Source organism: Lonchura striata, chromosome 4 (assembly GCF_050655825.1).
Source record: "Lonchura striata isolate lonStrDom1 chromosome 4, ASM5065582v1, whole genome shotgun sequence".
NCBI lineage: Eukaryota > Metazoa > Chordata > Aves > Passeriformes > Estrildidae > Lonchura > Lonchura striata.
Genome location: NC_140706.1, coordinates 18298958 through 18579044, shown reverse-complemented (window position 1 = coordinate 18579044; position 280087 = coordinate 18298958). Strand labels below are relative to the sequence as shown.

General features: G+C 39.5%; 8 protein-coding genes and 1 long non-coding RNA gene across 22 annotated transcripts; 3 read left to right on the top strand and 6 right to left on the bottom strand.

Annotated features, from left to right (window-relative positions):
* Window positions 1-12818: 12818 nt before the first annotated feature.
* On the bottom strand, window positions 12819-43170 carry SLC34A2 (solute carrier family 34 member 2). Of its 3 annotated transcripts, none has more exons than XM_085577749.1 (14): window positions 43081-43170; window positions 30540-30595; window positions 24786-24900; window positions 24545-24682; window positions 23942-24070; window positions 22916-23059; window positions 22146-22257; window positions 20856-21051; window positions 20051-20146; window positions 17585-17705; window positions 16700-16867; window positions 15228-15344; window positions 15022-15146; window positions 12990-13707 (listed from the first exon to the last, which is right to left on the bottom strand). In XM_085577749.1, exons 3-14 carry the CDS (start codon window positions 24889-24891, stop codon window positions 13132-13134), a joined length of 2028 nt encoding a protein of 675 aa, XP_085433875.1. In that variant the 5' UTR covers window positions 24892-24900; window positions 30540-30595; window positions 43081-43170; the 3' UTR covers window positions 12990-13131. The 3 variants fall into 3 exon arrangements, with proteins under 3 accessions (XP_021410006.1, XP_085433875.1, XP_085433874.1); XM_085577748.1 differs by lacking the exon at window positions 43081-43170 and adding an exon at window positions 30686-30826; XM_021554331.3 differs by lacking the exons at window positions 30540-30595; window positions 43081-43170 and adding an exon at window positions 29851-30049 and having other exon boundaries at window positions 12819-13707.
* A 21988-nt stretch (window positions 43171-65158) lies between these two features.
* Window positions 65159-82917, bottom strand: ANAPC4 (anaphase promoting complex subunit 4). 3 transcript variants are annotated; one of them, XM_085577747.1, is made up of 28 exons: window positions 82774-82917; window positions 81953-82192; window positions 81075-81207; window positions 79792-79866; window positions 79641-79667; window positions 79493-79537; window positions 77914-77998; window positions 77441-77551; window positions 76784-76867; window positions 76443-76529; window positions 75710-75774; window positions 75574-75616; window positions 75391-75467; window positions 74859-74959; window positions 74719-74770; window positions 74366-74421; window positions 73163-73209; window positions 72229-72285; window positions 72012-72068; window positions 71376-71469; window positions 70602-70699; window positions 70037-70098; window positions 69907-69945; window positions 69720-69821; window positions 69035-69112; window positions 68177-68347; window positions 66893-67016; window positions 65159-66545 (listed from the first exon to the last, which is right to left on the bottom strand). In XM_085577747.1, the coding sequence occupies exons 3-28, from the start codon at window positions 81104-81106 to the stop codon at window positions 66330-66332; spliced, it is 2085 nt and encodes a 694-aa protein (XP_085433873.1). In that variant the 5' UTR covers window positions 81107-81207; window positions 81953-82192; window positions 82774-82917; the 3' UTR covers window positions 65159-66329. The 3 variants fall into 3 exon arrangements, with proteins under 3 accessions (XP_085433873.1, XP_021410017.1, XP_021410016.1); XM_021554342.4 differs by having other exon boundaries at window positions 81957-82192; XM_021554341.4 differs by having other exon boundaries at window positions 82087-82192.
* Window positions 82918-84284: 1367 nt separating this feature from the next.
* ZCCHC4 (zinc finger CCHC-type containing 4) lies at window positions 84285-94334 on the bottom strand. Of its 4 annotated transcripts, none has more exons than XM_085577750.1 (13): window positions 94206-94334; window positions 93842-93960; window positions 92466-92548; window positions 91519-91794; window positions 90947-91027; window positions 90562-90634; window positions 89932-90082; window positions 89321-89421; window positions 88106-88227; window positions 87454-87529; window positions 86908-86959; window positions 86074-86218; window positions 84285-84520 (listed from the first exon to the last, which is right to left on the bottom strand). In XM_085577750.1, exons 1-13 carry the CDS (start codon window positions 94312-94314, stop codon window positions 84397-84399), a joined length of 1512 nt encoding a protein of 503 aa, XP_085433876.1. In that variant the 5' UTR covers window positions 94315-94334; the 3' UTR covers window positions 84285-84396. The 4 variants fall into 4 exon arrangements, with proteins under 4 accessions (XP_085433876.1, XP_085433877.1, XP_085433878.1 ...); XM_085577751.1 differs by having other exon boundaries at window positions 94230-94334; XM_085577752.1 differs by lacking the exon at window positions 91519-91794.
* Window positions 94335-94543: 209 nt separating this feature from the next.
* On the bottom strand, window positions 94544-116156 carry PI4K2B (phosphatidylinositol 4-kinase type 2 beta). Of its 2 annotated transcripts, XM_021554330.3 has the most exons (10): window positions 115853-116156; window positions 111728-111885; window positions 106496-106696; window positions 105876-106007; window positions 104396-104549; window positions 102876-102943; window positions 102279-102375; window positions 99635-99768; window positions 98483-98542; window positions 94544-96010 (listed from the first exon to the last, which is right to left on the bottom strand). In XM_021554330.3, exons 1-10 carry the CDS (start codon window positions 116139-116141, stop codon window positions 95837-95839), a joined length of 1467 nt encoding a protein of 488 aa, XP_021410005.1. In that variant the 5' UTR covers window positions 116142-116156; the 3' UTR covers window positions 94544-95836. The 2 variants fall into 2 exon arrangements, with proteins under 2 accessions (XP_021410005.1, XP_085433880.1); XM_085577754.1 differs by lacking the exon at window positions 98483-98542.
* Window positions 116157-118658: 2502 nt separating this feature from the next.
* Window positions 118659-139572, top strand: SEPSECS (Sep (O-phosphoserine) tRNA:Sec (selenocysteine) tRNA synthase). Of its 2 annotated transcripts, none has more exons than XM_077782792.2 (11): window positions 118659-118904; window positions 120676-120830; window positions 123043-123161; window positions 123249-123407; window positions 123953-124106; window positions 127535-127637; window positions 129815-129944; window positions 130066-130157; window positions 137144-137237; window positions 137837-137927; window positions 139056-139572. In XM_077782792.2, exons 1-11 carry the CDS (start codon window positions 118674-118676, stop codon window positions 139303-139305), a joined length of 1578 nt encoding a protein of 525 aa, XP_077638918.2. In that variant the 5' UTR covers window positions 118659-118673; the 3' UTR covers window positions 139306-139572. The 2 variants fall into 2 exon arrangements, with proteins under 2 accessions (XP_077638918.2, XP_021409989.1); XM_021554314.4 differs by lacking the exon at window positions 118659-118904 and adding an exon at window positions 119175-119389.
* A 28136-nt stretch (window positions 139573-167708) lies between these two features.
* LGI2 (leucine rich repeat LGI family member 2) lies at window positions 167709-187530 on the top strand. The gene is made up of 8 exons (XM_021554313.4): window positions 167709-167890; window positions 167978-168049; window positions 170972-171043; window positions 174216-174287; window positions 174850-174921; window positions 175978-176147; window positions 180834-180998; window positions 183507-187530. The coding sequence occupies exons 1-8, from the start codon at window positions 167709-167711 to the stop codon at window positions 184322-184324; spliced, it is 1623 nt and encodes a 540-aa protein (XP_021409988.4). The 3' UTR covers window positions 184325-187530.
* Window positions 168329-214574, bottom strand: LOC116183533 (uncharacterized). Of its 2 annotated transcripts, XR_014954754.1 has the most exons (3): window positions 214323-214574; window positions 213953-214074; window positions 168329-213234 (listed from the first exon to the last, which is right to left on the bottom strand). It is a non-coding gene; the product is annotated as an uncharacterized LOC116183533 (long non-coding RNA). The 2 variants fall into 2 exon arrangements; XR_014954753.1 differs by having other exon boundaries at window positions 168329-214074.
* CCDC149 (coiled-coil domain containing 149) lies at window positions 214530-265986 on the top strand. Of its 4 annotated transcripts, none has more exons than XM_021554422.3 (14): window positions 214530-214665; window positions 222858-223019; window positions 223549-223587; window positions 234339-234446; window positions 239859-239975; window positions 241674-241846; window positions 243315-243387; window positions 244673-244757; window positions 245934-246078; window positions 252259-252335; window positions 253692-253724; window positions 257360-257467; window positions 261926-262507; window positions 263131-265986. In XM_021554422.3, exons 1-13 carry the CDS (start codon window positions 214618-214620, stop codon window positions 262504-262506), a joined length of 1749 nt encoding a protein of 582 aa, XP_021410097.2. In that variant the 5' UTR covers window positions 214530-214617; the 3' UTR covers window position 262507; window positions 263131-265986. The 4 variants fall into 4 exon arrangements, with proteins under 4 accessions (XP_021410097.2, XP_021410096.2, XP_085433872.1 ...); XM_021554421.3 differs by having other exon boundaries at window positions 261923-262507; XM_085577746.1 differs by lacking the exon at window positions 253692-253724.
* A 684-nt stretch (window positions 265987-266670) lies between these two features.
* On the bottom strand, window positions 266671-268169 carry SOD3 (superoxide dismutase 3). Its single transcript, XM_021554420.4, has 2 exons — window positions 268053-268169; window positions 266671-267588 (listed from the first exon to the last, which is right to left on the bottom strand). Exon 2 carries the CDS (start codon window positions 267570-267572, stop codon window positions 266847-266849), a length of 726 nt encoding a protein of 241 aa, XP_021410095.3. The 5' UTR covers window positions 267573-267588; window positions 268053-268169; the 3' UTR covers window positions 266671-266846.
* Window positions 268170-280087: the final 11918 nt, after the last annotated feature.

Below are 280087 nucleotides of genomic sequence, written 5' to 3'. Positions count from 1 at the left end.
ACTCAAGATGGAAGCAGGTTGGACCACCTTGAATGCATATAGGGATATTTTCAGAGTACATCAGACTGAGACCAAGAAGGTCAAGGCCCATCTGATATTAAATCTGGCCTAGGATGGCAAGGACAAGAAAAGCTGCTTCAAATACATCAATAATGGAAGGAAAATAAGGAATAATGTTGGCCTGTCACTAAATGGAGGGGGACTCTGGTAAGGAAGGATGCAGAGAAGTCAGAGTCTCCAAACATCATCTTTGCATCAGCCTTCAATGACAAGACTAGCCCTCAGGAATCTCTGACCCAGGAGACCAAGGTAAGGGAGTGATAGAAAGAACATTTTCCTTTGGTCAAGGAGAATTAGGTTAGAGAACACCTAGGTAAACTTGATATCTATAAAGTCCATGGGTCCTGACTCGTGGATGCATCCATGACTGCTGGGAGAGCTGGCAGACACCACAGCAAGGCCTCCTGTGATCATCTTTGAAAGGTCGTGGCAGTCAGGAGAGGTGTCTGAGGACTGCAAGAAAGCAAATGTCACCCCAATCTTCAAATGTGGCAAGGAGGAAGACCCAGGGAACTTCCAGCCAGTTAGCTTCTCACCTCAATCCCTGGAGAAATGATGGACCACCTCGTTGTGGAGGCCATCTCTATCCACATGGATGACACAAAGGTGATCAGGAATCGTTAGCGTGGGCTCACTAAAAATAAACCATGCTTGGTTAACCTGCTTCCATCCTATGATGAAACAACTACCTGGATGGATGAGGGGAAAGCAATGGATGTTTTCTGCCTCAGCTTCAGCAAGGCTTTTGATGCTGTCTCTCACCTCAACAGGATGGAGAGCTGAGCAGAGAAGAACCATTTAAAATTCAACAAAGACATATACAGGATCCTGCACCTGGGGAGGAATAATCCCAGGCACCAGCACAGGCTGGGGGCTGACCTGCTGCAAAGCAGCTCTATGGAGAAGGACCTGGTGCCTGCTGGACACCAAGTGTCCATGAGCCAGCAGTGTCCTTGTGGCCAAGAGGGCCAGTGGTACCCTGGGGTGCGTTAGGGAGAGCGCTGACAACAGGTTGAGAGAGGTGATCCTGACCCTCTACTCAGCCTAGTGAAGCTCATCTGGAGTTCTGTGTCCAGTTCTGGGCTCCTCAGTACAAGAGAGACGTGGAGCTCCTGGAACAGGCCCAGAGGAGGAAAACAAAGATGCTGAAGGGACTGGAGCATCTCTGTTACAAGGACAGGCTGAGGGAGCTGGGCCTGTTCAGCCTCAAGGAGACATAAATGAGAGGGGAGCTCATCAGTGTCAGTCAGTACCTGGAGGGAGGGTGGCAGGAGGATGGAGCCAGGCTCTGCTCAGTGCTGCCAAGCAACAGGACAAGAAGCAGTGGGCAGAAACATATGCCCAGGAATTTCCACCTGAACATGAGGAAAATCTCTACTGTGTGAGTGACAGAGCACTGGAACAGGTTACCCAGAGAGGTCTTGGAGTCTCTGCCACTGGAAATATTCAAGAACTGTCCAGATGCAGTCCTGTGCCATGTGCTCGAGGGTAAACCTGCCTGAGCAGGGAGGTTGGACCCAATAACCAACCAACTCTGGTCTCCTCCAACTTTACCCATTCTGTGATCAGAAATTTCTCCTCTAGATCTTTTTAAGTCTTTACTGCTCAGCTGTTTCTGACCCCAATCAATAAGTTTTTATAATATCACCAGCAGCCTTAAGAAGCACTAATACGCCAATATTTAAGAGTTTATTTTTTTATCTGAAAAGCTGCCATAGATTAGAGACATGAATCCAAATATTCCAAGGCCTAGAGTAATTACCATATTCTTCAGATAACCAGTTTAAATTAAGAGGATTAAAAGTGGTTATCTACACTGATTAAAAGCATGTCCTTACAGAGGCCAAAACCCACCAGAGGAGTGAGAGCCATGCAGACATAACCACGGCAAGTGCACATGTGAGTCCTTGGTGCCAGGAGCCAGAGGCTGTCGGGCAGCAGCATTGCTGCCCAGCCTGTTTTTCAGTATCTCCTAGGGCAAATTCTTCTATCCTGTGTGACACTCCATTAGTGTGCTCTGCAAACATACCCTCTGTGCCTTTACAGTGTTAAAAGGAGATAAAAAGCTTCATTTTCATATCTCAAAAATCCGATGCCAGTGCACAGGATGTCCTTGGCACTTGGATACTATCAGCCTAACAGAGGGATCATGCATGACAGTTGGTTACACTCTGTTGCTGATATGACAGATAGAAACCACCTTGTTCAGCATTTCAATTTAAAAAATACCTATGCACCGTTCTGAGAAAGCTTTGCTACCCCATGTGATCATTCAATTTGAAAGAAAGAAAATAAGAAAGAAAGAACTAAACTATCTTGCAAACCCCTGCTTCCTCCCCTGCCTAACTACCTTGTGCCCTCATGCCATTATTCCAGGAATAGATTCTTTTGTGATGCAGTAAATAATTTTCATGGCCATAAGTCTGTCTATAAAAACCATAACATTTGACTTGCCCAGGCACCCACCAACCCCACCACCACTTGCAGATGAAAGCAGAAATTTAGATATCTACCCTGTGCTTTGTGTACCTGCCTCATATAATTCCAGAACTATCTGAAGGGGTGAGGATCTGGGTTTTATAAAGACCCCCTTCTGCAAATATGTAAGATACCTGCAATTGAATCTTTCACATACTCCAATTAAAGTGTTTTCTTTGAAACATTTAAATGGTAACACTAGTGTTAACAAATACATGACTAGGAGCAAGAAGTTCAAGATGCAGTTTTTGAAGATACACAATATTAATGCTACTCCACTAAAGAATAACTAATCTAACTATCTTAGATATTCATCTCACCCTTGATCTCCTTGACACATGACATGGTTTAACCTCAGCAGGTGATTAAGCTACTCTTTCACATGCACTCCTCCAGGATGGGAGGAGGAAATTACAAGAATAAAAGGGAGGTTATTTGTGTACTGAGATAAAGACAGTTTAACAGGTAAAGCAAAAGCCCTGCATACAGACAAAACAAAACAAGGAGTGCTTTCAATGCTCCCATGGGCAGGAAGGTGCTTAGACACCCCCAGGACAACAGAGCTCCATCATGAACAACAGTGACATGGAAAGACAAACATCATCACTCCAAATGCCTCTCTTTCCTTCTTTCCCCAGCTCTATGTGCTCAGTATGATGGACACTCCCTTGGGTTAGTTGAGGTCAGCTGTCCCAGCTGCATCACCTCTCAACTCATTGTGCACTCCCAGGTTCCTCACTGCTGGGATGGGGTGAGGGGCAGAAAAGGCTTTTACACCGTGTAGGTGCTGCTTGGCAATAATGCAAACATTTTCATATTGTCAACACTGTTTTCTGCAAAAATCTAAAACATGACCCCATAACAGCTGCTATTAAAAAAATTACCTCAGCCAAAACCATCACAACAAACAAAACTAGAGTTTTGTACTTTAAATTGAGGGTAGCTGTAAAAGAAAGCAATTTTTGACTGTGAATAATAAATAAATGAAAGCAATGGAAAAACAAAAGGAAAAAGGACACACAAAAAAAACCCAAACCCCACAGTCACTGGAGTCCTGAGAGTATTCTGGAGCCTTTTACAGTAGCCATCACTCTTCTATACAGAAAGAGAAGAGCAGTTCTCTTGGTCTTGATTGCATTTCTCCAATAATTACAGTTACTTTGTTTATAACAGCTCAGAAGAGCTTACAATATTCTCCTGGAAACTTATGTGTAGCAGAAGATAAAGTAGTCCAAGAAAGGTTCATCCTTGTATGAACTGTCCCAGATGCTATTAGAAAGTTGACCTCTACTCTTTAGTGAGGAGATAATGGTCCCATTTCAGTCAAGAGTAATAGGTGAAGTCCACACTGTAACAGTTCTTGAACCCAGCTTGAGTTCTAAGCCATGTTAGATTGGTGATGTTGAGTGGCAATCTCAGACTTTCAACATCCTAAACTGGTCCAGGACATGGCTGGACTGGGGTCTGCTGCTTGTACCCTGCAAATTTTCCGTATTTTTACCATGGTTTTTGTGCCACCTGCCCCACCATATATCTCAACCACTGAAGGGTAGTCCACCCCAATATACATTTACTGGCACAGGTGGCAAAAATGCATGAGGTGCATAGCCTATATCACAATACAAATTTATTTTACCTCCATTTGATTCATAGAATCATTCTCTCAGTATCCTTCCTTCAAGACCTCTGTTTGCTAGAAGCACACATAACAGTATCCTCAGGATTTGTGTGCCACCAACAAAAAAAAAAGTGAAGAATTTGATTGTTATTTTGACTTCAGATGAAATATTGTACAAGACCAGCAGCACAGTTTCTGACAGAAATGGGATATTTTTGCAGAAAGACTAGACTTTTCTCTCCTACAGACATAATAAATAATCAACTAGTATTTTCCCATCACACCCATCACACAGCCAACAGAGCAAGTTTTGACGCATTTAAAACCTCCACACAAGTTAATTCATGACTGGGGAAGAAAAAAGGAAGAATAACACTACTGCAATAAAAATCAACAAAAAGATCCTCAGTGAGTACAGTCTTCACAACATTGCTGGCATGTCCAAGAAAATAAAGTCATTCCCCCACATCTCCTCTGGTTCAAAAAATTACTCTGAATAGAAACTTTTTTCCTTCCTGTTATAATATCGTGTATTCAACCGAGTAACAGTTGCCAAATTATAAAAAAAATAAATTGAACACTTACCTGCTCATCAAACAGCCACAGTTTTAGACTATGTGTGTCCAGGAGCAACCCTGCCCACTATTAGCAAAACTTCAGGCACACAAATACATAGCTGTTCCTGATACATGCCAGCAAGCCTAAATCTGACTGCCCCTAGCAAGAGTTGCTTTTCTTCAGTCACTTTTCAGCTGTTTTCAATCCCTTTATTTTGCCTTTTTTTTTTTGCTTTTAAGCTTCCCCAGCTATGGCCCAGGACTCTTTATTAAGCTATTTAAGATACTTTATTTTTCTAGAGCAGTTTTTCTCATCTTTTTGAGCTGAAAAGCTGCTTGAAACTTTTAGTGGGTAAGAAGTTTTTCAGCCCATCTTGAATGGCATTTGTTTGTAATCCAATAGATATAAAGTAACATTTTGGGAACTACTTCATTATCTTTCATTTCTATTTAATTTTCTTTTTCCATGCATGGAAATACATCTGATTACTTAAAATTAAACAACAATTTTGACTGCTTGTGATATCTTACCCAGCACCAGTTATCCTTCTAGTCATTTGCAGGCCTAAGACTACGAACTGCCCATCATACAGCATGCACATTCAGGGAGAGGCAGGCTTTGAAAATTGTGTCCTACAGAGGCTGAGGTCAATGCCTCCTCCTGAGGCAAGCAAGGCACCTGGCCCAGGTGACGAAATTTTTAATTCCTCTGGGATTTGCAACTAGGAGAGTTGCCAGGATGTGTCAACAGATGGTGCTGGAATGGCCCTTTCTACTGGTCACATGTGAAATCCATTCTCAGCTCTGTGATATTCTTCATTAACCAGAGTTTGCTTAATTGAAAATGCTCTATGTACACTACAGGAATTCTGCCACCCAGTCTCCCTTGTTGTTTTTAAAAGGTTGCTAAGTCTTTTAAATGCTAAATTTGATGTGAAAACAATAGGTGTTTACCATCTAGTGAGGAACAGAGTATTTTGTAAAACTCATGTATTTGACATTTTGGCTTAGATCCATGACTGAACAAAAGAGGGAGGGGACTCCACTGATCCCTGTCTACATTCTGCCCTGTGTTTGAGCCAGCCCCAAGCCCCGGTGTCCAAACCCCAAGAGCCACAACCCAACAGCTCCACCACGTTGATGGGGTGAGTATGGGGACAACCCCAGAAAAGCAGACCTGGCTACTGTATCCTGCTGCATCTTTTGAGTCTTCACTGCCCTACAAACACCCCAATGCACCCCGGGGTTTTGTTTTGTCTCTGTGGATGCTCTGGCTGAGTGGTCCTTCCAGCTCCTACCAGCTTGAGATTCTGACCCCCAGAACACCTTCCATGATGACATCTATAGTGTCTCTGTGGAGACATTTTCATTGACCAAAAATCTCGTTAGTTACTCTTGCTCAAAAGTTACCCAATGAGGTGTCCTGAAACTGGGTTTTAATTAAAAGTGACAAAGGCTGAGTAAACGTAGCTTCAAACATTCCTGCCAGTATGGTGTGACAAGCCTGCCCTAGCAAGGTACTGCTGCACATGGTGTAAGAAAGACCAAAAGTTTTACACTAAGCTGTGGCTCAATGTAATTTATTCAAATCACCTGTTACATGTGGTCAAGATGTCTTAAAAGCTTTACAAACTGCCTCTCAGGTATTATCCCTCTGAGTCACATCCAAGAGGGGCAGCTGAATATGACTTGGTAAGAAGTTAGTTTTACTAACAGACAAAGACTCTTTGTGGGGCTTTCAGGCAATATTTGTATCCATCACAGGACAGTTCATTGCAGCAGTAGAAGACCACTTAATCAGAATCTCCAAATTCACCAAGAACCAGGCCTGTCCTGAAGGGACTAATGATGACCTTGAATGATCCACAAATTAATATCTCAAACTTTTTTTCAGTTACTAGTTTCAACAGTGTTGCTTTCCTAGCTATAATACCTCAGTTTTATAGCCACTGGTTATAGTCTGGTTACTTTCCCTCATGGGTCATTCTTCCAGCTGCAGACATCTGTCCTAAGCGTACCCACCTGAAGCTCTTGCACAAAACACACCATGTGTGTGCATACCCAAGGTGCAGTGGCCTGGCTGCTGCCCTGCAGAGGGAGGGAGGTCTCCTCCATCCCACCCCTGGCAGTGTCCAAGAAGAACCCCCTGGGTTGGGGAGCGCCTGAACACTGAGCTGCTTTCTCACAATACCTCAGAGAATGCTTTGAGCCCATCTTATTTAGGGCTTTGTTGAGATTGTGAATCCATGGCTGACTGGGAGGGGTGGACTGGAGCTGCTCCATCACATCCATAACCATGTGGTTCTTAGAGAAGGACTGCCAGCTCCATGCATCTGGGCTTAGGATACCTTGCTTGGCTCACCTGCCATTTTGTTTTTCTCCAAGGGAAGTAAAATTCATTCCTTTCCCTGTGTTTCAAGGTAGTGTTGAAATTGCTGCTGCTGAATGCAAAGTGCTCTCTGCCTGCTGCCATGTACGTGCAGTCATTTAACCATCAGGTCCAGCCAGCCACCAGCCCTAGTATCAATTCCACCTCATCCCACCCCTGGAAGTCCTGACCTGTTTTGGAGCTCTGTTCCTTCTGCCCCACTCCTGCTCTGTCTGATTCCTCAACCCTCAGCAACCCAAGCTTGCAATGTGATGGAGGGAGGAGACAAAACAAAACATCATTCCCTGCCCCCCTTTTCCCAAGCTGGGTGAACATCAGTTTGGGGATTCCTTGGTTTAGCAGCGTTGCTGTGTTTGAGGGGAAGGAAGAAGAGCTGCCACAGGCACAAAAGACTGAGGGCAGAGATGGGGTCCTACCTGAGACACAATGAGCTGCTTGGGATTTCTTTTCCCTGCTCGTGGACAGAGGTGTCAGCTCTGAGGGCAGTAAGGACATGCCCAACCTGGCTAAAAGCAGCAACCAGGCTAATTAGATTTCCACAGGATGTACAGATTCTTTCCACTTCCAGCATACCAGCCTGTGATTTGAGCCATTGTGCTGCCATTTTCTTCAGAAACACTCCTTGTGTCACAGCTGTCCTCAAGCAGGGGTCAAAGGATGCTCTACACCTTGTGGGCAGGAGCAGCCATATACATCCCACTCTGCTGGGGAGTGTTTGAAACTGTTCTAGCACAGTCTCTGAGGAAGACAGGGAAATTGCACTGATAAGTATCTTTAAGAATATCTTTTCAGACGGTATAACAGCAGGAAGCAAGAAACAAGAGTCAATATCATTTGTTTGTACTATGCAGCAACACCAGAGCCAGCCTTCAAGCTGGCAACCATTTGAGATCCAGTGCCTGAGGACATTGCATTAGTCAGTTAAAATAGGGCTTAATTTTCTCCTCACTCACATGAGCACCAATTTTCCTAATGTCAATTATGGCCACGTATTGCCTCACAAAGGGCAGCATTTGATCCACAAATTGTTTGCATGTCCTATAATTTATGCATTTTGCATTGTGTAAAAAAACCCCACTCTATCAGCTGTGATGTTGGTTGCAAAATATCTGCTCCTGTAATTACCCTGATTGTTTATGTCATGGTAATGTGTCCTTAGACGTTGAGCCATATAAAAAGATTGATACACCAAAAATGTAAATGGCAATTAGGGAATTTCATCAGGTGCTGAGTAAGATACAATGCTTGTGACAGTTTAATTTTAGCCTTTGCTCTGCTTCTCTTGATGTCTTCTTGAAACACTCAGATCCTAGTTGTTAGGGGAAACCTGCTTAGGAACAGCTCCATTAAATCAGTGTGATTACTATCCAACATGAAAAGCGAGCACTCCATTATCTCATATGGATCATGTGTTTCCTTTGTAGAATTGTCATAAAGGGAGTAAGATCTAAAGAATATTCTGTAAAAATATCATGAGAGGATTTACACATCCAGTGTCATGCCTCTGGCATGTGGCAACAGCAGGAGTGGCCATTAGATAGTGAAAAACCTCTGAATGCAGATAAAGCGCCTGCATGGAAGCACAGCCTACTGAGATGATGCAACAAGCATGGCCTGGCATTCCCTGGTACTTGTGTGGTATCCTTGCTTATGCAGTTCTTGAAACAGTGGATTTTTGCTTCACCCTGCTCACTATTTATGTTTAAAAGATGTGTGGTGTAGATTGTATGTTGGTTCAGCTGCTGCCAGTTGGTAGCACACCAGCCTGCACCCCCAAATAATTTGCTGTAAATCAGAGAACAACCTTTCTCAATGGCTCAGCAGGTGGCTGTCCAAAGGGCCTGGCTGGGTGCCCACCTCCACATGGTGAGATGAAGGAAGAGATGATGGAGCATTCAAGCAGCATTTCAGGCTAACCAGAACACAGTGGTACATCTGGTGCAGCTCAATGCAGCGTTTTAATGAGTTTGAAACTGGGGGAAGCAAATGTGACACTTCAGCAGAGATTGAAAAAGCACAGGAGCACCAAAAGGAGCTGTAGACAACATGGTTAAGCTGCAAGCAGGCGGGGAAAAGGACAGAGAGCAGGCAACGAGCTGAAGCATTGTTTGCACATTTTGAAAGCTTCTGATGAGTGCAGAGCTGCATGGCTTAACTGGAATTGGTTAAATAGTGATAGGCTTTGCTGGACTTTGCCCCAGTCAATTTGGAAACAGAAAGGTGGGTGGCACAACATGTCCCTGTGTCCTGGGTGTGCTTTGATTCCCAACAGACAGTGAGTCATGGAAGGTGATAAATTACAGTATTTTTGCACGGGTGTAAGAAGTTCTAAGTTTTAAACCATGGGCTTAGGCTTTTTACTGCACTTTCAGAAGAAGCCAGTTTACACTTTTGTGCATAAATATTGGTGTTATAAGAAACACTTCTGCTATCATCATTTCAATAAAACATGGTGTAATTGGGAATGAGAGGTACTTTTGGGGCTGATTCCTCAGCTACTATTGAGCTCATAATTAGGAAGTCTAGTAACCTTTTCAATACTCTTTAACACATTTAAAGAGCACTCTTAATTTCTCTCTGGCTAATTTTAAGCTCCATAGGTCTTGTGCAATTTAAAAAAAAATTATAAAGAGTAAGATGGATATTTTTGCCATTTATAAGCCAGACATCACTCAGGTTAGGGGTATAAGGAGCTTTGTGGAGACACTCTGTTTGCCAGAGAATGCAGGAAGAATCTGAGCCTGGTAGTGACACAGATCATTTGTGGTGACTCGTCATGCATCCTATTGCCACAATAGCATTGGCTTTGCTCCTACATGCTTGCCTTCACTAAGAACAGTCTGTAGCACTCCTCCAGAAAATGTCTTGACCCACACAGTTGCACTACAAAATTATTTTTATTTTTCTCTATATGAAAATCTATCATGCATATGAAAATATTGGACACACAGGTGCTTTTCTTTAGTGCTCAGTGCTAAAAAAAACCCTTCTCATTTCTTGCACATTGCATCAGCTCAGACTAGAACTGGTCTGAATAGTTATTTTTCTGCAAAGTTCCATGATACATATATAAATATATACTATGAAAACATATTTTTAAACTTCTCTTTATTTTTGCATTCAATGCATGAGGACAGACAAGATGAACATTCATGACAAAATATAAATCCTTGAAACAGTTAAAAGATAAAGTATTTAAGAGTTTAAAAAAGTATTTTAGAAACATTGTATTTTCAAAATTTCTCATTACAGAAAATTCAAATCTTTTAGAAACATAGTGTTTAATATCCTTGTGCATTAAGCCATATTATGAAAGTCTATAGCTGTTTTTTGCCTTTAAGAAATCTGTCTCTGCATTACTAACATTCTTTAAGTAACCTATTGATGGAGTAAACAGTCTCCATAATACACAGTATACAGTTACAAACAATTGAAAAGTTATATTACAAAATATACAGTAGTTCCTTTTTACATTTTTATAGATAAACATTGCATAGCTTTCAAATATGTAATATATAACACAATCACGAGACTTTTTATCTATAAGTTATGAAAAATTCTGTACACTCAAACAATTATAAATAAAGTGTAAATATCTTCTAGTAAGAGTGTAGGGGTGAGTGTGCCATGACATATCATGCAGTATTAAACAGAAATATTTGTTGGAATCTGTTTAACACAATGGAATGGTATGACCTGGAGTATGGAGAGGAGATCGTAGGGGAGATGTGTACAAAGAGGAACCATAAAGTACTGATATGCCTGACAATTATTACCCTGATTCATTTGTAAGAATTGCTTTCCCACAGTTATTACCACTGTTCTTGAAGGATTTACTTCAAGAAGCAAAATAAGGTGCATGTTGTTTAAGAAATGAGTAATAGTAGACTAAAATGTTTCCTCTTTCAATGGGTGGTCAATGGAAACATAAGATAACTTGAAAACAATTCTGGATATTTTTCTCATATTTTCCCAAAGAAGCAGGGCATGGGGAATACACATGGGTATTTAAAGAAACAGATTCAAAAAGTATCCAGAATTGTAAGAATAAAATGAAGAAGAATTACTGAAAATATAAAAAATTCCACTTTAAAAATGAGATGCTGAAAAAATTATGTTTCAACCATATGAAGCATAAGGAAAATAACTTTAAAAAAGCATTTGACATAATTCTGCTTTTTGGTCCTACACTCCAAAAGAGCAGAACTATACCAAAACTACATGTTTTTGGAATTCACTCTGATTCTAAGTATTTTGTCACTGGCTCACAATTACAGAGACTGTTAGAATCTCAGTTTGAATGCAATTTGCAGACACACAGTTTGCCAGTTTTAATGTTTGCTTAAAAGGTAAATGAAAACACTTTTCACTTCTAAAATATATGTATTTAATTGATTGCTGAATTTAACCTACTGAATTCCAAATTCTGCAGAAAACAACTATTCAGAAGTAATTGTGTTTTAGCAGCACTGAGTAGCTTTGTTACACTAAGGGTCTTCTCAGCATTTTTATTACACATTTAATTTAAAGTTCAGCCACTTAAACAGGCTTTAAATAACACTTGGTTTTCACTCAGCCACCTAATTTTTTTTGGAATATCAGTGATTGGACTTTGGATATTGTCTCATACTCAGTAATATCTAAGCTGTTGAAAACCATAAGAAGTACTGAGTGCATCTTTGGAATGTTCTTCTTCTGAGTCTGAAATTATGCCTTCTTTCAGCCCATGATTCAGAGCAGCCTCACAAGCATTTACTAAAACATCAGAATTTGAGCACAAGCAGCTTCCTACCAAGTATTGCACTACCCATGGATTTGCTAGACTTTGTAGTGACTACACTCCTTATGGATTTTATTAGGGATTTTGATTGCTACATACAATTGTCAGTAAAATTCACATTCTTTCCAAGTAGGGTGGTTCAGAGCACAAAAGGATAGTGAAAACCTCTTTCTCTCCAGTAAATATGACCAGATGCTCTGGGCTAGCCACAATCTGCTCTGCAGGCTCCCTCCGTTGTAGGTCTAAAGCCATTCTCCACTGCTACTCTGGAAACTCCTTTTGTGGCTCAGGGAAATGGAGCCACAGCTGCACACAGCTCTCCTGGCATCGGCACAGGCTGGCACAGCTCTCTCCCCCACTACCATGGCCACTTGTCCTCCTCCCTGCACCAGTCCATAGCTGTGGGATTACATGGTGAACAGGACTGAAGAGGACCATCCAGAGAGAGGAATGATAGCACAATCACATCCTCGGTCAATCAAGACCTTTGGTAGCAACTCGATGTCTCCATACACAGTTCTTGACATTCAGCAGGCAGAGGGAGCAGCAGTTATTTTCTGGTCTTTAGCCTGAGGTTACAAAATATTATAGCTCCTGTCCCCTCTGTTAGAGGAGACAGAGAGGGCTCTAAATGGGCTTATGCCAGAGTAGGACTCCAAGGGCTTCTGAAGGATGTCCCAGCATTTCATTTTCCTTCACACACATAGAATAGATTTTGTCTATTCTAGGAAAGCTACTGTTTTCCATTTTGACCACTGCAGGCAGGCCAATGAAAACATTAGGATTCCATTTCCCCCCCTTTTTTTCCTTCCCACCCCTTTTTTTTTTTTTTAATTTCAAGGGCTTCTTAGGTATTATGAAGTAATTCCTGCTGAGTCAGTAGGTCAGAAAGGCTGACCTCAACAAGAGCATTGTTTATTTGTTTTTTTTAAATTTGAATTGATTGCCACTTATTTCATCCCTCTCTACATGGGACTATATCAGGATTTATTTTATTTGCTGCTAATGACATTGGAGGAAGGTGCCACAGATCTTCTGTGAGCATATCTATCACTAGCTTTGCAACTGAGCATAGATTTTTCTGGGGACTCTGTCAAGCTTGTTTGACTCCCTTCCTTGATGAGCGATATATCACTGGCTTCAGGAACCTAACAAAATGTTCACTCTGTCCTCAGTGCAAGGTCCAAGGCGGTTTTGATGAGTCTGGGTGTCCTGTGCTGTATCTCTGCTAATATGCAAGGATCCAATACTATAAGGCTGTGTTGTTTGTGCCTGTTTTGTCAACACAAGCTACAGCTGGTGCCCTTCTTCCACCTCTTTCTTCATCAGCCATTGCCATGGTGTTTTCATAAACTTCCATAGTTTTTAGCTGCTTGTCTTTGGCACCCTCCTGTTCAGCATTGACTTTGCAACACTTACAGAAGCCACAGCAGTGTTTCCCACAAAAAGCAAGTGAAGACATAAGTATATTGTCCCAGGGCTCTAGGGAGTGCATCCAGACAGGTAGGAAATCCCAGTTTTGGAGCTTCTCAGGCAGTGAATGTGGTCGCCTTTTCTGCATTACATTAATTACAACCACAGCAATAAAAAGAACAAACAGGGGAAGGCAAACACCCAAAAGGACTGCCCAGCCTGCCAGTGACAGAGCAAATACAAACAAAGGCAACAGAAAGAAACAGAGGAGAAGATAAAATATAGCAAACCATCTGTACTGGGCTGTTATATTTCCCAAGGTCTTGCTCATGCGGATTGGCAGGCGGGTATAAGGTATCGGATAAAACAGAATAATCCCAGAGACATTGAAGAAGAAGTGGCACAAGGCAATCTGAAAGCAAAAACATTTGGGAAGCTCATTAATTAAACACTGTTAATTATTCCTACCCACGTCGTCATTAATTCCAGCTCTCAGGAAACAGTATTGTTGTCAATAAGGTGTGGGAACCATTGGGTTCTGCATCCATAAATTTTCAATGAAAACATGGGAAATGTAAATTTGATATTGCACACAGGCTACAGAGAAATTTTTAATGGTACAAACTTAGATTTTACAAAAAAATTAGCTATAAGTTTATCGGGCTGAGGAGATTCCTGGAAGGGGAAATTTTCTTTGGGTCTTTATAATCCTTTGATTCCCATACTTTAAAAAATTTTTAAGCAAAAATTAGCATTAAAAGGCACAGACTTCCTAAAGCATACAGGAGTCACTTAGATAGAATAAGCATGTATTGAACAAAACAGTACATTCCCTGCTCACCTTATCCTATTTTAATTTTGTAACTGTTATCAGACTAAAGTCAATATGAAAGTACAGGTGTTTATTTATAAAGGGCATTATAAAACCAGTATGTTATCATGAAATCTGAGCTTTATCAAGATAGCATCTTCTCATGATTACATCTGTTGCCTGAGGACAATAAAATGACTTCTGTAATTTTCTTGATTTATTTTAGCTAGTAAAGGCATTCATCCTATTCACCAAGGAGACGTCATTATCTTTTCACTCTTAATTGTAAAGCATTCATTCAAATGTTATTTGCTGCCAGGTTCTTTACTGGGTGGAAAATGGGAGGTTAAAGCTAGGCTTCCTATTTTTCAAACAGTTTAGGGCAAAAAGGAATTCAATAAAACCCAGTCAAAGTACATTTACAAGGAGAAAAAGAGATGCCATGATGCTCACTGCAACATCAGGTAGATAGAGAGCTTGCCAGCTTAAGGATTGTGCAACCTTCATTTAGGTTACAGGAGCCCCTCTACAATTTATGAGCTGACTTAGGATCCTGAGAAGAGAGCTTACAGAAATCAATAACCCTCAGAGGGTTCTCAGTATGCGGGCACTGAACTCCAAGCAGAAAAGACCCTATGCTCAGGGGTCAAGTGGCATCCCCTGTCTCAGTTCTGAATCAATTAATGCAGATCAAGATAGTTTATAAAAGCAAGATTAGCTATAAATTGACATCCTGGGAATTTTTAATGCAAACTTTTTGCTCTAGCAGTTGAAGTGAATGCATTGTTATTAATAGCACACATAAAATCAGGCACACCATGAACAGCACTTTTGCATCACAGCCACTTTCGTAATTTTTCTTCAGAAAAGTTACAACTTCTAAATGAAGTCAAGAAAACATTGTTTTATACTGACCTGTAATGAATATTTTAATGTACTCCCAGGACTTGCTAAAGCTGCAAGTATAGCTGTTGTGGTTGTGCCAATGTTGGCTCCCAAGGTGAGGGGGTAAGAGCGCTCAATGCTTATAACACCAATGCCTATGAGGAAAGAAACACGACTGAGTTGGTTTCAGAATGATGGAGAAGATAAAACATGGGGATAAAGTATTTACAACTTACCAACAAGGGGTGTAATAGCAGATGTGAAAACAGAACTGCTTTGGACAACAAAGGTCATACCAGCTCCTGCAAGCATAGCCAGGTATCCAGCAAGCCAGGTAAAAGGAAATGGAAAATCTAAAAAACAGAGGAAGAACACTGCTGTAAGCATAACAGAGTGATCTATGTAACAGTAACACAGCAGTGAAGGCTGTTAAGTAGATATATTGTTTTCATATTGGGTCTCAAATGACAATTTGGGGTCAGTTCTACTAATTTGATTTGTCCTGTTTGCTGTGTGCCTTCTACAGCCTTGCACCACTGGATACACTTTGAGATGGATACCAGACATTTGTCCTGACCCAGGGTAGCATGTGTGTTGTTATACAATTAGGTACCAGAAGTGCTTCTGCAGAGGTCAACACAAAACCTTCTGGGTGTTTTGAGAGCCTTGGTTTCAGCAACCAGGCACCCACTACATGGATCAGATCTTCAGAAAGCTCTGAAGACCATCCTGAGAGAGAACCAAGTTGTTTGCTCTAAGTATTCCAAGCAGATTATCTCCTAAAAATGCACTTGTTAACTCTTGCAGAGAACAGCTAATTACACTGATTAGAGAAACTAGGCATAAATGTCCCCTGTTGTCTGCAGATTTATGGAGAGAGCTGAGAAGTGAGGACTTAATCACCTGGGAAGACACAGAGGAACACAAGGCAGATCCCAAATTTAATAAGCACTAGCTGTCAGTTGTTTACTTTCTACCCCTTGTTTCTAATTTGGGCAGTGTTCTTTGCTCAGAAGACAGCTTGGGGACCACCTTGTTGCCTTCTGTACTTCTCTGTACCCTCACTTCAACCACAGCCTGAGATATGTGCCAGGACTGCTTTTCTCTGCTACAGCTTCTAATCTCTCCATTAAAGAGAATATGAAGGAAAAGCAGCCTGGTGAAAAAAACCTGTAACGTTTGCACTCAATGGATCCAGGCTGAACAAAACAGCTGGACAACACAGGGAAAGATAGAAAAACTCCACTATTCAAGGCTGCCTTATCCTGCTGAAGAGCAGGTTAGGCAGCAGAACAGGATAAGATCATTAATTACTACAAACAGTTTTCAACTTACTTTAGAAGGAATATGCAGGCCCTGTGCCAGAGCAGGCAATCACAATCTCAGCACTTTGGTGCTATCTTTTGAGGATGAGAACTCTACATCTCTAACAGCTAATGATTATACATCTAGAAACAGAGCCTGAACTTTGGTCTCCAGTGCTGTTAATCCGCTGCATTTCTCAATCAAGCTGTTCACTAATATATTTTTAAATTAAAGAAAAATAAATTGCTTGAGATAAAAAATGGTGGGCAGTGTGCATGATTTTCATTCAATAGTATTTTCTTTAAAATAGTCTATAATGTCTTCCAGAACAAAATACATCAATAAACATGCTTAGTGTCCTTGTCATTCTTAAAAATAATCCTCAGGAAAAGGAGATAGTTACCAGTGTTGATTGTCTTCTTGATAACACTTGCCACTTGTCCTTTAAGCACAGAGTTTAATAGCTTAACGATCATGATTAAACAGGAGCAGAGAACAAGCAGGGACAAAGCCAGAAGGATGAGCCCGATGGCAAGATCCGGCAGATCTGAGTTTACAAAGATGTGTTTGCCTGAAAAAGAAAGGGAAAATGAATTAGCCTACCCTAATTTTTCCCTGTGATCCTAAGACCAGCTCTGGTTTTCATTTGCCCCCCTAAGGAAATTGGACCAAAGCAAGCACAACTTGAGGGGTTGATGCGAAGAAGGAAAATGCCACCTTCCCTCTTCCACAAAAGCCATGTCTGAGGGAGGCAGGAGAGGTGCTTCTACAGACATGTTATAAAATCCACAGTGGGCACCCCTATGGGGCAGGCAGGAACTAGGCAATCATGTGCAAGAGAGAGAAGTACAAAGGCAGGAGAACATTTTGGGGTGCTCCAAGCTGCTTGGTGGGTCAGCTTTTCCCAGAGGTGGCTGCATGCCTGAGAAGGGCTGTTGAAAGTCCTGCAGGGCATGCATAGGGATGGGATATCCTAGCAAGCATTACACAAAGTAACCGTAGCTCCAAGCCATCGGAACATCGAGGGTGACATGATACTGAGGACCTCAGCTGCTGGTATCAGGCAGCATGGAAAGAGATCCACCTGCAGCCAGATACCACCATGCTGCTGTAACTCCAGCTGTGCAGCTACAGCTGAGCACAGGCTCCTGAGGAGCACCTGCAGCAGTGCCATGTGTCTGTACACAGGCAAGGGCTTCTGGATACACCTCAGAAGTGGTCTGTTAGCACCATTAGAAAGCTATAGACTTTGGTAGAAAATCAGCAGAGGAGTAGTTCTTCTACTTACATTTACTGATATAGTCTGTTTCCGTTATATTCTTGAGGGTCCATGTCACATTTCCCTCAGTCCAGCAAAAGTCAGGAGATGTGCAGTTTTCGGAAGGTGGAATTGTGACATTCTGCAGTGTCTAAAGGTTGCCAGACAAAGCAGATAGTTCAGTCATCTACAATCCTTTATTAAGAGCTCATGTAGAATTTCCAAATTTTACAACAACCAAGATTCATCAGCTAAAAAGTCAGAAATTGTAAACTGGCACCATATTAATGACATGGTAATATCTGGCATTCTTAAAATAAAGGATTATGCTGTTACCCAACTCAATCAGTACAACATGTAAAGATTAAAATATCCCCAAAATCTTCTACATTGTAATAACCAAAGCACCAATCCACTAATAGCTAAGGAAATTAACTACTGATGACAGTTTTTGTGGAGTGAGGTTCATGTTTGCCTGCAGCTGTAGGACAGTGGCATTCCTTTTCCAGCCAGTGCCACAGCTTCCTTGATGAAAGAAAAACCTCTTTCCTGTCATCTCAGCGCAGTTCTTGGTCTGACAAGTACTGCAGGACTGTGAGTCAGAATGTTACAATGCTAGTGCAGCCTCTCTTGCTGGATGGGCACAAAGTGCTCGAGCTGATTTTCTGTGCCTCAGTTTCCATGTCACTAGAAACAGAAGTGCTGCTACTACTTTAGTTTTCAAAGTTCAAATGCTGTCTAAGAGCTTATTACAAGCACTATGATTAGCATTACTAAATTACTGAGTTTCTGTGTATACCACAATAAACATTCCTTATAAGCCCTCCTAGGCCAAACATACTGCATTCTGACACCAGGTCCATAAGTCATTATGCAGACTAAGGAAGAGTTTGCTGACTGAGTTGTACTTCCACACAAGAGCAGCTAACAGCCAAATGGACTCTGAACCATGCTCCTGAACATGAGGTATCTTTCCAAAGTGTTTGAGTGTGAGTGATTTTCTTTTGCAGAAATGGGGAAAGGGTTGTTTTGTTTTGTTTTTTTTTTGCTGAGTACTGCTTACTAATACCTGCATTTGTACCTCTCTCTAGATGATGCAGGTGGGCAAAACTGGGAGTGGATCTAGTGCCCCACATCTCCAGGGAGCACCTGGGCTCCAGGCATTCCATCCTGTAAACCTTTACAACACAACAGTCTTGTTTAAACATAGGGGGTCTTCATGTATTTATCCTTGCCATGAGTCTGTTTAATAATTTTGCTAGAAATCAGTTTAACCTAGTTGGAATGCACGTAATTTAAATTATTTTTCCTTTTTCCCCACCAAGTCGAAGTCAAAATTCTGAGGGTTTCACAAGTTTTTGTAATTTGACTGTAAGCTTGAGCAGCAGGTACACAGCCAAAATACAGGCAACACAGAAAATGTGTGTGTCTAGAAATAACCATTTCCCTCAGGCTGCGCTTTCTGTGCAGTTTCTTGTCTCGTGTAGGGCTCGGGGCTCTCCAGCTGAGGTTCGGCTGTGCCAGCTGGGGCTCACAGCCGGGGCTCACAGCCGGGCTCACAGCCGGGCTCACAGCCGGGCACACAGCCGGGCTCACAGCCCGGCTCGGCTCACAGCCGGGCTCACAGCCGGGCACACAGCCCGGCTCGGCTCACAGCCTGCGGGCAACCCGAGCAGGGCTCAGGAGAGCAGCTGTGCTCCCGCACCATCTCCAGAGGTAGCGTTTCTCTGGCCAGCCAGACTGTCATTCAATAGGAGCTGAGCACTTCATTTCAACCTCCACTGCCTGGCCTTAAGTATCTTCTGCCTCAGGACTTTAGGAATTACTTTTCTGTACATGCCAACAGGTAGAACACTCTAATTAGAGAATCAAAGGATATTTAATGCTGTAATTGCTAGTTAGCTGAACAATGCAAACCGAACACTCAGCTCCATCGCTTACCAAAATACTCATTGGTGTTGGTCTGGGTAAAGGATTCCTCCAAGCTGCAGGGCTGCTTGGGTGAAGAGGAACAGGACACAGCCCTACAGAGGCTTTCTCCAAGGGCAGTTTTCCAAGAAAGCTGCAAATAGCCAGCTGCCACCAGATCACCCCAACAGGTAAAGCTAAAGCTGATTAGATCAGTAGATAAACAGTGGTTGGATCTCTGGCCTATGTTGCAGACTTTTTCCACTTTCAGGGAGTTGGTAGGACTATCAGAGTTTAAAAGCATTTGGGTTTGAAAGGAGTAAAACACTTGGTGCCAATCCACAAGTTCTGATAGGCAAGAGGGCCTGCACAATACTTAAAGCAGCCAGGTCAAGGCCACCACTGGTGACCATACTTGGTTTAAGAGGAGCAAATACTGCATTAAATTTTTTTCATTCTTTTTCTGCTGATAAAAACCCCACCCTCATTAAAAAATCTAATTTCGCAATCCTATGATAAGGACTGTCAGCCACAGATCAGTAATATATTTCCTGAGGTACCTGACAATTAATTTAACATGATACTCACCACATTTGTTTCAGTGACACACCAGATCTTTACCAGGCTTTTGTTTTTTGCTGATTCATCATTAGTGGCAATTGCATTTATTACTGATTTATCAAGCTTAAAAAGAAGAATAAAAAGAATTTTAAAAATGCTTTATTTCCAGCTTGTATCACAGCTCTACTCAAATAACTGCCTTCAGAAGCTCAATCATATAAAATCTGCATGACTCTAATGCTGGAACTCCTGCCCAGCAGGTAGGAAGGGGGTTACTCCCAGAAAAAAAGGTACAACTTGAACAAATGCTTTGTCTTATTCTCCCCACATCATCCACTGCCTCATCTCACCCTTTCTGTTTAATCAGCTGCTCTGACACAATTCCCTGACTGTATTTACTGTCACTTCAGGAGCTGTGTGCATCCCCCTGGCTTCTAGATGCACATGACTATGTCCCATCATTTCAGTGTCATCATCAGGTCCTATGCTGATCCTCTGGCTGGGGTAGGTTATCTCAGCTAGTGCTATCTGCCAGTGTCCAGGCAACAGGCTGCCTTCCCATCCATCCCACATGGCTGTATTTGTCCTCACCTGCCTTCCCCGTCCTCCTAGCTAGGTCTGCCATTGATATGGTGAAATGTGGGGGAAATAGAAACTGGAAACATAGAGCTGGGGCTTTATGAAATGTGAATAAAGAGAAGAATTCATCTGCTAGTGAACTTTGCTCCAAGGACACAAAGATAGGAGTGGGAAGCCTTCTCATACTCAGAACATTTTGATTAGTTGTGACTGAACCAGGTAAGCAGCTTCCTTGAAGTGAGAAAGAGCTTACCTCAATGATGAGCTTTGTAAAGGGGTCTGTGATAACTTTTAGTAGCTCTGGAGCATCCTCACCACTTTCAAGATGAAAGGATTCAACTATAACATTGGTGAGATGGTAGAGATAGCCAGTAATGACTTCAATGGGTAACAATGCAAACACAGCTAGCCAGTTAAAGAAATCATGGATTGTTGCCCCAGCAAAGGCCCTGCAAGAAAAAATTAAAAAACAGAGCTGCTTTTAATTAAACAAAATGTGTATAACATCAATTAGATATGAAATCATAAAAGTAGAGATGAAGGGCATTTCAAGGTGGGAATCATTTAATTTCTGGGGTCAAATGCAATAGCTACTTTGTTATAGAGTGCTAGGTTGGCTCCACACTGTTGACAAATTAAAGAGCCAGACAGGTGAGTAAAACAAGAAAAACTAGAAAAGACAAAAGTGATACTTAACATGAGGCTGCCAAGAGTATTTTTTTTGGAAGAAAGAAGTGGCTGTACAGCCTGTATTTGTTTTGCCTCCCACCTGTTTTTAGTACATTTTTAATCCTCAACCAGTCATTGCCTGTGGGACCTGTTCTCCCTGACTCCTGGGGCAAGAGGGCTCTGCAGGTCTCCCACATGTTTCTGCAAACTGCTGGTGTGTAGCTCCCTTCCGTCTTCTCCTCCAAAGCCTGAGGAGCCACAGCTCTTCCCTCAGAGGCTTTGGCCAAGAGTGTTTCAATATGCCCAGTGCACCATAAATGACACAAAGGTACCAAAGTCTCCGATCACTCCCAAGTTTACTGCCCATCTCCAGGAAGCCTCCAAGTGCTCCATGAGCTCTCTCAGTGTCTATGTCACGTCTCAGTCTAAAAGTTGTCTCTGTATGTATCTGACAGCCAGAACAATTAATTTCTCTACAGTTACCAGCTTTGGCTTTGTGCAGATTTAAGAAGTCTTCAACATTGAAATCTCTTTTAAGAAAACCAGGCCAAACTTATGTAATATTAATTTCTTGTACAGCCCACCCATAACCAGCACATAGTAACAGGTAGATGGTGCAGTGGGAGTGCTTGAAAATTTATCCTTGTGCAAGATTGTTAAAAATGGTGAATTATTACAATCCCAAAAACTTTTAAAGGAATGTGATACGTTTTTCTTCAAACATATAAAGCCATACATGTAGGCAGCATTATACCTTTGCCATGCTTGTGACTTTCCTACCTAGAAAGGTTGAATGGCTGTGGTAGGGAATATAGAAGAAGATCTACAAAAATGAAAGAAACAATTTTCCAGATCTAGAAGTTAAGTACAATACCTTCTAAATTCATTCCTGTCCCCAGCTTGCATAAGTGCCACAATTGTGTTTGTAACTGAGGTGCCAATGTTTGCTCCCATGATGATAGGAATAGCTGCTCTAACAGTCAGCACTAGAAAACAGGAAAGGAAACACTGAATGAAAAAGTCAGATTATCAGCAAGCTCTATGCTTCAATGAAAATTTCTATTACTCTCAGTGAAACCCTGAATTCCCTTGATGTCAGTGTGATGAGGTGCTCCAATACAAACAGGTTGGCTTTAGTCAAGACCCCTGGGAACATGGCACACCCATAGTCCCATGATCCCCACTATGGCCCATGGTTAACCATTTTCATCAAATGTTAGAGGGCCAGATTAAAGTCTTTTCTTTCCCAGGTATTTGCCTGCTTACTGCAGAATTTTGAAATGATGTTACAGAACTGTTAGGCAGTTAGAGAAACAATGAATTTCAGTAACTGCCTAACATGAGGAAATTATGCAGATAATTCCAAAATTAAGTCATTTGGTGCCAAGGCTTCCAATGATTTTCATTGCAGTTGTGATTTTATTATTATTACTAGTACTACTACTACTATTGCTACTACTAATATTAATACTGTTATGATTCCTTTTTAAAATTTGATTTTATATCAGGGAAATGGCTGTGGAAAATTTTCCTAGTCTCTATTCTTTTACCCAAAGCTTCTACAATTTGAACACAAGTGGAAATGTTTGCACCTGAGACAAGGTTTATGAGGGATCTCTAGGAAGATGCTGTAAGCAGACTTACATGTGGAGGATACCATGCTGACTATAATGGATGAAGAAGTGCTGGAACTCTGGACCATGACAGTCACCAGAACTCCAATCACCAGTCCCGCAACAGGATTTGAGAGCACTGAATCATCTTTAAATATGTCCCCTGCTGCTTTACCTATAAAACAACCATATTCTCAGAATCAGGGAAGTACAAGGTAAAGTCCATAGAAATTATCAGAGTGCTTAAGTCAGCCATTTAATTGATACATATATAACCATATTTGCTATCCCAAAAAAGTACAATGTAGCCCAGGGATCCAGATTCATATCCTGGACTCTCATCTACTCAGTTTTTAAAAAATATTTTCTATTCTCTCATTTCAGTGACTATAAACCCTGCTGAACTCTCCAGAGAAGCATATAATGCCACAGCCATCAGCAGTAGGACAAAAAACCACACATATCTTGATTTAAATATTATTACTTGGTATTTTTGGATACTGAATTAAGGGAAATGTTTTTAATAATTCTATTAAAATGCTATTAATTCTGTTTCTGTACCTTTCTCTGTTTGCAAAATACTTCCACAGAAGTGCACATGTTTCTCTGAAAACCACTCCTGAGTCCATCACCTGAACTCAACATTTCAAGGTAAATGTTAAAAATACATTTCAATAGTTTTCATCTTTGAAGGATTTGGGGGACATTTCAGTGTTAGATGCTTTGGTCAAGAGCACAATTTTTGTATTTCACCGTGTTGAAATGTCTTTTACAAGGGACAGATTAATGCACTGCTGTATTTTTTTTAAACTGTCACTAAATTAATGGGAAGCTACTGGGAAATTGGGGCCAATAGCCCCTACATCAACAGCTCTTTGGAATTTGAGACAAAAAGACCCTTTCAAACAAAGGTCAGTGTTCAGACAGAGCTACTTCTTTCTGAATCTATGTCTCATCATATACAAAGAATGTTCTTGAAGAGTGGTAGTTGTAATTAAGTGTCTCAGTCAAAATTTACTGCCTTATTAATTTATTCTTGATATTTTAGATGTTTTACCTCCTACCAGTTGAAAAGCAGAGCTCAGTACATCCAGAGAACACACGAACATGTAGAGTAATCCAAGTAGCATAATGAACTTCCCTATCCCATAGAGTACACGAATGATTTTTCCTTTTCTATCCAGTTCTGCAAAACAAATATATTATGTATAAAAGAATAATTTCAATTTTGTTCTGGAATCCTCTAGTGCACAAGCAGAGACAGTGGAGACAAAGATGGTGACATGGCTCCAGTGTATGATTAAACCTAAAAGAATGTCCTTAATCACATTTTAACTGCAGCAGCAGGTATTTTGTTTACCTACTTTTACCACAAAAAAAGCCTTTTGGTATGTGCCAAAAGCTTTATGAAATCTGACATTGACCCTTGGTTTTATAGTCATCCTACTGAGTAAAAAAAGACCAGCAGCTGCCTGGATATAAAACTGTATTAGTGCTGGACTGTTTTACATATATCTTCTTGTGTTTTAAGGAGGGTAAGAAACATAATTTCAGGATTTTTCTTAGCTGACTGAATATAATACACCCATTAACTCTTGAAGAATATGAGACAAGTGATAGGAAAACAATGTAGGTAACTTATTTACAGAGAAATGGCTACCTGACCACTTGACCCCAGTGTCCTGCAGTTCTGGCAAAGCCCATGGGTCTTCTTCTTCTGGCCTTGTCTCATCTATCAAAGCTACTGTGGAAAATGCAGGTTGAATTTCCCCTTTATTTCCAAGTGAGGCCACGTTGCCTGATGAAATAGAACATTTAAAATTTTGTTTCATTACTTTCCATCTTCTCCAAGGATCCCCAAATCCTATATATATTTTTATAACTCAGAATGAGCACATTACCTTTGTGATTTTCTCCTTCTTTCCCAGCCATGTTCTGGTTTTGCTTGGAAGAGTCCCCAATATAGTTATTGGTTTCAGGCTTTTCTACCTCTGGCCAGGGAGCCATGATCTGTGACTAACAAAGTAGTGTTGATTGAAATATAAGTGCAGTCAAAATATTCACCTTACAAGACTGTATGTGAGAAATATGATAAGGATAAAGAGCAAAGGAGATGAAAATTAAATATAAGCAATTTTCCCTTGAACACAAATTTTTACTAAACTTCATGAGTTATTCCTCTATTTGGAAAATTGATTTCTCAATTATTTTTTAAATCACAGTTTATTTATTTGTGCACATAATTAAAAAATTATTTCTGTCTCACATCTCTATTTTCATGCACTTTTAACTGTCATGAAAGCAAAGATTCCTTTGATTTCCAAAAGGTAGGCATTTCTTGTCTTTAATTAATTTTAATTCCTTTCAACATGAAGTCAGAGATTTTTTTACTTTCTTCCACCTTCTGGATTTAAGCAACTTCCTGGTAATTCAATACACAGACCTTTATCTGGTAATTCAATATACAGAAAAGTTTTAGTAAAAAATTCTTCCCTAAATAACTGCTTAGTTTGGGTCATGACTGTTAAACACAATGCCTTGTCGCCTTTATCGGTTAATTCCCATGGAAACATGAAGAGGAGAATCCTGGACAAGGTGGAAGAAGAGCCCAGGGTTTGGAGCTTGCTGAGTGCCCAGAGAGGAGGGCAGTTAGAGAGCAGTGGCCATTTGCAGGTCTGTACCTCACAGCTGATGCTGCAAATGAAGCTGAGCTGGTAGCAGCAAGGACCAGCTCACCCATCTCACATAGGCTCTCTCTCTTCCTTCCTGACCCCTTTCTGGGCACATTTGATGTGCACTGTTTTATTAATGAATGATAACTTAAAAGGTAAGACATCACATGTCCAAATCCTGCCAGCATGGGCACAAGCATGCATGACAGACCCAGTTCAGGCACAAGAAGAAGCCAAGCCTGGAAGAGTCTTCCCTATTTACTTCACCAATATTGGAAGCCAGAGGGAGAGACATGAAAGGGGAGGGAAATGACTATGTACCACAATGCTTCTGCCTTTACAGACTTGATGACATCAGCCAACATATCCAAAAACTCCGTGGAAAGGATGGGAGAAGTGAACCCTGTCCAGGAAAGCCTCACCTTCAGGTCTGTCTCTTCCACCCTCTCTGCCACACAAGTCAGTCAGAGCTGCAGTCAGAGCTGCCCCATGACCAGCACATCTGGCACCCACATGGCTGAAACACTGATCAGAAAATTTGCCTCCAATGCTCCTCATACACAGAGCCCCTGTGCCCAGCCTCCAAAAGTCAGAGCTGGTTTCGTGCTCCCGTAAACAAGGTTCACCGGCAGCTAGCAGTCACTCTAAGGGAGTATAATTAGTCATTCATTTAATCATAATCCTTTATGTAGCTGATGGTGAAAACGTTTTGTCTCTGCCCACATCAGTAAGCCACACATCCTCCTCCTGCTGCTGGGAAGGAAAAGTCACAGACAAAATCACTTGTGTCTTACTGCAACACAGGTGAGTATTGTTTTCTGGCACTCCACAAAGGAAAGAGTATCTCCTCTTCCACATTACCAGGAAAAGTTATTCTACAGTTCCATTAGCAAAAACAACACGCTTCACATTCTTTATCTGTGATGTAAGACCCAGAGCAGCTCCCAAGATACACAAAGATCATCAAACAGATGAAAGAAAGTCATTCTTGCTTGTTTCAACAAGGATTCCCATTTGCTTGGAGCAAATTCTTGCATTTCCATCCATGCCAAAACAACCTCCAGCCCCACCCAGGCAAAAACACCTCCATCTTGTTAAACAAGTTTCATTTATATATGTTCAGCATTTAAAGAGGTATTAAAAAAATAACTGCTCTGCACAAGAGAGTCTTAAGTGAAATGTAATCATGAAAATATATTGGAAAGTCAGATGTGAAGCTGCAACTTATTCCAACCATGGAGACACTGAATATGCTGAACACCACCGTCCTGAAAGATGCCATCAGCACTACAGCTCTTCTGTTACACTTAGTATGGAAATGAAGGATTCAGCCTGCATTATTACTGTATGGAAACTGAGCTGATGCATTCAGTGGAGAAACTGGAGCTTGAAAACTTCAGCAGACAAACAGCCTCTTCGTCTCCTAAATAAAGTCTCTCCAAACAAGAATTCAGCAGAGCATTTTTCCATAATAAGCATCTCCCATATTGCTGAGGTGCTCAGGATCCCACAGGTACGTCATGTATTATTATTGTTTTTGCTTTATGTGATGAAACATAATAGAATGAGAGTTAATCATCCCTGTAGAGGAAGTCTTTTATAGGTATGTATTTAAAGTCATTCATATGAGCCCTCGCCAACCTCTGATTTGAGAAGATAGACTTGAATACTGGAGACCTTTACAGCATTTGCCTTGAGCATTTGAGTTTGCAGAGACATTACTGTGAGTGGTATCAATGACTGATGCTAGCAGAACCACCTATACCCTTGAAGTCCTCCCACAGTTGTCAGCTTTCTCAGATCCCAGCTCTTGTTAAGAGAAACAGCTGAGAAGATAGTGGAGAGACACCTGATACTCTCTGCTGGAGTCCTAGCCACAGCTACTTACTGTTAATTAATCACTGTGCTACAAAGATAATCTACATTCTATAGTTTTCCCTTTAAAGAATTTTTCCTTGTCCCAGACACAGACATTAACACCTTGAGAAAATACTCAGAAGACAATCTGTGTGCTGTGGAGGAGCAGAGCAGCAGCGTGGCAAAGTGACTTCATCGCTCCCTGGCTGCTCACACTTGCCTTTGGAAAGGCTGACGTCAGGTGTGGTAGAAAAGACCAACATTGCTGACACAAGATGTCAGTGACAATGAAAACCCTAATAGTGGTTTACTTTTGAGCACAAAGACAACTACATGCAAAGGAACATATTAGAGAACAGGCCAATGACAACGCACACTGCAACAACCTGCTGTGCTCAGCTGGATGCACCGGTCCAGGTCCAAAGGCAGGAGAGCCACAATTGCTGGATGAGGTGCTGGAGCGATGAGCTCTGCCCACCCCCGTGCCAGCCCAGGTGTCTCAGTGCCGTGCATCTGGCTCCTGCCTTGGCTGGCAGGCCACCAGGCAGGGTGCCTGCACCCAGGCTGAAGTCATGGAGCTCACGTCAGGACACGCATTGGTGCTTTGGATATCCACCTGTTGGGAGCAGTACTGAAACGGGAGCTAATTTCCTCCTCAGAGTGGCAGGTCACAATATGCTATGCATATTGCAAAGGTCTGAAAACCAATGCCTGTGCAAGATGTAATCCAGTCTGTTTCAGTGAACCTCGTGGCAAATCCTCTCACACCATCGTGTGTGCCTCTTTCATTGTGAGTATAATCTTTCCTTGCCTTTGGAAAATGCTAACCATTTGTGACATCCTTTCTAACTTCAAAAGAAACTGAACCCTCCCCCTCCTAAGAGGAAGATAGATGGAAAAAATCAATTGTATTCGAATTCTGAAAATGTGAGAGAGAAAAACTCAGAGCCGAAGGGGGCTCCTGTTGTTTTTATGTCCATATTCTCTCACTACAGCATTTCAAAGAGTTAAAGTCTCTGGGGAATTATCTGAGCAACACTAGGTGTCATGCAGTTGCCCTATATTGCATTCCTCAGTGACTCACTGGGCTGTAACAGCTTTGCCTCTGTTGCAGAGCTGCACTCTCTGTGCTTTGCAGTCCTAAATCAGAAACAGCTGTCAATCTATTTGTTTTGAACTACCACCTGTGTGCACCCGGCCGGTATTGTTCCTACCTCTCCACCCATGACAGCTCACCAAAAGGCCACGGTGTGCCTGACAGGAGAACTGCAGAGCAGCAAGCCTTAAAGAAATCTCACTCCTGGGGAACAGACCCAGTCAAAGCAAGACAAAGTAAAAAGTACTGAGGAAAAGAGCAATATTTTCAAAACTAACTTATAATAACTACAACCACCTACATGCACCTACAGCTCCATATCAGATTTTAGGTTCAGCCAGGCTTTCCCCGTTCTTTCTCCCTCTCAATCCATTCTTCTGTCTCAGCTTTTCTACAAAACTACATCACTTCCTTATCATTCACCACAGCACTAAAGTTTCTATCTTAAAAAAGGATTTATTAGCTAATCTGATATCCAAATATATTACTTAGTAAATATGAATATTTATCACACATACTTCATAGGAATAAATACCAACCTATGTATCAGGTCTTCTTACACAAAATTTGAAGAAATATTGTCTTTTTCCTCTCAAAATTTACAACTTGCAACATAGAAGCACACTATGTAGAGACAGGAAAAGAAAGCTTCTCAGCCAGCACAAATTCATTCAGTAGCTTTACATGAGCTGATAGTTTTGCCCCAGAACCAGTTCCATGGCAGCCACAAAGCCCCAGGTGCAACAGAAGCAGTAACAACTTAAATAAACACCAGCAATGATTCAGCCTTGCTAGGAGCAAGTCTTGTCTTTGCTCTGGCACCAGCCGCTTCCTTGGGGCTTTTCTTTGAATAAGTCAGCAGGCTTAGCCGGGATGTAAACTTTCAACTCATGCAGTAGTAAAGGCAAAAAGAGATATGCAAAAGCTACAAAAACAGAGCACTGTGCTCAGTTTTATTCCTATGGATCTGTAAGACTCATTGCTCACAAGCCTGAATCTAACACATAGCAAAACTAAAAATATACACAAAACAAACTAGAAAAGAGAACTTTTATCTATGTATGTGCAGAGAGAGAACAAATCCCAAAGATTAATTTTTGAATTGACAGCCAAGCAAAGCACTGGAGACTGCCCCCAAAGAGCCAGAGCCAGGAAATACCAGCAAACTACTTGAAATGCCTAGTAGGTATTCAAATAAAACAATTACTTTTTCAGAATAAAATGCCAAGAAAATTAATAACCCTACCAACAACAAAATAGTACAGATCTACCCCATCCCATAGACAAAATACATAGTAAAGAATAAAGAGAGGATAAAAAAATGATATTAAAAAGACTTACTGATCTAATAGAAGAGCTGATAATAAAAGTTACTGAGAAACCAGTTGATTTCTGCCTACTGCCACATTAGTTGAGCAAACTACATCAGACTCTAATGTATTCCTTTTACCTCCGTGTATCAAACCAAATTAGCATAAGAAAATGTTTCCATTGAGAACAGCCTGACACGGCCATCGTGAGGCACACAGGCTTTACAGAAGATCTATGCTAACACATGAACTGACTGTATTTCCTTCCAATGTTTCATTAATCATATCCTAGACATTTTCCATTATCCAATACCACTGATTACTATGACTTAAAATCTCACTTCTTTTCAAGTAATAGTTCAAAAAATACTTTCTTTTACTATAGGCAGTTTTTTTCAGGGGGGGGGGTGGTTTTTTGACAGCTGATATTTTATTTCTTTATCATATTTAATAAGAATAAATCTAGATAATTGCAGGGGAAAAAAGTAAAGTTTATTTTCAGAACTATGTTTTTTATAACTTCCTTAAAATATAGATGCAGTTAAAGGAAAACAAGGTGAAAATGTTAAGAAGAGGATGACATTTCACATGCCGCTCCAGTACCCCGCATTACCCTTCTCTTGCCATTTCTTGAACTGCAAAAGCAGAGCTTTAGATTTGCTAGCTAAAAAGGTTCAAAAGGGAAGAAAAGAAAACTCAGACTTAGTTGCTTTTACTTACCACGACTTAATTCCGAGACAATAGAGTGAACGGACCAACTGGGCAGCCACTGAAACCTGCAATATATATAGACAGGTGTTGAGCAAAGTTTGCTTTCATCACTGCACACTAACATTCCTATTTTACAGTCCAGAGGCACTGCCTACCTGCAACTTAATGATCACAATAAAACTTTTTTTTGCAGGAGTGGGCAGCAACCAACACTGATAAAACTATGGGTTATTTCACACTTATCACATTTTTTAAAATGTCCCATCAGCATTTAAGTACAAATGTGTTCATGGGAGTGCTGGAGAACTAATTGTTCCAGCCTGAAAAATTGCAGTCCACCTGATCATTCAGTAATCTTTTTTCCAATAATAATTTTCCAAAAATATTTTGCGGTCTCTAAAGTCTGTCAAAAGAGTGTGAAGGAGATGTAGTACTGTTATTTGTCTGTCCAGGTGCCTATTAATCTGCCTAAGAACCAAAGTGAAGGAGAATCAGATAAAAAACGGTGTAAGTAGGAAACACGTAAGAACTCCTTAGTACAGAGGATGGAGTTTCATTCTTATCAGTGCTCAATGTTTACAATTAAGGCAAGCTCATTAGCATTTTGGCTGTGGCTCTACTTCCAAAGTAGATTTAAAGGTGTAAGGACACCTTTGATAATTGCATTAGAACGCTAGAAATGAAGACAAATAGATGATAAAGAGATATGTTATTCAATGAAACAGTGTGGTACTATAGATTAGACAAAGCAGCCACCAGCATTGCTGTCTGTTCTAGTCCTGATCTTAACAGGGCTAAGGGATGGGGGGGCTGCACTAGGCACTGCAGCTTTATTATCTTTGATTTTTTTCTGTTTCAGTGGGCAACTTACACGGAGAAAATAAGCCATAAACCAGCCATCTAACCAGCAGATCTGCTTTGTCTGCTTGTATGCACATATCTCCCAGCAGCTTAGTGACTTAGTAACTCAGCAAAGTAAAACTCTTTCTTTTTGCACCTCTCAGTCCCCTGGAGATGCCCAGCCTTTGGAGTGGTGAGTCACAACTTCCCCTTCTCCTGAGTTGGCGTCAGAAATGTTTAATAAGCAGTAGCCATGAGAGCCTCTGCAGCCCCGTGTGCAGCATCACATCCTGGCAGCAGAACCACCAAGCACCTCCCCTGCCTGCAAGTGGCTCTGCTGGTGTCGACCCCACTGCCCACACTGTACTGGGCAGGGCTGATGGTCTAGCCCAAGGATGGAAGCACCAGCCCTGCCTCACCCTCCCCACTTGCAGTTTGCACAGAGGTGGAAAGAATGAAAAGGAAACCAATTTCTCTTCTGTGTGAAGTGGAGAACTGTCCAAAAGTGGAAAGAAATAATGGGGAAAAGACCCAAAGTCATCCTTGGTGGTTCACAGGCTCGGTTTTCTTAACGGAAGTGTACTTTATATCTTAAAGTAATACATTTTAAGTCATGCCCAACATGCAGGAAATCAGGTGAATCTTTTAATGGGGAATACTTGTATTTCTTTCAGTTATGGCTTATTCTCTTCTGAGTCACTGCTTGTGAAACCCAGCTCTTCTGAGTGGGAAGTTATGAGGTATGCACATTTCAAGTACCCAAGTACCCTGCCATGGCTCACCCAGAACATGGTGGTGTCCTCTGCAGTGTTTTTATTCCAACATTGCTAGTTCAATTTGCTAAACACAATCCTAAGTGCTGACCAAGTTAACATTTTAGAAAAAGAAAGTTCTATATCAGACCTATTGTACTAAAAAAAACTTAAGGAAAGAAAAATCAGTCATTTACACAAAGGCAGACTATCTACAGTTTGTCTTTGGAAGTCCAGGGTGAATCTTCTGCAGAGTTATTCTGAAAGAGCCTTCATAAGAAGCTTGTCACAAGGGATGAAGGTGGGTGTCTTTTGTTCCAGAAGCCTTCCCTTCATTCAAAATCAGAGGAGAAGAAACTGGTGTTCTTCCCGGAACACCAGGGCAGTCAGAGAGATAATTCAGAGTGCTTGTCTGGCGCACACTCAAAAAATGCTGCTGCTGCTTGGGAAGTATAAGGCAATGCTCTATCTTTCCACTTTAGAGTTTATTTTGAAACAACTGACTTAATTAAAAAATATATATGGGATAGGAAACAATAAATAAAGAAAGCAAGCAAATTTCAAGGGTCCTGGTTTCCTCTAGCAAAGGTGCTGGATTACTCTTCAGCTATTTGGAATAATACCTCTGAAAGTCTAGCATTTAGCAGGAAGTGCAAACACCAAAAATGTCTTAAACACAGAATAAGAAAAAATTCCTAGCATGTGCAAATTCTGTGAGAGGTGAACTCTGTCCAGTCACTGTTATATGTTGCAAGAAGTTATGACACAGAAATGAAACATGTCTACATAATGTCTGTGCTACAAGCTCCTTTACAGATCTCCCCCACAAAAGGGGTACCTGCTGTGCAAGTGTCAACCACAACCATCTGTAACAGCAAGCCCTAGTACAGTAAACCAGTGACTAGTGCACCTAAGTCACAACTAAAACAAAAATAATTAAAAAGAAGTAATAGGAAGTAAAAGAAATGGCCATTTATCCTGCGAAGGTCAGTGCAGTCCAGGATACATATTCACTAACAGTAGTACTGACATGATGAGGTTTGCTCTTATAGTAGAGTCAGCTTCAAAAGACAGCAAGCATGAGCATGGCTCTCAGCTAACGCCAGCAGAAAAACTCTCTCTCTGTCTCTTACATTTTAATTTAATTTTTACTATTCCACAAATCCAAAGAATTCACACCTAAACAATGTACATTCAAAAGGGTGGGAATCTAGAAAACAGCTACATGGCTCTTTACTGAAGAGAACAGGTATTGTTTCCATCATTTGGAAACAAAAGTGTCTATTTTCTCTTGTTCAGAAACCTTGACCAAATCTAGTTGTCTATATTTGGGAACAACATGAGTGTAAATCCCTCTTTCAGATATGTAAAACACAAAGCCCTGATCATTAAAGAGAGAGGCCAGTGATGATTTCAATAGGAATTATAGCCAGGAGAGTTATTTGGTACAGACTTATACCCATTCAGCTGAAAAACATTTTCCTTCTTTGTGCAGTTACCTAGAAAAATCTAAGTGCTGGCTTTATCTATTGTCTGAAAGTATTTTTCCTATAAACATTTTAGCAGTGAAGCTTATTAATGAAAAGACCCAGCCAGATGTGTGTCTTTTGAATATGAACTTCCATAGTGGTACCCAGCTGGGTATTTATTTGCAAACAATACTTGCAGCAGACTTTGACCCTGACAATATATAGGATGCTTTGATTTTGTAACATAGGGTAAGTGCTACAACTCTGCTGTTCACTAATTAATTTACTTTCCATTAAAAAGTGTAAATTTGTCTTTGAAGGAAATTTTTGGCTTTTAGCTACCCTTCACTCTTCTGCCTATTACTGAAATACATACTCAGAACTTTTTTTCCCAATATTTCTGCTATAGTTGGGAATAGTAAAGAATAACTTCTAAGTCGACTTCGACAGGAATAAGAAAACCCCTAATTTAATGTATACAGAAACTGGATTCTATCATAGGGTTCTCTATTACAATACTGTGCATTTCATCTAAGATGGATGATAATGCAAAAAAAAATTAATGAAGTTACAGTAGTTAACATACTTCCAGAGCTGAGTAATGAATAAAGTCATAAAGAGACAGCATTCAGCAGAACCAATGCCAGGAATGGAAGGGGGAAATAAAATCTGAACCAAAGGAGTCACAAAGAGAAAAACTACAGGAAGGGCTTTCAGACATATAAAGGAAAATAAATGTTTCAACACAGAAGAGAGTTTTATGAAGCAATTATATGGCAAACAATTTTAGACAGATAGAAGTGTTTGAAAGGAAAAAGGAAATCTCTTTTGGTCTTATGACAACTGAACAGTTCCTTCAGTATAGAATGAGTTTATTCTCATTACCACCATGTCTCAAATTTTTTTGTCAGTACAAATGCATCCTTGGACATGAGTTAAGGAAGTTATTTTGTTCACATTTTCCATGATAGCTATGTTTTCCATTAAAGTAGCTTATTACAGTTGTTTTTATTGTTCCTGAAGTATCTTATTTTAACATCCTATTTAGTTGATGTTTTGCTACAAGATGCACAGTTCTCAATAATTACTGATGTGTAAGGGACTCCTCATCTGGAGCCTGCAGTCTGGGCACTAGGGGTGAGGATTCCAGCTCAGGGGCAGTTCTGCTTAGCACAGAAGCCCACAGCCTCTGACCCTCTCCCAGGGGAGGCATGGCCAGAGGCAACAAGGCACAGGCTAAAGTAGGGCATGTGAAAAAATAGTACCAGCAGTAGCCTGCATTTGATTTCAACAAGAATGCTAAAAATTTGGATCATGTAATTTGCTTTGACCACTAAATCCCAGATAAATTTTTAAACTTTGCTTACCATAGCTGTTTTAAACTTTCACTTCTTGTCTGGAGTGTATAACTAAAAGGTTTAACTAAAGGTTAAGATGATTCATTAAAAAATAATCTCCAAAACAAAGATCTGGTGATGCTTTGGCATCAGAAATTTTTAATCACAAAAGAAACCCAATATTATTCCCCTCCTGTTAACCTTTCCTTGCACTTTTTATAGTCTCTCCCCTAACCTTGCCCTGACACCACACTCCTCTTTCCCCACTCCTGTTCACTCTCTCAACCAATCTTACATTCCACACCTCTGGTTGCTTCCCAGTTTGGACACACATGAATGCAAGTAGCACCTTCCCAACAAATGAGTGGCAGGGAAGAGGAAAAGATGTGAAAGGAAGTGTGAGAGCTCTTAAATAAATAATAATATTCACACTCTTAGGCAAGCCTTAATTTACAGATTCAAGTGCTTTGGGAAAGTAAGCGATGTTGGCTCCTTTTATTATGCACAAACAGTTTAAATATATGTTTAATTTTAAGAAATCCATTGTTTTCTTCCTACATGATTTGTTAATTCTTGGCTGACACTGGACACAGTGTTGCTGGTAGCAGGACAAGAAAGTATAATTACTGTCAGCCAGCTGATCATGATTGCAGAGACAGAGGCTTCACCTCACCTTTCCCACCTGGGCACTGCTTCTGCGCCTGCGCTGTGCAGCCTGCTGGCCTCCAATGCTGCCTACGGAGCAGCTGCTCAGGTTCCACTCCCATGATCATTTATCTTCTCCCCAAATTAATTCCGCCAAAAAGGCAGATTTGAGGGTGACTTAAAATTAGGATTTTGGACAAAACCAATAGTCTCTCAAGAACACACTACTCATTCAAAGGCCATATGCACTAATTGTGTACAAAAATGTATATTCCAAATAAAGTATAAAACACCTCAAACTCCAGGTGAAAAATTACAAATTATTTCATCAATGACACTGTTCTGTACTTATTGTTGCAAAATGCTTGACAATATCCCCTTTCTGAGCCTTTGTTCATGAAGCAGCTTTTGGATAACTCTAGGTGACTTACCTAAAGGTGATCTGATGCCATGAGGTCAGGGAATAAATCTCTTTTCTTTGAAATTAGTTGCCATACAACTGATTGTCCAAGTCACTAATTCTGTACAGGTCATTAACTAGATCTGCAAAATTACCAGCAAAATCAAACCATCTGGTATTTAATAAATATCAAACTGTAACTTTCCTTAATGTATAGTTTATAAGCAATTACCTGTGATTATCATCTAACACAAAAGGTCTTTGAATGTATCTGGAGAGGGGCAACAAAGATGGTGAAAGCTGGAAGGAATGTCCTGTGAGGAGTTGCTGAGGGCTCTGGGTTTGTCTATGTAGGAGAAAATGAAGCTAAGGGGTGACTTTATTGCTCTCTGTAGCTTTTTGAGGAGGGGAAGTAAAGAGAGAGAGAGAGAGAGCTGATCCCTTCTCCTCCCTTCTGCAGGGTTAGGACTCAAGGGAATGGTGCAAAACTGCACCAGAAAAGGTCTAGACTGGACATTAGGAGGCATTTCTTTAGCAAAAGGGAGGTGAAACCCCAGATCAGACTTTCTAAAGAGGTGGTCAATGCCCAGCATTTAAGAGGCATGTGGACAATGCCATAAACAACATGTTTTAACATTTGGTCAGCCCTGAATTGGTCAGGGAGTTGGACTAGATGATCGTTGTAGGTCTCTTCCAACTGAGTCTATTCTATTCTATTCTATTCTATTCTATTCTATTCTATTCTATTCTATTCTATTCTAATTCTATTCCTGCCAGGATAATCAGGAAAGGAATCAAAGTCAAGTAATGCGTGAGGACAGCCCTTTCTGTGTGAGAACTGCAGTCATTTTCTTACTGCATTAGGCAAACTAGTCTTGCTGCATAGTTGAGAGATCCTGCAATTAGGAGTGTGCCAAACATCAGAAAAATTGTCTCCTTCTTTCACAGCAACATCTCTCAGTGATGCCTGTGCCTAAACTGTTTAAATCCAGTCCTGCTGTCAGCCATTGAAACTGTGGACTCTTTTGGAGGATTTTGTTCTTGAAAACATTACATTGTACATGGTGCAAGAACCATTCCCACTGTCCTTGCAGTATAAAATGGATATAAGTCCTCAGCCTTAAGTCACACATGAAGAAATGCAAGGCTTTTTTCCTTTAAATACTATCCCCAGGACTTTCTATAGACTTCAGTTGCCCATCCTCAAGATACATGCAATGAGTGACTTCACTAGAATAAGAAGACATAGGTTCTTATAAACTTTTGAAAGATTAAATCTCCTATTCACACACAATTATAGTTCCTATTGACTCAGAAGTGTAAATGTGTGTGTGTAAGCCATTATATTGACCAAGGCATGCAGACAGTAGCTGCTTTTTAATTGTTTAGAGTTGATACACAAATATTTTTAGCTTTACACAAATATTTTTAGCTTTATAAGGGGTAATTAAGGGAGTAACAAGACCAATACTTGCTTTTACAAAGGAAGGCTGTAATAGACACTGGGCAATCCTGAGAAAGAACCCAAGACAGAAAGCATTTCCTCTTGTGCAGGGTTTTTGCTGTTTGCTTCCCTTGAAGGACAGAAAGTGATGTGCTTTTTATAGCAGTTGTCTCTCTTTATATGAAAAATCATAGAATCATAGAATGGCTTGAGTTGGAAGGGACCTTAAAGACTGCCTAGTTCCCACCTCTCTGCCATGGGAAGGACACATTTCATTAGACCAGGTTTCTCAAAGCCCTGTCCAACCTGACCTTGAACACCTCCAGGGATGAGGCATCCACAGCTTCTCTGGGCAACCTGTTCCAGTGCCTCACCACTCTCATGGGGAAGAATTTCTTCCTAACATCTAATGTAGACCTGCCCTGTTTCAGTTTGAAACCATTGCCCCTTGTCCTATCACTCTCTGCTTATGAAAAATCCCTTTCCTTCCTTTTTATAAGGCCTGGAATCTATAACAGCTTTTCCTACTGAGTACACAAAGCAGAACTCAAAGGTATTAAGTAAATATCCGAACCTTTGGGCTCAGTGATGGCAGAAAAATGCCAGCAAAAACTCACAACTAAACATTCTCTGTCCTGTTCTTAAGCTGAATTAATGAAAGAGGAATTTGAACATTTCTTGAAAATAGAGAGTGATACTTCAAGGATACCTGAACACATCATTAACCATCTTTCCTAAAGGAAAAATACCTCCGCTGTGGCTGGTTGTTCAAGTGCAAAGAGGAAATACTACAGCAAAGACTGTCTTCTTTCTTTAAAGAGTGGATCATGTTAACTTTAAAAAGCATCATAAACAATTCTGCTCAGGAAAATATAATTTTATCTCTCTAAAAAATTATTTGATAAACCACTGGCTTGGCTGTTCTTTAAACCTCTTCAAACTTAGGCCTAAATATTATTCTCATTGATAAGCTGGGATTTTCTGGCATAATATGACCAAATTAAGCTCTTGCTTTTAGGTCTTGCAAAGTATCTCTATCAGTTAACAAAAACACAGTCTTAATAATAATTTAATGCATTTTTCATTGAAGTTTGTGCATTTTCAATAAATATTATACTATTGCAAAACTATGACTTCCATTACTTTCAAATTAAGTGTTTCTTTGTTTAAGTAACAAGCATAAATTAGTTCAGTGAGAAGACAAGAATTGCTTCTTAATAGTAGTTGGAAGAAATTTTTTTTAAACCTGAAGGTAACAAGTGTCATTTTGCATATATTAAGATTTAAAGAGGTGATTTTGTTACAGCTGATGTGTAATTCAAGACTTTCAGAGTTGTAAAACTGTAACTTTATGCTAATTTATATAAATTATGTATAGCCCATTTACAATACGTTATGTGCTGTCCTTGATCCTCACACCATGCTTGGATTGGTCTGCTATTTTTTAATCAGCTCTGTCTCCACAGGTCTTGTAAACTGTTACTGGTTCCAGGAAATAAGAATTGACCTACCAGCCTTCACCCCTGTCAGTCACAGCAAGGGCTGGCACATGTCATATGCCACAGACCACATTCTTTTATTATTAGGTGAGTTTGGTTCTTTATTTGAAAAATACTGTTGAATAAAATAAAAAAGGCTGAAGTATAGAACTAGTGATATTCAGAGATAGTCAAAGCAGACATTTCAGAATAATTATTATGTATGACCTTTCCACAGTCTGAAGCCCTTGATCAGCTGTAATTGTTCCATGCTTGCGGCTGTTCTTTTCACTGAAACAGCAGCAGGAATAACAACCAGGATCCTTTTTCAGCCCAGGTGCATTAAGGGCAACAGGGAACACCATGCATGGAATGAAAGCCTGTCCAAGGCACCCACTGTGAACCTCAGTCTGCCCAGAAAAGCAGTGATGGGTTTGCAGATGGGACAGAGCTGCCCACCTGCTCTCAGGGACAAGGACATGGCCATGCTCCCTCAAGGATGATAAACTCCCACTCCAGCAGCTACACAGCAGGGTCCTGGCAGCAGCTGAGCATCAGTTTCTAGATGTGATGCCGTGGGAAACACTTGGCTGTTTCTCAGGAGTGAATATATAGTGTCACAAAATACAAGCCCTGGAAAATTGGAAAATGGGAACACAGCAAACTGCCAAGGTTTCTGGTAGGGTTGACAGCATGATTGCACACACCAGACAAGAGCACAAGGCTCGATCCAACTCCCCTTTTAGACACAGAAGCAGTCCCTGTAAGTGTTGTTTCCAGCTGCAGTGTGTCTGTCACATGCATAATACATCATGCATTTGCCTGCAAAGCTGAAAGTGCTCTTCTATAGCTGGATATTACAGAGATTAAGACAGCAAACCATCACAACAAAGGGTAGCATGAAGAAGGAGAAATAGCTTGTACAATCCATGTATTTGTAATATCAAGTATGCTATTGTTTGCCTTTTACTGACTTACTGATATTTCCTCTGGAAAGTCACTGACTCTTTTTCTTAGTCCCATCATTTCTGAAAAGTGTCATATTTACTATGTGGCCGATTCTACTACTGGTCTTGCATTTTGAAAGTTAAAGCAGACCACAAAATGGCATTAATGCAAAGCCAGCATGATATGTTCAGGAGGTATATAGAATAGTTTCCAGCACACTTTGTGTAATCTCTAAACAAAATACTTAAGGCTAATTATGCCTGAGAACAGTAAAATAATACCTGATTTTTGCATAGTGCATTTCACATTAAAGGGAATCAATCTGTTAAAGATGTAAGATGCATGTTAAGATACAAGACTAAGATAGTTATAAATGGTTAAGAGCAATTTCTGGTGAAGGACAAGATAATGCAGCCTGAGACAGGTGCCATACCCAGATACTGGCACACCTCTGCAATCTTTGCTTTAAAGTTTTCTGTTTCAGGTGAGCCTGAGCTTAAGATTGCTCTTTGAAAGTGAAGACAGGGAGACACCCATTTGAACAACCATTTCTGAGAATTTCCTGTCCTTGAAATACTTTCTTAAAAGGAGTGGTTCAGTGGCAGCTTTATCCAAACAGTAAGCAGAGGAACACTGGAGTGGCCAGTTTGAGATGACTGGCAAACTTCCTGCTGAATTATTCAAAACGTGCCACCTTTTAGTCATGCAACAGCATCATATCATCTCCACTAGTGGAGCAGCTTCCTCTGCCTCCCAGTGGCCCCTTGGTCTCCAGGTCAGGCTGCCTGCAGCACCCCAGCTCCTGCTGCCATGATTTGAAACAATATTTGGGTTTACATAAGCTTCAAGGTAATGGTGGAAACCTTCCTGTTCTAGCCACAGTCCTTGCTGGGATGCTTTCCTTGGAGCTGGACCCCTCAGAGCATTTTCAGTGCAGAGAACTCCACCATCAAACCCTTCCTCCTCCTTCTGCCCATGCCTAATCCCCTCCCAGGGCAGCCTGAGTACAGCAGCCACAGCTCCCTGGCACTGCCAGGAGAAGGGAATTCACTGTGGGTGGGAGCAGCCATGGGACTCACAGTGCTCCCAGTGCAGGGGTGGCTGCTGCTCCAAAGCATGCAGGAGCAGCCCAGCACATCACTGCTGCTCACTCCATGCAGCTGTCCCAGCACAATGTGCCAGCACCCGCCAAGGGACACCATCCCTGGGGAACAAAGTGGGGTTCACAGCCTGGGGATATGGAGGAGCTGGCAGGGCCAGGGAATGATGCAGGAGGGACATTGCCTGCACATCTGACAGTGAGCTGTGCTCTGCAAGGACACACATGCAAACTGCTCTGCAGGGACAGGCATGCAGAGGGATGGAGGGGAAGGAGGCTGAGGTGCCCTCTGCTCTTAGTGTAGGAGTTGGTCCTCACCCCCAGCCACCAGCAAACCCAGCTCTGCTGTGATATGCTGCCACACAGAAACATGCACCAGCTCTAATGAACAGGGTGAGATGTGCAGCTCTCATCCTCCTCAAAGGAATTACAACTTGCCAGTAAGAATGAAAGTTCACAGGCCTGGAGGTCCAGGGTGTAACTTGCACACGTTTGGTCTAGTCCACAGATCATGGTGATACAGTAAATTCTTCACAGATAAGAAAATGCACAGGGTTTTTTGTGGGCTTTGGTTTGCAGGAATTGCAAGATGTGTTTTGCGAGATAACTTCTATCTTATCTTTATTTTTTCTGTTCTAAAGCAGAACAGTCTGGATACTAAAGCCATTTCTGCCACAATATTAACCCCATCAGGTAGAACAAGCTTCACTAAAAGAATTTTAGCCTTGGCTTTGGATTCAAGGAGTTAAAATGTGGCTTTAGAGCTACACAGAGTTTCTAGCACTGGAAGATGTCTCCTTCCACACTACAGAAGGCAGATAGCCAAATATAGCTGGATAAACTACTCTCCCAGATACTCTCCCTACTACTTTCCTTCTAAACTGCTCTCCTTTCTCTGGCTAAACCAAACAATGGTTGACTGCTAATGCTCTTGCTCATTTTGTATGTATACATGATTGATTTCTAGTATTGCAGTCCTCATGTAGGTTTTTGGTATAATACTCAGAGCCAATACCTAATACATACAAGTGATTGATAGATGTCTGCACCAGCATCACACTTCTCACACTAGTACTTCTCCTGGTTTAGGTCTTACTCTTTTTTTGAGGATATATTCAATTTCACAGGAACACAGATAAGGAATTCAGCAGAACTAGACAACAGATGTTTTTATTCAAAACATCAATTGGTTAACACATCCCACCTGCACCCAACTTTCTGTTTTGTCGGCCTCCGTATGTTCATAATTCTTGTCTCAATTTTTTTCTGAGGCCTTGTACACTACAACATAGCTGCATTGTTTTGATCACCATTTTCTCCCTTCTTTCACAGATAACATGCTACACTTGCTATTTCCAGTCTTCTTATCTCCCTCCTGGGCTGGCAGCCATTTAAGCCATCTGACCCACATTCCCTCTGACCTTTATTACAGAATTTCTTCTCCCAGATGACCAGCCTCCCCAGTGCACTATAGCCATTTTGGGTATGGTCTATATATTCCCACACTCCTGGCCCTAATTGCTTTCCTGTGTTTTCCCCCGGAAGAAAAATATTTTTTTCTTTTTCCCCTCAAAGATGCACCATTAACCTGGTATCATCAGGACACAGATACCCACATCCCTGCATTTCTTTTAGTGGTAAAGAAATGAAGGGACCATTTGAGGCATGTTTAACAAATCCAATTACCCAAAGCACATAATGGAGAGGATCTTCTCTGCCTAGGGGTACAAGCAAAGACAAACTATCTGCTATTTAAAGACAAAATACACACCTATCATTTTCACAGAGAGAAAAGTATTGTATGGAGGATTTGCTCTTTTAGGCTCATGAGCCTTTTGAGGTTCTAGGCTTTTGAACATAGTAATATTTCATAAAAAAGCCCATTCATCCATTCTTAAGTTCCCTTTAAGTAGGTCTCAAAGGTAAGAACTGCCTTACAGAGCATGTAATCACCTCATCTGTCATTATATCACACAGTTGCATAAAAGAGCACACTGTATTTGGGATTTCATGTCCAGCATGGAACTCACCATCATTCACCCAATGCAATTGCATAAAAAAAGTGTTTCCTGAGAAAAATGCCTGAGAAATAAAATGGGGCTCTCTTCTAGTCATTACAGTAAATAATACTTTCCTACCTGAGAGCAGAGAAATTTTACTGAAGTGTGTCACACAGAGCAGCTGGCGGAGCCTTCACCTGGTGCAGCCTTCACCTCGTGCCAAGTCACACAGTCACACCTCTGGAAGGTGCACGCTCAGGACACTGCTCACAGCCAAAGTCACAGCAATCAAAGCCAGCTCGGGATGGCTGCTAAACCTGCAGCCACAGGTCTTCTACACCCACCCTGAAATGAAAAGGCCAGGGCAGAGGCCTTTCCTCCTCCAAGGAGGAAGAAACCACTCCACAGACCTTGAATATAAGAATAAAAGGTGAAAAAGCTTATAGGAAAGTCCTCTTACCTTTTGTGGAAACTTGGTCAGGCTTGCCAGTACAATTTGATCATTGTCCCATACATACTGGGTAGAAAAAGCAGTGTGTCGGCTCTCAGAAATTCAGAGAAGGAAACAACTCTATATCCCTCTACCTTTAAGCCCTGTCAATTGCCTTTAGGTTTTTAACATTTGATTCAAAACATCTTGTGTAATTTATTACTTATCTTTTGTAGAAGTCCAGCACAGTAAGCATGGACTTATATTCAGCAATAGTGTTCATAAGGGTAATCAGGAAACTGGAATGGAAATTAAGTACATCATGATCATCACAGCTTAATGGAAAAACATAATAATTCAGTGTCTTATTGGCCGTGTATTCAGGGATTTGTCATTTGAGCACTTGAAGAGAAATGAGAGCAGATCACTCAAGCTGCCTTTCTGAATTATTCTGTAAAACTCAAGGAGTCAGGAGAGGAGGTTAGAGGTGGAGGTAGGTGTTTGGGACCTTCAACTTATTAGAGAATGCTGATTCATCAAAACTTTTTGTGATTCATATGTTTTATAGCAATAAAACTTCAGAAGGAAAGGTTCTTGGATAGAAAATTGCTGTGTTGTTCAAAAAAGAGGCAAGATTTGTGTGATGTGAGCCCAGAAAGTTCTGGGTAACTCCCAGTAAGGCTTCATTGTACATCCTCTTCTAACCATGGCTCTCCATGCAAGCACCTATGGACAGGGTGGCTGGAAGAGCAACTACTGGGGTCAAGAGCTACTTGAGATAATTTTCACTTGAAAATGTTAGGAGCTGATAACCCAAGCAAATGTGCAGCAGAAATTACTTTGGAGCAGAGACAGCCATCTGTCAGGGCCTGCAGATGCCCCTCATTTAGCTAACCCAGTTGCCCTTCATACAATGAGAAGTGACCAAAAATTTCAATAGTAATCAGCATATAGAATTTTTATGTTTCACACCAAATACCAATTGCCTGGTCAGTAAGACTACAAAATAAATATAATAAACTATAAATATATTGTTTATTGACCCTGTGGTCAGAAAATGGTTGCCTATATCAGATGTGTATCATTCTTTGAGGATACTGAGGACCCCTGTGTAGAATTCTGCATCCTAATAATAGCAGTTCACAGCAAATATTTTCATTTTTGTTTTTTAACCCAAGCATTTATAGGGAAACAAAATAAAGGTCATAATAAATGAAAGTTTAAAAGTTAGAAGTTCAAAGAAGGCAAGGAAGAAAGGAAAAAAAATATGGGTATAGCAAATAATTACAGTACCATGTGAAGAATGTTAAATGCAAAGCTTGCTGTGCTTTTAAATAGCCTAAAATAAACAGATGTACAAAGCCATTTCCAATGTTGATAATTTCCTTAAACATGTCTCTTCTACTGACTCATAGGAGTAATTTGAGGACAACACTTTTAAGAGATGCTCCTGAGGAAACACCTCCCTCATGCTGTTGCTTGCCATATATTTCAGATATAAAAGTAAAGCCACATGACAATTACTTCTTTGAGCATTAGTTTACATTAAAATCCCCTTTTCTCTAGACTACTGCTGTTACATTTTTATGATTCAGGTGTTTAAACTTGATTAGATCTAGCAGTGACTGCTTTCAACAATATCAAGCCAGCAATATCTTTTTGCCAAGAAAAGGCAAAAAGTACTTATAACTGTGATGAGTATTATTGAACAACTCAAAGATCTATAGGATTTAATGGCATCATTAAAATCTGGTATTTCTAGCAAGAATAGCAAGAAAGTACATTGCGTTTCTAGTGCTGATCTTAACTTTCCCTCTTTAGAAAAATGCAGCTTCTCTGTAAAACCTTTGTTTTTAGTTTCTAGTCCTTCATAATCAACAGAGAGAGACCGGCTTTTCCAGAAGGTGTTCAGAAGGTAGCAACATACCACAGTACTCCTACAAAAACAGCTTTTTTTTTTCCCTCTGCTAATTGAAGAGGCAGCTTACAAAAGTGCTTATTTGAATTCTTTCCCTAAACTCATTTTCTGAACTTAACCAGTACCCTGTGACCCCTGCTGACAGATGGGTTATGTCAGGACAAGAGCTCTGGTATCTTGAGCTCCCAGAAGGCAGTGATAGGTATCTTTCCTGTCCACTGGGCTAGGCTAAGGACTCAATGATTTTAGACATGGCAGTGGTGAGCCTTCTTGGCAAGACAGGGCTTCCTGAGCAAAGGCAGTGGGGTAAGACCAGAACACAGGAAAAGAAAAGCACTATGAATATTAGGAGATGATCCCTCAAAAAGAAGAAAAGTGAGGGGGGAGAGGGTGGAAATACCATGCTTTTAGTAAGGATGAGAGCTAGACCACAATCTGAACTCAGTTCCTACAAATGACCTTCACAGAGGTCTGAGATATATTTACATATTCAGTGGAATCAATATTCAGGTTTTTTAATCTACTGCCAAACCAGCTCCAGAACTGAAACAGTGCAACAGCATCTCCCAAGAATTGCTGCAGAGAGGACATTCTAATTAGTCTGGACATAATCCCATCCTACAGCAGCAGTGCTCTCCAGCTGCCCCTGCACTGTGGCCACATTAGGGCACACTGATTTCTCTTGGTGACTTCAGCCAGGCTGATGCAGAGTGCTTGGCAAACATTAGCAGTTTTCAGCAGGGTGAAGAAGTATTGGGTGTTGACTTCTCATTTACACAGTTCACGAAATAAATGTCGTGGGATATTTAAGTAGTCTAAATTCTCAGGAACTCTCATCTGTGTCTGACTGTTGATTGTTCACACTACAGAAACCTTAACTTTGCCTCTGGTGACAAATAGCATGCAAGGAATGGGGAGATTACAAGCCAGCTTCCCATGACTGCAAGAAAAAAAAACAAGGATGCATTAGATGTTACTTTTCAAAATAATGTTTCTTTCCCTTTTAATCAGGGAATTACAGTTCTATACAGTTAAGATACAAACCCAAGCCAAAACTAACCAAAATCTTCTCAGCTCAAGGAAGTGAGAGGAAGACTAGATTTAAAATGAAGACACCCTAAAATATGAGTTTCTGTTCTAACTCCACCGTGTTCATCTTTCTACAGTAGTGGAACTTTTTAGGTTAAAAAAATAAAAAGGCAGAACAGGCTCCTGATCAATGTTAAGGGTAGTCCAGTTTCTAAGCTGAATTTTCTGTAGTTCATTTCTGGTATTTCTAAAAGAATCTGAAAGAGGTTGCATCAGCTTTTAAGGAGCTGTACCTGTTGTTGTGGATCTATGTGTATGTTGCAAAATTCTTTTATGTTGATTTTAACTAATCTCAAAATTTGCCTTGCCTTCTAAAGCAGTTTTCTTTATTCCAGAAATAGCATTGGGGCTTTAAATAGATACTTTTACCAACTGCTGAACAGCAGGATGTCTCAGGCTCCTCGCTTGCTGACTTTGGTCTCCATGAACTGCTGGAACAGAGCACAGACACCTCTGAGGGAGGAGAAATTCAGAGTGGTTGGTGATGCCACCACGCCGGTGCTAAGCAGTGCCTGAACTACCAGGTCATACGTGATGGGGTGCAGCATTTCTGTGCTACAGCTGCCTTGATTTTGGCTCCAAACACACAGCTCTGTGTAAAGGCACTGGTTATGAACAGATGAGCTTGAGTTGGCACTACTGAAGCCTTTCCTGGGCTATCACTCAGTGTCTGGTGCGGGCCCATCCTCTGTGACTTAGAAGCCCAAATTCCACAGACATCTAATGAGGCTGTTTCTGACATTACTAAGGGCTTAATTTTACTATGACAAACACTCATCTTCTGCCCAGAACAGACAAGTTACAGGCACACATGAGGAACCACAAGAGCACATGCTTCAGGGGACTTTTTCAGTGTCCCTTATTCTCTTAGCTGTTCATGTGGTTGATCACCAACAGTCATCATGCCTCTGAATATAATTAAAATACATAATAAAGCAGCATAATAACAATAACATACATATACAATAATATTAAAAAGTTCCATTAAAAAATATAGCAATTAAAATAAAAATAAAAGCTAGCTTTGTAAGAGAATAGGCAGGGGTGGGATTGCAGGCTGTGAGAGACAGATCTCCAGCACAGGCAGCAGGGCTCCAGAGTTACACCTGGCAGCTGTGCAATTTCCAGAGCAACAGGGGATGCTCATAATTAGCTGACAAGAGGCTTAATCTCTGAGGCATTGATGGTGTTAAATACTGTAATGTGGGCTCCATACACTTGTACTTCAGCACAAAACTCCTGCAGAACCATCTCTCTCCTTTTCTGTGTCTCTGTGCTCTGCTATTCACTTGTTAAGATTTTCACCAAACACAGGTACTAAATTTTCACCATGACTAATTCATGCCTGGAAGGCTTTGCTAAGAGCAACTTGTTTTGTTCTTGTGTTTTGTCCTCTGTGCTAATAACCTCATACCAACAAAACAGATTGAGCTCAAATGCAGCTCCAGCAGAAGAGTGATGTTAATGGACTCCCCCCCATTTCACACAATGGGAAAAAACATGAAAAGGGAGTGCCAGAATACAATTTTTCACATCAGCTCTACTTCTACTTTGCAGTATCTGAATGACCAAATGCCTGCAGCTGAGATGGCACTGAACTACAGATAAAGACAAAAGCTGAGAACCCTCAGGTTTTTCTGGCCTCTGAAAATGTCAGATTCTGCAGACTAAGCCTTGAACGTCTAACCTTGCTTCATTCCTGAGAAGACAGCTTTATGATCTCATTAAAAGAATTGTTTTGTTTGGAAAGCTTGTTAGCCTTCCAGATAGAGTCAGCTTAGCTGAAACCCTATCTATCAAAGTTTTATTTGATTTCAAAAAAGATAGATATAAATAAATGATGCAAATAAAAAGGCTAAGCAAACACCAGCCAAATAAGAAGACTCAAGGTTCTCAGAAACTCTCTTTGTTTTCTTTGGCTTTAAAGTCATGATTGTTCATTACTATTTTTAGCACCAGCCACACATTTCTCTGAATATTAAAGAAACTGGCAGCATCACATTCCTACAGGGAAAGGAAAGTCATACAATACAGCACCTCAGCCTAGTTCCTAGTATGGAAACAGTGAGTCCCAGTAAATGAATAATACCCCCTGTGAAGTTTGCAGGTACTGTGCCTTGACCAGACATGTTCAGGTACAAGCTGGCATAGAATTGGCCCCAGGTATCTTGATTCCTGGGCCGTTGATCAAAAGGAATAGTTTTTGGTCAGCAGCACCGGCTCCCCACCCACTGATTTCTCAAGGAAGAGCTGGAGCTTCCTGTTGGGAAGGATCCCATCTGGGTCGCCAGTCTGTAGGGAATGCTGCGCTCCAGGATGGCTTTGATGAATGGAGACGAGAGATCTCTGAAGGCTGCTCCTGGGATATCAGGTTTATTAGGGATGGAGAAAGGTCCTGCCTCGAGCTGCCAGATGCAGCACGTGGCGAGGCTTGAGGGGATGGGGGAGGGGAGAGACAAGGGGTAGAGAGGATGCTCTAGGAGAGGGTGGCAGTTCTAAGACAGGGGAGGATCCAAGAGAGTGTCTGGCCCCTCAGAGACCCCTTATCAGGGGGCTTCAAGGTGGGCTGGCACAAGGCTCGGGCCAATGGGGTCACAGGCACTTGATGTTTCAGGGGAGGATTACAGGTGTGGGATGAGCCATACATTTTGGGGGTTGAGATGGAACAGTCCATTTGACTTTTGGACTTATCTGTAGCTAAGGGTATTGTCCAGCCAGTAGGGGGGATTGTTTTCATCCTGGCTGTACTATTGTGAATCTTCTGCCAGGCAAATATATTTATCCATCCTTCCCAACATTGCCCAGCTCTCCCTACAGCTTCCTCCTTCATTAAAAGGAAATTTTAAGAGAGACAGCTCTGGATAAAACAGCCTTTGCAAGAAACAACTTTGAGAACAACAACAAAGAGCAGGTTTTAAATCTGTATAATACCCAACACTGCAGGTATTTGCAATTCTGGCCAATTAAGCACTACATGCTCAGGATGTCTAAATTATAGGTCTTATTTTGGAAAATTGAGACAGTTGAGGGAGTACAAACCAGCAAGCATTGGTTTGCATAGCAGACATTGCAGGAAAGAGGGTTATAATGTCACCAGAGATGCACTGAAACACTGCATATTCTTACCAGAAAGAGCAAATCAAAGAAATAATGCAATCCCTTTGCCTAACCATGAATTTCTGTACCACAACAACCAATCACCTTTTTTTTTTGTTTGTTTTTGTATTTGCTTTTTAAACCTTTGTTCTTTCCAGAAAGTGTTTACAGACATAAATCAAAAGGGTGCTCAGTCATAAGGAGAGCCAGGTTGTGCACAGGTTCCCCAGAGGACACAAAGGGTGTGAAAGGTGCCCCTGCCCCACGCAGGAGAGGGCTGGGGCTGGAGCCCATGGGTGCTGCAGTTCTGCACCCCCAGCACAGCCAGCAGCAGGCACCCAGCCTGCCCTGCACAGCACCTGCCAAGCCCCTCCAGAAACTGCAGGGGGAGAGAGCAAAAAGCCCCACCTCATGCAGCAGAGCAGCCATCCACATTAATCCATGGGATGGATGAGCAGGCAAAGGAGTTGTAAGGGTGGTCCCACACCAGTGGCAGTGCTGCAGCCCCAGGTCTGTGAAAGGTTGGCTACTCCAGAAACAGGATTTCTCAAACTTGTTTCTGCTATGTCTACACGTACTAAACAAAAGGTATTGGGCCACACCCTATCTCATGCTAGGTGACATTCAGATGTAATGCAACATCTAATTTCATGAAACCTGTCTTGCCAAAGTTTGCAATGACCTCAGCCAAGGTGCTGCATTCCCACCTTCCTTTGACACAGGCACCCGCTCTTCGGCTGAGTTATGTTGCCTTCAATTCCCTTCCCTGCTGGCTTTCTGCTTTTTCTTTAACTCTCCTACAGTTCTCATAAAAGGTGCTTGCTTTTTCAAGTCCTCTGCAACTCCCCTCCGCTTTCTTTTAGCATCCTACATATCTTTGTCCTTGACTTCTTTATTTTCAATAATTTCTCCCAGAATCCCAAGTGCAAATGATTTATAGCTACAATGTTCATGGCACTGAAGCATTAGAGGTAGAGAAAGTCTTACATTTGTTTTTTTTTTTAAGTTAGACTCATTTACAAAATAATGATAGTATCTTGCATTAGAGCATCTCTCCTGTTTTGACAACTGGTTTTGTATATGACTTCCCTAAAATTTTATATACAGTGTAAAAAAAATCAACCAAGCCAGAGCTACTGCTGAGCTGAATTAATTTGTGTTCATAAAATATGCACTTCAATTTCCTAGAATTGAAGAATATCTGAAGCTGGGAGAGATCATAAGGATCATTGAGTCCAGCTTCAAAAAGCTGGGGAACAAAACATGATCTGGTAGCATATTATTTAAGAAATTATATGGTATATTACAAAGACTTACAAGTAAACAAGAAGCAGCATCACTTTTACACATGCAGCCTTAACATGGCTGTACTTTGGCTTATGAAGTTTTTATGTTTTCGCATAATTCCTTGAGAAGCACATCCACAGGTTACCTACAGAGATAGCTGCCAAGTGCCCTGCTCTGGGCATTATGAGCATGGAAATAAGGAGCTACACCCATTGTGAGACAACTTCTGGCCCTTCTGAAACAAGTGTCAAAATCTCTACTGACAACTCCAGCTGGCCTTTTGTCATCATGTTTAAACCGACTGGAGCCTATTTTTGAAGCTTGATACCCTTTGTACAGTCTGCACTAGATGGGAGTATTTCTGTGCTTACAGTAACCACAAGCACTTTCAAAAAGAGCAGAACAACACAACAGCTCTTAAAAACACCAACAATAAAAAGCAGTAATTGATTTTACACATAAAGTCATCTGAGCTGGCTTTATCTCAGCACTGCTCTTAGACTTTGTGCTCCATCATTGCGAAGTCTGCATCAGCCCAAAGTGGCAGGAGCAGCAGCAGGTGGAAACAGCACAGGAGAGAGGAATGGGGAAGCCTGGTCTCCTGTATCTGTGATGGCCTCAGTGACACTGCCCACCAGCAGGAGTGCCATCTCACCCGAACAAACGTCTGGAGACACAAGAGACTGGGAGAGGAAACAGATCCAGAGTCTGGCATGAATTAATTATCTAAGAATGAGGAGTCACAGTCATAGCTGGTCATCAGGGATGGTTAGATAAGGAGATTAGGGTTTAGAAATTAATGAATTGTCTAGAATGACAAAGGAGGGAGAAAAACCTGAAGAGGAGTATTGGTAAGGTTGGTAAAGAGTGTGAGACAGAGGCAGAAAACAGGAAAACTTTGAATGGAAGGGTAGACTGGGGTAAGAAATTACAATTGAGAAGGAGGGAAAGATTGGGGGAAAAGGCATTTTTTTCACAGTTGCTATCCAGACTGCAAAAGGTACCAGCTAAACAAACAAAATGGTAAAAGGATCTTGGGGCACTGATAGGAAACAGAACAAGGACACCTGTAGAGGCCCAGAAAGGAGAGTGGTATGTGAGGAACAGAGAGATTTACTGGTAGGAATCTCAAAGAGCTTGGGTCGTGATTTCCATAGTGAGCTCAGGGTGACATCTGGGCTTGCCTGAAGAGGACTGGTAAAAAATTCCTAAAGAGAGCAGAGGAGATGGCAAATCCATCAGGTGCACAAGGGACAAGGCTAAGTCCAGCTCAGATTGTAGAGCTGGAGAGAGAACAGCCTGGGGAGAGGGAGGAAGTGAAGCAATAATTGAGCCTGTACTACCAAGTACACAATTTTCTTCATCCCCTGGGATACAATCCAGCACTCAGGACCCTTTACCCATGTCCAAACTACAGTGCTACTTTCTATTTCAAAGCAGCACACTTGCTTTGAAGGGGAGTGCCTGCAGGACTGAGAGTTACTATCACATTATTAACCAGCTCCTAGCCCAGAAGAAGCTACAGTCTGTTATAAGAAAGTTGTGTCTTTTGTACATCCCTTTCTGATCTTTGAGTTCCAGCAGTGGGTTTTAATCCAAGTGCAATGCTGCTTATTATACCAACACTCAATATAGGAAAGAACACAGAGTTTGAGAAACTGTAAACAAGGAACATCAATATTATCTAATGATTCACCTAACCTGGTTTAGGAAGCTGTAAAACTCATTAAGTATATTTCAGCAGTCGGTTGGCCATGACAGATAATTCCAGACAGCTGACTTCTACAAGGAAACTTTTTCACATGATTTCAAGCTTAGAAAAATACTGAATTACAGAAAAGTATAATTAATCAAATCTGATTACTAACTGCATTCCAATCACTCCTGTTTGTGCTTGAGAGGGTAAGTATTACATAGAATTATTTAATTTGCAGGAAAAAAAAACCCCAACATTTCATTTGCATTTAGGAAAGAAAAAATAGTAATTTTTAAGACTACAAAATTATAATTTGAGGACCCAGTTTTCCTATTATTCTTAGGATGCATAACTTCTATCTGCTAAGTAAATAGAAGCAATGCTCACAACAAAACAATTTAGTTTTTTTAATGTGAATAAGCATTTTTTAACTACAGATATGCTTACATACACATATGTAAGTATTCTTTGCATGTATGTCCAGACTGTTATATTTCAGGAAAGACAAAACCAAACTGTATGTCCAGATTGTTATATTTCAGGAAAGACAAAACCAAACTAAATAGCAGCCATAAAAAAATTATTTCCTCACTAAGCTGTACTGATATGCTGTTGCCAAAGCCAGATGAGGATCATGCAGTCCTCTCAAAGAAGAGTTGCTTTTGCCTCCCTTACCTGAGAGTTCTCAGACAGAGCCCATTAGCTGGAGCTGGGAACACAAGTTTTACAGCACCAATGTGTCAGCCAGGTGTGGGTCAAGTTCTGAAATTTTGTAAGGCAAGTTGGAGGAGAAGAGAAGATTGGGTCCTATCTTCTCCCTCCATCAATTTTACAGCATTAGAATTGCAATTTCCATTTAGTACCACTTTCTCAGTAAAGATTCTTGGCAATTATTTCTATGTCAGCTTTGGAGCTCCCTTACTGTGTTTGAAGTTAGCATCTTAAAAATAAGATGAAGTTGTTAGTTTTGCTTTGGGAGCAGAAAGAAACTCCTTGTCTCTCTCTGCTTTATGACTGTCAAATGGGGCTTACACCTTACTGTCATATTGAATCATCTGAAAACTGAACCCTGACCTCATATACAGATATTATTGGACTTCGCTTCGCTTCTGAGGTCTTCATTTAATAGCAACAGTTCTGATGTCCTAGACATATGCCTTCATCCTACATCATTTGTTCATTTCACAATACTTACAGCTTCAAAATATTAGTAAAATTATCTGTGATCTTTTTCCCATGTTTAACCATCTTTCCGTGATGAAGTTTTTGAGCCTTTATTTATGGTAGGTAGGAGCTTGCCATCATCCCTCCTATACACTTGTAGCTCCTTCCCCTACTCTAGTATCAGAGCTAACATCACATCAGGTGTATGAAGCCCACCATGAAAGACTGGCACAGGGCTCCGGACTAAGTTTTGTGCTTGGGCTCTCTGTTTAACTGTTGCTAAAATAGTCTATTACAGAATATAGGGAACCAAAGCCGTGACTTTGTATTTTGGGTCTGCTCTATATTTAACAGCACTTCTTTTCAAAATGCACTGGCACTTGCACACAGGTAGATTGCAATCCAAAATCAGACTTGAATAACATTGTTAGTTTCAATCATGAATTCAACATTGGATCAACAGTGGTTAGCAGCTCTGGAAAATATCCTCCTGGAATAAATAATTCGTAAAGCTTGTGATGTTTGGGGCTCCATATACAAAAATACAAGATTACTTTTATCAGTCACAGGAGGGCCTGATAGTTTACACTCACTGTACAAAACAGGTGGAAGGGATGCAAGTGCTTCAGCAACTGGCCTACCAAAGATTTTGGTTTTCTCTCTATAGAATTAACTAATTTTGGACTAGTCACCATCAGAGGTAACATTATTTTCATGCACATGCTGTGTTTCTGCTCACACTGCTACATTTTACTTTACATCTGCATTTCAGGGATGTTGTAGAACTCAAGAACTTAAATATTAGCAGCTATATATTCTGAGGAAGCATCAAGAACTGAGGATGCATTAGGAACTGAGGATGCATTATGCATCTTACTCTCTTCAGCCTCCTTTGGAGAATGATTGTCCTCCACCTCTTCCTCTGGGACCACTTAAATAAGATGAATCAACTCATAACTTGACACACCTAATTATTACATGCTGGTAATATTCAAGGATGTTGCCAGATAAAGAAGAGGGTGTAGCCTTCATTCAAATATGCTTTCCTGATCTCAAATCAAAGGCCTTCCTTTAATTAGTCATCTAATTAATTTAGGTCCAAATGAGACTTCAGAGGAAAAACCAAATCCAGATGAGACCTCATAAATGTGCAATTAGAAGTTGTTCACTAATCTTATAATTATTAGCTATTTTCAAAGCAAGACTTATAACAAGGCTGAGATCCCCTGTTGTTTATATCAAGAAAGAAAGAAAAAGATTCTCTAATTGTCTTAGTTTGAAATTAATTTATAATGAACTTAACTAAATTAATAAACACAGTAACCTAAAGGGTTTAGAAAGCAATTAAGAGATATTTTTAAATTATTTAAAACAGCCAAAGTTATTACAGTTATGGGTAGTCAAATTCTTTGCTTTGAAACAGTTCTAGAAACTGTCCTGTATTTCCTGGTTTCCTGATTTTTGAAAGGCTGCTCATATTTTTAATTTAGAAACTTCTAACAGAGGGAATCATTAATCATAATACTTCAGCAGAGATTTGTATTGCATGGGTTTCAGTATTAAGTTCAATATTCAGCTGCATTCTGGTACCAAGTGATATGTGTTTAACTAATATTTAGGTTTTTATGCAAAATTCTCCTTCTCTTTGATCCAAACTCTCTTTCAGTGCACACTGCCCACTAAATCTTGGCAGAAAGGATGGCAGAATGAGTACAGCACTATTTTCTCAATCTTTCTTTTTTGGAGGCAGCAAAGAGATGCAGCTGAGGGGTGCTTTTTTCTTCCAGCTACAGCAACAAAAGGTGAATGAGATGAGAAGAAAGCATGAGCTGCAGCATAGTAGGATTTCTGCAACAGGAAAACTGGCTTGTTTCTCTTCCTTTGCACCTGTTAGTGCTGATCTCCAAGGCAGCACTGCTTACACAGACTATAGAAATACAGCAAAGACTGAAAGAAAGATTGGCCTTCATGCCATGGCTTAGAAGGTAAATCCCTTTGCAAGTGAAAGAAAGGAAAGAAGTATGGTCTGTGTTCCCATCTCTGCTCTCATTTCTGGACCCCCACAGTCCACCATCTGGGCTAGCACACAGCACACTACTTCAAGTTCTTTCAGGCTTCTTCTGAAAAGCACCATGAGATAGAAACACAAATTTAGGAAACCTGATGCTAATGAAGCATTCACAACAATTCTGCTATTTCACCTGAATCCTTATAGCAGTAAACTCATTCTCCCCTCTTGATCCAGGTAATTCAGACAAGCCCCACTCTCAGTTAGAGTTACTATTTTGTGGAGTGACAGGTTATAATGTTCTCAGGTCATTAGACAGAAGCAGGTCACTAACCTTTTTCAAAGCAAAAGCTAAATGGGTTAAAAGAGAGAAGCAATATTTTGGGGCTTTTCAACCAACCTGTTGCTGCAACAAACTTTCAAAGACTGAAGAAGCACCTCTGCTTCATAATGCAAATCTGGGGTTTTTTCCAGCTAAATCTGTTGATCTGATAAAATATAATGATCTCTTCCTATAAATACTGCCTTTTGGACCACTAATATATCAAAACTATCTTCCACAACAAATTAACAAGTTTATACTAAGAAATCATTTTAGGTTGAACTCTGAGGGAGCATTAAACCTGTATTTCTGTAGTGCCAATAATATGCCATGCCATTTCAGACTGCACAAAGACAGTACAAACTTTAACAGGCCAGATTAAGTTCTTAGTGAGAAAAGTACATTTCCCCAGAGCACTTTGAGGGTGAACCCTAAATGGTCAAAGCAGGGGGCAAGATTCCTGACACTGGCTGACCTGCACAGCCTTGTATTACCCAGGGCGATGATAGGACAATAAAGAAAGTGTAACGGAGGCCTCCAGCGGGTCATTAAGCAGAAGATATTGGCATTTGAAGTGTGCACCTGATATAAAGAAAAAACATTACTTGAAGGCTCCAGGAATAAGTGTTTACTTAAGACAAACAGGAATTCAATAGCAGCTTTTACAGTTGGAGAACAATGAAACCTGTAAATATTTTCCACTCAATTTAAAAACAAATCCACTTAATCTGCGTTCTCATTTTCTGTATTTGCTCTCTGTTCTCACTATTGAAAACAATTTAAATAGGTGGAATATTCTTAGAAACTGATTTTGAAGCAATTACTATGAAGAGATCATATGTAGAGTAGGATATACGCAAACTGAAAGAAGGCTGAACAGGCATAATGTAAACAAACAGGGTAAAAGAAAAAGAAGGAAAAGCCATTCTGTGTAGTCAAAATGTATAAGTAATAAGACTAATGGGTAAAGCTGCCTTCTTAAAGGTCCATATTCACTTCAGTAACATCCTCCACCAGCTTCTAGTCTCCCCAGAAAGTACAGAAAACCCACAGAGAATTTCTGAAATCAGACTTCACAACATAATTCCTCTTCTCCCCACCTCTCCTGTTAAAAAATACATAGTGGATCTCTGGCTTCATCTTAAACAACTTAGTTACTCAAAGAGAAAAATGCTTCTGTCTTTCTTCTCCAGTTGGGCTCTATCACTCTTAACCATCTCAGATCTAACCACTCCTAGCTGGGTCTAATGGCTGGCGGACCAGTCAAGAAGGCATGGTAATAGTCCTGCAGTGACACATCACAAATATGGAAATGGGAAAGCATAGGTTTAATCAGAAATCTTAAGTCATAGATATTGTTTTAATCTGAAACAGAAAAAACATAAAGGAAAAAGAACAGCATCAAAAACCTTCCACAATTTCAGTCCCCTGGTACAGAGTTAAAGTTTGGCTTTGAGAAAGCAGTGACTAGGCCAGCCACCTGGACCTTTAAAATAAATACAATGCTTTATGTACCAAAATGTGCAAATTTTCCAGCAGTCAGGAAGTAGTCACCAAACTTCTGAGGCTTTCTGCCCACACACACCCTTTTTTCCCCTTTAGGTACTTTGTTGATTTCTGCTTGTTTTCCAGACCTGAGGTAGCTGCTGCCCCAATGGGGCTGTCAAGTATCTAAGCACCCTTGACAAATGGCCACGCTGCATTTACAGGCCAACCTTACAGTGTGTGCACAGCCACTGCAAGCAAGTTGAGGGCCAGAAAATCTTTTATCCAGAATCAGTAAACATAAACATCAAGCCTCTCACCAATCTGCTGTGAGGATGCATAAGGTCCATAGTTCAGATTTGCCCATAACAGCAGCATACTCCAGATGCTTCAGTCCCATTCTCAGGAAATTTTCCGTGACTGAAGCCCAGGTTTTCTCAGAGGTACCTTCCTGGTGTGCAGAACCTCTCACAGTCACATGAACCATCCAGTTATTCCTGGATGGTTTTTTTTCTGCACATATTCCCACTGAATATAATTATTCGTCACAATTATATTTAAAAGGAAGGTTCAGATTGCTTTTTCACAAAAAAACTTTTACTTGATAGAAAGATAGGAAGACATGGCACTAAATGAGTTGCTGTGAGCTGAGGCAGGGCGTGGATTTAGAGCACACAGCCAGCATTTCACAGAAGCTGCCCTTGAAGGTGCCCTCCTCACATGGTGCTGTGGTACTCTCAGTGCAGGGGGCTGCTGCACGTCCTGTGGGAAGGCACTCAGCAGCTTATTTTTATAAATCCAAACAACTTCCACCACTGTGCCATATCTTGTTTGTGGGTCCATGTTGTTTCCATCCATCCAAACTTTTAAAGGAACTTAGGCCCCTAGTTTAACTGATAGCCATTTAATAGATTGACACAAGGCCAGATTATGTCAAGTCACTGCTTATATCACAAGGATGACTGTCTAGATTTTCTTTTTTAATTAAGTGATACAGTACAGGACTTTTAAAGCACAGCTCCATCTGTCTATGTGAAACTTTCGAGCTATGCTAAGAACAGATAGCCTTATTAGCATGTAGAAATAGTATTAGGCAGGTACTGGAGTAACCAACAAGGTGTGTTTTATTTTAATTCACTTTTCAGACAGATAAAAAACTTCAGGTACATTTTTTTAAAAAAGGCATTACATACTTGGCACTGCATTAGTGATACCAGCATTTGCCTACAACAGTTTGAAAATAAGCCTTTCATTATGTCCAGACATGATTTACAGATAAAGTCCTTCAAATAGGAACCCTGTGCTAATTTTAAGACAAATAATTTCTTATGCCCATATCTGATTTACAGTTAGTTTTGTTCAAATAAAAATGTATGACGCAGATTTCCATTTGCATTCTCCCAGGTACTTCTATTTTTAGATGCAGGTCAGCTTTATACTCATTTAATGTGCCTACAGCTCCAGTACAGCAAATGATGCACCTTAGTAAGTTTATCTAACATTCTTTTAGATTAAAAAAACCTGCAAAATTGCTGATACAATTGTATCAACATTGATAAGAACAGCAAAGTGTTTGGACCGCCTACTTGATGGAAATCTGCTAAAAGAAATTACTAGGGTTTTTTTTCTTTTCTTTCTTTTTTTTTTTTTTCCTTTAATTTTAATTTTTTTAATGTGGAAAAAAAGACCAGAAAACAGAAGTAGGTCTCTGGCTACACTCCATACTGGAACAACATTGCTCTGACACAAAATGTCTTCTTGCATCTCTCAAGCTGGGGCTGCTCCAGAAGTCTTCACTGGCTTGCACTGCCAAGGCACAAGATCTCATCTCATCAGCTTCACCCAACATTGTCTCCACCTGTCTCTCCCATTTCCTCTCACACTCACCTCCCAATCTCCACACTCTGCCCAAATTACTGATGACTGGCCCTTTTGGATCTTTTATCCACTCCCAAATGTGAACTTTCTTACATCCCACCCACGCTAAGAGAAACAACCTCTTAGTCAAGTATTTCCCCTTCATCAAGGGCACTCAGAAAACGTCTGCTCTGAAAAACACTTCACTGTTAAAAATTATGGGAATATCTAGAAAACAGAAAGTGGTAGGTACGTTATTTTGTGTCTGATCCTTTGTCTGACACATGTTTGGTTACATACAGACAATACAGATAAATACTTCGTTAGCTAAAGGAAAAGCAAAAACTATTTCAGTACATTCTTTTCCCCAAGTAACAAGACTGGGGTTTGTTTTTCAACAGAAGTGAAAACTTAGTACATATTTGATACATACATGTTTCTTTTTTCTTCCCTTCCCTATCAAAATATCAATTCAAACAGAAATTCCTTGATCAGAAAAACAGGGTTTTTTCTATTTATCTTGTCTTTGTGATGGTCTGTAGTTTATACTTAATGAAAAAATGAGAACTTCAAATTAATGGATACATAATGAGAGAAATGTGCATTTACTACTCCTCTTGAAACTAAAAAAACTTATAATCCAAAGTTTGGAAACCCAGACAAAAAAGACTTAATTTACTCATTCCAGGCTCCATAAGGCCTCTGCAGCACAAGTGATGATCATGCAACTCAAATGTGTGTTTCAGGAATCTGTAACATTCCTTGCCGCAAGCTTCTGGGAAAGAATCAACCTTTTCTGGTAAGAAGTTCTTCTTCTATTAGCTAAATGATTCTGAGTTATTTGAAACTATAAATATTTGTCCAAATGTTTACATGACTGAGAAATTTTAGGTAAATTCCATCCAAACAATGAAGCAACTTCCAGCAATGTGTAACAAAAATAGTGCCTCCCTTACATTTTTACTTCAGTAAATGTCTAAAAGTGATCCCATAATCAGGAATCACAAGGAGAAATGAAAGACACTGGGAGGATGGCAACATTTGGAACAAAAACTCTTTTACTGTAATGTAGATAACATACGTGTAGGAAGATAGACTGTACCCAATTCCATTTCTCAGGGATGTTCTCACTTATCTATTCTTCTCAAAGCTTCCAAATTATTTCTTGCTTCAGAAAAACAAAACTATTTTTAGAGAACTTCTGAACACTGGAAAAATATTTTAAAATAATATTTGGAAAGCCTACTAGAATGAAAATGCCTTTTTGTCCCCCACTGCTTAGTCTGTCACTATCAAATATTTCCCATTTTATTGAAAACACTTCCATAAACTGAGAAAACATGATCCTGTAAATTATTACACCTAAAGTAAGCCACAATTCTGATCTAATAGGATGTTCTTTGAAAATAAAAATGCAGTTTTGGTCACATAAACAACCAGCTCTTTCAAAATCATCTATTGTAAACTGCAAGGATTTAAAATTAAACATCAGATTAAGAGCTTTGTCAGTGATACAATTATATAAATATAGCCTTACTATTACATGGGTTAAAACTGGAGAACATGAATATGTAGTATGCAGGAAAAAAACAGAACTGAGTTTTGCCTGTAGCCAAAAGTTTAAGCTAACTAAGGAACCTATTACATTAAAAAAATACTGTATAGTTAGTTTTGTCATGATGTTTTCTCAATTTTCTAAAGCATTAGTGAACAAAGTTGAAAGAAGAGTGTTACCCATGCAGCTTACAAACCATCTGCATGAGTTTGTCACAAGTCACAGCCTGAAATTTTTGCTGGCTACCTACAAGTAATATATTCCCTCACATCTCAAAAGAGACCTCTGGCTACCATGAAGCTACAGCACCTTGAATCAGCCCCACATTTCCATGGGCTTTTAAATATAGGAGTCTGAGAATTTGAATGAAAAACAAACAAAAAAATAAAAATCACAGTCCATCATGTAGCACATTAACAATTGTGATGTGTGGTACTTGGAAATATGACTAAGTTCTTTACTGTGAGGGTTGTGAGGCACTGGCACAGATGGCCCAGAAAAGCTGTAGATGCCCCATCCCTGGCAGAGTTCAAGGCCAGGTTGAATGGAGCTCTGAGCAGCCCGGTCTAGTGGAAGGTGTCCTTGCTTATGATTAGATGATCTTTAAGGTCCCTTCCAACCTAAACTGTCCTGTGATGCTATGACTGCTGTAAATAACTATGAAGTTTGACATAGGACTAAATAATATTAAGATCTATACAGTGGAAGCAGTCTTCAAAGATTTGATAGACAACAGCAATCCAGCACTCTGACTTCAGAAACCAGTAAAGGATTTACACCCCGGCTGTTTTCCTATGAGCAAGTTCCCAGGATGTTAGAGAAGGCAAATTCCCACCTCATATTAAAGGCTGGTTTGAGAAGCAGACTTTCACTGTAGAAAATCTGCTATATTACATCAGCACTTGGAAGAATAAAAGGCAAGGAGGGTAACGCGTGGCAGGAGCCATGTCCTGCCAGTTGTTTCTCATCCTGCAAAACTTACAATCATACTTTTTGACCTTATCCTGTTGCAGAGTGATGGGATTTTCCAATGTTGTTGAAGTGCTACACAAGGCTAGTAACTCAAAGAGATTGGTAAGAGAAAACACTCATTAAAGATAAGAGCTTCAGGAAACCACTTCAACAGGTATCACTTCCCAGTGCTGACATCTTAGTGACAGGATACTGCGTTGAAGCTTTACTGCCTAGTCTGGCACCTTCTTGAGACTCTAAATTGAGCAATTGCTTATTACTACTTTTAGAGAAAAGGAAACAGGTTTTGGTGAGCAAAGATACCTGGAGCAGCTTATGCTGGATAGAAAGTGATATAAGCAATACTGACTTTACAACAAATCAGCTAAAGAACAGTAAGAAAATTCATTCCAGAAGAGATGGCAACAAAAAAAAAGAAGGAAATAATGAAGGGCTTGGAAAAATAATGTAGTTGCCAAACCAAAGTGAGGAGTTTTCAGTGAGGACCCAGGGAAAAATGCTATCCCCTTAAAACACCAGTCGTGTTCTGCATAGCACCTAGAAGTCTCTTGTTCCCTCAGTCCAGTCATACTAGATTTATGAGATCACAGCATTTTGCTGTGAAATTCCCCCCCTTAAAATATCTTTTAAGGGTTGTTAAAACTATCAGCTCCCTTATAGTAAATTTGAAAATGAAGCCACAAAACTACCTGATAAAACACATATGTTATAAATCGATAAAACTAGATCACAAATAAAACTATAATGGCCAATAAAAAGTCACTTGGATTTAAAATAAGAAATCAAACCAGTAAACAACAAATTACACACTAAAAATACCCCTCCCAGTCTTCTCCCTTCCAACCTTCACAGAAAAGCTCCATAAAATTAAGTTGCTCTGGTCTAGTGGGGATGTGTCCTTGCCCATGGCAGGGGGCTGGAACTAGATGATCTTTGAGGTCCAACCACTCCATGAGTCTGTCATTCTGTACTTCAAGCATCCTAAGATATTCAAAACAACATGACATCAAAATGTAAGAAAAAATATTGTCTTGACTGGTATCTTGCTGAACACCCATCAAGTGCTGATTTTGCAGAAGCCAAGCAGATTTGGTCTGCATTTACATACTTTTCTTGGAGTCCTTTGGAAGGGAAGCAAGAAAAAAACCTTAAATGTTTCTCTGATGTGAACTCAATAGCTTATTTCAAAATATTGTCACTTTAATACAAACTTTGGTTACCTCTCCAAGCCACAAATTGTGCACAGAGTCCACTCCAATCTCATGTTGTTGAAGGATCCCACTGAGAGAGAATTGGGAACACTGGAGACAGATTTCTGCTAAAAGTATTAGGAGATGTGAAGAGGTGGGCTACTTTTTTCACTAAGTCACCTGCAGCTTTTCACTTGAACAAAATACTACACTCAGAAATAGTCTGAGGATATAGGAGTTCCCTTGTGAGTTCAGCCTGTCACCAGCACAGCTTTGGAGCTGCAGGGCAGAGCACAGCTCCTCACCCCCAGACACGGCAAAGTCCCACCCATGAACCAGAACAGATGAACAGGAGAAACATTGAAGGATGCTGTTCAATTAAAACAGACGTCACCTTGCCCAACTTAAATATGACTTGGCAAGCCAGCAATGTCACTTGCAGCCAGATCTGTTTGCACTCAGAACCATTCTTCCCTTCTGCAATACTCCCTGTATATACTTTGCACAGCAGAAAGGGGAGGCAGCCACAACAAACTGAATTAGTGCCACTGGTGTTTTTCTGAAAGTGGCTCACCAAAGAATGGACAATCGCAGTCTAGGTAAAGATTCAGCTCAGACTACAAACTCAACACAGCAACAGCTGTCCTGCATGTACTGTTGCCATGAGTACACACACTAGCACATCTGAGAGACCATTATGGGAAAAAAAGTAATGCAATCTCTAATGCAAGCTGAGAAACTGAAAGTTTGGGTCTATTACAAGACCTTGAATCTCAAAGTCTCTAGTTGTGACATAGGAAAAGAAAAACATAGTCAACAAACACTGAGGGTAAATGGAAAGTGTAAATTTTACTTACTTTTTCTGGGACACCCTCTCCTCCCTGCACATATAATTAGCAGGGATACACTTGCTTTGAAGCTCTGCACTGGTTCTCTTTTAGGCAACTGAATTCCAACATGGCTACGAGATTTTGGCAAAGTTTCACTTTAAGAGACAGTCTTTCCAATTACAAGTTCCATCATCATGGATGATTTGTTCTGCAAAGTATGTAATTGGCACTTGTGCTGGTACACTTAATTTCAACAAATTGTAAACATTTTCCTTTATTTTACCACTCGTCTTTGAGGGCAAAGACATGCATATTTCTCCTGTCAATGCTATGAAATGAATCAGATGAGCAGGTTTACTGACATCTTCCAAGCTGCTTTTACTAGTAGCTCAGTATTAAGCTGGGGGGAAGGAAAGGAGGAAAGCAGTCTCCCATCCTGAGGGAACTCCTTCAACCAGGACTTTAGAACCAAAGGCTAACCCCAATTGGTTTTGCTGGGTTAAGGGCAGGGTGGCACAGGACTTTGGCTAGAGCTGAGATTGTGCCAATCAAATGTCAATATCTCAACCATGACAGATAAGGCTGCTCCTTCATTCAGTACTGAGCAATCAAGGTTCAGGTCAAGGAAATATCAGTAATCTAAAAAGATAAAATACACTGGAGAGACAGGAAAGTGGGGACAGAATGTACTCTTCATTCTCTTCTGGCTGCAATTTCTGTCACGATTTCTTTCTGGTTTGCAATTTCAAGCCAAACCCACTCTCAGTGGGCTTGCTCTTGCTCTTAATCAAGTCATCAGACCCCTCAATTTATATTAAGCATAAAAATCCTTAATAGAGACCACAGATAAATCAGCATGACCCTAAAGCCTGGACTGGTATTTTAAAGTCTTCCAGAATCATAGAATCATCGAATGGTCTGGAAAGGACTTTAAGGATCATCTAGCTCCGACACAAGGCCAAGTTTAAGCTGAGTGGGCTCTGTTGCAACAGCAATTTTTTAATAAGGGTCACCTGCTCTACACAGAAAATCACAGCACTTTTGGATGGGCATTTCTGCCCCTCCTGTCCTGCAGCTTCACTGTGCCTTGAAACATGACCACCTGTTGGATGAGAATGATGAACAGCAAGCAGCTTTCAAGGAGGTTGCTAGGAAATGGAAAAACTTTATCTCTTTCAAAATCGAAACCTTGTTTTACCAGGGTCTCCCCCAAAGAGAACAAAACCTTCAAAAGTCCACTTAAAAAAAATAACATAAATATGGCATATTTCAAAATAGGAGCATAAGTTTAGTATTCAAATTTTGCAATGCCAAATAGCAATTTCAAAAGATTTATTTTTAAAGCACAGAATGGAAACTTAGTCCTCTTCCCAAATACAAGGTACACTCACTGCTTTGAAGGAAGATCATGCATTAAGCAGCGTTGTTCATTCAAAGAGCTGAGTTTTAAGTCAGTTAAGAATGACAGCTAGTAGGGAAGAAAATATTTTAGATTTCTAAATGCTTTTTCTAGTTTCTGCTGCTTAGCACTACATCATGCCTACAGATATATATAAATTGCAAGTAACATGATTATGCTGAGGGTTATGCACAACCTCCAATGCTAAATCAGAATTTAAAAATCCACTCTCTGTTGAAATTTTTCATTACAAAAAATTCCAGATTGAGAAGACAGGCATTCAGGAACAAATTCACAGAAACTAGGCAGGCTGAGACATGCAAACATTCAACAAATCATGCACTGCACACATACATTGCACTAAGGACTAAAGAACTGCATAGATTGAAATGCTAGGCTACCAAGGACAGATGTTATCCAAAGAGCTTTTAAAACTATGCATTTCATTAACAGTTGCTAAATTTTGTTGTGTAACTAGCCCTACACTGATTTGCATTATTATGGTGTGGTTCTACAGGAAACTTTCATATCCATTGCTGGAACACAAAGTCTGAGAAGCAAAGAATTAGGCCCCAAGTTTTGTTGGTTTTATATACGACTTTATTTTATCTTTATAACAGTATTCAGGACTGAACAGACTAGCTACAAAAACTTCAGCTGGTATTTCTTTTCCTCTTCACCTATTAAAAATGGTGAAGATGGCAAATAGAAAAGCTTTCAAGGCATTAGCTGGTACCAAACCATGTGCCAGACAGAAAAGAGTCAATGAAGGTACTCTAGAACACAATCTCAACTGGGACGCAATACAGAACTCCGACTTGATTCAGCTGCTTGAGGAGGCATGGGATCCATCACCTCAGCAGACTGAAGTCAGATTACTTTTTAACTAGTTAGATGACCTTTCAAATGTATTACTGCACATCACTCCCAGTCCCAGGGACTGTGCTGATAACATCCCTGCTTACTGTAGCAGCCTGGATGAGTTTGAACTTGCTTTTAGTATTTTCTGCTCATTTTTCAGTACACAATTTCTTTGTGCCATTAAAAACGTATTAGGGTCCTGTCCCTTTACTATTACCAAAGCCTATTTCAAGGATCCAGACTTGTCTCATGCTCTTCAGTTTCATCAGGCAGTTCTTCAGCAGATGCATCACACACATCGTCCTGGCCATCTGCAGGCTGATTTGGCTCATCAGGTTCCCCAGCTGCAATCTGAGTTGTTTCTTCTTCCTCTTCTTCCTCAACTTCTCCATCATCCTCTACATCCATCTCAAACACCCTGATGTGGCGGAGGTTTGAACTTAGCTGTATAGACAGTAAGAAGTCCCTGTTAATGACCAAATAAGTAAAAACACCAACAGCATTTTAATTGTCAGCCAATAGCTTTGAAAACAACTTTCATCTTGGAAATGGGCGTTTCAACTTTTTTATTGCTCTACAGGCTGAGAAGTAAAGCAAGCAGATTGATTACCTTCAATCAGAAGTTTTTCCATCCTGTGCTATTAGACAGGTATGACTGTATTTTGACACACTAACAGCAGATTATGAGAAAATAATCTATTTGTTTAAAAAAAAAAGCTAACTTTTAGGTTACCACTTCAGACAGCACACTTCCTTTAACAGACAAGCTTTTTCAGAGATACTGCACTTACCACACAAGAAACTTTTCTAACGCCATTTACAGAAACATACTGAGCTTTCATGTTCTCCAGCACTCTCCACTGACTCTCCAAGAAGACAGTACGTGTGGGTATCTCACCGCTTCGCTCATCCAGCCTGCACACAGCAAGAAAAAAATCACAAAGCTGGTTCACAAGAAACAACTGCAGTTCTAAGAAAAAGCCTCCAATCTCACCATATGCAACAAGAAAATAAGCCTATGAAACCATCATAATGCTGCTATGATACTCTAGAGGAGGAGTTTCAACTGTAGAGACACAGCACATTCCAACCGAGTTAAAAACATTAGAGCAGGTGAGAAGGGACTTGCAAAGTCTGATCTTCCCACCAGAAACACCTATAGCAGGATGTGGGTGGCTTTTTTCAAACCTCTCCTCTGAACAGAGCAGTTTCCAAACACAGTCCTGGATGGAGTACCCCCACTAACACAGAAGTTTGGCCTCCATGACCTTTCAAAGATGCATCACTACCCCACTCACAGGGATTGTATGAAGAAGACACTCCCTACCTATTACAGCAGCTAAGATTAGTTTGAATTTACTCTTAATATTTTCTGTTCATTCTTCAATGCACAATATCTTTGCGGCATAAAAAGTTAATTTACAGTTCAGTGTGGCTCTTTATCTTGAAATAAAAATGCATTACAAGCAAACCACTAGAGAAGAATGAGAGAAAAGTAAAAGGAAGGAACATACAGCAACTAAAGAATTGGATTCACTGATTGAACTACATTGGTCTTTGCGTGTGTGTTCATTTTCACCTAATGCTCTCCTCTACCAATGCTGATGGAAGCAGCAGTACCAGTTCTGATGTTTTAAGGTTAAGCTGACAATATTTGTAAGGGTGGCTACCAGGGAAAGATCAAGAAATACCTGTGTATTCTTATTACCAGGCAGAGGTATATGAGCACATATGCTGAAAACATCCTACACTGAAGTATTCTGACTAGCAAAGTTAGCACCTTCTAACGAAGATTTCTGATTCTACAAGGTGTCTTCAACTGATCCTTCCATTTCACGGCAGACAAGTACAGAAGTAGTATTAGTATCAAAAAACCCAAAACCAACCCGCCAAAAACCACAAAACAAACTATTTAAGAAGCTTCCATCTCTCCCATCCTACTCTCCTGGCAGAAAAAGTTTGTTTTTAAAATATTTATACATGCGCAAAGCACGAGTAACCGTACGCAATTACAATATTTGCTTAATTTGCTTTTCAGTTCTACATTCTCAGATTTGCTCAAGGTTTTTCAATACCTTTCCACAGAATCCAAAATGAATTTCCTGTCTTGGTCCTCATCCACATATACTGAAGATAAAGGCAGCTGGGCCAAGACCCTCTCCTTCCCCTCTTGTTGCACACTCTCTTTCAGAACTACAGTTACAGTTTCATCATCGTAGAAGTGAGCATCCAAACAACTGTAGCATCTAAAGGAAAATAATTTAGAAAGCATCAAGTACCAGAAAATAATGCAGAACTATAATATTTTAAAGTTGACCAGCACTCATGTTTAAAAGTATTCAGTACTTAACAATGAGTTTCATAGTAAATAATAATAAAATAATAAAAGAGGTCAGTTGTGCAGCTATGACTGAACGATAGCTATAATCTGGCAGACTCCTGCATCATGCAGGAAAAATTATTATGAAGGGGAAAAAAAAGCAACTCACAAAAAGCCCTTATTAGCAACTTTCACATTTCAGATGAATAAATAATACCTAAGAAAATTTAGAAATTCAGCTGAAGGTACTAAGGGCAAATCATATCTGGCTTCTGTACATGAAAAGGATGAGTTTAGTCTATCATATAAGATGGCCACATTCAGGCATACCAAGTCTTATCTTACTTAAAGAACATCACAGAGGTAAACAATACCTGTTTCCAGCTAGATTTGTTTCTTGCACATGTGTTAAATCTTCAGTTTTCAACTGCAAAATTAAAATTTACTTGACCTTGAGATGAAGTGCAAAGTAAGATTTTTCTTCATGCACCTGTACTATTTCTTACATCCAGATTCACCCAGGTGAGTTAATTTCAAAGGTAACAATGCAAGAAAACCAGTAGGAAATATGATTTTTAATTCAGCAATCTGCAAAAAAATCATATATACTGACCTGGTGTCTGAACTCTCATTTATACTGTTGTTCAAGAAGTTCCCAAACTCTACTGCAAGAATCCCATTACTGACAGACCTAGAACAACAGAGTTAATTGTCTCAGTGACAAAAGCCTTTCTCTTCACTGAGAATCAAAAATCTCTAACGGCAACTGTGGTACAAGATGGTGAAAAAGCCTACGCTTAGCACGATACATGGCTACATGCCAAAATTATGCAATTGGTGGATGGGAATCTTATAAATTCTTCTGCTCCTCAAAAAAAACAAGACTAATGGAGTCAAAATGGAAAACTACATCTGGCTTATGTAGAGAAGAGAAAGCCATCATTAAATTACAGAAGGCAAGACATTAATCAAAGAATACTATTTACAGTAAGACAAAGCAACACTGGAAGGAGGATTCCTTGAATTTTTTTGTAAGTTTGCACAATTAAGTAATTCTGTTAGCTGCAATCTAATGGAGTCTGATTTCTACCTTATCCCAGAACAATCCTGGGTCTTGAGATTAGATGTTCTGAGTCTAATACAACACAAACTGCTGCTGCACTTCATAATGAACTCCTCATTTTCTCTAGTATTCAAGAGAGATTGTATTCATGGTGCTCATTCCTTATTTTTATTAAACATATTTAAATTGTAACTGGCAAAGCTCACACACCACTTCCTCCCTCTTTTCGTCTTACCTGGAAGTATCAGTATGTCTCCTCAAAATGTGTATTTTAGAAATAGAATTTTCTAACATGGTGAAGAGAACATAATGTAAACTAGATGTTTTGTCATTCCACCTGCAATGTGGGGGAAAAATGAAAATTTAGATCAAGTTTTCGTAACTAGTAAACTACCTGGAACAAGGAATAGCAGCATACTTACAGAAATGGCAATTTAAATAACTGAGGTGTAGAATCTTCACTGCAAAGGAAAGACAAAACAGTTTATAAAATGCTACTCATGCCTGAGTTTTAGTTGCACATTTCTTTAGCTGCTTTTAGTAAAGAAATACCTTCGAGAAACTTTGTAGAGAGACATGCAGACTGCTTGATGCACTGACTTTCCAATTACATCCTAACAAATATAAAAAATAGGCCATAAAATACAGGCAGTTATTCATAATTATACATGTCTTTAAGAAAAAAAAAAACCCCAACCAACCTAACAACAACCTCTGAGTACATCTGAAAGAAAACTTCACCAGTATTTATCCTGGAATAAACATCTCTAATGCAAACACTACCATGACTTCATACATTTGTTTCATGTTTCTCCATATTAGACTAATGTACTGCCAACTAACACAGTTATCTGGTACACAGCGAATACAGACACATAATCAACATTAAAACCAGAACCCAAAATCGTGTGAACAGAATATGTTAAACAAAAAAATCTTTCACTGTGCTTTCCCTGGCCAAAGGCTTGTGACATCCCAATAGTGAAATTGGACTCTACCCAAGTTATAGGCACTCAAAAGGAAAGATTAAAACTTCAGGCCCTGCTGAGCATGACTGCTACCTTCAGTTGGCCACTATCCCTAAAAGAAAGTTATCATTTGTAAAAACAGAACTTACAGCTGGCTTTTGTATACACTGATCAATGACCCCTTCCATTTGCCTTTTGACAAAATGCAGTGATTTCTCAGGATAGTAGGGAAACAGAAGTGGGCTTTCTGTAAACAGACAAAGTTAATTTTAAAAATGGTTTATAGAAACATATTACACCATTATTATCTACAAAACCAGATTTTCTAAAGACTATTTTCCAAACAAAAATGCTACCATTTCCCCCCTTTTTATTGAATTAAATAGGCAGAAAAAGGCAACTGTGGCAAATTCTATTATATGCAGCTTATGCTGTCAAGATTTTATAGTCTTTGGTTTCTAAAGCTAAACTAAAATAATTGCTCATTATAGTCTCTGCTCATTATAGTCTCTTACTTCTTTTTCACCACTAATTAACAAAATAGTCTCAGACTCCACTGATAGAGAATAAGTTAGGACACTTCCACAGGTACAACCTAAGCATAACTATTGCTTTCTTGAACTGGAATTAAGATATCCTAAAATAGACCTCTTCTGAGATTCCTTGGCAAGCCAACACTTCTGAGACTGGTACAGAAAAGATGGGGAACTCCCAATATCCAGAAAATAGTAATTGACTGGGTAAGCAGCTACATAAACCCTGTGCAAAATAATAAGGCCCATTTCTTTTTTTCTATTTTTAGATGAAGACCAATGAGTAACACTACAGAAGTAACTCATAAGCATGAAAAAATACAACTCTTCTACATTAGTTAAATTCTGCATATATCTTGCATTCACTTCTTTTTCATGAAAGCACTTTACCTTTAAGATGAGTACTATCTTTAAGAAAGTTAAACCACTGGTTCCCCTCTGTATTAGGTGGTGATACAAGGTCATCATCTTCATCTTTCAAGTACTAGAAAAGAAACACATTTTTAAGACAGTAATTTAAGAATAGGGAACATTAGAATTCACCTTAACTATTGCCCCTAGCGAATATATTAAACATTTCTTGTTAAATTAACATGTCATAGTCTTAAAACTAAATATGCCATCCCATCTACAAACAATAAGAAAAATCAATTATTCTTTAAGATCACATGGTGATATTTCCCTAAGAAACTGATTTTTAAATCAAGTCTGAACACAAATGTTTTGAAATGCAGTGATTAATTCCATAGTTTAACAAACATATCAGTTTTACTGAAGCTGGCTTTTACAGTTTTACTAATGCTGCAAAATATTGTCTTTTCCTAAAAATGCAGCAGGTGTAAAGTGAAACGACAAGGTTTCAAATCCTCATTTTCCTAATAATAAGGGGAAACTATTTACTCTATTTTACCATCACTGGTATGTGCAACAGAGAGCAAAAAGGCCAGGCAAGGAAAATGGATACAGCTTTATGTCTCTAAGGATTTTCTCATTTATTCTTTTTGCATTTATTCCTTTGTTTTTTACCTGGCCAACTCTCTCCACATTGAAGTATTTTCCTTTACGATTGTAAAGTTCTGGTGCCTAAAAAATAATGCAAACAAACCTATTACTTAAACACAAAAATAACGAGAAGTAGTGAACAAAAATATGATTAATTATTTTACACTAATATTTTTCAGACTCAGCTATTGTCAGCAAAAGTACAGCCAGTTCATGTACTTGGAAAACCAGTATCACCAACCTCATTGAAGTGCTCAGTAAGAAAATCGGCAACAAATGTGATATCTTTTTGAGTCATCTAAAAGGAAAAAAAAAAAGCAACAAAAGCAAAGGGTAAGAAACACATTTCAGTGTGCACAGAACTGATGTTCTATAGGCTGTACAAGCACAGCTCCCTCAGCCTGTGCTCACAGGGCAAATGTTCCAGCCTCCAACCCACTTGGGAGTGCTCTACTGAACTCATCCCAGACTATTCTTGTCTTTTCCAGGATGGTCCTAAACTGGAGATGCAACCAAGTGCTAAATAAGGACAACTACTTCTCCTGACCTCGCTGTCATTACTACAGCCCTGGTCATCCCTGCCACTTTTGCCAGGGCCCACTGCTGGCTCATCCAGTGATTCCCACATCATCTCGGCAGAGCTGACATCTTCCCAGCCACATGGGCTCCAGCAGTGCACTCACAGGGGGTTAACCCACCCCACAACAGAACCTTGCATCTTGTCCTTCATGAACTGCAGGGGGTCCCCACCTGTTCCTCCAGACTGTCTACTTCTGGAAGGCACATCTGCTCTCAAGGGAGGGCAGTGTGTTGATGGCTGCAAATTTGATGCAGGTGTTACTGTATTATTATATATTCCCTCTCCTCTACGAGGGCATTGATAAAGATATTAAAATCTCACTCTGGTTAACTCCATCATTGACAGCACATAACGAGCTGCTATACAGAGGCCTTGCATACCCAGCATACTAAATACAACTCTGTTAACAAAGAAAACAGAAAAAGTAATTCATGCATGACAGCATACTAGTGTGAATGTGCAGGCACCAACTTTCGCAAAAAATGACACAGACACTACCCTTCAAGTTCTGGAACAAAAATAAACCTTTAATTCTGCTTTAAAGATGAGCAGAATATAAAGGATATCACCATTTATCACAAAATGTTATTATTACCTTGTTCAGCTCTGGAAGCACATGATCTTCTGACATCCTCAACATGGCTGAGAGAAAAAATATATTCTTATTGCATTTATACTGTTTTCCTAATATTCTTAATTTTTCACAGGTATGTAATAAGACACTGCTGTTAAAAAAGATTAATTCATTAGAAGCAAAAGAGCCTGGGATGAAGAATTACAAATCGAGACTGAAATTAAGTCTCTCTAGTCTCACTAGCTTACATTGCAAATCTTCAAGAATTTTTATCTTTAATCTTTCTCAACTGCATTCTACCCTGTATGAGACTGAAACAAAATTATTATGGAAAGGGCTCATAAGAATTTGTTCATGTCCATACTCAGAGTACTAAAATGGATACATAAAATACATGAAAACTGTCATGCTCAGAAAAATGTGTTTTAAGAGAATTGCACAGGATTAGTTTTAAATCTGCAAGGCTTGGATAAAGTTCTCTGTTTAGTATGAAATTAAACAAACAGTGAACATAACATCATGATAGAGAACTTTGATAGTTCTGTGTTCTGCAATTTTAAAATTAGAACTATTATATTCCGCTAGTAAGTAACACTGCATATCTAGTGCTTTTACAATATCTGGTAATAACACTTAGTTTTTGTAAAGTAGTTCTAAAAGTATCAAACAGAAGTTATAAATTTATTCATAAACACTTAATAAAAACAAGCAGACTAAAATAAATCATGCTTCACTTCCTTCTAACACTTTTTCTGCAGCTACACAGACACAACTGAAGGTGGCTATTAAGTGGATATTCAGTGGATATCTGAGCAGAACCTTAAAAGTAACTAGGCTCTCACAGGAGAAAACAGCAAGTAAAAGAAAATCGGGCTATATTTCAAATCTGGTGTAGACTAAAAAATGCCCTTTATTTTTCTCCAAATCAAGACCAGCAAATTGCTCATGAAGCAAAAAAACAGACTGGAGCAATATTACAGGTCAAGTACATACAATACCCACTCTATATATACTAAATTTAATCAAGAACTACTGAATTTATTATCTGTGTTTAATATTATAATTACTCTTGCCTCATAAACTATATCACTTTACATGTCCAAAAATTTTCTATGATAGAAAAAGAAATAGATGATTAAAACTAAGGCTAGCCTAGTTACTTGCCTGCATTTCAATGCTTACAATATAAAACAGATACTGGATGATTACTGTGACCAATCTTACCAACATAGAGCCATCGAAAAAATGCCTTGAAGTTTTTCATACTACTGTCAATCACTCTAAACAAGAAACAAGAAAAGAAATTACAAAATCTGACTGTCACAAGCTGCTCCAGGCTTAAGTCTTTACCACAGAAAGGCCTGCAAGCACTGTCAGTTTTTTTCAAAATGCCCAATGCAACATTTCAAGTAGGAATATTCTACTGGTATGAGTCCAACTGCAGTGAGACAAGATGAAAGCTCAGCACCAACAGAGGAGTCTTGCTCTCCCAACCTCCTCTATTCCCAGCCCATAAATCTCCTCCAATACAAGACTGAATAGGAATGTTTTTTAAATTCTCCAGACTTTACACTTACTGAAGCAGCTCATTTGCCTTCAAGATAAAAGAACCAACAGCAGTAATAGCCTCTGTAAAAAAAAAAAAAAAAGTTAACCATTATTATTAAGTTTTCAAAAGTGATATCAGAGCAGGTAGGTAGCACACACACTACTGTACCATCAATTCCAGATGCATCTAATCCCAGCGATTCATATTTTTGTTTCCATAAAGCCATTCCTTTCAATTCACTCAAGTGGTATAAAAGTGCCTCAGAGCCACTAGGAAGGCAGAGGAAAGAAGCATAATTTTTTATTCACACTCTGGAAATTCAGTGTTCTGCTGCATGCTACTTTTTTTTTACTTAATGTGCAAAGTGCAAAGCTTTATAAGGTAGTCTGACATGAACAAGAGGCAAGGTATCACTTCATAAAAAGGCAGATATTGTATCAATGACACAGTTCGTGAATATTTTGCATAGATCCTATAAAACACACCAGGCAGCAATTTACAGGTGATATATAATGAACATTGTTCAAAATACTTCACTAGTTCTCTACTATGCAAAAGTAAAATAATATGTTTTGCCGTGATCACAGTCTCCATACCAGCACAGCTACATAGAAAGCACCACCCAGAAAGTGTATTTTCTTTAATCAAAGCCTATAATATGACATTTAATATAAAATTCATTAGAAATCCTGTGACTTACCTCTGCAAATGACTTATAACCAACTTTTGTATACTGGAATAGGAAGACTCTATGGACTGACCAAGTTTTTTTAAACCCTGTTGACAAAGAAATATGATCATATAATAATGATCTGTTAACATAAAAATGATTAACAGATATTGAAATAGATTAGTTTTGTATGTTTAAAAAATGTTAACATACCTTTACTGTCAGTTGGTTCATTAGTAATGCCTGAAGTTCCAGACTGAAGAAGGTGGGGAGAGAACCAAATAAGCATTTCATTTTGTGCTTCAACATCAAGTGCAAAGGCATACTCAGATAAAACAACAGTAACTACCTTGCTTTGCCCCATAATAACAGCTGCATAAACTCATCCTGAACAGAAGTGGTTGTATTCTTTTCCTGTTAGTCAAAATGATTAAAATAGATTGGTGAAGAGATTAAATCCATGCTACCAATTATCTCACAAACACTCCATATAAAGTACTTCAATTAACCCACCCATATCTTTGAATGCTGAAATCAGTGAAAATTTTCAAATCACTGAAATTTCCCTATTTTAACTGCATTACCCAATAAAAATTATAAATAGTTTGCCACCAAGAATCTATTTAAAAAAATAAATTACAAGATTCATTAACTTCTGGCCACAGTCAATGAACATAAAATTTAAACAAATCCAATAGCATCTTAAGCACAGATAATTACACGTCCTCTATTGAACTAGGCTGTAAGTGTTGTTTACAGTGATCAGTTTATCAATGACTTGAGTACAAAGAGCACAGCCTTAAACAGAAAGCAACTGATCAACAGCTGGGCAAGCTGAAAAGTATGATTTTTTTAAAAATTCAGAATACATAGAAGTATCACAATACAATTATGCTTGATTGTACACAGGTACCTTCAGCATCAGAGCACTTGACATACAATAGATTCCAGGCTGTCTCTGAACTTAGAGACTCTTATCTGGAGGCATCATGCTTAAACATTAATATATATGATAGACTAACAAGAACAACAGAACTACTGCAAAATGTGTTTTTCCAAAAGGATGGTTAATCCTACAGTACCTGTACAAACTTTGTTAGTCGTGAGTCCATCTGCATCAGTATTTCTTCCCATGCTTCACACATGCATGTCAATGACAGCTTTATATACTGCAATACAGAAACTGGTATTAGTATTATTTCCTTTCTCTCTTTCAACAACATATTCAAAAAATGGATGTTAATATAACGGGAAGATACGCTGTAGATGTTATATAAAATTTATTATCAAATTCCAAGTTGGGGCTCTACATTTACTTAAAACCAACTCAAGCTTCCTACTAGGAAACATTTACTTCACTTGCATTAGAATGTCAAAGCCTACAGAACCACAAGACTAAAAGGATGTTGTAGCACAACTGTACCTGTAACAGAGTTGAAATGTGAGTAAACTTCCGGGCCATTCGAGTTACCTCAGGTAAGTAACTTGACAACAGACTAGTGTCCAACTATAACAAATTAAAAAAGCAACAGTTAACAGATGAATTGTCTTTTAACAATATATAGATTACAGAAATTAAAAGAGAGACTGAAAAAAGGCACAGAAAATCTCTTTGTTCTTAACTCCTTACTGTTGATTTTAAAAGGAAAATACATTTAATTCAAAGAAGCAATAAGTATTTTTAATACATCTATAAAAATCCTTGAAAAGGTTCCACATTTTGGAGCTCTAACAGCATTAGCTTTAAGGATGACTGTTCTGGAAAGATGGGATAATCAAAAGTATTGTTGTTATGCCTTTATGTGCAGAATAGAGAAAATCTGAATAATTGTAACTGTAATTGAATAAATTCACATTATTCTAAAAGTAGTATTTTAAAAGAATGGCTTAGATTACCACTGTCAGTCTCATCAGTGAAAATGAAATGTTGACATCATAAATTCAAAAGTTAAACAGGGCATAATTTCAGAATGGTTGGAACTGGTAGTTTTTATTATAATGAAAAAGCAATAAAGCTACCAGAACATAATTTTAAAAGCAGTTTTACTTTTAAAAAATGATTTTACATTAGTTTACTTACCTGAAAATATGTTATCTCTGCTTCACTGTCTGAAGAGCTTTGAATCTCTGTAATAACTGACAGTGATTTCAAATCACTAGACAAACATAGTCCACGACAAGAACCTGCCACCTGAAGGATTCCAGATTACAAATTAATAAGACGTTTCATTTCCTCTAAGACATATTTACTGCTCTAACACACTGACATACAAAGATGACTGTGTTCAATGCCATGTAAAAACAAAGTAATTCTCAGCTACTGCTCAGGAACAAACCTGCTGTTTTTATGGTGTATTAACAGTGAATTTTGAAACAAGAGTGAAATTTCCCAGTTACAAGGTCTTTCCATCAATAACCAACAACTCTATCAATTAGTTTCTTTAAATTCAGCAGCCCAGTTTCACTTATGTGTAAACATATGTATATTTTCACTCAATTCAGCTGCAGCTTGGTATATTATGAAGAAAAAATATGGAAAGAAACCAAACATACCCCATTTACTGTAGCAATCTTGAACATTCCATAAGCATATATCTCAATAAATCCTGAGCTGCCACCAAGGACAAGAGCATTAAGTCTATAAAAATAAAAGAATGTGTTGATAAGCACACTAAAAAAAATTTGAACACACACAGATATAATTCTTAGTACTTAAATTCCATCCCTTTAATAATGATCCTCCAAAGAATCACTGCACAAAAGGAAACATTGTGTTACCTTCCATGAGGCAAAAAATTTAAAAACTAATATATTAGCTTGGATTTTACTGATAAAACCTGCCTCTTACATTTATAGTAAGAGTATCAATTACTACATAAACTGAGAGAATAGGGAAAAAATAGCACAGTTTAGTCACAGAGTCCTTTTCCACTAAAAGTAACAAGTTTCTAGCAATCTTCCCCTTACCAATGGCAGGCTGCAAAGCATTATTACAAAGCTACTTTGAATTACCCTGATTATATGCAGAATGAGTTTGGCACACTCACTCAGTGGCACTCCTCAGCACCACAAAGGCAATGAACATTTGAAATGCTTGCAGCAGCAGTAACAGCCACAGAAGTAAGAAATGCATCAGAAACAGAAACCCAGTTCAAAGAATGCAGTCTGAAACAGGACAGGCCTATGTTTTGCTCACTTATTAACACCAATGTGCTACACTGGCTTGGGAAAAAGCCTACAAATACAAGAAAATTAATTGCAACTTCTGCCTGCTACATGTCTAAATAAATATATGTTGAAGCAGAATATTTCTGTTAAAGCCAACACAGAACTTAGGAAAGCAGTATCTTAAAAACTTAAGGTTCAATTAATTGAGTGGATGAAGAGAGCAGAGAGAATTCCCAAAGCTACTACACCACAGACACTTCACTCTCTCTCAAGCAAGAAAATCCTACTGTAAGAAGAGCTATCAATTTTTAAAAAGGAGTAACTGGTGATAGAGAGAGACGCAGATTTGGATTAAGGAGGGTGGTTCTGCATAGTGAGACTGTAAGGAACAGTCAAATGGACAAAACAAGGCACAGACATTAAGTGCCCCCCTCAAAAAAAGCAGCACAAGGCACTGCATAAAGCCAGTCCCAGTCTGCTAAATTACATTTCCACCAGCTGCCCTTCACGTGTTTCCCAATAACGGATCTTTATTTTAAAGTAAAATTGATACAGCCAGTTTCAGAGCTACTTTTAAGTTTAGATTTGTCACACTCATACAAATCCCCAGGAACTCTCCATATAGAACAAGCATTCACAAATGTCTCCAAGACCAGTTTACATAATACATAAATCAGCCTTCAAATGTACCCCAAGATATCTGCTAAGAAGATAAGACACTAACAGCAGTTACTGATAAAGTGCCTTATAAACCCTCTAAACTAAGGGGAAAACCCTGCTGGAAACTTTAATATAGTCTTTGAACTTTATCTTTGTATATAAAAAAATATTCCATATTCATAATTGTTTTTAAAGTTTCCGAGAAATTATAACTTAACAGTAAACTCAATTATCCATTATTTTATACCTTTAAAAATGTAAATAAACAAAAAAACTCAACCAACAACCCACAGACAGAATTTACCTGACATCACCCAGAAGCTTCATAATCTCATCTGACTTTTCTTCACTGAAAATGCAAAACACATGATTAGGGCTTATGTAGTTTGTCTCAATATCAGAAAACAAACTAAAACAAAAAAATAGAGAGTTATAATATGACAATTCCTTACCTGAAAATTTTTGCAGTGGTACTGTAACTGAAAACAAAATAATTACTTTCAGTAACAATGCTCAGACATCTGTAGAGCATTAAAGATGAATAACCAAAATAACAACAAATGACAAATGGTACTTCCTCAAGCTTACTAGTGTAATACTTACTTTTTTGGTAGTGCTGGTAATTTAGGCAAAAGGAGGTTTGATTCATCTTCAGCATTGTAAAAGGAAGTGAGAACACTGAAAAAGACATAATACCGTCTTTATTACCCAAGCTGTAAAAATGAGAAAATACTTTCTTTTCAGTTGCAGAGTTAAGAGTATATATTCAATGCATTATGTATATCAAAATTAAAAATATCAGAGGATAATAATTTATGTGACCTTTAAAAATTTATCAAGTGATCAAGTTAATAAAAGAACTGAAAATCTTTTTTTATTTCCAGTGAATAAAGTTTGTATCGGCTGGCTCAGAAGCTTGTCACCAAATTTTTCATTGCCTGTAAAGCAATTACTATCAGAGGTTTTCTGTTTAAACTCTCTCCAAACCTGCAGTACAACCTACCCACACCTCAAAACAGCTAAAGATACATTGCAGTAACAGGAAGATCAAAGCACAATACTTAATACCACATCTTGGATATATCAGAAGGTCAAGATTCCCCACAAAAAGCTAAGCCTATTCCCACCAGGAGAAGAATGTCAGTGTGGTTAAAGGCACAGCTATTTTCTTGCTATTTTAAATCTGATGCTTATGGCAGGTGAGGAGGGAAATCCTCAAATCAGGAGCTTACACCACCTGCCTCCTTTAAATAAGTGTTTTATTTAACATGTTCTTGCACTGCCATAAGGTGCACATCAGAGGCTTCCTTAAGACAACAGAAATAGGGACCATGATGTCCTCCAGGTCACAAGTGCTGCTGAGACTTGTTCAATCACACAGAGTTCATGGTCACTAAAGAAAATCTGACTTCCTGAACAGGATTGCCAATGAAATTGGATGTAACACCAAGGACAAAACATGAAAGACATAAACACCAAAATAAAAATCTTGAAAACACAGAATAAATATTTAAATATAATACCTATTCTGACTAACAAAAGAGATAAACATAACATTCTTATAATTAGTTTAATAAATTGATATTGAAGCAAACTGGATCAGAAGACAGGCTGTACATGCTAACACTAGATTAAGCAGCTCTTAAGGAAGAGAAACACAAAATCATGCACAAAATCACCCGAAGAACCACAAGACTAAGGTGTCAGCACTAAAAATAAGCATATGAAAAGTGTCTATTCTAAAAAAAGGAAAATTTAGTCAAGTTGTGAGAAAAACCCTCAGGTATGGAATACTGTATTATTTTATGTAACTGCTTGTAACATTAAGAATAAAAATTATCAGTAAGGTGGCATTACATAGCTCATGATTTACTTTTCAGACTCACCTGCTTTCCTCAGTTACTTCCATCCAATGCATGTATGTGATAGATAACTCCACAGAGAAGGAGTGCAAGCTTTCAGGCTTTTCTACATCACACAGAATAATCCGCTTGGTATCAGCAAGGCCAAAAGCCAAAACTAGAGAAAGACAAGTAAAATGTATAAATAACCAATGAGCAAAATGTCTATCTTACACTGACCTAGAACTGAACACGCTTCTAACACTTTTAACAATAGTTCTGATAAAGTAGAGGCTTCCAATTTTGCAAACTTGAGTCCAATATTATGTATAACATTGTCCACCAGAAAGATTTTGTGGACAAAAAACACAAATTAGGAGCTGAGCAACTTTTGTATCACTTTCTTCACTCATAATAGAGAATTGCAGGCAGAGGTTTCTCCATTTCCTTCCTTATAATCACAGGTAATCATCTTAAAAAGAAGTTTCTTAAACTCTTCAGATGCCTTCATAAAACAATATAGGTAGTTTTTATACACATGTCATGGAAGAATATTGTTCCCATTCTCCCACCTCCAGTGAATCAAAAATTAACTGATTTCTGGCATAAGTTTATTAAGCTACTAATTTCAACATTATTTCTATTAATAAGGAAAAGGCTATGTTTTTCTTCTCTGGTCTATAATTAGAGCAATTTTAGCCTATGAAGTTTTGCCTATGTTAAGTAAGCTAAGCTTTTCAATCAATCCTGATCAAACAGCTTCTTTCCCTCCCAATAAACTTTGTAGTTCATACAAAATATCCTGCTTAGTTAGGAGGTTGAAATTTTGCTATACCCTGAAAAGCAACATTTGGCACATAAATCTGAAATCTTTCTTGCAATTGCATTCAACAGTGTTAATATCTCTATTGCTGTGAACGAACCTACATAAAATTAAGCCACCCTTTTCTTCAAACACAGTTTACTTGAAAATTTCCTTCACAGATGAGAGGCATCGTCATTCATGAGTTCCCATGGGGTTTTATTGCACCATATCATCTCATATACTTGACATTACTTTTGCCATCTGGTCTCCAAGCAAGAGCAGTCACTTCTTTTCCTGTATTTTCATTTGGAGGCAAACTCCAAACACGTTGAAAGTTTGCAAGCCGATGAAGTAAAACCTGTAACACGAATGCATTGAAGACAAACTTAAACCACATTCTCCCATTAATAAAGTTAGTAAATCAGTTCAAGATGCACCTTTTTTACCCATTTTAACCCCTGTGTCTTAAACACCACCTGCTCCTCTAGCAGATGATTCACTCCTATATTCTTTTAGAGGGCAGCACACAGTTTATAGCAGAAGAGAGAAACAAGATGCATAAGGATACAAGCTCCTAACCAACAGGGGTTACCCACCACCTCTCTAGCAGACAGCCCGAAAGCACAAGTCTTGTCTTCCTACATGATCATACACTGCAGTTCCACGGGAAAAAGTACTTAAAATTAGATTTAATTTAAATAGGCCCATCCATGCATTTAAAATCCTAAAAACAAGCAACGAGCGCATCGTATATGAATTTGTTCGGAAATCAGAATGCAAAATATGAAGGAGCAGTAAGACACTTGACTTAAAAAATTGCTGTCCTTAAATGCCTGTCGAGACTCACGAGAAACATGCTGCAAGTAACAGCAAAGGCATGCGGGCCTGCAGGGAGGGCAGCGCCGCTCCTCCCGAGCTCTCACCAGCAGCCGCACTCACCTCCCCCGCTCGGTTGGCCAGGGCGATCAGGTCCCTTTTGGGGGACCAGGCCATGAACACGACCTCCTGCGGCAGCTGCTTCTCGCCCACCTGCCTGAAGGCGGGCATGGCTGCGGGCTGCGCCGAGCCCGCCGGGCCTGCTCCGCTTCCGGGGCGGCGCTGCCCGCCGCGGCAAGGAGCGGGGCGGGGCTCGGAGCCGTGCGGGTTGTCCCGGCAGCGGGGCGGGGCTCGGAGCCGTGCGGGTTATCCCGGCAGCGGGGCGGGGCTCGGAGCCGTGCGGGTTATCCCGGCAGCGGGGCGGGATTTGGGAGCCGTGCGGGTTATCCCGACAGCGGGGCGGGGCTCGGAGCCGTGCGGGTTATCCCGACAGCGGGGCGGGGCTCGGAGCCGTGCGGGAGATCCCGGCAGCGGGGCGGGGCTCGGAGCCGTGCGGGTTGTCCCGGCAGCGGGGCGGGGCTCGGAGCCGTGCGGGTTATCCCGGCAGCGGGGCGGGATTTGGAGCCGTGCGGGTTATCCCGGCAGCGGGGCGGGATTTGGAGCCGTGCGGGTTGTCCCGGCAGCGGGGCGGGGCTCGGAGCCGTGCGGGTTGTCCCGGCAGCGGGGCGGGATTTGGGAGCCGTGCGGGTTGTCCCGGCAGCGGGGCGGGATTTGGAGCCGTGCGGGTTATCCCGGCAGCGGGGCGGGATTTGGAGCCGTGCGGGTTATCCCGGCAGCGGGGCGGGGCTCGGAGCCGTGCGGGTTGTCCCGGCAGCGGGGCGGGATTTGGGAGCCGTGCGGGTTGTCCCGGCAGCGGGGCGGGGCTCGGAGCCGTGCGGGTTATCCCGGCAGCGGGGCGGGGCTCGGAGCCGTGCGGGTTGTCCCGGCAGCGGGGCGGGGCTCGGAGCCGTGCGGGTTATCCCGGCAGCGGGGCGGGATTTGGAGCCGTGCGGGTTGTCCCGGCAGCGGGGCGGGATTTGGAGCCGTGCGGGTTGTCCCGGCAGCGGGGCGGGATTTGGAGCCGTGCGGGTTATCCCGGCAGCGGGGCGGGATTTGGGAGCGCTGCGGGTTATCCCGGCAGCGGGGCGGGGCTCGGGAGCGGAGCCGCCGCAGCGCTGAGCCAGGGGAGGCTGGTCAGGCTCTTCCCGCTCTGCTTACTTACGACATACTGTTTAGTACTAAATATTTTTTTTTTGTAAACCCATTTTCCATTTGGAGAGAACGTTTTAAAAAATCACTGGCCATCCTGTGAGACGACTGTAATCAACAGAGACTGAATTCCTAGAACTCGTGCCTTCCCATCACCTACCCTCACTTTCTTCCTTGCCCCATGTCCTCCAACATAAAATCAGAGCAGTATCTCACCTCTCAGCAGTAAGACCCTTAACGTCCAACACCCATCGAATTAGACAAATAGCTAATCCTAAATACAACATTATCACATTATACACACACATGACAAGGGCTGTGGTAGTTCACTTAGTTGTTTGTTGCTTTTTTTTTTTGTTTGGTATCAGTAATGATGATAAAGGAACTGTTAATTCCATCATGTTTTATTCTGGATGTTAGCACTTACATTTTTAGAAAATGGAACAAAAGGCTGTCAATAAAAAAAATAAATTAGCAACTATGTAGCAGCAAAAAGAGTCATGTCATTTTTTTCTTATTCTTTACTTTCCTCTTGGAGAATATGGCATATTTCATAGCTAATCTTTTAGAGATCCCCATTTTTACTCTCTTTCGAGTTTTCTGTCCTTTCTTTTTGTCAGGTCTGTAAAGGAAAAAAAGGAACACAGAGATTAGAATAAAATGAAGAACACACTTCTCTGTACAAATACATTTGCTGGTATTCTAAATAAGTATATTAATTATGTGGTAGTATGTGAAGTACATGGAACATTACCTGTCTCAAAATGTTATGGTCTTTCAAGTTCACAAAACTGTCCACTTTATTGCCATTATATATTCATTTTATGTATTTATTCAGCATTTAAATTTACACAGATACTGAAAACAAGAAACTCACTCATTGAGTACAAAAAAAGCACACACAGAGTTTCACGCTGAATATATACTGCATTAATATATAATAGAAAGACTTAGAAAAAAGTATGTGAAGTTTAACACCATTAGAAAGCATCCTGCAATTAGTACAAGACCTAAATACAACTAACAAGTGGATTGTTTTCTATCTCTGACAAAAGATGTCACAACACAAAATTCTGAGTAATTGTAACAAAACATACAACATTTTTATTCGAAAAAGAAATCTAAGCTATCTTCTGCAACGAATCAGCAAAAGAACTAACTGATGGCCTAAAATATTAAAACCATTGCGGCACAACTGATAGAACAGTATCTTCCTTGACAGAAAAAACAGATGAGGTTTCATAAATTCTTTTAGCATCCTTTTTAATTTCTTTACCAAAGGAAAAAGAAACATTAAGAGACGCAATTTTTATGAGAGATATATAAAATGAAACATTGCTACTTTTTGTGTCTAATACTCCCTAAACAAAATCTGGTTTAGTGTCAGTAGGACATGAAGCAATACACCTGTACCCATCTGCTATCCAGCAGGCATCTGATGAGTCCCTGGATACTGATTCAAGAGGGTAATGGTCTGAGTCTCACTGTGTAACACAGGTACAGCTTTTGGGAGGGAAAATTTGCCTTCCACTGCTACAGCCATTCAAGTCCAGAATCACAGAAAAACCCATTACTCTGGAAAGGAATTTATAGTAGTGCAATCAATTATCCTGAACTGGAAAGACTGAGCCATCTGCTGGATCATCTCTTAGCAAATCCGCTTTCCTCTTTTCAGTTAGTTCCATCTGAAGACAACCACAAACCATTTACTTGGCTCTCTGATACATACAGGTATGCATACAGTGTTGTTCTGTATGTAACAAAAGGAAAATCATGGAAGACTAAAAGTACTCAATGTGACTCTTGGTGACTCTAATATATTGTGTCTGTTTTCTCTGCCATTGCATGAGGAACTCAAAGGGGATGAAAGTGTTCCATTACTTCAATTTTCAGTCACCTTGACAGAGTTCCATGCACCAGTCACCAAGTCTGAATCCATATAAATCAGTTTTGAAAGAAAACCCACAGACAGGGAATTGGAAGCCCCAGAAAGTGACCTGCCTTTTATCATACCCTCCCTTCAGTATATACTCCCCAACAGTCCAGCAAGTGAGCAATAGGGAAAGCTGACATCAGCACCTAAAGCAAAATATCATCTCCTTCTGAACTGATTCCGTGACATCTCATCTCATCTGAATGCTGTATGTTACTGTACTAATGCAATATGACACTTACTGACAAGCTGTTCTGGGGCGGGAGAGACTGGGACAGGCACTGCGCTTGTGACCTGCCTTGCCACAAACGAAACAGCCAATGTCAGTCTTCTCACAGCTGTGCTTTGGAAGAGCGCAGCACTTGCAATTGTTACAGTGAAACCAAGCTGCAAAATATATAACATTATTTATGATCTTGGAAAAGTTTAAATTGAACATTCTGAAACTAAGCTTTAAAGCCACATTACCAGGTTTTTAATTCTGGATTAGCTTTGCAGAGATAGCTGTAGTCACCTTCGGGACCCTTATCACATTACTGGACATATTGTGCAATTAAGTGTGAATTATTTTGCCATTAGAACTTTTATCCTATGTGTCATCTTCAAAAGAAAAACACTGCAGATGTTACAATGTATTTACAGATTTTGATTTTTGTAACAGTAACAAAGATAACTGCTTCAGCTATTTATACAGAGGCATAAATACAACTAAATTTGAGCATCAAACAATTTTACCATGATCTCTCAAACATTTTGTAATTCCCTACTTGTTTAGAAAATTCAAAGTTTAGAAAATTAGGAAACACTTATATGACAAATGGAAATATTTCTGTTTTGCCATGATAAATGTAAATGGGATTTAGTGTGCCTTGGCAAGAATTTCCTGCATTTCCACACAGTGCAAGTACATCTAAACTAAAGAATAGTAACTTGTGTGAAATTGAGACTTTTTGTTTATTCTATATCTTCTGAATTATATTTTACTTCTTTCACAGAATATTTTCTATTCTGGTTTGGAAATTCAGTTTCTTTGGACTAAATGCACTTTTATTTAGAAAATAGTTTTCTGTACTTACAGGGCTTTACACATTTTTTGCAAAGAACACAATGTTTCCATCGTCTGCCATCCTACAAAAGGCAAATAAATTATTTTGTTTATTAAACCCCGCACTGATGCTATCTTAAAACAAAACTACTTTTGTACAGTCCCACTGTTTACAGAAACAACTCCTCTGTAGGAAGGACTGTAACTCTGAAACAACAGTCCTGAGAATCTGTGAAAATCACAAATGAAATTTTGAAATTAGCAAGTTCTACAGCTTCAAAGCATAAGCAAAAATGCATATGTCAACAGCCCACTGCTAGGTAAGTTCTGGTCTAAGTGGCAAGCAGCAAACTTGTCCTGTCCTCTTTGCAATGCAAAGGAATTTGGGGAAGAGAAATTAATTCCCAGTGGGTTACGGAAGATATACTGTGCAGGTAATAATAAATCTATGAAACTGAACTGCTGTGGGTTTCCCATAGACTCAGTATCAGAACAGGTTTTTGCCAAAGCAAGAATAACAGAGGTCGCTATCTGACTACTGCTAAAGCTTCATTCAGAAAAAAGTGAGAATACTTACTTTTGATGTACATGAATTGCATATCTCACAGTGCTGATTACCAGAACTAACATATCGCTGACATACAGTGCAAAATCTGGGGAAAAAAGATGTACTGGTCCACTATTTCCTCACAAAACAATGAAATTTATACAACCTTAACAACTAATATAAGGACTGCAAAATCACTTTGCTGAATTAAAAATTCCATCTTTGCTGCATAAATGACCATTTAGGCCATTTACACACAGTACATCCACACAGTAAAATTCAGGTCAAACGATCAACAGTATTAGCAGTAAATGAAACTAAATTCCTCTGTCTGTGATGCTTCTCTTACAAGTTCATTCAGCTGTATTAACAGCTGATTATCAAGCATAGCTGTAAAATTATCTTGTAGGTGTAGACAGTACTTCCTACAGACAAAATAAGGAATCTCATAATTCCACACTGAAAATTTTAGATGTCTTTTTAGACATTTCAGCTCTCTTACACATTATTTATATAATATGCAAATTTAGAATGGGACAGAAAAATGCGGTCTTAAGCCTGGCATCCAAATTGGGCAAGACACTATGGAACAGCACCATCCTGAACTCCTTTGGAGACTTTATGCCCTAATTAAGAACAAAGACACTCTTTCAAAGGACACCTGAGCATTAATACCTCTTACCTATATCCCTCTTCTTCAGGAAGCACAATCATACTTGGGGTAAGGTTCGTGAAAATACGGACAGGAGACTGTCTACGACCTGTCTTGCCATGTTTATACAGTGCATGATTATCATAGTCTACCTAGAAAAATAAAACCATAAAAAAGATTCTTAAACTGAATACCAAGCACAGGCAGAGCTATTTACAGATTTATTATATTTATAAGTGCCTTATGAAATGTTCATTTTTATATACAAGACTCCAACCCCAAATAAGCTAACAAATTATTAGGCTAGACTCACTACCCTTCAATAATCATATTGTACTTATTCATTTTTGCTAGTTTGCATGGGATACATAAGATAACATTGCAATTGTTTACAAGAGCAATGTACTATAAAAAAAGTACCTATATAGTTTAGTTTGTCAGTACAAGAGATGACATCTTAACCCATCTCAGAATAATTACAAAGTTGCAAATCCAATTAGCCTGCTTTTTCCAGCACTGCCTTCAGAGACTTGTCACAAAACCTCTCAGCTCTGAACACTGACTGGCAGGAATGCAGTCTAGCCCAGCATAAGTTTTCTATTTTCTTCAAAAAATTTTCAGTCTACAAGATACAAATACATTGTTTAGAACATCAATGTCAAAGTTCATGAAGAGTTGTTACATGAAAAAATAAATCTCTAGCATCATGGATAGCTATGACTGAGCTCTCAAAACACAGTGAAGTACGTCTGCCTACACTATGCACAGAATGGATATAATATTGAAGAAGCTGAAGCCAGATTATTGCTTTATCACTGACAAGTTCACTTATTAAGTAATTCCAAACATTTCCATCACTGTAATTGTACTCTGATCCCAGCAGTTTTGGAGATGAAAGACCTCAATTTTTGATATATATAGATTTCTTTTTCTAGGGCTGGGCACTACCCACTGACATTTAACATCACCTCTGCAACAAGCACCTGTCAGAATTAGTGCAAATTTTGTTACATGAAAGCCATGGATCCAAGTTCATGGATAAATGACAGATGAGTTAGAGATACATAACAGGAACATGATCTAGTTATCACAGATATGACTAACAGAAATACAGAATCCAGCCTTCAAATGAACATGGCCCTACAGAGCTACAGAGAAGCACTGCCACAGCAACAGCTTTCACTCATACTCCTCCTAACATTGCACACAACTGGTATTCAGCAGATTCACTGGGTTCTGCCGTACCTGGTAATCCATCATACTGAAGCTTGGGAAAAAATCAAGAATGCGAGACTCAAAGAAGTATGGAAATATCCAGAACATAGGCATCTCTCTGTTGTCATGACCTAGTAATGAAAAGACTTCGTTTTACAGAGGAGAAAAATACAGCACGTGTAGCATTTCCAGAGAAATTTACAGTGAGCATTCCAAGTACATAAACACGGATATGTACATCATGTTGGTCACAAGGACTAGTTCTCTTAGGTGACAGAAAAGTTTTGGCATACTGTACATGTGGAGATATAAGGGCCATTTAACTAAACTCTTGACATCTGCTTACGTTGCTATGAAACGCTACTGGTTTGATAGCTTATTTTTCTCTACCTTTAAAGTCCACTTTAATTGCAAAGTAAGTTTGAAAAAAAAAAGGGAAATATTTTTAAGGCAGACTTTGAGAATTGGGCATTACTGAACTAAAAATATCAAGAGAGTAAATTACATATATGGTAGTTCATCTTCAGAAATTATGGGTGTGCTCACATTCACTTCAGTAACAAGAATCATAGACTTCTAAATGGGTATTTTCCTTAAAGTGATGTTACAGCACAAGCCACCCACCTGGCTGTAATACCTACCTTCTTTTTCTGTCTCCCTCCACATTGCCATCAGTTTTTTAAAACTAGAAGCCAGTGCTTCCACTAAACCCCCAAATGGGGGATCAGTTACCATAATGACTCTTTCACCATTCCCTTCATACAAGAATTTCCTGCAAGTTTCACGTGCAGCCTGCAAAAAACAGACATTAATTTCCAGAAATAATGATTCAAGAACTGCAAACATATTGTCTTAGGCAATAAACCAATCACTGTAAAAGTTTCAACTTTGAAAACAGAACTTTTCTCCCCTCTTGAGGAGGTAAATTTCCTCTTGGGCAGCATTAAAAAAAACCCACAAAAAATGCACCTAGATTTGGAGGACTGAAAACAAGTGCCTAACATATAAAAACATTACTGAAAATCAAAGAATGAAACTGCTGAAAAGGAGATCTCCTTTTCAGTAGAGCTCTTCATTCAATTAGAAGTTGACTATTAAATTTATGCTAACTAATGTTGCTTACACACCTTAATTGCTGCTTCTATTAAAATGATCTTATTAATTCATGGTTTACCATTATGTTTTCTACTAGACAAGTAATGAGTTTCTTACAAAATTCTGCATCAACATGTACTTTTTTACCAAAGCACTCAATAAATACTTGGCCTTACCTCTCCACCAAAAAAATGATGATTGAACATGTTGTAGTGGCAAAATTCATCCTCTGTGTAAAACTGTGAATATCTGTAAAATAAATTTCGATAGTGTAGAAAAATATAAATAACTTTTTGTCTATCCTAGGAGGTATTTAGAGTGAAAACAAGCCTCAAGAAAAACATCATCTTTGGATTCTGATTACTGACAGCACATACCAATACTGAGAAATTATTAAGTGTACTTACTTTTCTCATCAATTGGATGTCATTTGTGTATGCATACAGGAACAGAGATACAGAGACAAGAAACGGAAAACAACCACCAATTTATCTCTTAAAGCAGAAGAATATACATGTTTGTATATGTTCTTCAGATACATAAACATTTGTTAAAACTTACCTGAAATCAATATCTAGCAGAAGGCTTCTAACATCGAATTCTTTTTCTTGTGATGCTTTTGACTGAATCATTTCATGAAGCCTGAAGTATAATTGGAACAAAGAAACTTAACACATAATCACCAACTTCAGAAATTATCCTGGAAGACAAGAATACCTGATACTTTACTAAATGTAAACCAAAGAGATAAAGAAAACTGAGTAGCCTAAACTTGGTGATTTCATTCGGCCTGTACTTAAAGTTAGAAAAATAGGTTCATCCTGAAAGATAAGAAGTCAGTGGAGCCTACTGGATCACCACAAAAAAAGCATAAGGTAAAAAACTCAGTGTCACTTCCGTAACTACCAAAGAGGTTTGAAGTGTGTATGTGTGTTATTGGCAGTGTTGCCATAGTCTTCTCTGGTATCTTATAAGCTCAAACCTAGACCCCACTAGATGCTTGGATAATCCCAACCAATTAAAGCATAGTAAACCTCTTATCATGGGAGAATCACTGACTATAAGCATTAGTAAGCTGTACAGTTTTAAGAGACAAAAATTATTTGAAAGTTTTACAATTCTCATTGGTGTACCTGGGTGTTCCAACAGAGAGCACTCGTCTGAATCCTAAATCTATAAGGAGATTCAGTAGGAACTGGCAACTTCTGTCTGCAAATAAATACTGTGCATTTGTTTTTTTATTCTCCAGTGGATATAGAAGTTGACTTGGACTTTTCAGCTGGGCGTTGGTGATATCACACAGGAACTGGTGATCTGAGTGTTTCTCCCATTCTGCTGGCAATAGCAATTGCTGACATTCCTGACAAAACCTCCTCTTTGATAATGGCAACAGAACAAAATTCTTGTACCTTTAAGTACAAAAGACAATAGGGAACAATTGAAAAAAGCCTCTATCAAAGATTAAAGGGGATCTATGGAGGAGCTTTTTTATATTTTAGTTCAGACATTTAAACGGACAATGCAGTTTACATTGCTCTCACAAAACTCTAAAAGAATTAAGTATTATATATAAAAAAAAAATTCAAAGGACACTTTGAAACGTATAAAATATTGTCACCAAATAGGCTGGGAATCTCCATAAAATAACTGGATTAAAGAGTGAAGACTCCATCAATTATCAGCAAAGTCCTGTATGTTTACACATCAGATTCAGACATCACTTGTTATGATGTAACCTTTGCTTCTTTTCACAATGTTAAGTCTGTTGTTTTTATAGGCTAAAGTCAGGAGGTTTTTTTTTTAACTGAAATTTCTACTAACATCTTGTAAGCACACTATGAGCACTGACATAAGAATGACTATACATACCCAAAAAAACCCCAACCCTCCCCTAGTTCCTGGGTTGAAAACACCATGCTCTAGTTCAGTGTTTCATCCTTTCCATTGCTGTACAATAATTCTTATTTGCTCAAATTAATCTTTTCATATTTTAAAGAATCCTGAAATATTATCTCTACATTCAGAGTACCTAAACCTGTATTACTATATCTTTACTGCAGAAAATATACATTAACAATACCTGTCCACGTTCTGTCTGTGTGTAAAAAAAGGCTGATGATTTCTATTATATTCTTCACGTGCTGCAAGCCTAGTTTCTGACACCTGTAAAATGTGCATACATGAGAAGTTACAAAACTAACAGCTACTGCTGTGTGTGGTACATCAAATCTCATAATGGAAAAAAGGTTGTATCAAAGGTCTCATACTTTAGCTGCTTTGCAAGCAAAAATAATCACATTTGTTGTTTCAGAAGAACCAGTATATCTGCAGCACAGGGGCATGCTGCAAAACAACACAAGCCTCTTGTGAATTTAACTGTGCACTTCATTCTCCTATCACATGTAATACTCAAGAGAAAAACCCAAAAGGTGATTATGAGGAAGACATAAAGAGCCATCCTTTCTATTAATGCATGCCAGCAGTTGTGCTCCCTCTGAAGAACTATGATCTGATCCTGAAAAACTGATGGCAATAGAAACAGTTCCTTGTTACGATCTGCACCCGAGTCTTTAACATTTCAGGTTCTCACACTCTTCTCTGAGTCTTCTACTTTATCCCCACAAAACATACCATCTCAGCATTTTGTATACCCCACTGCTGTTTGTATCCAATAGGTTTTCTTCATCTTAATTAGAGGAAACAAGGGAGTCTTGGGATCACAGAAGTACCCAATTCTGTTCAACATTGCAAAGCATTGGCAAACTTCCTATATGTTTTGGCAATAGAATAAGAAATGCCAGGTTTGCTCAAAATGCACACAGCCTTTCTTGAAAGCTATATTTGCAACATATTCTCCTGACAGAAAGAAGTCTCAGCTAAATATCAACTATTACACAAAGTTTAGAAAATAACACTTGTCAGAGATTTCCACAATAAAATATACTTTTCAAATTGCTAAACAGAGAAAAAAAAATTGCCAATGTTTCATAAAACCATAGAATGATTTGGTTTGGAAGGGACTTAAATATCATATAGGTCCAACCCTCCTGCCATGTGCACCTCCTACCACACCAAGTTGCTCAGAACCCCACCCAGCTTGGCCTGGAACACTTCCTGGGATGGGGCATCCACGGCCTCTCCTGGTAACCTTTCCAGTACCTCGCCACCCTCACGCTAAAGAATTTCTTCCTAATAGCTCGTCTACACCTATCCTCTTAGTGCTTAAGTCCATCACCCCGTGTATTTCCACTACACGCCCTTGCAAAAAAAGTGCCTTTCCAGATTTCTCGGAGGCCCCATTCAGGTACTGGGAGGCTGCTGTAAGGGCTCCCGCCTCTTCTCCAGGCTGAATAACCCAAACTCTCTCAGCCTTTCCCCACAGGAGAGGTGCTCCAGACCTCTGCTCACCTTTGTAGCCCTGAGCCTTTGCCATAGCCTTACGCAGTGCTCTCTTACCTTCTCATCTTCCCACTGAAAAAAGTTACAATCCTTTCTGTCCCTACAAGCCGAACAAGCATAGAATCTTCTTCCTTCCTCTTTTCCTTGGCTGGTCTTCACAAACAGAAGGGCAGGACCTAGGGACAAACGCGAGGACAGGCTAACACAGGGAACACCTGCAGATCTGTTTCACTGCTCCGCCGCCAGAGCCGAGCTGCCAGAACGCGGCCTTGGCAGGGACCGCTGCACAACAGCCCGCGCGGGGAGCGGAGCACGGGGACGCCCGGGAGGTGCCCCGGGCCCGCCTCACCGTGAGGGCGGCCGGGCGCCTCACCGTGAGGGCGGCCGGGCGCCTCACCGTGAGGGCGGCCGGGCGCCTCACCGTGAGGGCGGCCGGGCGCCTCACCGTGAGGGCAGCTGGGCGCGCCGGGCGCCGGCCCGAGCAGGGCGAGCGCCGCGGGCCGCGAGCGCCCCGGGCCCGCCGCCGCCATGGCACCGCCTCCTTCCCGGCGGGCCCCGCGCGGGCGGGCGGCGCCCCCCAGCGGCGCCGGAGACACGAGGGCGGCGGTGCAAGGACGGGCTCGCGCAGCAACAACGCGAGCGGCTCCTACAGCATCTCCCTTTCCACCTGCACTGGACCGTGTTGTACAGCTAAGGTTTAAACACTTCGGGTAGCTGAAGTTGCTGACACGCTACATTAATACTCACATCCACTCAAAATTATATAAAATACAAGCATTTTATTATTTCTGAGTTCAATAATATTGCTTAGAATTACAAAATACAGCAATGTCTGAAATACTGAAAGTTTCATAAAAGCAGCAATCTTTCTCCCCTTCCCAGTCTTAAATGTCCAGAAAATTATTAAAATAAAAATATTTACCACATTACGTAAGTCACAGACCTAGAATCATGACTGTCAAGTCTTAAACCAGATAACTTAAACATAAATGCAAATGGCAATCGGCAGGCAAGCACAACATCATTCAGGGCACAAAAGTAATTTTCTGTGCTGTAGGTATTCCAGTTTTTTAAATTTTTTTATTCCAGACAAAAAAAAACAAACCACAAACAAACTGTGTTTAGCTAGAAATTTAGAAGGCAGACTGGCTTTGTGATGAACACATTAGTGCCTCTGTCATTAGCAGAAGAACCACTCCGGTGACAAGAGATGAACACATTTTTACACAAATGGCAAAACAAACCTGTAGCAACATGGTGCAATTCAATTCCTTCATCGTGATGCATCTCCAAAGAAATATCACAGATTTCCATATATGTGCTTAAATATACAAGTGCCAGACACTACAGTGAAATTTCAACCTCTGAAACATACACTTAGTGTATTTTGTCACAGTAGAAACTGTGTCTTTACTTGGGTTGAATTTTGCTGTAATTCAACTATTTAACTATTTTTGGTCCCTGTGTGCAAAAAAAGCCTACTTGGAGCATTTTTCTCCCTTATTCCTTTCTTTTAACTTGTATTTCAAGGAAAGATTGATTTTTTTTTTTTTAAGTGCATGACTTTTCAAGTAACTAGTCTACAAAAATCTATAACCAGTTTAAAATACCCAGAAGAAATTCCAAGGAAAAGCATTTTCACAATCAAAGATAACATTCTAAACCATTTTTTTTAAGGCCATATAAAAAGAAATTTATAGTGTATGGATTCTCACATTTATATTAAACAAAAAATTCCTATTGTACTCAAAATTAGTTCCTCAGCATATGCAAATTGTCTTCCCTTATTTAGAATACATTAATTTAGCCTATAAAAATACAGTATGGACAAATTCTTTTCATTCCCTGACATAAGAATTCACAATTTTGACACAAAAATTGTAAACTTTTATTACACTCAAAATACATTTCTTAAGTCTTTAGAATTTAAGTTCTGAGGTGTTGGCAGTCAGAGCTCTTGGTATACAGCAGAAGTACATTATTGCAGAGCCTTTACACAAAAGTAGCTTTCTAAAGTTAAGAGAAACTTACTCTTCCCATGTATTTTTGTTGCTACCAGGAGGAAAAGAAAGGCTTCCTGCTATGAAAGGTCTGTGTGAATGCATTACCCAGATGAACAATTCGGCCCTGACTTCCAGTGCTACTTCGCTCTACAATCACACGTGGCATCTGAACAAGCTGAATGGGACTCTTTTCATCCTTTAATGCCTGAGTAAGGTTCAGTATCTAAAAAGAGTAAAAGCAGGTGAGGTTAGGGTGCACAAATTAAACTGTGGCTAACAGGTTTTTCATTTTAGATGCCACTCTTCAATCAATTCTTTAGAGGACTGTACTACTGAATAAATTCATTTCAAAGTATATCTATTGCAAGTAGGAATATTTTATTTATTTGGTAACATGAATACATCCTACTGCTGTCTACCCTTCCATTCTTTTCCTGACTATTTCATGCAGTCCTCTTCAAATTTTCAGAAAATTCGAAGACCATTTTAAATTTAGCATATCTCTTGAAAGCATTGCATCTTTAGTGAAAAAAATACCTGTAAGAAAGCCATCAACATGATTTAATATAGGATGCACCAGCAGTTTAGCTACAAATTATTTTCATCTCAGAAGATATGAAGCCATATAATTAGCTCATACTAAACCCAGTGCTAAGACCCAAATTCAGCCCTCAGCTCCCAGGAATCTGTTATCTTTCTTCCAAAACTTCTGTGCTCACAGACTGCTCTCATTACTCCATGTTCAATGTCATCCTGCTGAAAACTGTTTGGCTCTAGTGACACATTTGCACTACCCTTCATATCAAGCTTTCTCTCCCATGCACAATGCTCCTTTCTTCCTCTGCTTCTTCTGCTCTTTATGGCCAAAAAACCCCTGACAAAGTCTTTTGCATTATTTGGTTCTGCCAGCAACTCCACTTGACATTTACATTCTCAAAATTCTAAGGCAACCCTTTGTAGATGTGTTACCCATTGCTTAGACTCTACACTCTTGAGAGAACTGTTTCTTTTGGGTTTGAAAAACTTATCATTTTTTCCCTACACTTCACAGAAATAGGCTTCCAACTATGTTTGCTATCTTAGATTTAAAGACCTTGACTCTTCCATGCAAGTTATGTTTCCCTATAGCTTTCTTTATCTAGACTCTTCATTTTCTAATTCTTAAATTCTCATTTTGAAGGATGTATTTGGATGTTTTGGATATACTGCACATTCATCCCAACTGAATGAATCCCTTAGCATGTGATCTAGATAGTCCAATCTTCTATAATGTCCTTGTAACATACTTTGGTTTTACACCAAAAACAAGTTTTAAATCAGTGCTAAAAGACATTGTTTGCCCATGTATTTCCAACTGCATCCAAGGATTATTTGTTATCTGCATTTCTTCCATGCCTGAGAACCTGACATTTCCCACAGTGAAACACACTCATATAGTTAGAGAGAGGTAAACAAAACCCCAAAACAAAAACAAATATCTGCTAAAATCCACCTGAGGGACAGTGTGTGAAGAAAGGGTCCAGATGCAGCCTTTACAGCTGAAAACTACTTTTGACAAGCTATATCACTCTCAATTATATCAATCATGTTTTTCTCAAGTGTTTTGTTAAATAACAGATTCCTTGAAGCCAATCGTCAAATCAGAAAAAAGCTACTTAATACAGGTTAGGATGCATGAGTACTTCAAGAACCCACCTTCCAGTGACTACACAAACTTCTCAGAAGACTTATTTCAGAAACAACTCCTATAATTCAATTTAGTAAGTAAGGTTTGCTGTCTTTTAGCTACCACACAAAAGATGTTAACTGGGATTATGTTTGACTAAGCAGAGCTGCAGTCTTGTGCAAGGTTTCTTGATACAGGAAATTCTACAGAGAAAACATTGAATTAAGACACTCTACGAATTGTCTCTTAAAACTATCCATGTTGAATTTATGAACACAAGGACAAAGTTTCAATAAATTCAGGGCAAATAGGACTATTAATTTGCCTAGTTCAATTGCCTTACACTTGCAGAAATCACTATTTTGTACCTACAATGAACTAAATTTGTTCTTAGCTAAAACTTTTTCTCTAGTATTTCACACCAGTCAAATTGTAAAATAGGAGGAAATAGAGAAACATCCTCCTCTATTAATGTTTAAAAGAAACCACAAAAAACCCAGAATACAAAACAAAACAAAACAAGCCCAGCATTTAAATATGATCAAATCTCTAACCTGAAAATGGCTGGGCTGTTTTGAGGTATGGTTTCAACATTGGATAGAATGAAGAAATTTTATTATCTAATATTGCTTTCAATAATCATGTCAACCCTCTAAAATAAAGTCACAATTATCTTAATAGCATAATGAAATGGACATAAAATTTTCCACCCAGACTTATGATTCTTTTTCATTTTTAAAATACCTGCTAAGAATATACAGTTAAGCCCTTTCCATTCCCCACAAAAACAATAAAACAGAATTAGATAAAAGCATTTTCTATAAAAATTAAAAAAAACCAACATAGGTATTCTGCTGTTTTATCTATCCACAAATAAGAACAAACTCTAGAAATTTAGTCATCTTAGATGAAAATACCTTCAAATGTCATTCAGTGTAATAGGAGTTATTTTTTATAGCTCTAAAGAAAGCAGCTGAGGAGTGATGACAAATTAAATACATAAATAATAATGCAAAAAAGCAGTCTTACCTGCCCCCTCATAACAGACATCTGGTTTTCAAAAGTAGCCTTGTCAAATCCTTTGTCAGTCTTTATTTAGAAAACAGTTTATAGTAAATAACCAATTTATTTTTAGCTATATAGTTAGCATGCAAACTCATCAATATCATAATATGCATATTCATATTTACCCACACTATAATAATTTTTGAAAGCTTCAAATTGAATACTAGTATGATTCGCAAAAAGGTCAATTTATGGCATCAAGTTTACATATGTGAAAATTAATACTGTTCCACATCATAAAATAAAATACATCAGTGGATACCATTTTTGGGCATTGGTAAACACCAACAGGTATTATACCAGGCTTAATATGATCAGAGGTTACAGTGCTCTTTCTCTCATGATGACTCCAGCAGAAAAATACTTCCTCCTTCAGATATAACAATACTTAGCTAACAAACCCAGAGGCATTTTGAACACGTACGAGTTGAAGATGCAAATAAAGCAAAAATGTATTTCAGGATCTAGTTTTGACATTACAGCTGCATTTGCATTAAAAGTTAAAAATTTCCAATTCTTTCAATCCTTAGTTGGATTATTTCACTTGAACATCTGACACAAATGTTAACAAAATGTTTTAGAGAAGGACACTCTTTACATGTCTGTAGACAGTTTCAGTATCTTTAAAGTGAGTTTGACTTTCAATATGATCAGGATTTCAGCAGCATCTTAGCACAATATATGCATATAAAATTAAGTATATGAAAGGTATGGAGGTACTTTAAATTATGTTAAATACATTATTTCCTCACTGCTAGTTTAAGTCTATACACACCACATAGGTATGTTAAATGCTGTTTTTACTGAGATCTGTGATGTAAGGGTAAACTAGCTTTAATTGATTTTGTGAAACTTAGATATAATAATAAATTAAATTAGATATAATAATTAATTTATGTTTTCAAATGAGCTAATTACTATCAATTAACCACATTGGTGACAGTTTCTTTATAATTACATAGACCCTTTCTAACATGCCAGTGTTAAAGGTAAAATAGTATAGTATCCTGAATTTCAGCATGGTTTCATTCAGATGGTTGCTCCTTTTATGAATAAAACTGTCTACAAGCATCAGCTACTTCAGTAATAGTCAATTCAAAGAAGCACTTGATTCACCTTAAATAGCTCATAAAGGTCTTCACAAAGGTCCTGTACAAAGTTCATATCAGAAAGGTGAGGAAGGACTAGGTCTCTGGTCTCCTGAGAGAAAGGAACTTTTGCTTGAGGAAGCCAAGCCCAGTGAAAGGGATCTAATGCAGAAAAACAGTGCACTTAATGATAAGCAAGCAAAAACGAAATTCTGAGTCAAGTCTTCTACTGCCTACTACAACTTCTCAGTAACACCCCTTTTTTCCCTGCATTGTTATCTCACACATCCCTTTTGTCTACAGTTACCAGAGCAGCTTTACAAATGCTAAGCCATTTTTTGAAAGAGTAAAATATATTAAGCAATAAATATTTAGTTAAAGCAATAAGTAAAAAAAGGTTTATAAAATTAAACATGGTAAGCAACAGTCAAGGTCTCCCCTTAGTTTAGAAAGGCAATTTCCCTTGGAGTAAAATAATAGCTGCAATGAAATAGAAATCTTTAAGGTATTTGACTCATATGGAAGAATTAACAAAGTTACTATTTTTAATATATTTAAAAATTTTTAAATGCCTTTTTCTAAGCATGTTGAAAGAAAAGCATTCATAACTTTTCATGCAATTGCTATTAGACAGCTTTTATCAAATTATATATATTATATATTATATAAATTATATATCTAATATCCAATATCCAATATCCAATATCCAATATAACATTAATTGCTTTATTAATGTTACCAGATGTTAAACAAGACACCAAACTATTAATTGCAGGAGCTGAGAAAAGTCACTAGCAGCAGGCCACCCCCTAAACTTCCTCACAATTGCCCACAGCCCTTTGAGGCTGACAGTCCAGCCAGTTTTCCCCATAGTTCACATTCACAGTCTGTTCAGTTCATATCTCACATTTCCCTACAAGATACTGTAACAGTATGTAGAAGTCCCTGCCAAAGTCAAGAAAAAAAACCAAACCAGTATTCATTCTCTCCCCTCAGCCACTGAAGCAGTCATCATTAAAAGATGCCTAGCTATCAAGCACAGTTTGTCCTTGGTAAACCATGCTGGCTTCCCCATCAGCACTTTGTTGTTCATGTCCCTGAACACAGCTTCCAGGATGATTCATTCCACAGTCTTCATGGAGACTGAAGCAATCTCTCACATTACTAGAGTCTTTTAAGAGTGATGAGGAAACTGCATTACAAACAGCATCAGCCACCTGCCACTGTTTCCACTGCATCCCATCTACTCCTATGAACTTCTCTATGACCACCTTCCTTAAGTGCTCCCTTCCTTCTGCCTGGGGCATTCATTCCCAGGGGCTCTACTTATGAGTTTTGAGATCCAAGAGACAGAGAGCAAATCTTACAAGTGAAGACTGAGGCTAAGTCAGCATTGAGTAACTTGTTCTTTCTTATGCCTTTATGTCTTTGCTAAACTTTTCTTCAGTCCCACTGTCACTTCTAGTTTACCCAACCCTTTCTTGTTGCTCTTTATGTCCTCTGTACTCCAGCCAAGCTTCAACATTCCTAGCTCCATTCTTCTTCCACTTTTGGAAAAATTCTCTATTTTTTCAGGGATGACTCCACATCTTTCCCTTTTTTACAAAATCTGCTTAAATTTTGCATCTCAATTCAGTCAGGATTTCCCTGTTCATCCATACTGGACCAACTTCCTGCCTTTTGCAAATGCTGCTCTCTGGCTTTGAGCAGTTTATCCTCAGTGACCCACTAGCTCTACTTATCAAAACCATGCCCAGGGGGTGAGAGACTGAAATTTGTAAAAATAATGTTACAAGTTTACTTTGACAAAACTATCACACACCTGTCCATCTGCAAAAGAATTCTAAAGGATCATGCAAGTTTATTCTTTTTGATGCTGAAGTAGATGGTACAAAATAACCAATAATTGCTGTGTCTTTAGAACAGCTATAGAAGCGACTAACCAAGAGATATATAGGACAACATCTATTTAGTATCAAGATAGAGACTGCACAGAGCCCTGGGTGGAGTACTTAACCAGCCTTTTGACAGCATAACTAGCCCACACTTAACTACCAGAATTACCTGACTGGATAATAGCCCACAGAAATCACTGCAAGCCCTGTTTGGCACTTCCCTCCTAATGATAAGTAATCAGAGATGTGGTCATAATCAATCTCATTTTAACAGTAATAGCATTTTCAAGCAGATGGAAAATCGACTAACTAAAGATTAACTTCTACAAAGTAAGCTAAAGCTGAAAACAAGAAAAAAACAACCTGCCTACTTGTCCACCTACACAGTACCTTTCATTTTGAAACAGAAATTTGGCCAACAGAGGGACAACTTGCAAATCTTTGCAATCAAGTTATTTCCACTATGTTTTTCGAGAAAAACTGTGTGAGAAACATGCTGCTAAATTCTTCCAATTCCACCAGTACATGCAGTACTATGTTTATGAGTGTCCATAATATTATCTAAAGGTAAAAAATATGAACAAGAACCAAATCACATATGCCATTGCAAAAATGGCATTTGTTGCTCACTTTCTGAAGAAGAGTACATTATTTAAAAATTTAATATATAGCTACAGTGATGATTTCTTATCTCCTTACTACACCACCACAAATAAAAATTACTTCTTTCGAATTTACACTCCCAAAAGGAAAATTATTGAAGAATGCAGTACTTACATGCCCTCCACTCATCAGGATGCTTAAAAGGAAATGCTAAACCGTTGTCAATTGCAGCAATTTTAATAGACTCTTTAGTTATAGTCCATTGGCTATCCTACAGAAGGAACATTCAAAAAGTAAGTGATACTCACGTGCTTGCACAAACAGCAAAACATATTAAAAACACTTTAAAACACTAAATAATATACTTTGTGGCTTCACTGGTTAAGTTCAACTTAAACAATACAAAGCAGCATCCAAAAAATTCCACCACACATAATTTCTTACTCTACTACCATTAAAGAGAAGCCCTTCCCCAAACACAAGATAAGCAGAGCACAAAGGGATGAAGAAATGGACCTGAGCAAAAGTGGACATAGTTACTGTTATTATAGCCTAAGCTAGTAGAGCAAAAATACAGAACAATAAAAATAATTCCTAGCACCTAGTCTAATCAAAATAGTTTTTCCACTCATTTGGCCTACAATAATTTGTAGTTATCATATTTCTTGAGACCATGTACCAGATTAAGGATATGCCCTTAATCTCTAGCAAGACCAAGTTACAAAGCCAAACAATTTAAAGAATATAAGTTTCAGAGTACAATTCTCTTACCTTATCTGACAGATCAAGTCCATCATCTTGTTTTTCGTACCTGACTAACCAGTTGTCGTTACCTCTGTCTTTAAACAGGAAAATGCATGTCACAACATGTCATTGATTAAAAAAATCATCTAGAGTGACATACAGCAACATTGTAAACTAGCACTGCACCCACGGAGTTAGGCAAAACTGCTGAAAAAGGGTTTTTCCCATCACACAAGGTTTAGTTTTAGTGAAATGTACAGGCAACCAATTCAGTGGAAATACCAAATTTGCTGCGTGTTCCTAGGTATGTATTACTTCCTTTAGGTTCCCCAACTGGCTGAATATGCAGCAAAATATCAAAAAGGCCAAAGGAAACTATCTTCATACATTTTATGCAGAAAGATTGGTTGTGGTGTGCATTTTTCCTGAGGAAACTCTATCAGACCCAAATGACTTAATTTTTAAGCTTGTTTTAATGCTGATGAGGAAATGGAGAAGGCCTCCAAAATTGTAGATAATGTAACCTTTGACTACATGGAGAAAACAGACTCTCCGAAGATGAAGAAGGGGCAAAACTGGACAGAAGGGCAAGAAACTGAAATGCCTGCACTATTCAGACAAAATGGTAAGATTAAATATTCTGAGAAGGTCCTTCAGACAGAGGATGACTGTATGGATTTGTAGGACCTTCTCCTACAAACAGTGCTCCCTTCAGTTTAATCATCATCAGATTTTTGTGTTCTATTATGATTAGATATATTAAATGAAGGTAAAATCATCCATGTAATGAGGTTTTGCATTTTGAGTATTTGCTTCACAACTTTAAGAATGTCAAAAAACAGCTAGCAAGTATTATGTTCTTATGAAACTTTCTTTTAGTTTGCTTCTAAAAAGAGAATTTGAGAAAAGGAAAATTACTTAGACCTGCTATGTCTGAAGAAAAGCAAAGATGCCCACTTCTGCCAAAACAGAAAAGTAAGTATTTTAAACATAATGCTGCCTTTGAAATCCTCAAGAAGTAATTCACCTACATAGGCAACAGAAGAATCCCAGCTCTTAAGTGGTAAAAACAAGAGTGCAGGAGATCTGACAGGTACACATTGCAGTGGTACCTCAGTGCCTACACAATGAATATGAACTATTGTAAGCTGGTGTGAAACTGTGCACTATTATCAGCTCCAGGAATAAAAGGAATTGTAGTCATGCTTTTCTTATGGGTCCTGAAACATCACCATCTTTTATCCTAATCTGGGGAACAGAAAATGGACTATGCACAGAATTAAAGCCTAATGAAAGCATTTGTTCTTGACTCCTCATATTGCTCAAAAATAGTGAGCAACAATCAGAGTTGTTTACACTGTTTCCATAAAGCAATATTTAATTTATTAATCCAAAGTAATTTTTTTTTAATTTAAATTTTATCTTTATGGCCTTTAATCATGAGAAAAGCATCTTAAATGCATTAAAAGCCGTAAGCTCCACCTTTCAGGCAGCATTGCTTTCTGCCTCACAAAAATAGATAAATACCAAGAGATACTAACAAATACCTGTATTTCTGATAACATAATCCAAGATAACCAGTCTTTCAAACTGTGACTGAAATTCTTTCCTTGTGTTCTCAGGTAAAGGGTCAGCTTCAAACTTCCTGAGCCAGTAGTCAGCTTCCTTATATCCTTCAACAAATAGCTGGAAGGAGCCAACCTAAAATATTAAGAAACTGCATTTGGAAAATGCACACAGGTAGATCACATAAGTAATCTCAACATTAACAGAAAAATTCATTATATATTTTGAAAGTTCAGAGCACAGGAAGTATGACGCTAAAAAAAATTAAATTAAATAATAAATAAATTTGTCTTTCATTCTTATAGTCTTAAAAAAAAGTAAGAGTCAAATCATGTGAGGATGGGTTTCTGGGGGTTGTGGTGGTGGTTTTTTTTAAATATTTGTTTAAATACTCAGTGAGTTTACCAGGAATAGAACACAGCCAGGCAGCTCAGTGTAAATAGACAGTTAGTATTGCAAGATGAATATGAAACAGAGAGAAATACGTAACACCTGTTTTCTTTTTCATTGGAAACACTTGTTTCAATAGATCAGCGAACACTCACTAAAAATTACAAGAGAAAAATCTTCCTCTCTGAAAAGCCTTAAATCTTCACCATAAGAACAGCAGCATTAACCGCTTTCTTCAAGACAGATGTTTTTTTGCAAAAAATGAGTGAAATACATTTCCCAAAAGAGTCCAAGGAAGAGCATGAGAGCTGGCATAGGCTCCATATGTGAAAGGCACTCAAGATTGAAATTCAAGAAGTTATATCTGAGAACTAAAATACAGATAAATAAACACACAGCATGTGGAATAACCATGCTCATAAAAGCTTGCACAACTCCATGTCACATGGATCTAAACAGCTGGGAACTGCCACAAGTGGATTACCCACACTATACGTAACCTGTGATTTAAAAGCTTAGGATTAGAATACCGTAATGATATTCTAGAGATACAAGGAGGCTCATTAGGCAAGAAAGATGTAAGGTCTTTAGTCAGTGCAGTCTTCACATAAGACAAAAGGGAGGGAGGAAGAACACAACAGCAGGGTACTCAAAAAGATAAAAAACAACAGAAAGTAAAAAAATAATTTAAAAAAATAAAAAATTATAGATAAACTGCAGGGAAAAAACAGACTGACAACATCAAATCATGACACTGAAAGAAGATGTAGTAAGCAATCAATAGAGCAAGAGTGAGATATATAACAATTAATATGTTACTACTCCAGCAGAAAACTGGACTGTTAATTGAAAAAAAAAAGGGAAAAGATTATCAAAATAGCTCAAAGAGTGACGTAATAGTGGCTACATGTTGCATGGGAACAGTCATATAAAAATTCAGACAGTTTTCAACAAGCAGCAAGTTTTTTTCTTCTACCATTGGAGTTACTTATAAATGCCCTTTTTAAAAAAAAAAAAAAAAGTTTTATGTAAGAATCAGGAAGTGTATGAATTACTTATTTTTGATCTTACCTTAGGAGGTAGTCCAATTCTATTAAATTTTTTAGCAACTTTTGGCACTTTCTCTAAAGCATATTTTTTTCCTCTTGACTTTGCACGATCTATTGCACTGTAATTAAAGGTCTCGCTGACAAGCCAGACAACCTTAAAATATGAAAGTTAACACAGCTCAGAACTCCTCATTATTTCAATTGTAAATTTACAATTATGCTCAGTTATAAAAAAATAAATTTAAAAATAAGAAACAAGTATCAGGCATTTTCAACAGATAAATTTTATATAAAAAGGTGAATATTCTCTATTTTAGATATCTCAAACAAAAATGGGAATTTTATATGCTGTTTTTTGCAATTTGAATCTCATCAAAACATGAAGCACAAAAGGTATTGGAAAATGCTAAAAAGTGGCTCCAAAAAAAAGATTCAATTCAGATCTCAAAATGATCTATTAAATCAAAAATCACAGTCAGTTTTTCTACATCAAACCACTGTGCCTTTGTACTTGCAATAGTTTATAAATGACTTAAAAATAATGCATGATATACAAGGCTATCTAAACACCCCAGTTCAGAGACTGACAAATATGTTGGCTTTTTTTTTTTAATTCAGTAATTTATGTGTTTTAACTTTTACCTTAGTTTTAGGTACAACTCCAAGCCCCAGCTTCTCATCCACAAGATAGGCACCAGCTTCAGAGAGATATCCCTGATTTGGAACGAGGCAGCCTCTGCCAAAGCAGCAAGGACAACAAATTTTGTGAAAATATTTGGTCCACTTTGGATTTAGATGTCCATAAGGCTCTTCAGATTTCGGTTTGAACACTCCAATAATTTTCTAAGGTAAATAATATAAAATTAAATTATGAGCACTTCTAGTTGCAATATATTAAAATTAGTTTTAAAATTAGTTATTTTAAAATATTGGTTAAATCCTATCCAGTGCATTTTACAGTTGCTCTTTTTAGATGGTGAAATAATACAACTAACAAAATTAAATTCCAAATAAATTTATCATGAACTGCTTCTTTAGGATTAGTGCAAATTCAAAAAAAAATTGACCCTCCTTTTTATTTTATAAGCTCTTTGTAAGAGAAAATCCAAACATTTACTTTTTCAAAACATTTTGTCAAATTTCAAAAGGATTGCGTTTAAAAATATATCTATATTTATCTTAAGTTCTTAATAGAACACTAAAAATCAACAGATTTATTTTCTTTTCTTAAATCTATTTTTCCTATTACCCTGAATTTGACTGAATCAAAATGACCATCAGCCATCATTTACATTAGAGACACATAGTAAACCTGAAAATTAGTCAGAGCCCTGTGTCCAATTTTGAACACTATGCTTCAAGAAGTCTGTTCATAAAACTGGAGAAAGCTGAAAAAAATGAGAATAAGCACAAAATATGTGAATAATGAAAAGACAGTAGGAACAGTGAATGCTTAAGCTAAGAGCAAACTGAGGCACGATGACCAATGGAATAGGTTGCTATAGAAAAAAAAGGAACAACACATTTACTGTTAAAGAGCCAAAAAATGACAGAGTAAAAACCCAGCAGATAAGCTGCAAAAAAAGAAATCCTTTAGAAACTTAAGAGCAGCTCAAGACTGGAACAGACAGCCAAATTCTGCAGTCTCCAAAACAGGGTGCAATTAACAAAAGGTTAGTTAGACATTCCTCAAGAGTTATGTTGAAACAATGCTGCTCCACAGCACAAGCATTAGATTGGCAATTTCTCAAGGTGCCTTCTACATAGGGTTCTATATTTGTTAACATCAATCCACAGGGTTATTACCACATTAAAATATAAACCTTTCAATTGTCTGTGATAAACTTTGGCCTAGTACATTAAGTTCTTATAATGACTCTTCAGTAGCTCAAGTGGAATGCCATAGAAATTCTGCATCTTCATCCCTTCTCACTGGATAATGGCAAGTAAATAAAATTCTTTCTGAGAAATACTTAAGGACAGCTGTTTTGAGAAGCATTTTCACATATTAGTACTTTACTAAATCCATGTGAAAAAAGTGAGTATCTCAATAAACTAAACACTACCTGTTGTTGCACCAGCACTCAAAGCTGATTCACACTCAGATCATGAACATGTTGGCAGTCAGAAACCAGCAGTATTCTTCAGTAGCTGCTGATTCAGCTGCATCTGGGAGAGGATCTGACCAGCTGGTTTTGCTTCTAGAGATTTTTTAACCAACGTTTCTAAGACAATCCTGCTTTGTCCAAGATTGCCCAAGACTAAGTAACCACAGAAAGCTTAATTCATTCCGTTTGTAAACAAATACACAAGACACCAGACATTAGTAGCATCATATGTCTCGTCCATCCATTTTGATTAATTCTCATTAACTACAAGGAAAACTAAGTTATAAAATACTATTATTTGCATTCATACTATAAAATCAGTGTCCTAGCAACAGTCAGGCAACAAATTGGTAAGAATTCCCTTGGGTTTGGTATGCTATTATCTGCAACTCTAAGGTTGCATTCAAAACCTTGAACACAACTGCACTGACAAAATTTGACTTAGACTACACAAATGCAATAAATATTCTATGCAATGTGAGAGGCCAGAATGCTTTTTGAATACTTTACTATTTATTTTTTATTTTTATATCACAGCATTTGTGATACTACTTCAGTCCTAATGTTAGGTTTAGAATTGTTAAAAAGTTATTTTAATTTTTTTCCTATTGAATCACATGTATCTACCTGCTTAAAACAAAGCTAGCAGTTTTGCTCTTCTTGGAATCATTGTGGTGTATTTAGAAGTACATGCCAAACCTTTAATTATCTCTTCTGAATCACTCTCTGGCTAATACTTCCTACTAAGTGCCCATTTTAAAGAGGAGCTTAGCTCATTCTGTTACCAGCCTGGACTGTACTGCGCTATACAGTCAAATCTAGATATGGCTTCCAAGGTTTTGCTCAAGTTAGAACTTTTGCTAAACTTTCCAGAGCCACTGCTGTTGAGGACTAGAGTAGAACAAAAAAGTTCTATAGAACTTTTTCTATAGAACAAACTACCAAGGCCAGTCTTAATTTTGCCAGTCAAAATGCATTTACAGACTGACTCTATTAACGTTAGCAATTAGTTGAAACTGTCAGGAACATATTGCAGAACAATTTGTAAAAGACACTATGTCTTTTATTTATTGTTTACACAATGAACAACAAATGCAGACATATTCAAGCCTTCTGTAATAGTGCTGCTTAAGTACTGAACTCCATTTCAGTATGCAACCATATAACTTTGGCCAATAAATGCAAAAAGCTAATTTTAATTATGCAATTTGAAGTTTATCCTTCCCACAGAACCAAATCATAACATAAGGTGACCTAATGGAAACAACTTATTTTATCTGTAATTTGGTATTCAATTTGGGCACTTCAGAAGGTGACCATTAAAAAAGGCTTAGCACATCTTTAATGAGCTCCTTCCCAGAATAAGAAAGAGATTACTCAAGAGGAATAGGAGAAAGCAAGTGACAGAACCGGTCTGAAGTGGAATGATGCAATACTCAAACAGGATCTGAAATCCATTCTACATATGAAAGTTTCACTATTGACAAAATGAAGTTTTTTCAGACCTTTAATATGGATAGTAAACATAGATAAGCTGTAGAACAAAAGCAAAGAATAAAAGCAAAATTTAAAGTCTGCTAAGCACTCATTATCATAATTCTCAGTCCCATATCCCAAATACTTTCATATTTTGCAATGATTTTTTTTCTGAATCATACAAAATAAACAGTCTTCTTTTCTCAGTCTGTGTTTCTCCTAAATGCTTATATTCAAATCAATGACCTGCATAAGGGAGGAGGGCACATCTCTGCTAGAAACTTAACTAGGAACAAAAACAACACAGCAAAAGAAAAGTAAAACCAATAAGAAAATCACCACATAAGAAAAAAGGAATAATACGGCCCATCCAAAATACTATGGTTATATTTATACTAAAATAATGCACAAATACTCTCTCACCATTGCCATGGCTCAGTGAGTACCTCAGGCATTTGCTAGTGACCAAAAACAAGCAAAATCAATCTAGATAAGCTTCAGACAAAACAGATCTGCACATATGGTATGATTTATTTTCCCTAATGATTTCTCTAACTTTCTAAGAATAAAAACATCTCAATTCCATAGCATTAAGAAAAATTCAACATGATCAGCTGTAAAGCATTTCTAGCTTGACACTCTAGAATATTGTATTAGATACATCATGCACAGAAATTTTGAAAAACTATTGATTCAAACCAGTATTTGACTCCTAACTTTTCTTCCTATTGCATATTAAATAAGATATAAACCTACTTTAAAAAGAACATGAAGTTTGAATATGTGTATATAAGCACACAACCAGAAAATCTACAAAGATCTAAGCTACTAAAAAAGAGAGTGACCTGAAGCTGGAACTCTGAATAAGCTTTTATATTTACAGCATTGCATGTGATAGCAAGAATCCCAAAATGTAATGGGCTACTACAGCAAGATTTTTTTTTTCCTTCAGGTTTCAAAAAGAGAGAGACCTCCCCACCCCTTTTTATTTTCTCCACCAGAATGAAGGGGATCATTACTAACAAATGTTCCTGGAACACAAGCATATGAACTGCAGTTTTCAGAAGATTTTAAAGGGGTGGTTCTTTCCATAAAAATAAAATCATAAATTGACATATTTATTTATATTAATGTCAGGTAACTCAGCTAAAAAAAAAACCCAAAACCACTTATTCAATAAAGTGTAAAAACTATCACCAGAAAATTGCCATTAAAACAAACTAAACAACTATGAAAATTAACTGGCAAAACAGGAATATATTTTCTAATTACCAAGAATATGACTAAAATTGAAACAAAAACCATACTACCTTCTAAATGAAAGGGAATGACAAAAATCTGGAACATGCCCTGAAAACCTAGGCATTCAATGTTCCAACTTCCATTTCCAGCACAACTGGGATCTTCAGGATTAATGAACACCTACATCTATCTAAGAGCTAAAAGCTGTTGATTCAGCTTAAAATAAAATCATATGTGAAAAATTAACAAAAGTTGAGCAGTTGGAGGTCTTATTTTGTGAAATGGGTCAGTAGCAGAGTATTTCTAATTTAAAGAAACAATGTGAATGTGTGTCTGAGACATCATTTCCTCTTACTAAATAATGCTAACCACATGTTACTTTTCAGGAGAGAGATTCAGGTAACTATTACTTCTGTCTCAAAGTAACCTTAGGACACCTCACTGATGATCACTATTCAAGGTACTATTTACCAAGTACAGAAGGGAAAACCAAATCTTGCAGAGGGGAAACCAAATCTTCCAGCTAAGATTCAGCAGACAAGTACAAGTTAGAAGGCAGATTTGATGATATCACTCTTCTTGCCCATCTACCAATCATATATAAGAAAGGAGACAACCTAAATAAAGGGCTATCTAACAAGAAAAGAGAGAAAAATATAGGAGGCTTAGCTAAAGAAACTTAAACCATACTGAAATCAGGAGCTCAGTTGGGCAAAAATCAGTTAAAATACACAGAGAACAAGATTCTGCACAAGAGAATTCCTGAACTGTTTTGAGATGTTAGAGGCCCTTTTATTCTCTCAGTTTTTCTTTGGTGCAGATCATTAAAAACATGATAAAGATGCAGTAGAAATAATATTATTATACTTTGGTTTATGCAGCAAGACATAATTAGAAATCTAAGTATTACTTGCCTTGATTTTTCCAAAATAAATTTTGACATACAATAAATTATTAAATAACTTATTTAAATTAATTTGTATCTAGATAGAATTTTTGAATTTCCATTTTCAATTTGCTGCTGTTGACTTTGCAGTAACATGCTCACCCCTTTTGGATCCTTAGCAAAGTAACTCCCACTGGATCCTTGAGAGATTCTTTCTGGAAGAACTCCGCACTCTATTGCTTGTTCTGTTCTCAGAATAATTTCTGCAAATTCTGGATCATCTAAAAATATATTCATATCTGCAGTATGTCCTGTATGCCCTGAAAAACAAGAAAACAACCAGTCTTAAATGCAACTTCTAGTACAAATTAAGCATAACCAAACACATTGATAAGCCAACAGCCTTCCCTGCTGACACCCATCCAACACCAGGCGGAAAAATCTCATCCATTTAATCAGTGCAAGTTTTTCCACTGATTTATCCACGTCTAATCAACTCCTTGATTCAAGTAAATCAGCCAAATCTGCAAAAAACAAATTTGAGACTGCCACTGCTAAGTGTTTAAAATTTTCAAGGATTTCATTTTTTAGTATTTATTTATGAAACAAATCTAAGGAAAAAAAGTTCAAAGTCAAAACAGTAAAAAAAACATTAAAGATATGTATTATTTTTGTGTCATGCCCATTACCCACTATTAGAATAGTATTGTAGCATTCATTTAGGAGCTTGGCTAACATGTTTATTATCTGCTAAAATGCAAGGAAGTTAATCCGCTGAATAATCTGCTACAAGTAGCACTCACAAGCAGCACCAACACAGCAGTGACTACTGCATGCCAGCACCATTCCAGCCTTAAAACACTGTAAGCAACTTGTAGCATTTCTTTACCTACAACCCAGAAATCAGACATTTGTGCAAACTCTACGACTCTATGCAAAGATTTAGAAAGACATTAGAAAGGAAGGTGCCAGAATACTACTGACTTTTCAATTTTTAAAATATATCTTCACAAGTTTTGATGCTGTAGATTATTATACCTTTTTTTAATGCTAGGATTGTTTCACATGTTCACCGAGTGCATTCTAATGGGCCTGTGCATTAGGACTCATTTCTGCAGTAACAAACAGTACATTATTCTAAATTCAACATTTACAGATAAAGTTGCTTTGTTCCCATTTCAGCAATTAAAGAAATGTAATATACATCCTCCTGGAATGACAACCAACACAGAAACTATCCAAAAAAGATACTCAACAGTTTGTGAAGAGCCAAATAAAAATAATTTTTAAAAAACACTATTTTTTTTGTAGCTCAGGACAGTTTTTGAAGCTTTTTAGAACATTAGCACTTACTTGCATGTACCACTTAAAATAGTAACATGGACTCCAAACAAAAACAGTCAAAAAGCATTAAAGAAATAGGAAAATCTTAGTATAAGTTGGTAACAAGGAAGAGAAACCTTAAAGCTAATAGCAGATCATTCTTAAGAATTAACAGCCACAGCCCATTAGATCAGAATCTGTTTTAACTATTTGGCCAATACTGCTGTGATAAACTACACTTTAAGACTTTAGAGTAGACAACAAGAGGGAGGGAAGAGGTTCAAAGGTTTTCCTGCCACAATGAACTTAAATGAGTTAGGGAAATAAACCAAATTTATTTTTAAGGAAGAAGTAATTTAAAATCAGTTCTTATTTCACAAGTTCTTACTTCACAGTCAAGGCTCAGCTATCTCTACACATCTACATTACTCACACAGCTGTGCTCCAACCAGTACATATTTTTGTCAATGAAAGCAAAATCAGAGTTGTGCATTATACTGTTACCAAATGAAGCGCAACATCCATGCTAAGTCATTCTGCACAATATATTCCAGATGAAGAAAACCTACAGATGAACTTTGTATCACATGGATTGCAGTTGACTGTGTGGAAGACTCAGAGGTCGGTTTTTCACTTCTGTGCATTTATTCTATATTCTAGAACTACTACGTAGCCTCACTGTCTGAGGAAATTATTCAACTATGTCTTTCTAAAAAATAAATTAAAACAAAAAAATCTCATTACACTGCATGCTGAAATAAGAAAAGATAGATGACATTTGAAATTCATTATTTGCTCAGTATTGCTACTGCTAGGAAGCATGTTGCCAGTGACGTGGCTGTACAAAAACATTTAGGCTGACAAGGAAACTAGCAGTTTTAAGGAGTTTATTGACCCTCTCCATATGAAAATAAGCCATATTAATTGAAGATAGTATTCACTGAATGTGGCAGTTTGAGTTAGTTTCTCTTTTAAAAATTATTTTAATCAACTTTTCTACTGAGAAAGCATGTTATGTCACAACTTATTCCCAGTACAGTCTCTAGACTTATAATTAATTAAGGTTTCTCTTGCAATTACTCTTGAAAATTACTCTTCTCATTAAACTCCCACTAAGGAGACAGGGCTCACACACACACAATTGAACTACCAAGCTTGAGAACTTTTTTCACATCAATTTGGACAAGGCCCAAGTTTGTGAAGCCACTGTATTGGAATGATAAAGACCTGCCAAAGAAGATACAAATGCTATCATCCATGTATGCACCTCAACCTATTCTTCCATCAAGTTAGCATGACATGACCTAAACTAAACTAGCACACTTTGCAAGAGTAACATGTATGAACTCCTTCAGCACTAAGCTAGATTTATACTTTTTAAATATTGACATGATTAAAGGTAGTCCCTTTAACCTATTCAGTCTCCATTAAGGAAACACTGTGTGTTGTAATAATATATATGAGTAACATCTGGTGTATGTTGGTTCCACCTGACATATGAAACAATCCTGCACCTTTGAGGGTTACACACACAGAAAAGGTAAGGACAAGGGAAAAAAGGATGAGATGCTGTAATCAATATCAGTTCTGAGATTTTCCTACACACTTCTGGGGAAGATTCCAAGGAGTACTCTGTATTCACTATCCTAATTGCTTCAGTGGTGCAAGACCTGTGGCTCTAGCCTCCACTCTGAAGCATCAACTTCTTTTTAAAGTTTCTAGAAATACTTTGCTAGAAGCACTATCTCTTTAGCAGATCTTAAGTCTTGTAGGAAAAAAACAGGAAAACTCTAACATTTAATGGCATGTTCATATTACAGGTATGGACTATACCTGAGACCAGTGCTTAGAAGACAAGATTTTTCTGTCTTTATAGCCAAACAAGTAAAAGTTTTCTGTAGTTAGTAAAATAGAATTATTAGCACAACTTATTTTGTTAAACTTGATGAGGGGGTTGTTTCAATTTTTTTCAAGTCCTCCATGTTGCCAAAGAAACAGCATTACCAGTCTCTGGCAAGAAATCCTACAGTGTAATTACAACAGCAGAAACAAAGAAGTGAAGGAACTCCACATATTTCTGTCAGGAAACTCATCCTAGATGTATACTTTTATAGAAACTTGCACAAAATCAGAAAGCTTGAAAGTCTAAAGAAAAGAATGTAAGCAATAAATAGCATGTGATTTATCACTTTGCCAGTATATTTAGAATCAGATAATGGGCACACGCTTGTATCTGTTTTCAAATTAATAACTAAGTTCTTGCATTTCTACACTTTCACATTGTATTTCTCTCTTCAAGAACTGATTTGAAAATACAAAAGAAGATACATTTGCATGAAAGCCAAAAATATGACAGCAGAGCCCACATCTAAAACTCCTAAAACAAGTGATGGTACAAAGTGAGTATATGAGTACAACAAAGAACAAACACAAAGACTGACTTGTTTTTCAAGATTAAACGATGTGGGTCACAAAAAAACTAGTTAGCAGGATATGCAAGTCAAACTGAAAATTTGACACGTCCTCAAAGTGTTCAGGAAGCAGCAGCCAGTCCCCCCACAAAACAGTCTTTAAAACATGCAAAGCCACAAGTTTCAAACAACATGACAGAAATAAAGCAAGGGCCAACAAAACAGCAGACAGAGAGCGGGGAGAAGGGACAGTGGAGACGCTGATGAAGATGTAAAGGAGTCCGTGCAGCCCTGCACATAGGGACAAAGCAGTGGGATTTCTACCCGTTTGCAGCATGTTCCCTTCATTATCAGTCAGCGAGCCCATACGTCTAGAGAGGTCAGCACCGCTGCTGTGCCAGCGGACACGGCACACGGAGCGCCCTTCAGCGCCGGCAGGTGTTTTTGCAGCCTCGCTGGAAGCACGGAGCAGGCAGGGGCTGCCGTGCCCCCAGACGCGCGGCCGCCCCCAGGCACAGCGGCGCTGCCGCTCCCCGCGGCGCCCCGGCCGTACCTGCGGCGGCGCGGCGCTCCCTGTCCCAGGCGCCGCCCGCTCGCCGCCCGCGGCCGCTGCCCGCCGCCCGCAGGAGCGGCTCGTCCTCTCCATCCCCTTCGGGCCCCGAGTCCTCCGAGTCCTCCGACTCCGCCACCTCCTCGAGCCCCGGCTCCCCCCACTGCCGCACGGCCCCGCCGGGGGCGGCTCTCGCACTCTGCGGCCCCCGCCGGGGCAGCTCTGCCTGCGGCGGCGGCTCCTCGAGGAGCAGCAGCCGCTCGTCGGGCTCCTCCGCGCCCGGCTCCGCCATGGGCGGCCGGGGCCGGGGCCGGGGCCGGCGCGGCGGGAGGCGGCGGCGCGGCCGGGCGGGCTCGGGCGGGCTCGGGCGGGCTCGGGCGCTCCCGCCGCGCCGGCCCGCGCCCCGCGCCTGCGCGCGGCCCCGGCCCGCCCCGCCGCCTGCCTTAAAGGGGCCGCGGCGGCGGCGCGGCAGGCCGCGGCAGGCAGGGCCGCACGGCGCGGGGCGTCCAGCAAAAGCTGCCCTGACACTCGCCTTAGTTCCACACCTGCCACACGCTTGCCATAGCCAGCTGCGCTCCCTCCCCAAACTTTGCACAACATTGTTCTACGCCATCACGGTAACTACCAAAACGAAGCCTAAAAACAGCGTAAGAGAAAACAGTATGAATACATTGCCATTATTTCCATGTTCCCCCACTATCCATGCGTTATTAACTGAAGAAAGCAAAAACAACTATAACCCCAACATACTGCATCAGATTTCAGCCTGGATGTATTCTCCCAATCCTGTCTGTTGAAGAGGGGTTTTCCTCAAATTTCGGTGAAATATGGGAGAAAGATACATGCATTAAATACTTGCACAGAACTGAGATTACAGATTATACTGGGAGCAAATCAGTTCTCAGCTAAAAATAATAATGGTATATATTTATTACTCATTAGTCTCATAGTTGAGACCATGGTATAAGAATTTAACATGTGCATAATCTGGATTACAGAGGAAAAAATCATTTTTCTTGGTTACTGACAAAATATAACCTTACTGAAATACTGGACTTGTGTTTGTTTTGTCTAGGGTTGCCTGTCAGCCAGTGGACTTTGGAATTAAGCTGAGTGTTATTTACCTATGTAAATACTAATATCTTTAATATTTGATAAAATCTGTTCATACTTGCATTTCTGTTCCTATTCCTTTCTACTAAAAGTGAACTCAACTGTGACTCCAGATGAATACCCATTTGTTGCCTAGTAAACACATATAGGAAGGTTTACAGCAACTAGATGTAATTTTCCGTACAGAAAATTAAATGGACATTAATTTCTTTGAGAAGCAAACAAAAAGATCAAACTAAAAGGGAGAAGTCTGATATTTTTCCCAGCATACTGTAAAGTAATACTGCACTTCCCTTTAGCTACAAGTGTGTTGTGGCTGTTTCAATAAGGTTCCATTGTAGAGTCGATTCACTAGTTTCTAAAAGATTGAGAGTTAGTGCTTTTGAAAAAAATAAGAAATATCTCTTTAGTTATTTCATAAAAAGGCCTGGGTTAGAAGGGATCTTAAAGATTTACCTTAAAGATATTTCTAACTCCCCTGCTATGGACAAAGCTACCTTCCACTAAACCAAGTGGCTTAGACTTCTATTGAACCTGGCCTTACACCCTTAGAGAGACGGGACACTCACAACTTCTGTGAGCACTCTGTTCCAGTGTCTCACCAGCCTCACAGCAAAAAAAAAAGTTTTAAAACCCTTCTTTTTTTCTGTTTTATGCGTTCATCTACACATACTACTGTATTTTTAAATGCAATTAACTGATAGTTTTCATCTTCTGCTTCAATAAGAATTCTGTAACTCGCTCATAGGTCTTGATCTAACAAAGCCTTTACATTGCCTCACTCTTCAGTACTACAGAGTTCAGACACCACGAGAACTCATAATTAAAAAAAAATACACACTACCATCATAGTAAACAAACCACTAACTTTAATTCCAAATAGCTAATACTTTTCAATTAGCCACCAGGATTAAAATTCCTAAGAATTACATCACGTAAATAAACTGGGTCATTTTCCTCATGCTAAAGCTTTTGTCCCTATCCTTCTAACTAACAGAGCAAACTTTGTTATCTGCTTATAGGTATTTGAGCACTATGCCGAGACACTGGAGCGGGATAAAAAGGAAAAGAGAGGGACAGCCGCGCAATCGTGCGCTTACCGCTTGAGGCGAGCGCCCTCTCGTGACACAGACCAGGAGGAGCCGCTGCTCCGCGACACGCAGCAACGCCGCTGACTGCGGGCACCGCCAAGGGGAGAGTCTAACTTGTACAGCTCTCTTCTACTCAAAGGGCTAAGAAACTGTAATTAATACAGTACGAGCAAACAGTTCAAACAGGTGTGTAAGATTACTCTGTCAAAACGCTCAAAAGAGCCTAATCAGGCCAACTAAACTTACAGAAGCGGGATGGTCGGTCCGTACGCTTCACACGCTAATTAGATGTCTGAGCTTAAAACTGTAAAACAGAAGAATCAGATAAGATTTCATAAACAGATTCAGTTGACCAGATACAGGTTGGTAATAATTAAACATTGGAACAAACACACCGCGTACTTAAGGCGCCTCTTCAATTTCTTTATACTCCCTACCAATTATTTCAAGGAGGCAAATGGGAACCTGCCGGTCCCGTGGCCGCCGGGGGGCAAAGGACAGCGACGGCAGCCGCTGCCCGTGCTCCTGGGAAGCTTCCACCTGCTGAGTTTTTACTGGCAGTTCCTAGCTAAGGTGCAAAACCTGGCCCAGGTCTCCTGCTGGTGTAATTGTTTTTCCCCATGCTGTATTTAAAAAAAAAAAAAATAGGGAAAAAAAAAAAGAAAAAAAAAAGAAAAAAAAAGAGGTCTTGTTGGGTAATATGTCTTTGTCACTATGATGCAGTTTTGGGCTACGCCTGCAGCCCTAGCAGGCTGCTCCTATCCCGAGGATCGTCCTACAAGCACCTGCTGTGCCCCCGGGCACGTCCCGAGGAGCAGAGAACGCCCTCACCCTGGCGGAACAGCGGGGAGGTACGTGGCTGCTCCCGACAGCCTAATGCTAGACTCTGCGGGGCACGGAAAACCAGCCCTCGAACAAGCTCTCGCCAGCCCAGCAGTCTGGGCTCTGCCGAGCTGCCCCTCACAGCGGGACGCCGCCCGTGACACGCTCCACGCTCGGCCCCACACCTGCACCGGGAACGGCCCGGCCCGGCCCCGCGGCCGGGAAGGGCCGGGCGGGGCGGCCTCGCGGAGCGCTGCGCGGAGCGGCGGCGGGGCGGGGCCCCGGAGCCGCACGGCGGCGTGCGCCGCTCCGCCCCCGCCCGCCCCTTCCCGGCGGGACGTGCCTGGCTCGCACGGGCCCGGCCGGCGCGGCGGGGAGCGGCGGCGGGAGCGCCGCGGCCATGAACGCGGAGAACCAGAGCCGCAGCGAGCGGCTGGTGACGGCGGCCTACGTGCGCCAGGGGGCGCAGGGCCGCCGCGCGCACGAGCTGCGGCTGCGGGCGCTGCTGGAGCAGGTAATGGCGCCCTGCGCGCCGGCGGGCGGCGCCCCGAGCGGCGCCGGGCGGCCCGGGCCCTGCGCACCGCCCGCACCGGGGCACGGCTGAGCCCCCCGCCCTCCGCGCACCGCGGTTCGAGAGGCCCTCCGAGCAGCCGGTTGGGCGGAGGAGGCTCCCCCGGGCCGGGCGGGCCGGCCCCGCGCAGCGCCGCGAGCGCGCCGGCCGGCCGGACTCTGCCCCTGGCAGCGCGCCGCCGGCAGCGCCGGCCGGCCGCGGCTCGGGACAGCGCTGCCGCGCCGCAGGGACTGACCGCCCCAGGCTGAGAGGCTGCGTCTGGGAGGAAGAGAGAATTACTGCCCTGGGGTGCGCATTCGCCGAAAAAGGCCCAGCGAACAGTTAAATAAATATTTAAAAGCAGTAAGATATTAGTACATTGTTGCATTGAGTAAAAAGCGATACTTGTAAGGTGCCAAAACAGTGTATTTCATTGTCTTCAGCGTATAAAAATCATTCTCGATGAATTAGCAAATATTTCAGTACGTGAGCATCCTCAGGCATGTCATCTACTGTTTCCAACTTTGGTACCACGCTTCAGAAAGTAATTTGATGTACTGAATTGGCTGTTTTGTTACTGGGGCATGTGAAAAAGCCTCTGGACTTACAAAAAATCTTCATGGTTTTATGGGTCCCTTCTTTGAGAATCTTGTCTGTAATTCGCAAAGAGGGGTGCAGTTGTTGATTCAGTAAAGAGTACAAGAAAGAGCGTGTTTCTGGTTGCAGGTTTTGACATATTTTGTTTCCGTCCGTATTAGAGAATAACTGGAAAGGAAAATGAGTGGATAGGAAGATGTATCACATTAAAACTGTCTTTCCCTTCTCCTCATGCTTTTGGTTCTCTAATATCTGAATATCTTCCCTTTTGTGCAGTTTTTGCTGTTGAGTTCTTGTAGTCATACATCATGTCTAGAGAATACATCAAATAATCTGTAGTCTTTTAGGGAGTAATTAACATGTATGCCCTGCAGTGGTTTTGTGTGCACCATAAAGAACACTTGAAGGTAAAAAATATCCTGATTGTTTTAATGTCGGGATGTGCTAATATAATTGTATTTAACACATGGAAAAGTTATCATTTCACTTTTCTCTGAATACGGTTTCATAACATTAGATACTATAAAAGAGAATAATGAAAATACAAACTGCTGCTTAGCATGAGAAAGAAGGGTAACAATAATCAAACAAGTTGCATAAAGTTTTGTTCATTTTTCATTTCCAAATTTTGTATTTATATTATTATTATTAAGGGGAAATGTCCTGAAGATGGATGGGATGAAAGCACCATTGAATTGTTTCTTCATGAACTTGCTATAATGGATAGCAATAACTTCCTGGGCAACTGTGGCGTTGGTGAGAGGGAAGGAAGAGTGGCTTCAGGTCTTGTTGCCCGAAGGCATTACAGGTACAAATTATTGATTATTTTTAATTATTCAGGTTTTTTATTAATGCTTTCCAATGGCATATTTTATTGTGGTTTTGTTTATCTAAGACCTTGATAGCATTTGATAAAAATAATATAATGTGATAATTGAATTGATACAGCTTTCTATATTAAATTTTCATTAATAACTCTATAGAAAGTCTTGAATGAAGCAAAAATGTTTTGTCAGGATTATATCCTGTACGCTGAATTTGCAGAACCTGAAGTTGTTGAGTTGTCCTCTTCAAGGGAAGCAGAGATCTTACTGTTTTAAAATAATATATGCATTACATGCTTTTTATAACAAGGCACAGCTTTTCATCTGTATATTATTAAAAACTACTGTACATTGTCATTGCATGATGTTGAACACTGAACACCTATTTGTATTTTTTATATTTTTTAATAGCTTTATAATGTCATTAGTTGATGAGCAGATGAAACCCCAGTCCATCTATAATAGATTTTATATGAAGTAAGGAGATCTCTAAAGACAAAAAGAGCTTTTATTAGCTTGTAGTCCTTCTGACACTTACTTAATGGTTATGTTGGATTCTATAATTTTAGAGGCTCTGCATTAATTTCCTTATTAATTTCCTTCCTTTTTTGTATGTGTGTGTTGAGTTCTGTGCTGAGTACCTTGCTGTGATGTTTTACCCAACAGGAGTGAAACAAAGTGGAAGTTCCAGGATGTTTCTCCTTGAAAGTTAAACACAAAAATGTATTAGAGGCCAAAAATTTAGTAAGTTTTATTATGCAGAGGTTCACTTACTTAGGCTTGATGACTTTCATAAGCTCTACAGTACTATGATAGTCATGTCGAAGTCCAGTGATACATCAGTTTGCCTTTTTTAGTTTTATTTGCAGCTCTCTAGGCTAGGATATGCATGGTAGGGGAGGGGTGGATATCTGACGAAGTTCTGCTTTTGGACAGTGCTGGAGAAAGCATGCCTGGCTTCTGGCCAGAGGGAGCCTGTACTGGTGTTCACTACTGTTGTTCCAGTGCAGCTGTGTCACCTGGCATCTCGCTTCTCCTGTCACTGCCAGCAATAGCAAGGTGTCCTCCCCTCCACATATTTCTGCAATAAGTTTTACAGGTGACTTTGGGAGTGATGGAGGTAGTGGGAGATGGTTTTCAAGCTGTCTCTTCTTTTAGCTAAATAACGGGGCAGTCTTAAGGAGGTTTACTTCTTAGGAAGCAGTACATAAGTGCACCAAGAAAAAAAAAAAAAAGTGCTGTTATGAGACAGCTATTAAGAACATAGCAGGAATGAGGGAAGAAAATAGTTTAGGTAGAGTATTATATGCAAGTTTCAATTAATTATCAAGTGTTTGTTGATATCAACTTAGAACTTGAAACAGGAAAATAAATTTAAGCTGTAAAACCATGCTCCAAGAAGTTCTGAATATCATATACTCATTGGACTGCATTTTATTCTGTTGCCAAGACAAAAAAGGAATTAAAGACATAAGTGGGTGTATACTACTACTAGCTTACTTGAGCAGCTGCTGCATTTCAGCCATGGGTAATTTTGTTCTGTAAGCTTGTATTTTACAGATTACTTCAGGATTCTCCATTCCTGAACTAAATAATGTTCAATATTTAAAAACACAGTATATAACAATAATTTATAAACAGAATGCAGAGAGACATAGTATTCCATGATAGATAACATTGAACAGCAAAATGATAGATGAAGTGAAGATGTATGAGATGGGCAAAGCAATACACATATCCATGTATATCACTTTGTATATATTATTCCCCTTGCGTTATGGAGATCAAGTGTTTTTTAAGGGAGTATCTATAATACCGCTATGCCTATGCTACACTATAGACAGCTCATTTTTGTTTTCCTTGGTTGTGTGTCTGAACATGTCAGCATTTATAATGCTATTTTGACAAACAGCAAGAAGTGCTGAGGTGCACTTATAAGAAAACCTGCCAGATGCTAAAGGTGTTGCTGCTGTGGATCTTCTCAAAGTTTTTACTTTGCACGCAGAAACATTATTAATCTACTGTTAAAAAAATAACAAAATTTCATACAAATATGTGTAGTTAGTTAAAATGGAATTGATTGTGGCAGATATTGATGTTGCATTGCAACAACTGTCTATGAAGTTAAATTTTCTTCTGTCAGCAAGCTTTGCAACATGAAAATCTTGATGTGTGTTTTCAACTTCTTTTGTTTAGGTTGATCCATGGAATTGGAAGGTCAGGTGATATTTCTGCAGTACAGCCTAAAGCTGCAGGTTCAAGCCTTTTGAACAAACTTACTAATTCAGTAATACTGGATATTATAAAACTGGCTGGTAGGTGTAAATTTGAAAAATCTCACTTGTTTGTGAAGTTACATTATGTATTCTTCATGTTAATTTCTGACTTGCTTTTTACTGCAGGTGTCCAGACAGTGACCAGTTGCTTTGTGGTTCCTATGGCAACAGGCATGAGTCTAACTTTGTGTTTTTTAACATTGAGGCACAAGAGACCAAAGGCAAAATACATTATCTGGCCACGTATAGACCAGAAATCTTGCTTTAAATCAATGATAACTGCAGGTAAGAAGGTAACTGATTGATGACACAGTGTGTGTTCTTCCAACAGATATGAAACTTCCATCTATCAGAGTGATCAATTCATACCCTTGTAGTAAGATACAAAAAAAGCCTAATGCATAGTAGTTCTGCTTTATTTGTGCACTCCTGATTTCTAACATGCAGTTAAAACATGCCTGCTGTCTTCCTAATGCCTTGCAAAATGCAGGTGTGTGTAGTGGTACAGAGGTGTATAAAGCAGTCAAGTGAGAACACAATACTAAGGAAGTTACAGTTCACCCTCAGAGTAAGATGCCTAATTTGCTGTCCTTAGTTATGGAAAACCAAATCTCACAGTTCAAATCTCGCTTTCAAATTTATGCAAAAACTTGTGTCATAGGAATTGTGATCAGATGGTGACAATCTCTGTGGTTTGCACAGTCTTTACTGTTAGAATCTGTTAAAACAGTAGTAACATGATGTGTTTTTCAAATATATACTGGAACTAAACCCCCACAATTAGTCAGGGATTTGTTGAGTTACATTCAGTTCTTGCTTTTTTTGGTCAGGTTTTGAGCCTGTGGTGATAGAAAATGCATTAGAAGGTGATGAGCTACGGACAGACCTCAAAGAAGTGGAGGCCAAAATCAAGGCTCTTGGTGCTGAAAATATTCTTTGTGTGCATTCTACAACATCTTGCTTTGCTCCAAGGGTACCTGATAGGTAAGCAGTCTTTGTAAGAATTGTGTTATTTGTTACTGTTAAAACAAATAAACATCCTCCCCACCCCTAACAAAAACAACAAAACCCAACCAACGCCTCCATGTTTTGACCATCCATCTTCCTAAAATTGCTTCTGCCAAACTAAAGGTTCTTTAATTCCCTTCCAGAAAAGTATATTAAAAAAAAGTGAGAATTACATAGAAGATTTTTCTTCTGTTATGTAAGTGAGGTTAATTTTGCTGTCTTGTGGTGAAATTAATGTCATTTTCCTAGTGGTTTTTGTAAAATTTCATGGAAGTAGTAAAAGTAGATTCTCATGGAAACATAATCCAGGAAATGTAGCTCCATAGCTAATGACATTTTTTTGATGCTACTGTTGCCTTTTCTACTCTTCTCCACAAGCATAGAAAAGAAATGTTATTGACTCTAAAATGTGGCAAGTAAAAATATATTTTACTCTCCTCTCCTACCTTAAAAAAAACCCTGGTATTTATCATAGGTTAACCTAGTTGCTAGAGGGAAAGATGGGAGTTAAAACCATATAATTCTGTCAGAATACTATGAACATTGCTTGAAGTTGACTTGCAGATTTATTGGCTAACTTAAATCACAGCTATCAAAACTGAATGGTTGTTTTATAGCTTGGGTAAATGAATCTTCTCCTTATCTGCTTCCTCTTTTTGACATGCTGCTATTGTTTTGTCCTCTACAACTAAGAGAGGAATTATTAGGTAGTGGCACTATGTTATAATATACCACAGATATAGGAAGATTTGAATGTAAAAGAAACTGTCAACTGTTGAAGGCCATAACCTTCATCTTCCTATGGGAAGGAAAACCCTGACAGCGTTTCTGGAGGGTGCAGTTTTAAATGTCTGTTTTTAAATATCTGTATTTGTAAGGCTTTATTTAGTTGGGGTGGTCATGTTTTAAAATTTTTATTAGTTTTATGGCTGCCTTACCAATGGCTTTCCTTTGAAGTACTGTTTAACTCTATGGGAGTAATTCTCTAGTGTATAAATCCTCTTTCTCAGAATTCTACCTGCTGTTACTGTAACATTTTTGTAAAACCTACTGTATTTAAGGAAACCAAAGAGTAAGTGTTCCTTTTCGGTTGGTCTGTGTACTTAGCAGAAATCTTTACATTTTACTTTCAGTAGTAGAAAAAAAGAACAAACATTTCTTTTCATGAACTTTAACAAATAGGAGACAAAGAAAGCAAGATTAAATGGGGAAATACTTCTGTATTTGTGATTATTAAGAACTTCAGTAGCCAACTTAGATTAATGCTTTGTGATATGATTAGTAGCACTTTCAATGCTGCTTTCTAGGCTTTGGAAGCAGGTGCAGGTACATACAGGCACTGTGCATCATTTGCTTCCCTTGCATACTAACACATTCTCTTCAAACTGTAGCATTCTCATTCTGTATCGCAAAATGGATCTAATTGCTCAATAGAATATTTTTAGGGAAAAAAGACTTTTCTGTTCTCAGTACTTGCAGAAGATAGGTTATTGTTCCTTTAATTTTCAGAAGGTGAGAAAGGTGAACATACGTAGCTGTACACCCTCTGTGTTTCTAGTTTGGTGAAATTCTCTGCCAGCACTTGACAAGAAGCATGTAACAGGGAAATTATGTTCCTTTAGGTCTCTCTGGAGGGTGAGAAATGTGTCTGATTAAGAACCAGCAGATTGAAAGGCAAAAAGCTTTGTCCTGTATAATATGTTTCGTCAAGTATTCTATTAATGAGGGGAAGCCACATGAGGAGAGCTGAGGTCCCTTGGTCTGTTCACTCTGGAGAAGAGGAGACTGAGTGGAGGCCTCATTGCAGTTACAACTTCCTTGTGAGGGGAAGAGGAGGGCAGGCACTGATCTCTTCTCTGTGGTGACAGTGACAGGATCCGAGGAAATGGGCAGAAGCTGAGCTGGGGGAGGTTTAGGTTGGATGTTAAGAAAAGGTTCCTCACCCAGAGGTTGGCTGGGCCCTGCAACAGGCTCCCCAGGGAAGTGCTCATGGTACCAGCCTGACAGAGCTCAAGAAGTATTTGGACAATGCTCTTGGGCACATGGTGTGATTCCTGGGGATTGTGCTGTGCAGGGCCAGGAGCTGGCCTCGATAATCCTTGTGGGTCCCTTCCAACTCAGAATATTATATATTTCTGTGTTGATAAATGTGAAAAATTATTGGAAATGCAGCTCCTCACAAATATCTTGACTGTAGAAGATAAATATATACATTATATTACTGGTGTTTTCTAATTATAAAGTAGTTTTGATTTTTTAAAGGATAATATGGTGATGATGATTTCTTAAGAATTTATGTTTGGAAGAATTAATATGATACTTGCATCAGAATTTTGCATTGCAGAATAACACTAGACAATGTAATAGGAATAGAATGCAAAGGAATGCTACCTCTTGAAAAATATTTTCATACTCTGTCATATTTTATATATATGTCAGTAAATTACTGTGAGAGGCTGTACAGGAGGAGAGTAAAAATGCATTGGAAATAGTTTCCTGCGGTTTTTTTAAAAGATAATATTGCCTTTTTCATCACTTTAAATTATTTTATGTTGCCTAATTTTTTCAAATAGGTTATATTTCTAAAATAGATTCAAAATTTGGGGGAAATCATGAGTAATTTTTTTTAAACATGCCATGATTGGAGTGCTTCAGAAAAAAGCACTGCATATAAGTATGTTTAAAATGCCAAAGGGTCTTACTTAAAATGATCAGTGTGCTCAGATAAATCTTAATTTGACTGATTAATCAGTCCAGGTTGAGCTCACTGTGATTTCAGGGGGTTCTAAAAGCAAGTGAAGAGTAAACAGCTGAACAAATTTTCAATTTGTTGATGTCCATATTCAGACATTTTAGGGCTCTCCATTCCTTTAAAGAATTTATTTTCTCATAATCAGTTTACCTGAAGTACTCAAGTGAGATTCCAGCCAAAGGATGAAAATACTGGTTCTCTGAGATAAACAGAAACATGTAAAAACTTCCTGTTACAGGATGCTTTTGATTCCAAAGACACTCTTGAAACTACTATAGACTGTTTTCACATTTAATATTAAAGAAAATTTAAAAATTACTAGCTAAAGCTATGTTAGTTAATAGTAAAGCAACAACAACAAAAAGCTTGTATCTAAAGCTTAATAGTTTGGGCTATATTAACTGGTGTCCAGATAAAACTTAAAGTGAAGCAAGAAAAATGTCAGACTAGTTCAGCAATTTGCAATATATGTATAAGCCAATAGAATTTTCATCTTAACTTTATAGCTTAAGATGACAAATACTGCTATGAGGTACTAATCAAAAAAGCTACTTTTCTCATTCTGACTTTCTTGTAGACCTTTTAATGGTCTGACTTGTAAGATGAGCTACAGCAATCAATGCTTCTCTAAATTACAATTTTATGCTCACAGGCTGGAGGAGCTGGCTGTAATTTGTGCTAATTATGACATTCCACATATTGTCAACAATGCATATGGAGTTCAGTCTTCAAAATGTATGCATCTTATCCAGCAGGTAGGAGCTGTGTATTTCCAATAATATTTTTAGCAAGTATAAGTAAATTTGTGATTGTAGACAACCTAGCAAATTTTATCAGATGCTTCATAGGTTTGAGAGTAATCCCATGCATGTCTGATATTCGAATAATTTTCTAGGAAAGCACAACAGACAGAAATAGAATTTAATAATAATAATTATTTCTATTATGTGCTTTTTATGTAACCCTAAGTTTATTTGGTTTTTGTGTATGTTCATTTTTTTTATAATAAAAAAAATCCTTAATAAGCTTTCTTAAAATATTTCCTAAAGTTGTTGACTAAATGTGACATAATTGATCATACTTGAATGGAAATTAAGCCTTCAACACAATGAGTTACAGATTTTTAATTGAAGGTACAGAATTCTACAGCAGCACTTGATAGACATTGCTGCTGTTAAAATACTGTTGGCACAGAAAATGGCTGAGGAAACTGGTTTAAGTTCAATGTTATGATCAAAAAAGTTTAATTTCTGTTGCTGTTTCTTTTGAAGAGGATATTGCTTGATATCTAAGATCAGTCATTAAACAAAATTTTTGAATTTTTCTTCATTGTATTGTATGTGCATCGTTCTTCAATAGTCTCTTTTCTGTTACCTATTCAAAAGAATAGGGGATTATATTTTAATAGGATCCAGATGATTGTGAACTATTAGTAATGTAAAATGTGCTGGGTTTATTTTTTTTTTCTGATTGCTAAGATATTACTAACAGGACACAGACCAGCTTAATGTACAATTGTGAAAGAGCATCATGTTGGCATTTCTAAATCTTGAAAGACTGAGGGAATTAATGAAATAGAAAATGGTATATGCTTTATTTGTAATGTACTTAATACATGTTTATTGTATTTAACTTGCTCAAGTTTAGTGAGAAACTAATATGAATGAGGCTGTGGAAGTGCTGGGTTTTGCTGCATTAAATGTTCTAATGATAAACATTTCAGACTATAATGCTACAAATAAAATTTTTATTGTGTTTGTTTCTGTGTTTTTCTAGACTCAGTATGTTGTTTGTTCATTGCTTATGCAAATGTATATATTTGAGCTCTGAATTGTTTTACATTTTTTTACAAAATTTATTATTTGTGCTAGAAAATTTTCTGTTTATAAGAAAGTAGTTATTAATGAATACTTAGGAATATGTACATGCCGAGTGCTGTGTGAATACAATTTGCAAGAGTACCACAGGAAAAACCTTTTGAGACCATTTAATATTGTGCTTTTCCTCTGGTGTTCTCCTGTCAATTAAATCAGATGGTAGCTGCTGGCATTCATGTTCCCAACAAAAAGCTGACAAACTTGGAGCGTTCTTCCTGTCTCCTGTGCATTAAGCTATCAAAACATAAAACTAATAAATGAGGTTTAGTTGGCTCTGCTTTTTTTCAGTCTGTTTGCCATAGGTATTAACTCTGTTTCTACTCTTACATTTAGTGTAGAGTTTTAAAAATATGTGTATGTGCATGTACTTTGATATCTATGGGTTTTAACCTAATTTTCAAGTTCTCTTATGCTGCATACTTTTTAATTGTACAGTTCACAGTTACATGCCACTCAAATTGAAGGTGTACTGCAGAATCTACATTTTTTTCCTTGGAAAATATGAGTGTTTTGGTATAAGGATGTGGGAGATATCTACTATAAGAAATTAGTTGAATCTTGATTTTGAAAGCAGCCTTTGAAGAAGGAGTGCTGTAATAAGCCAGTTTGTTTAATGCAAATTTATATATGTATTGAAAAAAGCTTTGTTAATGAAGCATTAACTCGTAGCCTTTTATTGTGGGAGCTGTAAAAAGTGTTCAGGATTGAACAGTTTTAACTGTTTAATTCCCATTAAATTTTGACGGGTTTCTTTTTGATTGTTGCCAAAATGGAGCCACACCTAGACTTGCAGGAACTAAAATTGATATTTTTAATCACAGCAAAGTGGGAATTTGTAAGGTACTATGTTATGCAGACAATGCTTACTAATAGTAAGCAGCGCTAAAAGAGGTAATACCATTATTTCTGTGTTTTGGTCACAAATGTAGTATCTGAGAGTTTCAGGAATTATATTTATTTTAGCTACACTTTTATATAATTGATGCTATCACAATTCCTTTTTTTTTTTCTAATGTATGCTGTGGATTTTTTTTTTTTTGTCCTTTTTGATAAAGGGTGCTCGAGTTGGCAGAATAGATGCTTTTGTTCAGAGCTTGGACAAAAATTTCATGGTGCCAGTAGGTGGTGCTATCATTGCTGGCTTCAACGAGTCCTTCATTCAGGAGATCAGCAAAATGTATCCAGGTAACTAGTTCATGGGCTGATTTCAGCCATACAGAATAGCTGTAGAAAACTTGATTATCAGCTTTCTTTCACATAAAATTTATTCTTGCCACTTTAATCTGTATATTCGGGTTTTTTTCAGGAAGAGCATCTGCGTCCCCTTCTTTAGATGTCCTCATTACACTTCTGTCTCTGGGAACCAGTGGCTACAAAAAGTTACTGAAAGAGAGAAAGGTAAGCTTTTTGGCAATCAGTATTTTCTTGAAGTCAGCTGTTAAAAAAGTCTTGTTGCAAAACTGCTTTGTGTGGTGAATTCAGTTTCTGTCTGGAAAGCCATTGATCTTTCAGAGCTCTGAGCTCTGAATCTGGGTACTCAGTATGACAGAATTACTTATTGTCTAAATGGTGCTCATGAGTAAACATGTTTTCCATGTTGTTGTTTGTTCAAACCGGGAGGCTAAACAGAGGGCCTGTACTGTCTTATACAGCATTCATATTTGTCCTTCCTAAATGTGACTAATATAGTAGAATTTTGTGTACAAAAACTTAAATGGATAAGTACTTTACTGTTCTATCTTGGTCACACTGCTTCCAGGACAGGAGATTGGACACCCAGAGTAACCCAGGGTGTGTGCTCTTCCTCTTTTGTCCCTATTGTGCCTTTGTGCTATGATAGTGCTTAATTAAATGTTTGTGTGCCACATTCTCTGGAGTATCACAGCTTCTGGTTGGTTATAAATACTGTGCATTGCCACAAAAAGAGAAGAATATTGTTATTTTAGTTATTCATCTAGGCACACAGCTAAGTTTCTTCTCTGCTTTTCACAGACTATGGGTTTTAAGTTGGGTGTAATTGCACTGCACAAAAATTCAGTGCATGTCAGGTTGGAAATTGTGTATCTTGAGTTATCCTTAATTCTGGAATTAATACATGTGTGATTTTTCTCTCTTTATATAGTAATGCAGAAGATTCTTTTTATAGAGGCTTCGTACAAGGAAATGCTGTGAATTAAGTACTATTAAATTAATAATTTTTAAGCTGTGCATTATCTGTTTCATTATTTTATTTGAAAACTATGTTCCAATTGTTTTCTGCTGACAGTTCACTGCTGTCTCTGATTATGTGGCAGAGAAGTAGTTCTGGATGCTGTGACTTATTTCTAGCTGCTTATAGAGGCATCCATAAACTCTGTACTGGAACTGAGGTTCCATAGGATTAGATAGACTATAGAAAACCAAACCAACTTAGTGGCCTTACAATGAAGCAAATAAAGTGAACACTGAAAGCAGTTCCTTTTGCCTGTACTGCAACATTTTATTCTGGACTGTTGTATGTATTGCAATTTGTTTTGTGTCTTCATTAAAAGCAAATTGTATTTTTTCCCCTTTACTCTTATGTCCAGAAGAATCTCAAGTGAATGTATTGTTTTCTACAAAGCTGATTTTATTGTTAGATTTCTACCAGTAGCTCGTGTTTAAAGGACATGAGAAATATTGTCCAAGTCATAAATAATAATTCTTTCATAAATGTCTTAATGAATAGCTGTATACTTTGAGTCATCTAATTTTCTTGAAAGTAGAATTCTAAAGTGAATACAGTATTGTATTTTTACAACTTCAGGTCTTTTTATTTCAAATGTGAATATATTCTATAAACAGAGCCTTATATATGGGGTAAATATGTTTCTTTTATTGGATTTTCTATAGAAAGAGAAACATTTTTGCTTAAATCTGTTTGTTCCTGAATTGTAAAAGTGCAATAATGGTAGTTTATTGCCTGTGCTCTGAGGAAGCAGAGGCAGAGCTATTAAGCTTCCAGCAGGAACTATTTATAGCTTGACATTGAGTACTCCTTTCTATATTGGCGCAGCTGCACCTACTCACACAAAAAAAATCAGCTATAAAAAACTTCAGGTATATTTTTTCTTTCTCTTTTCACCTGATCGTCATTCTCATGGGTTTGCTTCAGGTTACTTGTGCTTAGGCCAGAAAGACCAGAGTATTACTGAGAAGAGATTAGTCCTGCACAAACAAGGAACAAAATAATCTTTACAGCTTTTCTTTTACACAGATCAGCTATTTAATTCAGGAAGGGAAGATACTATCTGAGGGAGAGGAGCATGTACATGAAGTGAGTTTTTTTTGACGAGCTGGGAGTTGTGGAGTGTGCAGTTGTCCAAGAGTATGAGATTAGATGTAGTGCTATGAAGTAGTACTGACTTCTCAGAATTCCTTTTTATAGGTTTTTGTGATGGCTATAACAGTGGTTTTCTGATCTTAGTAGGCAATTCCAGGTCCTTTTTTCCTTTTTGCAGGTAACAGTTGGTCCATAGTCAAATTTGTTAATATCTTTGCTTTTAAACAACTTTACGTAAAGGTTGTGTTTTTATAGCAACTTTTCATGCCTCAGTACAGGTTATGTTATGTCCTGTATTTTACATTTCTAGGTCATAAAAGTTGCTATTTTCATATGTGTATGTGTATGTCTAAACCAGCCCACATGAGGTAGATACAGTTGCACTGTGTAATGGCATAAACAGGCTTAGTTATCATCTCAAATTTCACAGAGAGCAAGAACCCTGTGTTCAGGGTTTACATTCAGAACCCTGTAGGCCAGGTTTAATACCTGCTATTATCCAATATGGTCCTTCTAATCCACTTAACTAATTATTATACTGGCATTATTGAAGAGGTGATGGTTTTGTTTACAGCAGTTATGGATTTCCTCATTAGACTTAACAATTAAGATAATTCTCATTTTCTCAAATGCATTTCTGTGTTACTGTGGGATGTGATAGAGATTTTTATATTGGTATTCATCTGTCTGCATACTTTGAGAGTAAAACTGGAGTTATTTTTATGTCCTTATGGAGTATGTATCTAAAATATTTTAAGTCATACAGAGTGGGAGGAAATTGTTTGGGTTTTACAATTCAGTATAATACTGGGCTTAGGTTTCATGAGTTATTATTGATGTAGTTACCTGATTGGAATAAATTATTTGTACAGTTCAGTGTGGGTTTATATTGCTACTCTCCTTACGATGGAAGAAGAGGAAAACCATTTAATGGGGGATATTAAAAATGTAAAAATCATCTATTCTTAAAGTGAGATAGATGTTTGTTACTCCTGTTTTTTTTTCCTAGTCAGCTTGTTACACTGTAGCATGTCAAATTTAAGAATATTGGAAGATTTTCCTCATGCAAAGTATATGTAGCCATATTCAAACTTTAGAGTAGCTGGAGGCAAATTAGTTGAAATCAACTGTTGTAAATTATTTGTAATTAAACAAGTGCCGAGCATATATGGAAATTTCAGAGAGGCCTCCATACTTGCAACCTGTGTTGAAGCGTGGGTCACAGAGGTCTCACAATGCAAGGTCTCACAAGTGCTGAAGAGAAAATGTGTTGATTGCTGTTGTTAAGAAAGACCTTTAAAAAAATGTGAATGTTAGTGTTACCAAATCAGACTGTCAAGGCTTACTGGGCACTTTCTGTTAGATACTGATGATATAAAGATTTCAAGGTTCTGTAATTAATTTCATGTTTTTAAAACTTTCTAGTGTAAATCCATAACAGAATTTTTGCAGTGGAAGAGAATCTGCCCAGGAAGGTGTGTAGTATATGCAGGTGTCACACACATACACATATAGTTTGTCATGTGTTTGGCTGCATTTCAAGAAGCTGAACCTCCTTCTGGGCTCTCATCTGCTGGCAGGTCTCCATGCTCAGCCCTGCTGCTCCTCCGCTGGGTGCATGGTGCACCAAGTGGTGTGGTCAGATCACAGCTCAGAAGCAGCTGGTCCTCCTGAGGCACGAAGCAGGAGAGGCTCTGATGGTTGCATTATAAAACAGCTGCTGCTGCTGCAGAGTAAGGTGGGAGCAGATCAGTCTCAGGCAAGCATAGGAGATCTGGCAGCCTGTGTGGAGGGTGAAGAGGCTGTAAAATGACTCCTGCACAGTGTCCTCTTCACACCATACACAGCTCTGTGACTGTTCCTGGGGACAGCTCATCTTTTCAGATGGGAGTGACACAGGGAGAAAGGCAGTGTTACAGACTCAGAGTGTAAGCAAGCTGGGTGATCCGAGCCAGCTAAGATAGTTTCAACTCTGCACAAAAACTTTTCTGGCCTTCATCAGTTGTCTCTTTGTCAGTTGGTATGGGACTGATGGCTTATTCAGTACCGTCATCTTCTTTTTCTCTCTAGTTTCTGGTTTTTTCCTTACTTGTTTCCCTCTTGTTATTTTTGTTTGCAAGAACAGTGCCTATCACAATGGAGCAACAAATGAAAACTCTCCCGTATTAGTAGAGGTTCTATTAAAAATAGTTTTATAGTATAAATATAGTATGATTCCAATATTTTTAATGATTGTTACAGTGCTTCTTGAAATAATGTTTGTACATGTATGTGAAAGTAGACTGTTTCATGCAAACAATTGAGTTATTCGGCCTATTTGATGCAGACAATGTTGTTGACTTGTTGTTTTTTAAGGTGTTTTGTTGGCTTAGGTGCTCAAAGAACCAGAAGTGAAAGACACTGCCACATAGTTTAGAATTCATTTGTCCAGCCTAATGAGGTTTTGTGATAAGTTTCTAAAGTAAAGGAGTAAATTAAATAAGGAAACTTATCTGACATTTAGTGCTTGAGTTGTTCAGTCTAACTTCAGCATAATATTTGACTTCTTTGGAGAAAACTTGAATGCCTGCTACAGAAAATCTGTTATGTAAGAGCTCAATTATATATAATTGCTTAGGGTGCTTATAAACTTTCCATGTAAGAGAAATATTTTATAATGGAGGTTGGTTATAGATTTGACCTCATAAAAATATTGCTTTAATCTTTTTTTTTTTTTTTGTGGAAAGGCAGTTAATCTATTTTGCAACAAACTTCTGAAACTTTAAAATATCTAGAGGGCTTCCAATGGAAAGATACAAAATAGTGTTGTTCATAAAACAGGAAACTTTGAATTTGTGTTCATGTAGCTTTAGTCAAACTGATGAAAATATATACTTGGAATTTTTTTTGCCATCTTTCCATTCTCCTTTGTTTTAATGAATTTCTATATATGTAAAGGCTCATCTAGTAACCTAATTTCATTGAATAGATTTAATTAAATTTAATATATTTATGCAGTGGGTAACTTTTTATATCAACTTTCAGTAATACTTCCAGTATTCCTTTCAGCAGTCCTTTCAGTAATACTATAAGAGATATATCAGAGAATTTCCTAGATACAATGCACAACAATTATTTGGAAATTGGTCTTGTTCCAGTATATTTTTTCTCAGTACTAATTTCGCCAAAAATATCTCCAGAGTAGGCACAGTTTATATTTCTACAATATTTTGCTTCAGTTTTAGAAGTAAATAGCCAGCAGAGGGAGCACAAATTAATTTATGATTTGTATTCCAAAATAAATACTAATAAAAAGGCTAGTATATTAATGATGTTTATTATGGAAAGTAACAAATTAATAATGTGCTTATATACCATGAGGGACCAGAGGAAGGGCAGAAGTGTATGAACATTTGAAACATAGATACTTTTTAGCTTCTGTGGATGAACTGTAGGTAAACTCTGAACTAAAACCATAAAATCACTTGATTTTCAAGAAATAAGGGTGATTTTTCACAGATTTCAAGTTCTGATAATTAAACATAGATGCCTCCCAAACTTCTAGGTTTTTTTTCAAGCTTTGTGTTTTTGTGGATAGTTGTATCAACAGCCTAATTCATTTAGACCATAAGAGGATACTTTTCTCTCTCCATCTGTATTTGTTCTGTGATATTAGGAAGTACAGGTGGGGAACTGGGTTCATTTTGTTGCTCATGAAGGGAGGTGAGATTTCCTGCAGTGGTTCAAGAAAAGCAGCTGTAACATTCTTCTAACTTAGGTACCACAAACCTCATTTGATTTCATAAGACCTTGGGGAGGTTCTGTTCAAAAGCATAATTTGGATCACAAGCTATAATTTATATCTGTCAGAATCCATAGGGCGAAGCAGGATACTGGCCTACAAACAGAAGAGGTAATTCTATTTAAAGAATGAAAAATCACTTGTCAGGTCCAGAAATTGATGAGGATGCTTAAACAGGCAGTCACACTGAAGCAGATAAGCAGGACAATTTTTATGGCCTGAAAGAGGAGAAACCTGGTGTTTAATATCTTTTAAAAAGGCTACCCAGTGTCTGTATGGTATTGCTAGTTTTTATGAGAGATTAAAGCATTAAAAAGGATGGAAAAAATGCTAAGGCTTACAATAAGAATGGTGTTTATTCTCACTCTGCCCATAAGTGTTTTGAGCTGATATCTGAAGAGGAATATATTAAACTGAGGAAGAGCACGAACAATTATCACAGCTTACTACAGGGGAAGAGAGAGGATATAAAATACAGATGAAGTAAGAGAAACAGCCTTTTATATTCAGTGTGGCTTGTATCTGTGCCAAAGTATTTATGAATCTCAGTCTTATGGCACTTTCACAGTAAAGGTGCAATCCAATTAAGTGATAGCAGAAATCCAGGTATTTCCATTCTTATAGTCAATTTGAACAGGAGTGGGGTCCTAGGGAGAGGAGAGACTGCTCAACAGAGCTGAGTATTCAAGAGAGTGTATATTGTGTGAAACAAAATACAGTCAAATGTGTACGTATAGCCTCTTTAAGAGACTGGATTTTTATTCTCATACAGAAAAAGAGAACTCTGCACTAGGGGGAAATGTGATTGTGTGATACATGGTAGCAAAATATACTGCTTTTAGTCTGGAATGTATTAAAGGAGAGAAGACAAAGTAAGGAGCAATTTGCCAAAACGTGACCATCTGTGATGGTAACAGTTCACTCTCAGTGGTTTAGGGGGCTAGGGCATGGGAAGGCTCTTGAAAAGTAGTCTGGGGATTAGACCTGCGGTGCAGTGCGAATCTCTTCAAGATTTTCTACCTCCCTAGGCTTCAGGGCCACAGAGAGAATGAATGCCATCCCAAGCACATATCTTAGACCAGATAGAGACTTTTGTATCAGCTTGAGAGATAAGAACAGTGCTCAGGAAATGGAATTGTTCCCTTATAGAATTATTTCAGAGAATTGTCCGATTCACTTACACATGAAAAGAGAATCAGCTGAGCACCTGTAGGATGTAAAGGAGACATAACAGTTTTGTGAAATATGTGCTCTTTTCTCTGTTTAATAGCTAATAACAAAAATATTGCATCTTTTTTTCAGGAGATGTTTTCGTATCTTTCAAGTGAGCTGAAGAAGCTGGCAGATAACCACAATGAGAGACTGTTAGATACACCACATAACCCCATTTCCTTAGGTAATTGTTGGGGGTTTAACTTTTAAAAAAATCTAATATACTGTGGATTCATAATGCACTTCCACATACCATACCTATATATTAAACACTCAGTTGAATAATAATTCAATAAGGTTACCAAAAAGGGTAATCTACCATAAAAGTAGTGTAGCAACTTGGACCCATTATTTTGCTCCTGTCCAACACATTCCTTTGACAGAAATGAAATCGAGACATGCTGAAGATGTTAGCATGTAGTAATACTTCATAAAAATTAGATTTAAAAATAAATTAGGATATAATTACTCGTCAACTTAGTGTTGTGAAAGAAATTATGGAATTCCTACTCCAGGTATTTGTTTCAGCCAAAAATTGTGCTGAACACCAAAATAATACTGCCCACCTGTGCAGAATCTGCGTACATTCTAACCCAGGAAGTAATCCAGTGGCAGCTTGTGGAAAAATTAAAAATTATATGTAGTGTTTCTTTTTTTTCTCTGTATGTGAACACAAATATATGACTAGATTCTTGCTGTTGGAAAGCAACTTGTCATTTGTGGTGTTTCTTTGGAGAAAAAGTAGCTTTGTAGCAGTTTTAACCTGACCTTATGTTACTTTAGCCATGTCACTGAAGACTCTAGATGAAACTAGTGATGTTGCTGTTACCCAGCTTGGATCTATGCTTTTCACAAGACAAGTTTCTGGAGCAAGGTAAGGATACTATGAATTTTTAAAATTGGGGGAGTGGGGGAGCATGTATTAGCATATATTGTACAAAATCCTCTGAAGTGTTTTATGCCAGTTATGTCGTGATTATGGAAGGCAGTCTAACAATAATGAGTTGGAGAGTAATCACCCTTCCTAATCACTGTTATAGAGTAGTAATGTATCCCTGCCTGAGTTAGCAGTGAGGCTTTCTATGTCTACTTTGGTATCCTAAAGAGATAATCTATGCCCATTTAATGTCATTATTCCCTAGTATCCCTTGATTTCATGTAGTTTCCAGATGTTTTCCAATCTTACAGTATAGGTATAAGCTACAAGGGAAGATCTTTATTTTGTTTATTGCAGCACAAATATGGTTATACTGGATGTCAAGGGAATAAGCTTTTAATATCCTACACAGCTTTTTGTCAAATGGAAAAAAAAAATCTGCTTTCTGGAAGTAATTGTGTTAAAAAAATTTAAAAATTAAAAAACCTGAGCCAGTCTGAGCTGAATTTATTCTTAGAGACACTATTACAATGAAGTGCAAGCCAAATAATCTTTAATGATTTTGGTTTAAACCTTTTAGCAGAAGAGAATGATTTAAAATTTGTTTTGGCAGCATTCCTTAATCTGAATATTACTGCTGCCATGCTAACTTCTGCCATAGACTTAATGTTATTTTTTTGTAGCAGAGCTGAATGTTTCCACATCAGAAGGTATGCTTCATTAGCTTGGATTATTCCACTTCCTGCACAGATGAATGACAGTAAATCTATATGTACTGTGGTTAGATGCTCTTTTTAATTTGCCTGTACTAACCTTGGCTGGTCCTGTAATTTTAACCATAGTTTTCTGAAATTGTTCAAGAGTTTCAGTTTTTTAAGTTAAAATTTTCCAATTCCTTCCCTGATGTGAAGGTTTCAGGTTTTCTCTTTTGTTACATAAGTAATTCTTTAGTATATACTGTTTGACCTGTTATTTCAACAGATTTTAAGTTATACTGGTGTTGTGAATCAGTGGTAGGAATAGCAACTCCCTACTTAATAGGAACTTATGTAATTTTGTTCAACCTAGGGTACCACATAAAATGTCAAGGCATCTTTAACTGAATTGTAATTTTGTTTGTTTCAGGGTTGTTCCCTGTGGGTCTGTACAAACTGTGAATAACTACACTTTTAAAGGCTTTATGTCACATGCAAATGACTATCCTTGTGCTTACCTCAATGCTGCCTCAGCAATTGGAATTAAAAAGCAAGATGTAGATGTATTCCTAAAAAGACTTGACAAGTGTTTGAAGACTTTTAGAAAAGAAGCAAAGCAAGAAAAAAGTATAAATGAAATAAGTGATGCTAACACAGCCACAGAACAACTTGAAGACTAGAAGATACAGATTTAGTAACACAGGAAGATAAGGTTTTGTCTGAAGTATGTCAGGTTTGTATTGGGTTAGGACTATGCATCTGCTGTGCAGAAATTTATTCTTGATTTTATATTCTTGTTATTGAAAAAAATAATAAAAATTTGGATGGAATTCAGCTTTAAGAAAGTAGGTGATTCTCTCTTCAAGAACAAAGGATCAGACACAAGTTTTTGCAATGTATGAAATGCACATAATATTTGCCAAAGTAAAGCTTTATGTTCACAAAGACTTACAGTTTGCCTTTCAATCTGTGTGTGGCTATTTGGACAGTGTTTACTAAATCACAGTATGTTTATTCACATGGGATTTTTTTAACAATATTGTCTGTGACAGTGACTGAATTCCTTTCTAGGTATAGACAGACCATCCAAGCAACAGATTTCTCTGCTCTCAAAGTACTTTGTTTTTCATCAATGAATGTGTCACTTCTAATTTCTTTTCGAAGATTTATGCAAATGTTGGGATAGCACTTACTAAATACAGTGTTCAGACTGCATGGGTAAATGACAGAGTTGGAATAGTAATGTTTTTCTGGTGTCCTTACCTGTCATGAACTACCTAGAACTAGTTAGCCTTCAGTGGCAAAGAGGAGCCTAGACTACCTGATATCCTGTCAGTGCTCAGCTCTTGAAAGCATTTGTATAGTTCAGCAGCCCAGAGGAGCTTTAATACTGAACATCAGGGGTTGTGAAGAGGTACAGTCATTGGAGGTTTTGGCTTTGTTTTTTTTATTTTTATTCTTCTGATTTGATAGGGTGATTAAAAACTCACTGGAAAGGAGGAATGCCACGTAGGACTGATGCATCGGTTTTAAGAGCCAGTGAGACCTGAGAGTATTTTGGCATTTTTAGTCCACTGTTTTGAAATATATATACTTTTTTTTTAACACTATTTTTGTAGTGTCTCTTGCCAGTGGCACTGTTGCTTCTGTGGATCTGTGCAGATGCTGATTTGAATTCATTAAGAAAACAATAGATTCAGAGTCTGTTCCTCAAACAAAGGTTCCATATCACTGGAGTGACAGTGCTGAAGGTTGCAAAATGTGTAGTTATTCTTAAATGTGGTTACTACATTGTACATACCTTCTATGTAATTCACTGTTCAAAATAAGCTTGATGTTCAAAGACATTTTCTTTCCCTGTCTGTAATGTAGTGTTGTTCAGGATACCACCGTTAATGAGTTCTGAGTATCAGGAAATGTTTTGGTTACTTTGTTGGGTGGGATCTGAGACATGTATCCTTCAGAGCCCTTTGTAAATCACTTAATCAAAATAGTGGTGCTTGTGAGAGATTATCCAGCACATTCAAATGAATTAATGCAAGAGGTCATGCTAGTACGTGGGAGTTAATGATGTGCTAATCATCACCAAGATGATCTCACTTAATGAGGTCCATTGTATCTTCAGCTTAAGTTGAACTGCTGCTTCCACATTGTTATTGCTGGATTTACACAATAGATTGATTAAAGCTTGTGCAGGTACAGCTCCTCAGACTGCAGTCACCATTCTTATTTGCTGTACAAACGTATCCTAGAAGACACGTCAGGTAAGTTGGCCACTGAGCCCTTGTGGCTGTAAGGAGATGTAAATAGCTTGTCATTTCTCACTCTCTCTCTCCCTCTCTCTCCTCTCCCTGCTTCCCACCCCCACCCCCCCGCCATTTTTGTTGTTTTTTTTTTTAATGAGACCATGCAGTACCTCAGCTTTTCCAGTCAATAAGACTTCCACAAACGTTGGACACACATCTCTGCAGCTTACTGCCTCAGTATTCTGTATATTGGAGCAGCCAGTGAAAACCACCAAGCCTTAGTGATACCTTTCTTCCTGGTTTTTGATATTGCCTGAATGAGTATAAATTGTTGATTTAGATGACCAGTCACAGAATGTGAATGTTAGCACTATTACTGCAAGAGTTTAGGGAGATGTGTGATAGCAGATAAAATAAGCTTTGATGAGTAGTATCCTGATTCTGAATAAAGAAAACAGCAGTTGCCTTCTCTGAGAGGAAGACATTCCTGCCTTTTTAGTCTGATAATTTATTGTCTACTGAAAGTAATTCAGTCACTTCTAACACAGATTGAACTGCTTCCTTGATAAATATTTTTTTCTATCTTTGAAGTGCTTCCCATTTGCAATCAAAGCTGAAAATTTCAACAAAGCTCTAAACAAGAGTTCATAGACCTAATTAGTTTTTGGTTTTTACTTCTTAAACCTTTTTTATTAAAAAAAAATAAGGTGATGGCTTTAATTGAAAACAAATACAAAATGTAATTTGTGTCATTTGAGTTCTTCACAGATCTTAGGGAAGCCACCTGAAGTGAGAAAATGTAAAATATTTTGAGAAATGTGTCCCACCACAATGTATGAACTCTTGAACTAAGTATTTGTGTTATATTGCTTTGGTAAGCTTTTGTACCAGTTTTCAGATTTGTTTGCTTGCTTTATCCCCATAAATGTCTTCAGTTTTAATTAACATTAATATTATTTTTTTAGAAACAGAACCATTCTATAATGTCACATGAATGTAAGGAAATGTTAAGCAATTCAAATGGCAATAACTTACCAAGTAAGTGAAGAAGACGTGGTTCTTTACAGCATATTTGAAACAGGAGATTCAGTAGAGGATAAAAAGTATTTTTCAAGTAAGGGTATAAATTTCTTATTCTCTATTCAGTAATATCTATAATAAAGTAGTGAAATAACACTGGAGCCTATACACATGAGCAGAGGTTTCATTTCCTTTGTGTAACAGTTAACAGGGAGATTTCATGGCTGTGACAGCTCTTGCCCACTAAAAGAATTACAGTGAAAGATGGCAGTGGCCAAACTGCACAGTGTAAAACAAATACCAAATACATTAGCAGTATTTGCCTTCTATGAAGATATTTCCAAAATTGTACAGTGAAGTCAAAAAGCTTCTTAATTAAGTTGCAGCCCTTTTTCTAATCTCTACATACACACATCACTAAAGGCTTTCACATGGCTCAAAAATCTGTAATAGCCACGTTGCTGCCTCCAGCTTCTACATTTTGAGGGAGACATCTGGGAAGGCTGCCTGGGCTCCAGAACATACTCAGGGTTCATAGAGCAGGAATCCTTAATAGAAACACCAAGAAGAGTTGCCCATTTAGGCTGTCTCACAGATACTGTTTATGTATCTACCTCTCTCCATCATCTTCTAGGTCACAGCATGTAGTTGGGGTGCAAGAGTAGGCAAGGGCTCCTCAGGTTGCTGCAGTCTGAATCACCAAAGTGACTTTCCCCCCCTTACAGGATTGTTGTGTGAGATGCTTTTCTTTCCGTCTGATGTTGCATCTTAGGCTATCTGGATCTATACAGGTGGAAGAAATGAGGGAGCAGATGGCTCTGCCTTATAAAAATAGCACTGGGATAATAGAGTGCAAGTGAATTGACACTGAATGACCCATCTCACAGGCCCACTCTTAGTTTACTTTTTTTTTTTTTTTTTGGTAGTATCTGAGATAATCAACAAAACAAAGGATTTGGAGCAATAATATTGCCTATTTGTGCTTTGCTCGTAACAATTGCCTAAGATACAAAGCAAATAAAATCTACCAGATGCAGCAAATTCTCTTGAGCCTAAGAAAGCAAAATTGTAATGTTGGAAATGTAAATGCTGGCATTGCAGCTTAATACACATATAAACTGAGCAATCTATATTGTGTGATCATCATTTTTTAAGAAAGGCTGGAGCCCAGAGACTAGCAAATGTTCTCATCTGCAGTGTATCAGCAGTTCTCAGTCTTCAGCTGCTGTACAGATAATAATTCTAATTGAAGAATCATTACATGGATCCATATGTGAATGATAGATGGGCTACAGCCTTTTGTTCATGATACTTTAAAAACTGAGTTGCTGCTTTTACTTTTATAAGGGGATATTAGATTGCCTTCTCTCCTTTTTTTTTATGCAACATTTTAATCATCCTAGTCTGACAGGATTTGGAATCTGAAGGGAAAATAATTTTTATAGCTGACAATTTTATTAAACAATAGCTATTTAAAGCTTTGAATTGGTTGCAAAGTGACACTCCACAGAGAACCTTTGTTCAAATGTTTTTAATTCTGAAACTAGTGCTTGAAAAATTGTGTTCCATGTGCTCTGTAATAATTGTTTTTCAGATATACTTTTTATCCCTTGAAGATAACAGCATACACTTTAGTGCAGTTTAATAATCCTTTTAAAAAACCATAGTTAAAAAGGCATTTGCTCCATTACTCATCAAGCATCTGTTGTATCAAAGAACTGGTAATACATTTATCTTGATGAATAAGCTTCAGTGTTCTGGACCAAGTTCAGTGTAACTGGACCAAGCATTCAATTCTCCTTTGGGGATCCTAAAGTCAAGTTCATGATCTAATTAAGATGGGTATGATAATGATATCTGCTGCTGAACAGGAGTCTTTCATCAAACTGCATTTCAACTAAATTCAAAGCTGATCCAGTTCAGAAGCTGAATTGATTTCTTAATGTGGATGGTGAAATTTAATTTGACTTTAGATCCTGTATTCTAATCCAGGCTGAGTCGGTTATAGCAGAGCTATAACTGTTTGATTTTTAATGTAATGTGAATAGAAAGAATACAGGGGTTTTATCTGGTGCTGCCTTTCCTATTACTTGTTCTCAAAGGGCTGCCAATGTTGGGCTGCTGTCTTACACCTGTGCTGTTTGGAGGGTGGCGTTGGTCATGTACACGTACGATGACAGCAGCAGAGGTCTGTGTGTTATCAATCTTTCTCTAGGCACCCCAAGCAGGAACACACCACTTGGGAATTCAAGATGAACACGTAGCATTACTACTGATATGTTTTCTCCAAAAACTTTCTGAGGCAAATTCCTTAGGATTGACATGTATCAGAGGAGCATATGGCTAAAATACAGGGAAAAGGAGCAAGGTCTCCAACATTTTTGAAGCTTTCTACATTGGTTATATGTGTTTGGCTCTTGGGACATATAAAGCTCATATTGCTATGGAAACTCATGTAAAGAATGTTTGCAGCCATTCTTGTCCCTTACCTAAACTATTTCTGAGCTACCTCTGTAGGCACTGAGGCAGGGTGCAGTGCTGCAGCACTGCAGCTGGTGTGCAGCCCTGTTCTCTGGCTGCAGAATTCTGTGCCCAGTAGGGAAAAGCATTCCTGCTTTGCTTTGATATTGGGCTGCCAAGCACATGTGAAATAGAACTGGTTCGCAGACACAGATACTGTTGAGGAGTTAAATCTGCAATTTTCTGGAGTCTGAGGAACTGCAGAAGGGAAAAGACCTTAGTTTGGTCTACAATATGTCAGATTGAGAAATGTAGCTGTTGAGGGAAAAAAATATGTCTGTTATTTTCTACAGAAACATATTTTTAAAAATTGCAATATACTGTATAAACTCTTGATTAAATACAGGTCTGCTTACTACTCTCATTGTCTTCTTGTGGCTTCTGATTCTATACAGCATCTATTTCAACAGTGGTAGAGGAATTGCAAGTAGCTTAGTGGGTGGAGATCCTTGAGATACAGTAAAGACACACTTAAATGGAAGATGAGGAAAGTGTCTAAAAAGTTCATAAAAATAGAAATAGCCTGAAATGCTTGCTGTGCAGTTGAAGAGGTGTTGAGTCTCCAGGAGGATCAGAGTATGCATAGTAAAGTCTTGACTTCCTGCACAGTGCAAGCAGCACAGAATACAGTCAAAATGTAGCTCTCATTTCATCACAGTGGTAGCCTACTCACTAATACTATGCATTTCCAGTACTCTGTTCAGCCCTCACCCCACTGAGTAATTTTGGGTGTGTTTTTTTTTAGACTCTGCTTTACTAATGCACCAGAAAGAGGATGGGAAGGGACAAAGGATGTCTACCAGTAAATTGCCATCCTCACTGATGCAGAACCTCCTATGTGAGAAGTTCAACTGGAGCACACAACAGCAGCAGGTGCAAGTGCACATGCCACTAGGTTGTTTTTGTTAGAGGGTTTATAATCAGTAAATGGATTTGAATATAATTTTTAAAAATAATATTTTAACTAGTGTCATTAAAACTCATGCTCATATCCCCTGCAGATGGCACAAACTGTCACGCTCTGGTTTTCTCTTTGGTTTGGTTTCTAAAAATTTCTGCTGAATGTTAAATCTGTGTCTAAATCTGCTAAAGAATAGCGCTTCAAGTTTCAGAAAAGATGCACCTCATGCTGACCTAGCAGTGCATGTTTTCCTTGGGTCCCACAGAGTTGACTTTCCATCTCTGGAGACATGCTTAGGAATTTCAGCCTCATTAATTCAAAGCCTCTTGAAGGGAGATAGTTCTGAGTGTTGCTGTGTGTCACTGAGAAAGTGAAGGTCTTTGTGGGCTCTCCAGTGTGCCTTGTGCTGGCTTCACCCATTGGCTTCTGGATCCATATGCTCATTTACAAGTAAATAGCTTTCCATCTCTTTTTTGCTCTGCAACAGGATATGCTTCTTTATAGCTTCTACACCCTTATCAGAATTTAAGGTTATGGCTAGTGAAGCACTGCTGCTGCCTCAAGCAAGGCTGTAAGGCATGCGTGCATCTGCTAGTGGGGTATGGGGCAGGATCCAAGGGTGTTTGAGCTCAGATGGTGGCTTCTCATCCTGAAATGTTATTTCTCTGCAAAGTGATGCAGGACCACCTCCTGCAGGTGCCAGCTAGGCAGAAATGAAGTGTGCAGCTGGCCTTGGGTTGTCCAGTCTGCTGATGGGAAGGGAGTGGTGTTTTCTGTTTGCTAGATGTGATGGCCCTGCAGGGGGCTCAGAAAGCAGAGGCAGTTACAATGTGTTTTTGTCGTGGAAGGTAGCAGCAGTGACTCAGGACTCCTGGGGCACCGCTTAGCAGAGTTTAAAGATGCCACTTTTCATTTAGTTGCTATATATCTGCATTTCTGAGTCTCCCTGTTTGCTTTGTTCTTGCATAAACCCCTCTCCCTGCATTTGCACGCCCTAGTTTTCCTCTACCTTGCAGTTTTTGTAGATTTTTACATCCATGCAAGTGGTGGCAAAGCTCAGCTCTTTTGCTGTGAGACCATTTAGTATATATGCCGCATTTACTTGGCATAAGCATAGAAGGCCATAGTAGGGGCAAGGCAGTGGGGAATCGAGCCAGTTGTTTACATCTTCCTCCAAAGGACTGGTAGGTCAAACATCATTCTCCTGTCCACAATTCTTTGCCATTAACAGCTGTTAGTGAGTGTTAGCGCATCATATTTTTTCCCCTGGAGGCTGAGTACATTATCTCTACAACACTCCAGCACCTTGCTGGGAACGTGCCACAGCTCTGTTTTCAAAGTGTTTTGTTAATGCTAGTGACCTTGATGGTGTGACCACAACACCTGCTTTACCTGATAAGATCATTAATTTTTTTCTCTTCAGCCTTTGTGTTGAGCATAAGCAAATCTTCATTTGTACCTGGGAAACATTGCCCGAAGATCAGCTTACTGGAGCACTGACCTGTATCTCCCAGTATTTTTTAATGTGTTAAATAGACAATTAGAAGAAATCACTTCAATAAAGGCAGTGAACACAAGCCTCTCGTTAGCTGCAATCGAGCAAGACGGTGTTGGAATCAATCACATGGCTTTTCAGCTGTCACTCTGCCACAGCAACAGCTGTCTGTCAGTCGAGGTGACAGCGGAGGGCTGATCTATTCTCTTCTCTGAGCTATACAGATAAGCTGCATGTGCACAATGACTGTGTTCTCAAAATAAACACATTGGGAAGAGCAGAGGGGCTTTTTAAATGGTATATATTTTCACTCTTGTAACAGTTCATCCTTCCTGATGGATTGAGAGCTGGCTGAACAGCAGATCCCAGAGGGTCATAATCAGTGGCATGGGCTCTAGTTGGAGGCCTGTCACAAGTGGTGTCCCCCAATACTGGGCCCATCACTGTTTAATTTATTCATCAGTGACTTGGATGAATGTCCAGATGCCTCCTCAGCAAGTTCAGTGATGACACAAAGTGGGTAGAAGCTTTGGGCTGATCCCCCTGAGTGCTGGCCAACCCTTCAGGAGGACCTGGGCAGGTTGGAGAGAAGGGCAGGAAGGGACCATTTGAAATTCAACAAAGGCAAATGCAGGATTCTGCACCTGGGGAACAATAATTCCAGGGACTAACACATGCTTGGGGCCAAACTGCTGGAGAGCAGCTCTGCAAAGAAGGACCTGGTGGACACCAAGTGTCCATGAGCCAGCAGTGCCCTTGTGGCCGAGAGGGCCAGTGGTACCCTGGGGTGCATTAGGAGAGCTTTGACCGCAGGATGAGGGAGGTGATCCTGCCCCTCTACTCAGCCCTGGTGAGAGGCAGGAGTGCAGTGTCCAGTTCTGGGCTCCTCAGTACAAGAGAGACGTGGAGCTCCTGGAACAGGTCCAGCAGAAGCTGTGAGCATGACTAAGGGACAGGAACACCTCTGTTACGAGGAAAGGCTGAGGGAGCTGGGCCTGTTCAACCCTAAGACGAGACCACTGAGAGGGGACCAGGTGAGTGTGTGAGCAACTAGGTGCTGGAACAGGTTGCCCAAGGAGGTTGTGGAGACTCCTTCCATGGAGATACTCAACCATCTGGACACAATCCTGTGCCATGTGTTCTAGGATGGCCCTGGTTGAGCTGCGAGTTTGGACCAAATGGCCCATTGTGATCCTTTCCAGTGTTATCCATTCTGGAATTCTGTGATTCCTCCTCCTTTTTCAGTTTACCAGATTGCTGTCACCCCCTGCCTTTTTTCTTACAGTGGCTGTGTGTTGTTGTTGTTCTGCTTTTTTACCTTACGAATTTGGTTTTCTGCATGCTGCTGCTTTGAATTTCTGCTACTCCATCCCACCTTCTGCTGTTTTCCACCTTCAATCAAGGTGGAGTCTGTCAGAGGACACACAGGTGGTGTTGCCTCCAGGGCTAATGTGACCATAGCTGTCAGTGCCATGGCTACAGCTGATGACCATAAAGTGCTGACTGGAATTGTTTGGATAAACTTTAAATTGGTCTTAAACTCAGTGAGGAGTAGAAGAACTGTAAGGGTGTGTGAAGGGATTAGCCTTATTTTAGGCTTTTCCCCAGTCCTTTGTGTAGGCAGGCCTGCAAGATTCTTGCATTTGCACCTTTATTAATCAGCCATGAGTTTATTAAATTGTAAGATACCTTCAACTTTCCCCTCCCCACCATTTGCCCCAGTTTTGTTGTTCCTACGTTGCAGGGCTAATATTTTCATGTACAGGGCAGTGCTGTAGCTCTTTTCTTTCTTCCTCACCCCTGTGCTGGCTGGAGAGAAACAGATTTCCTTAGCAGAAATCCTGTGTTTGGGGTCTTGCTACATGGCCCCACACTCAAATATATCCTGGTGATGTGTCCTTTGTGGCAGAGCTGTGCAGGGATTGGAATTGCTCCTGTTTTTCTGTCTAACTCTACAGTAACAGTGTGTATTATACATTATAGTTTTGTATAATAAGTTTGTATAATAATTTTATAATACAATTTGTATTTAGGAATCTGCGAGTCTCAGTAAAACAGTATTGCAAGCACTGTGTCATGAAAGCATAGGGATAACTCAGAAGGCTGATCATGTCACTGGTCCAGACTAAGAACACCTATGTCATGAGGGACTTGGTTCAAGTCCTTCCAAAAAGACCAACAGAAACTCACAGTGGCACAAAAAGGAGAGAGCTAATCTCAGAGAAGCCTTTGCAGGTACAAAAAATCTCATATATGTTTTAATTTTAAAATTCTGTTTCACTCTTTATTTTACCATTTTGATTTTACAACACTTGCATGTATCTTTTATTTTTGCCTGAGGTCTACAAAGCCTGAAATGGAAAGCATGGATTTTTCCATCAGTCTGTGAGATGGAGCTGAGTATGTGTCTTTCCCATTCATAGGTAACAAGAAGAAGACAACAGGATCTCCTCACAAGGCCAGTTGCTTTCCATGCAGCTGTGGCAGTTATGCACTTTGACTCTGTCTCAGAAGCCCAAAGCAGCAGGTCAAAGTGTGAGGTACAGGACAGGTGGCTCAGGACACACTATCCCTGTCCTTGTCTCTCTCACATGCAGACTGCTTCAAATCTTCCATTTTTAATTACTTTCTACTTAAACAAGGATAATTACATTTTTGCCTGAATAATGTTTGGTATAGGATCCACAAGACTAAAACACCACATTATGGCAATATACAGGTATAAAACCAGCAGCTCCCAAGTTGCAAGCGACTGGGTTTGACTAGGTGGCATCTTCAATAATTTCAAATGGCCTAAGGTGAAAGGAGCTTAGAAAAGATTTCTGGTTTCCTACCAGAGGGCTGGAGGAGCAGTGAAGAGAGCCATCACCATTTCTGCTGCTCTCAGCTTATTAAATATGCACTGTCAGAAAACAAATGTCACTTTTCAGGACTATCAACAGATATTTCAAATAATTAAAAAGAATATCTCAGCAATTATAGTTACATAGCCTCTTGCATGCTACCAATCCTACCTTTGAAGTCTATGGTTTTAGGAAAATTTAATACAAATTGCTGAAAATTAAGCAAATAATTATTGACATTATAAAATGCTATTGTTTTGTAAGCTGTTAGTTGTAGCTTTCCATAAAACAAGGTGTCTAAAATAAGATTTTGTCAGGAGAAATTTCAGTGCTATCTATCAGTTGGTTTAAAATGTTCATTCTCTTTCTGGCTCTATCTCAGGATAGATATTTTATTTTTAACAGACAAAGTGCAGAAAAGAAGCATCATATGCTGCATCCTATATGCAGAGATTTGGGTTGTTTTCCAAAGAATTTATAATTTTTGTCCAAACTTATGTTGGTGCTGAGGTCTGATTTCAACTTTACTGCAAAGTCTCAACAAAGGCAAACATTATCCAAACAGGTAATTTCTAAGACATATTATTTTTTTAAATCCTACTAACAGAGTAGTTTGAATCATTAAAATATAGGTGCCATAAGTCCTGGTCATCTAAGCCACAATTCATCCATAGTACATAAAATTTCCCTTGAGATTTCACATTTTCCAAGAACACTTTCAGTATATAAGTCCCTTTCCGCGTTTTTTTCCAAAATCCAGCTAATAATTTAGCTACGTTACTTTATATTATAGCTATATTATTGCTTTATACTTAACCATGATGTAGTTATATAATAATTGATAGAATTAACCAGTGCATTCAGAAATGTCGAACAGGACGAAGTGAAGCTGCTTTTCCTCCAAAGCCATGCAGATGCAGCGACAGAGACGGGCTGTGGCCTGTGTGTCTCAGGCCAGCTCGTGTCGCTGCGCGGGCGGCACCGGCGGGACGCTGATCGCTGCCGCGCAGCTGGGCCAGCGCAGGCGGGCCCCAGCAGAATTGCTCCCTCGTGCCTGTGTCTGTCGTTTAACCAGTTGTTCAATGAGTGAAAGGTAACTAAGGCAAGAGATAAAACAATGCTCTTTGGGAACGCCATTGAACATGTCCAATTATATGCTGATAGAGCTTGCAGGAACGTGGCCTGATCCTACCAGCTGCTGACAAACAGCAAATGAACTTCAGGGAAAGCTGAGGCTCTTGCTGGTACTTGGCATCACCCTGGGCATCAACTGCAGCTCTTGACAGACCTTAATCAACTCTCCACACATAAGCCTTTCCCACTAGTATTTAACCTGCCTGGACTGCACACAAGCCTGCTTCCCGTGAGTGGAGGTTTCTAGCAGGCTAGCCATAAAAGAAAAAAAAAAAAAGAACACCAAAACAACAAATTCAAACACCAAAAGAAAAAAGCAACTAAAGGAAGATGGGCACAGGGAATAGACAAGTTAATTGCACTGTATCCAAGCTACATGTGCTGGGATAGAAACCCCTTTACTGAGGGTAACCATCCAGTAGCCATTCCTATAGCAATGATAAATGATAACTGAGGGCCCCTAGAACAACCCAAGCAGTCCTAGTTTATTTCTAAACAGCTCCTAAGAGCGCCGATGCTATGATGGATGGCTCCTTACTTGAAACCTTCTTTCCCAAAAAGCACAAGACTGTCAATATTTATAAGCTTTACTCACACAAGTCAGCAAATAGAATAGGCAAATATGCAAAGCAAAATACATTTTGATTGATTAGACTCTCTGGAGAGAAGGCACCAAGTTCTTTATTACTGATATTTATCTTGTAGTCTTTTCCACTCTGGTGCTTGTTAGTGCATATGGAGAGTTTTGCTTGTATTTTTAAATATTGGTAAGTGTGAGACACAGTTTGGGAAAGGTTTTTCTGTGGATTTTCTCTTAATTTAAATTAGGTCAGATATAATGCTGGCTAAATCATGTCTTGTTAAGCTCAAGCCTATGTATTTTTTGAGTACTTAGGGCATTATTGAGAATTGATATCAACTATGCCACAAGAAGAGCAAATAAAATTCCCATTTATATAAATATTTCAGGTTCCATTATAAAAACAGACGTCATAGTAGCAGCAGTTTTTCTCCTTTTGGCATAAGCGTAACTGGGAGTACACCAGCATTTTGCCACCCCAAATGGTCACCAATAGGTGGTGCTGCTCTTTCCGAATTCAATGCAAGATTGTTCCTGTTTGTCTCAAGCAAATTCTCCTGCATGCTCATCTTCCTAACAGATCTTTCTCAAAGCCTTTCGTTGATAAATACACAATTCCCAACAGAATGATCTCATATTTTCATATTCCTTCTTTGCTGCTCTGACCTTTAGTTGCTCTTGCACACTAGTCTTTGGTTTTTCCCCATGCTCCAGTCTTTTGCAGCCAGCTGTCAAGCAGGAACTTCTGGGAACGTGATTCCCACGCCCAGAGCTTTGGCTGCACTCCCAAAGAGCTTACCTTTGTCTCCATTCAAAGTTCTTTTATCATGACTGTATTTTTCCATTCTTTCTGAAAATGGGTCTTAACAGTGGTCCAAAACAAATGAATCATTTTCACTCAAAGTCATCTTTACTAGAACTTGTATAAAATTCTGCTTTTCAATGCAGAAGCAAAAACTTAAAGAAAGGAAAAGGTCGTATAAACATAAAGCAAAATCTGTCAAATGGTGTAGAGCAGATCTGGTGATACCAGTCTTTTATCTTAAGCAAGGATATTGGTTTTGCTTGTTGATTCAGAATTCAAACTGATAGGTGTATTCTGTTTTCAGTGACTGGTTCAGGGCAATATCCTGTAAGTCCAGCTTTCAGTTATCATAGTGATGATTCTCCTGATGGAAGCCATACCATTAGATTTGCACTGATGGGGAGAGCCCGGGTCATCACTATCCAGCTGTCAGCATTGCACTTTATGTTGTCCTGAGACCTGTGCAGGAGCCAGAAAGTGCCAGTGACAACTGGACCAGTGAGACCACATGAGCCAAGCCTCCACATCGGAGACCAACACACCTCCTCTCATAGCTGTGATATTCAGGGTGCATGTTTGCATTTGGAACAGCTTTGGTAAGACCCTTTTTCCAGTGCTGCCTATAAAAAGCAATAGACTTAACTCTAAGCAAATTCTAACCAGGGTACTTCTGCCAGCCTGGGTCTGGAGCAGAGGAGGAAAGCTGCCAATTCCAGCACCTCTGCAGTATAGTATTGTCTGTTCATGTCCAAAATGTTAAAGGGTTAGAATGGGCCTTCAAGATCCTCTAGTCCCAAGCCCCCTCTGCAAGGGGCAGAAATATCTCCCACTAGACCAAGTTGCTCAAGGTCTTACCCAACCTGGCCTTGTACACTGACAAGGTTGGGTCATCCACAACCTCCCTGGGCAACCTGTTCCAGTGTCTCAACACCCAGACTTTACTGTCTCGACAGTAAAGAATGTCTTCCTACTATCTAACCTAAATTTCCCCTCTTCCAATTTGTGCCCATCACTCCCTGTCCTATCACTATGGCTCCTGATGAAAAGTCCCCCTTTGGCTTCCCTGCAGGCCCATTCAGACACTGGAAAGTTGTTATGAGGTCTCCACACAGTCTTCTCCAAGATGAACAGCCCAAACCTTCGCAGCCTGTCACCACAGGTGAGGTGCTCCAGTCCTCTTACCAACTCCATGGTCCTCCTCTGGACTTGCTCCAGCAGTTCCATGTTGTTGTTATGATGCCAGCACCAGAACTGTACACAGTACTTCAGGTGGGGTCTCACAAGGGCAGAATGGAGGGGGAGAATCACCTCCTTTGACCTGCTGCCGCTTTCCTTCTGATACAGCCCAGGATTCTCTTGGATTTCTGGCCTGCAAGTGCAGATTGCTGGCTCATGTTAAGATTTTCATCAGCTATCACCCCCAAGACTTTCATGCAGTCCTGTGCTCTCTGACGGTTTTGAACGCCAACCATAGCCCCTAGAGTATATATAAGGTAGCTGCCAGAAGTCCTTCTGACCTTAAGGGTATAGATACTCTGAGCCCTCTGACATGTCCAAAGGGCTGGAGTGCTTCACTTGGAGGTGCAGGCAACCATGGAACGCCCTTGGCTGGGCCTCAGCTGGGGAGCCTGTGCCATACACTTGGAGAGCAGCAGCATCCTTGGAACACTGCTCTTTACCTCCCAAGTTATGATGCCAAAGGTTGTCAAGCTATTTTTTTCCTTCTGCTCAACTTAATGAATGTTGAGGGGATTTTTTTTTTTCTTTGTCACACTTGGAAAGATGAAGTACATCTCTCCTTCTTCCAGGGAGGAGGAGGCTTTGCCTCAGGGTAAGACTCTTTCCCCAAGGCTTAGAGAATCTTTTGGGGCAAATCTGGGAATAGATTTGTCATTTCCTCATTGAATGATGATCAGAAAAACATTGTGTGAGGGAGGAATGTGGCGGTTATCATAATATTTTAAAAATAATGCCTGGAACTGCATTTTGTGAAGGTCTTGATCCCTTGTTATTTTTTAAGGAAATTGAGTGGATCAAGGCTTTCATGGGGGCAGAGGCCAATAAACACCCCATTTCTGCATCACCTTTGAGTTTAATCATGCCTGATCTGGAACCCTTAGTTTTGGGCCATTTGGGACATGGGCACCTTTTGACCTTAGGACCCACCAGAGCTGGAAAACAATGAAGTTGTTTGTCAGGCAGCCACCTCATTATTGAACACCATAGTCTGTAGATGATGCTCCAATTCCCAAGCTATGCAGCCTGTTTGACTTCAGACAAGGCACAAGAAGGGATGCCCCTAACATCATTCTTGCATCTCTAAGTCAGGTTTTCTTTTTTTTCCCTCCAGCCTGCCCTGAGTTAGTTGTTGTTACTGATCCATCCTCCAGCCTGTGGGAAGGAAGTGTCTTGTGCCCTCCAAGGTCCATCTGATACATTACTGAAGTTTCAGTGCTCTGCACCTACACCCTGTACAGAGAGGTGTAATCTTACTTTCCCAGCCTGTCTTTTTGAGTTTAACTGAAAAGTACAACTCCTAAACTGCAGCTTCTAACATGTGTGCATTGCTTTAGATAAGATCTTGCTGACCCCGTAGGAGATTCCACAATAAAAGGAATTGTTTTGTTGCATGAATATGATTTATGAGTATTGAAAAATAAAAAGGATCCTAGCATGGGAAACAGAAATCTGATATGAGGAAAAGAGATATTGTTTAGGTACACACTGAGAAACATTGACATCCCTCTAACAATGCTGGAGAAACTGGATCAGTTTAGCCACATGATCCAAAACATAATGAGCCTACACATAAATTTTAAAGATGTCAGTAAATCAGTAAGCATCTTGAAGGGTGAAATAAATGTCCTGAGCATGAATATTCATCCATGTGTCTGGTAGGTTTCATGCAAACCTATCTGTTTTATGGAACTTGGTGAAGCAAACATCTTTCACTTAGTATCAGCACCAGATACAATGTATGACATATTCACTGAAGAAAATGAATGATCTGTGAAGAGAATTTTTTCTGATCCTTGACTGTAGGTGTAAGAGAAGAGCAAAACACAGAACTGAGCAGAAAGCCAGACCTACTCAAAATAAGTATGATCCCAAGACCAGAAAGGCAGTATTGGAAATAGGCTGCCTGGATGAAGCTTGTTAGAAGCACAGAAACTATCTTTGTTTTCTTAATCCCTCCAGTGCCCAAAGGAACAGGGCTCAGAAATTTTGTTAGAAACAACATAGGATCAATTTCTCCTAATCAGAATAACTTGCAAAGCCTCCACATTTTTAGCCAGGAAGAGTTTTATATTTGTTTCTTTGCAGCTGCTTCAGGATTGGCTTTTGATACATTTTGTAATTGCATCCTTTTTTCCCTCAGTTTATTCCATTTTTTCAGGCTTGTCTAGAACTGGTACACATTGTCCATCCTCTGTCAGGTATGAACAGATTTGAAGCTTTGCAGGCTAGTGTAGAGCATTCCTGTTCTGCAGGAATACATTTTGTAAATGTCTTTGTTTTACCTGCAGACATTGTGAGTGTAGGTATAAATTCAAGAAAATACTTTGTTGAACTATGAGCAAAACAGCACCTTGTGGCTCCTGCTGCACAGCCTCGAGTGCTGTCCAAACCTTGTTTTTCTATTTATAAATCACTGTACTGTACTGACCACTTCGTGTTTAGTTGCTCATTCAATGTTGGTAACAATTGAATAGAACAGAAGCTAAAATAGAGATGTGCAAATGATTACTTAGTATTCTTAAATTTAGTGTATTTTCTGTTAATAGATAAGACAATTTCTGTCTAAAATATTTTTTACTCAGTTGTACGCTATGGCAACAAAAAGACATTTTTAGGTCTTTCTGCTCTTTCCAAGTTCAGATGCTTTTTTCCACTGTTTTATTTCTTTGCTTTGTACTAGACAGTTTCAGCATTTTCTCTTGTTTTTCCTGTTTCTCGGTGTTCCTAATGAAAATTCCAACAATAAAATATCAGTAAAAGCTAAATTTACACTTCAGATGGGATTTTTTCATATATTTTCCATGAATTTCCAAAGCCTTACCCCCAAAATCCACAAATGAGAAATCATTAAAGCCAAGGGATTTTAAGAGAAGGTACAACAGGTGGTGTCTACCAACCTTCACTCACATGTTAGCCAAATGGAAATAATACTTGAAACTAGTTGCACAGTGTTTATTCTCTAAGCTTAATGTAAAAAATGTTACCTATTCTATTCTATTACTTTACTGTGTAATTACTAAATAACTCTATTTTTGCTCCAGTCCATAAGAGCTATTGCATAGGCTTAATGGTACACCTAAGGCTATATGAGAGACAGAAGGGCTGATGACACATAACAATCAGAGTCTCAAAACATCACTGAAAGGCTGAAGAATCAATTACACTTTAAAAACTATTCTCTATTCCTACCTATTCACTTAAAGACAGAGGACAAGTGACTCTGTCAGCTGGGTGCCAGAGGCAGTGGCACGGTGCTGTGCTCAGTGGCTTGGGGATTTGTGTCACAACACCAGGCACTGGGGGACAATGGGGGCCTGGCCTGACCTGCCTCTCCCTTGCCAGTGTAGCCAGCCTGACACGAGTGGGGTGAGTCCTGCCCTGGCTTCCCTTGAGCACACCTGAAGCGTGTGGCACAGGGGGCTTCTCTCAAGGGCTGCGGTGGGCATCACACCTGGGCACAGCAAGGCTTCCCCACCCCAAGCAGAGCCTGTGGCTGAGGAGTGCACACAAAGGGAGATGTGGGCAGCTGCTTTTCCAATGGGCAGCCTCTGTCTTGCACTTAATGGGCTTCAGTGAATCAATTCAGAGGTCCCAAGGAGTTAAACATAGATATAATTCCTTCTCTCATAACAGGCTGGGGTTCTGCGGACAGGGTTCAGCCACAATGCTAAAATCCCATTCAAGCAGAAATGTCACGTTATTTACTTGCTAAAACAATGCTCTTATTGCAAAGACATGTTAGGAGTGAAAATATGACAGCATCTATTTTAGGTTGTCATTGATCTTTAATTTGCTATGACCTGAAGGTTTTCCATGTAGTCAGTGCTTTTTGGCCAAAATATATGACTGCAGGGAAATGAGTAAATGAGTGCCAGAGATGTTCTTTTTTTCCTATGAAAAGACTGAAATTGCTTTGTGTAAATGTGTGGAAAATGCTGATATTTTGTTTCTATAAATACTTTGCCTCCTGCGTGCTGTATTTCATTTGTGCTGTTTCCTAGGAGTATTTGGCTTCTTATCACTTTTACACAGCGTGCTGAATACAAATGAGCTACAGTTTACCCAGCAACCAAGCTGTGGAGCATTTTGGCTGTTGTGCATTTCCTGAGCAAGAGTAACTACTGAATGAAGCAGATTACCCTGTAGCCTTGCAAAACACTGAGGATTATAAAACATGCATTTAGTGGATAAATACACAGAGGAAAATGCACAGACAATCTCTGTTTCTATATATATGGATGTGCATATACATTAATATATCTGGGTGATGCAAAAAAACCTGCTGAAATAATCCATCATTTTTAATGACAATTTAAATTTAGGGGTAGCAAAAAACCTCAAAACTGCATCTCTTATTCTCAGTGATACCATCTACAACCAGGATCCTTGTTTATGGAGTCTATAAACAAGGCTCCCTTACCACAGACTCCTGTGATCACAGGATGATTCACGTTGAAAGAATCCTCAGGAGATCCCTGGTCCAACCTTGGCTTAGAGCAGGGCCAATTCTGAGGTTAGACCAGGTTTCTCTAGGCTTGATACAGTTGTTTCTTGAAACCCCTGAGGATGGAGACTGAACAGCCTCTCAGGGCAGCTGCATTGTCTGATTGTCCTTGTGGGGAAAATCTTTCTCCACACATTCAGTCTGAACCTCTCTTGTTTCATCATCTGTTGTGTCTCATTGTCCTACCATTAAAATCCTGGCCCTGCCTCCCTGTTGTTCTCCCCATAGATGCTGGGTGGCTGCTGTTAGGTGCCTCCAAAGCCATCTTTTCTCCAGGCTGGACAGGTCCAGTTTCCTCAGCCTGTCCTCAAAGGGAAGCACTCCAGTCTCCAACCAGAGACTGTAGTCTCTTGCCAAACTCACCCCAGCTCATCATCTTCTTCCTTTTATTTGAAAGGATCAAAACTGGGCACAAGACTGCAGACATAGTCCCACTGCTGGTGAGCAAAGGGGCTACTCCCTTGACCTCCTGGCCACACCCTCATTAATACAGCCCTGGCAACACCTGGCCAACTTTGCTGCCAGGGCACACTGCCAGATCATGCCCAGCTTGTACCCACTGATATCCCCAGGCCCATCTTGGCAGAGCTGCTTCCCAGCCAGTTGGACACCACTTGTGTCCCTACAAGGGATTGCTCTTTCCAAAGTGCAGAATGTGGCATTCATCCATGCTGAATTTCAGGACATTCCTGGTGGCCAATTCCTTCAGTGTGTCCAGGTCCCTCTGGAGGGCAGACCTGCCATCCCATTTAGTGAATGGTGCAGCCATTTGGTGTAAACTTGATGAGAATGCACTCATGGTGTCATTGATGAGGATGTGAACCCTGACAGGTCCCAGGACATATGCCTGCTGCACTCCACTTGTTAGTGGCCACCAGGTACAGGATGGTTCATTCACTCTACCCTTGGAGCCCAGCCATCCAAGCAGCTTTCAGACACCGGTTGCCCACCCGTCCAGACTCACTGGATGCAAGAATATCACAGGAGACAGTTTCAAAAGCCTTGCAATGTTCAGGTAAATACCATCCATTGAAGAAAGTGTTTCTGGAGAACTCAATGGCTTTGTCAGTGACCAAATTTAGGCTAACTGGCTTGTATTCTCCAGGTTATGCTTTTGGTCTTTTCTGAAAACAGGTGCAAAATTTGCTCTCCTCCATGTCTTAGGGACCTCTCCTTCTCCTCGAGACCTCTCAAAGGTAACAGAGGGTGATCTCTATTGGCAGCAGCCAATACAGTAAGCAACATTGGATGTAGCCCACCAAGTCCCATGGACACCTAAGGTCCAAGTTCTCTTGAGATTCCTGACTAAGTTCTCATCCTCCACTGGTCTCCTCCTCCTCTCACCCTCTGCACTCCTGATGCATTTTGGCAGTGGGGTGAACCAGGATGACAAAGTTTGCTTTGCTGGGGAGGGAACCTCCTAGTAGAACCAAGAGGAAAGATTCAAATTTTGTCAAGAACATTTTGGGTGAAAAACATGAACTGTTTTACAAGATATTGGGAAACATCAGGAAGCTTTCCCCAAGTTGGGTAATCAGCCATGGGTAGAGAAAGGTTAGAAAAATGCATTCAGAATTACACACCTGAAGTTAACATCCAGGTCAGCCTGATATTTTTGTCACTCAAGAGCTTGAGCAAGGACTTTGTGTTGCCTTGAGAAATGAATGTCAGTGTAAGTGCTGAGGTCCTCAGTGCTTCCCAGGAGTGTGCCACATCTTTAATTGCTAAAATACACATATTAATATGCCAGATCTTGTTATATAGGAGTGTTTGTAGTGTCTCAAAACAATTTAAATTAGTCTTGTTGAACTGATTGACAAATATAATACAGATGCACTTGGCAATTTTTGCTTAAACTGTAGTCAGTGACGTAGTTTGCCAAGGTGGGCAATGATGTTATGATTCTGTAAGTTAAAGGTCTACATGTCATGATTCTACATTATCTACTTAATACCTGGGTTTTAAATCTGCATTCTTTGCCCTGGTACATTGGAATAGGCTTTTCAGGGCACTTAGGTTGTATGTTGTAGTAAAGTAGAAATTTATTTTATAAATATAAAATATTCTAATATAATGTAACATCATTAAAACCAGAACATAATTAGTGAAAATACTACTTCTTCCTGTAGCACAGAGGTTGCCACACATTATTTTCGTAGGATTGGCATAAGAGAAAATGAAGGGAGGGACTCTCACATGGAAGTAAGTATAAGCAATGAGAGAGGTCCACCTTCTATCCCAATGCTCTCTATGCTGGCAAGACAAGTGGGAAAGCATCCAGAAAGGATCAACCCACATTCAGGTAGTTGCTTTACAAGGAAAGAGCTGACAAAGGAGCAGAAACCTCTATAAGTATTTCAGAGTATAAATACTCTGGTGGAAATGGAGTAGGACATGGAAGAGAAAGGACCAGACAGAGCTTGGCCAAGCCCCCAAGCCCTTTCATCAGGACTGCCCCTTCACACTTCCAGCAGCATTCAGCATGCCCAGGCTGCACAACAGACTGAAACCACATAGAAATTAAGAGGAAGAAGAGAAAAATCTAGCAAAGATGTCACCAAATGCTATGTTGTCAATATACCCAAGCTGCTCTGAATCTCTTTGGGTGATCCTAGACTGTTCTGCCTGTCCTCATTTGCTGAAATGAGATTTGACTTTCCTGAAAGGCAGAAAAATATCATAACACTTTTTAGCATCACTAAAGCTGTGCCAGATTAAGTCTGATTGGTGTTTAAAACCCCCAATATCTGTCATTTGATGGACATTATCTTAAGGTTCATCTCAAATGTACAGGAGCCAATATGGGGCCATTTTCAGGGAAATTGGGACTGCAGAGGGTTTGTCCTCTTCCAGAATGTAGTGACTGTCTGTTCTGTAAGGGTGCTGTACCCAGCAATCCTGGTTTGAGTGGCAAGGTTGGAAGTAGTTCAGTGCACATGAAATCAATAAGTGGAATTGGGGTGAAATGGTCAAGGAACTGCAGTTGATCAAATGGCAATTGATAGAATTTATTACCTGACTGAACAATTTGTCCATAAACAGATATATACAAGGCAAAATCTAGCCTTTGTTTAATAGTCCTTTGCCATGATTCCCACAAAGCCTGCTTTCCTTCTTCCATGGCCTCCCTGTCTCTGTGGGTTATCTGAAATTATGGGCTATCTAAGGATTTATTTTCGTGTGCCTATGTTTTTGAGGGGCTGCAGATTATCCGAGCTTTGTCCAAACATGGAAAAAATACAGTAATTCTGTTTCATTCAAAGGACATAATTCACCCAGAAGTAGACCACTTTTTCTGTAGCCAATGCCATAGTCCTCCTGCCCTCAAAAAATATAAAGGATGCATTTTTCTTTCATTTACAGGTGTAAATTAAAAATATTTTCTTGTTTAGTTTAAAGTGGAAAGAGAAAAATTAAAATCCCTTGTTGATTTTCTAGGAAGTGGTCAAATTTCATGTCAAATTTCATATAGCAAAACAGTGAAATGCAGCCATCCCACAAATAACAAAATCTCTTTTTCTCAAAGAATTGTCATCCTCTCAATGGGGTTTTTCTTTTCCCTCATGTGCTAAAGAAATGAGATTTCTCTAACTGCCTCTATTTGCATTTATACCTGTTTGTCAGGACCCTTTGGCAACTTTGGACTCACTGAGTTTAAACCAGTTTGGGGAGAAGGGTGCAGGACACAGATATCCTGAGCTCCCACCCAGGGAGCTGGTGGGAAGAAGAGAGGAGGGGAGGGCAAGGAGCATTCAGCTGCCCCTCCTTCTGCTCAGCCTGTGCAGTACCAGCACTTGGCAGCATCTGGGCTTGGCTTGCCCACAGTACTGTGCCAGCCAGAGCTGCTTCCAGTGTCTTGCTCACCTGACAGGCACAGGGATGGGGCACAGTTTGAAGGAGGGCAACCATTGCAAGAGGCCACTGGAACTGGCATAGTGAGGAAGAGCAGATCCCGAGTGGATGAGGATGTAGGGAGGGAAGGTGCATGGAAATGTGGGTACACAGCCTTAGTTCAGACTCCACGAATTTTGCTCTTCAAGAAACAATTTGTGACTCCCTTAGTCTCTCAGGGATTCAAAAGTGAAGGAAAAACAAAGGCGTGTGGATTGTTATGTTTATTAAGTTTTTATTCCTTTTATTCCTATGGTGCTAATATATTATTAATACCTCATTTCAAAAACTCTCATTGCAGGGTAGGGCTGTAGGTGAGGCTATGTGTGAAAATCTCTAGGGTACCCCAGATTGTTCTGCCTCTTCCTCTTTCCACAGCAATTCCTTTCCAGATCTAGGGGTTTGGAGCCATTGTGAATCTTAGCTTAGGGAGCTTTTAAGAAACATGAACACAAGGGCAGCACGTGTGAGCAAGTCTTGTTTTTCTGGTGTAATGTGAATAACCACCTTCACCATACAGGGCCTGCAGCATGCTACTGGTGTAAGAGACTGGGGCTGGGGAGCACAGTGTCAATGCAGACAACATGCTAACTCTCCAAAAGCAGAATTTGGAAACCTGCGTTTTCTTTTTTTCTGAGAATATTTTTTAAAATACTTTTCTTAAAAGCCTATCCTATAGTGCTACAATTTAACAAAGTAAATTGCTTCTGTGCTTCTATAAAGGAAAACTGCAGTAACATACCAGGTGTACAATCTGGACCAGAAAGCTTCAGAAGTCAAGAGCAAAGGACATTTAATCCTGACCAAGCAGACTAAACATTTGGTCTGAAAGCTGGAGAAAATTCAAGGTAATAATAACGTGCTCTGCATGTTGCAGTACATCTCCTCTAGCAGTTGGAGTCCAAAAAGGTCACATCAACCATGAGTGAAGAAAGAAAGGAAAACACTCAGCAAGATGAATATTGCTCAGAGCATTAATTTTTCCATACCTTCTCCACAGCAGGGTCACAAGCAATTAAGGGTCCTCATAGTGGGAGCACTTCCACTGACATACTTTACTCTCATCCACATTTTTTTTCCAATTTCTTACTTTGGAGAGGTGGTGTGTAGTGATCTAACAAAACTTGTTTTTATTTTCAAACTGCCCTAGAAATTAAATTTTTTCAGACAAAATATTGATGTGTTTTTCCCTCCCATGCTCTCATTTCCTATGGAGTGACCTGATCATCAGCCTTATGTCTATAACTGTCCACTTCTGTCAAGTTGCAGAAAGAAAGACAGTCAAAGCCTCTATGTTAATACTTACTCAATAAAGTCAGGGTTTATGAAAAAGGGATTGAAAAGTGAAAATGAGAACACGTGAGAAATGCCTTCCTGATTCTGAAGAAACAAAGCTGACAACTTTCACATAAAGATATTTATTTTAATATTTATGTGATCCTAAATGTTCTTCTGATTTATTTTCTCTTTGCAATTGAAGATAAATGTCCAAAATTTCAGAAAAGAAAAAGAGCTGTTGTGTTAGAAGAATTGACAGTTATAATGTCATACATCGAAGTGTCAAGATGTCTCAGTTACACTCATCTGCATTTTCCATTATCTGTATTTTACTTATCAGTATTTTCCACTTAGCATCCAGTTAGAAGATCCCATATACCATTGTACAGGTCTGCACTGGGGTACACGCTGAGTCCCAGGGGACCCCCAAGTTCCCCTACACTCTCAGTTACAGTGATTCTTTTAAAGGCAAGGCACAGCCTTTGCAACTCTTCTATCTGTTCAGTTTTTTATATCATGCCTGCTGACATGCTGTCTGAGTTCTTCTTTGCCCTTCTGAAATGCCATTTTATCTATGGGTATTGAATAGCACAGTCTTTCATATGCAGTCAAGTGCATTTTTTTTGTGTTATGACTTAAATGGATGCTCCTGCAAGTCTACATAAAAATCACCTGAGTCTGTGAGCTGGAATTTGAAGGAAAGCAGCAAAATGCACATATAAGTATTATTTCTCATTCTTTGATGTTCTACTTCAACATCAAATTCAATTTTCTATTTTATTTTCAATAAAGAGAGAAGATTTCATTTTTATACTACTGCATTTTTATACTTCTGTATGGATAAAATAAGCATCACTTATTAAACCAAGCAATTTAAAAATATTATTTTAAGGAAATTTATGTGTTTATCTATATGCATATTTGTAGTTTTAACCCCCTCAAATATCTGCTTTTTGTCATGTGAATTTTCCAAAACAATCACTCATTTTTAATTTCAGCAGTACAGGACCATCTGCTCTGTCCTGCTGGTGCTCCAGGCTCTCTCCTCAGACTCTGATAAAGCCTTTCCTTTGCAGTACCCTGGCCCTGCTACACTTGCCTCTCCTTCCACTTCATCCTCCTTCCAGTCATGAGGAACCCCCCTTGATACTTTCAAGAGCACCAGCAAGGGTGGTCTGTGCCTGGCAGCCCCTCACTGAGAGCAGCAGGGATGCTGCAGATGAGGCTGCACAGAACACCCCAGATGGGGACAGCAGGAGAAAATCCTTCTTCCTCTTACACAGGGAGATAGAGAGGTTCACCAAGTAAATTGCACTTAAATCAGTCAAATCAGAAGACACCTTGTCTGCAAAATTAATTGTGGGCAGTGCTAACAGGTAAATAGTTTTCTACTTTGAACTGTCCTGGGATTTTTAGATGTCTGCAGGAAACAGCTTAGCAAGAATGAAAGTTGAAGAACTGAGTTGTGGAATTGGGTTCCTAGCTATGTGTCTTTTAGAAAAGGTGCTTTACACACCAGTATTCCATTTGTAAACACTTTTAATCCTGTAGCAATACTTAACCCTGAAACCATGTTTCCTGACAGAAACTAAATGCCAATTGGAAAGGGTGAATGTATCAAAGATTTTCCAAAGTGGCATCCCTGGATGGTCACAGCAGTCACACTTCATGGAGAAATGTCTTGTCTGGTTCATGGGAACAGCTTTGTTGCTGTTTTGGGAATTTATTGCTTTATCTTTTTCATAGAATTATAAAATAACTCAAGTTGGAAGGAACCAATAAGGATCACCATGTCCAAGTCCCTGCTTCTCATAGGATTACCTAAAACAAAACCATAGAACTAAGTGGCATCCAGATCCATATGGGTTCCTTGAACTCTGTCAGGCTTGGAGGCATGACAGCTTTCTTGGGGTGAAGTGATTGTCCAGCCTCCCAGTTAATACCTTTTCCTAATGACCAACCTGAACTTCCCGTGATGCAGCTTCCTTCCATTTCCTTGTCCTGTCACTGATCACCAGAGAGAGGTCAGCATCTGCCCCTTTGCTGACACTTGCAGGAAGTCATAGCCCCACTCAGGTCACCCCTCAGCCTTCTCTTCTGCAAGCCAAACAAACCCAGCAACCACAGCCACTCCTCATTAAGTCTTGGCCTCAAGATCTTTCACCACCCTGCCTGCCCTCCTCTGGACACAGCCTCATAGCTTTATATCCTTTCTTACCTTGTGGTGCCCAACTCTGCCCCAGCACTGGAGGTGAGGCTGCCCCAGCTCAGAGCAGAGCAGGACAATCCCCTCCCTTGCCCAGCTGGCCATGTGTGACTGATGCCCCCCAGGACACAGCTGGCCTTCCTGGCTTCAGGGCACTGCTGACTCATATCCAGCTTGTCACTGACCTGGATCCTCAGATCTGTTCCCACAGGCTGTTCTCCAGGCCTCATCCTCTGATTTGTATGTATAAGCAGGATCACCTGTCCCAGGTAAAGAATCTGTCACTTGCTCTCATCAAATTTCATATGCTTGTTGAGTGCCTGGCCCTCTAGTCTCACCCACATCTCTCTTCAGGGCTTCTTTACCCTGGAGAGAGTCCACAGCTCCTCCTAGTTTAATATCATTATCAAACTTACTTAATGTACATTCATTTCCTGTGTTCAGATAATTTCTTAAACCTTACAGAGCTGTGGCCTAAAATGGAGCCCTGTGGAACCCACAGGTATGGCTTACATTATGATGTAACCCCATTTACTGTAACACTTCAAGCCTAACCTGTCAGTCAGCTGCTCACCCAGTTTATTATGGACTTTTCTAGCTGCATGCGGGATATTTTGTCCAGATGGACACTGTGAAAGGCAGCAAAACACCTTTTGATTTCTGATAGCACTCTTGTAATTTTTATTATTCTTTTTTCTGGCACTTTCAATGACACCAGGATAAAGCACCAGTGGCCCAGCTGAAAGAGAATGACAGGAAATCCAGCAGTTTTAATGGTTCACAACAATTTCTGTGTTCTTGCCAATGAAATAAACATCCTTAGTTTATTGTGGCTGTAGAATTAAGATGCAGATGTGGTGCATAACAACTCCTGCAAAGAGATGTATTACACAAATCATTAAAATCACTGAAAAGATTAAACGAGGCAGAGAAAACTGGGACTAACACTGCCCTCAAACAATTTCTCTTCTTGTTTCTGCCTAATCAGATGATAAATTAATTAAACCACTGGCTCAGGTGTTGCTCACGCTTTCTGAACTTTTGCCTGCTGCAGGGATTGGGTGGAGATGGAGACCTGGGACAAGGAAGAGGAGTCTCACTGCTGTCTCCAGCCACCCAACAGGAGGCTCTGCTGGACTGTGTGGGCAATGGGGAGCAGCAGCAAGCACAAGCAGCACAAGTGGAAATGGATGCGGGAATTTTGGAACTGGCCCAGGCAAATCAACAAGAGAGGCTTGGATACAAAGGCTAGTGAAGGTTACAAGAGTTACAAAAAGTAATTCTTTGATGTTGCAAGACAAGTAACTTGTAACACAAAGTTACAAGAATAATTCTTTTATTGATGTGAATGACGCATCTCACTCAAATCAGGGTGCAACAAATGTGGTTTTACATGCAATTTTGAAACCTTTCAAGTTTCAGATACAATATGATTCAATTAATGCATACTTAACACACACATACTACTGGAAAGCAACTGGGACAGTGTGGTGTCATCATCTATTTGCTTCTTTCATGATCTAGACATCCCTCAAGCTGGTCTTAGAACTATAGAATCATTATGGTTAGACAAGACTTCAAAGATCATCAAGTCCAATCACCAGTACTGCCAGGTCCACCACTAAACCATGTCCTCAAGCATGGTTTAAGGACACACCTACACAATAGGTTGCCCAGAGAAGTTCTGGGTGCCCCATCCCTGGAAGTGTCTACGGTCAGGTTGGCTAGGCCTCTGAGAAGCCTAGTCTAGTGAAAGCTGTCCATGGTAGAGGTTTTGGCAATAGAAGATGTTTAAGATCTTTTCCAGCCTAGAGCATTCCATGATTCTGTGATTTCCTGAATACATCCAGGGATGGTGATAACACCACTTCCCCAGACAGCCTCTTACAATGCCTGAAAACCCTTTCAGTGAAGAAACCTTGCCTAATACCAATCTAAACCTCCTCTGGTTTCCTCTTATCCTATCACATATTACCCGGGGGAAGAGACTACATCCATCCCACTGCAATCTCCTTTCTGTTAATTGTAAAGAGCATTAAATCCTCCCCCGACTCTCTGTTTCTCCGGGCTAAACACCCTCAGCTCCCTCAGCCGCTCCTCGTAGGACTTGTGTTCCAAACCCTTCACCAGCTTCGTTGTCCTTCTCTGGACACGCTCCAGCACCTCAGTGCTCCCCCCGATTTTCTGGGGTAGCATCACTCTGGAGCTACCAGCGGGGGCCACCCGCGCCCTCGGCCGCCCGCGGGGCTGTTGGCTCTGGTCCCGCGGGGACGCGGAGGGCGAGGCGCCCCCGGCTCGCCTCGCCTCGCCTCGCCCCGCCCGCGGGACCCCCCCTGCGCGTCCCGGCGCCGCAGCGGAGGCGGCGCCGCGCTGATGTCAGGGCGCGGGGCGGCGGGCGCGGCCGGCGGGCGCGGGGCCGGGATGGCGGCGCTGCGGCTGCTGCCCGCGCTCTGCGCCGCCGCCGCCCTGCTGGCGCTGCCGCCGCCCGCCGCCCCGCGCCGCCCGCCGCGCTGCGGGCCGCCCTGCAGCTGCTGGCGGGACTCGGCGCTCTGCGTGGGGGCGGCGGCGGCGCCGCGCAGCCTGCCCGCCGGCCTGGGCTCCCTGTGAGTGCGGGGCTGCGCGCCGGGACGGCGCCGGGTGGCGAACGGACGCGGGGCGGTCCCGCTGACGGGGGGCATCTCTTTTTCCAGGAGCCTGGTGAACGGGACCTTCTCCGAAGTCAAGGACAGGATGTTTTCCCACCTGCCCTCCCTGCAGCTGCTGTAAGTATGGCACTGGGAAGGAGCACGGTCAAGTAGCACTTCAGCCCTTCCTCCTGAGCGGAACGCCTTTAAGCATAGAGCCCCTCAGCTTCTCCTAAATAGAGTTCCCTTTCTCTTGTAGAAAGGGAGAAAACAGGAGAAGACAGCCTGCACAGTCCCCCGGTGTAGCTGCTGTTTCATAACATTTCTGCTCAGGGATGCATTTTCTGCTTAGAAACTACTTCGTAAAATGTGTATTTAGTTACTAAAGGAGGAGGAAATGTTTTATGATGCCCTACGTTTCTTTTTTTTTTTTTTTTTTTTTTTTTTTTTTTTTTTTTAACGTCAGCTTTAGTAAGTTTAGGGCTGAGTTTTGTCCCCCAGAGTTCTGTGGTGGTGGCTTTCACTCCTGCTCACTTTGTGCCCAGGAGCCTTGCACTGGCTTTGTGACATAGTGGGCACAGTGGGGTGAGCAGAGGCTGCCAGGACACACTTCAGAGGAAATCCTCTGTGTGTGAAGTGCTGCTGTTGTCTGCAGCATGACTCCGTCCTTCAGCGTGCCACTTGCAGGGTGGCCCCTCAGACACTTTCTGGCCCAGCGCTCCTCTGTCCCAGGAGACAGTGCTCTAGCTCCCAGCACTTAGCAGCCATCCCTCCTTCCTGGCCCCAGGCAAGCTGCTTGGTCGTGCCCACCTTGCAGTTAGGTGTGTGCCTCCTGCTCCAGGAGATTGAGCAACTTGCTTAATTTAGCTGTCCTGGGAGGCAGCAGGGAAGACAGAGAGACTGCAGCACACCCCCCCTGGGGAGCCTGGATGCTCACTTCTCTGGCAGTCTGCAGCCAGGCTGAGCACCAGCCTGCATCCTGTCTAGCCCAGCACAGCCTGTCCGGAACGCCTGATACCAAGCAGGCCCTCCACACCTCCACCCCATCAGGACTGACTGGCCCCTCCAGGCAAAGACACACTGCAAAGGAAAATTCAGCAAAAAGATCCAAAACCTGCCAGAAACCCAGGCTGAGTGCTTGCCACATAACTAGATGTTAAAACGAGTCTTAGCAAGAGGTATTCTCTGAAGGTGTCTGGTAGCTGATGGTGAGGCTCCTCTCCTTGGGCACCCCATCTCCTTTGACACAAAGGCCTGTCTTCCCACTGGGAGGAACAGCACTCCATGCAAAATGCTGGGGGTAGTCGGCAAAGCAAGCGATGGAAGCCTTCACCTCCTTTAGTGTGAAACTGTCCCAAAACCAAGTTTCTGTGAGTTAGGGGTCAGCACCGAGCCCCCAGCAGAGGGCACGAGGACCTTGCCCACCAATAAATGGTGGCAGTGACCTGTGCCAGCTGGGAAGGAAAGGGAGAAATCCATGGGTGAGAAGCTGTGGGTGGAAAATTAGAGCTGGGGGGAATCTGACTTGGTTTGGACGGTGGTATTAGGAAGAGGGAGGAAGAGCAGATAAAGATTGTCCCTTTTCTTTAGCTGCAGTAGATTTTCTGTAGATGTTGGGGTGTGTAGGGTGGTGGGGCAGAGGTGGGTTGTTGAGGAAGGCAGAAGTTGCTCATGTCACTTTACGTGGTAAGTCAGATGTGGGAGCAAGAGGTGGTCACCACCACCACCACCTTGGACACTCACAAATTCTGTTTAGTGTAATTTGTAACTTTTTCCTTAAAGCATGAGAAAAAATAACAATTAAATAACAAAGAGCTACATGCATAATTGAGCAAATGAGCACCTCAGGACAATGTCTTCTGTGGCAGTAATCATGGTAAAATAGTAATGCAAGGATTTATTTTTGATGGTGGTCTTCATCTTTGTCAGATTTCTTTGGGATAATTTAAGGAGCATTTGTCTAGTATTAGCATAATATCCAGGGATCACAGGGAAAGTTTGCATTTCATATTCATTAGTCTTCTAAATTAATTTTAGTAAAATGCCTAAAACCATACAAAAGGAAGACTAATCAGTTGCTCTAATAAAGCAATTAGCGCAGACATATTCATTTATTGGGGAAATTCCGATATTTTCCAAAAATTATTTCTTTTGAGTAGCGTTAATATTTTAGACCAAATTAGAAATGTTGCTGTTTTCTTGAAAGGAGATTGCCCTCTCTGCCTTTGAACGAACATCAACGTTTGGAGATTGTCCAGTGTTGTGCTTTAATACAGCAAGGAATGAAGTTTGCTGGCAAAGCCTCCATAACCTCCTTCACCCTGGCTGTCTTGTGCTGGCTCAGGTGACAGCCTCTCTGGTGCGGCTCTGACATGCAGCTCCATGTCCCTGAAGTTCACACAGCAGCAGGGCAAGGCAGTGCCTGGAGGAGGCAGCACTGCGGCTCTTCCTCGCCGCCTGTGGACACAGAGCTTTGTTATAAAGACAGCAGGATTCTCTGTCTCGGTGGTTTGGATATGTCTGTGTTTCCAGCAGGCAAACTGGCTGCTGTCCTCCCATGCTGCAGGCTGTACCCTGTCTGCAGGTCAGGCTTGGAGCATCCCCTGGCAGTGTGGAATGAGTGAGCATTGGCCCACTGTGAGTGCATAAATGAGAGCTGGTGCTTGGGAGCTTAGGGTTGGTGCTCAGGTGGACTCTTAAAAGTTGTCAGTGGGGCTGGAGGGGTGGTGAGTGGATGGGGCCACACTCAGCAGACCTGCCATCTAATGATGGCTTGTTCTGCTCAGTGGACCATTGAGTTGAGGACCAGGTTATATTTAGCCAAGGTCAATGGCACATTTTCCCTGGGGAGTAGTGGACATTAACTACCATCCTGTAATGCCTTTACTTTTTTTTTTTTTTCAATAGACCATTCCACAGTATTTTATGTGTGCTGCATTGGTGGGGTGATATGAGCTCAAGTCGGTAAGATTAGTTTGGTCATGGGCCATAAACACAACAGGCATAATCCAGTGTGTCAAGTTTTAATGTGCTTTCCTAATGCCTGTTCTCCATTTTCAGCTTGCTGAACTCCAACTCCTTCACTGTTATACGAGATGATGCCTTTGCTGGTCTCTTCCATCTAGAATACCTGTAAGTTTGGTATTTTATGTCCTTTATAAATAAAGATGTTTTGATAAGTTGCCAAGACTCTCCTGCTGCAGAGTCTTGGTTTTTACTGTTATTCCCAAGAGCAGGAGAGCTGAAGGATTTATGTTCCACTTCTGTGCACATATTCTTTATGGTGGCTGACGATTTTTCAGATGTTACAGTGCATTTTTAAAAGATGCCTTGAACACAAGGTATCTCTGTGCAATTACAGCACACCAAAAAGGCATTGCTTAGCAGGAGCTTGCCTGGGCTTTCCAGAACAGTGGAACCCCTGTTAAGGTGACTTGAATCTCAGGCAAGATGTGGAGCAGCCCATTCTGACCTATGGGCAGCCCGAGCAGGAATTGCAGAATATTGGTGTACTGCCCTGAAAAATGCTGATTCTGCTTCTCTTCTCCCAGCTTTTGTCTCCTACTTTGCCTTTTTTCTGATACCCTATTTAATGTCCATATAATTTATCTTTATCTAATTAATTATAAATACATAAAAATACAAACATACATTTCATATAATATAAATTATTGTAATTATTTATATTATTATTTTAAATTATTTAACTCTCCTTTTGTTTATATCATTCACTTAGTTGATTTTTACATTCCTTTCTTTTTCTGGTCCTTATTTTTTTTATTTTTAGTTCAACATTTAAAAAAAAAAAAAAAGTATTAGCCCTGGTACAAGGCTTCCTCCCTTCACACTCCAAAGGATGGCATTTCTCTGTGTTACTCAGTATAAGCTGGTGAGTTTGAAACTATGAATACCACCTGAAAAAAATCCTCATTCCACCCACCTTTCCAAGCTGAAATGTAGCTGTGGAAAACATTTGTCCTTTTTACAGAAAGACCAATGATCATAAAACTGACTCTTGCTAAAATCTTGAAGGCAAATAGATATTATGATGGGGTATATTCAAGGTTAATAGTCTGGTACATGTGGAGTAGCCAACAATGGAATTTGCAGCTAATGGTAAATGGTATATGCTAAAATCCATGATTCAGCTACATCTGTATTTTTCAGAGATAGCAAGTTATCTAAGCATTCTCTTTTCCTTGTGTCTACAGGGAAAAAATTATTTGCAGTAGTTTGTAAAAAGGAAGAAAAACATTTTATGTTGTACCATTAGCAGCCTGCTTTCATGTGCTGATGGGCTTGTGCCAGCAGCAGAGCATACATCATGGTAGTTGTACTGGTCACTGAAACCAGATTCCTGTCTGAGTGAAACACCCTGCCCTTCCCAGCTGGTCAAAGAGCAAATCTCTGTCCCTGACCACCAGAGAGCAGGATGATGACCAGTAAAGCCTTACCGTTTCAAATTTTTTAGCAGCTGAACAAGTGGTCTCAGTTAATGGTTGTGGTTGCCTTTTCTGCTAATTCCGTAGAGCTTTTTCTCTTCCCAGCAAATCCCCTCTCCACCTTTTAGGAGCTGGCTGTGAGTGGCCTTTCTCTGTGATTTGTTTCTTTGGCCATGCAGCCAGTAAAACCAGTGGAGCTTCCATAACTCATGTCTGTTAGTTACCAGGGATCAGACTTTGTAGACAAGAAGGAAACTTCACTGACAAACAGGAATGACAAGTGTCTGTGTGTACAAAGCCAAAGTTCTGGCCGAAGAGCAGCTGGGGAGCACCCACAGCTGATGCTTATAGGCAGATAATACATCTCCAGCTGTGTCCTGCTGCACTTGAAGCACTTATAATGGCATTCAGTGCACCCTTAAATTGACTCTACACTGGCTTGTGTGCCGAGTCTGGGTAAGACACGTCTGATAAAGATGGGAGCTTTGCTGGTGAGCAGACTGGAATTCCCAGAGTAGCACCTCTTGGAGGCCAGGCTTGGTAAGTCAAGAATCTGGCAAATTCCTGAGTCCCAGCTTGTAGCAGTGGAGCCTTGTTTATTTGCATGGAGCTGGTGCTCTGTAGGGATGCCAGCAGCCAGTGTCAGGAGGCAGGGCGGCTCTCTGCCCTTGTGGATTGAATTTGTGGCTCTGCACAGCCCTGAAAGGGCTGACCTGCCTCTGACATCTCCCACACAGACACAGCACTTCCTCATCTGCCCCCTTTGCCTGCAGTCAGGGTCCCGGGCACTTCAGGAAGGACATTTCCTACACCTAAACTGCAGAACCAAGAGCACTTGTCATATCCTGCATTCCCATTATCACTTTCTTGAGAAGATGCCTTGTATCATAGCATTTTGCTTCTAACTTTTCTGGAGGGCAAACAGAGCTGCCAAGGAATAAGGGAGGCACTTTTATCTCATGAGCCTTTCATAAAGTCAGCATACAGTTGTCTTCATCCAGGTATAGCTGTAGCATGCAATATCTTGATGGCCACCTGGCTGCAATCACTTTGCAGGGATCATGGTGTATTTAGGGATGTGTCCTCAAGTGTTCAGGGGTCAAGATGCTCAAATATCAGCTCTTTCTTTAAATGCTGACGTGCAGTCAGGAGGAGCAGCCTGCTGCTGGAATCGATACGTGCCTGTCATTATTCCCCCAGTGCACGGGGCCGTGGCTTGTGTGCAGCGGGCACCCTGCAGAGGAGATGTCCCAGCTGGACAGAGCTGAGCTGTGGCAGCCGGACCTGAACCAAGGCAGTGGTCTTGCCCTTAGTGCAGATGTCAATCGTGCAGTTGAAGTCAGGGCTGTGTGGGCACGGAGGTGGCACTGTGTGTGTGTGCAGCTCCAGGAGCTCCCCATCAGAGCAGGTCTGCAGCCTGGGCAGCCCTGGCACCTCTGTGCTGCCTGCTGGTTTGAAAATGCTGATTTGTGAGAGGGGAAGGTAGGACTTTAGCTTCTAAAGTCTGACTCAGGAGGCTCGCCTATGCAGGTCTCTTGCCTCACACAACACATCCTGAGAGGATTACTAAGAGAGGAATAATTCTTTTTTGCCTTGTTCACTTTGTTCCATTTCTACTGGACATTTGTGTCATGTGCCATCCCTTGTGATGCCAGGTACTTGCATTGTTCCTTGCAGCCTGCCCAAGGAAAGGGGAAAAGGGAACATGAGCACGAAGTCTCAGCTCCGCTGAGACTTCCCCCCTTTAAGTCTGAAGAAGCTGCTCAGAAATATGCTGCATCTGGCAACCATAGCTTAAACCATGGTGATGCTAATAATAATGTTACTTAAAGTATTTTAAAATACTTTCTTTTTTGGCCTAGATTTATTGAAGGAAACAAAATTGAAACCATTTCAAGAAATGCATTTCGTGGCCTTCGTGACCTGACTCACCTGTAAGTTATTTAACACTTGATAGAGTAATTTCTACTTGAACAAAACTCTCCTGGAAGACCACTGGTTTTCCTGCCACACAGAAAACTTCTCTTCCCTCTGTGTCAGCTTCCTCCTGCTGTCAACAACATGCCTTCCATAAATTAAGAACCAGCCTTAGAGCAATTCTTGCCTGGGCAGCACTGCCACATGTTGGGCTGCCTATGTGCAGGCACAGCTGGGTCTGAGATGCCCCTGGCACCCCCAGTGCCGTGCTGGTACCACCACCACACTGCCTACTCATGATTAACATTCCTGCTTCTTTCCAGTGTGCTCAGTGATTGCTCTGTGGGTTACATTTGCACATGGGCAAAAAAAAAAAAAAAGCTTTAAATATTTTACTTTCATCTGAACTTCAAGCAATTTCCATTCTTGAATGAGAATAATTAATGCCTGTTCCTGGTAACTTCTAACAGTGCCAGTGGCTGGACAGTACCGGATAATTAAGCTGTAAGTGAGCTCAGACTTGGTAAGAATTGCAAGGTAAGAGAAAGCAATAATACTAAGCTCGACTTTCTTTTCTAGTTCGTTGGCAAATAACCATCTCAAAGCTTTGCCAAGGGATGTCTTCAGCGATTTAGATTCTTTAATTGAACTGTAAGTAATGAGAATCTTTCTGCTGCTTCTGTCACTCTTGCTCTCAGTTTTAAGTTCTGGGTGTGTAGTGCTGTATCTGGTATCTACACAGAAAAAAAAGTGTGTTTTTTTATTCTAGCTATTTTTCATTATGTAATTGTTTGCTTGATAGACTCTTCTAAAGCAACTGCTATTTCTTAAATCACTGTTGCTTCTCATGATGCTGTACATAGCTTATGTGGTTGTACTTCTTTCTGATGTCTCATGTAAATTGTGTTTTAGAGAAAGGAAGACAATGAATTTTAAAACTACAGTTTCTCTGAACATGTTTCCCTATTATTGTTGCATATTCCCTGAGATTATTTTAGTACAAGGGATTAGTTAAAAAAAAAATAAAAAAAAAAACCACCAACAACTTCTTTTCCTTGTTTCTGTGCAGTTGTAGCACATTGCTGACATTCTGTCAGTATTTCCTTGTGTAACTAGGATTCCCCTATTTTTGGCCTGGCTCTTCCAAACAAGCAAAGTAAAATCATAAGCCACCAAAATTGCTAAAGAATCAAATTGAACATACATTAGCAGGAAGAAGTTAAATTGACTCTACATCAACAGCAACTCAAAGAACACAAGTCTTACATCTGTATTTTACATCTGCAAGGCTGCTCTGTCAACCAGTGGTACTGGAACAGTTTAGTGAAGGAATGGGAATTATCTGTGTCAATGGTAAATGGTGCAAAGGAGGCCTGCACCAGACAACCTGAATGTCAGGATGTATTACATTACAGTCCTCATCCTATTAAAGCTTACCAAAAAGTAACTTTACACATGAATCATAGTGCTCCATTACTGTGATTATATATCACCATAGAATGCAACAGTTTTCCAAAAACTCAGTGAAAGAGAACTCATGATAAAGGAGTCCAGATAAAACTTAAGAAACTTCCCTGTTTTCAATTCAGAACAATTCAAGGATACTCAGATATTTTGAAATTCAGCATGTCAAGGTGATGACAGTTCTATAGTACTCATATTGCTATCAACCTTTTCAAATATGTTTATTTCTGTGTGTTTTTTTAGAGATTTAAGGGGAAATAAATTTGAGTGTGACTGCAAAGCCAAGTGGTTGTTTTTGTGGTTAAAGATGACAAATTCCACTGTTTCTGATGTCCTGTGTATTGGTCCAGCAGAATATCAGGATAAGAAGTTAAATGATGTGACAAGTTTTGATTATGAATGCACCACTACAGGTATTCAGAATGTATATTTCTAAGCACACTACAAATGGTTAAATATCAGAAGTTTAGATTATACCCTTTTGCTTCTATGAGCATGACGTGGGGGGAGGAAAGGGTTACATACAAAGCACTTCCAAGTACTAGAACAAGTGCAAAATGAGAAAAATTACATTTAGAAGCCAAAGTATGTGCTGAGTTTTTACTTGGATTAAGTGATAATGGGAGAAGAGCTCTGCCTATTCATATTCCAAAAGACTTGATTATGACTCAATTTGTGGCTTAATTTTCATCACAGAATGCTTTCTATTATCTGGAATAAAGCCATATAGTTATGGCAGATGAGCTTCCCAAAATCTCTGTATTTCACAGGAAGCAATGAAAATAAGTTAAAAAATGTGGCAATAGCTGTTATCTTTATTTTATAAATAATGATTTATTAGCATCAAAGATGGTTGCAGTAGTGCCAGAAGTTCTTCATGGAACTCCATTAAGTTGAAAAGTCCAATAATATTCTGACTACTATTTTGCCTATGATCTTGATCTTTTATTTTTTAAGGTAATGTAAAGCATGCTGAAGGGAGTGAAGAGAAATTTGCATGTGGTTATGCTTATATTTTATGCCCAAACTGCTGCAGTTACCTATCTTTAAGTGTAGTCACATCATATAACTGAAAATATCAGCTGTGGGTATTGTTTTTCATCTTTTTTGAATAGGATGTCAGCGCTCTGCCTTTTTTCTAGACAGTATATCAAAGGTGTGCAAGTTCTCATCTGTCATCAAGTCAGTCATTATTATTAAAAGACAAGAGAAAAGGTGATTACTAGTAATGTAAAATGAAATTTCAGGAAAAGGTATGAAAGGTGCTTTGATGGCAATATGTGAAAGGAAAAGAGAATGAACTCAGAATTCAAAATTATGTCAGAAAAGCAGCAGAGGTAAAGTGCAATAACCTGCTGCATAAAAGGATGTCAAACACAGGAGAGCAATGAAGTTTAGAACAGCACCAAAGTTACATTCCTAAGTCTGCTGAATCACCAAGACACAGCAATGCAAAGTAAATGCAGGCTTTATTTCATTACAATCTGGTTTAAGCAATTGTGTAGCATGAACAGTGCACAAAGCTTTACCTGGTCCTCAAACCTATCCGACCTACCAGGCCTCTGTCACTTCTTTGTACCTAGACACTGTAAAGTTGCTCCAGGCAAAATTAACCCTTAACATGGTCCCTTTGTCTGCTGTAAGTGAAATTACACAAAGCATAAATTAATTTCAAATGCTGCAGAGTTTTTGGGAACTGAAGGTGTTCCATGAGGCAAGGATTTCCCAGCTGAATATTTGCTCAAATGCTCTCAGAGAAGCTCCCACAGCACAGCATGTAGCTGTCAGACTCTGTTCTGTATGACCTTGGTGATCTGTGGTGTCAGGCCCCTGCTGTTTTCTCCTTCTCTGCTATTGCCTCCCCCAGATCCAAAGGAAGTGTAAATATGCCCATATTCCTTCCTTGAGGATTGATTAGTTACAGGCTTAGAAATACATAATGTAGGTGTATTCTCCTTTCCCAGTCAGTGGTGGGAAGGGCTCTGCAAACCTCCTTCATTCATATTAGTCTTTAGTATAGTATTTCCCCCCTTTGCCAGCTGGGATCAGACTTTGTATCATTTCTGGTCTCCAGTGCTCTGTGTTGAGCATGACTGGATGCAGGATGTAGTAACAAAGCAGTTTGCTTGGTAAAATGTGTCTTGTTGGACCAGTCAGCTCATTGCATCGGCTGGACTGCTACAATGGTAACAGGAGACATGGAAAGAGGTGCTGCCAAATTTAAAATAAAAAGGCAAAGAACAAAATGGTTCTATTGCTTCTTCACAGAGAAAGTGATTGACAGTATTGGTGACCTGCATTTTAACTCTTTTTGTGATAGCATCTGTCTTTTCCATTTCTCAGTGCTTGTATCATTTCACTTCATTTCTTGTCTTCCTCAACAGTGTGTGAGGGGGCTGTCCTGTGGCTGTGAGCACCAGAGGGGAACATGTAACTCACTTTCAGGAGACTGGAAAACAGGCCTCGGGCTCCCACAGCCACTGGAAACAAGCTATGTGCATGCCTGGGATGTGCTTTGCCCAGATCTGCAGGCAGGGATCATCTCACTGAGCTTTGGAAGCTTGTTTTCTCCTTTCTTTACCTAGCTGAGATTGTCTTCTGGAGGTGGTCTTCTCTTTCCCTGCTGTCTGGAAGGGAGGTAGTTTGCATATTAATAGGTACTGCTCCATTCTTGCTCTGTGCTGGAGATGTTCTGTGGTGGGAGAAGGGAAAGGATGGTTAACACTCCCTGCTGGCACACCCAGGTCCCTGGTAGCCTCACCTGGAGCAGAAGTATCCACTGCAGGGAAGAAGGGATGTGAGGAGAGTGGGACTGAATCACAGGATACAGTTTTGGAGCAGCTGCCCAAACAGACCATCACTTACATTTCCTTAGTGTCCTCCAATGTTCCCTTTGCTCTCCTGCTCTCCTGTGCTGGCATCAGTGCTGGGATGAGCCCAAGCAAGGGCTGCCAGAAGGAAAATCATCCCATTAAAATTGTTGGGCCCCTCACCTGTGACACCATGATGCCAGTTCAACCACAGAGGAGAGGGAGCAGAGGTGGAATAAGTGACTGGAGGACAGAGGGACACGCCCACTCCCAGCCAGCAGAAAACAGCATGAAAACCACGTGTATTGAGACAGGGAGAGCAAAACTGTGTATTGGGTGGGAGGGAGAGAAGGACAGCTCATGCAGCCAGCAGCACAGGGGGAAAGTGTGGGAGTGTCCTCTGCCCTCTCCCATCCAGGGGATGCAGCTTAAAAAAGAAAGGTATTGTGAAAGGGCTCCTCCCCCAGTCCTGTATTTAATGTATTAGCCCTTTCCAGCATTACAGCAAGATATGTAGAACTAAATCAAGCCCCAAAGGCCTACATTTTTGCAAGCCTGATATGGCAGTAACTTTCACTGTGTAGCCCTCTTCTATAGTAGAGTCTGGTATTCCCAGCTGGTGCTAAACCCAACATTTATTGCTTTTTACTGATTACAAATAATTTCTCTACCCATTTTCACATACAGACTGGTTTGTTTCAATTCACAGATTACCCCAAAGTGTTTCACAACTGTTCAGATTTCAAGAGACATCTTTTCAGGATTAGTTTTCTGAGGTTTTTTTTTCCCTCAAGATTTAAAAAAAAATTTTTTATTTTGTGTGACTGTATCTGCTCTTGCTCTATCCTTTTATAACTGGTCAGTTGCTTTTACTTTTTGCATAGTTCAGTGTCAGCTTTCCCCAGCACTTTTACTTTCCCACTGAGAATGAAGATAAGTTTCTTGTTTGCCTACCAGCATTTATGAACCAAGCCCAAGCTCTATTTATAATAGTCCCTCAAAGAATGAAGACTGTCATTTCTTTCACAGCTGTGGAATCTGCTCTGTTTGTTTAATGGTAGTCATCTATCTTTATTCTCCACAAGTGTAACTCCTCAAGGGCAAGGCTTTCAAGCATGCAGAAACAGAGGGTTCTTCATTCAGAAGCAATTATTTCATAATGCACCAAAATAAAGGACTTGAGTGAGGACTTAATTACTATTTCACCAAAATCCCTGGATGCTCAGGCCCTTCCAACACAGGAGTGCATGGTGAAAGCATGTAGCAAATGGAGCTTAAAAAAGAGCAGTGCGTGGTTCTGCACAGAAATGCCATCACAGGAGAGATGCCTTTCCTTTTCTATGTATGCATATCCATACCTTACTTCAATGCAAATCTCCAACCACATTTTAGATCTGAGTGCTTTGTCAGCTCTGCTACACCATTTTTATTTTCTTGATAATAGAGATCTTGCACAGCTGTCTGGTCAAATGTCAGATTCAGACCCAAGTCTCCCCACTTTGCCCCAGACTGGCTCTGTAGTGACTGCTGACATACCCCAGGGTGAATTTTCAATTTAAGCCTACAAAGGCACTTAATTTTTGAGAAAAAAAAAGGTCTTTAATTCTGGAGTTACACTCCTAATCCTTACAGGTTGCTCCAATTTCTAAGTCTCATTGTCTAGTATAAGTTTCCCATTGGATAGTAATTTTCAGGTTGGTTGTATTTTATGCCTAAACTACATTATAATGCCCCATAAAACATTATGTTAACTGAGTTTTTGATTACACCATTTTGTCTATGGTCTAGGCAAAATGGGGTTATCCCCAGGCAAACTTCAGATATCATTTCACTTTCTGCCTGGTTTAGCATAACACAAATTGCTGGTGATTAAATTTGCATGACTTAAGAAGTTATTGGACTTCAGCTGGTAGTTGCTGTCTCTCAGCTTGAATGTGATTCTAGCAAGGCCATTTCACTTGACAGGAAAGCAACTTCCAGCCATGGGGAAAGAGACTTCTCTATTTCATTTATAGTAGCCAGCCTGGCTGGAAAATCTGAATTATTTCATTGTTTACATATTTGATCTTCTTGCAAATACATTTTCAGAGGACAGTTCATGATACCTAAAGCAAGAGACACTTTCCCTGTTGGTGCGTGCCTAGCATGAGTACTGATACTTCCATGATAGTGTTATACAAAATCCAGAGTATTTCACTCATTTTTCAGTGTACATCATTCTAATCATGACCACTTACTCTGTGTTTCCAGCAAAGATGCATCCTAACTGTCATAAATGTATGTTTCTAGATTTTGTTGTCCACCAGATTTTGCCCTACCAGTCTGTTTCAGTGGATACATTCAAGTCAAAGAATGATGTGTTTGTAGCTATTGCACAGCCCAGCATGGAGAACTGCATGGTGCTGGAGTGGGATCACATCGAAATGAATTTCAGGAGTTACGACAATATCACAGGTATATGAACACGGGGATTCCAGTCACCAATGAACTGGATAAGATTTGTAGATGGGATCAACTATTGGGTTTTGTCCTAAATCTCTGCTGAATTTGGCTGATTGGAGTAAGTGATGTTTGGACATGAGTGACTCCATGCACATTTAATCTTACCATGGCACACAAACTAGGCTTTTTTTGTCCAATCTTGTACATTTTTCTGAAGCCACAAATACTTGCCATCAGTGTCACACCATGGCCCACCTCAGCATTCACTGCCTCAGTCACACAGCAAGTTAAAGCAGAAGTTGAAGGAGCACTTGACCTTGGCAAAGTGCCTGCAAAACAAAATATAAAAAGAATCTATTGCATGTAGGAGGAAACAGGACTGCAGGATGCTTGTAGGGTGAGCTGACCAGGAAGACAGCTGAAAATTAGGCTGTAATTTTTACATAAAGAGATGTGCTGTAAAGCTTCAGCATTTACTTTCAATTTACAAATATGCTCAGTTAACATCTTGGCCGGATTACAGATCAAACAAAAAGCCTGTGTGGATGCCAGGTGATGTTCTAATGCTGATTTTCTAACAACCATTCTGTCCCTAACCAATATTTGTGGTGCTCAGTCACACCATGACAGCAGAGACAGTCTTCAAAACTGTTATCTGCTGCCTGATTTCCCAGATACTCCAAGCCAGAGGTTTTGAATACTCAGGAGCTAAATTATCAAAGGAGCATCTTTCCCTCCTGTCCTTGTTGGGTGTGATCGATTATATTTTACCTTATATATTGGGAGACATAGAGTAAGTATGCTGTCTCCTCCTCTGGTGTGGAATACTACAAAGGCAGCAAGCACTTACCTCCTTAAATCAGTTGTGTGTGTCTCTAACAAAATCTTACAAGAAGCTACCCCTCTGCCAGGAAATTTCAGAAATGAAAAATGTTGCTTTTTTAGGCTTCATTGTATTTTGGTAGATTAGGGTAAAATATATACCAGGGATGTAAACTGAGAAGTCAACAGCCCAGAGAGAGCTAGCTGAGCCCTAGAAAAACCCTGGAAATGAAAATGAGAGTTTGACTCATTTGCAAAGATAGCAAACACTAGAAACACACTTCTAGGTGTATTTCACCTTCCTCTGAATGATTTGATCCGGAGATATTTCTGCAAGGGAATGTGTCCTAGCTCCACACCCAGAGTTTGCTCCTGGAAGGTCTGAGCTTGAGCTCTGGACCTGAAATGTACATGAACCTGAGATTTTTGCCAGGGAACACAGGCACATAAAGAGCCTCCTGCAGAGCCTGAAGAGTGTTTTGTAGAGCTCTGGAGCCAGCTCCACAGAGATTTCACTACTTACCATATGCTTGGCATTTGGATATCTAAATTTAGCTCTTTTTACAACATGGGGTTATGGAGCTGAGCTAGCTGTCAAGGTTGCCTTTACAGTGAACATGAAGAGAAAAGCATTGCTGTCCTCTGTAGAAGGAGACAGGTGAAAGCTCTTCTAGAGTTTGTATTTTGACTAAGTTAGATCAGAAGGAGCCTGGATGATGAGCTCGAGCATTCATGCTTGTGCTGCAGATACTTTGCTGTACTTGAGGTGAAGGTACTCCCAGGTCTCCTACACTGCGAGGGTGGCAGATCATCCCAGGCCAGCTCTGAAAGCCACAGGTAGGGGACAAGCAGAGGAGCCAGGGTAAATCTCCTGTAGTGACTGACCAAGGATGAGATGGGGAACTTGTTCAGCTATAGTTCTACTTAAACCGTGTGCTTCACAGAGGAATTCCTCTGTGTATTCCTCTCTGCTTCCAACAACACCTATTGTAATAGTCTCGCCATTACTTTTTTCATGTGGTTATTGTTTAGTGTAGCTTGACATTCTCAAGACAGACCATAACCTGATCTGATCTACCTGGCAACTGCAATATTCCTAAATATTTCTAGTTTAACAAAATCTCAATACTACCTAACGCAAACTACAGAGTAAGATTTATTTTTTCATCCTGCTTTCAGGTGATATATGCACAAGATACATCAATATTTCTATGTACAGTAGCAAAAAGCTGACTCTAAACCTTCTGAAGCAAGAAAAATAAACTATATTTCATTCTTCCAGTTCAGATGGAAAGATAGACATTACAAGAATAAGAGAATTTCAAATATCTGATGAATGGCAAGATAAAAACTCTTGTCATTTTTCAATAATAAAATTTAGCTTAAAAATTGTTTCGGATACTAGGACCATGTGTTTGAACAAACAGAGAAATAAAAAGTATTTTGCATAAAAAGGAATCAGCATTTTATGGTGCATCATACTTGCATACATTGCAGGGCAGGACAAGTCATCTCTCCAGTTACTGGGAAGCAAAAAGCTTGAAAAGATGTTTTGATGGCATGTAGCAGAAGACAAAATTATGAGATGATGCAGGTTTAAAAAAAGGGGAGGGGTGATTTACTAATGTCTGTAATGTAAAGCATGGTTTGAGCTGTGCTAATATATGTGTTGTTTTGTTTTCTTTCTTTGGGCAATAGGTCAGTCTATAGTGGGATGTAAAGCCGTTCTTGTTGGTGACCAAGTCTTTGTGGTGGTGGCACAGCTCTTTGGTGGCTCACACATTTACAAGTTTGATGAAAGCTGGACAAAGTTTGTCAAATTCCAGGATATTGAAGTATCTCGCATTTCCAAGCCAAATGATATAGAGCTTTTTGAGATAGACAGTGAAATGTTTTTTGTCATAGCAGATAGCTCTAAAGCAGGTTTGTCAACAGTGTATAAGTGGAACAACAAAGGATTTTATTCATATCAGTCTCTTCACGAGTGGTTCAGGGACACTGATGCTGAGTTTCTCGATATAGACGGGAAATCATATTTAATCCTCTCTAGCCGTTCCCAGGTGCCCATTATACTCCAGTGGAACAAAGCCTCCAAAAAGTTTGTCCCACACAGTGAAATCCCCAACATGGAAGATGTCTTGGCTGTGAAGAGTTTCAGGATGCAAGATGACCTTTACATCACACTCACGAGATTCATTGGTGACTCCAGAGTTATGAAATGGAATAGCAAACAGTTTGTGGAGATACAGGCTCTTCCATCCCGAGGAGCCATGACACTGCAGCCTTTCTCCTTCAAGAACAATTATTACCTAGCCTTGGGAAGTGACTATACCTTCTCCCAGATTTACCAGTGGGATGGTGAAAAGAAGATATTCAGATTATTTAAAGAAATCTACGTGCAAGCACCACGGTCTTTCACAGCTGTATCAACAGATCGAAGAGATTTTTTCTTTGCCTCTAGTTTTAAAGGAAACACTCAGATATTTGAACATATCATCATTGACTTGAGTTTATGAAAAGCTGCTAGAGTGAAATCTGTGTAGAATGATATTTATACACAAACAAAACAAAAAGAGACCTTTCAAAAAACAGGGTGCACCTATGGAGGATGATGACATTTTCTGAACTTTTCAAACTTGCATATTAATCAGGGACTGCATTTACTTGGTTACTGCATGACATGTCCATTTTATCCTTTTTCAAAGACACTTCACAATCTGCAGTCATTCAAAGAGGAGTTCAGTGCATTAGAATTAATGTTGACATCTAAGAGAATGATCTAAATTCAATCCAGAAAACTCCCTTGAGTTGAACATGTCAAAAAGAAAATGAAGATTGAGCCATACAAAGCATAAAAATTATCTTGACTCCTAAAGTAACATTTTAGTAGTGTAAGTTTTAATATTAGAGCCAGTTCTTCATGGTTGCTGATGAATTGTAAAAGCAAATAGGAATATTCCAGAATACACTGAGTTCTCTCTTCAAAATCTTTCTTTCTGGTTCACAGTAAATCCAAGACATCTTTATAATTCACTCCAGACTGAAGGGAGAGTCAAAACCTATTGCCATTTTTCTACCCTTATTCACTTTTTTCAGCAATAAATTGTGCATAACAAGTAGCCCAGCCCACAGTAAATGGATAGCTAGGAAGCTGTGTCTCTTCAGGACTGTGAGGTCTTAACAAGTTAATACAGACAGAAATTACCAGAGGTCTGCATGATGCCATGAACAAATCAACTACAAGTCGCACACACCCTCTGTTTTAATAGGTATTCCAAAAATGCATTCCATTTTGCCCTAATTCATATTTTTCCTGATGATTTCTAGTAGATTCTGGATGTTTAACATGTTCTTATGTTGTGAACTCTCATTCCAGAAGACAGGGCTTAAGCTTTGCCTGAACATATATCAACATTGATGCACTTCATATTGTAGCTCCTCTGTACTCAGTGAGGTGATTTATTGTCTAGCATTTCCCCCCACAGCACAGCTCATTAGCAATAAATTCAGGTTTGGGACATCCAAGTTGTATTTGGAAATCCTCCTTCTGGCTAAAGTCTAACTGTGACTTCAGTATCACCAAGTCATCTGAAACCAAGCTGTTGCAGCTGTTTCAGACCAGAGCTAATCCTGCCTCCAAGAAGGATTTCCACTGGGTGAGTCCAGGCTGTTGCCAGGTTGCCAATCCATTGAAAATTAAAGAGGAGTATGTGGACACACTGTGCTTCATTGGTGTTTTGGGTTGTTACAGACCAAGCCATTCAGTGATCCTGATGACTCAGGGCAATCCTAGCACACCGAGCCTCTCTCAAGACAACAGCAAGGGACTGTTTTCCAGGAAAGGGTCTTTGGCCCCCTTACCCAACAAAATTGTGCATCAGAGCTCTTGTTTGTTCACTTACACAAGGTATTTCTTTAAGTTTCCATAACACTTAGTTTACTAGGTTGTTTTATCATGTCTTGCTGTGGCACTGCTGCCTTGGATAATAGGGAGGTTTTGCATAAAGCAGGAGGAGCAAAGGAAACTGTACTTTATTCCATCATACTTAGGCATATCTCACCATCCTTTTGCAGAGTGAGTTTGACATTTTTCCCCTTGACATGTGAAACATGGCCTATGATCACAGAGATGTTCTCATAGGCTTCCCAATATCCAGGGTGTGAAGTCTGCTGCAGAAGAGGATTATGTATAAGAACTCCCATGAGGAGTCATAACCTACAGTGACCTGGCATGTCACAGGCTTCCCCAGCTTTTGCCTCTCTGCTATGAAATGAAGTTATTACTGGCCTGTCAGAGAAATAACTCACTCTGATTTTCAATTATGTGTTAGGGTTTTTTTTTTGTTCAGCCTGGTTTTGTTTTTAACTACACTGGCAACCTGGCCCATCCCACCCTCTGAGTGCTGCCCTCCAAATCCCAATGCAGTGTCAGTCCTAGTGTTCCATCATGACCAGCAGATGCAAACCAACACTCTGCAATAGGGTTTAGCAATGCCTCTCCTAGGATTAAGCTAACAAATCTGACAAAACAATGATATTCTTGTCTGCCAGTGAATGCAACTTCTTACTCTGTTACCAGTTTAGTTTTTAAAGTGAGTATGGCTGAGTATTTTTATTTAGCCTGTGTTGTGGGAAAGCATTTTGTATTGCTTTTCTGTCAAGCATGCAAGTTTCACTAGAGTTAGATATCCTGATGAGGGTGGCATTTCTCAGTGCACCAGCACTTTCTTTTAGGGCTCAACTGTGAGTTCTAGTCACTCAGGAAGGGGCATCAGTCAGAGTGAAAAGCTAGTTTAGAGAAATAGGATCCTTGAAGGGAAGCAAGAGGATGCTGGAAAAAGGCTTGTGTATTGAAAAATACTTGAAACAGCACAGGAGATTGTGCTATTTCAAGAGCCAAGGGGATGTTGAGACGTGGCTATCAAGTTGGATTAAATTAAAACAGTATCTGCAGAGACAGGCTTAATAAAGAGGATAAAGTGATCCACAGAAGTCTAGCTCATTCACATGGGACCAGAAGAAGAGAGTGAGGGAAATTAATTCTGCAGGCAGGCTGCCGCTTCTGTTGAGTAGCTGTGTTGGCTGGTCAGAAAACCCAGCTCAGCATCCCTCCCAGCCTCAGGAAGAGCCTGGAGCCAGACACTGGCCTGCCTGTTCTGCTGAGTTCATGAAAAGGAGGTCAAAGCAGCTAAGAGAGAGGACAAAAAGCACCAGTTGAATTAAGAAAATGTTATGGTACTTTCCACAGGATTAAAAAAAGCAAGACCTCAAAAAGAGCCTTGTTCTGCTCTTCCTGCTCCCAAGAAAAAGCTGCAGGATACAGGCATAAAAACAGACATTGCTAATAATTGAAAATCCCTTCTGCCTTTCCAAATGCAACCATGGGTTTGTCTTCATTGCCTATATTCTGTACTAGAAATTGTTTTGAATAATAAATAAAATATGCATATCCATAATTCATTGAAATGTTACACCATTGGGACAGTGAAAAAGGATAACAGAACATGCCACTGATAATTTTTAATGTATTATAAAATACATAAATCTATGTAAAGATCACTAGTTTATATAAGCATTGATTTAATATGCACTAGCTACAGCAGGAGCATTTTAAAGTTGTATATACATTGAGCTTTTTTTAGTAAAGAGGAGCTGATGCAATCTATGCTACTGACATGTGTATGTACTCTTTCAATATATGAATAAAATGTAGTCAATGTGACTAATAGTGGTGTGTGACATGTTGAAATATCCACTGTCAGAGGAATGGTCAGGGTATGCAAATGGGTCCCTTATGATCAGGTTTGGCTTTTGACAAGGTGGAGAAAGCCATGCTCAGATTAGTTAAATTTTTCTTCTGTGCTTGAGATAGTTCGGATTTCCAAGGTTTTGCTGTTCCCTGATTTTCCCCTTCACTCTTTCCTTACACCCCATCTAGTGTTAGCAAGTAAGTAACGCAGCTATTGCTGCGAGTTTCGTTCATGAGCTGTTCTTACCACAAAGTAAAGAGATATTGATTTTAAAAATAATTTTAAAAAAATACTTAGGAGATTTAAGTGGATTTCTTACATGCTGAGTAAATAGGAACCAAGCCCTAAAATTACTTCCAAGACTTTCAGATCTTTGCACTGAGCAAAACAAAATCTTAAGATTTGTTAAATTTTACTGAATCATTGACATTTACTCTGAAATAAAAAAAAAAAGTAAATACATCAGCCATGAATACACCTTATTTAAAGAAATCCTGCAGTGTTGTCTGTTGATCTTGCTAGTCACTAAGACGGGGTAATTCTTTTGTTTCCTCTTAGTTCTTCAGAAATAGCACAACTCTGTGTAACTAATTATAGGCTTGTGTAATCAAAGACATGTCTGACATACCATAATGGGATGCAATTGCTGGGATCATTGCTTTCCTTTTGGGTATTCCACCTTTTTATGAGTCAGCAGCCCTTGTGGTGTGGTTCACTGAAATCCATCATAGCTCAAACATCAGTTGCAAATCAGCACTGTTTCCCTATCTACTTTCCCCTGCTTTCTTTGCCCTTGCTAGGTGAACGTATTTTTTCCACCTATTACCATATTGGTCAAATATTCCTTGGAAAGTATCTATTACTCCTTGAAAGTCATGGCACGATACCAAGAGAAAAGCATTCCTAAAGAACAATGCAGGATGGTCACTCCTCTGCAAATTTCTAGGGGAAGACAGAGCAGGATGTTTTTGAAAGGTCAAGCTAAAGGCAGATGTGCAAGAACAGCTGTAAGAGTCCCATTCATCCCCTCGGTCCCGCTCTCTCTTGGCCCACAGAGATGAGCTGCTACCACTACTCTTGGCAACACTGCTCACAGCCAGGAATTACTGAGATTTCTTTTTCACTCCCTGTCTCAGTAGCAATGGAGCTGAGCTGTTAACACTGGTTGGGTTTCTTTTTTTACTTCCTAGCAAGCCAGGCACTTGACAAATCTTGCATTCCCCATATAGTCAGCCTCCTTTATGAGAAACTGCAGGCTTGATTATCTAATGGACTTTAAAACTGACCTTCAGAATTGACAAAACCAGCTGGCCACATGATGATAGATCACCCACAAAATAAGAGACTGATACTGTGAAAGCAGTTCAAATAGCAACCACAAAAACCTAATCTATCCCACAGTACATTACCCCATAAGCCATTGCTATTCTTGCCCCAGAATTGTGTGATGAGGAGTCCAACATGCCCATCATTAGCAGGGACATCTTCAACTACATCAAATTGCTCAAAGCCCTGTCCAACCTGACCTTGAATGTTTCCAAGACTGGGGCATCCATCACTGGGGCAGCAGCTCTCTGACCACAGAGAGCAAGCACAGAATTTCCCAGGCATTTTCCTGGGGAAGGCTGTGCGAAGATCAGAGAAAAGAATGAGAATTCTTATCTCCACTTGCTGCATCAGTTGTTGTGTACATGTGGAATGTGTTATAGAGATTTGTTTACCAAAGTGTGATTTCTTAATTGGATACTGGATGGTGTCCAATTGGATTGATTGACCAATTAGTGCAAAGCTGTATGAGACTGGCTGCAAGGGTGACTGAGTTTCTTAATAAGTAGAGTATAATATAGTATAGGATGATATAATAAAGCAATTGATCACCCTTCTGCAATCATGGGGTCAATGCTAATTATTACTCAGCTGGGGGCCTGTGGCAACACATCACATCTCTGGGCAACCTGTTCCAGTGTTACACCACCCTTATCTTTAAAAATTTTTTCTACCTACTCTGAATTTATGGTTTTAGTTTAAGACCATTACCCCTTGCCCTGTTGCTACAGGCCCTACCAAAAACTTCCCCATCACTTTTATAGGCTTCCTTTAAGTACTGAAAGGACACAATGAGCCTTCCCCAGAACCTTCTCCAGGCTGAGCAACACCAATTCTCTCATTGTCTCCATAGGAGACATGCTCCAGCCCTCTGACCATTTTTGTAGCCCTCCTTTGGATTTGCTCCCATAGGTCAATGTCCTTCCCGTGCTGGGAACCACACAGCTGTAGGGTCTCACTGGAGCAGAGTGGAGGTGGAGAATCACCTCGCTCAGCCTGCTGGCCACATTACTTTGGTGCAGCCCAGGATGTAGTTTGCTTTCTAGGCTTCAAGCACACACTATTGGCTTGCGTCCAGCTTTTCAACCTCCAATGACCCCAAGTCGTTCTCTGTTGGGCTGGTCTCAATCCCTTTATCCCTCAGCCTGTATTGATTCTGGGGGTTGCCTTGACCCAGGTACAGCACCTTGCACTTGGTGGTGAACATCATGGGATTTTCTTTAGCCTGCATCTTGAGCTCATCCAGGTCCCTCTGCATAGCATCCTGTCCTTCGGTTGTGTCAACAGCACCACTCAGCTTGGTGTTGTTGGCAAATTTGCAGAGGGTGCATTCAATTGCTTTGCCTATGTCATTAATGAAGATATTAAACTGTACTTGTCCCAATATAGACTCCTGAGGGACACCACTTTTCACTGATCTCCATCCAGACATTGACCCATTGTCCACAATCCTCTGGATGTGATCACACAACCAATTCCTCATCCACCAAACAGTCTACTCATGAAATCCATTTCCTTCCAATTTAGAGAGAAGGATGTAGTGGGGAACTATATCAAAGTCTTTACAGAAGTCCAGATAGAGGGCATCTGTAGTTCTTCCTTTGTCCATTGACACAGTCACTCCATCAGAGAAGGCCACTAGGTTGGTCTTGGAAAGATTGGATGAGAAATTTCTATAGGCATCTCCTTATTCCAGTTTTGCCATGTCAGTGAAGTAGACTAGGTAGAATTTGGTGGAAAACAAGGAAAGCAGGTGCCAGAAGTTTAATATAAGTAATATTGAAGTATAGATTAGAAAACTAGACATTGTGAGGCTGTAGACAAATGTTTAGTTACCTTGAGGGAAACAAATCATATTTTCTAAGCATAGAGATAAATCAATGTGAGATATGGGAATTTGAGAGAATAAAAGATGTCGTCTTTCTAAATAAAGGAAAGGATAGGAGTGATAGCATATGAAGTGTGAGTTTGCTTAATTGCCATGTAGAGAGAGTTATAAATGCCTTTCCAAGGTCACTCAGAGAATGCAATCCACATCATTTTCCTTTCAAGAGTCACCCTAGTTTATGCTTAATTAAACTATGCAAGCTCTGCACACTCTAGAAAATGCCCTTTTTATTACATTGTAGGCAATTTGCATTTCTGAAGGGCATTTGGGAACCGTGACATCACCAGAATGAAGGGCTTCTAGTAGCATTCCTCCCATTTTTATTCATTTGTAATTGTTGACTTCTATTCCAAAGTTCATTTCTATTTCCTGCTTGGACATTATCACTGGATTGTACAAGAATACTCATTTTCCAACTTCAGTGGCTGTTTCAGTTCTTCTGACTCAGCAGCCCCTTGGGGCTGACTCATCCTCCAGTTGCAGGTGGGCCCTGACAGTTAATTCTTCATTTTAGTGCCATGAATGAAAGGCCAAGGGGTCAAGAAAGTACTTACCCCCCAAAGCTGGCAGGGTCAATGTGGATGGAGCCTGGGCTGGCACATGGACAGAGAGAGCTGCATGTGGAATAATCTCTCTCTTCTGTTTCTTTCTTTTTGGTCTTGCAATATGGAAAAAACTTTTTCCAGAGTTCTATGGAAAACAATGAGGGCAGGATGGTGTATTTTCACTTGGGATTCTTCTGAAAGCAAACTTGAAATAGGCAGAGGAAACAGAAGTTAAATCAGCAACCCTGGTTAATGGTATCTGCCTACTATTTGTTTGCAAACTCTGAAGCCCGGAGGTCTCCTTGGATCCCCATATTCTCCTGGTTCCTGCTGACAGCATTTTCTGACTCTTCTTTGTGCCATTAGCATCTGGGGAGAAAACTGCAGGCCTTTCATTTTAGAGGAAGGCTTATAACAATTATCTGTGCCTCTGTCACCTCAGGATCTGATTATGGTACTTGGGTTGCACCTTGCAAGTGTTACAATTAAGACTTAATGAAGTGAGTAACTACAGAATTCTGCAGTTACTCCCACAGTTACTGCAGCTACCTCTATCAAAAGAATATCTACCACCAGTTTTTATGATTTGTAATATTTGAAGGATATTGCTGGCTGAAGATGGGCACAGGTAGAATTAAAAAAGCCCCCAAAAACAACAACATTCACTGCTTTTTGAGCTGGAAAATGATAAAGAAATCCTGGCTGACAACTATGTGGAGCAGGCTGTGCTCACACCTGTGCTGAATTCCAGGCCCACCCCATATGATAGAGCAGGTACAGAGGTGCAGGCAGCTGAGCCAGCCCACTCCAGCACTGCAGGAGACACATAGCTCTCACACGGCTTGTTTCAATGTGCATTAAGGATGTACCTGACCTAAGCCAAGAGAATAAGGTGAAATACAGAACAAACTGACACTATAATACCTTTCTGCCACCCTTGGCTTAAAACAGAATGCACATATGTGCAGGCACACTTGCCAATCCTGTGGTGCCTTGCTAGTAACGAGCAGTGATTGGTCCCTTTGCTTTTCTCAGACACAGCTGAAGTGAGATTTGAGGGTAAAATGAAAGGTAATAGAGTTTATCTTCATTCAATTTTCTTTCTTTGCCTGTATCTTCATAATTGCTGTGAGATTATCATGTCTGAATCATCAGATTTGAAGAACCATATGCCATTTCTCCTTAAATGACAGCTGAGACATCTTTATTGTTGTAGGGTGTCTGATAGCAACACCTGCAGGTCAGCTGAGGATAATTTGTCTTTTGATATTTTTGATATACTATCAATAGGGGCCAGCTGGAGCCAGTCACGACCTTTTGGTGTGGTGGGCAGAGGAGAACAAAGAGTTTCTTGTGCCTTGGCACCAGTTACTTGCTGATGTGCTAACAGCTGTAGGAGTAGGAGGAGTAAGAATTACCTTTTGAATTTGGGAGTTCATGAAGATGCTGAAACCTCAAGGTTGCCAAATGGATCTGCACGTCTTTGTCATCTGGCCATGGGCACTGAGCCTTTTCAGGGAGATCCAGTTCAGTGAGCACTGAGAGGGAAGGATCCATTTGCAATATGTGAACTGTAGAGAGAGCTGTGCTAATCAAAAAGAGCTCTCCGCAGTAAGAAATGCTGCACATTTACTGCAGTCATCAGTAGAGGCACACTAGATTCCTTAGGAAAAAATGCAAGAATGTTCACATTTTCAGCTGCTATTCAATTCCTTATGGATGCTGTCTTAAATGTTTGTTGTACTGAGATGCTTCTCCAGGTTTTAGTTAGTGAGCTGAATATTAATTTTGTCTTCTACCTTTATTGTCCATGTTGGTCAGACCTGTGATTGGAAGGATCATCAGAAACAAGGCATTGTATAGATTAAATCAATTCCATGTAATTTGCAGCACCAAAGTGTTCCTAAGTATAGACCTAGCTTAGTGACCTTAGTGAATGTCAGCAGTCAGTTAAGTCACCACTCAGCACTGACACTGGAGCTATTTAGGAAGTAATGAGTTGGCACAGCACACTAACTTCTGCAATAACTAGGAGCTTGCTAAAGTCTGATGCATGCCCCACATAGTGTATAATTTAGTGAAGAGGGTGAGTCACTTCTGCTCCCAAGTGCAGCCCAAGGCATGAAGTTTGTCTTCACTAAAAACATCTCAGGCTCATCTATGGGTACCCTGCTGTACTTCACCTTCACTTGTCCACACTGACAGCTAGCTCAGGATTTACCCTTTAAGCTGAAGAACACCAACTTTCTGTAGTTATCCGTGAACACTGACACTGAGGTAAACACTGCAGAAATTATCTAGAGTCATAACAACTGTGACAGAATGGTCTTTCACAAGCTGTTTTATCTTAGGTAACTCTTGAGTTGTTGACAGTTGTTGACATTCCCATGGATGGCTAAGGAAAATTCTTATCAGGCCCTCTATTATTTATAATAGCTTGGGTGATAGGAAAGCTCAACCCTCCCCAGTCCCAAGGGAAGGCAGGGTCTGGATCCCAGTCCTGGTGTGTGAGAATCCCGGGTTTGGTCAGGGGTCTCATGTGGTGGTAAAGTCTCTCCTCCAACCCGTGCTTCCAAAGAAAAACTCTGCAGCCTCTTGTTGTTTGGTCTCAAGGCAGTTTATTGTGAGTTATCTAAAAGATTGTCTGCGCAGGCTGCAGCTGTTTGGTCAGCGGCCTGGGCAGAGGCACACACACACCCTGACATCCTCTCTGTCTGCTGTCTTCTTCTTCTCTTTCCCCACTCAGCGCTGCTGCTATCTTTTATATGATATATTATGTGTTACATGTTTACAGTTTTTACCCAATACCTACTACCTATATTACAAAGTGCTTTTCTACTCTAAACAATCTGTGAGTGCCAACATCACCAAGAACATGGAGGCAAGGAAGAAGAAGGAGGAAGAACTTCTGATCCCCATGCACAAAGTAGAACCCCCCCGTACAAGTGTTAAAACCCCCCTGCACAATACTAAAAAATTTTCCCCTCTACTTTGTAACTACTTCTACTATACTATCTAACCCTTTGTGACTGTTTGTTCCACCTCCAAAGTTGGTAACTCATTCCATGGCCCAAATTCAAAATCACAGCTGTTTGCAGCTGCCTGCCAGGGTCTAAAATGCTTCTGGCCAGGGCCTGGAACCTCTAAAAATGTCTGAGAGACATTCTGAGTTCTAACACTGGTGCTCCCCACAGCCCACACTTGGAAATGAGAATAGATAAGCAACCCTCTTTCTTTCTTGGAAGCAATGTGTTATTTGACACAGGTAGCATCTGAGGGTGCCCAGGTCTTCAGGGAAAAGACAGAATGTTATAAGCAGTGGATTTAAATTCTTCCAAGCAACAGAAAATTGGAATTGGAGCTCCTTGGAGAGCAGCTCCTCCCATCTGCGGAGGGCACCAGCATGTGGCAACTGCTCCTCTAGCTTATTATGTACAAAGCAAATTTCTGTCAGAAACACCTAATTTACATGAACATTCAGCAAGATTAACTGGGAGGAGGATTGTTCCAGTTAGTGCAAACCCCGAGGAATGGGATTTCGGCTTTCTCTTCCTTTACTTAGTAAAAACTAGCAATTGTTGTCCCTGAGAAACCAAGGCACAGCGCAGTGACAAACCATTTTGTGTGGGAAAGCAGATGTCCAGATGATCACAGTGCCTTTCTACATTCCCTGCTTTTTGCAGCATGATCTTGAGTAGGTACTGAAATTGCCACCTCAGTATGCCAGGCAACCCTCCACTTACAGGCATGACCTCCAACAGGAATCAATCCTGCATAATTCCATATTTTTGTTTGTGCTCTCAAATCAAAATACAGCTTCAGTCTGAGGTAGCTTCTGAGCAAGACAGACTACTTCATTCACCGAGTTTGTTCTCTAGTGTCAACAAATCAAATCTGAATTTGCTCAGTTTAAATATATTTTCAGAAAAATTCACCATTGGATACATCCTATTACACAAGTGTCTGAAAATCAAAGGAAAAACTATTAGGAAAGGATTCTATCTTCTGGTTTTTACTGTTCCTTCTCTCTCTGAAATCTTTCACGTTCAGATGTTGATGGTTTGTCAAGCACACAAAAAACAGCTCAGCTTCTTCAGATGCAAGGAAATAGAATATCTGGAGAAATTGCAAAGAGTAGAAGCAAATGAAAGGTCTTTTTCAATAGTGTGCACGGTTACAGAAAACAAAGATATTCATGAACCCTCTAAAACTGAATGGAAAGCAGTGAGATTGTATTTACTCTAACAAGAGAGCTTTCTTTTGTCTCTTTGTATTTAACCCCAAATTATTAACGTTGTCTCCCATGGCAGCAAATTCAATCATTTGGAAACATATTTCCCTTTTACAAGTAATATCAATCACAATAAAACATATGACATTTGTTGTCAAGACCTATATGGGTGTTATAGCTGGAAATTGAAGGTAAAAAAGAGATGGTTTATTTTACCATGAGTTCAGCACACCAAACTACTTAACCTCTTGTCTCTAGTCTTTCACTCTTCAGGTCAGCACACATTTGAAATGTGGCCAAGACTGCATACTTCTTTTGCATGGACTAGAGGCTGCCCAGTAGTGACCTCTGTGCCCAGTTAAAGTCTGGATTAAAAAATGACTGCATGTTGCTAGGGATTTCTGCCTTATCCTGCAGAGAAAGACCATGCAGGTATTGATTACTAACAGGTTGTTAAATATCTTTCAAGAAATAGCATGAAAGAGCAACTTCAACTGGTGCACACTGTGGTGGGTTTTCTTCCAGGCCAATGGTTAGGTAGGTGAGACAAACACCACAAGCAACATGCTTGATCCATGTGACTGCAGCATTGCTGGGGACCAAGAGGAAGGGAGACCAGGGAAATTTGCCCACTTGACAGGGGTTCATGGCTGAGGCAAAGTATTGTACCAATACAGCACTTCTGGACTGTTAGATCCTCAGGTCTCCAGGCTGCACATGATTTTTTTGGACTGGGCATCACTGCACTGCGCACTGATGCAGGTGTACCACTGTGCTTCAGTGACTGGAAATTGGGTGTCTTTGGCAGAAAATTCAGAAGTAAAGAAGAGGTCCTCCTTTTTGCTTTCTGACTCTTTGAAATGAAAATATTATTTCAAAGATCTTTCCTTCCCTATTTCTCAATTCCTCTGTTGACACCTGAGATTTATGATAAGCAAGATAGGGTCACAAGCAGCTCAGGTAGTGGAGGGAGCCTTGTTCTGCAGACAGAGGTGGTTTCTGACCAGGCAGACCACACATTATGCTAAGCCATCTCTGCTCCTCTCTTGGTGCAGCCAGGTCTAGAGATAGGGTGGAGTAACTATGCAGATGTGTACCACTACTGAGATGGTGCTGGCTGGGGAGTACAGCACAGCTGGACTTCAGTGAGGTCTCAGATGTTTAACTTCCAAATAAATTGCATAATTATGGTAGGTCAAGAATTGACTTGGGGCTTTTCAGGTGGGAAACAGATCTGCAAATACCAAAGGGGACTACTTCTGCAAATTGTGAGGAGGGAAGGGAAAGTGGCCAAAGAGATATTGTCTACATGGATGGGAAGGACTCTAAACCACCTGTCAAAGAGGGAGAATGGATGTTTTACTCTTTATTTGTTCATGCTTTCCTGCTGTGTTCTGAGCTTCTGAGTGCGTTCCCTTCATCAAGCAAGATACTCCTCTTCGTAAACAGCTTCAGGGAATACAGTCAGATGTTTTGGACAAATGGGTGCATTCAGTCTTCTGGGGTTTCAGGATGCAGGTTTAGCCCATTCTGTTACTCCTTTGATTGCTCTAAGTACCCTGAACCATAACAATCTGACAGCATGGCAATGTAGTCAAATATTCCCAAAACAGTAGTGGAATACACAGAATATGTTGTGAAAACCTTTGCAGAGTTCAGGCACTACATATTTCCACCTAAGACTTGCATCTTACCTCCTGGTGTGGTTGAGAATAATGAAAATTTAAGATAATGTTTTCCAGCAGTTTCTCTTCTAGTACTGCTGTGCAGTTGTGAGAGGGATTTTCACTCTGAACACTGCATAATATATGCCCCCAGAACTGCAAGAAAAATATGCTTAAGAAAACAAACAAAAATAAAACCAGTAAACATTGGACTTTCTCCCCTGTGATTTTCCTCACTATTGGTCTAGTTTATGCTTCCAAAGACCACCCATTTATTTCTTCCTAGCTGTTAAAGTTTCTTTTCTCTCTTATTCCCTCTTCCTACAGCTCTTTCACCCTACAACTGGTGTAGACACCTAAGATGAAATAAAGAAAAAAAAAATGGAAAAAGATGAAAGACCTCTACCAGGAACCTCTTGCAAAGGGAAATTTTAGGTATCTCTGTGGTATGAGGGTAAGAAGATGTTTAGAGAAGTCTTACTGTATTTGTCTTTATTGTCTGTCAGACAGAACTAAAGTGTTAGACTGAAATAATTCCTGGGACTACATCCCTCAAGCTTTTATGGGGTGGTAGCATTCAAATGGGGCTGTTTTCCCAGTCTCTGCCAGCCCTCTTTGAATGGGAATGTCTCATCCCATTCCCAACAGCAGGCTGAGCCATGTGAGCATTTTTTCAGCAAAGTAACCCACACAGGCACTTCTTGCCCCCTCTGTGTTGATTTGATTAATAAGCTGGACTGCACAACATCATCTTCTCAGAGCAAGCTGATGTCACTGGGAGGGTGCAATGGCTGCTTTCCAAACCCTGCAGCAGAGAGCACTAGGGCATAAGAGCTGACTTACAGAATTGTCCTCATACATAGTGACAAAGGAAGCAGGGACATCAGTCACAAAGAGACCAGGGCTTTGACAGTGACAGTTGATGATCTACAGCAGCTGCATTTAGTTTGCAGTCAGTTCATGCCGGCTGGGGAGCAGAACTTCAGATATTTATGTGCCTTTTTGGGATTTTTCTCTTTTATCATATTCACGGAATTATGCACATTGTTCCAGTTGCTGTGTATATTCCAGCCTGAAAAATTGTTCTCTTTCAAATCCCTGGTGGCCTGCTAAAGCCCCAAAACAAGCTGCAAGGATTAATTCCTCCCCAGATAAGATTTCCCTAAACCCTAACAGATAATTTGTTTGAAGTTTAATTTTAGTCTGTTATTACACACACGGGCCTTATCTGCATTCAGAGTTGTTAGCAAAATTAAACAAGCTTCTGCAAACAGGAAAGGGAAGCATGAAAGAGCCCTAGCACATAAGTGACACTCAGAGTTAAAGACACTAATGGTAGGCTTATGCAGTGCTGGCAAGTCTGAGCCCTCAGGGACTGGTGATTTGTAATTTTCTTCATGACCCATGGAGCAGGGGTACATCCTCCCCTCTGGGACCTCATGATGCTCAAGCTGCCTCTGCCATGGTCCATGGCCATGCCAAGGTCCATGACCTAAGCCCTGCCCATCCTTCTAGTTAACATGATACCTCACTCCACGGTTTCCCAAGTCATGCCCCGCTCCCTGCATTGCAGCAGCTCTGAGTTTGCTCCCGTAGATGCTGAAGAAATTACAGCACATGTGCTCAGTGGAACAAAAAGAAGAAAAGCAAGGCCACATCGCATCTTGAGTAATTCACTGAAATATTCACTGAATGGTTGAAGTCTATCCTAACTGCTTTGCATGGTTGATCCATATCCCCATCAGTGGGCTGAACTCTTCCCTTCTATACATCATGACACAGGAGCCAGGGGAGAAGATTGTCTCCCTATTGCACCACTCCATTAATAGGATTTGGGCTCTCAGTCTCAAGGTATAGGAGGGTGTCTGAACACATCAGCATTGCAGTGTACTCCCAATCAGGGTGATGGTTAAGGGAATATCTAGACAGCTGCTACATTTGTGCTATTTCTCCTCAGTCAACAATGTCTGAACAAGAGCTCAGCTGAGAATGTTGTACTTCATATATTGTCTTGTCATTACAAAAACCAAGATTCTGAAAGCAAGTGCTCTGAAAGTTCCCTTCTCCAATTGTAGTTGTATAAAAATTCCAGATCTAGAAAAGAGAAAAGGAACTATTATTACTAGTGACTTCAACCAACCTGGAAAAGGAGCAATGCTACTAGTCTCTGACTTTAAATAATTTTTTTTCTTCTTTAGCACTGCTATGACCACCTAGGTCCCTCGAGAAAGTGCATGAGTAATTCTAATGCACTGGAGCTGAAAGGGATACTTGGAGCTCTCCAGTTTAGGCATAGGATTAGGCCTCAGGACAGGATGCTGAACACCTGAGTTGCATTTTCTACTCTTCTCCAAGTCCGTAGATCCATGATCAAGTCACTTAGGGCTAGACTGAGAGAATATCAGCAGGATGCCAATATGTCCCTTGAGCATACTGCTAACAGTGAGGGCTGCCCTGACTTCTTCCACTGCCCTTAGGTAGAAGCAGGCACCTCAGAATAGATGAGAAATTGTGGCAACCTTTGTCACATTTTCTAATCATCCAGCATTATCAATGTAGTCATCTAATTTATTATTTCCCATGGGTATAAAAAATAATTATGATTAATGGAATTGTTAATTTTTAAAGAAAATATTATAATTCAGACTATCTTTGTAACTCAGCTGAACAAAAGTTAAGCAAGCCAGTATAGATTAAGGTTGTACAGTAATCTCCCGTCCACACACTCTACGTATATGTAATAGTATAAATGCATTTATAACAGCTATTTCAGTGGTTACAGGTTTGCCACATATGTTTTAAGGAAAAAGTAAAATAGAGTGAGTATCACTAGTTCCTCATATTTCTCATAAACATGAAAAATCCAGTGTGTTTCTACCATAGAGATGAAGACTTGTTAATCCTTATAAAGGCAGCCTTGTGGCATGGGAAATCCTGTATCTGAACACCAATGTGATGCATCAATAAAAACCATGGAATTCAGCCATTATTTTTGTTGATGAAGAATTGACAGTGTAATTTAATCTAAGGCAGCCTGCAAAAAGAAGCTGTAATAGCCAGAAAATGTCTTCATTCCCCCTGCCTTGTAATATGGGTAGGTCTGTGTAGAGTTAGATGGAACAGAGTACCATTTTTCTTCAGGTTAAGTATTACACAGCAAAAGAACAAGAGGCAATAGACACAAGTTGCTGGTTAGATAGAATCACAGAACAGGTAAGGCTGGGAAGGATCCCATCGGGTCATCACTTTCTTCTATCATAAGATAGAGGGAAATAAATTCATTCACTATGGTGAAACACTGTGTTGCCCAAGGAAGTTGTAGGATCTCTGTCCTTGGAGACACTCAGAACTAGATTTCACAAAGCCTTGTTAACCTGATCTAACTTTGACATTTCCCATGCTTTGAGCAAGGTGTTGGACCAAACGAGCTCCAGAGTTCGTTTTTATAGTTCTATGATTTTATGATAGACACAAAAGTGCTTTTGATGCATTAGTTGACAAGGTTTTTTTATTACCAGGAGGGAGTAACGTTTTAGCTCACGTACATGAATACACACACTATGCTGGAGGACTAAAGGCAGAACAAAAAATTCCATATAGGCTTCAAATACCTAGAAGCAATTTAACTTAAAATAACAGCCTCCTGCTCTGGGTCATGAGTGTGGCTGTTCCCTAAAGGTTAGACCACATCTTTTGCAGAGCATCTGATAGACCAAGTTCTATAGGTAAAAGTGAAACTGGAAGTAATTAAATCAGAATTATATTTTCTCCTTGCACTAATTTTTAGTGCTTTTTCCTTTTTTTTTCCTCCCTGGAAAATATATACTACTTCCAAACAGACTAGGCAGTATTATGTTCCTCTAAGAGGTCACTAAAATCAGGCCAGTTCCTAAGAGATAATTGGCAGCAGGTAACATTTCCAAAGTATTTATTTCAATAACATTTTCTACAAATAATTTTGAGGGTTTTTTCTTTTCCTTAACAAAATGAGCTATTTTGGTGGCAAAATTATTAAAAAATAATATATATTTAAGTTTCTGTGAAAGCGTTACAGCAAATCTACCATTGCATGTGTGTTCCTCCTCAGCTTGCACAATCATGCCAGCCTATTTGCTGTAAACAGTAACAGCATGTTGTAACTTCATACTGGGAAAACGAAAAAAGCATTTTCAACAGCAGTCTGAGTAAGATTGTAAACAACATAACAAGCTGTGGAAAGACTAAATTATGGTCTCTTTCTGAAAAAAGACATCTAAACACAGATAAGCAAGGTAAGATACCTGGGTACGAATATGGCTAGTGGAGATAGGGGCTGAATCTCCATTTCTCTGCTATGGAGCTACACATACCCTGTGAGATGCAAAGCATGCTTTTCACAGACTGAAAGCCATTCTGATTCAAACTAAACATTGTAACTCATTCTCATTAGAAGCAAGTTAGGTAATTTACATTAGTCTCAGGTAATTCAGGTCTCCAAATCCAAGGTTCAAGTGACTAAGGAAATGTCTTGCTCTGTTTTAACATCTTGCTTTCATAAGCCTCTAAACACTTGGAAAATGTGAGCTACTAGAAACTCAGGATTCAGAGACAAGGAGGCAGAAAACTCCTCAACGTTGTGACTCTGGTGAGCAGATGACAGGGCAGAAGGGAAATACCAGGTATTTTGATTGCCAGTGGTGTTGATATCAAGAATGATTTCTCCTTTCTGCAATCACTTTTTACAGAATTTTTTAAAAATTTTGTACTAGTTATTTAGAGTCAAAGCTAAGCTGTTAGTTTTTGTGGGGAATCTGGTGCTCATGGTGATAGCACTGGACAGTCAACTGTGTTTTCCTGAAAGCACAGTTCAATAAATCTTTATGCCAACAGAGCTCTGGGATCAATCAAACCTTCACATGCTGTCCAAATAAACCATATTTTCAGACCTTCTGGGCTTGAGCCAAAAGAAAAACAGTGCTTCAAACACCTCAGATGTTTTGGGAGGTAAATTCAAAACTCTCACTCTAACATGGGGTCACCTTTAACAACTTTATTTATGGAAAAAAATTCTCTCTGATCAAGAAAATGGTCCTGAAATCTATCATGGGATCTGATTTGTGTGGCTGGTTTTCATCTGGGATTTTAAGACTGTTGGTTCTTATTTTTTCATGTGCTATTGATTTGTGTTCCCTGACAGAATAAGCACAAGATTCATTTACATTAATAACCCCTGAGGCTTGAAACGCCCCAATACTCTAACAGAACACCTCATTTTTATTTATTTTTGTGGCAGTGTATTTCCCCCCACTGGTTACTAACTGCTCTCACCCTAACATTTATGCCAGTATAAAACTTGGGAGCTGATTTAAATCACTACCTTAAAAAGAAGACAAGTGGTAGCTGTACTGGCAGGCATGAACCCAACAGGAGATGCAATAGGGGAGTTCACTCCCACATGGCCTCTTGCTGGTGTGGTAGTCATGGTCCAGGTCACACACACCAACACAGCCCTGCTGCCCACAAGATGTCTGTGGGAGAACATCTCAGCTACAGCCTGCATAGGACAGGACAGCTCTTTGCATTTTATGTAGATAAACCATTGGGTAAATGCTATCCTGTGGACTGCTCAACTTCATTAATTTTTTCCATCCTTTTATTATAATTTGCTTTTTCTCATATCGTCTTCTACCATTCTTCGTTTTTGTAAAATTCCTAAAATATATGATATATATGGAATGGATCCTTGGGCAGGGAATGTTTAGTAAAACTGGAACTACTACTGCTGTTCTCTTGAACCCCAAAAATAATCAGACTCTTGAAAAGTCAAAAAATCCTGCCATTTTCCACTTACGTGTAGGATCACATAAAACCCATGAGTCTGTGTGTAGTTTGCACAGTGTGCAGCTTGCTCTTCCATGCCAGGACCACTCCACATGGGCTGGGATATGAGTAGCCTAATGCCCAGCATTCTCTTGAGAGTCTGCCTCTCCTCAGCTTTCCTGTACTGCTTTCTCCTGTTGCTTGGGAGGTGTTTAGTGCCTGCACTCAGACTTGCTTGCAGGTAATGCCCTAGTGATTTAACTCTGCTGCAGGAATGTTCTTTCAGGTCTGCTTGGTGTTGTACAAGTTGTTTCTGCACCCTTTGTAAGTTGTTAAGGCACTGATTTTTTTACTTGCCAGCCTCTGCTAGGCTGTGTTTTAGTCTCTAAAGGAGTAAAACCACCATTATTCTACCTCTTCCTATGCATCATGCCTGTCCTTCATGCCTTGTGCTGCTTGGCAAGCTGGCATTCCCCACTGAGCCATTCTGCAGCTGCACACCAGCACCTCTACCTGACCTGCTCCATGTGCCACCACCAGCCACATCCAGCTTTGCACCACATGCTTGAGCACACCTCTTGCTGCTGTGAAAAGAGGGCAGTCCAGCTCCCACAAGCAGAACATAATACACCATTAATATGGTCATCCTGATGTATGAAGGAAAGAAACACCCCCTGGCTTTCCTCCAAATAATACCTTCCTTTTCTTTTTAGCCCTTTAATTTTAATTTGATTTTCTTGGATGTTTTTGGTGGTGTTTTTTATTTTTTCTTTTATTTGTTTGGGTTTTTTTTTTGTGTGTGTGTTTTTGGGTTTTTTTGAGTTTTTTGTTGTTGTTGTTGTTTGTTTGTTTTTTGTTGTTTTTTGTTGGTTTGGTTTTTTTTGTGGGTTTTTTTGTGGTGTTTTTTTTTTTTTTTTTTTTTTTTTTGTCTGTTGAGGTGGAGCCGGTATTTGTCTTCATATGTTCGACTGTTCCCATTGTATTCTCAGATGGATGTTCAATGCACTTGGCTTAGCTCAAGTCTATATCTTTTACATCCCTGGCTTTTTATGGTAGGTATTCTTCTTGTTTGGTCATTTCTTATGCTGGCATTAGTTGACATTTTTTGAAGTCTTGCCTCGTACACCAGACTCGCACTCACAGGGAGCAGAGTGAATTCTCTTTGAGAGCCATGGATTAGACTGCTGGACCCAGCTCCTGTGTATCTCTCCTGGGAAGGTGATGGTCCAACAGCACCATGACAGACCCATGTTTGTCACACACAGCCTGTGCTTACACCCTGGTGAGCATGGGGCTGCCAGCAGTTACTCTTGTGGTCTGACTTTATCCTTGGCTTGTGTTACTGGAGGCTTGTGTAGGATGTGCTGTAGTGCCTCCCAAGTGCTCTGCAATGGCTTCTGATCCAGCTGCACATGTAGCTCATGCCCAAAAGTGACTGTCAGACTTAAACAAGAGACAGTGGTGCTCACTGCCCTCGTTTGAGAGCGAGATTGGAACCATGGGTTGGCCAGTGACAGATCTGGGGATTCAGGGAAAGCCTCTCCAGTCTGGAATTTTATAGTTATGAACTAGTTCCTCAGTCAGGCCCTGCTCAAAGGCAGGCAGACACATAAAGTCAGATAGAAAAAGAGCCCATCTAGAGTCAAAGAGCAGAAAGAAAAAGAAATACAAAGAGGGGGAGAGAAATACAATGCAACAAAACCCAGGGAGATTTAGAGTAGATTCATTGTAAAGAGGGAGAGGATGGGAAAGGGAAGCTGAAATCTAGAAAATTACTCAGTAGGCTAATAAAGAGCGTGTTCTCAGATTTTATTTGTTCTTCAGTTAAACTCTCATGCTTTTATTTAGAGTTAAGATAAGGAACGTGGACTTGCCAGTACATATAACAAGCTATTTTTTTGGCTTTTCTCTTAGATCTTGAAGATCTAGGGATAATATTTTCTGTATTACTTGTGGGCTATCTCTATAGCACTCAATTCCATGTAACCATGCCACAGAATGCAAAAACTTTAATAACTCCAGTCTCAAAAAGAAAAATTGGAACCTTAGCTTTTCTAAGGTCAATGAAAAAACTCTATTTCACTTCAGTGCAAATTCAGGATTTCATCTCAGACATGAAGGTTGTTCAATATTGAGAGTTCTGTGAACTTCAGGTCACCAAAGCCAAACCTTGGGATTCAGGTGTTTTTTCCCCTAGAATCTAATGTAAATTGGCAGGAGTTTCTCCCATTACTCATAAAGCAGAGAGGTTGTTCCAGAGTTAGTAAAAAATAAGCTGCAATTCTTTTTACTTTGAAGAATAATTTCTCTGTGAGTGTAGCAGGGGTAGGTTTCACAAAGGTGATTAGAAAACAAGCATTTGTACACAAGACTTTCAGTAAGGATGTTATCTCCTCTAATCCGAGAATTCTCTTTTTTCCTGGCTTGAGGGAGCAGCGCTTTACAGACAAACACAAAGGCAAAACAGCCATGTGCTCCAAATAACTTACATTCAAATTAGATTGACAACATAATGAAAGCTGAAAAATGTTATATTTGGAAGTCATTGATAGAAATCATCCTCAGCTCCTATCTTGAGAGGATAGTAGGATGAGTGGTTATCTATGCCTCTGCTACTCTGCTTCTTTCACAGTAATTTTCTTTTCTCATCTTGCCTGGCACTCTTCAAAAATAGCCTCCAAGATATGAAATTTATCTTTATTCTTAAAAAAAAAAAAAAATCCTCCTAACTTTCTGGATGGACCCTTATAATGCTTCGATAATGTTTTAGAGTTGGTGTACTCAAATCCTCACTGGTTTCCAGGATGAGTCTTAAATCACACATTATATACTCTTATCCACCAATACTCTGCTCTGGATTTACAGTTCCAGTTAAAGTTAGATCTGTGAAGGAAGATGACATCTCCTGCTCCTTATCTTTTTAAAATACCAAATCGATTTAAGGGTTTAACTTATTGTTATAGTTTATCCTGAACCTTCTGAATCAGTTCATTGAATTTTAGCTATAGCTATATAAAATTCTATACACTGAAATTGTTTGGCCATACTGAGAATGTCTATGCCATGCTCCATCACTGCCACTAACTGCCAGCAATAAAGAAATCCGCCATTATTCTTCGTTCATTTAAGTGAATCTCTGAAACTGCTATTGAACACCAGGAGTACATCTTACTAGGTTTTAATTTTTTTCTTCTTCTAAGGAGCATTTAATATTTACCTGAAAGGCACTTCATTGTTTAGTGTCTTCAGTAGCTGTCAAAAAGAGACACTGGGAAGACCCAATGAAATACAGACTTGTAAGACTGACTATAATAGTGAGCAAGATAATGGAAACATTTATAAGGCAGATTACAATTCATTTAGGAATGTGATTTAGTAAAGGGAAAGCTGCCTGGTTCTGCTAAAAGAGGATCATGTATGACAAATGTATTAGGGTCATTTCAAAGCACTGCTGAATTGATAAAACTGAAATCATTGACATAATTCATCCAGATTTCAGGAAAGTATTTGTTACAGACTATACAGGAGATCAATTTACAAGGTCAGAAAGCAGAGCATAGGGGACAGCTTTTGAAATGGAATACAAATTGGTTGAGGCACAAGAAGCAGATGGTGTCAGTAAAATGAAACAATCCAGGGTGTGATGGGGTATGGATTTGCCTGCACATGAATACCGAATACCACACGATTCAGGTCCCAGATCATTTGTTGTGCTAGGAATGTGGACATGGGCAGATCTTCACTGCTTTGGAATGAAGAGACTTGCAAACCACTCTGGGGTGATTGATTGAAAACAACCATGAAAATGCAAACCATGGTGGAGAAACCCATGCAGTAAATGCACTTCTCGAGTCCTCTACGGACAGCAGAAAAATGCCTAAAATTCACAGGTGATTAACCACTTCTACCTGCTTTTTAACACCATCTGTGCACCTTGTTAAATACCAAATTGAAACAGATACATTTTCCTGGTGTGTCAGAATCTACCCAACCACAAAAGTTGAAAAAAATGACATTGTGCTATTAGTGAAACCCATGCACAATGCAGAATTGAAAGTACAGAACACACTCTCAATCAGCAAAATGTCTAAGCAAGTACCTTAACAACCAGGCTTTGATGCCTTCTTACTGAGTGGATTTTTTTCTCCTTGTTTAGGAATAGATTGAGGAACAGCCTAGAATTGAGTATAAATATGACTGAGAACAGCAAGCTCATAGGAGGGTCCTAAAAACCAGCAATGTTCCAATAAAGTCTCATTCTCTGTGCAAACAGATTGGCTCAAACATGAAATGTAGGACCACATAACTCAATACACTCTGTTAGATGATACATTATTGCTTCTTTTAAAGGAGAAAAGCTACACATCTTAAAGTTTTTATGGGAATTAGGCACTTCATAGCATTTAAAGTTCCACCATGGAACTTAGCTTCTAGCCTTTAAGTTGCTTAACAGTGTGATGCTTTTGGACCACACCTCCAACAATGAAAGTGTTAATTAATTTTATTTATTCTGCCCTTTAAATGTATTTCTAAAAACAAAGACACTTCTACTTAATGTGAATACTGATTTAAACCTTGAAGTCTGTGCCAAAGGAAACTCTTCATGCAGGAAATACTTTTGGCAAAAGCATGTAGAGTTTGACCTATTCAGCTGAGATCTCAGTGTCTTTTTCTCCTTATTTTTGGATACTACAGCAAATTGCTAGTACACACCCACAAAACTACTTCTAGTGCTCTGCCGGCAGGTTTCAGAAATCTCACTTTTAAAAGACAGTAGATGTAAACCATATGGCTAAAGAAAGTACCAGAGATATGCATGACATGTACAAATTGATTGAAATCAATTTTTTCATTCATTTCAGTATGTTTGGTTTAAATTGTGATTCAGAAGATGTTTCATAATTTTTATTTGTCCCTACAAGTTGCCTCTGGAGAACAAGGCAAGGGTCAGAGAGAGACACTTCAGCCTGTGATTTCTGCCCACTGCCGAATGCAACTTGGAGCCCTCAGTCACTACCTTATCTAGTTTTATGGAGTTCTTGGTACCAACTGATGCCTCCACGATTTGTCAGAGTGAATAAGTAAACATAGCGTCCACATATGACTTCTCACTAGGACCAGGAGATTATATTTTAAATTGATGCAGTTACTAACAAGCATGAGGGAAAAAAAACATTTTCAGTGAAAGTTAAACAGTAACAAACCAAGAACAAAAAGGAAAAAAGGTATGAAATTCAAAGGTAGATCAAGCAGGAATATTATTCACTGGAATAATAACATAGTAAGATCATAATCTAATCAGTTAAATGGATAAGTCAAGTGAAAATATGGAGTAACATTACAACTTTTACATATCTACATCTTGTCCAGAGCAGTTAAAGGGGAAGCATATACTTGCAAAATGCTCCTAAGCAACCTGGTAGTACTAGGTATAAGAGCAACTATCTTACATTGAACAACTAGAATTCACACAGGAAAAGAAGCTGGTGGTGGCCCCCATACAAGAGAGCATCAGGGGCAAAGAAAAAAGACAATCACTCTAGAACAGCATCTACTCCAATGGTTCTTGTGATAATTAGAAGGTTCTGTTTCTTTCTATTTGATTCAAACCTGGAGCATATAAACAGACTCCTTAATTACTTCTGGTAAGTCTGTTGTACTTTTATAACTAAGTATTAATGTGAAGAAAGAGAAGCTATATCTTTTCTATTACAGTCTTTTCTGGGATGAGAAATAAAGCTTCAGTTCCTTTATTCAACTGCTTTTACTAACTGGACAAGTTTCTAGGTAGAGAAGAGACTGCTCATCAAACTTCACTTTAAAAAGGCTGAGGCTGAAGTCACAAAAGTCTGTGTAATTTGAACATAAACCAGGCAACTTAGCTCAGTGCCATTGCCATTCTAAAGCATATAGTCAGGATTTGATGGGAAATTTCCTCAAGAATCCAGAGAAAGTTCACACCAAAGCTGAGAAATTTTGGTTTTTTTCCAGACAGACATTTTCAAATGAAAAGTTATTTTGCTATTATATTCTCAGTAAGTTTTGTTTCAATCCCATTTTTTGCTCTTTGCCAGTGGGCTTTCTTTCTTTATTCTCTCTAAATTGACTAGAAAGAATAGGATCAAGCTGCCTGTACTTTATGTGTTCAATCTTGTTCTTTGCTTACAGTCTAGTGAGTATTGACCACATATGTAAAGTGACAATCTTCGTGTTGAAGAGTCTGGTATAGTCACAGCAATAAACATCACTACAATGGTCTGACAATTTTCAGGGATTTGACATACCCCACCAGTTGAAAACTGAACCTACAAGTCTGAAAAATCACTCGTATGCCAGATTTGATGGCAGTACTGGCTCACTCTTCAATTTCATAGTAGCAGAAAGTAGCATGAATTTACCACCTGGATTTTTAGTAAAATGAACTATTTTTTATATTTGCGTAGTGCATTCAGAGGAAAATAAAATGTAGTACATGTTTGCTTAGTATCCATCAGTTGTGCCTGTCTGAGTCACTTGACAAAATATTTTCTCTGATCTTATACTCAATTTTTAGTTACATCAATAGCAAGAAAATTTAAAGGAAAATAATAATAATGCAGGAGGGCAGTGAGAGACTTTCAAGTCTCTCTTGAGAGACTGTCTTGACAGGAGAAATTTGATGCCTCTGGGAAAACAGAATTAATTTACACTAACTCTACTCAACTGTAATGACAAGCCTTAAAACAGGCTCTGAGATGTTGTACTTGTTTTCTTTATCTTGTAGTTCCTACTGAGTTTTCTTTATTATGGTGTGGGAAGGGCCACAAATTCTGATGGTAAACATAAATTAAATCCTACATGGTTATTTGCTATTACTAGGACAGACAACAGTGCCAAACTTTTCCAATACAGTCTAGATCAAGCCTATTAATTTTATAGATGCTTTTAGAGAACTTAGAGCCTTCTTGTCCAAGTTGGGTTTGATGCCACCAGCATCCTGCAGAGCCTCATCCACAGTCTGGTGCTCCTAGGGGACGCCACTGAAGACCATACTTGGTGTCAGGCTAAGTATGTCCACAAAAGAGTGTTTGAACTTAACAATTCCATGTAATGAGTGTTTGCTAGCAATTTTTAGGGGCTGATTACCTGCTTTAACACCTGTGCCCACCATCCAACCCATTCTCTTTTTTTGAGCATTTCCACCCTAGGCAAGCTAACTCAATCAGACGTTTTCCAATGAAGACTGGTATTTGGACCCCAGAGGTTTCTCTAGACAGAAGTGTGCCTAAGAGTTAGATGCTGGAACATCACCAGGCTTTGGAGAAATCAGGCTTTAAAATAAAATTATTCAAAGTACTTGCATATGAACATATGCCTAAAATATTACTAGAAAATCTATACAACAGAATGCTCTTGACTTTGGATTTTCAGTCATTCAGAAAAGCTAAAGTTAGGACAGTTCTCTTGTGTTTGTTCATTTCCAAAATAATTTTGTTTCCAAACTTGCAGTCTCTCCTCTGCCCCACCATCTTACAACTTTCCCCTCAATTCTTTCCATAGCATCCTGCCCACTACCTGCACTCTCTGATCTTAACTGCTTGCTTTGCCTTGTATTCCCCCCTTCTTTGGCCAGACCTCAACACCAAGTTTCATCCTAGAGTTGGTTTGTGCAGATCATAGTCTGTTCCAGTCTCTTCCCCAAAATTCTCTTTTTTCCATTCTCTCTCTAGAAGAGAGAGATACTCTACTCTGCATTCCAGTATTCAGTTGCTCCAGCTGTCATAAAATAGCTTTAAAAAAGCAAAAAATAATAAGAAAATAAAGACTGCCTCAAATTTTAATGCTACAGGAAGCATCTAATTCACAAAGGAAAGAATTATATTGAAGGTCTGAAACCACTGAAAAGGAAAAGAGAAACACCATCATTTTAGTGATCTTTGTTGTTTGCCTAAGATGTGTCCTTCATGAAATTGACTGGCCCCAAAAGGATTCAACACAAATTAATAACTGCTAAACTGCTTCTGATCTGCAGATCATATTGTCCTGCTGACATATCATGCATGGTGAAGTAGAAGAGCTGATACAGGATAGTGAAACCAGCAATGAACCTGAGAAAATTGAGAAGGTGCAGCTGGAATATAAATGGACAAAAAGCAGCCTCTAAAAAAGGAAAGGTAAAAGTAAAGGAAAGAAAACAAATATGGGAACTGACAAAACCTGAATGTAATGATAACCCCAACACAGTATACTTCCTCCAAAATGTGTGCATGAATTTTTGAGCATGTGGTTATCATCAGATTAGCAAGAACATGAAATAGCATAATGCCAATATAAATTACCAAGAGTACTAAAATGAACGTTTTATCTTTGATAGATTCTATTCTCATTCAGAGGTATTTAAACCCTGATTAAATGAAACCCTGAAACATCCATGGAGAGTCAGATTGAATCATCCTTCAGGAGACAAACATTGCATGTTTTCATTACATTTCAATTATGTAGCCTGTCCAGATCTTAAGGATTTACACTGGGTTTTTACTCATATATTTCCTTACAGTTGGACATAGATGTAATGATGATATTAGTGCAGCAGACAAATGCTGACAAAAAGAGGCAGCAAAATTTGAAGCAATCCCTTTGGTTTGCTTACCTATGGATACAAATCCAGGCTATTTTCTTTCTTAATTATGACAAATATGCTGATTTCTGAAAGCTGTGTTTTAGAAATGTTGATTAAATCTCCTACAAATTAAAACTGTTGTTTAAATCTCTTACATATGTTTACCTGAGTACTTGCATCAATGAGACACAGTAGCTTAGATCTGATTCTGAATGTGTAATTTGTCCAGGCCAAAAAAAAAGTTTTTCAGAAAGTTCAGAGCTTTCTTAATGAAATGTAGAAAATGCTTAGAGAAGTGGAGGGTAATCTGGTGAAAAGACAGATGAAATCAAGATACTAAGGGAAAGATTGATCACAAAGCAGAACTGCAGAGAAGGAAGATTAAACACTAGAAGCAGATAAGTATATCTAGTGAATGTATAGAGGAAGAAAGCAGAGAAGATAACAGATCTAGAGACAAAGACAATGGGATAGTAGCTGAAGAGGAATGTTGAGAGATGATTTTTGTCTCAGGTGTTCACTTATTCTAATATCAGCAAGGCCATAGTGCATATGCAGTTACTGCAGCAGGTAGGAAAAAAACCAAGACAGCCTGTTAGTTTTACAATTAAAACAGCAGACTAGTACTCCTGAAACCTGCAATTTTGCTTCCTGGTTTTGTTTGAAACTTCAGTTTTCTTGGGCAAGGTAATCACTACTCTCTTCAGTTTTCTATTTATAAACTAGGGTGGTAGTATTTCTTTTCTGTCATCTTCTCAACTTGGTTTCCTGAGTTACGACAGGACCCATATCTCAATCTGTTCCTGCCTAGAGGCTGGAAAAATAACCTGCTTCCAACTGGGACTGTTACATTGCAGTTTTGCAGTAACCACGGGTAAGTAAGGCAGAGAGGAACAGAAAAGTGAAAGAAACTGACAAAAGTTTTGATACCAGAAACTGAAAGTGACTACTAAAAAATACATACTTGGGTCCTTTTATTTTCTTTCTGATCCTATCAAATGTACTCAAGGCACATTTCAGCTTATTTTTAATTTATTCCCTTGAATCTTACTTTTATTTCAAAAGAAAGTGGTTATTCTTATACAAGAGCTTGGGCTTTCTGAAAAACACTGGCTCTAATCAGCCCTTTGATAAAATCGTAAGAGCTGAAAACATTGAGAGTTCCTTTTGTTTTAATAACCTTTTTTGAATATTTATTTCTCATTTGAATACTTATCATCAATAAAAATTAAAACCTTATGTTTGTGAGTAGTGCAAACATATTTGGGATTAAAATGAGTGACATTCCTCAAAAATGAGGGTTTTTGAAGGGTTATGTTTCTTAAAGCAGTGCTCTTTCTGCAAGAGTATTCTGAGTCCAGCATGCTACACAACCAAGAAAAGAAAGGAGAGAAATTATGTAAATGAGAACCAGAACTGGGAAAAAGATTCTGTTTGGTTCATCTGCACTAGCAGTTGTATAACTAACTATTCACAACACCAAGAAAATGTTTGAGTTTCTAATATAATTAACAATTCATTTAAGCAGTGGTTTAAATTATAGTTCTTGTTAATTTAATTTTCATTATTTGCTACTTGCCTGTGCAAATAAGGTGTTGTTTTCAGAAACAGTTTGCTGAGAAGCCTGCAAGGAGATACAGGATTGGAATATATCACACACATGACAACGTAAACCACAGAAAAATATGGACAAATAGCAAAGACAAATGTACCCTCTACAGCATTAAAGTTACAGAATGCCTAGAGATGAGGAACAGCTAATATAGGAGAATATGGTTCATAATTTGGAGAAAATATCTAAGTTAATAATTTGCAGGTGAAATGTATGAACTTTGTAACTATCCAACTAAAGTTCCATACCAAAACTAGCTGCTCTCCTGGATTTTTTTTTCTTCTTTTTTAATATGGAGATAACCACAGGCATTTATTAAAATTTATAATCTTCCATTCAAAGAGAGTTCCTGTTGAGTTTAGATATGGCCTATGTTTCTTTCTATATAAGCCATTAATTAAGAACCTGGAACAGAAATGTTCTCAGTGGTAAGGCCAAGGGATGTGAAGTTGTCAAATGAGGCTCTCTAAGCCATTTTAGAGAACAGAAGGACATTGTGCCTAGACACCAAACCACAAACAAATCTTAACAATGGGTAAATTGTGGTAAGGTATAAATAAAATGCATATTTTATCATGTTGTCTTGTGCTGTTTGTGGTGTTATTTAAAACAAGGAGTACTTGTGAGTTAAACTGTTCAAATATTCCATGTAATTAAGCTGGGACTCTGCCTGGAAAATGTAAGTCCTGGGAGTACTCGTCGCGTTAGGAGTACAATAAAGATCGCACACCTGGTCCATGGGGATGTCGTAGCCACGGGAGCTGCGGAGGGCATGCCTGGAGCAGACATCAGGAAGGGTGAGGGGCGCCGCGCGGGTGCCGCGCTTGGGTTTCAGTGCTGACGGACGAGCGTCTGTGCTAGCCGGGAAATAAAGAAGCCAGATTAAGTCCTGGGTCAGGTTATTTACACCTCCGTGAACTGAGCAACAACGGAGATCTGTGCCCAAAGTGGGCAGTGTTCCACTATCATGTTTTGAGAAAGTGGTTGCCTTGTCCTCCCGCTGTGGTTAACAATACATACCCAACACAAGCGTGCACCTAATTTTGTTACACATATGTGTAATACTAAAGCCTTGACGCCGCTCAAGGACCAGCGCTCACCGAAGTCGCGCTGTCCAGGGCCTGGGATGGCAGCAGCGCCGAGCTGTGAGCGGGAGGCGCACGTCAGGAGAGGAGGACCCTTCCCGGGACACGCAGCCCCGGCGCTCCCGCACGGCCCTCGGCAGCGCCGCTCGGGCCCCGCGCTCTGCCCCGCGGCCCGGCCCGCCGGCAGCCCGCTCCCGCCGGCGCTCGGAGGGCAGGCCAGAGGCGGCCGCAGTCCCCGCCTCTCCCGCGGGTTGCTCGGCGAAGGCCGGCCGGGAGGAGCCGCTCACCGGCGCCGCGGCCCGCCGGAGCCATGGGCTCGCAGCGCAGCGAGAGCGACTGGCAGGGGCTGCTGAGCGAGGTGAGGCGGCGGGGGGCCGCGGGCCGGGGCGGCGAGGGAGAGCGGCGGGCGGGCCCGGCCGCTCCCCGCGCCTCCAGGACGCGCCGGGACACGGGCACGGCGCCGGCAGGGCACCGGGCCCGCGGCCGAGCGGGCAGCGGCGGCTGCCGCGGCGGGCGGGGGCCCGAGCCAGCCGGGTACGGCTGCGGCCTCGGCCGCGCTGGCCCCGCCCGCCCGGGGCACCGCGGAGGGGCTGCGAGCCTCTCCGTGTGTTAACCGGCCTGGGGCTGCGGAGAGCGCCTTCCCGGCGCTGCTGCGGCTGGTTTGAAGCCGACGAGGATTCCCTGAGCTGCGGGGATGGCCGAGGCCTCGGGCCCGGCGAGCAGCGCGGCGCAGCCCAGCCCGGCTGCGGCACCGCCTGGCTGACCGCGCTGCCCCTGTGCCGTGTGCCTTGTGTTCTTACTTCACTTGAATCACGTATTTACGGGTTTTGAGACCCAGGGTGACATTTATACTACAGGAAAAAAGAATGTAATAGCAGCGTGCCCATAAGCCTCAACAGGTGGAGGATTTTGCAGTTACATGAATAGAAACTTTATTGCCCACTGCATCCCATTAAAACATCCACAGCATTTACAGGTACACGTTTTCACGTAGGGTAAGGTAGCAAACTCAAACCAACTTTAGGTCAGTATAATTTAAAGGAGTATTATTAAAGACAAATCAGTTTATTCATAAAACTCATGAAGGAGGCTGGCATGCTTAGTTTTACATTGCATTACTGTAAAAATAGTAATTTTATGCTTACAGATAGCAGATAAAACTTTTGTGCAAATGGCATTGGCCTGGATACTGTCCTACAGTATGATCCACACTGGTGAATTCCGTGTTTTCAGGAGGGCTTTGCCTCCATTATGTTAATTGAGTGTAAGGCCTAAAGCCCTGACCTATCAAAAAGATATTTGAGTTTAGGGTGTTGAACCTGTCACAGTTCTTGGTGATTTCAGTGGGAGTTTGTATGGGCCCAGATCTGTGCTAGTACAGTACTTCCAGAATTGGAGACTGTGAATACAGTGCTTCCAAAGACACAAAATGATCCAAGAGAAAGTGAAAAGTACACTTTTAGTAGCATCTTAGTTGTGAAGTGTTGAATCTGACATCTCATTTATCAAATGGAGTTTTATTTGGGATGGAGGTGATTTCAGATGGGAGGCAAATCACGAGGTGTGTTTAGAGGAAATGTTGCTGTTCCTTGCTTTAAAATGTAATTTAGAATTACTTTGGAACTTTTTTACTTTTAATATAGTTAAGCCTAAAACTCTATCCTAAAATTGAACACCTACTTCACTTTAGGGGCTTCTTGATTGTAGTAAAGTTTAATGGCTGTTCTAAGCTACATTGTCGTTGATACTTAAACATACATATAATTTCTTTTTTTCAGGAAAGTTAGAGGCATAGTGACTTATATTCCACCTTTCCTTCCTTCTCTGTGTTTCCACAGCAGGCTTACAGCCTGTTCTGGATGAAGTCTGTAGTGTGTGCTGTCAAGATGCAGGTTTTCCTCTTTTGTCTTCCTCTTCCTTTGGCTGTTGTACTTCACTCCATGTGTTTTACCCATTAACTCCAACGTCCTAATGGGTCTGTGAGAAAGTGGCTCAGACGTCTGAAGTAAATTGTAATAAGTTTTATGAATTTGCCATATCCCTCAGTGGTACAGATTTTCTCAAGGCCTCCTAGCTTCAGTGTCTGCTGGGTAATTTTTTTCCCGTGTGCATTTCATAAAAATCTTGAAATGCTTTCAAAATACAAGGTAACACAGGCAAGAAAAGACATGGTACCTCTAAACAAACAGTCTCCCATTGCAGGTGGTAGACAGTTAAAACATAAGATGGGGTTAAAAATCTTGGCATAAACAACCAGATACTGATAAGTTCAGACCTGTGGTCACATATGTTTTCATTTGCATAAGCCAAATCCTCCAGGTTTGAAAGGTGGGAGTAATTTAAATACTTGTCAAAAACAACTGTAAATTTTAAAACTATGGTGCTACAGGTGTTAAGAAAAGTGGTAAGGATATGTGTTTGGTTCTTATTCACAAACACTTGTACACACAGCATTTATTTTTGTAGGTTGCCTTTTCATTTTTCATTAGAAAAGAAGAAAATTTTTTGTCTGTTCCAGTCTTTTTCTATATTTACTCTTGTCTTTCCTTTTGACTTTGGTTCAATTGCAGTGCCTTTTGCTCTGTACCATTTCACATATATTTCTCTGTTTTTATTATGCTCACCACTAACTTCTTGCTTGTTCTTTTGCCTCTATATTTATGTATTTTTCCACTTACTTTACAGCCACACATATTTCAGGCCTAGTGTGCACCTGATACTCTGAACAATCTTAGTGCCACATGTACCTTGAGCATTCTTTAAACTAACTGAATAGGGTGACGTAGGTAGGAATACTGGGACAAAGCCAACTTAGCAAACATTGAAGGAGCATAAAAGAGTCATTATTTCCATTGACAATCTCACAAACTGGATGCAGAAAAACTCACTTCAGGAGCAGGAATCCACATTTTACCTGTTCTTTAGGTAAGTTAATGTATTGGTGATCGATGTATGGATATATATATATATATATATATATATATATATACATACATACATATATGAAAGATTAATTACTCTGTTGAGTTACCGTGTTATTTTTCTGCTTGGACTCTTAGTTTTCATCTGACGTTTCTGTCACCCAGTGATCCATGTTTAGAGTATTTAAAAGTTGGTGTAAAGTTGTAGGGTGAAGACCTGGTCAGTAACTGCTGGTTTGACACAAGAGACTGAGCTGCAGCAAGAACTTTCTTGCTGGTGGCCCAAGTCCTCCATAAACCAGTGATCTTCATAAATCTCAAATTACTATTCCAAGAGTACATTCCATTCTTCATCCCCATCCCTGGAGTTGTTCAAGGCCAGTTTGGATGGGAGTCTGAGCAACCTGATCTAGTTCAAGGTTTCCCTGCCCATGGCAGCATTCTTAAAACTAGATGATCTTCAAAGTCCCTCAGATTTGCCAGCCTCTACAATTAAATCCAATGTCAAAATGCTTTTCTTTTGTTTGTCATCTCTCACACATTAGAGTGTTTAGTGTATGCTGTTTACAGCTACTCATTTGTGACTGTGCCTCCTACAGCTAGTTTGAACAGTTGTAATTTCTGTTTAATTTTTCATTCACAAGAGGCTCTTTCTTGGTTATTGACTGTGAATGGTCTTCAGCAGCACAGAGGGAGGTGATACGCTTGTCTCTTGAACTCCCTTGCCTAGTAATTTTGGACTTACCAAACTGTTGAGCAGTAGTTCTAGTTGAAATAGCTAGATTTTAACACGATTTCCAGACATGAGTTCTGAAGAGATAGCCTGCTTGTAATTGGCAGAGCACACCTTTCCCATTGGTTGCACAATTTTTTATGTGGGCAAGAGAGAAGAGGAAGGAAAACTGGTGAGATTTTCATGTTTCTATTATCTCTGTCATGTTTCTTTCTCAAACAAAGTGTGAAATGTAATTTGCCGAACCTCTGTGAGGGGACCAACAGGCTTTGGAGCCACTAGTTTAACAGCTTTTCATAATGTGCACAAATGCAGGGACTGTAGGGAAGAACAAAGTGGAGTGGATGCTCTGAGGTCTCTGGTTGGTTGGGTTGGCATTTTAATGACTTTGACATTTGGAAAATGAAATTAAAATGTTTAAAGAGATAGCATTGTGATTTACTGCAAAATTTGCTGGAGCTGTGGGAGAGTGCTATGAAGACGTGCATGCTGGACTTTTGGGCAGCTAAACAAGTGTTTGCTTTTCATGTTTCCATATTTCAGATTGGAGTAAGAGCTCTGCAGGGATGTTGTTAAACAAACAGAAAACTTAATAATGTTATCTAATGCACAGCATACAAAACTTCTGAGGGCTGGGCCACATCACACAGTAGTATTAACTACTAAAGTGTGGTATTCCTAAATGGCTGGTGAAGATGGTGTGGTGTAGTATTGTCATCAAAACAAGATATGGTATTCAGAGGAACTGCTTATATCACTTCTATCATCAGTGGATGATACCAGCCTGCTTTTCAGCAGCTGGGAGGCAGCCAGTGGAGCAAGAGCTGGGCAGCAAGAAAGTCAGAGTTGATATGGTGGGATAAAACCAAGGTCACTGCATTATTTCAGGTTTTATCAGAGATAAATCACATCAGGAAGTGAGATGGCAAGCAAATGGCCAGTAATTGTGTATTTTTCTAGGTCTGAGTGCTTGACTCTTTCAGATAAGTTAACAGTTTAATCTGAAGTCAAGGGGAGCAACATTATAGAAACAGCCTACAAACATCCCAGTGGGATTGCAATGCATTTTGGGACCCTTCAGTTTCTACAACAGAATTGTCTCCAAGACTACAGTCGGGAGAAATTTGATAAAACTTAAGGCAGTTTGGTAGCAGTTGGATCTCTTGTTAAAAGATGGTGAGTAGACTTCAAGGTTTCCCAGAGAGCATGGTAGGTGATAGGTTTCAAGGCCCAATGTAATGTATTTGAAATATTTGAAGACACAATGCCCTCAAGTGTCAAGAGAAGACAGAATATGATCCACAGTGATTCTAAAGTACAGATTGGATATAGTATCTCTGCTTCTACTCTCAGAAAATTAGATGTTTTCCATGATATTAATTGTCTTTAAATACCAAAATATAGGCCAGTAATTTGTACAAATTAAAAAAAAAAATCTGATAGGAATTCAGTGTGTTTGTTGGTTTAGAAAAAGAAAGTCTAAAACCTTGACCGTGTCCCAGCTTCATCAGATTATTAGACCATGTCTACAGCGTCATTAATGAGATCTACCCAGATTCGTGACTAAAAATAGCGATGGACAAATAGTAAGTGTTCAATGTAGAGGGTCACCTTGGAGCAGTTACACTCTCCTGTAATGTCAGTCTCTTTTTACTCAATTTCACTAAAGTAGTCATCTGGCTGTAAAGCAGTTCAGGCAGTAATGTAGGATGTCATATATATTCCTTTAATTATTATGTTCTTCCTTGTAGCAATTATAATTTACTTTATTGCAGATAACAGCACATTGGTAGATAAAAGCCACTAGACAGATATGAAAAGTTTTACATAGTAACTTTTAGATTGACTGTATAGCAGCTGGTTCTTATTTGTTTTTTGAATGTATAGATTATTTTGTACCAATAATTAAAAAGAAACAAAAGATAATATGAATATTCACAGTAACTGTAGTGCATAATAGAATGCACTTGTTTGTCTCACTGATAAACAACACCTGAGATGTGGGCTTTCCTTCAGTTGCAGGGGAAGAAGTCCCTGCATGAGTGAATGCCAGAAGCATCTAATGAATGCTTTTTTTCAGACTGTTTGAGAAAATTTGCCTTATTGCTTTCATTGCTCCAAAACAGCTTGTCACACTCCTGTGTTCTTTTTGACAGCATACCAATTCTGTTGCACTTATTTGTCTATATAAGGGAAATTGCTGATGGGACTCAGTTATTTCCCTGACTAGAACCCATTTCTGGTATACAACTGTTAGGTCATTTTATAGCCATTATTGCTTTGCATTACATTGTTTTTTAACATTCAGAAACAAATATATTTAATAAACTCTTTGAGGTCTGTCTTTGTGAAATTTGGTTTTTCTTCAGTAATGGTAATGGCAACTGCAAACACAGCCCTGTTGAATAATCAGATTCTACAGAAATGCTCTGGCTTTATTTTTTCTTGTACCATAAGCCCATTGAAACAAATTATTATGTTATTGCTGGTTTTATTCTATTTATTTGGGAAAGTCAATATGTGTAAAAGGTAAAAATTACTTCAAAAAGTCTTTTATGTGGTCATTTTTGTAATAAAATCCAAACAGTACATTGAGGAGATATGCCAATATCATCAGTATTTAGTTCATCTAGTTAAAACAGATTTTAAACAAGGAGGCTATCTTTATTCCTTTTCATTCAGACTCTGAATATTACTGTCCCCACAATCTGTTTATGGTTCATTATCCTCAGGCTAATGGGTAGTGGAGAATTCCCCAGTCCCTGTCTGTACTGCTGTAAAAGGTGAAGCCTTCTCGTATGCTCTGAGTCTGTCCTTTGTAGAGGGCTGTGACTCATGGCAGAATCAAGATTTGTTTGCTGCTAGGTCTGTATTTCCTGCTGGGTAAGTACTGGGTTTTACAGCCTAATCCACATGCTCTGGTTCACTCCTGAGTCTCATACATGGCTTCATCCAGCAGCGCTTGCAGGCACCTGCAGTACTGTGGGTGTATAAGGTAAGATGCCTGGTTTCTTTCCACTCACACTGTGTGTGTGGTATAGGGTGCTCCATTCCACACAGGTGTTGTTTGGATGGGCCAGCTTCATTCTTCATGGGATTTTTCCTGGTGAAGGAACAGAACAGGCTACTTGGTTCAGGGGTTGGGGTTTTTTTTAAGTGATTGTGAGGCTTGCTTTTACTCATTTTTATTTACTCTATCAGACTGCTAATACTTAAAAACAATTTAACAAAGGCTTGCTTTAGAATTACTTAGTCAGGGGATGAAACGGGGGAAAAAGAAGAAAGATTGACAAATATTTCACTGTAAGGGAAGGAATTACTTGATAAAGTTTGAAGCAGTTTACTATAATCACTTACTGACAATGTTCAAGTTTAGCTTCTCATACCTTTCAGTTCTTTATCAGGGAATTTGACATTTGTGTAAGGTATCAGTAAGGACATAAGTACATAGGTATACTTGCCTTTGTTGATGCCAAGGCATCATAATCCAGAAAATTTATGGCAGGATTTCAACTTCAGTATTGCCAGAAATAAAATTAATCCAAGGTGGAAGTGTCCTTTTTGAGGGTTCAAATCCTTCTTGGAACTGCTTTTCTCATTTCCTCCCCACTTTTTTTGCAACTAAATATTTACCATTTTTGGAAAAGGTCGTCTGTACTAATATACCAAACTCACTTTTTCCTTTCTCATTGACTTTGAATTGAGGTTAACAAAGTTAATTCCAAGCAAGTAGTACATACAAAGAATGATTTTTGTCCCAAAGAACAGCGCTGACTTGAACAGTATGGAAGTGCTGATGTTGTTGCTTTATGCAAGAGCCCATAACGACAAAGTATTCTTGTCAGAGAATATAATGAAACTGTAAATTGTTTTCATGACTGCTATGGTGTTTGGTCTCTTTCAGATCACATTCAGAAAGTATTTAGAGCCACATCATATGTCAGTAACATCAGGAATAGAAATACATACTTTAGCATGAGCAGTGTCAAGTGATGGGTAATAAGAATCTGCTGATTAAATATCTTGTTAAGTAAAAGTTACCTGAAAGTTCTGGTAGGTAACATTGAGGATAACATACATGTTACTCTTCTTTCAATGTGGAAAGGCAATGAAGCAGATCAGACTAATGCAGAACAGCTAAGATTTGAAAGTTCTGATTTGCTTAGTGCATGACTACTTCGCATAAGAAGTGATGGCTGCAGAGGAAGGATCATCCCTGCTTTTCTTCCCTTTTAGGGTTGTGTAGCATTCCAGCATTATTTCCCATTTTTTTGCCTCAAATGAGCATATGCCTGTAGTATTGCAGCATAATTAAATTTCTTTTATGTGTGGCGTTAGGACCTCACACTGTAATTTTTTCATAGTCAGGGTAAATTTTTGTTATCATTCCTGCAGCCCCTTCTGCTGTAACATAGTCCCACTTCAGTGCCCAGTTGGGAGCTGAGCCCATAGTTCATTGCTGGTAGTGGGGAGAAGGATGGCAGTGGGAAGTGAAGCAGGAACGATTGGTTGCTACCTGGGAACTGGATATTGTGAACACATGTAGAAAAGGGATTTTGCTAGTGCTTCTTCTTTCTAGCAGCCTTGTCAGTGCTGCTGGGCAAATAGCAAGGTTCCTCATGCTGTTGCATATAAAGAAAAGAATGAGAAACTCAAATTGGTAAATCTTTCTAAGTCACAGTGGTCAGGTGAACATGTAGCTTTACAGATGGATTTCAAGCTTTCTATATGAAATATCTTCCCTGTAATTGTCATTAATAAGTTAAGACAACTTGTGGCAGACTTTGATGTTGTGCAGTCTTCCAACTTTTCACAGAGGAACTCGAGTCTCTTGTATTCAGTACTGGCTTGGGTTGAAATGGCTTGTTACATGTATGGGTTTTTTCTCTTCTGCAGTATCTGGTGTGCAAAAGGAAACTTGAAAGTAAAAAGGAGGCATTGCTCATCCTTTCCAAAGAGCTGGACACCTGTCAACAGGAAAGAGACCAGTACAAACTTATGGCCAACCAGCTGCGGGAACGACACCAGTCTCTGAAAAAGAAGTATCGGGAGCTGATTGTAGGTTGTTCTTTATGAAGACTGTATAACTGGGGGACAAAGGTGAACCTCAAAAAAAGTTTGAAAGAAGTCCATAGTGGCTACTGTAAAAATGTTTAGGTACTTGTTTGCAGTAGTCCTGCAGTTGCACAGTCCTGATCATATTATTACTCATTTGTTCTGCAGTGATGAGGCAGTGCTTGTTATATGGGACACAGAAATGCAGTGCATGCTCTGAGGCAATTAGTTTCAGTGATAATTCCATTTAAAAACTGACTGTGGTATTAGCATTCCACAGCAACTTAATGTACCAGTGTAAAAATTAATGCAACAGAAGTTTGTAATGAACTACTGTTCTAGAAATGTAAACAAATCTTCAAGCTTAGAAATTTTTTTTATGTTAAAGTTAGTATTACTGGTATTAATCAGCAGTATTTTAAACAAAAATTGATAACATTTTAGTTAAAATACATGTTCTACAATTAGATTCACAATATAGTTTCTGGTTTCATAAATAAGCTGCCAATAAAATATATCTGTTTATTTGTAGGATGGTGATCCATCACTTCCACCTGAAAAGAGGAAACAGGTAGGAATTTTTTTTCAACTCATGTTACTTATCTGTTACAAAAGTACTTTGCAAAAGAATAAAAATATTAATTAAGAGATCTGGTAAAAATGCAAGCATTTCTGAATGTTAAGAAGATCAGTCTTTAAATTGTGAAATTCTGCTTTTGTCTACACATCTCACTGTGAAATACCTGAACTATAGAATATATGGCTATTGCTTTTATGTTCACCTGAGACTGAAATTGGTCAGTGTACAGAGACTTGACATTGTTCTCCTTTTTGTTCATTCTTCCATATTGAGTCCTAAAATGGATTTGTGACAGAACTTCTCATACTTAAAAGTAAGCTGGGAATGCATTGTCTGCTTTCCATAATTGTTAATTTATTGTTATGAGAGCTGTTTTCCATTTTCTCCCAGGCCACTTGACTCTATGAGTTATAAATGGTAAAAACAATGAGAATTGTATTTTATGGTTTCCCTGAAAAACTTTTTGCCTGCTCGCATGCATTTTTGTTCCTGGATATTCACAGTGTATCCTGTTGTAGAATGTTGGCTGTCACATCTTAAAATTATCTTAATTTTAAGAGAAATATGGCACCCAAAACTCAATGTGTGGAGCAGGTAGATGAGGACAACCTAAAAGAACAAAATTGTTGCTGTAATTGCTAATTTTGGAAGTCTTTTAACTATGTTTAAAACGTGGTTATTACATTCTGTTAATGGATCAGAATTTTTACTCATCACCCTTTCCCTGAGAGTTTGCATGTAATTCTTGCTATTTGCTTAAAATTTTATGGCTTAGGGTTTTGGTTGCTTTAAACTAAACTTCCAGAGGCAATATAATCACTCCTTCAGGCACTTAAACAAATAGCTGCCAAGAAGTCAGTGGCTCAGTGTAGAATAATTTCACTTCCTCATTATTTAGCATAATTTATTTGCAGTTCTGTTATTTCAACAGAATTCTAATAAAACTTTATGACCAGATACAAGTTTGTGCATTCAGAGTGTTGCTGAGGAATATCCAGTTGAAAGAAAAAAACCAAAGCAACCTATGGATCATTACAGAGCATGATCTGTAGGATCAGAGTAGAAAGGGAGATTTGCCGTCCCATAGCTCTTCTAATCAATCTTTAATCTTTCAAAACAAATAAAACTCGCAGTTGTTTCTAAAATACTAGCCAAATTCAGTCTAAATTCAGAAGATGTGATTATATTAAATTTTAGCAATTTGTCTTACCAGGGCAAGTGCTTCAAAAACCTTTAATAATCTACCTTGGAGTATTTTTTTTTTTTCCTGAGGAAGTTATGTATTAATGCTAGTAACAGGAAAGAAAGAAAATGGGGTCATTGATAGGTTCCCCCCTAGAACAATATATATGTTAGGTTGTACAGTAGCAGATTGTTAGTGTACTTCTTGAGTTTTTATTTTTCTGAGAAATGTGTCTGTAGCATATGAGGTGGATAACCTAGAGTAGTTAGTGCAACCTTTCTGAAGAAGAGTGTAGTTTTGCTTTGAGAAATGCATCAGAGAATAATAAAATAAAATTATGAATATTTTTCCATTATTACCATATCTACATTTCTTAGCATTTTCTCACCTAAGAAAGAGTGAAGTTCTCTCTCCCCTTTGTGCTTCTTCCATTCTCTTTTTTTCCTGAAACCCTAGATGCGTGCTGGGAGAAGTTTGTGACCTCAGTCACTTCCTGAAAGGAGACCCTGATCTTCCAATGAATTCTACAACACAAAAGTGCATACTGTTTTCATGGTCAGAAATAAGATGAAAACACGATATGCATAACAGTTTGCTATCTGTTGCATTGCTTTGCCACAACTGAGAAATTACTGCTTATTATTGAAATTCCAGTCTAGAACCTTAAATGTAATAGGTGGATTGGAATTGCTACTGTCTTCTCCTTCTTATCTTAATTTTTCCCCTTTATAATCAATTATGTTTGGTGCCTGCTTAAAATGTCTTGTTTTCCACCATGCCTTCTCATCCCGTTTTTCAGCACAAAATTTTCATAATTTGTATGGTAATACCATGTAACCAGGCATTTTCTGTCAGCAAGCAGCTAACTCAAAATCTGGTTTTGTAAAATTGTTACTTAAAGGTATCTTCACATGCAGTGCTCTGTAATGTGTTCCCTCTCAAAGCTGCATTTACATCTCAGATCTTTTCCAAACTAAACAATTCTATGATACTATGATTAATCTATCCAAAGAATGCAGTGTGTCTTGCCTTCTGCCAACCAGCAGAAGCAGAAAATGAGAAACGGTGCCACGGAAGTTTCTATTTCTGCTATAGATGTTTCACCATTAGTGTTCACAGCTTGTGAGCTGTCAGTGCTTTCCTGGCTCTTCATGCCTATGTGGTTGAAGGTAGATTTATAATGTCTTATAGACTCAGGTGTAGAGTAATTCTTGGTTAAGTAATGGAGGGACGAAATGTTACAGGACAATAGGAATTAGGAAGAGCATGTTTTATGTTAAAATTCATTCAGACGTGTTTGTTTAATACCAGCCAGCAGCAAAGGCCAACGCAGCTCCTCACTCACTGCCTCACCAAGGCGATCGGAGAGAGAATCAGAAGGGCAAAAGCTACAGAATTTGTGGGTTGAGATAAAGATAGTTTTATAGGAAAAGTAAAAGTGGCTCACAGAAGCAAAGCAGAAGAAAGCAAGGAATTAATTCACGACTTCCATGGGCAGGTGTAATGTTCACCCACCCCTGGAAGAGCAGGGCCCTTTCAAGCATAATGGTGACTTGGGAAGACAAATTCCATCACTCCAAATACCACCCCCCCTCTTTCCTCTTCTTTCCACTTTATATACTGAGCATGATGTCACATGGTCTAGAATATCTTTGGTCAGTTTGGGTCACCTGTCTGGCTGTGTCTTCTCCCAGCCTCCCATGCACCCCCAACTTCTTTGCCAGCACGGCAGTACAAAAAGTAGAAAAGGCCCTGGCTCTGTGTAAATTCTGCTCAGCAAGAACAAAAACATCTCTATATTATCAGCCCTGTGTTCAGCTCAAATCTAAAGCATAGCCCCATATAAGCCACTGTGTAGAAAATCAACTCTACCCCAGCTGAAACCAGCACAATGGTAAATAACAGACACTCCCCTTTTTGAAAGACATGTTAAAATATTTCTCTGTATTCGTAGCCTCTGCTGAGCATCCTATATAAATAGAAATTCTACTATTCTACAGTTCTGCAATGATACATATTTATATGCATTAACTGTGATACAGGACATTTTAATGGAAGTTTACTAGGTATCTGTTGGCGAGTGTTGCTGCACTGGGAAGCTTAAAGAAAAAACATAGACTGGATTTCTAGCTAAATATATACTACCTGTTATTTTCATCTACGTTGCTTAAATTTTCAGTAGAGCTTCAGTTTGGGAGAAGCTTTGCCATTAAAATAACAGATCAGTGAATCCTTTGACCTTCTATATGAAATGGCTGTTCTTTTAATACAAATGAGATCCTTTGAATGAACAACAATGAAGTAAAATGCATGGTTAGGAAAACAACTATGCTGGGCCACAGTCCCAAATATGCTTTCCTTAATTTGATCTCAGTGAGACCACTCAGTTGGAGATAGTGGGTTTACAGTGGGGCTGTGTGTCAAGAATAAAGCTGCAATGCATATGTCACTGGGGAGGTCTTAGATTTGTATTTTAAATGTATAAGGAATCAAATTAAATGGAACTGAACACCACAAGATCACAGAAGAGTTGAGGTGGGAAGACAGCTCTTGAGGTCAACTAGTCCAATCTTCCTGCTCAAACACAGACACCTAGAGCAGGCTGCCCATTTTCAGTATGGTTTCGATTCTGTGTGACTCCACAGCCTCTCTGGGCAGCCTGTTCAAGTGTTTGAGTGCTCTCACAGAATAAAGGTTGAGGGGGCAAGAACCTTCCTCACCTTCTTGCTGTCCTTTCTAAGGAGCCCGTATCCCTTCATCACAGCCCTCCAGCTGTATGAGCTATCCCACCTATTCTCTATGATCCCAGAGTTTGTAACCCTGTAACTGCACACAGTCTTCAAACTCCTTCTGTTTATTCCGCCTGCTACATGCGTTAAGAGACCTTTGAGAGGCATCTGAGTGTGCTGGCTCTGTGGTACAGGCTTAGAGCTTTCCTACAAGGCTCTTCTATGGTAATCTCCTTCTGTACATGCCTGTGGTCAAAGGAATTATACTTCAGTTCAGTTGCTTTGTGAATTGCTAAGTCCTTTTTCTTCCCATCATCCCTGGACTCCATATCCTAAGCTTCCTTATTCCCTCTCACATAATTTCAAGAGTAAAGCTCTCCTTTTGAAGTTCTCCAGCCTACTGCCAAAGATACTTTTGCCTCATGTGGGTCCTGAGTCTCCCAGGCAGCTGTTGAGCCTTAGAGAGGATCCCATGGTCATAGAAGCGTCTTCGAGGCTCCCAGTACTGAGTCCCATAATGTAATGATCGTGTATTCCTAGTACACAACACAGCTTGATGGTTAATCTTCCTACCAGCCAAAAAGGCCCACCAGAGAACCTGAAGGTCACGGCCCTTAATGCTGTTACAGTTATCTGTAGCTATCCCAAGGTGATTCATTCAAACCAAGATTCTGACTGCTTCAAGGGCCACTGGTATCACAGTAGCATGGTACCCACCCGCTGAGATGTTGGTCAGACAGCTTGTCCCCCTGCTAATGAATATGTCTGTGGACATGTCTTTTTTGGGCAGGCGTAACATCAGAAAGACCAGAGGTTCCAGGCAGGATTATGGTGTGACATACCACAAATTGATCCATTTTGATCCATTTCACTTCTGGCTTCTAGCTCTGTACTTGGCTATCACACTTCACTTCTGAAACAAACTTGAGGGATTGCCTTATGACTGCTCATGACATGATCATAAATTATGACTACTGGGGCTATTTCTTGTAAATTAATGAATTCACTAAGTTTTGCTAGCCTTGTGTTAAGGTGCAAAAGCTGCATTCAGTGTCCTATGAGATAAAATCTGTGGATAAAATACACTACAGGGTAAGGAATAATTTTGTATTTATCTCACATTGGTGCTGTGAAGATTAATGTGATTTCCTCCTCTCTACAAGGGCTTTGAAGATGAAAAACATTATGCATGTGCAGAAGGTGGACCAGTGCACTTCACTTCGGTTCATAGGTGCATGTGTTTGACTCCCATAGCATGAGGTAGCAGTTGGAAAACAGTGACATTGTTTGTCCTTGCAACACATAGAAAGCAATATTCCCATGGATTTCAAAATGTGCTGGCTCCAAAAACATAGCCAGTAGAGATTTTTGTTTCTGGACACTGAAATATTCTATTCCACTGGTCAGAGCAGGTGGTAGTACGTAAAACCTAGAACTTGTTAGCCACACTAGGAGTCATGCTTTGTGAAGTGACACCATTGTTTCTTCAACAAATAGGTTTTGCACTAACACAGAATCATAGAATCATTTAGATTGCAAAAGATCTCTAAGATAATCGAGTCCAACCATTAACCTAATGCTGCCAAGTCCACCAGTGAAGTCTAGGAGAGAAAAAATGCTCATTCTAATAGATATGATAGTCCCTCAGGCCTGATGTGTACAACAACTTCTTCTCTGATGGATGTGTCTTACCTTAATGGAATAGAGAGACACTTATGCACACCTCTGCACCTGGGTACTCTCAATAAATATTCTGTCAATTAATTACAACACTCAAAATGTTTAAGGGATTTTGATTATTTTTGTGCATTATCTCAAAGTTTAAGATATCTTCAGGAGTTCAAAATATTTAGGAGAGGATTTTCTTCTCTTGTTCTGTATCAGTTGACTGCTTGACAAAACTTTGATTTTTGGTGTTGTTTTTCAGTGCGAAAATGCAACACATATTAAGTGTATTTTTGTTTGTATACCCAGGATCTGTAATTTTAAAAGTCTTCTCTGGTTTTTCATCTTAAAGAGAAAAATACAATAATTCTGGGATTTTATTGCAAGGAAGCTAGTGATAAGGGCAGTCATCAGTTCCCATATCTTGGAGTGAACAGTAGTATTTGGTAAGTAAAACAGGTTTTTCTGTATTAATTCAGCCATTGCAATCAAATTAATTCATTGGAGGAGAAACTGCACTTATATTTGTGATCAGTCAAGTATGCTGAATGTTTCATCAAACCTTTTTCTGTCAGACCTATAATTAAATGTCCTTTGTTTGAAGGTGTGGCTAGAACAAACACAAAAGACTGTAAATTGCAATATAGGAATGTTTGTATTTTAAAATACTTCTAAACTGTAAAGATGTATTGGAAGTTTCCCCTCTTCCCCCTTGTGATATTACTTTTTCAGGGAGTACCCTAAAGGCAAAAAGTTACTTTTTTTTTCCCCCTTTTTTAAGTGTTGGATAAGATTTATGTGCAAAAGAATTGAGAGCTGTATTAAAGACTGTTATTATCCATCATTTTTAAGTGCTATGAAGAAAAGTTACGCTCTGTGTATGTGTAGCTAGATTTGCAAAATTATTAAAAGAGCCAAACTCCAGTGGAGTGCATAATGCCAGGGATGAGTATTTGGAGTTACTGGTTTTTCCTCATCAGGTCATTGGTCACTAGTGAGCAAAGATCTGTTGCCACCTGACAGATATTTACTGGCTTATGTCAATAAGTATTTATGGATATTTTTGTCAGTATTTTTGACGCTCACCTGTAGCTAAAAAGGGACTTTCTTTTCCACCTTTTGTCCCAAAAAAATGTTCTTGCAAATTTTAACAAAGCCTAAGTGTAGAAGGAGGAGGTCTCTGATCCATCCCATTGCATCTTTGACTCTCTGGTCTGTTCTGATCTATCGTGCTTTTTTTCCTTTATGTAATAAAGGTATGCACTTCACTTGGCACTCTCAGAGCCATCTTTTTCTCCTTTCTTCTTAGCTTCTGATGGGATTTTTGGCTGTGGCTGCTCTGCAGTGGGAGTTTAGACAGTGCTCAAATCATGGGGCACTGGGAAGGTGGTTGGACACTTGAACAGGCTTCCCTGGGAAGTGGCTGCAGCACCCAGCCTGCCAGAGTTCAGGCTGCATCTGGCCAACGCTTAAGTATGTGACTTCCTTCCAGGGCAGTCCTGTGAGGCGGAGGCAGTTGCACTTGATGATCTTTATGAATCCCTTCCAGCTATTCTTTGAGTCTGTGATACATGCAAGCTTCCCATAACAGATGCATCTAAAACAAATAGTTTGTTGTGCTGCAGAGGCTCCAGTGAACCTGCCAGAAATGGAATGTGGCTAGAGCTCTGGAAGCTTGTCTGATACTGGCCAGCTACAGAGACAGCACTGAAGCAATACTTGTTATTTTGTATTAGAAATAGCTGCATTGAGAAGAGGGTAGGAGAAACAGTTACCACTGCTGTGGGTTGTTGCAGAGGGAAGGCAAGATGAGGCAGCAGAAAGGTACCTCTGCATCTTTCCCTCCTTTTTTCATGGCTCAGAAACCTCCCTTCATCAGTACTTTACAGTTAGTTTTGTGTAGTATGAGTGAAAGAAGTAAAGTCTTTCACAGTTTCAGGAGTCTTTTAAAGACTTCACCTAAAATCAAAAGAAACTCTCAAAGAAATTGACTTTAGAGAAGCTGAATTTGTCTAATTTACAGGGAGTTCTATGTTGCATGGGTAAATGATACAAGCGTTATTGTCTGTTGAAGTAACTAATCTTGGATTTCTGAGTGAATTCTGCGTTTGTTCTGTGAATACTGAAAAGAAGTTGCCAAATGGAAAAATGAATTGCCTTTGCATAGATTTATCCCCTTTCCTCAAAAAATATGTCCTTGCAGGTTCACTAAGGCACTCCTCCATTGTTAGTTTTATCATCTTTCAAGCATATGGTATGTTTTCTTATATATGCCAAAGAAATGGTACCAAGTCCAGGTATCAATCAGTATATCCTCTTGGCTGTCTGTCTTTAAGCCTGATAGAGCACTTTGGAAAATCAAATATTTCTCCACCTATCCATATTTAACCAAGAGCTTTAATGAGGTCTTGCCAAAACCTTTGAAACTCCTAACAGTCTGAATTATACATTGTATGGAACCTCTAAGCCAGGGAAATGAGTAATTGCTTAAGACTACTTCTGTGACATAGCTTGGTTGTTTCAGTTTAATACAAGTACAATACAAGGCTTGCAGGAAGAAGCAAATCTATACTTAGCTCATTGAAATGCTCTTGGCATGGTCAAACAAAGCTGGTTTATTTTGGTGTCTAAAAGTCTTTGTTTCAAGTTTCTTCCAAAACCTCTGTCATGAGTATAAAGCTTTTTGTCACGTTAAGTCATTTATATGACTGACAAATAAAATTCAGCATAGAATTGCAACCCCAGAGAAATGGTTTTAAAGGAAATAAATCTGAGCAGGAAGATTTAGTATAGGAATGGTAATGCCTTTCCTGCCGTTACTGTGAGCCAGGTTTTAACTACAGACTGCTGAAATCCTGGTGTTACAGTTGTAAACACTGATTAGTGAGATTGAGTTCTTTCCAGGTGTTGAAATTACATGTGCTATTGCAGTGTTAAGAGTTTTGCCAATTCATCATAAAAAGGAGCTTTATATATAGAGGTGTTTCAGAGAGGTTTGTGCAAATCATATTCCTTTTAACTAGCGTAGGCTTTATTGAAAGTCAACTTTGTTTAAAAAAAATTAAAAATGCATCTAAGCAGTAGCCATAGATACTTCAATTTAAATACAATTTCCTGCAAATGTGGGTCCTTTGTTTTCTTTCTTTTCAACGGCCATTAAGAAGTACTTTTCTAAACCACTGATTGAATATGTACTGAAGCTCCTTGATTCATTTGTCTTGTGAATTACTATTATACTGTTTGTTTAAGAGATAGGAAAAAGATCAGTCTACCAAAGCATACATGAGGAATCTTTTGCATTGCTTGAATGGTTGTTGTCTTGAAAGTAAAATTAGAAGCAGCCTAATTTTAGTCCTGTATTGGTTATAAATTGGCTATTTATAGGGTTCTTTTGCTATTACACTTTTCCCCCAAATTATTTATTGCAGTCCTCAGGTTTGTCAGTAGTTTAAAAAATACTTTCATACTTTTTACCTGACTTTCTTCTGAACTTTTGGTCTCAAAGCATCAGAAATACAGAAGCTGTAGCAGTGACTTAGGCTTCTTGTTCATCAAGTAGGATGTTGTCAGTTTCTTGAGTTATTTTTCCTGTTTAAAAGTTTGAAGCTATTACTAATTTAGGCCAATTGGAATTTGGAGTTATCTTCTTCAATAGAAATGTACAAAATTTCTACTTGATGGTAGCTTAATAGTCTAATCCTGCTATGTTCATGTTACTATTCACATTCATACATTCCTCTTAATAGTTCTCTTAAATGTAAAGCAGGGCATGTAGAAATAGTAGTTGTTAGTGAACAAGGAGCAAGATTGCAGTAATGGCTATTAGATACCTTGTTGACTTGACAGTGTATGAATTGTAAAGATAAAATTTATTTAAACATCCTATTAGACTCATGGGGTAGTAGAATCACTGGATAAAAGAGATTGAAAAAGAGAGCTGTCAGAATAGAGAAATGGGGGAGTTGAATGAGAAGCATAGCAGGTAGGGAATCTAAAATGAAACCTAAAATACCAAGAGAGAACTAGCAACAGTCACTTGATGAATTACAGTCAGTTAATGCATTGGCCTCTAATCCAGGGAGTAGTGTAAGCATGGCTCAGAGATACTGACTCACGAGGCTTAAATAAGTCATACTTAGAAGATCCAAAAATTCTTTTAAGATTTCTTTTCATACTCTTGAGATTTATGGCAATGGATGACACTCCAAGCTGCCCATAGGCAATGTCTTGCAGGGTTGCACCTTAGCCACTATGATTCTAACTTTCTTAGAAAAGCTATCATTGGTAGGTTTTCCTGTGTTGAGTCAATGTTTGTGTATTCATGAGATATTTTTAGGGTAAAGATGGAATAAATTTACCTGTAGTATTTGCTCATTTTCAGATTGCATATATAGGAAAAGAGCAGATTGCACTTATTTTTTGGTTAGTGATCAAACTGATGTAATTAAATTGTAATATCATAAACCAAACTGCTTGCCCTGATAACTTATTAGGTTAATGTGAATAACTGCTTTTAACTTGAGCTATTGGGTGGGGAGTGGAGTGCTTGGGTTTTAAACTCCAGCTTTCACCACTGTTTTTCCAGAATCTAGGTGATACCTAACAACAAAAATCAAGTCATATTTGAAGTTTTGCAGTAGTAGATATCCATGGTATAGCTCCATACAGGGACAGGGACTTTGGCTGACAGCCTTTTTACTGGCTGGAAATCTGCTTTAGATGCTATTAAGGACTTTCATTGTATCATAATTCTTTCTCAGCTGTGCCTTTTGTCTAATTATATGCAAGTTTAAAACTATTTTTTTGGCAGTTTTGTATAAATATTGTCAAAGTATTCTGAATTTAATTCTCGCCACCAGCCACGATACTGGAACTAGAGTAGATGTTCTCACTTTGTCTCATTTGGGGTTTATATGCTGTTCTGGGAGTCCATATGCACTTGGGCTGTATGTATTTTCTACTATATAGAAAGATAAAGGAATCCAAGTGACTTTTCTTGTTATCTCTCTAATGAAGCATGAAGTCTAGGTACCACCAACAATAAAAATAAAGATTGTTGGCAGATAAGGGTTTATTTCAAGCACATTCAAGGGTTTCTTTTCAAGCACTAGTTACACTTTTCTCCACAGACACTGACTTCTGACTGATATTTACTCATTTTCTAGGCAAATCTTGCTCAGCTACTGAGTGAGGCTCAAGATCGAAATAAACATCTTGGAGAAGAGATTGGAGAGCTTCAACAGAGACTGGGAGAAGTACAAGGGGACAATAAGGTATTACAAACTGCCAGTAAATGGCATGGAATGTGTAAACTGGGCTAGTGTTTTGCATTTACTTCTTAGGAAAACAAAATAATGGATTACAGAACTTCTAAAATACTTTAATTACAAAAGTACATAGAACAGTGAAACTACAGAAGCTATAAAGGATACCATTAAGTGCATCTTATTATTTTTGCATGGTGCTTTTTCTCTGTTGTCCTTAACTATGTATTTTGTATTTAGCCTTTCTTTAATGCTCTCAGACTTTTTATGTTCCTTTCTATTTTTTTTTTTTTAGATCATATATTTTATTATTGGTCTTTCCTCTTACAGATAGGTACAGATAAGCATGTGTTCTACATGTGATAATTTCCAGGGTTTTGTACTGAACAGAAAAATTTCAGTAGATGCCGGAAGAGCGTAATTTTTCCCTTAAAAAAATGTGGAGTGGTTGATCAGAAACATGTATAGTGAGCTTTCTATTAAACCCTCATCCCATTATTCTTACATAACCAATTTATTTCATTGCTAAATTTAGCAAGTTATATGGAACATTACTCAAAATCTGCCATTTGGTATTAATCAAACTCCTGTTGTCTCCATTAATTGAAATATTTAAACTCAAGCCAAATGTGTGTAACATTCACAGCTGGAGCTTTATGGAAAAGTACATTCAGAGATCAAACTATTGAGAGATTGAATTGGAGAGCTGAGGTGGTTAACAAAGTAAAAAATTGAAACAAATAATGATAACTTCCCTCCCTCAACTACAGTTTTTAAATTATAGCATTTTAAAATTTGAATAAAAATGGCATGGCTTTTAATTATTTAGATGGGGTTTGTCTTTCTCCATTTAAGTTTATTTTATTTATTTTCTTTTAAACATAAATATGTTGTGATAATGCAAGTTTTTTCACTGTTGTCACAAAGACCTCCCTTCAAGGTGTTCATAGAGCTGAGAAAGGGTCAAGTGAAACCTGAATTTGTAGTATATGTGGCATTCAGCATAACTTGCAGATATAACTAACTCTTCAAAGACCAGATTTCCCACTGTTTATTTTCATTTGCATGTTACTGCTTGAACTGTATTACAGTGTAGAAGTCAGTGCCTTTCAGTTTTCCAGTACCAAGATTATGCCACACAGCCTTTCCCAAGCCAGTGCTGAAGAGATAGCAAGGGTTTGTAAGTACAAACAGAAAACAAAGGTAGGAAAACCACAACACATTTAAATATCAAGGTTATGTACCTATTGTAGTTCCTTATGATAATACATGACCTTCATTAACACAGAACCTACTTCTTTGTGTCTGAAATGGCACTGTTTAGGTTCACCTTTGTGGGCTAACCTGGTATTAGGTAGTTATCTTCATGATATCTGTATTCTCAGCTTGAATTTAAATTCATGATCCTCAAAATTAGTGGAAAAGTACAAAAGGAGTTATTCTGCCTAGCGTCCCTTTCTCTGAAAGGTGCAAAATAGTGCATCACTAAATACAGAGTGGGAGGAAAGAGCTGCATCAGACACGGATTAATTTAGACTAGGATTTTCATTTTTGGAACACATTCTTCACTCTCCGAGTAAATGAGAAACAGAGCTTATTTTAGAGTCAGGTTGCTGGTTTTCAAAATGCCTAAAAAAGCATTGCCATCTCTCTGAGGGATTTAACACTCTCTTCTTGTGTCAGATTTCTCTCCCTACAAGCTTCAGTGATAAAATTCTGGGCTTGTTCACAAAGCCATTCTCTTCTGCTCATCAGTTCTGTACTGGCAGCTGGGCTACCTGAGGCACTGTAATCCAGATAATGCATGGTATATACAAAAACAAAAAAAACCATAATAATTTGCGTGTTCTTACATTTTTCCCCTGCATTCTTCTCAGTGCTTTTTTCAAAGTGAGGGAGGGCATCCTGCCCAGCTGGTCTACGTCAGCCTTACTTCTGGCAAGAGATGAACAAACAGCTGCTTTTGCAGCAAGGGAAGCTGCTTATGGATGAACAATTCTGCCTATGTCTGAGCAGGAGTGACTCATGCAGGCTTTGTCACTGAGTGGCAAGAGCTTTGCAGGACTAAAAAAGAAAAAAAATACCTCTTTAAATATCACACATTAGTTCTATTGATAAAGAAATGTTTTGATGGCTTGGCTTGCTTTTTACCACTTTAATGTTTGCTACAAGTAGGATACAGTCACTTGGATTAGCAAGAAAACCTTGAACTGGAGATATTTTACTTGTTGAAATTGTGTTAAACACGTCATCAGGCAGTAACAAATTACTTGCATTTGGTTTAAGTGGAGTAATTTTTTCCTCTCATTTCAAGTAGAATTTTGTGTGCACAAATAATAAAACTTGTTCAGACAGTCTCTGGAAGGATTTGTTGCTGCAGTTTGAAAAATACAGCAGTAGTTAGACTGCACCATTCCAGTGACAGATATCTAAGGCTATTTATTTTTATGATTGATCACAATCTCAGAAGTTCTGACACATGAAAACTCTTCTCTCTTTATGTTAAATATTTTTCCTTCCTAATGTTTTGGCAGCAATCCTTGGAAACAATTACTAAAACATAGAAGAAGATAGTTAAAATATCTAATTCTCTCATGTGAAAGGGAAAAAATTGAAAGCTTAAGAGAAATTTGAGATTACTCAGTTGCCTTTACCTGAACCCCTACCCACGCAAAGAATTGCTTTTGTAAGCTGCCAAGAGCAGTGCTGAGCGAGTGGAAGGTGCATGGGGAACGATGGCTACGGTGTTACTGTCAGCTCCTTATTGCCAGGCAGACAGTCATTCATGCAGTCTCTCCATACACAGGGAGAAGTGTTAAATGGGGTGTGTGTATTTTGGCAGAACTGGCATTTCAGGTAGCGTATTTGCAAGTTCTGGTCCACATTTTAAGATTTTGTAAGATAACAGGGTGAAGACAGTTGCTGTGACTATGGCTAAACGTGATGGTTTCTGCCTTCCATGAAGAATCGGTTGTGCTTGATTCCTTTCTCCTTCTGTGTGTGTTATTGATGATCAGGAATGTCCAGCTTTGGTGCAGGCATTGTCTATGGACTCCTAGCCTGCACAGCACCTATCCCAGTGATGCTGATTTTAGGCATTGTGGGGCTGATACAGTGTTGCTACTTTGTAAATAATTATCTTAGCTGAAAGTGATGTAAGAAAGAGCTGTGATATTAAAATAAAAAGATGGTGCTTGCAGCAGTGAATTGTTTTGGTTAACAGTTTGTAGGTTCTTGACAAACAGGAGTTTTCTCTGGGAAGGTGCCATTAATTTAAATCTGTTCAGCTGTGAATGCTGTTCACTGAATCCTGAGGGGTAGTGTTAACCTAAATGAAGTTGAGTGGTCTTTTCATCAGCGATTTCTGAATGACAGAAACAAAAATACAGCAGCTAGAGGGCAAGTGTATAAAGTTGATAACAAAGCACTAATATATAAAACAAACCCTTAAACCTCTGGCATAACAGTGTCTCTTTGGGTCACAGTATTTTCAGGGAAGAATTTTATAGCAGGTGGTGCTGCCTCATGAGACATTCGCAATGCAGAATTAAACGACTTGGCCTGTTCTGCCCTGTCAACTCTCTGATTGGCCAACTGTCTGGAAGAAGCACTCTGTTGTTTTATGGATTGATATTTTACTGTATTTTGTATATGTTAATAATTCTGCTTTTGCTGGATGAATTTGGATTTTTGAAGTATTGTTTTCATAAGACCTCATGTTTTTTTGGGGTTTTTTGCCTCAAAATAAAGAGTTCTTTTATTGACAGACTGTTTGACCTTGCAAGTTCTAATTGCTTGCAGTTACACCTTATGCCTCACCCCCTCCTGGGCTGGAGTAGAGTTGGTCATAGTGCATGAGTGACAGCTTTGGTCCAGTTCCCAGCCTGGTGCCAAGCATTATGCACAAGTTTTGCTCTGCTGCAGACTTTGGAGGCATTAATAACGTGTGATTCCTCTTTCCATTTCCAGTTTTTTTTGAACAAGATTGAAACCTCAGAATGTTGTTACATTTGTTTTGTGTGGTCTTTGTGACTGGAGAAAGATTCTAGAAACTAAATTTATCATTTATCTGAATTAAATGACATGACCTGACCATACCTTTTGTTCATCAGCACTTTAGCATTTTGAAAAATCCAATAGCTATGAAACCATTCTAGGATTTGCTAGTTGCCTTTTTGACTTGTTTTGATAAAGAAATTAATAGGAGTTATATCTCTTAGTATCCACTCAGCCTTACAAACTGTGCAGTTGTTTGCACTTCACCTGTGGGGATAGTGAAGTATAGTTTGCCAAAACCAGTTACTTTTGCAGCCACAGCTTCCCCTGAACAAATGAACTTCTTATCAGCACACATTGTACTAGCTTCAGTGACTTGCACTGAACTGGAGCTGAAATAAGTGGGGAGGATGATTTTGGTAGTCTGTCTTGCATCAGCAGGATTTTAATTGGCACATTGTAGCTATGGTGACTGGCATCCCATAAATACCAAAGATAGATTTTAATGTACAATCTTCTACTTCAGAAGATTGATTTTTTTTTTTCCTAACTCTGCGATATAATGATGTGCATTAATTCCTTGTTGCAGTCAAAGGTACATAGAACGTCAGGCTGGTTATTGTGGTGGGTTTCCCTGGTCTCTGTGGAGCTCCTAAAGATGAGGCCTAGTTGTACTGAGCATAAACTGTAAATGCTGAATGCTTTATAGATTGGTATTTAATATTCCATGATGCTTGAAAGGTCGTTGCTTTTTGCTTTGGATATTGAATGTAAATGTGTATTAATTCAAGTCAGACTGTTTTCAGCAGTCACAAGCTCAGAAGTTCATTAGCTGCTTGAGCATTTTGGTTGAGTCTCTTTGTTGTTAGCCCATTGTATTACTTTTGACATGAATTAGCTTTTGTGAGTAGACTAAAAAAATAATGCATAAGCAAATGTATTAGCAGCTGTTAATACAAATTCTGCAGTGATGTAGCACAGGGGGGGTTAAGTTGTGTCAGTAAAATGAAGGTGGACAAGCCACTTTGTTCCCTTTTTATTAACTAGAAAAAATTCTCTGCTGCAGATCATTTTAATATTTACATATTTATGAAGAGGCTTTCTGTAATTATCTAGTTTTAGTCTGAGTGGAATTAGTTTCTGTTACTCCTAAAAAACATTGACCACATGTCTGTGTTTTCTTGGTCTTTCATGATTTGTATACTCTGATGACTGTTGTTGCAGGGTCTGATTGAATTCCTGTGGGTGCTTTGACTGTTCAACTGGGTTTTTTCACTAAAAACTGGATTTGGCCCTCAGCTCAGAAGCTTCCCTCTGATTTAAATAATACCAGTTGTTTGGCAGCTTTACTCTTTCTAATACAGATATACTCTGCGCTACAGCCTATGTTTTCTTGCTTACCAAATTGTGTTTTTGTCGTGGCAGCTCCTTCGAATGACCATAGCAAAGCAAAGACTGGGAGATGATGAAGTTGGAGCTCGCCACTTTGCAGCACATGAACGGGAGGACCTTGTTCAACAGTTAGAGAAGGCTCGAGAACAGGTAGTAATTAAATGGGCATACAGTGTCATGTTTTACAGAGCTATTGTAGCAGTAAGTAAATAATTTCTGTTCTGTTTGAAGGGCTGATTGATGTTGGAAGTGGTGGTTAGAGTGAGTTCCTAATCTCAGGAATTTTTTCTCTAGATTATTGATTCTCCTCTTTTTAGTGTCCAGCAACAATTTGTGACAATTGAATATTGTCAATGAATGTCAATAAAAGGTACCTGTGGCAGCAGCTCTCTGGCCACAGAGAGCAACAGGACACAACTTTCCCAGGCATTGTCCTGGGAAGGCTGTGAGAAGATCAGAGAAAAGAATGATGAAAAATTCTTGTCTTAGCTTGCTGCACCTGTTGTTGTGAACATGTGGAATGTGTTGTGGAGATCTGTTTACCAAAGGGTGATTTCTTAATTGTCCAGTGGTGATTGTATTTGGAATCAAGGACCAATTAGGTCAAACTGTATCAGACTGTCTGTAAGGGCGATGGGTTTCTTAATAAGTATAGTATAATAAAGTGATTGATCAGCCTTCTGAGAATCATGGAGTCAATGCTGATCATTACCCAGCTCAGTACAGCTTAAGCTACAGCAGGTACCCTTTAGTGAATTACAAGTATTCAACAGAGTGTACAGAGGCTGATGTACCTCCTAACAATACCCTCTGAATCAATTTTTCTGTAGAAGTGTTAGTGTCATCTTCCCCCTGCCTCCAAGCTATTTCTTCTCTTCTGGAAAATTCTCACATCAGACCTATTTCCCTTCCTCAAGTCTGTAGGAATGCTCTTTACCATGCAGCATCAGACTTTTTCCCTAACCCTGATACATACATATCTGCACAGTTTTGCAGGTCTGCATTCTCAGCTTTTTCCCCACTTATTCCTACCAGTGTGAGTTCTTGAATGAGCCATTCTGTGATCCAGGAATTTCTAGTTTTTCAGTTTTCCCTCAATTGCAGCACCACTGTCCCTTACTGGAAAGGCTGTTGGTCTTCTTCCAGTGTGATCCTCCCATGCTTACTCTGTTATCAAGCTTGTATTCTTTCTTCTTGTCACCCAGCCTCTTTTAAATGGTGGTCTGTTGTCCTTCCTGGCTTATCCATGTTTTCTAGGGTGTAGGTGGAGACTTCTGTCACTGCAGACTTTTCTGACACTCAGTTTCATTCTCCTTGGAAGTTTGAAGCTCTTTGTCCATGAGTATCTTTCACACTGGATTTCTTCACTCTTTTGCTTAATAGCACAGCTCATCCTGTTGCCTCCATGTTTGCTTTTTGTACTTTTTCAGTTCTTATTCTGTGGAACCTCATTGTTCATGTCCCATGATTAGTGCAAATTCCCACTTACAGGCTTTTTGACAAAGCTTGTTCACTTAATTCTTGGAGTCCTAGAAATTATATGAATAAAACCACCTTAATATGTTTATAGAGAAAATTACAGTAGGGATTAAGATTTCTTTTGCTGTTACATTTTAATTAATTTCTAGATTTTTTTCCAAATGAATCTAACTGGTAAAGTTACTTAACTCCAACTTAATGAAATATTACTGAATTTGAGTAAAAATACCTGGGGTTACGAGCTTTGAAAAGACTGTTGACTGTCCAAAATCAATACTGTTCAAACATGTGCTTGTTGCTGTTTTCAGGCTGGGTCGTATGTTAGCTGTTGTTTAAATTTATACTGATAAAGCTCTCCTTTCTTCTCAGATAGAGACTCTGAGATATGATCTTCAGGCTGCACTGGATGAGTTACAGGATGTGAAAGAGGAACGCTCTGTTTACCAAGATAAGTCTGACAGACTAAACCAAGAGTTGAATCATGTCTTAGGAGGGCATGAAAACCGTATCATTGACATAGATGCTCTATGTATGGAAAACAGGTGAGTGCATTACTGTTTCCCTAGAAAAACAGTGTGTTGTTGTAATAGGAGTATCAGGAAGTCAGTCACAATAAAACTTTAAAGAAAATATATTCAAAAATAAAAGTTAAGAAGTTTTGGAAATTTGTTTTTGCCTGTTTTATTTATACTGTAACTAAGCATTAAATAACATTGAGAAATCTAGGCTACAGGAAATTACCAATGTTGTATTTGGCTACAGAGATGCCAGTGATGTTCCCAAATAAAGCTAAACAAGGAAAAGGGAGAGAAGACCTTTTTATTCCCATCACTGCATGGCACCAAAAGCAAGAATATTAAAAATTTGTGTATTCAGAAACTACCAATGAGCTGTAGTGGACTAATCTTGAATTGGAAACAGGGACTTTGAGTACCCTGGGTTACAGTTAAAAACGTAATTTTCTGCACACAGAGTGGTTGTCAGCATGGAGTGATTTGCCAGCAAAAGTTGCTGGTGAAATCACCCATGTAGATATTCTTGCTGGTTTCTTGGGAAAATAATGTGTTTTGTGGTCTCTACTAAGGATGATAGGCAGGAGTCACTGACAGATCCATAGCAGGTATGTTCCTTAATGTCAAAATTAGCTTAAAGTGAAATAGAAGTTGTAAGACAGTTTGCATTTACAAAAATCTATGCATTAAGCAAGAAAGTGTACTACCAAAGGCATTACTTCTTCCATGCAACTTCAGGGGGTTTTTTTTCTGTTTTGTGTGGCCTACAGAGTTTTGTATCAATTTAAGACCCCTGCTCCCCTGACAGTGATATGAGTTTTTTCTGTGAAATAATTAAATTGTCACAAACCCTGATACAGCTGCAGTTTTACTACATGAAAGAAGATCTCTTATAAGCCCTTTATACATAAAAAATGTATTTTCATATTTGGAAATAACTGTTTCATCCAAGTGCATAAACTCTAATAGGAAGAACTGTACTGTTTCATTTAACTGTGTACCATTTTTCAACTATACTGTTAAATTTTCTACTTTGTGATTGCTAATGAGAAGTGTCAAGTAAGTGATGGATATTGCAATGCAAAAGTTCTGCATAGCTGAGTCTTGTGTTGACATATATACAAATCTTCATGTGTCCATCTCACAGACCTTCAGGTAAAGAGGGCACACATAAATGCTTCCTGACTATTTCCTCTAGACATAAATATACTCTTTTAGCTTTCTTCCCAAGAAACCTGATGACCAATACAAAATAGTTGTGCAGCATGCTTGACAAATCTAACAGGAGGGCAGCCTCCTGTTCTGATGCAATTTGTTTCCCTACTTCAAGTTTTATGGGGTCAAGAACAGTAAGATTTTGTTATTTCATCCCTCAGAGAACTGCAGAGGGAAAAGAACTCTCACTAGTTCAAAGAGAGGACATGCCAAATAGTAAAGAACACTGCTTGAGGCAGTATTTGAAGGTTCCGTGAAGTAAAGGATTAAATTTCTATTTCAGGTATCTTCAAGAAAGATTAAAACAACTTCAAGAGGAAGTCAACCTTCTGAAGTCTAGTATTACTAAATATAAGGTAAGATCTTCTCAGTGTATCATCTAAACTGTGCTTCTTTGTTCATGGAAGTTACTCTTTATTTTCATGCTAAATGTGCTTGAATAACAAATTTGTTCTTGTGAGAAAAATCCACCATTGATATTCTGACAATATTAGTATGTATAGTATTACATGCTCATTCTTCCTTGTAGGCTTCTTTGCTGAGGGTAGTACAAAGGGATACCTGTTAAGAGTATTTTGAAAAATTAATGAAATACTGTTTTTAAGTTCTGTGGGGGAACCATCAGTCTGCTGGGGGGCACATGATCAGCCTTCCAGCCAGCTGCTAGTAGCAGATCATGCAGTGGTGAATAACTTCACCTGTGTTGCTGTCACAAAAAGATCTAGTCTCCCTGTTCTCTTGTGGCTGTGCTGTTTCTTCATGTAGCTTAATGGTAACTAAGCTTTCATTGTTCTTTTCCTGAGTTAAGGTATATGCTGTTTTACATAAAATCTTCAGGACTGATTTTTGCCCTTCCCAGAAGTTGTGCACTCTTATTTCCTTCTGCAAGTGATTTTGGGGAGTGGGAGGGAAGGACTGCTTGTCAGATCATGAGAAGGGTAATCTTGGGATTGTCAATAATACTTCTTCATTCACTATAAAGTAGTCACAGCCCTGATTGTTTTTTGTGCCTGAGCAAAGCTCCTCAAAGTACCAACTTCATTTTAGTGTCTGTTCCTGCTTGCAGCTTGAGTCTCTTGGAGTGTGAGTTTATTGGTGAGAACTGAGCATCTTGGTGGTCCAGTCGGTTTCACAGAACTATAAGTGAAATATCTAGACTTGTGTAGCAGGACCATTCTGCTTCTAATTCCTGGAAGTCAGTATTTGGTACTAAAAGGGCTTATAGAAACTCTGATAGAGGAAATGGAACTTTCCCTTTGAAACCTATCCAAAGAAACGCTGGGAAAAGTCTGCCTTTGTTTCCAGTTGATGTTGTCTACAGGATACTGCAGTATCTTTACTGGCAGTCAGTAGATTATTAAAAAATAGCCAAGTCTTAAATATACATTGGGGGGAGTGGGTGGGAGAGACTGCAGTAAAGTGATTATGGTGAGACAGATGAGTCTTTGTAACATTCCAAAGACTTTAGGCTGGAGAATAATAATCTTTGAGAGTTACACCCCCATACTTTATTATAGGTGTAAGGTCTAGGCCTTGCAGAGTTGCTCTGAGATCAAAATCCAAAGTTCCAGATTCTTTCCTCCTAATGACAGGATTTGTTGGCTACTGTTTTTCTAAATAAGATATTTGTTGTTTCCCTAGAATGCACTAGAGAGACGAAAAAATTCAAAGACTCATAGTAGATCCAGTAGCAGTGCTCTCACTGGAGTCCTTTCTGCAAAGCAAGGTATTGCATAAATGCAGCATGGTATAGCATATCTCATTGAATTCCTTTCATCTAACCTCTTAATTTCAGTAACCCTTTCCTTACCAACCAAGCCAAAAGCTCTCTTCCTATTCCCTGTTTATTACTATGTGCTAATTCTGTCCTCTTCTCAGTTGACTTTACAATATAAAATTTGCCTCTGGATTACTGCTTCTTCTTTTGTTAATTCCTTTGTCATTCATTCTCTCCCCCATTAGTTTTATTAAATATTTCTTTACTCTCTAGACCCTGAAAAATCACTTCTTTATTCATCTCTTTGCTCTGCTAACAATGACAGTCACAATTCACATTCCAATGAAAAGTAGACTGGATGGTTGGGGAGGTGCACTAAGGTTTTCTGCTACTGTTGTTGGAAGCTTTGTGTCCCATGTTTCTTCATGGGGAGCAAAATAATCTCTTTTCCCTGTTTCAAAGAAAATATCAAGATAGGAAAGAAAGGGAACGAGAAAATTCTTTGAAGCAAAAAATATACCTTGCCACCCTATTGTTTAAATGTAGGTATATTCGTACACACACATGAGATCAGTAGTGTCATGGAAAGTTGAAACTCATTTTTCTGGTTTTGAATTCTCTTTTCTCCTCCTCTCCATATGCTTGCATACATATATATATATATATATATTTGTATTTATGTAAAGAAGCAGAGCCAGATTCTAGTTACAGATTTTAATGATACTAGTGAACTTCCTGATTTGGCTTGAAGGTACAGGCTCTGTGTTGCAGAGGAAGAGTTCATGGGTGACTGTATTTTCACACCAGTCTTAAATAATCTGAAGGATATAATGGTTCTAAAAATTAATATAAAATATTCCTTGGAGGCGTATGCCTGTAGAATAATTATTTTGTATCCTTCTGAACACAAAGAATTTTCCAAAAGCAGAATCGGGTTAATGTAAGATGTGTCTGCATATACTTCTTCTGGCTATTGCTGTGAATAACAATCAACTTGGAAAGCCACCATATTTATGCCAGCTAGAAATTACAGTTCTGATCTTTTGGCTTTTTTTTTTTTTAATTGAAGGAAAAATATATGTATTCATTGAAGTAATTGGAATAGTTCCTTAATGCTAAGTAAATGTTTGTGTTGACTTTCTGTGCATGAGAAGCCAAAACTCATTTGTGTTTTTAACATTATAGTCCAAGAGTTGTTGTCGGAGGATCATGGATGTAGCCTACCAGCCACACCACAATCCATTTCAGATCTCAAATCACTGGCCACTGCATTACTGGAAACCATCCATGAAAAAAACATGGTCATACAACACCAAAGACAAACTAACAAGTAGGTGGTGTAACTTTTAAGTAAAATATCAATATATGGGAAAGTTAGTTTGGGGAAATATTAAGGGAAATGGGAAGGAAGATTCATTTTCACAGAAAATTAATCATCATGGTTGAGTGGTGCATTCTTTAGTTTTAAGACCATATTTGTGATTTGAGAAAAATTATATTTTCATCTTAAATTCTGAGATTGATAGAGACCTGTCTGCCTCTGCTAGGTTTGCTGCTCATGTTTTTACAAACTGTAATAACTCAAAGCAGACTTCTAGCAGGAAGTCTGTAGGATCAGCTAAAGAAAAGCTTCTGGGAGGAAGGACACCCTTGAACTGGAGAGAAGATATGTGGTAATTGCTTGTAAATGTTGGAATATTTTAATAAGCTCTGATGGTGTTAGTAAGTGTTGCTCCTAGAAAAGAATCTTAAAGGGTTATTGTAACATTTGACAACTGCTCAGAGGCCAGTGTCATACAGATGATACCTGTTGCTCCTATAGTTACTTTGCCAAAAGTTGAAGGGGGTAAACACAGTTCAGTTGCTACTATATGGGTTTTTTAAAAAAATCTGAACTGAACTTTAAAAGAGAATTTGTTTACTCTTAGCTGTTCTGCTCATCAGGAGAATTCTTTGTGGCTTGTACAGTTCTGATCATGGCAGAATATAAATTTTTTTTGCCACATTTTGTGACATTCTGATATTATTGTCCTTATACAGTGTATAAAAATCAGAGCTAGGAAGTGTTCCTTGATTTTGTGCTCAATTTCACCCCCTCTCTTTTTTGTTGGTGGGTTTTTTGTTTTGTTGTTTTTTTTTTTTAACCCTGAGTTGCTGCTGGTAATCAGAGGTTATTCAGGCTTCTCAAAAGCACATCAGGACCAGATGCCAGCAACAGCAAGACATCTTTTCTGAAAAGAAGTAGTACCGAAGTAAACTGTATTACACTAGAATGGATGATTCACTTTGAAAATTGATAACTTAGATACTAGGCAGACTCCATTGCATAATTCTGAGTGATGTGGCAACAAAAGTGGAGGAGCAGTTAATAGCCACTTGTAATACTTTTGAGACATCAAATGAGTAATCAGCTAAAAGGAGACTAAAGAGATGAAAATGTAGCCCAGATCTAACTGATGGCAGCTCAGTCAGTTCTTGTCCTGTGATGCAAGAGGAGTTGCTGCACAGAGCAGTGCTAAGGAAGGGCTAACACCTGCTTACCCCCTTCTTACTGCTAATGTAACAACAGAAGGAAAACATCCAGAGAACAACTTTTGTTGTTCCAGGTGTAACAGATCTTTGCCTTTAATATCCTGATACTGTATCACTACCCAGTGTTTTATTTTGCATATTTTTCTTCTTTTGCAAAGTTCTTTCTTAGTTTTGTATTTCTCATTGGTGATATGCAGTCTCCTGCATCTCTCAATTATTATTGCAATGATTGCTTTCTGATACTACACTTTCTGCTTTCAACTACTGAGTATGGTTTGTCTTGAGATAACACACACGAGGAGATATGATCCTTATGTCTGTGTGCCCCACTGGCCACATATAGCCATCAGTGTATAGATTGGATAAATGCAAACTACTATTCTATAGCCAACAGAAGATCAGGTCTTAGAGGGAAGTGGCAGTCTATATCAGTCCAGGGTCAGGAGTGTTCTCAGATCTGTAGTGTTATATTCAGTTCAGGATGGTTCAGGGGAAAAAAAATACAGATAAATCCTGATGAAGTTAAGTGAAGAGCCTCAAAAACATTCCTTTGTAGTATTCTCATTCTTTTTGTCACTTTTGACTTTAGGTGGGTTAAAGAAGCTATTAAGGAGCTAGGAGGAATGGGAACCACTACAAGTGGAAACACCTAAGACATAAAAATTCAATGTGAAGAAGGGAAATGCAGGTAGGACACCTAGGAAAAACATCCTTTATTTGAGATGAAAATGGATTAGGACACTTATTTGCCATGTAAAAAGTTAAAAGTCTGTTGACTTGTGAAAATGGGAAGGAAACTGCCCACCTGTTGGGGAAGGTTGGATGTGAGTGTATGATCACTGCACAAGTTAGACAGACAGGGTCATAAACTGGTACTAGTAGAAGATGCATTCTTTTGTTGAAGACATTTCTCCGTTCAAAATAGGAAGTTGAGAAGGATGTGAGGCTAGAGAGAATTGTAGTGACAAAAAAGTTTGACATAAATTACAAGGTAGCAGTCTTTGACTGTGCAAAGAGCATGTTTGGAGGACGTATTTACTCCTTAAGATTGTCATTTGAAGAAAGTGAGATTTATTGGATAAAGAACATGAGATTTTGGGGTGTTTTTTTCATTATGTGGAGGAAATTCTGCATTTGATATTTGATGGGTGAATGACCTAGTAGTGATTCTCTCACTATCAGTAAATGAGATTTTTCAGACCACATGAACTTTCCCCCACACAGTTGACCTACTCTAAGGTCTAGACCTCTTTGGTAGCTTGCCTATTGAGAGTTGGGTGTATAAGTTTACAATAGCAGAATGGTAGATTTGCTTTCTGAATAACTGAAGCAATAACAAGATGGTGGATTTTTTAGTGTAGATTGGAGTGTGGATGTTCTGTTGAAGTTTACTTTCTGTTCTTACACTGTTTTTAAAAAAATCCATTGCCACTTGTTCTCGGAGAAGACACGCTGCTATTATTGCCACTCTTCTAAAGATGTGGCATGATGGAAGGAACTGTGGGAGTATGTGCCTAGGGACAAGTAGGCTAAATCTAGCCTTTATTTTGTATCCCCAGTTTTCAGAAAAAAATGAAGTTGTTGTGGAAAAAACCAGATTGTTTTTCCAAGGTGGTTGGTAGCTACTAATGCTAAGTTCAAGTAATGTCCTGTGTTTTTCTTCACAAGCCCATTAGCTTAATTTGAAAAGGCAGTTGTAAATTAATTCTCTATGCAGTAGTGTGTTGCAAGATTAAGCAGTTCCATAAATGCAAAACCAAATTGTCCTAACTCCACTTAGCAAATGGATAAACATCCTTTTTTATTCTACCAGCAATAAACTATTTATTAGATGCTCTTTTTAGTGCAATTTGTTCCTGAAATTGCCAGCACTTGTGCAAGCTGGATCAGCGTAAAAGCTGCTGTGGTGGTTAGATATATTGCACTAATTATAACATTTCTAAATTGGGCAAGTTCAGTCATGTCCAAAATTACAAAAAGGATTGTGTCAGCCTGTAACTTGAGCACATGTTTCCATGGGAGGTGCAGAGCCAGATACGGGACTGTGACAAACCTATTTACAGGCATTTAGGTGATGGTATCTGTATGAGGGTGTATGTCTTCTGCAGCAAGAGCTAAATTGAAGTCAGGTGAAGGGAGCTCAGGTGCTGTAAATCACCACAGCTCCCTTCAGATCATGGCCATGTATGTTGGAAAGCATGAGAGAGCCAGAAGGAGGCTTCTGAAGTCAGGTGGGAGCATTGCTTTTGTTGCACAAACAACAGATTTCTGTAAAACGTTTTCCTGGAGGGAAGTTTATACCAACTCCCTTATTGCATTAGGTGCAGGACCAGGGAACAGTGGAAATAGCTATCACCTGTGTCTGTGACATAATCCTTCTGTTTTAGTTGAAGGATCTGGTTCACTGTGTCTAGAGATAAAGAAAGAGATTAGGGAATTGGATGCTACCAACCCATGCAGCCTCTTTAAAAATACTCACTCAGGTAGGCCTACCCAGACCACCAAGCTCAGTCTTCCCACAGCAAATTATCTGGAGGTCTCAGGGGAAAGGAAGAAATGTGATAAACCACGTTGAGTTCAGAATACCTTACACATTTATCTTTCAAAAATCTATTTCTATAAGAACTTGCAGCTTTATTTAGGTTTTATTTCTCCCATACCTGTCTTGGGATAATGTGTTTTTTTAAGCAAACTAGAATGATACTGATTACTGAATGTATTTTGGTCTCTTCCTGAATGAAGGGAGTGGGGTTAACTATTGTCTTCTGCTGTTGCCAAGCATTGTTCTGAGAAACAAAATGATCCTTTCTATATGAGAGCCTGCAACAAAGGTTAAAAAAACCCTCAGTGCCTCTTCAGAGGATTCAGTACGTATTATCAAGATATATTGTCTTCCATTAGAATTAGTGTGGTACAGCTGATAAATAAATTATAAAATTTAGGAGAAGCAAGAGAAAAGTGACTTTGCTGTTGTTACCTGACTAACAAGAGCAGTAGCAATAACTTCTTACAGAGGATTGAGATGTATGTGGTATGGCTAATTGGCAGGGAGGGCAGCATCTTTTCCCGGTTTTCTGCCCTGGAACTAGTGGTGAACTACTTATGAAAATAAGAAGGATTAGACGTGTTGAACTTTTGACTCCTTTATGGTGACAATCTTTAGCCAAATCAACATTGTTTTGTCAGTTCCCTGCCAGAACTAACATGATGTGGAAGAAGTCTTAGATCATGTCTCTGTTCCTCTCTAAGCCTGGGGAACTCCCAGACACGTTCTTTAGCTGACCCTTGGTGAGGCCTCAGGCAGGAAGGTGGGAATGGGCTCCCAAGTGTGCAAGGTTGAGTTTCCTAAAAGCTGCTCCATGCCTTTTGCTGTCAGCTGTTGTGTGGTATTGCAAAGCCCAACTGCTGGATGTCAGGGTTATAAAAATAGTGCTATTAAGGCTGAGTTTCTCATACCAGATGGAAGCATTCTGAAAGTGAAGTCTAAACCTGAATAATTTTGCTTTTAATTGGAGAAGACAGCAGAAAATCCATCATAATCTTTTTAACCTACTGAAATACTGAGTTTCAATGGGGAAATAAATTTAACTGCTTTGTCTTTTCTCCTCTGCTTTTGAATGTGATGGACTGTTCTTTTTAATTGACACACCCCCCTGTACCTCTCAGTGTTTTCTTTGATATTTGTTATAAGCTTTCTCTTTCTGTTTTACATTGTCTCTCATTATATTTTTGCAATCTTTAAAATACTTAGAGGTTTTATTGTGTCACTGCAAAGCCCTCATAGTAGAGATTTCAAAAATGCTTAGTCATTGTTAATCAATTTTTCTTCTAGCCCCTTTGATATTTGCTGGGTGTGCTATTCTTCATGTCCTTCCCAGAATCTGCCATCTTGTCAGTAATGACATTCCCAGTGTGCTCAAATGCCTGCACATAAAGCCCTTGCTGAGGAGCTCTCAGTGCAGTACTACACAGCTCTGGTATACACAGGAAGATACTATTGCCTTACTGGGGTGGGATATGCTGCTTCTCAGCATTCAGTTCAGATTTAACTGATTTATCCTGTTGCTGTAATTTGATGAGTAAAACTTGCTCTCCATAATCTCTGCTGTCATGTTTAGGATTGCTGCCTTGTCTCAGTCTAGTGAGTATTGTTTGGGATTTATTTAAAGATTTCGACTCCAGCAGACTTGCTGTGCCTGAGAAACACTTGCAAAAATTCATTGACGAAATGAGCCTTCTTTTCAAGATAGAAATCTCTCATTTGATCTGGGGAGAGAATTAAGACTAAAAGTTAAATCCTGCAGGAGTGCTAACTGCAAATAGTATTTGTGTATGAAGTCAGATACAAAAGAAGACACCACCCGAGAAATACAGTGAATACTGAGTGGGTGATAAAGGCACAAAAGAGCTTGAAGATTTTTAGTAAAGTAGAAAGCAGTTCAATGCTAAAAAAAAAAAACAAAACAAAAAAAAGGTGTAATAGAAAAAATATTCCTTGCCATTTTAAGCAATCTTAGTGATAGAGAAAATTCTCTGAATTAAAGACTAACAAAAATGTGTGTCTTGGAACTTCAATCTAGATGCTGTCTTGAGTTTTCCATATTTTGTCTGTGTAGCTTTTACCTTCTTGTTATAGCTATAAGGAAAATATGTAGCTTTTGTAACTATAAAGAAAATAAAGTGATATTTGCCGGCAAGAAGATAGAAATATTGTGAGTTGCTTTTCTTTTTCTTTGCTGCAGATTGAATGTCCTGTACATCCTTGGCCTTTTGCTTTTTTAAAAGCTTGGTATCGATTAGACAAATATATTTCATTTTCTTTTAACTCTGGGAGAGATTGTCCATTGCTGTTGGTGAAAAGAGATGACTGTATACATGTTCATTGCACTAGTTAAGCAGCAATTTAAAAATTCATCTGTAGTCATGTAAGTAATTGGGCTTAGGTTACCTTGGTAAAACACCTATTCTTCTTCCAAAGAATTCTAGGTAATCGAGTGGCAGAACTAGAAAAGAAATTAAGAACTTTGGAAATCGCTGGCTTATGGAGTCTTCCAGGTTAGTAAGATTTCAAGCAAATAGCTTGCATTATTTAATTTTCAATGGTATGTTTGCATTTAAGAGAAGTTTGGCCATTATTTTTTTTAATGACAGTTACCTTGTGAATATTCTATTCAGTACGTTTGCAAAATTAGAAATGTCTAATAAATGTTAAGTGGAAAGCAAAAATCACTAGACTTTGTAAACTCTTAAGTCAAATATGTATTGAAAATAATACAAAAAGTGCTAAAAAAAGGTTTAAATATTGAAATAATCAAATTATTTCCATAGACAGTGGGCAAAAAAAAAGTGAACTATTTTATTTAAACATTGCATAAAATAATGCACAAGTCATTGGTCATTGTTTTTCAACCAATTTTATGTATTAATTTTGTACTTCTTTTAACCATGGATTTTGTTTTCTGCTGTTTTTAAATGCTTTTCTGTAGTATCATAAACTCCTAGAAATTGGAAATGTAAATGGTCCTAAATTTTCTAGTCCATCTCTCCAGAACAGGCTTATTCCCTATAGTGCTTTAAGTATTGTATTTGGTTTTAAATTACTCAAGTAATGGGAGATTAATCTGCTTCCTAATAGACATTGTTGTTAGGAAAATGTGCAATATTTAATTTACATTTACTTTCTTGCTTCTTTTCTTCCCATTGCACCTAATTGTGTCTTCTGTAACCACTGTAAATTATGCTACTTTGTTGGTGGTATTTGCATCATTAGGCTTTGTTGTTTACAGATTCCTATCAGTGCTAGTAAGAGTGGGAAAGAGTGGTTTAGGCTTCCATTTTTTTGGCTCTGTTTTTTCTGTCTAACCTATACATCTAGAAGAAAACATTTGACAAAGCTGAAGAGCCCTTGTAACAAACCTGTGCTGTTCAGGTGTTTGGGCTGATGTGGTGTGTTTCTGCTTCAGCTTGCCTATTTGGGCTTTCACAGTCCTGCTTGACTCTTTCCAGAACTGGAGGTCCAAATCTGTTTCCATGGATTTCTCCACAGTTAGTCACCTAACACATGTAGTGTACTTAGTGCATTTGTGCTTCCCTGCATTCTCCAAGAGGTGAAGGTGAAATGCTTGTCTAAGACCTTGCTAATGCAGTTTAGTACATTACTACAAACATATCTCTCAAACTCAGCAGTTCAAGGTACTGTAGGGGTTTGTTTGTATTGTTTTGTTTTTCAAAACTAGTGTTCCATAAAATTTTTATACTAATAAATGCAGCACTTCGCATGTTTGTAAAATGTATTTTAAAAAATGGAAGTGGGAACTTCTTGCACGGTAGTGATCTATGTAGGTAAAGCATCAAATTTATGTTTATACAATAACAACTGTCTCTTTCCTTCCTTTCTTTTGCTGCCTGAAGGCCTGAGCTACAATGTCTCAGTGGGATTTGGGAGTAGGTTCTGCTTAACATATTTTTTTAGTAACTGATCCTAGCAGTTAAATATTGTCATTGCATGTAAATAAATGGAAATGTTATCTGAACATTTTTATATCCAGCAGATGAAGATGTTCAGTCAGTTGAGTTAGATGACCACAGGAGAAATAGAGGCTGCTCTACATGAAAGTTCATTTGTCTTATGGAAAATAGTAAGAAAGGATTATCTTAAATGCTTTTAAAGAAATTTTATACTAGATTGTGAGTTGTGTTGAGCCCTGAGGCTTTGTAGATTTTTTGCTTCCCTTTTAAATCAGGAGTGCACTTTTGTTTCCAAGTACACTCTAATCCTGAGGTGGTCAAAAAGAGCATTGCAACACCTGGTGGGTCACCAGTTTTCAGAGCATGTAATGCTTCTGCTCCATGAAACAGCAGTGTATAACAATTAATGTGGGAATACCACAATGGATTCCACAGCTGAATGTTGGCTTGGGTGAGGAGCAGAACATGGAGAGTATCTCATTTAGTCTTAAATTCAGAATGAAAGAATATTATTTGGTTGTGAGTGGAATTTTTTGTCACTGGAAAAAAAAAAGTGCAGATAGAAGCTGATGTTCATTCTAGCACTAAAAGAAATGCATATTACAAATTGCAGGATTTTAATCTGAAGTTAATGTTCCTGCTTAGTCATCATTGTTTATATAACATACACTATCACCATGATAATAATGTCTTCTAAATGCTGTTCATCTACTTAATCCTATTGAAGAAAGATCTTGAATACCTCTGGTTTTTTGTTAGGTGACATATTTGTCATCTGCTTTTTGAGAAAGCCATGAATGAACTATGCGGAAGCTAATCCATAGGAAGTACATATGTAATTTTTGAGAAGGTAAAATTTCATTCCCTGTGGAAGTTCTGCCTACCAGACTTTATATTGCCCTGCTTAGATAATGGGCTCTAGTTAGGTGAATCTCGTGTGAGTTTTTTTTTTCATTGCCCAGAAGAAAGCATCTTTGGGCATAGATTTGGCTTTAATTTTCTTTTCGTAATCCTGCTTCCCTTAAGAAGGAAGTAGAGAATGTGATGTTCACGGAAGCATTTAATTATTTGCTTTGTCCTGGCTACATTGGTTGAAATATGCACAGTGGTTGAAATATACACACAAATAAGTTAAATGTATTCAATAACAGTACATAATAAACACCATTTTATTCTTTTGGCAATCTGATGTCACTAGACATTCAGATAGGTAATTCTGTATCTTTTAAAATCAATCATTTCCTGAAAATTCCAGATTTCCAATGAACAAAAGTCTAAGAAAGAGCCAACCATGACTCAGCCTTCTTCTGTGTGGGATGATAAGAGAGTTTTGATGCTGCCTCTTGCCCTGCAGTAATCAGTGCAGAGCAGAGGCAGGGTAAAATTAAAGGGCCCTGCAGCTGCTGTGGCTGTAGCCAGTTACAGTGGCATAGCGTGCAGCAGAGGTTATAAGAAAATACCCAACCCTGGAGCAGAAAATGAAAAATTTACTATTACTGAAAACTTATATGTATTTTGAGATCTGTATACTTTTCACTATAGTCCTTGAAAAATTCATTAGAGGAACATGAAGCTATATAAGTTATGAAATTGAGCTCACACAGCAGCCAGTTGAAATTCTTTGTGTGTAATCCAACTTCAGATCATGATTCACAGAATGTAGTGCGGCAGTACTCCTATGTGCCTCCTTCATGGATGGATGTGAATTGCTGTTAATAAATAAATATTCATCAGACTCTTTGGGTCACATCTATTGTTAAGATGTATGTATACTGAGCTTAGCTTTATTTTCTGTAGCCAGGCTGGTTTTCAGAGAAAAATGGGAAAGTAAATGTGTTTACTGTATAAATGCTGGCTGGAAAGTCAAGAAGTATCTTTTGTGAAGCTTGTCTTGCAATCTTCAGGGACTTCAGCTCAGGCTTTACTTTTTTATTAAATAAATTTAAAAGCTTCTGCTTTCTACTTTCATATTAAAACCGCTACCAATTTTTTTATTCATCATCTTTTTACTTCTTCCATTGGATTCTTTTGTAGCTTTTTGGATATGTTGCTGCTTCTGACTGTGTGAATATCTGTTGGGTATTTTCATACCACAAGTTCCCTGTATGATTTGGTTCTTCCAACACAAAATTCCTTCACTGTTACAGGAAAGTACATTCATCTAGGAGCTTTTGCATTTTGAAATATTGATTTGATTTGTTTCGCATTTTTTATGGTTTTAATTAATTTTGTCTTACAGTGGGAGGGTTGTCCTCTTTGCTGTTAGTTAATGCTGGTTTTTATTACTGAGTCTGGCGAAGGCAGAATTCTGATGCATACTTAACAGGGAGATCAAATTTCCACAAGATCCATGCTTCAAAAGCATCAATTACATTCATATTGCTATAGTGTATTGCCTGACATGATAAGGGTATAAGAAGATTATTACTACCTTCAGGATCAAGGTGTTTGCATCCAGTGCCCTTAAAAGGAATTAGGGATTGGAGTGGTCCAGTTAGACTCCACAGGAACCACTTGACTTTCATTATTCCTTAGTATGAACCAGAACTTTCTCAGCGCTGGATTTATTCCAGGTATTTCCTCACCTGGTGTTCTCTTGAAAGTCTTTGTCTTGGATGGGTGATTAGATTTAGGATGTTGCCTTAAGGTGAAACATACTAACAGATTTAGAGGGGCGAAGTGGCTGTTACATAAATGTCGGTTCTCATGGAGATAAATAGAGCAGTATCCTGCTGCCTCCCCAGCCATTACTTATCAGTTGGCACTTGTTCTGGAGGCCACACAAACACCACGCTTAGCTGATCTTGCACATTTCCTGCCGTTTCCCCTCTAGGTTTAAGGTGGTGTCAGTCACTAAAAACATGAGCATCCTGAATAGTGGAGGACTTCCTCAAGGATCTGCAGGTGTTGCTTTCTGCGTTGCTAAAATATGTAAAGACTAAGTATCTACAGCAGAGTCCTCAGATGAAGGGTTTCTTGCACTGTTTTGTCTGCAAAAGAGCTGGAAAATTGCCTTTTTCCATTTGGATAAAACTAAAATGCTCAGAAATGTTTTGGGAATTTTCAGATTAAAATCCCTCCTGTTCCCCAGTAACGTGTACTTGTTTGCTTCCTTGGTTCTTAATTATGGGAAGTTTTTAGGTTTTTTTAAGGAAGCATTGCAGGGTAATATCTAAATCTGAAGCATAAAGCTACATAATGATGAACCTGCTTGTATCACATGAAAACAGAATAATAGAGTGTAAAGAGTCAGTGCTGAACACTTGCTGGTAATGGCATGCAAGTGATCCATTACTTTGGTATGATCTGATTATTACTATTTTTAATTGAATTCTAATTGGTAATTCAATTTGCTGCATACAGCACCTGGTCTTTCAAAATCCGGCCTTTACTCAGTACTGCAGATAAAAACATACAGCTTTTCTGCCTTTGCCTTGCATATTGTGGCTCCACTACAGAGAATTTTTTTTCCATGCTGTGAAAGAATAATTTGAGATGCTTTTCCTGTTCTGTACTTTTCAATATCAGTGTTAAAAATTTATAGGAAACATCATTGAAGCACAGTGGTTGTAATTGGTGGAGCAGCAGTTCTAACACTGTGATTGTTCCAGGTGGGAAGGATACGATAACATTCAGTGACCCCGCCCTGCCTGTGATACAGCGGTCCAGGTCACCGTTGTTAACGTTTGCTGATAACCCTCAGAGAACTGAAGTACAAGGTGAGCACCTGGGACGGAAGAACATGATGAGAGCTGAGCACTCATGTCTTTCCAAATAAAATGTGGTAAATTTTCACGCTGGAATAGCAGAAGGCAAAGTTTCAGTGATCAAAGAGATTGAATACATCATCCACAAGTAAAACAGACAGATTGTCCCAGTACAAATAGCAAAGGAACAACTGAAAAGTCACTATTGAATGGATTGCTAAGGCTAGGGATCAGGTCTTACACCTCAAAGAATTTTCCTGTCAGATAATGTGACACTGTGTAAAGTTATTCATGCCATTTGTGTTGAAGTTAACTGATTCCTGCACTTTTCCCCTCAGTTAAAATGCACAGTAGGAAGCAGTCTGTGGAACTGGTTTAGCACTTTCCTGCATTATAGATGATATCTAGATGAATGGCTTCCTGATTGCACATGGTAAATTGAAATACCCAGCTTATTTTCCTAGAGAAATTGACTGCTTTTTTCATAGTCTTACATGTGTTTTGTTAAAAATCCTTCTCCAATAGCAAGCTTTAACTTCTCTCCAAAGTCAAGCTTCACTTTATTTGAGAGTTACTGATAACCTTGATTTGTTTTTCCTTAGTTTTTCATAATGGATGGGAGATGGATTATTATATTTGCTTATTGGCATTTGGATAAAGTCTTTAATGGGCATAACATTATGATGTGCCCAGATCTTTCTCAGCTAACCATGAAGCATCATAAACAATTTATTTTTTAGTCCTGAAACTAAATGGATTGTGGCTTAATTTTGACTTTATAGCCCATGTCATTATGTGATAAAATGTGACAGCAAGGCTGATCTCTTTTTATAATCTTGATCAGCTGATATTTTTGCTAAAAATAAGAAGTGAAACTGTAATGAATGGTTTCTCTGGTGAGTAATAATAACTCATCAATATTCATTCTTTTACCTACTTAATTGTTGATTTTTAATTAAATCTGCAGTTACTGAAAATATTTACTTGGTGGCATTATGCTCTTTTCTTTCCATATTTGTCCTAGGTGAGGCTGATATTACATTTGTGATTACAGGCTGATCAGACAGGCAAGTCTGATCTGCCTGTCACATCTCATCAGACCCTCTTGCTGTTGCTTTGTAACACTGACAAACCTTAACTCTGGGCTGAAGCTTTCCATGTTGTGTTTTCTACGTCAGCTGATTTTTTTTAAGATAGCACAAAAAAAAAAAATTATTTGTCGAAATACTGATGACCACGTGGGAATTTTGAGGGGCTTTTTTTGTCTTTTGTATATTTGAATTTGGGTTGGTTCTTTTTCAATATGCAAATATTCCTGTATCTACAATTATAGGAATTTGAAATCTAGGGAAAAGGACTGAGGAAGCAATCTGGAGTTTCTACCTCATTCTACATGATTCACTCACAAATCTCATCTGCTAGAAACAAACAAGTTATTCTGTTGAGCTTACTTTGTGCCACCAGTGCTGGTAAAATTCTGTATGCACCATTCCTTTGAAATAAAGTAAACTTAGAGAGGAAAAGAAACCTGGAGCAGAGCGTCAAGAAAGGCCGAGATCAGGACTCTCGAGTGGTGGGAAGACTGGAGTAGATGGAGTTTGACAGAGTCAATGGAAGTCTGAGTGAGGAGGGACTTGCATGTGGCTGAGCAGAAGTCAGAGCACAGGAGTGAGGAATCAGAATGCTGGAAGTGAAAGGAAGATGTGATTAAAAATATTGAAAGGTGGATGAGAAATGGGCACAGTGAGTATAGGGACTGGATAAACAAGGGGATATGGAGCAGGAACAGAAAGATAGGCAGGGGAAGAGAAGAGCAGAAGTAAACAGCTTTGGATAGGAAAGGACAAACCAGGATTAGACCTGTGGCAGTCATATGAAGAATCAGCTCCCAGTAGGTCATCTCCTTCTTTTCTCCTCTCCATCCCATGATCATAATGAGAACCAAGGTTAATCATAGAAATTCTGTCATTAAATGGAGCAGGTTAAGAAATTACTGTTCTGCCTACACAAACAGCTTGGGTTTTCCCTTACCTATGTCCCAGTATAGCTGATAACCTGCAGTGAGAACTGAGACAAAAGTTACCTCTGTGATAACTAAACTGAGCCAACTTTTTTGGTGACATAAATGAGTATATATGTACAACCAGCTGTGCAGGGGACACCATAGTTTCTACAGTACGTGATGCAACAATAACCTGTTCTGCTGCTCCAGATGCTTTTTCTGAAGGATGTTTGGGGCTGCCATTTTTCTTTCAAAGCCTAAAAAGGAAGCAGTGTGTTTTCACTGTGGGGCATATCATCGTGTTTGGAGTCACACAACTCCTCTGCAGTCAGTATCTGTATGGGAATGATACCTGGGTAGGTTTTGTACAACTCTACTTTGAAGTTTAGGAACTTGGTGCATATTGCAATTTTTCATCTATACCATGTACCTCCAAAATCTGGGGGACCTTGACAGCTGGGAAGAACACAGGAGTGTGTTCATCCACCATCATTCATCAAACAAGTGTGCTCTTGGTTAAAGTATTACTGAAATAAAAACAAAACAACTCTTATTTTCCTATTCATTGAATGATCAGTTGAGAGAAAACAGGTGATAATCACAATAGCAATTAAATTCTTACTTTTCGTTATATATTAGATGTCACGTCACATTGGCCAGTTATGGTCTTTTAAAGAGTAGCATGGATATTTGGTGCTGTTTGACTCAAGAAATCTTCTTAGCTTTTGAACACTTATTCTTCGTCAGAACTTTTTATAATGCATCAAGTGTAGCTCTAGCTAGATCTGTAGATAATCAGAGGGCTTTTGCAGGCTTTTTTTATCCAGTCAGTCTGCTTACCCTGGTCTCATCAAAGCCTTCTTTAATCTGCACTTGCTATCATTGTTTCATTTAAGCTGATGAAGTTAAGGTGGATGTCTGTAGGATCTACCGTGCAGCTCCTGTGTGAACACATGACAGAGGACAGTTACATGAATTAAAGCCTGTCTTGTGCCACGAAATCTCACTTCATCCAATGCACAGGATGGATAGTGTCATGGGATGGATTGTACCTGAGCATCACAGCTGCTAATGAACAGCTACTTGGGGTTTTTCCCCTCCATTGTTGAATGCCTTGTCCCTGCTGTACTGCCTGCATGCTATTTCAGGCATTCCCTGAAGGAAACAGTGCTGTTTTTCTATGAACTTTTCCTCTGGTGATACAGCTTTGAGACAATTTATCTTCAGAAGATTACAGCAAGGTGATAGGTTGGTGTTATTGTACTGTAAGAGGGAGGAAACTGAGGCATGCAAAGAAGGTAAAGTCCCTGCTAATTTTGAGTGCTAGTTTGAGTTACATACATTTTGGCTCATTTGGAGCACTTTGATGTAGAGTGTAAGCAGAGCAGTACTGCACATCAAGCTCCTAGTTTTCCAGCTGACTTCTCAGATAATGAGGCTTAGATCAGTGGGTGATCACCTTTTGAAAGTTAATTTATCCATGCCTTTTCCACAGACTTAATTCCAGCTCTTAAGAGTTGCATTCCTAGCTTTGTTGATGGCAGTTAAGAGTGGCTGTTCCCCTCATGCCAAGCCTGGACTCATTCACTCAGTAGCTCCCAAATTCTAAATGAGGCAGGTATGATAGAGACAGTAGGCTGGTCCTCTGCAGCCAGGCAGTCTCATTCTTGTGTGGACCAGGATTCCTGTGAGAGAAATGGAGTAAATTCTTAAATACTAAAATGTAATGCATCTGTACAACAAGAGTAATTTTAAACTCTCAAGGCAGACTTATTTTTGGCATTTCCTAATTTTTCTTACTTTACTTTGCAAGCTTATTTTTAATGAGGCTTCCTGTCCTTTAATGGGCCCATTGATTGTTTGTTTGCACATTGATTTTTTTTTCCTCTATTTTGACTCTTTTTTCAGTGTTGACTTTTAGTATAATGTTATACTTAAAATTCTTCTGCTGCTGTTTTGTTTTATGCTGTTACCCTAATCAAAATAATCTTTTATGTTTGGAAAAATGTTGCAGGACCAATAACAAACTTCATTATTGGATGAAAACCTATTAAAAGTTCCAAATAAATTGAGCTTGTGTTAACCCCTGAAACTGATTGTGATGGGGGGATTAATGGTAAACTGTGCCAAAAATTTCCATAGTTAAGTGCCTTGCTTGCAGGTGATACTCCTCTAAAATGTTTTTCTGACCTTGCTGTTCTACAGTATGGTACTGTCTGACTTTTAGAATTGTTGGTATAGGGAAAGAGAGGTTCCAAAACAGGGCCAGGTCCAGCAAGAAACTTAGTGTTGATTGTTTATTGTCTAAGAAATAGGCCTGGGAGGGATAGGGAAGCACTGTTAAAAATTCCTTACTGAGATAAACATCTCTGTGGTCCAGCACTGGTAGTAATATTCTTCAGATCAGATATATAACAAATTCCTCCAAATGACATGAATATCTTGCTGTTCCATTTCTCTTTCAGCAGAAAGGAAGGGAGAACGTGATGAAACTGATGCTGTTGCAAGTGAGTCTCTGGCTCCAGAGGGAACAAACTTAAATAACAGAATCCAAAATAAACATTTTCACCCTTCATTACCCCAGCTACCTTCTGAAGAAGAAGACATAAACAAGCTTGGAAGCCAGATAATTAAGCTGACAGTTGCAGAACTGGAAGGGAAAAGAGGAGGCGCTCCTGTGGGGGAGGAGAAAGTGGGAGTTGAAGCAGAGCTTAATGATTCATCAGAGGCAGAGTTCCCACTTTCCAGCCCTGATCCATCTGACCCCACAGATCCCTCAAACTCTGAGAATGAACGAACAGGTGAAAATGAGGCCCTGAAAGACAATGGCAAAACCTTAGAGAGAGATTGTGAAATTCCAAATGAAAGAGAGGATCAAAACAGCAGCACCATGCATGTGGTGCATACTGAGGATGCTGGAAGGCATGGAGAGCTCAGTGTTAAAACTGCAGACACAAATAACAGCTTTAAGGAGCTCTCTGACTCTGAAAACAAGCAACCATCTAATGCTGCTGAAAACCGTGAATATTTGGATAACAGTTTGGCTTGAGGTATGAAATCTAGGCCCTCAAGCATCTCACTGTAATCTTTGTGCAGTGTCTGTGCTGTTGTAGATATGATCAGTAAAATATCATGCTGTAGGGTTGATTATTTTGTACTGAACTGTTAATAATTCTTTAAAAAAGATGTTTTTCTGTTAGTTCTGGCTGTAGTGTACCAAAACTGTAAATTACCTAAGGGAAAGAATTAGTGATGAGGTTTAGTCATGTTGGTTTTTTGTAATGATTTGAAGTTTCTATATAGATTGATGTAATTTATATTAGTGTAGGAAAGAGACCAGTGATAATGATTTATCTTGTTATCACTAGGCTCCTGAAACATGTATGGTCCCTAGTGCTGGACTGTATTTTAATGTTGAGAATGTCTCTCAAGGATGAAAAACTTGGAGTGATAAATTGAGAAGCATCTTAAGGTTGTGAGCTTTTGCTTCTTTCTCAGACTGTGTTCTGCTTCTCTTTACATACAGTGACTGTCAGTACATCTGCAGCATAAGATCACTACTGCCTTACAGGAAGTTTCTGAAAACCATCCCTGCATGTATATAGTTCTCATTACAAACCTTTATACCTTTGTATTTTGTCAACTGTACACAATTTTTCCTTTCCTCTCCCAGATCATCTCATGAAAATGAAGCAAGTTATTTCACCAGATACTGAGAGCCCAATTTAATGAAGCTCCAAAGGAAACAGCATCAGAGAAGTCTTACTGTAAGAAACAGCAATGCTGTTCTAAAGCAAAGAAAACAGCAAGAGGAGAACCAGTGATGTCCTGTCCGGCTACTTGGCTGTCCGTTTCTGGAATTGCATTCCTCTACTTACAGGAGCTGGAGCGGGCCCTTGGGCTTAGTTAATGGGTGATAGGTTTCAGCCTACTCCATCTGTCCTCTCCTTTCTAAAGGAATTTTGTGTCTTTTTTATTTTCTTATTACTTGAAATTAAGGCTAACTCACTCTTGCTTCCCTCCTCATTTCACCAGTCTATGGTATGATAGAAGGATTATTTGCATTGTTGCCACTTTTTTTAAACGTCTTCTCTTGAAGAGGTTTAATCATAGAAAAATGTTCCTATAATAACTGGGGGAAAGGGAGCTGCTGTGTCATTCCCTAGCTTGGTCCTGATGCTGGAGCCATGCCACTCTGCTTCTAGGAAGGCAGCAAAGAGGGAATGCTTAACATTGAAGTTAGCAGCTGTTGAGGAAAGGGAGGCAGGTCTTTCCTCTCCTGTTTGTAGCATAAGGAATAGTCTCTGCAGGTGTGGAACTTCTGAGGGCCAGCAGCCATCAAGGCAATTTTTCTGCTGGCTTGGGACCTAATTGTCCGTAAATGTTCATTTCGTATTCCTAAAACTTGAAACCAATCAGAAAGAATTAAAGCAAATTTAATAAAATACTACTAATAAAAAGGAAAATCCCTCCCAGTCTGGGTACTTCTTTGACAAATAACTGCCAGCTGCAAGTTTTTTACAGCCCACTTGTCAGCTACTGAATAAAGAGAGTTTATATTAGCAGTACTGACAAACTCTTCTGTATGTGTAAGATGAGGTAGCAGGTGCTGCCATAATCAAGGTGTCAGAGCCCATGAATGGTTTGTATTCAGCAGAAGAAAGGCTGTATGTAAATTATTACATATAAATATAAGGAGTGATAGTTGGAAGGTGAAAAATGTGGCTTGTCTCTGTTCTCATGTGTTTTCCCTAGCAGGTGCATTTGTGTAACCCTTTCAGTGTCTGTCTGCAGGATACAAAGCCATACCTCAAATATGTGTACTTTGTCTTTAAGGGTAATTGGACATTGCAACATTCCATTGATGTTAAGTAGCAGTCCTTAGGAACAAAAGTTATATAAATAGTTAAGCATATTAGGGACATGAAGCAGTAAAAAGGCTTTGTTATCTTGCTCACCATTAAAATTCCTCATTACCTGAAAAAAACCCAAGAGTTTAAGTGTTTGAAAGAGTGTTAAGATGTTCCCAGTAATTGTAACTGACTCATTTTTGTGATAGTCAGAAGAAAAATAGCTGTAGAAACTAAAATCTCCAGGAGAATTTGCAAGATTTTTTCCTCTAATGCCTGAATGTCACATGAAGTAGCATTTTGAGATATATTTTTTCCATCCTTCACAGACTGATCCTGCACAGAGCTAAATATCAATGCAGTCAGAACTGAGACAAGCAAATAAGAAGGTCAAGATTTCATGTGTTGAACTCAGAAACATTTAGAGTCTTTTACTATTTCCCTGCCCTGTGTCTTTCCTGACCCAGAGATGTGAGAATGAGCATTTTGCTTACAGCCACTTAATGCTATTAGTTAATTAAGAGCTTGGTGTAAGGCTGAAGCAGTGCTGGATCAACAGCTTTTTAGTGCCTCATTTGCTGGTTCTTTTTGGTAGTCTTTTCTATGAGAGCATATTGATGTACAACCCACCAATTAGGGAAACTTGGTAATTGTCCTCACACCATTCTCCCTCCTAGAAGAAATTTTTAAGTCTTTGCAATCACTAAATTCCAGCAAGATACATAGATCTCTGAAAACCTCATTTCCAGTGTGATGCCACTGCTGCAATACTGGCCCTCTCCTTTCTTTTCTAGCAAATGTGTATTCTAGCTACATTTTTAGCTTTCTCCCAGGAACACAAGACTTCAAAGCAAGGATACATGTAAAAGTGAGACATAGTTGCTGCAGTAAGTGATAAATAATTAAATATTCTTATCAGTATCTTCCTCAGATATTGCTTTAATTTATATTGTTGTGCTAATATAACAATGATTTTTTTTCCCCAGTAAAATTAACTAGTGTTTTTTTGTGGACTCAACTGTACCTTAGATTTGAAGGGGTTGGTTTTGGTTTTTGTTTCTTAAGACCTGTGTTCCCTTTTTGTACTACTTTAGAAGTGCAAAAATCACAACCAGACATGTAAGTCCTTTTGGTGTTGGGCTTTGGGGAAGCAAACTAGGAAGGGAATTTTGTGGCAGGAGTATGGAGAAGCTGCATTTCACAAACTGATTTTAAGGAGGCTGTCATACCTAAAAGTGAAGTCATGCATTATCTGTGGGAAGGATTTCATTTGAAAGTTAGATAATGTGGTTATTAGAAAAATAATGTTCACTGAATTTGTAAAATAAGTGTGTGAAAATGACAGATTAAGAAGCATCTTTTAGAATGCTGCTTCTTTTCTAAGTGAGCCTATTTTTAAATATATGTGAATTTGTATAATAAAGACAGTGGAATTTATTTAATCCCTATGAGCTCAGGAATGTATTTCAAAATCTTAACTGAGATTAAGTTGAAAATCTGCTACATTTCTAAAAGATAGCACTTTGTTTACCAGCTTCTGTTTTGTAGTTTACTTTCTAAATTATGCAGTTTAATTTATTTGCAAACTAGTCTTTTGTTGCTGCCTGGATTAACAGCAGAACGTGGTTAAACTATATTAATAAATTTTGTCATCTTTAATAAAAACATTCACTGATACACTTGTTCTACCTGCTTGTTTCCTTTTATCTTCTTAGTATTAGATGAATGATAGCCATGGGGTGATGTTTTAATATTCTGAGTTGCGTTAAATTTAAAAAGTAAAGCCTTACTAAGTGAAAGTTTTAAGTCTGAGAATTACCTTACTTAAATCCTTTCACTTTCACTTCTCCCAGCCCAAACTTTGTTCCTACAGTTCTGTATGGAGTAACACACTCAGTATTTTTTTGCTTTGAAAATAGTGTTTCTCCCTGATCTGCTAACTTTATCATCATTGTCTAAGCAGCATTATAACTTTTGTATATAACTTTGTTACTAACAGGCACAGACTGGAGACTTACAGAAGCAGAATAACATAATGGATCTGAAGTTCAACACAGAAATTTCTGTACTTTCCTTTATTTCTAGGGGAAGTCCACTACCAAGGTCTTGCAACGCAACACCCACACTGTTAACAGCATAGAGACCTTTCTGATTTCAAGCTGGCACCTAACTACAGAAGAGTGTCTAATGAGAGGCAAATTCTTACTTTCTTCCTTTGCTATCTAACAATCCCTTAAATGACCCTTGCAGTGCACAGATTCTTTAGCCCACACACCCTATCCATCTGCACTCTTGCTTACATGCATTCAACTTCCAAACTACATAAAAGGGAATCTTTTTCCTTCAAGAAAACACTCACAATGTTGAGCTGATGCTGGTTTTATTGATGGGCTTACATAAAGGAAGCTCTGCAAAAGTGATATACATTTCATAGAGGAGCAAGCAAATAGGAATCCTTTAGCCATATATCTTAGTGGGCAACAGCACAGCCTGAGTTGCTTTGTGCTGCCCAGGCTGTAGCTGGCATTTTGGACTTCACCTAAGCCTGGCTGTATGTTCTTCTGTTGAGCCCTCGCTTCTTCTTGTCCGTAACCTCAGGCAGTTTCTCTTCCCACAAGGTCTTGTTGCTTATCCCAATCACACAGCAAGCCAGACGTTTCCCAGCATTTCCATTTTCCAAACTGGCCTTATTATTGCCTTTGCCCATGTCATCTTCCTGCTCGTGGATTACAACAGATCTGCCCATGATGGAATATGGACCAAAGATTGTGGCAAAGAGGTTTGTTTTGTATTTTCTGATTTTGCCTTCTTTAGGAAGAAAGTTGCCAAAATCTCCTGGGTGACGAGGATGATTCACTCTGAAAGGGTTATAGTGTCCCCCTGTAGAATCACAGCCATTGCTGAGGTCTCCAAGCTCGTGGATGTGAATAGCTCTGCTGGATTGATTGTTATCCAGTGGAAACCCATCCAAGTAAAATAAGGCTTCCAGTCTTCCATATGAGTAACTCTGCCTGAATAAGACTTGTCCAGTCACTTGTGGCTTGTCAGCATCTATTTTGGAGCTGGGCTTCATTTCACAAGTGGCGTAAATCATTCCATCAGTGTCGTTACCACGTGTTACCGGGTAGAGCAAATTCTGCCAGAGGTCGTTCACTTGTTTCTGTATTTCATTCAATGACTCCTGGCGTGGGTCAGTTTCTTTGTCTGTCATGACACCAGAGGCAGACAGGGTGAGCCCGATGACCAGAGAAAGAATCTGAAACATCTTGGCAATTTCGAGCCTGCAAAAGATACAGGAAGGTACAAAGAATTCAGGGCGTTTTGCAGCAGTATGGCTGGAGAAAAAGATACACACAGCCGGTGGGGAGCTGAGTGAAACAGCTGGAACAGTCCCGGGGGACTGCTGCTTGCTAAACCTGCCTAATGTGATGAACTGAAAATCAGAATGCATACGTGTATTTAAGCACATACAACTGGCACCCATGACTTAAAGAAATTCTAGTGATTATATTTTTTAAATTAGATCTTGATCTCAAAAACTACTTCTGTTTCCCTGCAGGAAGCAAGCAAGCCAAAGTGTTTTTAAATCTATTTCTGAATTTGTATTTTTGTATTGTAGAAAAGTAAGCTTTTCTACTTCAACAAATTCCAGCAAGGCAGTTTTCCAGGAGTTTTTCTTGGTCCATCTACTTAACCATTAGTTAGGCATTACAAGCAAAAAGCAAAAATCCAACAAGTTGATTACCTTGCAGAACCCCTCAGTAGTAGCTCTTCGCCTCTGCTCCCCTAAACCAAGATGTGATCGGACAGAAGGCCAGAGGTGCTCGAAGGTGATGCTTACAGAAAGTGCGTGTTTGTGTAGAAATTGGGTAACGCTGGCTTGGGGGAGGCGGGAGGGCTGTGGGAGGGGAGGGAGGCGGGGACGGAGGGAAGAAGGAAGGGAGGGGAGAAAGTTCTGGGAATTTTTGCTTTGGGCAGGGTGAACACTTTAACCTTTCCTGGTGAGTTTGTTAGTCTGACTCTCCGTCCTCACAGGCATTAAAAAAAAAAAAAAAAAAAAAAAGCCAGGAAACTTTGAAATTAATCTGCATTTTGGTGACTTCATGCACTCATGTAAAACAAGTGAACTTGAGCAGGCAGGAGGGGAGAGTAAGAAGCTTTATTAAGGCACATTTGGGAGGTTTGCTCACTTGTGTTCTGGTTGTCTGGAGGTAGTTTTCATTTTTATTTCTTCATTAATCAAAATGGAAACTGGTGCTTGAGCAACATAAACTGTTTTATATGGATGTACACAAAAGTTTTTGTGGATTTAGAAACAGTTTAAAGTGTAATTGTTGAAGTATATGTCAATGGTGCCTCTGAAGTTTTGGGGTTAGCACCTGCTCTTCTATATCTGCTCCACTGAAACCCTTCTGCTTTTTTTTTTTTTTTTTTTTTTTTGAAGTAGCAGTGATTTCTTTCCTAAGAGAGAAGTAAGCGGTACTGAGGCAGTGCAACATCAGACCGAGGGGCAGAGAAATTGCTCAGAAGCTGACTGGAGCATGGCGAGTTCACGTGTGTTTCATCATCCCATGAACTAAGAAATGCTCTCCTCTCAAGGGCATTGCCCTGCTCACAGCACTTCCCACTGATGTAGCTGAAATGTGGATTTGTCTGTCACAAGATCAATTTAACAGGGTGAGATTTCTGTGGAGAGAAAAGAGTATCTCTTACTACTCTGGAACAATTCTCAATGCAAGAAAATTGCAAAGAAAATCCCCTTTCCCAGTTCACATCTTCTGCCAGCTGGGTAAGGAATGGGACTGTCAGCTTCTGCAATGGTAAAATCGTGTGTGTTAATCTTACCAGTATCATATACTACATCAGATCCAAGATACTCAGTTATGTGAGAGACACAATTTTTTTTCTTTATGTATGAGAGAGAGCAGAGCTAAAGGAATGTCAACTACTTGGATCATTAGCCAGGGAAATACAGAATTAACTAACTTCATTTTTGAATATTGGGATATTGAATGTGTTACTTTAGCTGTGGGCTTCAGTTCCTAATCTGTGAAACAGGACAACTGGTATTTCTTCAGGGTATTTACAAGTTTTTCAGATCACTGTGCTCCTGGGCACTGTGCAGTGTTCAGTGGGAGCTGAACTCTCAGAGAAACCAAGTGCCAGGATTGTCCATCACCCCAAGCCTAAGGCTGCCTTTTTTGCAGCTCTTCCCAACTTCATTCACTGGCAGTCTCTGAACTCTGTGGTAATACTATGAAATTGCTTGGGTTTAAAGCATTTGAAAGTTTTAGAATAAAGTTTTATAAATAGACACAAAAATGTTCAGCTAAGACTAACCAAATGCAAAGGTTTAAGTCTGTAAAATACAGGAAGCAAACATCCACTCTAGGTACTATTAGAAAAATTCTTAGCAGAATAAACCATTTTTAAGGGGTCACAACAAATGGAAGGAAGAAAGGAGCATCATTCATTGTTTACTCTGAGTCATAAAGTAGTGAACTGCAATTCAGTTTAATACTTTTACAAGGAAATTCTTGAGCCAGCAGTCAGTACTCCAGAAAGAGAAATGTAAAGCTTTTATTGAATTATAAGGCATTTTGAAATACTTACTAGGGACAGAATTTTAGCTGGCTTAAATACAGCAATGTTTCTGACTTCAGTGGCATTTGTGCTGTCTACCTGAGCTGGGATTCTGTCCCTGGAAAACTTACTTGCTGCTCTTTTCTGATGTACTGCACATGGGGGAGAGAAGCAGAAATGCAGAAGGTGTAAAGGAGATGATCAAAGGGCCAGAAAGGACTGCAGCAAAGCAAAATGATGTATTTGTAGTGCTCTGCACTTCAGAGAATGAAAAGGAAGTAGTAGCTGTGGGCCACTGTCAGAAAGATGCATTTTAAAAAGGAGAAGGGATGATAACTACAAGGAATGCAATTGTCAGGGTGATTTGGCATTCATTTTGAGCCTGAAAGGTGGTTGCTAAAGTACTAGCCAGGTGTATCATTAAAGTCTGTTGTTACCCAGTGCCTGTGTTTTAATTTTCTGGTTACAAAGAGGTGTGAATAATGGGCTTGACAGCCTTTAAAGCAGACAGGAGTTACTGGGAAGAAAGCCCACGCTGACCTGACCATGCACTTGTGTTACAATCAGTGCTGTAAAAAAAATAGACCTCTGCTTTTTGTTCCAGTTCTAGGAGATCTTTTGTATCCTAAGTTTCAAGCAATGTTGTAAAGATTCCTGGGCTATACAAGACAGACTAGTCAAAACAACTTCTGCAAGGCTCTCTAGACTGCATAGGAAGAGCTCTGTTCTACAGTGAGCTTTATAGCAGACTCTGATCACCATCTCCCAGTCCATGCTGTGACCTTCAGGGTTGGTTGGTTGGTGGGCTTCTTTTGCAATGACACAGTTCCTATTGCATTACTCTGCTGTTTGATATAATGTTGTTGGATTTGTCCAGCACAGAGTTAAACACGGTGAGGAAAACACTGCATAGGGGAGAATCCTTTTATAGCAAATCTTTTTTGTGTCTCCAGCAGTTGGATCTCCTCTCACTGTTTTTTTGGTAGAATGGTTTTCCATAAAAACAACACCCAGACAAGGAGACATTTATGTCTTTGGGAGTAAGTGATGGAGCTGACTGCTTTTCTCCACATACGGTGGCGGCTGAAGCAGCTGAAAGAAAGGGAACATTTGTAGTCTGAGGGAAACAGTCAAGATCCTTGGGCACCTGATCTGCAACTTTGGTTTTGGGCACTTTCTGCCATTTCTGAATCACAGGAGCCAGTTACGCTGGTGGTGCAGCAGGAGCACACAGCATTTGTTGGTGCGTGGGGTTAGAGACTGCAAGGCAGCAGAACTTCCACGAACGGAGGTTGGTGAGGTGTCGGATGGGCTGCGGTACCTGCACGTGTACCTGCATGGCAGCTCCAGCCAAAGCTGCTGCGCTGCCTTCCGGCTGCAGTGCAGCCAGGGGACAGGGCACAAAGCAGCAGTGCAGCCAGGGGACAGGGCACAAAGCAGCAGTGCAGCCAGGGGACAGGGCACAAAGCAGCAGTGCAGCCAGGAGAGCAGCACACACAAAGCAGCAGTGCAGCCAGAGTGGGACAGGACATGGAAAGCAGCAGTGCAGCCAGGGGGGCAGGACACAAAGCAGCAGTGCAGCCAGGGGGGCAGGGCACAAAGCAGCAGTGCAGCCAGGAGAGCAGCACACACAAAGCAGCAGTGCAGCCAGGGGACAGGACACAAAGCAGCAGTGCAGCTAGAAGGGGGCAGGGCACAAAGCAGCAGTGCAGCCAGGGGGGCAGGACACAAAGCAGCAGTGCAGCCAGGGGGGCAGGACACAAAGCAGCAGTGCAGCCACGGGGGCAGGACACAAAGCAGCAGTGCAGCCAGGGGGGCCGTGAAGGCGCTGTGGCTTTGCTGTTCACGGCCTGTGATGCTCTGGTGGAGCTCTGGCTCTGCCCAGGGCTGAGCTGTTTTTGCCTTTGCACCTGCATGGAAGACAGGGCTGGCACTGGGCTCTGGGCAGCACCATATCTTTCAGGAGTTGTGATGAAGCAACTGGTTTGTAATTTCTGTGGAAAAAAAAAAAAAAGAAGAAAAGAAAATGAAACATTTTGCTGTAGCAAATGGAAAATCTGTTGCTGGTCATGACTTATTATTCCTGTTTAATTCTGTTCCTTGACTTGGTATTTCTATTTAAAGAAATAAAAATATTTACTGCCTGAGATAAGCATCCATTTATAACATTCTTACAAAAGAGCTATAAGCATTTCCAACTTTTCAGGGCATTACCCGGAACAAAACTCAAATAAATAAACAAAAGGGAAACAGCACTGTTCTCTCTGGGGAATAATTTCTCTTGCAAATAGAAGCTCATGCAACTGTCAAACTACTCTGCATCAGCCAATTTGAAAAATTCTTTGAATTCTTCCTCTTTAATAGCTTTGAAGAAATCATTTCATGAGAGTGAGGGAGAGATGATCTGCAAGTAAGCTTTCGGAACAAGCTGCATTCAGAAACTCATTCTAAGTCTGTCAGCCTAATTTAACAGAATTTCATCTTCACATGCAAATATAAAATATAAATATGTAATATAAAAAGTAGGGATGGAGCCCTGCTATTAGATAATTTAGGTTATTATTTGTGTTTGCATTTATTCCCTGATCTTTTATAAAATGTTTATCATTTCCTCTTTGTAGCATTAATCTGATGAGGGGTTTGCTGGTTGAGATGAGACAAGCTCAATGCTCAATGGCCAGAAAAGGAAATATCTTCGGGTTTTTTTCATTTCAAAGTGGACGTTGCATACATTGTGCATATTTGCACAACTTCAGCTCTCTGCATAGCTTCAAGCTGCAGCTCAGGAGCCATAGGAACACTGGACCATTAGGTCAGATGTATGAGCAGTGGTTACTTACAAATAACTAAATACAAATAAATTTCTCTTTTTTGACACTTAACAGGAACTGTCTCAGTAGTCTAATGATCATCACAGATTAACTGAGCATGATTTTCAGGTATTTCTATCCTTAGTGTACTAAAAAGGCACAGACATTGATAACTGGCCATACCCTGCCTTCTGTTTGTGTGTGTCATCACCCCTTGGTTTGTATCTGTGCTATGGTCTGAAAGGGATTTAGACACATCAGACCAACCCTTACCAATCAGGACTTAGTAAATCAAGGCTTCTCTATCCTGTTTTTAAAAGTTATCATTGGTGAAGAATCTGCCATCAGCTGTGGCTTGACTGTCCTTTCTCTTACAGGTTTTCCAGCTCTGTGGCCTGGCTCTCACTGCAGATTGGAACCACTATTCTGACTGAACCCCCTACAGACACGGGGGACAGATTATTCTCTTCTTTGCAATGGCCTCAGTCACACTCGAGAGTTTCAGTCTGTACCCATGACTCTTCCATCTTTCAGCTAAACATGTCCCATTCTTTTAACCTTTCCTCCTAAACTGTGTAGGCTCCTGTGTTAAGTAGACCACCTTTTCCTATGGACTGTGCACCTCTTCCTGGAAGAGAAGTCACAAGCACCTCAACGTGCCAGACAAATAGCAAGAACTACCACCATGCTTGTCATGCAGACTATATTATCTCTACATCATAATGTGATCTTTGACTGACCTTTTCCTGCAGAACTGCTGCTTATGCAATTATTTCCCTTTTATATTTCAGGAGCTGCTATTTCTGCCATGTATGGGATTTTACGATTGTCTTAATAGAGTTACCGCCTATATTTTTATTTTCCCCACCTCTTATTTCTCCAGCTTGTCATGAACATTTTGAATTCTAATCCTTCCTCACAGTGTATTTACAGCTCCTCCAGCCTGGTGTCAGCTGTGAATTTAATCAGTTTACTTTTTATAAGTTTGCTTCACATCATTAAGAGGAGGGCTGAACAAAGCTGAATAGACAAACTCCTACACCCGAGGCAGGTTGCTCTCCCTGTTAGGAATGGACTGGTTTCTAACCTGGTACAGATTTCCTGCCATCCCCATACCTGCTTTGTAAGAGTGTGATAAGACTGGTATTTTCCCCAGCTTGTGTGTAAAGAATGTCATGTGAGATAGTAGTAAAGATATTTAGCAAAATTCATTCAGATAATCACCTACCTCTTCTCTATATGCAAGACTATTTATTCTGCTGTAGAAAGGAAATAAAAAGTTTCTCATGTCTTTTATCCTTTTCCCTTTCTGACATTCTATCCATTCCCTTTCAGGTGAATGCAACAAGTTTGCATCTTTTAAAGGTACTTATGTGTCTGTGACTCCTGGATTAAGCCACACTTGTCATTACAGAATTTTCAGACCTCACAGGAACCAAAATCATTTACTGAGTCTATCTCAAAGAATCTTCATTACTGTTATTACCCTGGGAGAAACAAAATGTCTTTGAAGAGCTGGCACTAAGTAGTGTCTGAAACCTTAAGCATACAAAAACTAACAAAAAAGCCACCATTTAAGTGCATATCCCCACATTGCTTTTTCCCTTCTGCCAAAAGAACCAATAGAAGTAAGGGTTAGGTTAATTCATGCTAGCTAGACTAAACAAATTTCCAGACGTTTCCATTTCTGACCCTCTTATTTCTTGCAAGCAGCACCTGTTTGTGAAAGTCTCCCAGTTCACCCATGTTCCCCACCATTATAATTGCCAATACTGAAGGCACACCTTACCAAAACCAGGAAAATTAAACCCATTCTTAAATTTGCATTTAAATGTAGAATCATAGGTGCTTGTCAAGGCACTAAATAAAGTGAAATACCTTGATGCTTTATTTACAAATTCGTGCCATTCAAATGGCATCTTGGTGCTGCCATGTCAGAGACCCCGTTAGCGCTCAAATCCTTGGTGGCACCTGCGGGCGCTGGGGCTCTGCTCTGCACTAGGGCTCAGCAGAAGCTGAGGGCAGCTGTGCTCCTGGCTTTCACAGCAGGAGCAGCTCCTGCTCTGGTGAGAGCCCAGCAAAGGGCTCTGTGTGTGGAGGCAGGGGCTGTTCACTGGCAGCCCTGGATGGAGACAGCCCTGGACTCTTGCTGGAGTCAACACTCAGCAGCATCTGGGAGGATCCTCATCCTGGAACACAGCAAGGGGCAGGAGAGCCCTTGAACTCCTGGAGGCTTTCTCAGAGCAGCTATTTCACCTCAGATGGTGTGGTATGCTACTATAGATTAAAATAATTTTAAAAAGGTATGGTTTATCTATGTAGGGTACCCACCTCCACTGAAAATTGTGTGTAGTTCGGGATCTGAGCCTCTCTGAGTACTTTTAAAAGCAGTTTGTTGTAAATCCTTTAAATTTTCAGAATTGCAGAAATATCTTTCAGAACTGCAGAAATTAGAAAATAATAAAAATGCAACCTTTTACACAGTAAAAATAGTCTTTATGGTAAAGTGGCTCCCCACCTTTTCAGCCATATTTATCCCAGTGGTTGACTTTTGTAAGAATAACTGAAACCCTGAAAGACTGATGAAGTTTAACAATGTGTTTTAATTATATCAAATTTTGTTCCCTTGGTGAAAACACAGACTCCTAAATCCTATTTAGACTCTGAAATTTCAGAGGTTCCAGCCCTCATCTGACCTTAACACCTCTTAGCTTTGTGCAGGTTTTGTAAGCCTGTGCACATGTTTAAATTCTCCCATGGCAAATGGTTTTGGAGATCAGATGTTCAGGATTAAGAACACAGCCAGTTTTTGCCTTGTTTAAAATAATTTTGACATTTTAGTGGAAGTCATTAAGATTGTTTTCTTATACTCTCAAATGGACCACAGTGTGAGTGAGACATTTTTAGGAAAATTACATAAAAAGATCTGAATTGCTAAATTACTCACCTTGACAATGTTAACACGAATATTTTGAAAACTCTGAAGGTTTTATCTGGGGTAAATATTTCCATGTGAACTCCTCCCCTAGGAAGATTAATTCACAAATAAATGAATCATTAAAGTCAGGGGCCATTCTGAATAAAAGCATGCAGGAATAGTCTCTTCTAGCTGAAGATGCTCTTAGTATTGTTTATATTTACATTATTTTTCTTTCTTTCTTTCTTTTAACTGTGGAGTGGAATAAAAACCTCCCCAAATGGTGTCAGGTTTAAGGATCTCCACACAGGTGCAGTGTGGTTTTTGGGTTCTGATTTTCAACCAGGAGAATCTCACTAGTTCCAGCCCAGCAGCACAAAGGATTTGAGCATCTCTGAAGCTGGATGTTTGGCTCTAGGAAAACAGAGGGTAGACAGGAGGCAAACACATGAAGGCACTCTGTTTTTATCAGCTCCCATGTCTGCATTATTAGGCAGGACTGAGAATGCCACCTGCTTACAGAAAGGCTTTCAACTCATAGGCCATGGAGTTCTTAATAGTATTCCATTAGATATAATGAGGTATACTGGTGCAGATTTCCCCCCTGAAGTTTGCACGCATTTGTACAAAATAAGGCTCCTGCTGGGGTGTTTTATGAATGTGGAGTCTTTCAGTTCCAGTTAAATAGGATAACCAGCTGTTTTCCAGGGCACATGAAGAAATCCTTGGATTGGTTGTTGTTGCTACTCTCAGCATTAGCATGCTTGCAAAAAGAGAATAAAACCACAGAAGTATTTTATTGTAACCTTCTTCAAGGGAAGGCAATCCTTTGAATGCATCAGAAATTGCTCTAATAGATGCAGGGACAAAAAAAGGATAACAATCCATTTTCTTTGTCCCTTCATTTTTTACAAACTTTCTTTGCATCTTCAGCCTCCAGGTCTCCCTCCCATGAGTTGTCATCTGTGTTGTCACTCACAAGAATTTATTCCCCAAACCCGCAGATGTTATTAAATTTGAGAATTATAAGGTTATGTAGGATGTGGTAGAAGCCAGATATGGGTTGGATGTTTTTATTAGAGGATTAACAAATTTTGTTAACAGGAATATGCCTGAGTAATTCGACTGGAAGCTCTGCTGTGCTTGTTATGAAACATCTGATCCTGAAGCAGATACTGAACTGCACTGTGGCAAGGCCCAGGTTTCTTACCATGCCAAGGACAGGTCACATTCAATATGTGTAAAGCTGGATCAGTGCAAATGATGTATAATGATTTCATTGGGAAAAGTGTACTGGTTGTGGCAGAGGTACCTCACCATAAAATCCCAAGTATCCCAGTGACTTGTTCACTTCAGAATCCTTTCCCATTGCTGGTACATGTTATAGGCAACAAAATATAATCAATATACAAGTTGTGTACTTCAGTGTTAGTTTCAAATACAGTGAAAATATCTAATGTGTTTTGTAGTTTCTTACAACATGCATGTTCCTAGTATATGATCTCAAGCAAACTTGTTGCTCCTAAGGCATGAGGTTATGATGACATTAACTCTGTAAATGCCACTATACTGGTGTATTTGTGAGGGAGGGGCTAACTGAAGCTAGTGAGTTTAAAGCAAGAAATCAGACAGGAATGTTGATGAAGAATAAATAAATAATCTGACTCTGGAGACACCATTTTATCACAATTATGAATTTGCCCAGCTAAGGTAACCCAAAAGCTACTGAGGAGGAAACTTTTCTTCTTCCAAGAGGAGGTGAGTCAGGAAATTTCCAGAAGCTATGAACAGTTTGCTTAAAACTTGTACCCTGCTCTGGTGTGTGCCCTGGTAGGTAGCTCACACCCATGCAGCCATTTGCTCCCTTCCAACAGGAGGGGAGAGATAATTGGAAGGGCAAAAGCAGGAAAACCCACGGGATGAGATAAAGCCAGTTTAAGTGGAGGTGGGAAATAGGGGCAGAGACAGCCTAAAGCAGTCACTGCTCACCAGCAGTCACTGCTTGCCCAGCACTGCCTGCAACACCAGCTTTGGAAACGCTTCTGTCCCTCTGTTTATTGCTGAGCATGATGCCACAGGGTGTGGAATATATCCCTTGGGTCAGCTGGGGTCAGCTGTGCTGGCTGTGTCCCCCTCAGTTCCTTGTGAAGTCCCAGCCTCCTTTTGCTGGTAGGGTGGGATGTGGCAGAAAAGATCTTAACTCTTTGTAAGCACTGCTGAGCAGTGGCTAAAACATCTCTGTGTTACCAGCAGTGTTTTGGCCATAAATCCATACAAAAGCTACACCATGTAAGCTACTTTGATGAAAATTAACTCCATCTCAGCCAGATCCAATACTCCTGCAAGGCTGGATGCTGGCATAGCCCTGTACATGGAAGGAAAAGAGAAAGCAGAGATTTGAGTCACAGCTAATGTGGTTTTCAATTCCAAGAGAAAAGTGAAGAGCATTGAGGAAGGAATTCATGTTGTACTTCCAGGTACACCTTTCTTTCTACAACAGAGCTGAATTACTGCTGCTGAGATAATAAAGTCCACTTGATTTATATGAGCAGACTTCTAATCACTTAATAAACCACTCAAAAAGTTATTTGGTAGAGTGGAAAATTATTAACTGGCTGAAGATCCAGCAAGCAGAAGCTGTTTCATAGTAAAAACGACTGGGAGAACTGGCCCAAGAATGCCCATGGTCAGTGCCAGAAAAATTATTTTTTCTAGTTTTAAAGTTATTCCCCACTTATATCTACAAGGAAAGGGAAAATTCAGGTCCATGTATATAATTTGAAATTGTAATTAGTAGCATAAATTAACATTTGCTGTTTATACTATATTTCTATATTTCCTAGCAGTGAATTAGTCATAATCCTGTTCCACTCTGAATCCCATCATCAGTTTGAGCTTTTCATAGACTCATAGAATAACCTGTGTTGGAAGGAAGTCACAAGGACTGCTGAAGTCCAACTCCTGGCCCTGCACAGGACACTCCAAGAATCCCACCATGTGCCTGAGATTATTGTCCAAATGCTTCTTGAGCTCTGTCAGGCTGGGTGCTGTGACCACTTCCCTGGGGAGCCTGTTCCAGTGCCCAACCATCCTCAGGGTGAAGAACCTTTTCCTGATATCCAACCTAAACCTCCTATGAGATGGCCATGAAGTCTTTCCTGAGTGTGGCTATTCAGTTTATTAAAATCCACTTGTCTGTTTCTGCAGGAAGGATGAGTATCTTTTGCCTTGGCTGTGGATATTTATTCATGTTTTTGGCTGGATACAAGATGGCACAGGAGGATTCTTAGGGTTTGTTTTTTTATTTAATGGGTAATTGTTAACATCAAGATAGCTCTCACAATATCCAGCTGGGTGAGGATTTTAAAATCAGCTTTGGGAGAGTTCAACTAGAATGCCACTATGAAATGTAGATTTTAAGAAACATCATATTAAAAGGTAAATCTCTCTATAAGATAGAATAGAGCATGCATACTGTATGTAATCACATAGTTACATAGTTTCTCATTATAGCCCTATAGTCCCATTTTTCAGCCAGCAGAAGAGAGTTTCTGTGTTCTGAACACTTCTGGTGTGGTGTGACTACATAGTTTGATAATTGCTGTATGTAGCTTCATCAAAGAATATTGTCACATCACAAAAGGAAATATGGTTCTAAGATTAAAAGAGAGATTCAGATTCTGGAAGCATTTTAGTCTCTTTCTCTTGACATGGGATAAGGAGTCTAGCCTCCTCTTACCTACAATTTGCCCTTCTTCAAAATGTTGATAACAATGACTCACTTCTTCACGGGGGTACTTTGAAGCTTAGATGAAGTCTGAGTTGTTTCTGACACTGAGAAAATTGATGTCAGAAACTGCAATATTGGAATACTAATCTTTCAAGGCTAAGATAAATAATTGTCCTCAAATGAAAAGCTATTTTATCTGCAAATTTTTTTACCCTCTCTATAATATTCTTTGAGTTAATAGAGTCCACACTTAATACAGACAACAGAGGAGATAGTGGACACTGCTGCTTAAGTAAACAGCAGCCAGAGCCCAAATTATTAGTAAATACCAAGTCTTTATTTAGGTTGAATAATGCTGCAATCCAATAAATAAATGAGCCATCAAGTTTGAATTTATGTAGCATACGAAACACATTAAAGCCATCTGACCATGACAAAGGCCTTTTCTGCTGTGAATAATGAGGCCAACACATTAGAATATCCTTTAGATGAAACATTAAACCCAAGGTCCTTTCTGTTTGTCTTTGGTAGATCTTCAGGTGGAAGTTAAAGACTCCATGGCATTTGACTAAAACCATAGCAAATCTCTGGCCCCCAGAGGTATTACCTTCCTAGTAAAGAAATGAATTAAATTTTAAAATAAAGAATAGCCAGTTTTCCTCTCCATGAGGAAAACTCCATGGTACAGGTACTTCCTGTACCATGAGGACAGTGAGGAAAGTCCTCTTATTTCATGGAGA

What these genes read in the sequence shown, in the direction of transcription:
- SLC34A2 (XM_085577749.1), bottom strand. Translation starts at nt 24,891, where the DNA reads ATGGCTCCCTGGCCAGAGGTAGAAAAGCCTGAAACCAATAACTATATT. An exon ending in CAGCATGGTATCCTCCACAT is followed by an intron (nt 22,258 to 22,915) that starts GTAAGTCTGCTT and finishes CCTGTTTTCTAG; the next exon opens with TGCTGACTGTTAGAGCAGCT. An exon ending in GACAGGAATGAATTTAGAAG is followed by an intron (nt 21,052 to 22,145) that starts GTATTGTACTTA and finishes TTTTTCTTGCAG; the next exon opens with GGCCTTTGCTGGGGCAACAA.
- ANAPC4 (XM_021554341.4), bottom strand. Translation starts at nt 82,881, where the DNA reads ATGCCCGCCTTCAGGCAGGTGGGCGAGAAGCAGCTGCCGCAGGAGGTC. An exon ending in AGATGCATCTGGAATTGATG is followed by an intron (nt 74,771 to 74,858) that starts GTACAGTAGTGT and finishes TTTTTTTTACAG; the next exon opens with AGGCTATTACTGCTGTTGGT. An exon ending in TTTTCGATGGCTCTATGTTG is followed by an intron (nt 73,210 to 74,365) that starts GTAAGATTGGTC and finishes TTTTTCTCTCAG; the next exon opens with CCATGTTGAGGATGTCAGAA.
- ZCCHC4 (XM_085577750.1), bottom strand. Translation starts at nt 94,314, where the DNA reads ATGGCGGCGGCGGGCCCGGGGCGCTCGCGGCCCGCGGCGCTCGCCCTG. An exon ending in GGCGCCCGGCCGCCCTCACG is followed by an intron (nt 93,961 to 94,205) that starts GTGAGGCGCCCG and finishes GTTTGTCCCTAG; the next exon opens with GTCCTGCCCTTCTGTTTGTG. An exon ending in TCAGTATGATGGATTACCAG is followed by an intron (nt 88,228 to 89,320) that starts GTACGGCAGAAC and finishes TTATTTTTCTAG; the next exon opens with GTAGACTATGATAATCATGC.
- PI4K2B (XM_021554330.3), bottom strand. Translation starts at nt 116,141, where the DNA reads ATGGCGGAGCCGGGCGCGGAGGAGCCCGACGAGCGGCTGCTGCTCCTC. An exon ending in GGAGCGCCGCGCCGCCGCAG is followed by an intron (nt 111,886 to 115,852) that starts GTACGGCCGGGG and finishes CTTGTTTTTCAG; the next exon opens with GGCATACAGGACATACTGCA. An exon ending in GACTTGATCTGTCAGATAAG is followed by an intron (nt 102,376 to 102,875) that starts GTAAGAGAATTG and finishes TTCCTTCTGTAG; the next exon opens with GATAGCCAATGGACTATAAC.
- SEPSECS (XM_077782792.2), top strand. Translation starts at nt 118,674, where the DNA reads ATGCTGTATTTAAAAAAAAAAAAAATAGGGAAAAAAAAAAAGAAAAAA. An exon ending in GTATGCATCTTATCCAGCAG is followed by an intron (nt 127,638 to 129,814) that starts GTAGGAGCTGTG and finishes TTTTTGATAAAG; the next exon opens with GGTGCTCGAGTTGGCAGAAT. An exon ending in AGACAAGTTTCTGGAGCAAG is followed by an intron (nt 137,928 to 139,055) that starts GTAAGGATACTA and finishes TGTTTGTTTCAG; the next exon opens with GGTTGTTCCCTGTGGGTCTG.
- LGI2 (XM_021554313.4), top strand. Translation starts at nt 167,709, where the DNA reads ATGGCGGCGCTGCGGCTGCTGCCCGCGCTCTGCGCCGCCGCCGCCCTG. An exon ending in CTTCGTGACCTGACTCACCT is followed by an intron (nt 174,288 to 174,849) that starts GTAAGTTATTTA and finishes TTTCTTTTCTAG; the next exon opens with TTCGTTGGCAAATAACCATC. An exon ending in TTAGATTCTTTAATTGAACT is followed by an intron (nt 174,922 to 175,977) that starts GTAAGTAATGAG and finishes GTGTTTTTTTAG; the next exon opens with AGATTTAAGGGGAAATAAAT.
- CCDC149 (XM_021554421.3), top strand. Translation starts at nt 214,618, where the DNA reads ATGGGCTCGCAGCGCAGCGAGAGCGACTGGCAGGGGCTGCTGAGCGAG. An exon ending in CACCTGAAAAGAGGAAACAG is followed by an intron (nt 223,588 to 234,338) that starts GTAGGAATTTTT and finishes CTCATTTTCTAG; the next exon opens with GCAAATCTTGCTCAGCTACT. An exon ending in GCTCTATGTATGGAAAACAG is followed by an intron (nt 241,847 to 243,314) that starts GTGAGTGCATTA and finishes TTTCTATTTCAG; the next exon opens with GTATCTTCAAGAAAGATTAA.
- SOD3 (XM_021554420.4), bottom strand. Translation starts at nt 267,572, where the DNA reads ATGTTTCAGATTCTTTCTCTGGTCATCGGGCTCACCCTGTCTGCCTCT.